At 34.9% G+C, this 284,268-nt stretch overlaps 9 protein-coding genes and 1 non-coding gene across 11 annotated transcripts in view; 4 read left to right on the forward strand and 6 right to left on the reverse strand.

Moving 5' to 3' along the window:
• Positions 1–4,698: 4,698 nt before the first annotated feature.
• On the reverse strand, positions 4,699–5,650 carry Ssu72 (Ssu72 CTD phosphatase). Its single transcript, XM_088277677.1, has one exon. The coding sequence runs from the start codon at positions 5,309–5,311 to the stop codon at positions 4,931–4,933; it is 381 nt and encodes a 126-aa protein (XP_088133803.1). The 5' UTR covers positions 5,312–5,650; the 3' UTR covers positions 4,699–4,930.
• A 14,487-nt stretch (positions 5,651–20,137) lies between these two features.
• On the forward strand, positions 20,138–53,623 carry GlyT (Glycine transporter). Of its 2 annotated transcripts, none has more exons than XM_088277679.1 (12): positions 20,138–20,480; positions 28,561–28,750; positions 37,223–37,501; positions 42,583–42,736; positions 45,014–45,146; positions 45,819–45,953; positions 48,464–48,567; positions 50,548–50,785; positions 51,386–51,514; positions 52,131–52,340; positions 53,169–53,342; positions 53,435–53,623. In XM_088277679.1, exons 1-12 carry the CDS (start codon positions 20,427–20,429, stop codon positions 53,576–53,578), a joined length of 1,944 nt encoding a protein of 647 aa, XP_088133805.1. In that variant the 5' UTR covers positions 20,138–20,426; the 3' UTR covers positions 53,579–53,623. The 2 variants fall into 2 exon arrangements, with proteins under 2 accessions (XP_088133805.1, XP_088133806.1); XM_088277680.1 differs by having other exon boundaries at positions 53,439–53,501.
• LOC148312153 (uncharacterized) lies at positions 53,492–57,697 on the forward strand. Its single transcript, XM_088277678.1, has 2 exons — positions 53,492–53,623; positions 53,702–57,697. The coding sequence occupies exons 1-2, from the start codon at positions 53,597–53,599 to the stop codon at positions 57,113–57,115; spliced, it is 3,441 nt and encodes a 1,146-aa protein (XP_088133804.1). The 5' UTR covers positions 53,492–53,596; the 3' UTR covers positions 57,116–57,697.
• A 4,622-nt stretch (positions 57,698–62,319) lies between these two features.
• Positions 62,320–66,793, forward strand: LOC148312154 (transmembrane reductase CYB561D2-like). The gene is made up of 2 exons (XM_088277681.1): positions 62,320–64,531; positions 65,207–66,793. The coding sequence occupies exons 1-2, from the start codon at positions 64,307–64,309 to the stop codon at positions 65,726–65,728; spliced, it is 747 nt and encodes a 248-aa protein (XP_088133807.1). The 5' UTR covers positions 62,320–64,306; the 3' UTR covers positions 65,729–66,793.
• A 10,669-nt stretch (positions 66,794–77,462) lies between these two features.
• Positions 77,463–192,461, reverse strand: btv (dynein cytoplasmic heavy chain beethoven). The gene is made up of 53 exons (XM_088277637.1): positions 192,308–192,461; positions 189,938–190,096; positions 189,333–189,463; positions 142,768–142,987; positions 139,979–140,034; positions 139,724–139,799; positions 138,729–138,971; positions 136,765–137,144; positions 134,901–135,042; positions 133,365–133,484; positions 132,384–132,572; positions 131,127–131,350; positions 129,629–129,826; positions 122,665–122,788; positions 120,172–120,279; positions 118,434–118,590; positions 116,596–116,803; positions 114,483–114,657; positions 112,411–112,545; positions 111,579–111,778; positions 110,876–110,981; positions 110,674–110,796; positions 109,411–109,568; positions 108,394–108,529; positions 106,913–107,026; positions 106,620–106,833; positions 105,753–105,985; positions 105,442–105,640; positions 104,041–104,206; positions 102,172–102,364; positions 101,057–101,271; positions 100,241–100,474; positions 99,442–99,651; positions 98,775–98,988; positions 97,963–98,063; positions 97,721–97,877; positions 97,481–97,635; positions 96,542–96,768; positions 95,168–95,277; positions 92,940–93,227; positions 90,956–91,111; positions 89,839–89,952; positions 88,176–88,371; positions 87,481–87,641; positions 85,788–86,036; positions 84,446–84,608; positions 82,161–82,408; positions 80,841–80,961; positions 80,612–80,751; positions 79,899–80,048; positions 79,216–79,462; positions 78,332–78,471; positions 77,463–77,687 (listed from the first exon to the last, which is right to left on the reverse strand). Exons 1-53 carry the CDS (start codon positions 192,410–192,412, stop codon positions 77,532–77,534), a joined length of 9,144 nt encoding a protein of 3,047 aa, XP_088133763.1. The 5' UTR covers positions 192,413–192,461; the 3' UTR covers positions 77,463–77,531.
• Positions 145,889–154,135, reverse strand: LanB1 (laminin subunit beta-1). Its single transcript, XM_088277682.1, has one exon. It carries the CDS (start codon positions 153,998–154,000, stop codon positions 148,640–148,642), a length of 5,361 nt encoding a protein of 1,786 aa, XP_088133808.1. The 5' UTR covers positions 154,001–154,135; the 3' UTR covers positions 145,889–148,639.
• Positions 192,462–193,686: 1,225 nt separating the features above from the next.
• LOC148312157 (cytoplasmic dynein 2 heavy chain 1-like) lies at positions 193,687–216,422 on the reverse strand. The gene is made up of 20 exons (XM_088277638.1): positions 216,291–216,422; positions 216,070–216,203; positions 215,327–215,491; positions 215,102–215,207; positions 213,880–214,006; positions 212,365–212,498; positions 210,241–210,470; positions 207,643–207,742; positions 206,494–206,636; positions 205,093–205,317; positions 203,303–203,446; positions 202,947–203,168; positions 201,811–201,996; positions 200,817–200,945; positions 200,137–200,282; positions 198,307–198,459; positions 197,579–197,791; positions 195,884–196,133; positions 194,736–194,885; positions 193,687–193,896 (listed from the first exon to the last, which is right to left on the reverse strand). Exons 1-20 carry the CDS (start codon positions 216,328–216,330, stop codon positions 193,687–193,689), a joined length of 3,207 nt encoding a protein of 1,068 aa, XP_088133764.1. The 5' UTR covers positions 216,331–216,422.
• A 1,344-nt stretch (positions 216,423–217,766) lies between these two features.
• Positions 217,767–230,360, forward strand: CCT2 (chaperonin containing TCP1 subunit 2). The gene is made up of 10 exons (XM_088277683.1): positions 217,767–217,843; positions 218,031–218,204; positions 218,888–219,023; positions 220,600–220,813; positions 223,049–223,187; positions 224,130–224,338; positions 226,317–226,491; positions 227,881–228,058; positions 228,681–228,884; positions 229,828–230,360. Exons 1-10 carry the CDS (start codon positions 217,841–217,843, stop codon positions 229,998–230,000), a joined length of 1,605 nt encoding a protein of 534 aa, XP_088133809.1. The 5' UTR covers positions 217,767–217,840; the 3' UTR covers positions 230,001–230,360.
• An 8,857-nt stretch (positions 230,361–239,217) lies between these two features.
• Positions 239,218–284,268, reverse strand: part of LOC148312159 (semaphorin-2A-like) — a 425,950-nt gene continuing 380,899 nt past the window's right edge. Inside the window, exons 4-13 of the mRNA XM_088277685.1 lie at positions 265,018–265,188; positions 263,024–263,294; positions 249,909–250,139; positions 247,542–247,803; positions 245,887–246,041; positions 244,951–245,143; positions 243,617–243,892; positions 242,206–242,340; positions 242,006–242,114; positions 239,218–240,638 (exon numbers count right to left, since the gene is read on the reverse strand). Coding sequence (XP_088133811.1) covers positions 240,570–240,638; positions 242,006–242,114; positions 242,206–242,340; positions 243,617–243,892; positions 244,951–245,143; positions 245,887–246,041; positions 247,542–247,803; positions 249,909–250,139; positions 263,024–263,294; positions 265,018–265,188 — 1,872 coding nt within the window. The 3' untranslated portion in view covers positions 239,218–240,569. The remainder of the gene's footprint in view (positions 240,639–242,005; positions 242,115–242,205; positions 242,341–243,616; positions 243,893–244,950; positions 245,144–245,886; positions 246,042–247,541; positions 247,804–249,908; positions 250,140–263,023; positions 263,295–265,017; positions 265,189–284,268) is intronic.
• Positions 244,009–244,096, reverse strand: LOC148312160 (small nucleolar RNA U3). The gene has a single exon (XR_015839283.1). It is a non-coding gene; the product is annotated as a small nucleolar RNA U3 (small nucleolar RNA).

Below are 284,268 nucleotides of genomic sequence, written 5' to 3' on the forward strand. Positions count from 1 at the left end.
CAAGATTTTTTCACATTTTGAAATTAAAAAGTGTTTTTAGTATTTAAATGTGGAATATTGTTAAATATTTTATACTAACACATTGTTGGCGGGCGGTTTTTTTCATCAGCCCCGACCCTATTATAGAAAAATACTATAGTCAAAATATAGAATGAAATTCTGTTACTATTTTCAGTCTAATAATAAAAACAAATCTCGAAGCAAATTCAAATATATGGTTTTTGAGAATTCCAACCATTAATCATTGCTGGAATTTCAAAACTAAGATAGACATAATTAGTGCGAATATAATCGAAAACATGAAGCCAACCTGCATAACAAAAATGGTAGCAACGGCATAGTGAATGGATGATTTGTGAACAAATTACATCACGGACAAGCTAAATATATGGTAAAGGTTTGATATACGAATACCAGAAAGTAGTTTTTTATATAATCTTTTGATTAATTGGAGTATAGCCCAATAGGACTAGTAAAAATGAGTGAAATATATCTGTTATACGATACATATCATAATATTTTTATTATTGCTCATTTATTTGTTCCACAATATCATATGCCAATTTGTCATCCCCCCTGTGAAGTCGAATAAATATTTTGGAATTATGTATATCCTAATAGATCATGTTCCTTTAGACTCAAGGAGGCTACATCGGTTCTTTACTTTAAACGTATTCAAATCTGTAATGCATAAACTCAAGATATTAGCCATCCCTGTGGACAAAAATATGTCTAGCACCTAGTTCTCTTGTCTGTGACCAGCTCAGTAAAACAATTATCAGTTGTACATACTGAAAAGGGGCTAAAAAACATATGTTCATATATGCGAATTACATTGCATATATGAACATTTGTGTTTTTAGTGATTTTACGAATCAAATCAGAGTCCTATACGCATGTGACCTTTTATACGCATCCGCTTGAAGTGTTATCTGTAGATTTCTTAATTATATCTTGTAAGCCTAGTGATGCGGCTTTCAAAAATGCATCTATATCGCAAAAAAAATTATAAAATCATTATTTTTAAATTCCAAAATAGCTAATCTACTACAAAGGAAGACAAAATGTTTATATTTACGTTTATTTAGTTTATTAGTAAATACCAACCGTCTGCAGTGTATTTGTGTGCTACCTGAATAACTGTAAATTGTGCATGGACACAATCAGGAAATAAAATAAGAGATCTAAAATAATAATTTTCCGCAGATACTTTGTGGCACATTTTACAATATCTTTATAAAATTAATTAAATTTGTTTTCACCACTTTTTTTATTAATACAATTTTACCTACCGGTTTCGACAATACCTTGTCATCATCAGGGTTTTTTTTTATTAATACAATTTAACCGGTAGGTTAAGTTGTATTAATAAAAAAAAAGTGGTGAAAACAAAGTTAATTAATTTTATAAAGATATTATAAAATGTGCCACAAAGTATCTGCGGAAAACATTCAAGAAATGATCTATTAATACACTAATAGAATATGGTATTACGAATAATATCGCTAGAAGGGTTATATGACAACTTCTCTCTATTACATGATATACAGTTATCATAGATGTACAATTAGTGATTATCATATTTTGAAAGAAAAAACATTAAAATTCACAATTTCATCAAAGGCCAAGATTTGTCATAGAGAAATACCTAAATGTAATACTAAATATTCTTAATTACGTTTAAAAAAATAACAGTATCAATCTGAGCAAACATTTCCTAATTTTTCCATTATGAAAAACTAAGCGCTAGTATTTAAATTTAAGCATTTAAAAAAAATATAACATTCAAAGGGTCTTAACGAGGTAACCATTAAGTGAGGACTACTTTTATAATTATTAGTTAGTATCGTTCACTAATATCACATGTTGTTATTAAACTACCTGCTATTGCGTTTCCGTCAACAAAATGGTACCACGAGAGTGAGTGCTTTCATATTACTCAAAAAAAGTATTACAAGGAAATAAAATAATGATCTATTTTATTAGAAAACTAATACATACAACAAAACAATCAAAATGAATTTAAAATGCTTCTCTGACAACCATAACAACCTGCCCTACCTTTGGATTATTATTAAAAAATTCTCGGGTTTCTTTTCATAAGATTTCTCAATACTTATTTATTGAGTGTAAATATATCAATCAACATAATCTCGACATACTCTGCAAGTGAGGTATCCAGCGATATTGACCTCAAAATACTAAACGCGCCATATGACGTATTCCTATGTGAGCGACTAGGAACAATTTGAGATATCGCTCACTCCTTTCAAGAACGTCATAAATCAAAAATCGTAAATTTTCAGTTGTGCATGTTTTCGGAAATCCCCGAAAATGTACTATATCCCAGCAGAAGAGGCATATTTTTAACTTAATATTTACCCGCTAAAGGGCAGAAAATGTTGTTTTTGCATTTTGAAGAAAAGGTATTGTTTAATTATTTTTTTAAATAAACTAAATATTTTTCAAATGGAGAAAAAACCTTCAGGTTTTACCTAAAAAGATCTGTTGCAAAGTAAAAAGTTCAATAAGTGGCTTGATATTTATTTTTAAAACATTGTGTTATATTTTTAAACTTTAAAAACGTTCTCCTGAAAAATCAAGTTTTTTTATTTATGACGTTCTTGAAAGGAGTGAGCGATATTACAAATGTTTCTGCGGTTACGGGTATACATTTTTATACCTGAACGTATGGGATATGGCTTATTGCACTCGGGTGATAATATAGCAGACGTATCACGTACATTCGTATGTGTTAGGTGGTTAATCGGAACACATATCTAATACTTTTTTTAAAAATAATTAAACATAACAAATTAGCATTACAAAATTAAGTTAATTGTAAGAAATAAAAAGGGGCAAATGTTAATCATTGACAAAAATTTATAAAGAACCGGAAATCGAGAAGGAAAATTAATAATAATTCCATATTCTTCTTCATCTTTGATGAGATGTCAAACAATAATATGAAAATAACTCCTGTAATCGGAGATAATTCAGATTTTGTGAACAAGTATTAGGACACATTCAAAATGGTGTATAACATTAATTTAAATTTATGTATTAAATGTCAAAGCAAACACTAATTTTTTGAGTCTATGTTGTATTTTACTGTTGAAAAAACCCATAAAAATCAATTTTGCGATAATTGTTTCGCCTAGTTATGGCATTCGTTTGAAAATGCCATAACTATGCGAAACAATTGTCACAAAATTGATTTTTATGGGTTTTTTTAAACAATAAAATATGATATAGTATACTCAGACCTTGCTTTGCGTAGTTTCACTTTATTTTTTTTTTTAAAGTTGCGTCATTACTGAATTAAGATTTATTTTAGCTATCTTTGATGTTTATATGATTTCCAATGGAAAATAGCAATGCACTTTGCGTTGTTTCAATTTGTGTCGCGATATATGTGAACGTATCAATGACGCAACGTGAGGTCTTAGTGTAGACCCAAAAAATCAGTGTGTGATTTAACATTTAATACATAAACTACACTGAATATGCCACATACTAATAATTACCATACAAATATCAGTGCACCTCGAATGTCCACAAAAGTTGCTATAATTTTAGCAGCACATCACTGCATATATCGTTCACTCCTTTCAAGAACGTCATAAATCAAAAATCGTCAATTTTCAGTTGTGCATGTTTTCGGAATGCCCAAAAAATGTACTATATCCCAGCAAAAGAGGCATATTTTTAACATAATATTTACCCGCTACAGGGCAGAAAGTGTTTTTGCATTTTGAAGAAAAGGTATTGTTTAATAATTTTTCTAAATATACTAAATATTTTTTAAATGGAGAAAAAACCTTCAGGATTTACCTAAAAAGATCTGTTGCACAGTATAAAGTTCAGTAAGTGGCTTGATATTTATTTTAATACGTTTTATTATATTTTTAAACTTTAAAAACGTTCTCCTGAAAAATCAAGTTTTTTGATTTATGACGTTCTTGAAAGGAGTGAGCGATATATCCATATGTCTTCTGTAATAGTTTTGTCTCGTCAAGTTCCAAAATACAGGTATGGCTTGATTACCAGACAGGGTATTAATGTAAAAATTATCCTACAATTCTTCTAAATAACCAGTATTTGAAATACTGATAGAACATCAGCCTTGTACTCTAGTGAGGCAGATAGTATAACATTTTCCCAAAAGACTCAAACAGAAAACTAGCGGCACTAAACTTAACATTTCTTCAAACCCTTAGCCGCACCCCCAATGGTGCATAGGGCACTGCATCATATAAACACAGTGTTATCTTGATATTTAATACATGAAATACAGGAAATGTGATCAGCCTTCTGCTTCAGGTGCCAGCCCAGGATAATATTGAATAAATATTAATAATAATAATAAAACCCTTATCCGCACCCCAATGGTGCATAGGGCACTGCTTCATATGAACACAGTGTTATCTTGATCGTTTACACACGAATAAATATTACAGTGAAAAAATCACTTATATTTATTTGACCCCCCTGGGAATCGAACCTGAGACCTCCAGAACGGTAGCCCAGCGTGCTGACCATTACACTACAGAGGCGGACATAAAATAGAGGCGGACATAGAATAAATATTAGAGTGAAATAATTAGAATGAAATATTTATTTGACCCCCCCCTGGGAATCGAACCCGGGACCTCCAGAATGGTAGCCGAGCGTCCTGACCATTACACTACGGAGGCGGACAAACTTAACATTTAACCCTTCATTGCATGACTTTTAAATTTAAAATTTAAAAAAAAATCTATTGTATCAGAGGAAAAAAAAATGAAAAAAAGAATGAAAAACATTTAACAAGGAAAAATCTAGAAAATACTTATGTATCAAATTTGCAGCAACATGCAATGGTATGATATATTGAAATAGTTTTAACTTTTGGCTATGTAACAAATTTGATACACGATACAGCGAAGGGTTAATAAAATAAAACACAATTCAAAATTGATCTGTTGCACTTTCCTTCGAAGTCGTGAAGCAATTCATCTATATCATTATCTAAATCTTGGCTCTGCGCCATCATGGAGACCATGTCGCTGATGAGGAACGCCCCGATGGTGGCTTCCTCGTGGTTGTCTTGGATGTCAATGTTGATTATGTGCACGGGCTGGCTATGACGTGAAGGCTGCGTGGACATCCACTCCACGACCTGGTCGTACACTCTCTCTTCGCATGTGATGATCACGTCGAACCTCTCGTCCGACACCTGAAACCTTTCCGGGTGAGGTTTGATTCTTCTATTCCTATCTAGCATGTGCAGAAGGCCATTTTGAGTGTAGAACGATTTATCCTTTTCCATCAAATCGTTATATATATCGTCATACAGCACCCCGAACTCGTAGCAATTCGGTCTGTCGGCGGAAACACCGGGTAACTTGACTTTCTCCCCGGCCCCGAATGATTGATTTCACTCTGAAACCTTTTTTGGCGAGAAACGCGTGAGCTTCCATGCTCCGGTTCATGTTCGAAGAGCAAATAACAGCAACGTATAAATCTGAATCAGCCATATTTAATATCACAATAAACTATTTAAAATAATAACTTTCAGATATATGAACCGATTCCACTGTTTTTGAGTGTTCCGTCAACTGTCAAACGGATTCGCAAAATTGTATTTCTAAAATCGAATGCATGTCAATATAGTTATTTATAAGGCAATAAGCTGTTTTTGATTTATTTTTCATTATTTGATTTACGAATTTGATATAATGTATAACAATCTTCAAGCGCAAACGGGCCGCAACCAAAGACCCGTTGCCCGTAACCACACCGAAAATGACGTTTGGCTGAATTTTAACCAGAGATAATGAAAGTGGTATGATTCATAGACGAAGCTGACTTTAGATAAACAACAATTCATTAGGTAATCGGTACGTAGGTACTTAACTACTTTTAAAAAAAAACTTTTTACATTCCAATGTAAAAAAAAAACTACGGATCTCACAAAAATTTAAATACGGATGTTCAATATTGGGCAGAACGGTAAGCACAAGTGAATAAAGTTGTCACATAGCCAATCAAATAAATGCTCAGACTTCCATTTTGTCTCAATAAAAAACGAAAGATGCTTCGTTTTTTATTGAGACACCTATTATAAATAATAATAATAAAAATAAAAAATAAAACTATTAGTAAACTCCGATAATTTTCGTTAGCGATAATGTTGTAGTATTTATATAGAGATTTTAGTTTACATATCCTCCTCATCATTAAAAAAACACACACACACACGTATACAAATTTGTATATATATATATATATATATATATATATATATATATATATATATATATATATATATATATATATATATATATATATATATTATATATATATATACATATATGTATATATATATAAATATATATTTATATATATGTATATATATATATATATATATATATATATATATATATATATATATATATATATATATATATATATATATATATATATATATATATATATATATATATATATATATATATATATATATATATATATATATATATATATATATATATATATATATATATATATATATATATATATATATATATATATATATATATATATATATATATATATATATATATATATATATATATATATATATATATATATATATATATATATATATATATATATATATATATATATATATATATATATATATAAATATATATATATATATTTATATTAAAACAAATACAAAAAATCCAATCTATATTCTTTAATAAACCGGGCGTGAAGTGATGACTGGCTCTAAGGACAGCCGAACGCTTAAGAAATTATTTTATTGCGAGTAAGACCCTAATTACGATCAGGACTGTCAGGTTGATGAAGCGCAGAACTGAAAATTTACCTTCATATAGTTAGTCAAGGTAACACTACTTCAATACGATACTGAACCTACTCTATGCACCGTTGTGTGCGAATAAGAGTAAAAATAAAATAGAACCATAACTACTGTACACCACTCATAATCCTTTTGACCATTACTCAAAACCTATGGTGCATAGGGCACTGCATCAACTCGATCAACTTTAACTTTATCATTAATTATATAAAGTAAAGTTTATTGATTCTACGCTTCACGCACAGTCCAGGGTATTAATTGATCAATAAATGTGAGGAATATATATATATATATATATATATATATATATTATATATATATATATATATATATTTATATATATATATATATATATATATATATATATATATATATATATATATATATATATATATATATATATATATATATATATATATATATATTTCACCTTTTTCCATTTTCTTCTTGAAGTCGCCCTTACCGATGTGGAAAATGTCGATATGCATTTTATATGTATTCAAATATAATATATACTCTTATATGTTAAACTTAAAGAAAATATCCCGCATAGGCACACCAGTATAATAAAAGCGAAACATATTTTCTCAACAAAAGTGCATACTGCATACTGCACGGAAAAAGTAGGTGTCTCGCGTCGTCAATAGATGATGCTCCAGTCGCGCATGCATGGGCCGACCTTGGCTCACAGAACCAATCGATATAGCCGGAAAGTCCTTTGGCGCCCTGAAGGCCACCCACTAACTGGCAACCTGTTAAGCTCAACTACTCTTTCAACTTTCGTTGGAACGTGGGCGAAAACGTGCTCGGAACGAAAATAGGAAAATGGCTTTCTCTTGGATCATGCTACGAATTGAATGTCAAAAGTAATTGACTGAGATGCTTATATGTACTTTAGAACTGCAGTTGGCATTTAGGTCCGCCTCCATAGTGTAATGGTCAGCACACTCGGCTATCGTTCTGGAGCTCAAATAAATATAAGTGATTTTTTTCACTCTATATATTTATTCAATATTACCCTGCACTGGTACCTGAAGCAGAGGGCTGATCACCTTTTCTTTATGTGTTAATGATTAAGATAACACTGCGTTTACATGATGTAGTGCCCTATGCACCCCAGTGTAATATTTGTGTCTATCATAAAAACACAAATAATTGTCTTTGTATTAAAAAGTCATATTTTAATTTCCGTAGGAATTGTTTTGCCTTGTAGACAGACAGTAAGGGCTCTTCTCCACTACCCGGATTTTTACCGTCCGGCAGTCCGGTTTTGAAAAATGAAAGCGACTACGACAATTTACCGTGATCGAATTTATGCGCAACGTGTTCACGCACCGATCAAGAGCTCCGATCCGAAGAAAGATGGACAAAAGTACAAGCCAATCTAAGCCAATCATCGTTTTATCACGCTAACTGAAGTGCCGGACGGTAAAATCAATAGTCAATAAGAGTAGAAAATATAAAAAAATCGTAAATTAAGTATACATTTCCGCAAATATATATTTTTTGTAAAAATAAAAAGCTTAAAAAAATAAAACTGGCACGATAGAAATCTTTTATCCCGTATTTAACAGTTTTAAAATAAAATAAATGCTTAAAAAATACGTTCTTGATAATTAGTTTCTGAATGGAGGAACGTTATTCAACGAATTATCAAAAAAAAAAAACAACAAAAATAACGGTCGCATTGTCTCTGGCTATTGATGTTCAAAACATGAAGTTTTTAATTAAGGAGACACTCGTACCTGCATTTTTGTATAGCACGGAAAAGCGTAGGCGCAGTTTCCATTTACTGAGGTAAGCGATGCGGAAGTGAGGCTCAAGGCTACACCACTGGGATCTTTATTACATCTCATATTTGTACTTACCGCCTTGTTCTCATATCCCATTGAATAGTGAAAAATATTTTCGTTGGGCCCTGGTATCCTGGTAATAAGTCAGTGTTCTAAGTCAGTGTTCCGCAAACTTTTTTGTTCATGGTACACCTGACAAATTAAGAAATTTCAGAGGTAGGCACTCAAAGAAAAAAGTTTATTCAATATTGACTTATTATTGAAATATATAGAATCCGAAAACATATCGCTCACTCCTTTCAACAACGTCATTTATTAAAAAACTTGATTTTTCAGGAGATCGTTTTTAAAATTTAAAAATATAATACAATGTATTAATAATAAATATCAAGCCACTTATTGAATTAGATCTTTTTAAAAGTATATGAACCCTAGTTATATTATTTAGATATATGTACAACCAAAAATGTAAAAAAATAAACGTTACTAAACGTTACTAATCAAAAATCCAAAAAAAAACTAATGCAACATCTTTATTAAAAGTATTTTAAGAATTGGTGCTGTCTAGAAATTAATTAACAAAATTTTGAAAGTGTCCAAATACTTGTACAGGATTTTCTCCAATTTATTATTATTTATTTATCTACTCCAGTTATTTATAATATTATTTATTGACTCAACAAAGATGAAGAATATGGAAGTTTGGGCATTTGTCAATCATGGGTAGAATTGATAAATGTTACACGTGTGTAAAATGATCACTTAAACCAGCCACACGTATAACATTCACCAATTCTACCCATTATTGACAACCACACTACTCACACACACACATATATATATATATATATATATATATGAACCAATTTCGAAACACTGTTCTTGAATCACTAGAACTTCACTAGAGACATCTTTTGGTGAGATAAAAAGAAGCTTTTTTTATTGAGCAGAAACTCTTATATTAGTATGTGAGGTCCGAATCCTGGATTATAATCACATACATAAGAAACGCCAGAAAATACCATTTTTCATTTTTATTATTTTAGCTTATAATTTGACCAGTTAATTTGTTTACAACATTTTGAGTTAAACAACAACTTAAACCAGCCTATGACGGCCTTAAGCCTCGTAAATGTCTAGACTTGCATATTCTTCTTCATCTATGCTGAGATGTGAAAAAATAAGAAAATAATTCATAAGGAATTGAATAGTGCTAAGGTATCTTACTACTCGAGAGGTTAATTCCAGTCCAATCGCGCCCATTTCAAACCCAAGACGGCTGACGTCTGCCATGTTTTCCTCCAATCTTGGCGACTGAATACAATTAAAAAGTCCTCTTTGATTTGTTTGCCCGGTGATTAAGAAGAGGTATGTCGATGAGAGGGAACAGATTTAGGGTGGGGGAGTTTTTTACCCCCTTGCCTCCCCTATCGATCGGGCCGCCCCCCGCCGCAGGCCCCCTCGCCCTGTCACAACGTTGGAAAGGTTGCGCAGATCGCGGGGAGAATTGGGTGTTTTTAGTTGTTGAATAATATACAATACAATTACGTTTTAAATTTTCAAGTCAGCCATAAAGCCGACCTTACGATCAGGGCCGTATGAATAATTTGACTATTTCAATTACTTAGATAATATCGTAACATGAAAATATGCAATTTTGACTACGATATGATAAATATGGTTTGTACATACCTCAACATCTTCTGTATGAACATTTTCTAAACCATTTTGTTTAGACATCTCAACCATGTAATCGGTGGAGTCTTCCAAAGATTGTGACCCTGAAACTCGATTGCCGAACTTGTCAACAAATGCCGCCAATCTGCAAAGAGTTTATCTAAGTACCCACCAGATCATTTTATTTGTAAATAGATGTTATATATAATAATAGATGTTATAGATGTTATATAAGTCTGGGCATTTACGGGGCTGACGACCGTCATAGGCTGGTTTAAGTGATAACTTTACACACGTGTAACATTCACAAATTCTACCCATTATTGACAACCACACTACTCAATTTCTTGGAAGTTCTATATATATATATATATGAACCAATTTAGAAATCTTGTTCATGATTCACTAGAACTTCATTAGAGACATCTATTGGTGAGATGTAAAGAAGCTTTTTATTAAGCAGAAACTCTTATATTAGTATGTGAGGTCCGAATCCTGGATTATAATCACACACATGAGAAGCGCCAGAAAATACCATTTTCATTTTTATTATTAAGCTTATAATTTGACCAGCTAATTTATTTACAACATTTTGAGTGTGTTCACAAAATCTGGATTATCTCCAATTACAGGAGTTATTTACATATTATTTTTTGACATCTCATCAAAGATGAAAAAGAATATGGATGTGTGGGCATTTACGGGGCTGACGACCGTCATAGGCTGGTTTCAGTGATCACTTTACACACGTGTAACATTCACCAATTCTACCCATTATTGACAACCACACTACTCAAACTCTTGGAAGTTCTATATATATGAACCAATTTTGAAACATTATTCTTGAACTTCACTAGAGACATCTATTGGTGAGATGAATATTGTAAATTTTGACTTAATGATGCAAATTATTAAGTTTTTCTATAAACTGCACTTTGCAGAAAAATGCACTAAGCAGTTTGAAATTTCATATTAATGTGGTTTTAAAAGTAAATGCAACTTTAAGTTTAATAGCGAGTATTTTATTCTGGCTAAAAGCTTTAATTAACAGCAATTATTCAAACAGGGATTTTAGAGTTAACGTTTTTTGCCAGTATATCGACGATATCGCTCACTCCTTTCAAGAACGTCTTAAATCAAAAATCGTCAATTTTCAGTTGTACATGTTTTCAGAATGCCCAGAAAATTTACTATTTCCCAGCAAAAGAGGCATGTTTTTAACTTAATATTTACCTGCTATATGGCAGAAAGTGTTGTTTTTGCATTTTGAAGAAATGTTATTGTTTAATTATTTTTTGAAATATATTAAATATTTTTCAAATGGAGAAAAAACCTTCAGGTTTTACCTAAAAAGATCTGTTGCACACTAAAAAGTTCAATAACTGGCTTGATATTTATTTTTAATACATTGTATTATATTTTTAAACTTTAAAAACGTTCTCCTGAAAAATCAAGTTCTTTGATTTATGACGTTCTTGAAGGGGTGAGCGATATGATCTCATACGATAAAGCTTTAAATTCGAAGTATGTACGAGTAAGTTAAATTGTTCCATTTGAGGTAACAATTTTTACAACATTTTGAGTGCGTCCAAATACTTGTTCACAAATCTGGATTATATGCAATTAGGAGTTATTTTTTAATAATATTTTTTGACATCTCAAAACAGATGAAGAAGAATATGATAGTCTGTGCATTTACAGGGCTTACGACCGTCTTAGGCTGGTTTAAGTGATTACTTTACACACGTGTAACGTTCACCAATTCTATCCACGATTGACAACCACATTATTCAAATCATTGGCACTTCTAGATACCCTCATCCCACCATAGATGTCTCTTGTAAAGTCTATTGAATTCAAGAACTGTATTTTGAGTTTAATCGTATCCATCCAAAACATGAACAATTAAAATTCCTAAATTAAGTACTTAGCTAAGAAATGATTTTGAATACTTTTATCTTTAAGTTTTTTTTTTAACTGGACAAAAATAAAAATATCTACAACGTATATTTATTAATGAAACCATTTTTTCAAAACTTAGGACATTTAAAAAAAAAAAGGTATGCCAAATACTTGAAAGTGGTCAGGTTAGGAGTCGTAACAATCGGCGGTTATGTATGAGGAGATGCATGAACGTGGAAGAGGCGAAGAATGTTTGCAAGGACAGAGTGGTGTGGCGCTCTATTCTCTCTGCCTACCCCTGCGGAGAAGCGGCGTGATGGTTAGTTTTTTTTTTTTTTTTTGGGACTTTTTTTTTGGTCTGAAAGGCTTACTTATGTATGTTACTTGTGTTTACATCTGTTGACCTAAAGGGGTATACGTTGTTGGCCCATAAGGTTTTTTGAAGCAAAGGCCTAAAGGAAAAATGAATATAGCTTAAACTATCCTTAATTCCAAATATACGCATTCCTAAACCGCTTTTATGAAATAATACATCAATCCAAATTACGGACGAAACCGGTAAACTTTTACCACCACGCAGCTTCTCCGCAAGGTTAGGCAGAGAAAATAGAACGCCAAACCAATCAGTCTTTAAATAATGACGAAAAACGAACCTAACCTAACCTAACCTAACCTTACCTAACCTAACGACTTTCAAGTACAAATTGCATTTGAAATAATTGATCGTGTCAAGTTTTCCCGGTCTTTCTCTACATCTATTACCAACCACATTCGCCTCATAAATTTGTTTTACTGTTCTTTCTTCTCTCGTTCGATTCACATGCCCAAACCATCTCAACACACCTTTCATAATTTTATCGATAATGCTTATCTCAGGCTTGCATTCTTTCTTTATATCACCATTCGAGCATCTATCATACATCGTTTTGCCACAAATTCGTCTGCGAGAATGCATTTCGATAGCATTCAGTCTACTTTCATCCCTTTTTTGCCAACTCCATGCTTAACTTCCATACACTCAAGTTGGAACCGGTTGATGTTTTACCAACTTCCATGACGTGATTATTATTTAAACCAAGTAACATCACAGACGGTATGAAGAGGTTAACATTGAATTTTTTATTCTTCTTACTTTAACAAAGTAGCTCACTAATCAATACCAAATTTAATAAGGGCCTTGAGAGAGCCCCTTCGACCCCCTTCCAGCCTCCTGGATATATCTGGTGTGTGTGTGGGTGTGTGCGTGTGGGTGTTTTTATTATTTTAATTTTTATTAAAAAAACACCTTTTATGTAATAAGAAAAACACCTATTTATATACGAAGTAACACACAGTTAATCTTTTCAATTATAGTAAAAATATAACTTTGATATAAAGTACATGTCGATCGCTCCTTTCAAGAACGTCATAAATAAAAAAACTTGATTTCTCAGGAGAACGTTTTTAAAGTTTAAAAATATAGTACAATGTATTAAAAATAAATATCAGGCCACTTGTTGAACTTTTTACTGTGCAACAGATCTCTTTTGAACATTTTTTTTTCCATTTGAAAAATATATAGTATATTTAAAAATATAATTAAACGATACCTTTTCTTCAAAATGCAAAAACAACACTTTCTGCCCTGTAGCGGGTAAATATTAAGTTGAAAATATGCCGCTTTTGCTGGGATATAGTACATTTTCTGGGTATTGCGAAAACATGCACAACTAAAAATTGACGATTTTTGATTTATGACGTTCTTGAAAGGAGTGAGCGATGTATGAAATTTGAGTAGCGTGATTCTCAATTATAAATAGAAATACGAACGTCATACAAGTGTATAAAGTGATCACCTTTAAGGCCCAGTATTCGTTAAGTCGCAACATAATTTTCTCTAAATCAAGGTAACGTTTTACGTAATTATTTTTTTCTTTAAACACCGTTTTTGCATTTAAGAAATATGTTTTTCTTCGAAATAATTATATAGTTTTGAAAATAAAGGAGTTACTGAAAGGTAAGGAGTTAAAAAATATATAAAAATATTTTTTCTATGTATATTTAAAAAAAAAACAATATTGACAAAAATAATCAGACAACTGTATGTAGGTACCTACGTACATTGATTATTTTGTCGGGACATATCGCTCACTCCTTTCAAGAACGTCATAAATCAAAAATTGTCAATTTCCAGTTGTACATGTTTTCGGAATGCCCAGAAAATGTACTATATCCCAGCAAAAGATAGATATTTTTAACTCAATATTTACCCGCTACAGGGCAGAGAGTGTTGTTTTTGCATTTTGAAGTAAAGGCATTGTTTAATTATTTTTATAAATATAATAATAATAAATAATAATAAAACCCTTATCCACACCTCAATGGTGCATAGGGCACTGTGTCATATTAACGCAGTGTTATCTTAATCGTTTACACATGAAGGAAAGGTGATCAGCCCTCCGCTTCAGGTACCAGTCCATGGTAATATTGAATAAATATTACAGTGAAAATATCACTTATATTTATTTTACCCCCCTTGGGAATCCAACCCGGTACCTCCAGAACGGTAGCCGAGCGTGCTGACCATTACACTACGGAGGCGGACAAAGACAATTTTTTTTTTATAAATATACTAAATATTTTTCAAATGGAGAAAAAACCTTCAGGTATTACCTAAAAAGATCTGTTGCACAGTAAAAAGTTCAATAAGTGGCTTGTTATTTATTTTTAATACATTGTATTATATTTTTAAACTTTAAAAACGATCTCCTGTAAAATCAAGTTTTTTGATTTATGACATTCTTGAAAGGAGTGAGGGATATGACACATGTTGGTTGAATGCAGAATACTTGACCGTGTTTAATATTTTTAAAAAAATGTTTTTTTTTTTTATAAATATTAAAAACAAATAATGTCCTGGTAAGTATTTTTTTAGAAATATTAGTATATAACCACACACCAATTTTTTTGTCTACGAGTATGTCTCGGATAGACAAAAATCTCGGTGAGTGTCTACATACTAACATTACTGTATTTTTTATAAAAAAAATCATTTAACATTCTCCTTATCATTCATCGTTCACTTTGTGTAATACTTTTAATACGAGTATACTGCTTGTCCGCCTCCGTAGTGTAATGGTCAGCACGCTCGGCTACCGTTCTGGAGGTCCCGGGTTCGATTCCCAAGGGGGGTAAAATAAATATAAGTGATTTTTTCACTGTAATATTTATTCAATATTACCATGGAGTGGTACCTAAAGCGGAGGGCTGATCACCTTTCCTTCATGTGTAAACGATCAAGAAAATACTGCGTTAATATGACACAGTGCCCTATGCACCATTGGGGTGCGGATAAGGGTTTTATTTATTATTATTTATACTGCTTTTAATATGTAATGTTCATCTGTTTAAATCCTTACATCTCCTAAAGTAATTTACCGATTGCTTTGAAATGTAACTTGTGACTGGTGACTGTAAATTGTCCAACCTTGTTTCATTTTTCATTCTTATCCTTTCCTTACTAATTCAGACTAAAGAAGTTAACGGTGTCCTTTTTGTAACATATCGCTCACTCCTTTCAAGAACGTCATAAATCAAAAATCGTCAATTCTCAGTTGTGCATGTTTTCAGAATGCCCAGAAAATATACTTTATCCCAGGAAAAAAGGCATATTTTTAACTTAATATTTACCCGCTATAGGGCAGATAGTATTGTTTTTGCATTTTGAAGAAAAGGTATTGTTTAATATTTTTTTGAAATATACTAAATATTTTTCAAATGGAGAAAAAACCTTCAGGTTTTACTTAAAAAGATCTGTTGCACAGTAAAAAGTTTAATAAGTGGCTTGATATTTATTTTTAATACATTGTATTATATTTTTAAACTTTAAAAACGTTCTGCTGAAAAATCAAGTTTTTTGATTTATGACGTTCTTGAAAGGAGTGAGCAATATCTTCAATTTCTCCCAGACCGGGAGGAATGGTGTCAAATTGTACATCTCCTAGTGTCTGATATCCCAAGAGATTACAAAAAAATGCGAGATTTGTTTGTAAACAAATTTGTTTTAAGTTCTTTTAATGGTTTATTTGCAATTAGAAGTACGTTAAATATTATTTACTATTCATATTTATGGAAAAAAAATAGTAGATACTCAAATCGCCTACGTAACGAGGCCATGTACATAGGACACTTAAACTTTACAAATGGCCAATTTAAAAACATAAAATTCCATAATAATTCTTGTATTATCATACAAACGAAACTGACCTGAATTAACAAAAGTATCCAATTTAAAATATTTAGGTGTACAAATGGACGAAAACTTTAAATGATATTATTTGCAAATTGAAAATACTACTTTAAATTTAAGTTTTACTCAGTAAATACCTCTCTCTCTCTCTTTAAACCTTATCCGCACCCCAATGGTGCATAGGGCACTGCATCATATAAACGCAGTGTTATCTTGATCGTAAACACATGAAGGAAAGGCGATCAGCCCTCCGCTTCAGGTACCAGTCCACGGTAATATTAATTACATATTAGAGTGAAAAAATCACTTAGATTTATTTGACCCCCCTGGGAATCGAACCCGGGACCTCCAGAACGGTAGCCGAGCGTGCTGACCATTACACTACGGAGGTGGACAATTATTACATACCTATTATTACAAACATACATCGCTCACTCCAGAACGTCATAAAACAAAAATTATCAATTTTCAGTTGTGCATGTTTTCGGAATGCCCAGAAAATGTACTATATCCCAGCAAAAGAGGCATATTTTTAACTTAATATTTACCCGCTACAGGGCAGAAAGTGTTGTTTTTGCATTTTGATTAAAAGGTATTGTTTGATTTTTTTTTTAAATACACTAAATATTTTTCAAATGGAGAAAATACCTTCGGGTTTTACCTAGTTGCACAGTAAAAAGTTCAATAAAAGGCTTAATATTTATTTTTAATATGTGTATGTATGTGCAAATGTATTTAAAACCGTATGTATTTGAAAATAATGCGAAATGCATCGTAACATATGTCCCAATAGATTTTAAGCAATAGTGGTATTTACTTATTAAAACTTAAATTAAAAATGGATAGATTTTTCCACAAAGCAACTGCGGAATCAATTCATGAAAAATGAAAATAGTCCCTGAAACCATATGATTCATCATAAATACAAAACACCCACTTACTAAAGATATATTACGCTTTGTCAGTCTATTTTGCAGAATTGAAAAATAAACTAAAAATAAAATGGTTATTTATTAATGGAAAATGGAAATGGGTATATCTGAAATAAATTACATCATTGGCCATGTCGTATTTGATTGAATGTCATAAACAATTTTCTTTCATATATTTGTATAATAAGCATTGTAAAATGTGCCCTCGGTACGGGAAAACTCACATTATTATGATTTGTTATTTGTAACCAGGGCTTTTTTTAAAACAAAAAATATATTAAATTATCATTTAAATAAAATTGAAAGCAACTTTTCATATTATTTTGAAGAATTATATAAATATAGATTTGTTATTACGTATAATCTATATTAAAATAAAAATAAAATAAAAAAATATCCGTCAAAAAAGGCACCGGAACGCCGCGGCGTTCCTCCGCGTTACACGAAAAGCCCTGTTTGTAACTACATACATATATCGCTCACTCCTTTCAAGAACGTCATAAATCAAAAAACTTGATTTGTCAGGAGAACGTTTTTGAAGTTTAAAAATATAATACAATCTATTAAAAATAAATATCAAGCCACTTATTGAACTTTTTACTGTGCAACAGATCTTTTTAGGTAAAACCTTAAGGTTTTTTCTCCATTTGAAAATTTTTTAGTATATTTCAAAAAAATATAATACATTTTCTTCAAAATGCAAAAACAACATTTTCTGCCCTGTAACGGGTAAATATTAAGTTAAAAATATGCCGCTTTTGCAGGGATATAGTATATTTTCAGGGCATTCCGAAAACATGCACAACTGAAATTGACGATTTTTCATTTATGACGGTCTTGAAAGGAGTGAGCGATATGTATGATGAAATAAAAATAAATAAAACGTTTTACATTCCCTTTGTCGGGTTGTGGTCCCGTGGTTAAGTGTAATGGCCAGTGCACTCAGTTACCGTACTAGAAGTCCCGAGTTCAATTCCCAAGTGTATTTGTTTCACTCTAATATTTACTTAATATTTTCCCTGGACTGGTTACCTAAAGCGGACGGCTGATCACCTTTCTTTATATGTTAACAATCAATATAACACTGTGTTTATATGTTGCAGTGTCCTATGCACCATTGGGTGCGGACGAGGGTTAGAAGAAAAATAGTAACTTTAAACATAAAGAGTAAAGCCACTCACAAGTAAGTTGAGTCGGGCTGTGGTCCCATGGTTAGTGTCGCGGACTCTTGAGTCAGAATTTCTCGGTTCGAACCCATTCTACCACAATTTGATAACTATTTGTAATAATGAGCCGCTTAGGCTCACAGAAATAGTATGAAATTGAAAAAAAAATTGTAAATAATAAAAACACAAATATTTCTCTTTAAAAAAATAATTACTTTTATAAGGACGTTAGTATGTTAATCTTCTACATAGAAATAAAAACTTATTTGTAATGGAATTTGATATCCTTGTTAAGGTCGGCTCATGACATAACGTAGGTTTAATCCGTTAAGGGTCGGTTTCAATAAGCCTTTTCAAACACCCGTATAAAGGTATGCTTCCATTTTTACTCGATATTTGATTAAACTTACGGATTTCAAACTAGCATACTGCTAGCGTTCAAGGAAAGATTTCTTATTACAAACTTCATTCATAACAGAATTTTTAATATAATTCATTAGGTACAGTAATAAGTTGTCTGAAATAATTCCTTAAAGTCATGATAAAGGAGTCTACGATATAATTCAAAGAAAAAAGAAAAAATAAGAATGAAAGTAAATTATTAAATTAAAAAAAAAAGTAACATTAACTAGATAGATTATTCCAGTAAAATAAATATTGAAAAAATTAAATATATATTTATAATAAAATATATAAAAGCACGGTGGTTACTAGGATTTTTTTAAAAGTAAACACTTGAACATACCACTTTAATGACTTTTATTTATATATACAACTAGTTTCGAAAACTTACAGATGTTTTCATTTTCTGGTAAAAATTAAAATTACTAGGTTACTAGGAACCCGAGAATTATTTACTTAAAATATTTTGCACGAGTAATTTTTAATTTATATCTATTTTTTATTATTTCCTTCATACTGAAACATTTTTTTGAAACGGCGAAAACCTTGCATTAAAAAGAAAAAAAGATTTATCTAAAATATATAAAATGTTTTACTCAAAATATAATCCATGAGTTTTATGCCGGTGGTTTTTTTTAATTACCTAACGTCCAAGTGACTCTGAAATCTAGCTACGGCTTATGCAACACCGTTTATCATGACCCTACTCAGGCTTCAACGTTATAAGTTTCATAGCCTATGCCTACTCGTGAGTGGATTTACTCTTTATGTTTAAAGTAACTATAATTTCATGTAATTCATGAGTGAAAATTCTAGGCAAAAACACTCGCTATGCCGGTGGTGATAGGACGATGTGTACTTATACTCGGTGCCTAAGAGTCCGTCCAACTTCGATAGGGTTCGCCAGATTTAATATTACCAGGTAGCGTTTTTAAATTGAATTAGTTATGATTTGCTCTTCGGGCAGGTGGCGGTGGTGTGGGGAGGGAGGTGGGGGGGAGGAGTGCTCGCGCAGCATCCCTGTCCCGGCCGGGCACACTCTGGCCCCGGCCGCCCCGCCGACACCACGTGCGCCGCGCTGCCCTGCCCCCGCTCCGCCCGCCATGGGGCGCCCCCCGCCCGGGACCCTGCCCCCTGAGGATGGCAAAAAGCGACCGTTCAAAAAATAAAACGCTATACTGTAATACGCATACCGCAAAAGGGTAAATTCGGAATTGATCAAAATGATAATAAATAATTTAAACATATTAATTGTCCAAATGATTTGTGACGTCGCGAATGACCACGTTTTAATTGGTTAACCTCGCTCCTGAAGGTTCGCCGGTTGACATTGACACATATTCGTGATGGATATTGATCATCCGCTAATTGTAGCGAGAGGTATCTAATAGGCCTCCGCAAAGGTGCCACATCCGCTTAACACCGTACACCAATCTCGGACACACTACTTCTGCCATGGAAAGACCTAGCTCCGATTCCAAGATCAAAGTGGATCTCGACATGTGGGACGTAAGTTTTTTTTTAAATATTTATTTTCACCTCGTTCATACATGAGCTACACGCTGATTTAATTTTAAGGTTATCTGGGATAATCATTAACTACCTGCTTAGTGATTTGTTTGCTGGAAAAACAAAGCGTTATAAGATTAACAGAGAGGCTATATAATCTAATTAGCAAAGAAAATTTCATTTCTGAAAAAAAAAATCTGAATTATGAACATTTCAAATCTGCTGAAAATTTCCTCTCCTAATATTACGATGAAAGTTTCAGCAGATATTAAATTATCAAACCATTTTTGGCCACATACAAAACATAAATAGAAACTATGGCTACCGTCAATCCATCTTTACGTTTTGTCGCAGTTTTTAAATTTGGCAAAATATGCAAAACAGTTTTATTTTTGTTATAAATTAAAACTTATAATTGTTGCTATAATATTAATTATTGTAATAACTATATATGTATGTAATTATAAATTGTTACGTATGGTTACTTTCCGGGTTATTCTTTTAAGAAGAAAAATACGTAAAAAGATGGAAAAAGAATCAAATAAATATGATGCTCAATTTATCAAATTAAGAGACTAAAATAAATTACTACATTAATAAATGACTTGAAAAAAATAAATCCTGATCAGCTTTATTTGAAAAAAATAGGAATTCAATAATATTTTTGTGTTTTTGTTTAAAAATATTGTGAAATATCGCTATGTAAATAATGATTTGCATTTTACGAAATCTTGTACACATTTTAAAGAGCCGAAAATTGTGTTTGTTGTGTAATTTAATTAACTGTTACCTATTTTTCGGGGATTTTTGGGACGCAAGGAGGCCATTTTAAATAAGTTGTTTTCAAAACGAAATTATTATGCAATGAAAACAAAATGAACTTTTATGACATGATATTTTTTTTAAACTAACTAACCAACCATCATACCGCTTCTCCGCAGGGGTAGGTAGACAAAATAGAACGCCACAACAATCTGACTATGTAAACAATCTTCCCTTTTTCCACATGAATCCATACTCCTTATATACACTCGCCAATTATACCAACTCCTAACCTGACCACTTTCGAGTATTTGAAATACTTGATTATGAAAAGTTTTTGTCGGTCTTCCTCTGATTTAATTACCTACCACATTTGCCTAAGTAATTTTGATTTACTATTCTTTCTTCACTGATTCGATTTTATCGATAATACCTTGCAATCTTTTCTCATATCACCTTTCGAACATCTATCAAGTAATTTTTTAATAGATTTATATTATCCACTGACACTTCGTGATGGAATTGCATTTTAATATATTGTTAGATTAAAACCAATATTTTTAGCTTTTCACTTTATTTTTATTTGACCAGCGACCGGGTTTCGTCGTTACCGACATCACCAGTCTGACGATGTCGGTAACGACGAAACCCGGTCGCTGGTCAAATAGAAATAAAAAGGAAAAGCTAAAAATATTGGTTTTAATCTAATAATATATTATCAAGTAATTGTTTTAAAATAGTAATAAGTATAAACAAAATGAACTGCAAAGATTATCTCAACAAGACAAAAATTGAAACAACAACAATTTTTTGGCTCTTATTATGTTAGTGGGGTGTTACTTTTAAACTACATAGTTTAAAATATTTTTTATTTTTACAAAATCATGAAAACACAAACTTTGTTTTTAACCACTTTTGTTAGTACTATTTTTCCAACCGGTTTCGACAAGAACCTTATCGTCATCAAGGATAGATACCTATTTTAGGGATGAATAAGTATTTATCCCCATACCTGAAGAAGACAAGGCAATAGTGGCAAAAATTGCAGTTAAAATTAATGAAGTTTGTGTTTTATTCATTTTGTAAATTTTATAAAACGTGCCACGAATTATCAGTATTTTTTTTTCGTCATTTCATTAATCGATTCGGCAGTCAATTTGTGCTAATATCTCTCTTTATCCTTCAACGTCCCAAGGACATAACTCTAAAATTTAGACTTAGCTTCGCATGCGGTATTTAAAAATGATCCAGATGCATCGAAACACGTGTCACAACAGATTTTAAGAAATATTGGTACCCAGTCACCTAGTAAAATTTTAATTTCATAATTCTTATTTCTTACATACATCGTTATTTTTACAATCATCTACAAAACCACCGTAATTACCTAGAAATGCAAAATTTTTACCGCTATTTTATACAAAAACAAAAAATAAAAACCCTTATCTGCACCCAACGGTACATAGGGTACTGCATCATAAAAACGCTGTGTTATCTTGATCGTGAACACATGAAGGAAAGGTGATCAGCCCTCCACTTCAGGTAACCAGTCCAGGGCAATATTGAATAAATATCAGAGTGAAAACATCACTTATATTTATTTGACCCCCCCCTGGAAATCGAACTTAGGACCAACAAAACGGTAGCTAAGCGTGCTGACCATTACACTACAGAGGCAGACAAAGCCATTGCTATTTTATAGTCAAACATAATTATTTTTATGGTCAACAAAAAATCCATCATAATTATTTGGAAATGCAATATGTTTACCGCTATTTCATGGTCATATATCATTATTATCTGGATCAATAACAAAGCCGCCGTAATTACTTGAAATTGAATATTTTTGCGCTATTTTATAAAGTCAGGCATCATTAATTTTAGGATCAACAACAAAGCCACCATAATACCTTAGAAATGCAATATTTTGACCGCTATTTTATTTTTAAAAAGCGGTAAAATAGCATGTCTGACTCTATGAGTCCGGCATCATTATTTTCAGGATCAATAACAAAGCCACCATAATTACTTAGAAATGCAATATTTTTACCGCTATTTTATTTTTAAATAAAAGCGGTAAAATAGCATGTCTGACTCTATGAGTCAGGCATCATTATTTTCAGGATCAATAACAAAGGCACCATAATTACTTAGAAATGCAATATTTTGACCGCTATTTTATTTTTAAAAAAGCGGTAAAATAGCATGTCTGACTCTATGAGTCAGGCATCATTATTTTCAGGATCAATAACAAAGCCACCATAATTACTATATTTTGAGCGATATTTTGAATGAATTTAATGATATTTATATTTTACACCATATTTTGAACGCTATTTTATTTAAAAAAATCGGTAAAATAGCATGTCTGACTCTATGAGTTATCATTATTTTCAGGATCAATAACAAATCCACCATTATTACTTAGAAATGCAATATTTTGACCGCTATTTTATTTAAAAAAAGCGGTAAAATAGCATGTCTGACTCTATAAGTCAGGCATCATTATTTTCAGGATCAATAACAAAGCCACCATAATTACTTAGAAATGCAATATTTTTACCGCTATTTTATAGAGTCATATTTCATTATTTTCAGGACCAATAACAAAGCCACCGTAAAAACTTGAAATTAAATATTTTTAGACATCACTAATTTTAGAATCAACAACAAAGCCACCATAATTACTTAGAAATCAAATATTATGACCGCTATTTTATAAAAAAGCGGTAAAATAGCATGTCTGACTCTATGAGTCCGGCATCATTATTTTCAGGATCAATAACAAAGCCACCATAATTACTTAGAAATGCAATATTTTTACCGCTATTTTATAGAGTCATATTTCATTATTTTCATGACCAATAACAAAGCCACCATAATTACTTAGAAATTCAATATTATGACCGCTATTTTATAAAAAAAGCGGTAAAATAGCATGTCTCTATGAGTCAGGCATCATTATTTCTATAATCGACAACAAAGCCACCGTAATCCATGCACATACACGCGCTTAAATGCACTCGACAATAATGGAGGCTAAATTTCGAAATCGGGCCCCATACTTTTTTCTCTCGGCTTTTTTCATACGCTCTTGGCCCGTAAGCAATTAGCGAGCTTCGGAAAGGCACTAGCCCAAGGGTGACCAACCCGCGGCCCGCGGAGCATATCACACATTGTTTTTATTTACTGTACACAAAACCAACAAAAGAACATTCCATTGTGCATAGTTCCTATCATATCCCATATATGGGAGTATTTCACTATCCTGATAATTTCAAGACCCATAATGGCGTCAAGTAGTAAAGACGTTGGACTAAAGAAGAGAAGAGTAATAGAAGAACTGAGAAGTTTTTAAGACAGATTGACTACAAACTATTTTTTCGTAGAATTTAAAACAAAGCCAGCATGCCCGATATGCAATGATTCTGTTTCTATCTTGAAAAAGTTTAACATTACACGGCATTACTACGCTAAACATGCAAATAAGTTTGAAAAGTACCTAATATATATGTTTTTAAATATATATATATATATATATATGTTTATAAATATATATATATATATATATATATATATATATATATATAAATATATATATATATATATATATAAACATATATATATATATATATATATATATATATATATATATATATATATATATATATATATATATATATATATATATATATATATATATATATATATATATATATATATATATATATATATATATATATATATATATATATATATATATATATATATATAAATATATATTTATATATATAAATATAAATATAAATATATATTTTGTCCGCCTCCGTAGTGTAATGGTCATCACGCTTGGCTACCGTTCTGGAGGTCCCGGGTTCGATTCCCGGGGGGGTCAAATAAATATAAGTGATTTTTTTCACTTCAATATTTATTCAATATTACCCTGGACCGGTACCTGAAGCGGAGGGCAGATCACCTTTCCTTCGTGTGTTAACGATCAAGATAACACTGTGTTTGTATAATGCAGTGCCCTATGCACCATTGGGGTGCGCATAAGGGTTTGAATTGAAAAAAAAACATTTATTTATATATATATATAATTTTGGCTTTGAATATTCAAATTAATTTTGTTTTACGGCCCGGTAGGAAATCTCATTTCTAAAATCTGGCCCGGCTTCTGAAAATGTTGGCCACCTATGCACTAGCCACTCACCTTATTCCAGCCGTGCGGAAAGCACCGCGCTCCAAGTTCTACACCTCTAGTTTCCACTTGGACCACATAATATTGTAATACATACCTCTCGAGGGTGGTCCGTAGCCATTCGCGACCCTGAACTGGAGGGTACTTCTACTCACTACCTCCCTGCTGCAAACTGTACACCGCGTTTTCACACATTTTCAATATTACAAAATAATTAGAGAAATGTAGTTGGAAAATGGACCACGATAAATGAGCATTTTATGAACAGAATATAGTTGGAAAAGGAACATGAAAAAGGAGCATTTCATGAAGGAAATGTAGTTTGTACGATGCTTGTATTTACTACCACCCTGCTGCAAACTACACAGCGCGTTTTCATACATTTTTAATATTACAAAATAAGTAGAGAAATGTATTAAAAAGGAGTATGAAAAAGAACCATTTCACTAAGAGAATCTAAGAGTAGTTGGAAACGGAGCATGAAGAAGGAGCATTTTATTAAGGCCATGTAATTGGATAAAGGAACAGAGGTAGACCGAGAAAAACGTAGCATGATCAGGCTTTAATAAAGGTATGGACCCCCCAAAATATTCTGAAAAATTGACATTGAAAAAATATCGTCTTAGCAGCGGAAGCATTTTTTATTGTTTTGATCCAAACATGAATTACGCCAGTGTATTTCTCAAAGACTAAAACCATAAACTTAACCAGGAATGGTCTGTCATATGCTGGTTAAGTTATCACTTTACACACGTGTAATATTCACCATCTTCTTCTTCCTCTTCAGCCTTCTGTCCTCTACTGCTGGAAAAATGCCTCTTCCATGTCTTTCGACCGGTTGCTTTTTGCAGCTAATTTTTACCCCCCACAGCGACTATGTCGTCGGGCTATATTTTAACTCTCCCATATTATAATAACCCACACACTTATTTTTTAATCTACCGGTTTAACGTACCTGTCTCTACGTCAGCATAAATTTGTATTTGAGGAGTTTCGGGAGAAAATTAAACTCCATATATTTGATTTTATAGATGATTTTAATTTAAAGTTTATACGGGTAATTTAAAGTTTGTTCTCGCATACTGCTGTATTTTATATTGTTATTTTAATGGAACTTTTTACAATACAATCAGCATGAGGAACTTTGAAGGCTTTTCGTATTGTTTTTGCAAATCCAAATTATTTTGTTATGAAAGTTAAAATGAAATACAGCACACTTGGGGTTTTAATCGTATGTTCTATAAAATCCTTATTAAATAAGATAATAATTTTCCATTCCATTATTAATTAATATCAATTTTCCGTTTTTTGACATCTCAAAGTAGATGGAGAAGAATATGGAAGTCTGGGTATTTACAGGACTCACGACTTGTCATAGGTGTGTTAGTGATCACTTTATACAGTGTTGCCATGTATACAGATTTATCTGTATTGATACAGATTTTAGACTGTAACGGCAGATGACAGGTTTAACTCTTAGGTAGTACTTTTAGTTTTATACTGATTTTTGGAATTGGACATAGTACTTATATCGCTCACTCCTTTCAAGAACGTCATAAATAAAAAAAACATGATTTTTCTGGAGAACGTTTTTTAAGTTTAAAAATATAACATAATGTATTAAAAATAAATATCAAGCCACTCATTGAACTTTTTACTGCACAACAGATATTTTTAGGTAAAACCTGAAGATTTTTTCTCCATTTGAAAAATATTTAGTATATTTAAAAAAATAATTAAACAATACCTTTTCTTCAAAATGCAAAAACAACGCTTTCTGCCCTGTAGCGGATAAATATTAAGTTAAAAATATGCCACTTTTGCTGGGATATAGTACATTTTTTGGGCGTTCTGAAAACATGCACAACTGAAAATTAACGATTTTTGATTTATGACGTTCTTGAAAGGAGTGAGCGATATGATAAAACAGAAGAATTAAAATATCTAAAGATTCATAACATTTGAAAATAAGTAGGTGAGAATTGATTTTATATTGGAGTGGGTTATTTATTATTAGATAGGGAACTATTTTGTCTTGTCGTGGAACATTACGCAATTTATGCAGCGTACTGCAGGATTACCCAAAATATGTATATTTTGTTCATGCAATCGAGTGTTCATTTTTTAATCTTAAGACTAGTAAGTGCATTAGGCTTCAAGTTGGCAAGCCTGCGCGACGCGCTGTCATAGTCTGTGCGATGTATGTGTAATGCTATTTTCAGGCAAGATTTTTAATACTACTTTTGAGAATGAGTAGGTCCGGCTGTCCAAATTTAAAACACAGTTAGGGACATTTTTTTTGTAGTAGGTTTTTTTTTGCATTTATGGACTAAGTAGACTCTACTTAGTCCAAAAATGCACAAAAAAAACTACTACAAAAAAAATGTCCCTTACTGTGTTTTAAATTTGAACAGCCGAGGTACTTTGAATATATTTTTGAAAATTTTAACTTTTTTATAAAATACAATATAACGTCTAATTTCATTTGTTAAATGTCCAATTAGATTTGTTGTACGTCCAATTTAAGTTGTTAGGCGTCCAATTTGGTTTGTTAAAGGACCAATTTGAAGTTAAAACTCTGTAGAACAAAGAGTTAACACTCTCCTTATCATTCATCGTTCATTTTGTGTAATACCACTTTAATTAAAGGAGTATTAGACAAAGTGAACGATGAATGATAAGGAGAGTGTTATATTACCATACCACAAAGTTAACAATGCTTTTAATATATGTACAAAACAAAACAAAAACTGTGTCGGGTTGTAGTCCCGTGGTTAGTGTCGCGGACTCTTTGAGTCAAGAGTTTCTCGGTTCGAACCCACCCTACAATGTGATACCTATTTTTTATAATGAGTCGCTTAGGCTCACAAAAATAGTATTTTTCTGTTTTTTGTATTCGACTATATATTATATTAAAAGCTGTCCCACCGCATGCCCACATCTGATACAGAAGCATCTAGGCTTCCTGACAGATCTGCTCTTGCTAAGCAATTTTATTATTTTTATTTTTTTGAACTAAGTTGCGAAATTTATTGAAAATGTGCAATATAAAACATATATTCGACTGTATAATAGATTGAAAAATGGATGAATTAGAGGTGTGTTTTTTTGTTTCAGGGGGACAAAGTGTCCGTGGACAACTCGCAGGCTCCGCTGGCGTGTCCCTCCCCGGGGGCGCGCGGGGGCCCGGAGCCCGAGAGGGGCAACTGGACGGGGCGCTTCGACTTCCTGCTGTCGCTGCTCGGCTACAGCGTGGGGCTCGGCAACGTGTGGCGCTTCCCCTACCTGTGTTACAACAACGGCGGAGGTAACCTCCAAGTGACTCTAGCTACGGCTTATGCAACACCGCTTATCATGGCCCTACTTCATATAGGCTTCAACTATATAAGCTTATAGCCTACACCTACTTTTTAAGTGAAATATTTGTGTTTTTATTATTTACAAAAATACTTCGGCTTATGCAACCCGCTTATCATGTTCCTACTTCATATAGGCTTCAACTATATAAGCTTATAGCCTATACCTACTTTTTCAATGAAAGATTTGTGTTTTTATTATTTACAAAAATACTTCGGCTTATGCAACCCGCTTATCATGTTCCTACTTCATATAGGCTTCAACTATATAAGCTTATAGCCTATACCTACTTTTTCAATGAAAGATTTGTGTTTTTATTATTTACAAAAATACTTCGGCTTATGCAACCCCGCTTTATCATGGCCCTACTTCATAAAGGCTTCTTTATAGGCTTAAACTATATAAGCTATAGTCTATACCTACATTTTTAAGTGAAATATTTGTTTTTTTTTTTTTATTTACAAAAATACTTCTATTTCATACTATTTCTGTGAGCCTAAGCAGCTCATTATGAGAAAAAAGGTATCAAATTGTGGTAGAGTGGGTTCGAACCGAGAAACTCTGACTCAAGAGTCCGCGACACTAACCACGGGACCACAACCCGACACAACTTCCTTGTGAGTGGCTTTACTCTTTATGTTTAACTTTAAGTTACTATTTTTCTTCTTACCCTCGTCCGCACCCAATGGTGCATAGGGCACTGCAACATATAAACACAGTGTTATATTGATCGTTAACACATGAAGGAAAAGTGATCAGCCCTCCTCTTTAGGTAACCAGTCTAGGGAAAATATTAAGTAAATATTAGAGTGTAAAAAAAAACACTTGGGAATCGAACTCGGGACTTCTAGTACGGTAGCCGAGCGTACTGGCCATTACACTACGGAGTAAAAAGCCTAATTAATATTTGAGCGTTTGAAAATTGGAAAATATAATATAGGGTACATAACGTGTGCACATACTCTTCCAGCTAAAAAGAAAAATCTGGTTAACTAAAAATAATGACTGTGTCACTTGTCACTTCCAGAAAAGTATTTGGAAATATGGGGCGGAAAGTATGTAAAAACTTTAATGATTGTGAACTTTGGGTAAGACGTGGGTCGCTCGTGAACAACGGGATCCTAAAATGACCCATTGAGAATCTTTTTTTCTTCAGTTTTCCATTTTTAGATGGACGTCGTTTTTCACCAATTCCAACAATTTTCTCAAGGAATTTCTCAGTGAATTTATTTTTATTATCTTTTTCCGAATTTTTATAGCCTTACTTTTTTCCTCAATTTCATTGCGATCTTATTATATATGGCCTCTAATTAATAAAATCTTACTCCAATCCACCTTTAATTCTAAATAACCACTATAATTTTATATTATTTTTTAACATCTCGTTAAAGATGAAGAAGAATATGGAAGTCTGGGAATTTACGGGGCTGACGACCGTCATAGGCTGATTTAAGTGATTACTTTACACACGTGTGACATTCACCAATTCTACCCATTATTGACAACCACACTACTCTAATTTTAGATGCAGTTGACGTCGTTTTTCACCTTTTCTAACGGAATTTCTCAGTGAATTTATTTTTATTATCTTTTTCCGAATTTTTATAACGGTACTTTTTTTCCACAATTTCCTTGCGATTTTATTATAGCCTCTAATTAATAAAATGTCACTCCAAAACACCTTTAATTTTTAATAACCACTCTATTTTTAAATGCAATTGATGTCGTTTTTCACCTTTACCTGCAAAATTCCTTAGTGATTTTATTTTATTTTTACCTTTTTTCCAAGTTTGTCTAACCTTACTTTATTCCAAAATTTCCTTGCGATCTTATTATGGCCTCTAATTAATGCAATCTCACTCCAAACCACCTTTAATTCTTTATAACCACTCTATTTTTAAATGCAATTGATGTTGTTTTTCACCTTTTCCTACAAAATTACTCAAAGATTCTTTTTTTTACATTTTTTTCCAAATTTGTCTAACCTTACTTTATTCCATAATATCCTTGCGATCTTATTATGGCCTCTTATTGTTAAAATCTCACTCCAAACCACTGTTAATTCCTAATCTCCACTCCAGTGGCTTAAATTCCTCACATTTATTGATTAATTAATACCCTGGACTGTGCGCGAAGCGTAGAATTAATAAACTTTACTTCGTATAATTAATGATCAAGTTAAAGTGGTATCGATTTGGTACAGTGCCCTATGCACCATAGGGTTTGAGTAATGGTCAAAAGGATTATGAGTGGTGTACAGTAGTTATGGTTCTATTTTATTTTTATTCTTATTCGCACACAACGGTGCATAGAGTAGGTACTGGATCGTATTGAAGTAGTGTTATCTTGACTAACTATATGAAGGTAAGTTTTCAGTTCTGCGCTTCATCAACCTGACAGTCCTGATCGTAATTAGGGTCTTACTCGCAATAAAAGAATTTCTTAAGCGTTCGGCTGTCCTTAGAGCCAGTCATCACTTCACGCCCGGTTTATTAAAGAATATAGATTGGATTTTTTGTATTTGTTTTAATATAAATATATATATATATATATATATATATATATATATATATTTATATATGTATAATTATCGACAGCGTATTTAATAGATAATTATAAGGGTTCTTTGTGATTCTGATAAAATAACACGTTTCGTCTAGACTTAAAAAACCAAATGAAAGAGTTCACGAGGCTGAGTAACAAGAACGGTAACGATCGCGGAGGAGGAAGGTAGATTACATGGCAAGTTGTATGCAAAATAAGTTAATTAAAGGGGGAAGTAAGTATTCAAGGAGCATTTCTCGGAATCACTCGAGCAGTTACTAGGGGTTACGCGGGAATAAGGGTAGGTAGGTATGTTGAAAAATAGGTTAGTCGGATTTTTATTAGCAACTGACTGCGCCAGACTACGCATTGCCGTGTTTCAGTCTAGTAAAATGGAACAGAAAGATAATTAAAAGAAAATTTCTAACATGTTTAGTTTCAGAATGCTTAAAGTAAAAATCTATGAAATATTCGTAACAATAATAATAATAATAATTTGGATAATTTGTATAGCGCCATTTTCGTAAAATACTACCTCAAGGGCGCTTATAAAGACATGGATAATAATAATAATAATAGGATGATGATGATAATGATATACAAAAAATAAAAATAAATGCGTCGTCAATCGGTCTCAAGCCGTCGAGTCTGGAGCGGGGAAAAGATAAGCCGACAAATTAAAACGCCTTCCTCTTGATCCCATGGGCTGGAGAATGGCCAAGGTGTTGGGCAGGACGCCTTCCTGAGCGATGGTCGTCACGCTGGGGGCAGCTTGTTGAGCTCCTCGTCATTGTGGATGGCCAACCTCCAACCTCCAACTTCCAGACTAGCACAATTCAGACAGGACTTCTCTTTTATCCTCTTTTGCCGGCCTTCCGTTATCCGACATGGTTGTTTTATCTCTGAGCTTTTCCGCTTTCGCTTTTATACGAATGGGAGCAGGCGTAATTAAGGTATTTAGCTTGTAGTTGTAACAATGCAATCGAAAACGTTGTAAATGCTAAGTGATAGATTATTTTATTTTTTTATTTAATACACATTTTTAAGTACAATATAATACATTTTCTAAACATTTATACATATCGCTCACTCCTTTCAAGAACGTCATAAATCAAAAATTGTCAATTTTCAGTTGTGCATGTTTTCGGAATGCCCAGAAAATGTACTATATCCCAGCAAAAGAGGCATATTTTAAACTTAATATTTACCCGCTACAGGGCAGAAAGTGTTGTTTTTGCATTTTAAAGAAAAGGTATTGTTTAATTATTTCTTCTAATATACTAAATATTTTTCAAATGGAAAGTAATCCTTCAGGTTTTACCTAAAAGATCTATTACACAGTAAAAACTTCAATAAGTGGCTTGATATTTATTTTTAATACATTGTATTATATTTTGAAACTTTAAAAACGTTCTCCTGAAAAATCAAGTTTTTTGATTTATGACGTTCTTGAAAGGAGTAAGCGATATGGCAAACTTTTAGTTTAAGATTCGCTGTGCCTCTCCAAAAAAGGGAGTGAGCTCTTGGCTGAGTGCTTGGAGAGGGACTTACACTCCAGATTTAATGTTTTATATAATTAATGGTATAATAGTCTTTCTTTATATATTTTTCAATAGTTATATGTAATGGGCATTATTTTTTTCCTAAGAAATTTTATATCTTCTATTTTATTTATTTCTTTAGGGGGTTTATTGAAATATTTAATTCCCAAATATTTGAAATTTTGTTGAAATTGCTTAGTATTGCATTTTTTAAGAATCTCTAAGATACACTTTTTTTAATTAAAATATTTGTCACCTTTTAGTATTTGAAATATTGCGGTTTTTTTATAAATAGTTTCTATGTTTGGGACCTGAAATTTTGTAAATAATAATTTTGTTGGATATGTAATCTTCACCCTTAAATAGTTGGAGAATTGCAATTTTTTGAAAATAGTTTGTACTTTTGGGGCCTATTTCGGGAATATTGAATATAATGATTTTGCGGGATAGGTTTATATTTTTAAAAATTACTTTAATTGGTGTTTTCTGAACTGCTTATACATATCCGATTTTAAATTGGTTGAACCAGCCGTTGTTGCTAGAAGCTAGAAGTTACGCATTATAAACATCTTTTAGTCGAATCTTCCAATTTCCATGCAAACTAAGAGCACCTACTTTATTAAAAGAAAATGACAATAGAAAAGTGTGTAAAAGGGCCGCCTATGGTTGGCTGGAAATGGGTAATATCAGCGTTTGATAGGACACTCGGTTTCATACCCGTACTCGTACTAGCTCCTACAACTGAGGCACTGCTAATGTGTACGAGCCCCTTTCTGCAAAAAAATCATTTTAATCAATGATCATTACAGAAACTTTTCAATGTTTATAAATAAGTCTTTAAAATTGACGTTACGTCGCCATCTTGGTTTTTCTCTGCCGCACTCTGTTTTATCGACGGAACACTTTTTAAAATTCATAAATTAAACGAATATAGGTAGGTACTTTAGGTACCTACTTTTGATATTAATTTGTAGGGGAATCGTTCTGACGGATAGAAGTCGAGATTCTATTGTGCGCAGATTGCAGCTGTGTACGTTGAGACAATAAAGCGCGGATATACGTTCACAGGTTTGCATTCCTGCCGGTTGTCACCGAGCGGAAGTGAATGCGCCATACAAACGCTATCATCTGTGAAGGTAAAAGCTAGAATGTACGAATCTACCCTGGGCGGCATCAACATGTAGGTAATAGATACATGCATACACACGCAAATACATGGGCATTGCACATTATTCATCCAGTGTGCAGTACTTATATTGAATCTCAATTTCCCGGCGGATATTGGAAATTCTGTTTGCTTGTGTCTTATGCGCCCGGGATTTTACCGTTCATATTTTGAATTCATACGTCTTTTTTACCTCTATGCCACTGTTTTGATTTTTATTAGCATACTTTGGGGCTTTTGTTTTGGAAACGATAGAAGACATTGAGTAACGCGTAGGGCCGGGTTATGCAATGCATATATTATTAAGAACATTGAAAACAATGATAAGGACATAAGTATATATAAATTGAAATAATTAATATGCGAGAATTATAAATATTAAAACATTATTGTAGACTCCTATTCGCACACAGATGGTGCATAACCCATCGAATCGACGCAGTTAACTTAATCGTTTACAACATTTTGAGTGTGTCCAAATACTCGTCAACAAAATAGTTAAAGTTCAAGTGATTCAAGAACAATGTTTCAAAATAGGTTCATATTTATAGAACTTCCAAGAATTTGAGTAGTGTGGTTGTCAATAATGGGTAGAATTGGTGAATGTTACACGTGTGTAAAGTGATCACTTAAACCAGCCTATGACGGTCGTCAACCCCGTAAATGCCCAGACTTCCATATTCTTCTTCGTCTTTGATGAAATGTCAAAAAATAATAACTAAATTGTTAATTACACGGAGGCATGGTGATCAGTCCCGTGCTCCAGATTCTAATGGATCTAGGAGTAGTACATATTCGATGGGATACAGATAAGGCAGCATCCCGGCATTAATTCTCCTTTATACATACATACAGGGCTTTTGTTTAAAACAAAAAAAGGTCCCAGAACTCATTTCATGTCAAGCTTTTTACTAAAAAAATATACTTATACATATTATTTTTTGACATCTCATCAAAGATGAAGAAGAATATGGAAGTCTGGGCATTTACGGGGCTGACGACCGTCATAGGCTGGTTTAAGTGATCACTTTACACACGTGTAACATTCACCAATTCTACCCATTATTGACAACCACACTACTCAAATTCTTGGAAGTTCTATATATATGAACCAATTTAGAAACCTTGTTCTTGAATCACTAAAACTTCACTAGAGACATCTATTGGTGAGGTGTAGATTTTGGACACACTCAAAATGTTGTACTTATACATACATCCAAATATTATTTAAATATTTATTACGCTACCATATTTTATCATTTTGACGAATTATTCAAATAAAGATTTTAATTATGTAAGCACAAACATTGTTTCGTCTGATTGATTTTGAAAATTAAAAAAATATATGTATCCGCGAAAAAAGGTGCTGGAACGCCATTCCACCGCGTCACATGGAAAAAGAGCCCTAATATTTTTTTTGAATTTAGGATGCTAAGTATGGTTTTAAAGATGTACATAAGTTATTTCAGTTTTATATAGTACTAGCTGTACCCGGCCACGCGTTGGTGTGGCTTAATTTGGTCAAAAGACGAAAAATGAAAGCACAAAATTCTATTATGATTCATTTTACAATGCTTGTGAAGCAATGAAAATAGTAATAACCTTTGAAACAACAATGCATTCTAAAACATGCTAGAAAATGCTAAGCATCAATATCTGTCAAGAAGCACGCTTTTGGCTATGAGTAACATATAGTATGAATGTGTTGTTCTGCCGTCCAACACATGATGTTCACGAACTTCTTTACAGTTCCTGAACTTTTTTACAGTACTGGATTCTTAGTAGATTCATATAATTCTTAGTAGATTCGAAATATTCTTCGACTCAGTACTGGATTTATGTTTTACCTCGAAATAGCGTCAGATCGAATTGTGGAATGGTTTTAATGATACAAAAACCTTCCCAAATACGCATCCAACATATTTACAAAATTTCATCGTGTTTGGATAAGCGGTAAAAGTATGCATTTTGCATTTTATAAGTAACCAACAAACAAACAAACAAACATACATTCATTTATTTATATGTAATAAAATACCTAGGTACCTACATATACATTTTATTAAGTACTTACATATAGTACCTACCTATACATTTTATTAAGTACTTACAAATAGTACCTACATAAAACAGTTCTACCACCAGATGTCGCATGCGTCGCACTGAATAAAACAAAAGACATCAGATGGAAAAAATATAATATTCCGAACTGTCAGAATCAGATAGATAGATAGAAAAATATTATAAAGATAAATTAAGAATAAACTTTAATTATATACTTTAATTACTAAGCAACACATTGTTTATTTTATTATTATACACCCACTTTACATATTATTTACACCCAATTTACGAAGGAAAATATTACCACGTTATATATATATATATATATATATATATATATATATATATATATATATATATATATATATATATATATATATATATATATATATATATATATAATGTATAAATATATATATATATATATATATATATATATATATATATATATATATATATATATATATATATATATATATATATATATATGCTGACACGCCGCTTTGCCCACTGCTCCGCGCAGGTAAAAAATAGACTGTTCCAAGTGTTGTGTACGCAGCAATACGGCAGCGAACTATGGTGTAAGGTTACACAACGAAGCTTAAAGAGCATGAAAATATGCTACAATAACGGCTACAGAGCTTTAATGAAGTTACCCCGACACTGCAGCGCGAGTGGTATGTTTGCCACAGCACGCCTACCACATTGGGATGGCCTGTTAAGGCACCGAGTGGCAGGCTTCCGGGAGAGGCTGATGAAGAGCTCCAACCTCATCATAAAGCGGCTTGTGGAGCACAGATGGGGGCTGGACATGTGGCGGCACTGGAGCGCAGTGCTGCGTTTGCCAGCGAGCTAATTCTCGTCTACATCTCTCCAAATTTATTATTATTTCTATTTTTATTTTTATTTTTTATTATTTCTTTCAATTTCTTATTTCCTTCTTATTTCTAATTTCATTGTTTTAATAAAATGTTGTAAAACATATATGGCTGACTAAGTATTGCACCCACCACTTAGTCAAGCTGGAATAAAGAGTTAAAAAAAAAAAAAAAATATAGAAGATAGAAGATTTGAAAATGGTATAAAGATATGTTTGTTTTGTCACCAGGCGCATTCCTGATCCCATTCACCATCATGCTCGTGATAGCGGGGCTGCCGCTCATGTTCATGGAGCTGTCGTTCGGGCAGTACGCCGCGCTGGGGCCCGTGGCGGTCTACAACAAGTTCTGCCCGCTCTTCCGCGGCCTGGGCTTCGGCATGGTGATCGTCTCCTCGGTGGTGATGCTCTACTACAACCTCATCATCGCGTGGACCATACACTACATGTTCGCGTCCCTCACCGTGCAACTGCCCTGGCAGAACTGCGAGTCTGATTGGAGCACTGAGCGTAAGATAATACTTTGCTTTACAATCTCTAGTTCGCCTCCGTAGTGTAATGGTCAGCACGCTCGGCTACCGTACTGGAGGTACCGAGTTCGATTCCCAGGGGGGTCAAATAAATTTAAGTGGTTTTTTCACTCTTATATTTATTCAATATTACCTTGGACTGGTACTGGAAGCGGAGGGCTGATCATCTTTCCTTCATGTGTTAACGATCAAGATAACACTGCATTTATATGATGCAGTGCCCTATGCACCATTGGGGTGCGGATAAGGATTTAAATGAAAAAAAATTACAATCTCTAACAAGGTTCCCATATTTATACATTTTTGACATATCCCTCACTCCTTTCAACCACGTCATTTTCACCTGTTGATGCGAGCTTTTATCTTGAAACTAGTTATGTTTACATTAATAAACTCAAAAAAGTAAACCTTATATAAGTGTTTTAGTTTTATATTTAAATATAAAGTTTTTTTTATATATTGTCATATATAAACAAAAACTTGAGGTTTCAGGAGATCGTTTTTAATGTTTAAAAATGTAATCCAATGTATTAAAAATAAATATCAAGCCACTTATTGAACTTTTTACTGTGCAACAGATCTTTTAGGTAAAACCTGAATGTTTTTTCTCCATTTGAAAAATATTAAGTATATTTAAAAAAAATAAAATAAACAATACCTTTTCTTCAAAATGCAAAAACAACACTTTCTGTCCTGTAGCTGGTAAATATTAAGTTAAAAATATGCCACTTTTACTAGGATTTCTGGGCATTCCGAAAACATGCACAATTGAAAATTGTCGATTTTTTATATATGACGTGGTTGAAAGGAGTAAGCGATATGTGTATCATTAAATCTCACGACATTGTACATGTGAGTTAATTATAATCATCTATGGTTGGATTGGGAAACCCTTTTTTTACTAATAGAGACCCTTTTATTTGAATATATGCATGATCCTTACTGGATTTTTTTACACACTGGGTTTAGTTTATATTTTATTATAAAAACTTATTGTGCAAAGGTTTTTCCATTTTTTAAAACTTCCCATGCAAAGGTTGTATGCTCTGGTGAAAGATTATTGCTACGACGAAATAATAAGTACAATTAACAGACATTTCATGATATGAAAACCCCTTTTCTCCTTCAAAATATCAATTTTAAACGCGACCTAGAGGTTTGAAGTTACACATGGTCGTGGTACTGTTTACTTTTCAGACCGGTATACTGTTATATAAAAGCATTTATGTTTAATAACTATGTACAATGTAGCACTCATGCAATAAAATGAGAGCACTCGCAAATTTCCAGGTCAATAAAATCAATAACTTTATGTAGAATTTGCGATGAAACCATATGAGAACAATATTGAACACTCAGGTATGGCAACATTGTTGAAGGTTTTTTTTAACTAGCTGTACCCGGCCGCGCGTTGCTGTGGCCCAGTCTGGTTAAATGGAAAATAAAAACATAAAAATAGCACACAATTCTCACTTACCTAAGAATCACTTACCTTTTCCTCAAAGCGCTTTACACATAATATGTAATTAATTATTTGCCCTTGAAAACAATTTTAACCCTATTTTTATATTGCACCATTTTACCAGTTGAAAAAAAAACAGTAGAATATAAATTCATGTGCTTTAAATTTTATTTTATTCCAAATTAAAATTTAAAAAAATGCGTTCTGATTGATGAACGTATGAATAAATCATACCTACCTAGGTATTGGTACCTACGCATAGTCAAATCTATTGAACAGGACACATTTCGCTCACTCCTTTCAAGAACGTCATAAATCAAAAATCGTCAATTTTCAGTTGTGCTTGTTTTCGGAATGCCCAGAAAATTTACTATATCCCAGCAAAAGCGGCATATTTTTAACTTAATATTTACTTTCTACAGGGCAGAAAGTGTTGCTTTGCATTTTGAAGAAAAGGTATTGTTTTTTTTTTCAAATAAACTAAATATTTTTCAAATGGAACCTTCAGGTTTTACCTAAAAAGATCTGTTGCAAGTAAAAAGATCAATAAGTGGCTTGATATTTATTTTTAATACATTTGTAAAATTTAAAAATAAAATTAAAAATACGAGGGGCACCAGGACCTCAATCAAGAGCTATACTAACCTCCCCCTCCCGGTTATATATATTTACTACAACTTGTATATAAAAGTGAAAATATCAATATAAATTACATTAAATATGGGCTCAGAATTTTTTGTATTCCTCCATAATACTTTTACGTCTTAAATAATGCGTCGGTTTTTTAAGATCACCATTTTCCACCCTAAGCAACAAAATCCGACCGGGCTATAAGTATATAAGAACATCATATTTCAATATCACGAGAAATTTTGCAACGGAAGAGTTGGAGTTTACTTCGTTTACTATGTAGTTTTTACATCTTTGTATATACGATACTTTTATGAACCTACTATAGGTATCTGTTGATACAAAAGTTACAAATAGTAGTTTAGAAGTCTGGAGAATGTGTGGATGAACATAATTGGATTTTCCCTTTCCCATTTCTAGTCTGCGTAGGTACTATCGGGAGACGCAGCTAGGTACCTACTTGTTTCCAAACAACCTATTCCAGGGATCGCGAACTTTTTTGAGCCTGAGTTTTCAATTTTTTATTATTTCAGTATCATAAAAGGTCGCGTGCCACATGCCATGGAAACAAAAATACAACTTATATTTGTGAAACTATAGATTATTAATATAAACAAAGCATTAATACATCGAAAGTAATAATTACGTACTTATTAATGGCAAAATAAAATAAATAAAAAATAGACTTATCAAAAAAATGTAGAACCCGTTAACCCTAGATAACTAAACATTCGTCCACGCGACGACGCCCTTCTCCGAAAACGTCAAGTGCACTTACTTTGCTGCCCCCTGCACCCGCCAGGCTTTGTTTACGGAATAGTCATTTACTGTTAAATGTCATTGAACTTACATTCCTTCCTAATAAACCAAACTTAATTGTAATGTAACCAGTTACTATTTTTAATACATACTTTTGATAATTTTCAAGTTTTTAATTGCGTAGTCCGCCTGACGAATGTTTAGTTACTATGTGTCTACAAATATAGTTTAGTTATCCATGGTTAAACTTCATTATTATTGATTTTGTTGTTGGATGCTAGACGCTCTTTTTTTATATCGGGTTCATAGCTGGTAGCTTTTAATAGAATACAATCAGTAGTGCTTTTGTCCATAAGTCTAAACTTTAAGAAACATGTATTATCACTTTTTTTTTTCGCTACATTCGCGTGCCATGCAAATCATCTCCCGTGCCACCTATGGCACGCGTGCCATAGTTTCGCCATCACTGCCCTAGTCTATTAGTTTTAGTTGATACATGTGGGTAACAAAGTAAACAAACTTAGCCAGATACTTGATAACTTAATTAAATACCAGGAAGGATTCTGAATAAATACTTATGACTACAATTCGACCTTCTCCCGGCGAAATATCGTTAACTCTAGGTGCGTCAAGATCGTTTTGTTTTAGCTAATACAGTCAACACAAATACAGTAGAACTTTAACTATCCGAACTCCAACTATCCAAATCGCTTTCAGCATTTCAGAAAAAAGACGGAAATCTTCTGCAATTCGCAAATTCAAAGAAAAAGTAAACAGTCAAACAGCATACTATGGTCGTTTGTCCACTACACGGAATTTTACCGTCCGGCACGTCAGTTAACGTTTTAAAACGGCGATTGGCTTGGATTGACTTGTGCTTTTGTCCATATTTCTTCGGATCGGTGCTCTTAATCCGTGCGTGAACACGTTGCGCGTAAATTCGATCACGCTAAACTGTCGTAGGTAGTTGTTTTCATTTTTCAAAACTGGACTGCCGGACGGTGAAATCCCGTGTAGTGGACAAACGTCCTATGGCCAAGATTTTCAGCAATCAGTTATTTTAACACATTAAACGCCAATACTAAACTTTGTAAGTTTTGAAATTATCAACAAAAAAAACCTTTTCGTTAATTTGCGTATTTTATTAATATTAAGTAATTCGTTTTTATTTTATTTGACGATGGGTTCCACAGTTACAGCATTTTAAATATAGCCCTTGATTGAGATCTCTGGTGCCCCCCATGGCGCTGCGGTCCAACACAGGCGAGGTCACCGGTGCCCCTCATGGCGTTTAACGTGTTAATTTACAGTACAGTGCGTACATACTGTAATCATGTATAGCACTTGTAACTACGCTTAACATGTAAAGTGTTACCTTTTCATTCAATTAATTAAAATCCCTTTTTCTTTAACCCTAGATTACGGGACATTCGTCATATTTACGACGGACATCTAATTTGAAGGAATCACGGATTCAACACATGTAAAAAATGTAGTGACAACTAGCATGCATCTTGATTTTTTTTACCGATATTTTATTTCGTATTTTATATAAATTTCTCAAAAAACATGTTGCGCTGATTAAAAAAAATGTTTTTAGTAAATATTTTGTGTAAAATGTGAGTTTTTCATATTGTCGTACATTTTACGATACTCCCGTATTAAGGTAGGTACATAGAAACAAGTCTTGTGGTCTTGGATTAAAAATATAATTATCTCCTATTTAAGATAAACATCTAATTCTTCTTCTTCTTCTTCTTCCTCTCATGAGCTCTCTGTTCTCCACTGCTGGATATAGGCCACTTCCACTTCTTTCCATTTTTTCCTGTCGGTTGTTGCTTGCAGCCAGTTTTTTTACCCCCCCCCCCACAGCAACTATGTCGTCGGACCATTCTTTTTGGGGTCTTCCGACACCTCTTTTGTTCTCCCAAGGTCTCCATCGTACCATTCGACATACATATGACTAATTAATTAAAATACTCGTAGACCTTTTTTTTTCGTAAAAAAAACGATTGTCCGAATGCGGTCTGGTCCCAATTGATTTGAATAAGTGGAGTAGTACTGTATACGCATATTTAAAAAAAATCGCATACTTTGGATAACCTGAAATACTCAATCCTGATCCTACTCCCATTTTCTTCTGACCACCACACGATTAATTTCTCTAAAATGTTATTTTAAATTATCGGTTATTTAATTTATGGTTCCAGATTGCTACTCGTACGAGAAGGCAGACCAGTGCCTGGCGACAAACGGCACCTTTTACTTGAGGAAGTGCTACAATCAGAGTGAAGCGGATAAGTACAACATTTCGGCGTTGGCCGACAGTGTTCTGAGAAGACCTCCGGCAGAAGAATACTTTACGTGAGTTTTCTAGTACCTAACTTTCTGTCAGCTGCTTTTGGGTGGGCAAATTCGTGTTAAGCTTAAATAATAAGGTATTTTGTCAGTTGTGTAGGAAAATCTGGTGTGTTGTTGGCACACTCTAAATGGGTGGTGTTTATAATACTTCCGTTTATCTTAAGTAAATTATTTAATAATATAATAATAGTGTCGGGTTGAGGCAAGCGTCGCGGACTCTTGAGTCAGAGTTTCTAGCTTCGAACCCACTCTATCATAATTTGATACCCATTTTTAATAATGAGCCGCTAAGGCTCACAGGAATAGTATGAAATTGAAGTTTGTTTGCTAAATAATAAAATATATGTAGTGAAGAATTGTTTCTTTAATTTTCCAAGAAACATTTTGCGAAATTATACTTTTTTCTGTATTTTACTGTCCCTTCCTACTTTTCATTGTGTACTATATCAGCGCTTGTAGATAAAAAATAGTTTTGAGTAGGTAAATATATAATTCCTCCGCGTTTGGCTACCATGTCGGAGGTTCCGGATTCGGGTCTCAGGGGGTTAATATAAACGTGAGCGTTTTTCATCCTATATCTGTAATCAAAGGCGATGTAAAAGATAAAAGAACCAAAAGGGGGCCGTACTAAAAATTAATTTGGAAAAGAGGGACATTAAAAAATTACCTACTGCATATATAAGTAGGTCCCTATTAATTTTTAACAGAACGGATTGATAGTAATATTTCAATCACGAATTAAAAAAAGTTTCATAAACAGCAATCGATGAATATTATCAAAACAGCAATTAGGATTAAAACGTGTTTTTTTTTAAAACAATAAATGCGTTTTGAATATTGAAAGCATTAACTTTGTGGAGCATATTGTTTTATTATTTTGAGAAATAAAAAGACTTTGTGTTTTGATCCACTCACATTTTTATTAACCAACTAGTTTCGGCAACAACCTGTTGTTACCCGTAACAACAACGTGCAACAACAACGTGCAACAACAACGCAACAACAACGTGCAACAACCCAAGAGGGCAACTAGTTGGTTAGTAAAAATGTGAGTGGATCAAAACACAATGTCTTTGTATTTCTCTAAATAGTAATAAATGCGTGTCATAACCTTTTTTTGGCCATGCAATTACGCATTCTTGAAACGACTAATCAAAGAACTAGAAATAAGTATATAGAAAACGGATATTTAAATTGTCTTTTAAAATTTTGTTGCGCATAACGAATCAGCCATAAATAATATTACTAATCATTTCATTTTCAAAATTCTCTTATCAAACCATGGAATTTCAGTGAGTTTGTGATATATTTTGACATAGCAGCCTTCGCACGTTGTTAGGGATGTCATTGAATCGCGTGTGAAAAAAAATCATTTCCTCCAATTCCGGTTCCGTGGATTTCGCAACTGAAACACGATTACTAAAAGTCCCAAAATATTGAGCTGGTTCCCACCCCCTGTATCCTATCCTCATTTAAAATTTATGTCAAAAACCGATAATGAACGCAGCCGCCTTCCTTTACGAGATTTAAAACAAGAATATTTATAACTTATATTACTTACATATTACACATAAATATTACTTACCTGTGCAATATTTCATGAACTGTCTAGCGTGCATTTGGTTTTCTGTTAGACAATTCAAGATTTATGTCACTTTACGACTCGACCTTTATATATTTATGGATTATGACTGTCAAAACCTATGGTTATAATTTACTAAATTGTAAGAAATACTTTTAAAATCTAATTATTGCTCTGATAATATAGTTTTATACAGGGATTTTTTTTTCATGTAAAGCGGTGGAACGGCGTTTCGGCACATTTTTTCATGGATGTATTTTTTTTATTCACAAAATCAATTAGACCAAACAATGTTTGCGCTTACGTAATTACAATCTACTTATGTATATTTATATAATTCGTCACAATAAAATATGGTATCATAATGATAATTTAGTTATTTGAATATATTTTTTTAGTCAAAAGCTTGACATGAATTGAGTTCCGAAACTTTTTTTGTTTAAAAAATAACCCTGGTTTTATCACATATTTATGTAATTATATTCAATATTCACATATCCTTTTTCACTCGAATAAAAATTTAATTTTTATTCGACAGGCATTAATTTCGCTATGTTAAAAATCAGTCTATACAAGCATATAAATTCCTTATGTTATCCCAGATTTCATTAAGTATAGACTTGATAGTAATGTGATTTTTAAAAATTATTATTTCACTAGTGACGATTGTGACAATATACCAATTTGTCTGTTTTCAGGAATCATGTTCTAGGGCTGTCCTCCGGAATAGAAGAGACTGGTACTATCAAGATTAGTATGGCTTTATGCCTGTTTGCCGCCTGGTCAATAGTTTTTCTGTGTTTGTGCAAAGGAGTGCAGTCTTCCGGAAAGGTACGGGTATTATAATTTGATTACATATGTTTTGGGTACTTACTTTAAATGAAAATAAGTACCCAGGTACCTACCCGTGAAAAACCGCTGTAACAAAAATATTTGAACCGCTGTCAAAACCCGAAAACTGGATGAAATTTGAAAATTAAAATGGGCGACATCGGGTTGGTAAAAAACATTAATTAAATCGTAGTCATACAAGAGAAAGTGACCAACTAACAAAACGTAAAATGTTCAGGAGGGCCATTTAAGTCACCTTTGCTTGGCAAGAAAATAAACATCAATGCATTTAGTCATTTTTAACAAGTCAATATATTATACTTCCAACTTTAAAATCCTTTGGGATTTTTTTCAGGGCAATATTAAGCTAGTGAGATATCAAACAGTCAATGATCGCGTTTTTGTAAAAACTGCACTTGGTCATTTTCTCCTGTATGACTACGAAATATATTGTTTTCTTATTTTTTCTTTACTATAAAAGTAGAAGAAGCTGTATACTTGTTGTTTTGTTGTATAAAATGCAGTTCTTTCAAGCAACGTTAGTACATAAAAAAATTAACAGGAGATCCAACATATGCTCATTACTGCCATCTGTCGTCGAGTAGATTTATTATCGTCAGCATTCATTTGAAATATGTTCAGACTCAAATCTAACTGGAGATTTTCTTTCAGGTGGTGTATTTCACGGCCTTATTTCCCTATGTGGTGCTGGTGATGCTGTTCGTACGTGGAGTAACTCTTCCCGGGGCGGGGGACGGTATTCGCTTCTACCTCACTCCCGACTGGACCCAACTTGCTAACGCTCAGGTGGGCTAACTTTACCAATCATTTACAACTTACAATCCACCCCTATTGGCAATAAATAACAGCTCCAAAACTGTTTTGGCAAGTTTCAAGTGTACACAGGCATTATGTAGACTTTGTACACATTGGTAAATTGCACCTATATAAATCAATGACTTTGGAAACTGTATTATTTAAAATAACTGGCCAGGTTAGCGTCATATATATTTTTTTCAGGGTGAAGAGTTAAAGTCACCTAAAAAATTATTTTAAAATCATTTACGGGCATTAATATTTTTTTCCGCCAAGGCAAGCCAGTATTGGTAATATTTTGGACTGTGATCAATAGAATACCTTTTCAGTATTATGAAACAAAAAAATAGAATCCTAGAATATGAAAAATTAAAAAGTGGCGCTCTAAAAACTGATCTAAGGCGTAGATGTTCGGAGAATTCATGAAAGTGGAAATATCTGGTAAACTAAGGCACTTTTATTGAGGTCATATTTTAATTTTTTGGGAGTCATAAGCTGGCCTAACACCCCTTAAAAGGAATACGTCGGATGATGGGACACCCTGTTTTGAAACATAATTATTTTATACCCATTCGATTAAGCTTAATTGAAATTACATAAATTTATAACACTACACTTTAATGAAATTGAACATTTTAATATTCAAGGATACAAAAATAGTAAAAAAATAAATGTTTAAGGACACGCTATTGAAAACAAAAAAAAAATGTAAATGAATTTTTAATGAAATTATAGTAAAACCTGACCTAATGCTTTCAAGTTTTATTTTATTTTAAGGTGATAACCCATAAAGCTTCTATTTTTATAGGCTTATCTCCAACTAGGAATTTAAGGATAGGGATGGTAGGTATGTAAAATATATTACAAATATTCAGATCAACTGATAATAAATATTTATTGAATCAATTTTGAAATTTACGGGAATCCAACCCGCAATGCCAGTTTCCTAAGAAAGTTTTTTTTCCAGTTTAAAGCGCAGTTTACCATGAAAAAGTAGTTTAGTTTTACTTGCAGTATTAATTTTATGCGAGTTTTAGTATCCTGTTGAGATATACATATTTACACGTTACAATGATTAAAGAAAACACTTGTTTTATACCACTTGAGTATACTCAAGTGGTATAAAACAAGTGTTTTCTTTAATCATTGTAACATGTCTTACCACAAAGTTAATTCCGGAACAATAAATAAAATATTTACACGTTAATATGACCTTGTTTAACCCTAGATACCTAAACATTCGTCCACGCGACAACGCCTTTCTCCGAAAAAGTCAAGTGCACTTACTTCCCTGCACCCCGCACCCCCCAGGCTTTGTTTACTGAATACTGATTTATTGTTAAATGTCTCTTACATTCATTCCTAATAAACCAAACTTAAGTGTCATGTAACCAGTTACTGTTTTTAATAAATACGTTTGATAATTTTGACGTTTTTAATTGCGTAGTACGCCTGACGAATGTTTAGTTACTATGTATCTACAAATATAGTTTGGTTATCTAGCTAGGCTCTGTTCGTTTAGTATTGAAACTTATTCTAATGTATCCGCTGTGTTAAACGGGTTCGTACTGTAAGGGCGCTTGTCCACTACACGGAATTACACAAAATTTTACCGTCCGGCGTGTTATTTAGCGTTTTAAAACGACGATTGGCTTGGATTGGCTTGTGCTTTTGGCATATTTCTTCGGATCGGTGCGTGAACACGTTGCGCGTAAATTCGATCACGCTAAACTGTCGTAGTCGTTTTCATTTTTCAAAACCGGACTGCCGGACGGTGAAATCCCGGGTAGTGGACAAGCGCCCTAAGTATACCTAAATTATTATTTACAAGAGACAATAAGTAGTTATTTGGATTTTATAACCGTCCAGGGTTTTTCAAAAATCATTCGTAACCCTGAATAATGGCAAATATTTTGTCAAGTCAACGGTGATGTCATTAATTTTTTAATACTTTTTTTTAAATGAACAATCAGTTCTAGATGAGTATGGTGGAATTGGTATGCGATTATTGGTGTCGCCTACTTTCAAAATCCGCCAGAACCATGTAAATCGATTTTCCAAAAAATGCGCAATTCGCCAAGTAACATTTATGTTGAAAAGATTTGTCTATCTTTAGATAAAATATTATGATATAGAGAATTTTAACATTTTTTTTAGATTTTTTTCAGTATTAAAAAAAAAACACGAGACACAAACTGATAATAACGTCATCTTAATTTTTTATTTATCCCCGCTCTCTGATTGGCCGATATGGGTCAGAAGGCATGTTCCATGAATATAGCGGAATTTGAAATACAATGCTGTTTTTAAGTATTTTTTAGCATGGGTTTCAAGTATATAAATATTTTAAACAAGAAAACCCACAATTGGCATTCCAATAGAGTATTTATTTTAAAATCTCATAAAAGTGGATCTGACGGATTTTGAAAGTAGGCGACACATTGAGAAGAAATAAGAATAGAATGTTAAAATAGAAAGATTTATTGAATGTTTGATTTCAGGTTTGGGGTGATGCCGCCGTTCAAATATTTTTCGCTTTGAGTCCTGCTTGGGGCGGTCTCATCACTCTGTCTTCCTATAATAAATTTTCTAACAATTGCTACAAGTAAGTGTTCTTTTTCAAAATACAATAAACTTTTTGAACAATTGATCAATAGGAATTCTATTTTATAAATATGCCTGATGAATCCATAGTTTCTGACATCACACTTCAAGCACATCCGATAAATTTATTTATTTTTCCTTAGTAAGCTTCTAAAACTCTTGGTTTTGTGATTAGGGCAACAAGGGATTTTAAATCTATTGATGCATTGAAGTCCCTGTATGTTGCCTTAATTAGAAGTCAGTTGGAATACGGCTCCACAGTCTGGTCTCCTCATTATGCTATACATGCTGACAGCGTAGAGAGAGTACAACACAAGTTCCTTAGATACATTCATTTTAAACTAAATATACACCCATTGTTGAGTTAGATTATAATTGCATAATGAAGCAGCTAAAATGAATAAATCTTAGTGATAGAAGGGTAATTACTGATTTGGTCCTATTATATAAAATTCTCACATCCCTGATCTCCAAATCAAATAAAGCTTAGCGTGCGTCAAAGAGGTACTAGGCAAAAATCTATATTTGCAGCATTTTTACATAATGCAAACTATGCCATGTTCTCTCCGATTCCGCAGCTTCACATGTTAGCCAATGCTTTTGAAAGCATAGATTTATTTAATATATTGCTATCCACCTTGAAGTCTGTACTTTATCAGCATTTCTTCTCCATGTTGTAATTGATAAATTTAAACATTGTGTTTCACTCTCTCGCTGCTCGCTAATAGTGTGTGAAGGAGACATGTATTTACCAGTGCTTACTATTTGTTATTTTATTATTATTTTATGTTTAAGACTTTTTATTTCTCTATTAGTGTATTTATTAGTGTATTTTTATATTAGATATTGTATATATGTATTATGTTAAAAGCATTAGCCGTTTATATTTAAATAAATAAATAAGTATCCATGTTTCCACTGTACACAATGCTATGGAGAATTCTGGAGATTTTACCAGATGGGGTTTTCTTTCCTCAGTAAATACTAATTTTCTTCCATCTACAATTATGTCTTTCTTATCTTCATCTATAACTATGTCTTTCTTATCTTCATCTATAATAATTTATGTATTTTTCAACTTGTAACCTGCAGTTAGCACACAGTCTGATACCTTTGATAATGCCTATTATGCATCTGCAACACAGTTTGTGACAACCCAGTACCCGAAATTTAAACATAAAATTTTAAAACATGACATTGTAATGATTTTTTGTCCTGAAATGTAGATAATTCTTCATACTACTAACGTCTATGGAAATAATTCTAATTAAAAACATCCTATTATGAAGTTTTATTTTAAAATATTGATCTTGGCGGTCGCCGTAATTTGACAAAATGTATCTGGCTCTCAATTGCAACAAATTTGACTGAAAGAAAACACAGTTTAAATGTTTATTTAGTAGTTATCACATAGCATTGATGGACAGTATAGATCATCGATACTCAACCTGCGGCCGCATGTGGCCCACCAAGCTTATAAAAGCTTGCCAGGGCTTGTTAGGGCCACACATAAGTGTGGCCCTAAATACATACATTATCAGGAGGATAATTTTAACAAATCTGGCATTCTAAATTTTGTATATTTGTTTTAACTTTGATGCGCAAATAGTAACACCCAAAGACAGGATTGTCTAATGACCATAATTGGTCCACATCAGAGTATAAGAGTGTTGCTATTGCACACGCTAGACTTATCCCAAAAACAAATATTTGACAGATAAAAGTATGCGCGCAAATAATTTTGTGGTGGAACAGTTTGCTGATAAGCGATATGTACTATTATTCTTTTGTTTTAGTTTATAATTTTATATCATATTCTAAAGGGAGGGGAAGGGGTGTTTCATGACTGTTTTCGTCATACCAGTATAGTGTTACGGCCCGCGTAACTTAAAAAATATATGTATGTGGCCCGAAGAAAAAAAAAGGTTGAGTACCATTGCCATAGATGGATAAGATATCCACAAATTATGTATGTCCGCAGGGACTCGCTGATAGTCGCCATCTCCAATATCGCGACGTCCTTCTTCGCGGGTCTGGTGATCTTCTCGGTGATTGGCTTCCTGGCGCACGAGCTGGACGTGGAAGTGGAGAAGGTGGTGGACCAGGGCGCCGGGCTCGCCTTCATCGTGTACCCCGAGGTGGTGACGCGCCTGCCCATATCCCCCGTCTGGTCTCTGCTGTTCTTCGTCATGCTGCTGACCCTGGGACTTGACTCCCAGGTAATCTAGTACTGAGCTTAAACAGATTACTGCAATGTATTTTATCAAACACTCGCCCAGAGAAAAGGATGGCATATGAAGATATGAGAATGCAATTTTTACATTTTTTGTTTGTTTTATTTGTAGTCATTACAATTTTTACAAAAAAATTAGTAAAAGTTCCCTTAATTTAGGTTTTTATTTGCAAAAAAACTCATCTACATTATTTTAGATTTTTTTTATTATTTTAAAGCATTTACATTTTCCCTCCATTTAAGTTTTTTTTCAGTCCCTTAATTTACCTAAAAACGGGGTTTTCTTGTATATGAAACTAAGATACTATACAAACCCATGTGTGGTGTTGTGCAGTGGACTACATTTCATTTTTTATTGTACAATTCCCATCACTAAAATGTTGACAAATAGAGATAGGTTTTCCACGGCATTGAATATATGGCCATTTTTAAGACTAGCGGGAATTTTGAATCGAACACTAGATATTTTAATATTAATTTAGAATATAAGACGCATCTGAATTTTGGAGGCAACTTTTTGAAGAAAAAGTGCATTTATAGTGCTCCAAATATACAATTATTATATTTTTGATCATTTTGTTTACAGTTTGCTCTGATGGAAACAGTCACAACAGCTATATTGGATAGATTTCCTAACCTAAGGGAGAAAAAGATTTGGGTAGTGCTTGCTGTTGCCATTTTTGGCTACTTTGGTGGTCTCATTTTCACTACAAATGTAAGTTAAACATTTACATAAAACATAATATGTATATGTAAGTACATCATCCATCTAGTCCTCCGTCAGTGTAGTAGCTTCCAGTCCCCTCATATTCCAGTCCTCTGTCAGTGTAGTAGCTTCCAGTCCTCTGTCAGTGTAGTAGCTTCCTGTCCCCTTACATTCCAGTCCTCTGTCGGTGTAGTAGCTTCCAGTCACCTTACATTCCAGTCCTCTGTCGGTGTAGTAGCTTCCAGTCACCTTACATTCCAGTCCTCTGTCGGTGTAGTAGCTTCCAGTCCTCAGTCAGTGTAGTAGCTTCCAGTCCCCTTACATTCCAGTCCTCTGTCGGTGTAGTAGCTTCCAGTCCTCTGTCAGTGTAGTAGCTTCCAGTCCTCTGTCAGTGTAGTAGCTTCCAGTCCCCTTACATTCCAGTCCTCTGTCAGTGTAGTAGCTTCCAGTCCCCTTACATTCCAGTCCTCTGTCGGTGTAGTAGCTTCCAGTCCTCTGTCAGTCTAGTAGCTTCCAGTCCTCTGTCAGTGTAGCAGCTTCCAGTCCTCTCACGACATTAAGTTTCTCCTTTATCAGTTGAAAATAACTTGTTTGCCTTTTACAACATTACATTTGTTGTTTACAGAGTGGCATGTATTGGCTGCAGCTGATGGATAAGTACGCCGCTAACTGGTCCGTATTGCTGATTGCCATCAGCGAGTGCATCCTCATATCTTGGCTGTACGGCGCGGAGAGATTCTGCCAGGATATTCAGGATATGATTGGACCGCAGTCCCGTACGTGGGTCTTCTTCTGGAGTTGGATGTGGAAACTCGTTACACCATCGGCTTTATTGGTATGCCACAATCTTTTTGTTTAACATATCGTAGTCATACAGGAGAAAGTGACCAAGTGCATTTTTTACAAAAACCTGATCATTGACTATTTGACATCTTACTAGCTTAATATTGCCCTGAAACAAATCCCAAAGGATTTTAAACTTGAAAGTATAGTATAATGTCTTGTTAAAAATGACTAACGGCATTGATGTTTGTTTTCTTGCCAAGCAAAAGTGACTCAAGTAGCCCTCCTGAACGTTTTGTTAGTTGGTCACATTCTCCTGTACGACTACGATATCTGAGAGTATAGTAACAAAACTTTCCTCAAAGGCATATGGGCGTCACTTATAACTAAAGCCAAATGATATTTATTTCTAAAATGGCATATGTACTGCCATTTTTGGTTGTATTTACACACTAGAACCACACAAAGTTTGTGTAGTGTCATCGTAATGACACTGTCAAAGAAAACCATTAAATACAACCCAGCTAAATTTAATATAAATCATGTTTACTTGAGTAAATATTTTTTTTACTCAAGGAAATATGGTGCTTGAAGCATTGACTATCATATAAAATTATAAAAAGTTTAAAAAAAACTCACTTCCCAGATAAAGTTTTGTCTGCAGTAACTTAATCCTGGGCAGGTTAAGTAGGAATTTAAATTTAAAGTTTAGTTTCATTAAGTTATGAATAAATGTTAAAAAATTCTAAAATGTTAAAACTTTCTCACTAACTATATATATTATAGAAATAATTTAAAGAATCGAATTGTGTCAAATGTTATTTGTAAATAAAATTTGTATTTCTGAAAACAGGCCTGATGGATTTTACATTATTTCTAGTTCATCCTATTTTTTAACTGGGTGGAGTACAAACCCGCGTCCTACGGTCAGTACGTGTACCCGCTATGGGCAGATGCTGTCGGTTGGCTGATAGGAGTGTTGCCCGTCTTCGTTATCATAATCATGGCTATCATGCAGCTGTGCAATGGCCCCAGTGAATTAACCTTATGCGAGGTAACAAGCAAATAATATAATTTGTCTATTAAACAATGTCAGTATTCTGGTCACCACAAATGTAATATATCTATTATATAATGTGTTTGCAGAAAGTCCGCGCCTTAGTGCAACCCACTTCAGAATGGGACCCCTCTTGTCGCGGAGAGAGCAGCACTCAGTCCTCTTATCAGGCAATCCAGAATACTATCATCATGGTCAACGGGCGCCCCACCATCCGCAGCCGCGGGGCCTGAGGGCGGAGCCCGGCCTGCATGGAGCAAGCGCCGGGAATTTATCAGGTTTTCCCCCATTACCCGTTTTTATTATCGCATTGTTTTGTCAATACGCCGTGAACTAATGTATTTTTTTAATTATAGACAAAAAATGGCGTCTGTGATACGCCAGTAGCGATGATGCTAGATGCCAGTCCGTGCAAAGTTCCCGGTCCGAGCATTCTCAAGACGTCCAAAAATGCAAAGACCAAGAATGAAATTTTAGACGATAATGACCCGGCGGCGGAACCTCTCATCAAGAGGTGCGGAGAGAAGAGCGGACACCGGTCGGCGACGGGCGCGGGAGACTCCAAGAAACAAGGAAATAAAGACATGAAAACCAACGACTCCTTTTCAAGGCCGTTGTTGCTCGACAGTCCCGAGTTTTCCAGAAAAGATTTCGGAAATTTAACCGAATTATCAACTGGCGGATTACGGATGAAGGATATAGCCGAAGACAATCGGCCGCCTTGCACAAATTTACACAAGGAAAACATTAAAAAAGTTGCCGAAATTCATCAAATGAGAAATACGTGCATTTCAAGTTTCTCATTATTAAGTGAACAGAACAAGTCACACACTTTAGAAGAAATTGTCAAAAATGGCTCCGGAAACTTGGAGAAGAAGGACCACAAAACAAATAAAATAGCGGATAATCCCACTTCTAATGGCAAGTCGCAGAATGTAGCCGTATTACCGGCTGATAGTAAACCGTTGATTGAAACTAAATATTCAGTCCTCGATGAGTCTAGTACTTTGAAAAAGATAAAAGATGTTGACTCATCTGTGGGAAATGGTAGTTCAATAAAAATGTCTAAGGATTCCAATAATTTGAACATCAATTTTGGTGCTCAAAATGCGGGGATTGTTAATTTATCATATGTACAAAAAGTGCCATTATCGACAATTCAACAGAAAATATCGCTCACCGAAGTGACTTCCAGAGTGGCGACCACGAGTGTACGCAAACCGACTGATGGATCCACAATATTTACCACTGCCAAAATGGGGGTCAAGCAAGACGACTCCACCAAGGCTTGCCAGTCCATCGCATCCCCGATATCGTCATTTTCTGAAAAAGTCGATGCCAATAAATCGAGCGATACAAAGTCATCTCTAAATTCGCCGATAAACCCTGCGATTGTGCCAGCGACGGCGAAAAATTTTCAACCCGTTGAAAAAATTAATCCCTCAAAAATCATTTGTTCAACTCCGAAAACATCTTATCAACATTCTCCTTATATTTTTAAGGATAACAAACTACAAAATGTAACAAAAGTTGGTGCAGTTAATAATGAAAGTATAAAAAATAGCAACGCTCTTGAGAAACTTCTACCAAATACTTCTATTTCATCCATCAATTCTGCTAGTAATATCAGAAATATGGCAAGCCCAGTTACACTGTCGCAAGGAAACAGTAGTAATAATCTGAAACAAGACCTCCGGGAAAAGAAAGTATCAGAAACAGTAGCAGATATATCGAAGGTTATGCCTAGTCAGTTGAAATCAGCAGACCCAGCTGTAAAGGGAGGAAGTAAAATGATTACAAGTGAAAAGAAGGAAGCCACGCCTCTGATCCAGAGTGTCAGTGCCAAAGTATCTGCAGAGAAACAAGATGTGCATCAAACAACAGTCAAGACTGACAAATTTGATATTCACAAATCAAGTGACGGAATCAAACACAGTGTTAGTCCAAAAAGTGCCAGTAAAGATGTCCAAATTTCTAAAGTTTTGACCTCTAGTGATTTAGAAAATATTATCAAGCCATCTAACAAAGACGACGATTCTAATATTCCGCCATCAAGTAAAGTGAAAAGTGATAAAACCATTCAGAGTTCCAACACAAAACTTTTGGATAAAACTTGTACTAAAATAGATCCGACCACATCAGCTGTAACTCTTCCTGGTAGTACCACTAGTGCTATTAGTACAGCAAGCGCTGTGACGAGTGAAGCTGGCAAGAGTACTGGAAAAACAGCACCTATAAAATTTGCTGATATCAGTGCTAATACTAGTGCTGTTGGTACAGCGAGAGTTGTGACGACTGAGAGAGGTAAAAGTGGGGAAGCAATTACAGTTACTGGTAGCACTACTACTGCAGCTAGGGGTGTGACTAGTCAAGGGGGTAAAAGTAGTGAAATATCACCCGTAACACTTGTTGGGAGTTCCACTAGTGCTATCGGTACAGCAAAAGATGTGATACGCGAAGTGGGAAAAACAAGTGGAAAAATGACGGAGGGAACACATGTTGGCATTAGTACTAGTGTTGCCAGTGCACCAAAAGTTATGAAGAATGAAAGAAGCAAGAGCAGTGGAACAACAACTGCTGTAACGCTTGGTGGTATTACCACTAGTTCTATCAGCACAGCAAAAGTTGTGAAGAATGAAGGAAGCAAGAACAGTGGAACAACAACTGCCGTAACGCTTAGTGGTATTACCACTAGTTCTATCAGCAAACTAAAAGATGTGAAGAATGAAGGAAGTAAGAGTGGTGGAACAACGACTGCTGTATCAATTGGTGGTAATACCACTAGTTCCATCAGTACAGAAAAAGTTGTAAAGAATGAAGGAAGCAAGAGCAGTGGAACAACAACTGCTGTAACGCTTGGTTCTATCAGCACAGCAAAAGTTGTGAAGGATGAAGGAAACAAGAGCAGTGGAACAACAACTGCTGTAACGCTTGCTGGTATTACAAGTTCTATGAGCACAGAAAAAGTTGCAAAGAACGAAGGAAGCAAGAGTGGTGGAACAACATCTGCTGTAACGCTTGGTGGTATTACCACTAGTTCTATCAGCACAGCAAAAGTTGTGAAGAATGAAGGAAGTAAAAGTGGTGGAACAACGATTGCTGTATCACTTGGTGGTATTACCGCTAGTGCTGCTAGTACAGCAAAGGTTGGGAAGAATGAGGGAAGCAAAAGCAGTGGAACAACAACTACTGGAACGCTTGCTGGTATTACCACAAGTTCTGTCGGCACAGCAAAAGTTGTGAAAAGTGAAGGAAGCAAAAGTAGTGGAACAACAAATTCTGTAACACCCGCTGGTGTTAGCACCAGTACTGTTAGTACAGCAAAACTTGCGAAGAATGAAGCGAGCAAGAGAATCGGAACAACAACTGCTGTAACGCTTGCTGGTATTACCACAAGTTCTGTTGGCACAGCAAAAGTTGTGAAGAATGAAGAAAGCAAAAGTGGGGGAACAACGGCTGCTGTAACACTCGCTGGTATTAGCACTAGTGCTGTTAGTACAGCAAGAGTTGAGACAAGTGGTAAAGGTAAAAGTTTAGCATCAACGGTTAAAGATAGCACTAGTGCTACAAGTATGCCGAGAGCTGTGACAAGTAATGAAGGCAAGGGTGATGCTATAACGGCAGCTGTAACACTCGCCGGTAGTAGTATTAGTGCATCTAGTAAAGTGAGAGTTCCAGCGAGTAATCTCGGAGCGGATGAAACTAAAAATGAACAGTCAGGTAGCAACAAATCACCGCCAGAATCTAAAACTGTGGTCAAATTAAAATAATAATATTGCCGTGTTTAATTATTTTGAGAGACTTTATTTACAAAGGCTATACGATTTATTTTACATGATAAAAAGTACTGAAAATGTAAGCTCGAAAAAAGGTGTTATAATGATTTATACATTACTTGCTATTGTTAAACTGATATTTTGCCCCTCAGTGTTCAAATGAGTACAAGTTTAATTAATTTTAACAATTTCTTTAAGGAGTAAGCATTTTAAACTAAAACTATGCCAGAGGAGTGTAAATATATTACTTATTATCCACCTCCAACAGGAGTACTTCCATATGCACCAGTACTCACCTAGGCAAGGTTTACGCTTGTTATACATACGACATTACTCCTAAAAGGGTTAGTCGGGAGAAATTTTAGGACGGTTGATCAACTTGCATGATTATTGATGTAACAAATAGATTTATCCATACTGAGTACTAAGTACTAAAATACATATTCCAGAAATAAAGTAATCATGCCGGTTTCTCAGATCGGAGATAGATGTACTTTACAAAAAGACTTTAGATTAGTTAAAACACAATTGAACCCTAAAGGAATGAGGATGCACCTAATGAGCGCGCATAAATGTGGCACGCGGTACTTAATATTAAGTGTTACAAAACAATTTAGTAGTCGGAGGCGTGTTAATGATTCGAGAAAACTATATTATGAATAGTCGAGTTGTCACTAATCTACTATTACTCCTAGATCGGTCCGAGTGCCTCGGCTCGGAATCCATATTTGTATTCTAGCGGCCTGTACTCGGACAAATGTATAAATATTTATAGATTGTTGAATGTTTGGTGTACCTTAACCTAGTGACTGTTAAATTAGCTGTGATCGTTAGCCGTAATTTGGAAAGATGAAAAGAGAATTGCCGAGAAACGGTTTAGATATTTGCCTTGAGAATTGCACTAATCATTCAAATATTTTTATATCGTATACATTAAATTTACAAAAGTATTTTTGAATGCGTGAGTGCTGATTTTCACAATGGAGTTGTTATTCTACCCGGAATGTGATAATAGCGCTGGAACTTTGGTTTGCCCTACTAGAAAGATGTCATATATAAGTCTAGCGTTAACAACTTTACCCTAACTAGTTAAAGACTGTAAAATAGTAATAATGTTTGCCTAACGTTCTACGTGTGAACCCCTCCCCGGACCCTTCCACCCCTCCACCCCTCCACCCCTCATATGTCTGCATGCGTAATATTAATGTTCCGTCAGTATCACCGTACGGGCAGTCCTCGCTCAACTACCGCTCAGTTTGTACTGTGTCCAATCCATTGTATCGTAAGCTTCCCTGCTTCCATAATAAATCCAAAATGTGTTTAACAATAAGCGTAACAAATGATAAACTAGCTGAAGCTATCAAAACCTAAGTTTGTGGAAATATGTGTCTACACGACTTGACAGTCGGTTATATTTCCCTTTCTCCATAGATGGTAGTTTACTGGTGTCGTTATGTTGGCTTCTACCAGTTTAGTAGAACAAAATCAGTGGTTGAGTGAGGACATCCCTTAATATGTTAGATTATAGACACATGTACAGTTTATACATACGCCTAAAAGGGCTGAAATGTGTGGGAATTGGAAATTGTACCTTTTTTGAGATAAAATTAATTTCTACAGGATATAACTCTTTTAATGTAACCAAAACGAAGCGAGCGTGTGTCATTTGATCGGTTAGATAATAGGTAAACGGTTTGGGGAACGGATAGAGTTTCTTATGATGCGAGCTTCTAGGACAGAAAATAATGAATATATAAATATTACGATGTATATAGCGTGTTACGAACACATACAAACAGGACGTGCTTGTCTAAAAGAGACTTAAAACAATTTCATGAATCATTGTATGTAATATACTTTTGTTAGATATATGTCTTATATTATATGTTACGACGGAGTTGTAATAAATATATACATAATAAAATTAAAATATTTATGTGAAATGTATATATGTACGTATATGTATATCTACATTATCGTGTTCGAATTATAAACCCACACTTCCGACAAAAAATGTACGCAACGTTAAATATTAAAATGTTTATATAGAGAATTCATTTTAATATTGTTTAATTCAATCGAACATTGATTGTCATAGGTCGGATCAAATTTCTAGTTTTATCTAGATGTACTAGACATAAATGTGCCAAAAACTATTCCACGGAAATACCTTACTTAAAAAAGTCAGTAGTAGAAATATCACGATATTGTCAATTATGCACCGTGATATAAAATTAAATTATTCATTTATAAAACCAATATTTTTACAACACAATTAACCTCGATCAAATTTGACAGTTCTGTGTTGGTTTACTAGGCTCAACCGATTAAAAAAATGCATTTATTTTTCAAGTAATATGTACATCATAATTGATCAAATATATCATTTTTTAAAAAAAAATTAAGTTTTCATATTTTATCAAAATGACTGGATATATTTTTTTTTAAAAGTGCTGTGTGAATTAAAATGTTTGATAACATACTTATATATTTTATAACTTTAAAAAATGATAAAATGCAATGTCACTAATCTGTTGAATAATTTTTATAGATTGTTTAAAATTGAAAATATAACTTGGTTGATCGATATCATGTTCTAGTAAAAAAATTGAGGAATGTAACTAATTTTCTTTAATGAAATGGCAAAATACACTTTTTCCATTCTGGGTGATTAATATATACTGTCCATTAACTCACGCATAAAGATAAATACAGATTGATTTTTTTTTTATTAATCACTAGGAACAGAAAACATGTTTTATTTTATTTGGACAAATCGCTCACTCCTTTCAAGAAAGTCATAAATCAAAAATCGTCAATTTTCAGCTGTGCATGTTTTCGGAATGCCCAGAAAATGTACTATATCCCAGCAAAAGAAGCATATTTTTAACTTAATATTTACCCGGTATAGGGCAGAAAGTGTTGTTTTTGCATTTTTAAGAAAAAGTATTGTTTCATTATTTTTTTAAATAAACTAAATATTTTTCAAATGGAAAAAAACCTTCAGGTTTTACTTAAAAAGATTTGCTGCACAGCAAAAAGTTCAATAAGTGGCTTGATATTTATTTTTAATATATTGTATTATATTTTTAAACTTTAAAAACGTTCTCCTGAAAAATCAAGTTTTTTGATTTATGACGTTCTTGAAAGGAGTGAGGGAAGTATTCTTTATTAAACTACACCACAGTTTTTTAGTATGTACAACAAAAGCAAACATACAAATAAACAACAAGTACAACGTTTAAAATATATGTTCAAGGATTTTTTTTTTACTAAATATAAATGTCATTGAATGTTATAGTTAAAAAAGTGATCTTACATAACCTAACCAATGAATCAATACATAATTCATGAATCTTGTTTTAAAAAAATCATTAAAATTAGCTTGACATTTGCATTTTATGTACTTTTTTATAAACATTTTAAAATATTGGTTTAACCACCTTCGGGTTATTTTCTGAGTTAATTCTGTAGAAAAAATTATCTTTTTTTCTGCAGAATTATGAAAACAGTTTTTTTTTGCCATAATAGGTGCTTTTAGGACAGAACTGATGTATTTTTTCGTTGGCGTGTTCCCTCTCTCTGTCTCACATAAAATATTTTTGGCACAGGGTTAGCGCAATGGTGCGGAAAAAACGAAGCGTATCACGTACGTTTGTATGTGTAGGGTGGTTAAAACATAAATGAATGTATATTCATATTTGATATTTGAGTAATTTGGTTTTTCAATTGTGTGTACAGAAATGAATCTCTTATAATGTTTAAAGAAATTCCAGACTTCCATATTTCAATTCAAATCTGTTGAGATATCAAATATCATATGTATTAATTTTAAAAAATCCAAAATATGATTTTTCCCATTCATCCCGGTAAATCGATGGTATTTCTTACTTATTGTAACTGCAGACAGTTGGTAGAACTCCATATTGAATTGTTAGGTAATATATCCAAAATTAAACACGGTTATTGGACTGAATTCTACTTTTATTTACAAATATGATATGTGACGCGTTTCGCCTTATTAAGACATTATCAAACACTCTGAGTAAATGAGTGTTTGATAATGTCTTAATAAGACGAAACGTGTCACATATCATATATGTAAATAAAAGTAGAATTCAATCCAATAACTATGTTTAATTTTGGATATATTACCCAACAATTCGATGGTATTTCTGAAATTGAAACATAATTTTCTTCCTGAATAATTTTAATGAAAATATAAATTATTTAAAAAATATATGGTTATTTTTATATTTTGAAATCTGACAGCATATTATTTTTATTATTAGTAAGAATTCAAATAATATTTGTATTTTTCTGCATGCAAAAGGGTTTGAAACATAAATGAATGTATATTTTATATTGTAAAGAGTGACTTTTTCAAATAACAAAAATTTAAATGATTTATTTTATAGTATCTATACTCACTGAACATATTTTTGTAAAATATAATTTTATGTATTTACTTGTGAAGGATTGTTTAAAATTCATGTCAAATTATATGCTAATTACCTAATTAACTCACAATGTATTGAGAACCTGTGTGCTATAAATAAAATGAAGTTTATTTATAAAGATCATATATTTATACTAAATATGTATTAAAGATGTCATAACAGAGCAATAAGGATATATGGCGAACCAAACACTCGCATGACTTACAGCTAATATACTCATATTATGTTGAACATCAACATTTATATGTGATATACGGGTGACATCACCGGACATTGTAAAGAGACGCAAGTGTATAAAGAGATCTAGGCCAGCTGATGAATAGTAGTAAGCCTTGTAAATGCCATATTACCCTCCCATAATTTGCTTTGTCTCTGTTGAGATATCTATAATGTAACTCAATAGCAATTTCTCAGGGATTAAATCCAGTATTAGTGTATACATATGTAGTACTATCATATCGTAGTCGTACAGGAGAAAGTGACCAACTAACAAAACATAAAATGTTCACTAGGGCCATTTAAGTCACTTTTGCTGGCAAGAAAATTAACATCAATGCTGTTAGTCATTTTTAACAAGTTAATATATTATACTTCCAAGTTTATAATCGCTTCGGGATTTTTTCAGGCCAATATTAAGCTAGTAAGATATTGAATAGTCAATTATCACGTTTTTGAAAAAAATGCACTTGGTCACTTTCTACTGTATGACTACGATATGTCTCCATGTATATGCCATACATTTACCTAATGGATTGCCAAAATTAATGTGGTTACATATTAGAAGTTGAAAGAATTATATTACAGTATTCTGAACCATGTGGAATAGAGTGATTCAATCAAATGAGAGGAATGTTGGATCTAATGTTTTTTAAATGTGTTTTTCCTAAATGGTCAATGTTTTCAATACTGATCTCAGTTTTCATAAATAAATCTCAAATCACTTTTTATATTAAAGATCAAAGTGTCAATGCACCCTTTTCACAGCAGCTCAGGGCACGATAGACTTGAAGTGTGAAGTCTTAATTCTCATAGTTAGATTCGTGTATATGACCTTTAGTGAGTGAGCTTTGTTTAACTTCCCATTAATGTAAAATGCAAACCCTTTATTCATATTTGTTTTTCAATAATACATATTGCTAGTGACATCATCATTGTATGCAGTTAGAGGCCAGAAGAATAAACAATATCCCCCTTAAATATAAGTAATAATGTCAATGCCTTTTGGTACTCAATGGATTGCTACTGAGCAATGCTATCAATTGTTTAAGTTTTATCACAAATCAATTCATTTTACTGTTACAGAATAATATTTTTTTCTGAAAATTCACATATCGTTCCTTTGATCAAAAAAGGTCCATAAAGTATTCAATCTCAGTATCAAATAAGGTATATAAATGTTTGATATACTGTTTGAGGAAATAAATAGTATATTTTTGTGTCGTTGTTCTATTACTTCTGTTGTTTTATTTTGCTGAAATCCCCTCCATTTTCTTCCCAGTCATATCGCTCACTCCTTTCAACAACGTCATATATCAAAAATTGTCAATTTTCAGTTGTGCATGTTTTCGGAATGCCCAGAAAATGTACTATATCCCAGCAAAAGCGGCATATTTTTAACTTAATATTTACCCGCTATATGGCAGAAAGTGTTGTTTTTGCACTTTGAAGAAAAGGTGTTGTTTTATTACTTTTTTTAAATACACTAAATATTTTTCAAATGGAGAAAACCTTCAGGTTTTACTTAAAAAGATCTGTCGTACAGTAAAAAGTTCAATAAGTGGCTTGATATTTATTTTTAATACATTTTATTATATTTTTAAACTTTGCAAACGATCTCCTGAAAAATCAAGTTTTTTGATTTAGGAGGTTGTTGAAAGGAGTGAGCGATATGAATAAAATTAAATTACAACACAAAACTGTTTTTTTTTGTGTTTTAAAAACTTCTTTCGATGATGTAGTCCGAATTTTGATTTAAGTGGCTGAACGTATAATGAAATAAAAAAATTTAAACATGAATGACATTAATTTCCCTTCAGGTGTTATTTTCTATGATAAATACATATTATTTTAATGCCTTGCAGTTTGATTTTTAGAATGGTAATTTTTTCTCAAACTGAGATGGCAGACATTATAGTAATGCTATTTCTCAAAAGATGTCATGTTTGTACCCCATTCTTCAAATGTCATGTTTTAATCTACTCGAATAGAGATGACAGTAATCAAGATGTCAAGAACGCATTCCGGTATGACACTCAATACGAAATGTAGTACGAATTCGAACAAATAAATCAAATTAGGTGAAATATTTACTCAATTTTTTATTCTGGTTGGGCGTCAATGTCTATCAAAGGACTTTCGAAGTGACTGCGACCTGTATAAATCATTTTCAGATAACATTTAAAAAATATATGTAACTGTAAATTTTGTAATGAGACGTAAGTCTAAATATATATTTTTTTAAAAATACGTGCCCAATGATAGTTATTTCACAAAATTCGCATGGTATTCTGTATTTTTTGGTTAGGTACCTAATAACTACTGGTTATTGTAGAAATGCCTGCAAAGTTGAGCTGTCACTGGGACGATCGATATCTCATTCATCTCACTTGCCACTAGTTGCTCCGAGTTGCCGTCGCTCGACACATGTTGAATGTTCGGTTTTAATTTGACATTGATATAAAGTTTGTTATCTTGTGACGTTTCAACCGGTTTAAACAGACGACAGATGGATCGTTTGGAGGAGGAAAGCGGGCAGGATTTGGATGAAGGAGCGAAAAACGATACTTCCGAAAACTCTAGACTCGTCGGTCCTCCATCAAACGCCAAAATGAATTATATAAATATTATTAATTTCATCGGATGTTTATCTTTTACTTTGTACATCGGTTATTTGTCTTTCGAGGACGGAATTACTTTATTTTCGTTCCATCCAACAAGTATGTCAATCGGGGTAAGTAATATTTCTTATTCTTTCAGTATGTTCCTTACCATATGTTTTCATCATTTGTATTCTAATATCCATTTTAAGTCATATTTTAATGTTGTTTTGTATTTAATCATATACATGAACTAATAAAAACCAATATTTTGCGATTTTTTTATTCAAAATTGTTTATTTGGTCAAAAATATGACAAATTAAAAATCTCAGCTTGTTCATGCATATTTATATAGTTTATATTATTTCTGAAGACTAATGCAAGATATTGAATCTCAAGGGACACATTACATATTATCAGTGCACATAACCTATATTTAGAGTAAAGGACGTCAGTCCCGTGATCACACCTTACCTTTATATGATTAATAATCAAGTTAACACTGCATCAATTCGATGCAGTATCCTATGTACCGTTTGGGTACAAAAATAGTTCAATCAGTGTATTCGCAAGTTCTGTTAAAATTAATTCTCATTACAAAAACTCCGTACTAAAATAACTGGTTAGGATAGTCTTCTACCTATGTAGTCTGATTTTTTTAGTTTGGCGTTTTGCCACTTGGTATAATTTTGAAGGTAAATGTAGATACTTGCATAAGACTTACAATGTTAACGTGCTTTGAAAAATATAGAATTCGACAATTGGGTTAAAAATAAAATTGTAAATTAATCGCTAATTATATTTTTAGTGGATTCTTCTGGTGACATTGGCGGTGAACTCTGTAGCTTACGGAGATAAGATGACCGAGTGGATGCCCACGAGAAACCGCGTCACGCGACACTGGATACTGCAATCCATGGCCCTGGTGATGATCACCATCGGCTTCGTCGTCATAGTAACTAACAAGATTCTCATGGACAAGTCCCACTTTGTGACGCTGCACGCGTGCTTCGGACTGTCGGCCTGCATCCTGGCCCTATCGGCCGCCAGTGGAGGCGTAACTGCATTATTCGGTCTTCAATTCAAGAGGTTTATCTCGCCTGTGTATATTAAGCTGATTCACGCGGCAGCCGGTATGATCACGTTTCTCGTGGGGATGGTGACCATTATTCTGGGGCTGTATTCCAAATGGTGGAAAGGCGGAGATACCGCCCGTAATATCTGCGTATCCCTCGTATTTCTTATCACTATTGCTACCGTGTTACGCCCGGTCATCAAGCTGTCTGTTCGCATCAGGGAGAGGATTACTAACATCAGGACTCCCTTGTAAATTTCATCACTGACCGACAACCATCAGTTGGCTACTATAGAACCAGCCTGTTGTTAATATAAAACTTCAAACTCTTTTCTCATCGTCCTACTCAATGCTGAGTGCTGCAGTCACAATGCTTCCGGTACCGGGCCAACGTTTAGTGAGGACTCGCTAAACGTAAATTTATTTATTTTTCATTTATTGTTTCGGCATTCACTTTGTGGTAAGACATGATGAAATCGTAACTTGTTTTTTTACCACTTGAGTTTATTTTATTATGATGACTAGTTTCGGAAGCTATGCTTCCATCTTCAGGTCTAAATATAAACTAAAACATACTAAATAGTAATATCTATATTTCCGTTGTAATAAAACATAATAAATAGTTATATCTATCCATTTTTCTTTACAACATTTTGAGTGTCCAAATACTTGTTCACAAAATCTGTATTTTTAGTTCTAGTGATTCAAGAACAATGTTTCAAAATTGGTTCATATATATAGAACTTCCAAGAATTTGAGTAGTGTGGTTGTCAATAATGGTTAGAATTGGTGAATGTTACCTATGTGTAAAGTGATCACTTAAACCAGCTTATGACGGTCGCCAGTCCCGTAAATGCCCAGACTTCCATATTCTTCTTCATCTTTGATGAGATGTCAAAAAATAATATCCATTTTTAATTTAAATTTTGTTTAGTAAATACCACTATTTATTTAAATTTATTGTGACATATATTTTGATGCATTCTGCATCAATTTTAAACATCTTAAACTCTAGTGTTTGAAAATGATGCGGAACGCATTGTGACTTGTGTCACAATGGATTTTAAGAAACAGTGGTATGAATTACCAAGTGAAATTTAAATAGAAAATGGACAGATATTACCACAAAGTGACTGTCGAATCAATTAATGAAGTTAATTTCTTTATTTGGTGGGTCCATCTTGCGGAAGACCATACTTTCGCTCGCTTATCCTCAACTCTTCCTGTTGCTGCCAGCTTTTTTAAACTTCATTTATTCCGGAAACATGCTCAAAGTAGGAAAGAATCCATTTTAATTTATGTATTAATTTTTAAATCAAACACAGATTTTTCGAGTCTACAAAGTTGAATTTTAATAACAAAAACACATAAAAAATTAATATTGTGACAATTGTTTCGCCTAGTTATAGAATTTTCAAACTAATGTTTCTCCTAGTTATGGCATTTTCAAACGAATGTTTGAAAGTGCCATAACTAGGCGAAATGATTGTAGCAATATTAATTTTTTATGTGTTTTTGTTAATAAAATAGAACTTTGTAGACTCAAAAAATCTGTGTTTGATTTAAAAATTAGTACATAAATTAAAATGGAGTCCTACAAATTAAACGCTAACTAAACTAACTAACTAACTAATCATCACGCCGCTTCCCCGCAGGGGTAGGCAGAGAGAATCGAACGCCACACTACTCTGTCTTTGCAAATATTCTTTGCCTCTTCTACATTCATGCATCTCCTCATACATACCCGACGATTATTACGACTCCTGACCCGGCCGCTTTCAAGTATTTGACATACCTGATTGTGCCAAGTTTTCCTCGGTCGTCCTCTGCTTCTTTTTCCAACTACATTCGCTCCATAAATTTGTTTAACCGTTCTTTCTTCACTCATACGCTCCACATGTCCAAACCATCTCAACACACCTTTCTAAATTTTATCGATAATGCTTATCTCAGCCTTACATTCTTTCCTTATTTCATCATTCGAACATCTATCAAACATCGTTTTGCCACACATTCGTCTGAGGGATCGCATTTTGACTGCATTCAGTCTGCTTTCATCCTTCTTTTGCCAACTCCATGCTTCGCTTCCATACATAAGGGTTGGAACCAGAACTCCATTGTGTACTGCCAGTTTAGCTTCCGCTGATAGATTTTTATTTGCTAAAACTGGTTTTAGTGCACCATTCACTCTGTTCCCAGCATTAAACGCCAAATCAATAAATAAGAATCCATTTGTAACCTTTCTATTACTGATTGTTACTCGAAGACAGGGGCATTTATGCATCTTGCGATCTTCAACATGGTTCAGAAATATGCCTTTCATTAAAAACAGTCTGGTTTTTGGCTGTTAATGCAATGTGCATTATAAAAGTGCAATGTGGTTCAAGTATTCGAAATAAATTGTTTGAGTGTCTTCTGAAATTTGTTAATTTTAATTTATTATTAGATTAAAACCAATATTTTTAGCTTTTCCACTTTTTTATTTGACCAGCGACCGGGTTTCGTCGTTACCGACATCATCAGACTGGTGATGTCGGTAACAACGAAACCCGGTCGCTGGTCAAATAAAAAAGTGGAAAAGCTAAAAATATTGGTTTTAATCTAATAATAAATTAAAGAACCCCTTTTTTAATCTAATAATAAATTAAAGAACCAGTCTGATGATGTCGGTAACGACGAAACCCGGTCGCTGGTCAAATAAAAAAAAAAAAAGTGGAAATGCTAAAAATATTGGTTTTAATCTAATAATAAATTAAAAATGCAATTCCATCACGAAGTGTCAGTGGATAATATAAATTTGTTAATTTTAAAAATTTTTGTTAGTACATACTGCTTGTGTATTAGTTAATCGATTATGTAAGTTGATTACATAATGCCAGTCGCATTATGTAACATGTTACACGATTTAGCGCTTCATAAGTTGTTCTCAAAACAGCCAAACTTATCACAAATATCCATATCACAATGTCGGTAAATCACAGCAAAATTTACATTAAATATATATCATTTACGTATTTAATCAAATTACATACAAATGTGTATATTAGCAAATCATTCAGATGTTTTACAAATTACATAGTTTTACTTAATATCTATAAAATAGGTAATAATGCTTCGCTTTAAAAAAAAACAATACGACCGTAACATTTATTTTATGTAGTGAATATCATAATTTGTAATTATTGAAATGAAATAACTGATAAAAACCATTTGTTATTTTGATTAAAAATTACACATTTAAACATTTCGCTCACTCCTTTCAACAATGTCATATATCGCTCACTCCTTTCAAGAACGTCATAAATAAAAAATCGTCGATTTTCAGTTGTGCATGTTTTAGGAATGCCCAGAAAATGTACTATATCCCAGCAAAAGTGGCATATTTTTTACTTAATATTTACCCGTTACAGGGCAGAAAGTGTTGTTTTTGCATTTTGGAGAAAATGTATTGTTTAATATATTTTTTTAAATAAACTAAATATTTTTTAAATGGAGAAAATACCTTCAGGTTTTACCTAAAAAGATCTGTTGCACAGTAAACAGTTCAATAAGTGTCTTGATATTTATTTTTAATACATTGTGTTATATTTTTAAACCTTAAAGACATTCTCCTGAAAAATCAAGTATTTTGATTTATGACGTTCTTGAAAGGAGTGAGCGATATCAAAGAACTAGATTTTTCAGGAGATCGTTTTTAAAGTTTAAAAATATAGTACAATACATTAAAAATAAATATCATTGAAGTTTTTACTGTGCATCAGATCTTTTTAGGTAAAGCCCGAATGTTTTTTCTCCATTTGAAAAATATTTAGTTAATTTAAAAAAAGGCGATTCAGTTGGCTTGGCCATGTACTCCGCATGCCTCCTGAAAGCCTTAATCAAGCTTGCCTCTTTTACAAGGCATCAGGTTCGCGCCGCCCAGGACGACCACTGCTGGCAATTCGTCGGCAGTTCTCGTCAGAACTTCGCGACGCGGATCTGACTTGGGAGGATGCAAGGGAGCTGGCAGCCGACAGAAAAGCCTGGAGACAGTTTGCGGACTCCATATGCTCCACCTAGGGAGCGGATATGGTTATTATTTATTAAAAAATAATTAAATAATACCTTTTTTTAAAAATGCAAAAACAACACTTTCTGCCCTGTAGCGGGCAAATATTAAGTTAAAAATATGCCGCTTTTGCTGGGATAAAGTACATTTTCTGGGCATTCGGAAAATATGCACAACCGAAAATTGACAATTTTTGATATATGACGTGGTGGAAAGGAGTGAGCGATATGTCAGTACTTTATATTGTTTTTTTTGTTGTTAATATTTCGAATATTTTATTATGATTTATTAAGTAAGTGTAATATAATTTAATTTAATTATAATATTTATAATAAATAACATTCCGATTGTTGTTACATTCCTGTATGTGTGGTGTAAAACTTTATTGATTTATAATGTCAACCTTTTACGACTCCATGACAAAAAAATAACATTAGTAAAAATATTATTTACCTGTATTCAATTACGGAAATGTGATTGATAGTATTCTTTTAACACGTTAAATGCCAGGCAACGGTGACCTCGCCTGTGCTGGAACACAGCGCCATGGGGGGCACCAGTGACCTCAATCAAGAGCTATATTTAAAATTCTTCAACCATAGAACCCATAGTCCAATCAAAGAATTAAATAAACTAAATATACTCAATATTATTCATATTTAAAGCGTTTACTTTGTGGTTAGTTACTTTCACTTATTTATTTTATTACAAACATGTTAATAATATTAGTAAATAACAACTATAATAATAACAAAATAATAAAACCCTTATCCGCACCCCAATGGTGCATAGGGCACTGCTTCATATGAACACAGTGTTATCTTGATCGTTTACACACGAAGGAAAGGTGATCAGCCCTCCGCTTCAGGTACCAGTCCAGTGTAATATTGAATAAATATTACAGTGAAAAAATCACTTATATTTATTTGACCCCTCTGGGAATCGAACCCGGGACCTCCAGAACGGTAGCCGAGCGTGCTGACCATTACACTACAAAGGCGGACTATAAATAACAATTAACCACCCCTAAATACTTTCGTATGCGGTGAGTGGTTATATGCTAATATTATAAACATTTTTGTAAAAAAAATAAGTAAACTAAATACATTATATTATTAAAATACATAAATTATCAAAAAGTTTTTCTTGTGAATTGAGAAATTTTAGTATAGGCGTTTAACGTGTTAAAAATGTTATCTGGAATCCATGTATCTCATTTTGTGTGGCATTTATAAATATGTATTGTATTTTAATGGCTTTTCATTGTCAAAGGTCTACAACTATATTATCAGAATATGATAACCAGCACAAATGTGGTATCGGCGTTAGATTGTAAAATAATAAAATTTGGACAGTTTCTATTTTTGCAATTGCAATTTTTAGTGTTTTTTAACAGCAAAATACATTTGTACTTATTTGTTATATTTATAGATTTTTTATTCAATTTAATAAAATTTTGACCAAATTATGCCAATATATGTGATAAAAATAATTTTGATAAAAATAATAATCATATTACCTTTTTGACAGTTACCTGAAACACTGACAAACGATAATTGACTATTTTATTTTATAATCCATTTTGTTAACTGGATTTTTCCACAATATTTTAAGTGTCCAAATATTTGTTTAAAAATTTTAGTTTTTTATTGATATCTCAACAAAGATAAAGAATAAACAAGGTCCTGTTTACAGGGTTTAAGATCTGACATTGGCTGAGTTAAGTGATCGCTTTATACGGTGTGTAACATTCACTAATATATTGTTGGGTAACATATCCAAAATTAAATACGGTTATTGGATTGAATTCTACTTTTATTAACATATATCGCTCACTCCTTTCAAGAACGTCATAAATCAAAATACTTGATTTTTCAGCAGAATGTTTTTAAAGTTTAAAAATATAATACAATGTATTAAAAATATATATCAAGCCACTTACTGAACTTTTTACTGTGCAACAGATCTTTTTAGGTAAAATCTGAAGTTTTTTTCTCCATTTGAAAAATATTTAGTTTGTTGAAAAAAATAATTAAACAATACGTTTTCTTCAAAATGCAAAAAATAACACTTTCTGCCCTGTAGCGGTTAAATATTAAGTTAAAAATATGCCGCTTTTGCTGGGATATAGTAATTTTTCTGGGCATTCCGAAAACATGCACAACTGAAAATTGACGATTTTTGATTTATGACGTTCTTGAAAGGAGTGAGCTATATATGATAATATGTGATGCGTTTCGTCTTATTAAGAGATTATCAAACTTATTTGGTTTGATAATGGAGTCATTGCTTAAACCAGCCAATGACAGGACTTAAGCCCTATAAATGCCCCTAAATACTTTCGTATTCTTCTTCATCAATAAAAGTCTTTATTTTTTATATTGACATTTATCTTTGATTTTTCGAATGATTATTTTAGTTGTGATTATTTTCTATGTATACTTAATTTTTTTTTATAATCTTTTAATATCTAATCTCTTGACATGATAATTCGATTACTCACTTGACATTGATTTGTATTGACATTTCTGTCTCAGACTGGAAAGATTAATCTAATTGAGATTAAAATTCGGAAATTTAGTTACATCTGTAAATCTGTGTAATTTGCAATATCATGTTGATATGGCACGTGTGTGATCATTTCTCACATTTTTATTTACTTTTTATTAACCTTACGATGCTAAAAACTTCCGCGCGCTCCGGTGATATGTATTTTGTACACCATATGAAAATGTGATTTAAAAACGGGAAAAATGTGTATATTGCTAAATGCTGCTTTTATTAACCTTAATTGAATTTGAAATGTATCAATTTTGTAATGTTAGCTCTAATAAGTACCTAAAAATAAAAAAAATACATCGTAAGTATCCGCCACAGCTAGTGTAGCGGTACAACCAACCCAAACGACGTCTTGTGCGCAACTAAAATGAGATTTACAACATTTTGAGTGTGTCCAAATACTTGTTCACAAAATCTGGATTATCTCCAATTACAGGAGTTATTTTCATATTATTTTTTGACATCTCATCAAAGATGAAGAAGAATATGGTATTTTCTGGCGTTTCTCATGTGTGTGATTATAATCCGGGATTCGGATCTCACATACTAATATAAGAGTTTCTGCTTAGTAAAATGCTTCTTTACATCTCACCAATAGATGTCTCTAGTGAAGTTTTAGTGATTCATGAACAAGATTTCTAAATTGGTTCATATATATAGAACTTCCAAGAATTTGAGTAGTGTGGTTGTCAATAATGGGTAGAATTGGTGAATGTTACACGTGTGTAAAGTGATCACTTAAACCAGCCTATGACGGTCGTCAGCCCCGTAAATGCCCAGACTTCCATATTCTTCTTCATCTTTGATGAGATGTCAAAAAATAATATGAAATGAGATTGTCCGAAACATTATGAAGCCGCGTGTACGTGTATGTAAAGTGCGACACGCACGCATACTCTGAGAAATGTCTGTGTATTGGTGATTCTATCCCTGATTTATTTAACGATTCTTTTATTTTCATCGCTGCAAATGAATAACTTTATATTATAATACTTTTATGTAACCCGTAATAGTATTACGGAGGGACGCAAAAAATTCTGTGCCCGTATCTATTATATTTTATACTGATATTCTCATTTTTGAACTTGAATTGTAGTAAATACATATCACCGGGAGGGGAAGGTTAAATATATCAATCACTATGCTTTACTGAACTATTTCTGGATATATCTAGATATTTATTGCATAATTTTATTTTTATTTTATGTACTATATGCTTGTCTTGTTTATGTGTAATATATATTTATGCAGTTAAAAAACGTGTTGAGTACAGTAGTTTTTTTTAAATATTGTTTCAATATAAATAAAACTTGTGGGCATAATCTCTCCGCCTCCGTAGCGGTTATAGGGTTTAACTACTGTTCTGGAATCCCCAGGTTTGATTCCCAGGGAGGGTATAAATAAATATTAGTGATTTTTCACTTTTAATATTACCCTGGACAGTACATGAAGTGCAGGATTGACCACCTCGCCTTCATGGAAGTAACGTCAAGATAACACTTGTGTCAATATGGTGCAGTGCCTTATTGACCATAGGGTGTGAATAAGGGTTGGAAGAAGAAAACATGTGTTTTAAAATAGAGGGAATATCTTGTATCAAATTTTTATTATATTTCAAATACATGAGTTCTGTCTTCTTCTACTTTTTGTAGATCCTAGGGATCTGTTTGTGCCTCCGCATGTCGCTCTTGGGATGTTGGCTCCCAGTTGTTTTTCCATCTTTTCAGAGGCCTGCCAGGGGGTCTGCGTCCTGCAGGGTTACCTTGAAGGGCGATACGTGGAAGTCTGTCTTCTGACATTCTGTTCATTCCAGTATCACCTTCGTTGTTGTCCCCACCTCGCGATATCCTCCATCTTACACGTGCTCCGAATGTCGGTATTTCTTACTCGGTCTTGCAATGTGTTTCCGGTTATGGATCGGAGAGTCTTCATCTCGGAGTTTCGAAGTCGAGATTTTGTTCTGGAAGTATCTGCTCTTGCCTCAATCCCATAAGTGGCTATTGGGCGAACACATGTTTTGTATATTTAAATTTTTCTTGAATTCTGTGATTTACATAATTGTTTATTGAATTTTACATTCTATTAATTTTTTACTTATCAAAAAATATGTTTGTACAATCTTTAAATAGATCTCGGGTCAAGTTTACTTTTATGATTTAAATATGTCAAACTCTTAATTATAATTATTTTATAAGAATTTATGCACAATCAGTTGATAGATATGTGTTTTACCAAATATTTTTTATATTATTTATGTATACAAAATATAGTTATTTATAATAATCTATGTCTACATTTTATTAATGGAATTATATAAAGTCTATGTATTTTAAATATTAAAAAGCAACATTTATTTTTAAACTTAATATAAAGCTGATATAAGTTTTATATCATGTTTACAAATAAAACATGTCATAATAAAAACTATAATCGTACTGTATAATTAAATGTCTATATGAATTATATGTAAGATATATTTGTGTCTAAAAATTATATTCAATTTATATTGGTGTCTATAATCTATAAATCATAATGCAAATCAATTTTTCGTTTTTTTTTTTAATTTAAAATTTATGACAAATGCACCTTACCACTTCCTCCACCCTTACCACTTAATTGCAAGCATCCAGCTCCGAGCTATTCGATGGTCAGTGTCTCTTTAAACTACAGACGTACCTAGTTTGCTAAGAAGTTTTTGTTTTTCATTGAAATTTTGAAATTTCCTATGAGCGTAAATTAAAAAAATCGCTTCTTAACCGTTTTAGTGCTAAGCAATTTTGGCAAAAATAAATGAAAATTGCTATACACACATTGATTAATTTAGAGGAAAAAATAATGGTGTCAAATAAAACACTCTAACTTAGACAAATATCAATCAATTTTATTAATTATTTTTGCATTATAAAGATAAAATGTTTATTGTTTATTAATGTTTATTAAACATAAAGTGATATCAATATTATTGTATTTTATTTCTTTTAGAAAATCAAAAATCAAAAAAAAATAGCTCAACAATTATGTTTTGCCGCACAAATAGCGTGTAGGCCTTTCCTACAGCGTACGCAAATAAGGCGGGATCGCTTTATTCCACTCCCTCTGTTGCTACACACCTCGCACTGGCGTAAGTTACGTCCCGGTAATTTTTCCAGCGCAAATTTTTTCTTTGATGAAGATGGTTGTGTTGACACGCTATTTTTATGATTCATCCACTCCTTTTCGAGATCCTCAATAATTTTCGATGTGAATTGGAGCCGGGTCATTTTTTTTTCGGTAGTGTTGGAAACATACAAAATATAAGAGTTGAGTACCATTCTTCCAAAAATGTTGAATACTACTTTTTTCCAATATTTTAGGGTTCTTCGCTCGTCCAAATACACGTACAACATTTTGTCAGATTCGTCCACACCTCCCATGTATTTGTTGTAGTCATCAATCATGCTTGGTTTCACTTTTTCGTTTTCAAATTTCCCTTTCTTTTTCTTGATCATCGCACTATTAGTATCTGCATTGGATGAAATCAATATGACTGGCTTTGGTTTGGACTTTTTGTCTCTGAATGAACACATCAAAACATTTTCATGTGCTAGGTATTTGGCTTCTCCTACGATTGCTTTCTTAGCTTCTGGAGGAATCTCTTTTCTGTTACGTCTTATTGTTCCAGTTATATATGTATTTTGTTCCAAAAGGGCTTTGGCCAATCGTAAGCTTGTGTAAAAATTATCTGTAAACAAATGATAACCTTTGTTCAGGTAATTTCCAATTGAAAGCAATTTTTGCACTACCGTAAATCCAAGACCATATTTTTCTACCGAATCTCTGTCATCTGTATTTTTAGCTCCTTTGTAGCAGAAAAAACCCAAGCAATATTTGGAAACCGAGTCGCACAGCATCCAAAATTTGATTCCCCATTTATGGTGTTTTTTGTTTGGAATATATTGTTTTATCGAAGAATGGCAGTGAGTACCAACTAACGACTCGTCGATGGATAGTTGTTGATTTGGTACATAATGCTGATGAAATACGGTATTTGCATGTTTGACAAGCACATCAAACCTGCCACATGGGTCATAATTCGGATGGCCTGGTTCAAATAATAATCTGTTATCAACCAAGTGAAAAAACTTCAAAATCAGTTGGAACCTATCCCTTGAAAACATTGTCCCAAACCATGGTATGTGTCGGGAATTTTTTATCCAATAACTACTAATTGTTGGCCTTCTCGTTATTCCCATTTCGAGTATGACAGCAAGAAAGGCTTTCATTTCGTATATTGTTGTCCACTTTTTTGCTCGAGAATTATCCGATACAGTGTGCGAGGCCAAAAACTGTGCAGCATATCGATTTGTTTCCCTTACGATGGTTTCGAGCAGTGATATGGTAAAGAATATGTTGAAATAGGTTATGGGTGTGCCATCGGGAGGAGGCGCCCGCCTAGGTCCAGGAGTCTCGAAAAAATCATTTGTTGATTTAGAAAACACTTTTGTCGGAGGAATTTTGGCAAAAGTTGGTGTTTCTTCTGTTTCTGTAGATGAAGAGGAGGTAGAAGACTCACTTTCAATCCTCAATCTTTTTCTTCGATGCGTTATAATACTGCTATCACTATTTGTATCTGTCGTTTCACTCCCCGTAGAATCACTAGGAATCGAATCAACGTTCGAAATAATAGCACGTGACATGGTTATTTTTTTAAAATAATATAAAAAAACGATAAAAGTTATTTTTAAATGTATAAGAATGCACTCTCATCACAAATTACGCGCGAGGTTAGCGTACGTGCACTCCCGCGGAGCACCGAAAACACACTGAAACTCGCAGCGCTTTTGCGCTGCGCCGCAATTTTCGATACAAACGATCGCAGCGCTTTTGCGCCGCGTAGCATTCTAACGGTTAAAGTCCAATAAGTGGCTTGATAATTTTTAAGTGGTTTTTTAAATACATTTGTAGGCGAGTAGCTACTACTACTACCAAGTTGGCAACACTGAACTACTGCTACTACCAAGTTGGCAACCCGAGCGGCCAACCGGAGCGCGGAGACCAAGATTCGCCTGCATCGCTCGATTGCTAGAGGACGTATATTTTAGCTTCATATTTAACTGAAAGTTCCATAATCGATTAAATAAATTATAATAGTTATATACTCTTAAACTCTATACTCTTAAACTCTTAAACGTGGTTAAAAGGAGTGAGCGATATGTACATAATACTTAAAGAGATGTTATACTACATGGATGATTTGGGTATTTTCAACTGTAGCATAATTTTTACTGGTAGAAAAATTTACTGAATGGGTGTAAAATAATTCAAAACAAAATTTTATTAAATTTTTTATTTAAAACACAAATAATGTCATAAAATTTGAATTTAATAATATATTCCTTTCATTGTGACTAGAATCATTATTTTAAAATAGTACACTTAAAACTAAGTGCGAAAATCGTGCTTTTATATATTTTAAGAAATTATGAGAGCGGTTGCATTCAGAAGCCACAAATTAATATTAAATTGATCGGCTAGAGGTGCTCCAACGTTGAAAACAAGATGTTTTCGGTCCGACGATGTGTAGATTGGAATTTCCACATTATTACCGTTTCTTTCTTTAGACAAATTCTGGAAGAAAACAATCATTTTAGAATGGAATGAGGAAGCCATCAAGTGAATAAAATAAACTTTCAAAATGGTATGAGCAATATAATTATAGTTTGTGAGAAAAAACAGTACAAAATATGGAGTTTCTTGACATTTATATCGAAGTATTTTAATATATCTACTTTTGATAACAGAAAAAATATATACATAATGGGAATTTTTCATCAACCGCAATCCTAATTAGTATATATTAATTTGGGTTGTATATTAGTTAGGGTGTATTAGTATACACACATTAGTTAGGGTGTATTAGTATATTCACAAGTAAACGCAAACCCAATTCTGATCCGCACAATGTTTTTTCACAGCGTGCGCTGCCTTTGGTAGACCAAAGGTAAGCAAATAGAGCGCTTATAAGCGTCTCCCGCTCTCTACCAACAGTATGTAAAAGACGCTTTTAAGCATTTCCCCGCAAATAATATGTTAACTTTATTATTTTGTGTAGCAACAGTCAAAATTGATTTTCAAAAAACTTTTTTGTGTCCGGTAATTTTATAAAATAGTTATGCTTATTTTTACTTTAAAAACATTCCAAAAAACGTTAAGTAGGATTTTTTTTTTTAGTATGCACATTTTTCATAACAGTAATACAGAATGCTACTTACACTGGGTACATAGTGCAGCGCTATTGGCGGTGCGGGGGAGAAGGGAGGCGTGTGAGCGCGACACGGCTGCAGCTTCCCCCCCTCCCACACGGCCCCCTCCAGCCGCAAGTCATGTAAAATCATCTTCCCGTCGGATTCATCTGAAATGATTACAAGTTAGTCTGTGGCCTTTTTGTATTCATATGAGGGGCAAACGGGAGCTTTAGGATAGGCTGCATTGGAAATTATTACATGTACTAAAATCCCCAAATATTCCCATCCATCTGAAGAGGAAAACATTCAATGCACGCGTACTCCCAGTGCTCACATATGGAATCGAGATGTTTACCCTAAAGAAACGAATCATATATAAACTGGTAACATAAAGAGCAATGGACAGAAAGATGTTTGAAAGGAAGAAAAATGGATGTTTGGATAAGGGAAAAGACAAAGGTAACAGATGTGGCTCAAAGAATTGCGAAACAAAATTGGAATTGAGTAGGTCGTGTGGCACGTATGTCTGAGGATAGATTGACGAAAAAGGTGCTTGATTGGGGGCCTAGAACGGGACGTTGAAGCGTGGATAGACCTCAGATAAGATAGTCCGAACATTAGAAAAGTGGCGGGCCTGCACTGGAAGAGGCGACTCTTGACGAAGAGGTTGGACGCGTCCAAAATAGAACTGTGGGAGTCTAAGAGGGAGGCATTTGTTCAATACTGGACACAGGAAAAGGCTGAAGTAATTAAGTAAGTATGTGGGGCAAGCAGGTACTTGGTAATAGTTAGGACTCGGTTAGAGCAGCTATGCTCTAACCGAGTCCTAACTATACCAAGTACCTGCTCGCCCCACATACTTACTTAATTACTTCAGCCTTTTCCGATGTTGAGTTATCAGTCCGACCGACCTTCGTCTCCCCAGGTGGTGACCAGCGCCAGCTGATCGGGCGGCAGGCCGAGTCGCGTGGCGGCGTCCCATAGGAGCGCTTGCGGCACGCGCGCGGGGTGCAGCAGGACGGCGAGGGGCGCGCCAGGGGACGGGGAATGAGAGAGCGTGCGCTGCCGGGCGCACGAGGCGCGCGCGCACAGCCCGCGCAGGAAGGAGGAGGCGCTGGTCGGAGCGCCCTCCCACAACTGCAGCCAGGACAGGGGACTCTGGAATTTTAAATTAAGGATTTGGACCCATAAAAAAGATGCATTTGATAATGACAACAAAGTTTTGCAATATTTGAATTTTGATTGTAATCAATCTTCATATTTTGCTGAAAAATTAAGCAGAAGCTCTAAAATTGTTTGTTTTATCAAACTTTTTTTGTATGTTTGAAAATCCACCAAATCTTGTATTTAATAAGTTAAAGATTGTGTTGGTTATTATAATATTTAAGAAAACATTAATCCCAGTCTAATTAGCTTAAAATATATGCTAAAAATAATTTAATATTTGAAAAAAATATAAAATATTGTCAACGTATGAGGAGCTAAAGAGGGTGGCGCATATAAGACCGGAATGTCGAAAGAGGTGTCATTTGTTGCTGCAAACCAATCTACAAGATTGAGACCACAGAGAGAGATGTAAGATATTGGTGAATACCTTATCAGCGATGATCTGTGTGGCCAATTTCCTGGTAACAGAATCCGTTGGTCCGGAGCGCAGCGAAGAGAGGTCCGAATGTACTGAGTGGACTATCGTTACAGCTGTTTCCCACTCCCTCTGCACCAAACTGTTCTGCCCCTTTTGCACCTGCCCACCAACAAAATCATATACATAGTACCTATTTACACAAGCGACTTATCTCTATTTCAGCTAAAGCCAGGTCAGAATGCCCAGGCAAAACATATTTTATACGAAGCAAATATGTATTGCCTCTATTGAGATATCTGGGATAATTTTCTTTGAAATTATTAACAATTCAGACAGATGTCAATAATATGAAGTCAAAATTTATTACAATCTTAATACTTAGTCCCGAGGAAGTTGTTGCTTAACCTCTCAAGTAGTAAGATATAATGAAATAGTTGTATCCTGCAGAGTGGGTTTTTTATATGAATTTTTAATTTTAAAACTAAATTTTTTGATTGAATATCAACATTTAAAACATATGCCACACACATAATCAATAAATATTGTCAATTTGAAATAATCACAATGCCCCAAATGTGGGGCCATATGTTATCTGGTATTTTATGGCCCCACGGCTGAGGCTGTACGCACGAAGAGGTCAAGGGGCCGTGATCATTAAAAAACCTATAGTTGCTTATAGCCAATACTTATTATGTACAAAATGAATTATATATTGAATATACCTTGATATCGGTGAGTTTGGCTTTAACCAATGAATCCGGTCCAGAATTGAGTTTTTTCCACAGTGAAAATATAGGTCCCAATTTCTTCTTCCATACCTTGTTGTCAAACTGGCAAGATGCCTCTCCGTGGTGGTACGATTCTGAAGAAGGATATTGCGTTAGTGTGTATTGTATAAGTAGACAGGTTTCTAAATAGTATTTGAAATTAGATGAAGGATATATGTAGTACTTAGTTGAGTGATGACGGAGTTGCCCGCCCGATGCTCCGTCGCGCTGTGTATGTTGTTGGAGAGTCCCAGTTGAGAGGGACTGTCGTTGTTGGGGAATTGTGTTAAAGCCACCAGATAATCCTAAATTAGATAGTTAAAAAAATAAGATTTAGTCATAATAATTGCAAAAAAATCATTGTATTAACTGCATTCGCTTCATAAATTTGTTTTACTATTCTTTCCTCACTTATTTGTTCTAAACTATCTACAAAACACTTTAATTTTATCAACAATGCTTACGTCAGGCTTGAATTCTTTCCTTATTTCACCATTTGAACATCTATCAAATATCATTTTGCTGCACATTTGTCTGAGAGATCGAATTTTGACTGCAATTGGTCTTCTTTCATCTTTCCTTTGCCGACTCCATTCTTCACTTCCATACTATGTTACATGTACATACATACAGAGGGTTGGTACAAGGACTCTATTGTGCAAGTTTAGCTTTCCCTGATAGGCTTTTATTTACTATTACTGATTTCAGTGCACCATTCACTGCGTTTCTAGTACCCGCTCTCCTTTCTATATCAATCTTTCCACCCCTAAAAAACATACTTTCCAAATATACAAAATCATCTACCTATTCCAAAATTTCCCCATTTACTATTATTTTTACACAGATCTACATTAATCTCTCTCGAAAACCATGATTTTGGATTTGTCAACATTCATCAAAAAATCATTTTCCTTACAAACATTATATACCTTTGTCACTAACGTCTGTAGGTCTTCTCTGCTATCGGCAAGAAGAACAGCATAATCAGCATACAAAAGTCATCAGTAAAATTGTTCATTCTATTGTAGCTGCAACATGAAAACCTTTCAGCTATTCGATAGCTTTAGAGCTACTTACTTCATATGTCTTTAATACTTTGAGAAAAAAGCATAGCATCATTTCAAATGAATTGATATAACCATAGGTACCTACTCTTCCTTTTAAAATTTGAACTAACTAACTAACTACGCCGCTTTCCCGCAGGGTTAGGCAGAGAGAATAGAACACCACACCACTCTGTATTTGCAAACATTCTTCTTCGATCTCTTCCACGATCATGCATCTCATACATGCCTGCCGATTATTTCGACTCCTTACCTGACCACTTTCAAGTATTTGACACAAAAAAATCAGTAAACCAATGCATTATTAATTTTCCGTACTGATCAACAGTAAAATGTTTTGTAAATAAAACAGTTAATATTTCCCGTCACAAATAAAAATAGACAAACTATGCTTATTTGGCAGTATATAAATAATTGTTCAATTTGTCAATGACCCTCACCTGCAAGTTGGGTGTCATGGGCAGGGTCACGTCCAGGCCGAGCGGCTTCCAGGCGTGCGCGAGCACCGTCTCGTGGAAGTTCCTGGCGACGAGGGCGCGCACGAGCTGCGCGTCGCGCGCGCACGTGACGCGCCCCGCGTACAGCGCCCCGCACAGCCCTCCCGCCCCGCCCCCGCGCCCCCACGCGCGCACGCCCGCCGCGCCGGCCTCCGCGTCGCCCCACCTGAACCCATAGTCACAGCGCCAGCCTAGAATTTATTTATTTTTCATCGTACGCATAATTACAATAATGTGCCCCCACTGAACATATATTTAGCAAAACTTTAATTTACAAAATTATATGAGGCCAGCCATGTACTCCGCATGCCTCCCGAGAGCTTAAAACAAGCTTGCCTCTTTTACAAGGCATCCGGTTCACGCCGCCCAGGACAACCACTGTTGACAATTCGTCGGCAGTTCTCGTCTGAACTTCAGGATGCGAACTTGACTTGGGAGGATGCAAAGAAGCTGGCGTCCAGCAAAAAAGCCTAGAGACAGTTTGTGAACTCCATATTCTCCACATAGGGAGCGAATATGGTTAAATAATAATTAGTATATATTTAGAGAAAATTGTTTATGATATGCAATCAAATACGACATGGCCAATCTGCGATCTGTTTCATATCTGGACGATCCATCTCCATTATACATTTATGAATAGCTCTTTTATACTTAGTTAATTTTTTAAATTACTATGGATAATTGAAGCAGGTTGTACAACTTTATTGTGTAATAATCAAGTTTTTTTGACCAAAAGAGGTGTGTGGTATGATTTTGTTTATTACGTTTCTATGTTTTAGTCCATGTAGCTCTGTGTGCATTTCCTGTAAGGCTTTTACTTTCTTACACGATAATCGCTACATTAATTCACTACTTTTATTATTTTATCAGTATCAAACAAGATATAGGGGGTGTAAACCGTACGTTCTTTCAGTGTCCGCTCGCAACAGAGTAGGGGAACTTTCTAAATAGCTTAACATAGGCAGGAATCCAACTCCCCGCCTATCCACCTTTATTTCTTAATCTAATTCTAGAATTGCAGTCATAATTTCCAAAATTATAAAGCTAAACACATTTAAACAATGAAAATTTTATTTACATTTTGAGTGTGTCCAAATACTAGTTCTCAAATCTGGATTATCTCCAATTTTAATTATGTATTTATGACTTCCATATTCTTCTTCATCTTTGATGAGATGTCAAAAAATAATATGAAAATTTTTATCAATCGTTATTATTATTTTGTTTGTAAATAAAAATAAGACTTGACACTAGCAATCCTTTCACTGGGCGACTGCCAAATAAATAATAAATAAATAAATCCTATTTCGAATTCACTAACTCAAATTTTTTAATTCTTTTGTAAAATTACTAATTCAAAATTTTAAATATTTTGCAAAATTGCTGATTTGAATTGTGAATTCTTTCAAAGTTAGTAAAAGATCAAAATTTCGATCCTTTTAACTATGAAAAACGTCCTATTGTATTTTTACTAGTACTCTTTGTGTAATACAGTTTTCAGGCAATCCACCATCTAGGGTATAAACACGTTGTCGTCGGGACATGGCATTTGCCGTTTTTCGCGGACTGTCGGTCAACTGCGGGACACGGCAAATGCCGTTTTTGTCGACTGTCGGTTATCGGCGGGAAACGGCAATATACGGGTTTGTTATCAGCGTGAAATAAAACGCCTTGAAGGGTAATCTGCTACCTGGGTGCTAGGGGACAGTCTGTTGACGTTATTTGAGATGCCTTGTCCGGATTGGCTAGTGTGTCGCTTGTAAAGGCATCGCCAGAATTCTAATGTTTTTATGCGATCTCAATCTCCAGTTTAGTTTGAGTCATTTCACGTATTGGACTACTTTTCATACCGCTCGCACTGTTTTGTTTACTCTTTGGTATTTTATTATTTAAATATATTAGCATTGTATAGGGAATGATACCTCGGAGGGGAAGTCTATTTTTTACATAGTTTACAATGCTTCTAAAATTGTGAAATACGGAATACTTAATTAAAAATTATGATTATAATTTATTTTTGATGATCAAATGTCATTTATGATTTCTTTGAAAATTTCAATCGAAAATATTATTTGGTTTAGAAATTGTGTCAATTTTAAGAAAACGATATATTTTTGCGCTAATCGCAAAAAACGCCCGCTATAGGCTAGAGTCTATTGTTCGAAGCGCCCGACTACAATGTGTTAACAGCAGTTAAAAGGGTTAATTGTAAATAAGGGATATACCTTGTGGTATGTAAGCGCAGCGCTCCTGTATGATGCTGTGCGTGAGGGCAAGGGAGAACTCCAGGCGGGTCCGCACGGGGTCCCTGGCTCCGGGAAGGGAGCCTCCCTGGGGCGCCCACAGGGAGAGCGTGCGCAGCAGGTTATTCTTTATTCCCGCGGGAGCCTGGAAACCCGAACACAAAGAAACTAAATTATTGGATTGTAGATAGCAATAGGGCCTTTTTATTAATTAGCGATACCAATTGTATACTGGTTTTTATGATTATAATAATGAATGGATAAAAACTGCATTTTGTTTTATAATTTTCTGTTTTTAAATTGCTGAGAGTCGATATTTCGACTCTGGTATACTTTGCTAAGAGCGCTGCCCGTCGATATGCAAAAATAATGACATTGTATTTTGGCGGTCGAACTGGGAGGTGTATCCCAGCATATGCGTTCCTAAAGTTCTGATTTATCAATAATATTCGCAAATAAACAAATTCAACTAATTTTTAGTGAAAAATAGAAATACATGTTTTGTAAAAACCAATTGTTTTCACCCTTACGATGTCGGATTTGTCCAATAGTGATGTTGAAAGCGTACAAAAATATTTGTTATACTGAAAGCAGTGACTTTTGTCACATTTCGCTACTGCGGATGTTTGCCAATCAAAGGATAAGCATCGACAGTGAAACCTTTAAGATTGAGCCAATTTCACACAATTTTTTACATATGAATAAAAATATAATGTTTTATTATACAGGTGTCCCATAATTGGAATTACATTGGACTTACATTGGAATTCCTGATAAATGAAATAATTATTAAATCAGCTCATTTTGCATTAAAAAAACAATATCTTTTTTTCTGAAGTAAAATATAGTAAATGTTATATTGTTTTTAAAATGACATAAATTGAACAATCTTTTAAAATAACTTGCCAGGTTAGCGTCATATATATTTTTTTCAGGGTGAAGAGACAAAGTCACCTAGAGATTTATTTTAAAATCATTTACCGGGCATAAATATATTTTTTTCCGCCAAGGCAAGCCAGTATTGGTAATATTTTGGACTGTGATCAATAGAATACTTATTCAGTATTGTGAAACAAAAATTAGAATCCTAAAATATGAAAAATTAAAAAAGTGGCACTCAAAAAACTGATCTAAGGCTAATGTTTTGGAAATTCATAAAAGTGGAAATATCTGGAAAACTAAGGCACTTTTACTGAGGTCATATTTTCATTTTTTGGTGAGTCATAAGCTGGCCTAATACCCCTTAAAACGAATATGTAGGATTAAGGGAGACCCTGTATATTCTTTAGAAATTGCTTTACAATAATTATAACATCAGTCATACCTCCATTGTGACATTGACACACAAGCTGGCAAAGAGGGGCGGGATGGAGGGGGCGTCCTCGGTGACTATCCACAGTCGGCACTTGGGGTTGGCCTCCCGCGGCTCCAGCAGCAGGCCGGCCAGCGAGGAGTGGCTCCAGCCCCCGGCGCCCACCAGCAGGGCCAGCCACCCGCCCGACTCCTTGGCCCACTGGACCGAGGAGGACAGATTCAGCAGGCCGGCCTCGCCCATCTCTTGTGTGACCCAAATCTGGGAATGATATTTTTAATAAATTAAGCTACATATATAATATAATAGAATAAACTTTTATTGTCGTTTCTTTAATTACAAAGCAACACATTGTTTATTTTATTATTATACACCCTCTAAATTAGTGTAAATTACAAAGAAAAATATTACAACGTTTTTTATATAAATATATATATATATATATATATATATATATATATATATATATATATATATATATATATATATATATATAAACTTAAACACGAGACTAATCACTTTATTGTAAACTTTTATTGTCGTTTCTTTAATTACAAAGCAACACATTGTTTATTTTATTATTATACACCCTCTAAATTAGTGTAAATTACAAAGAAAAATATTACAACGTTTTTTATATAAATATATATATATATATATATATATATATATATATATATATATATATATATATATATATATATATATATATATATAAACTAAAACACGAGACTAATCACTCTGTTTTCATATAATCAACAAGTTAACACAGCATCATTCCGGTGCAGTGCTTTCTACACCAAATGGGTGCAGATAGGGATGAAAAAACTTTGTTGATTTTTGCATCCTTGTATTAACCCTTATAGTGCTGAGCTTATTTTCACATATTTTGCATAAATTGCTAATTGCTTTTCATCATCACTACTTGACGAATTTGACATTTTGTAGGTAGAAATAAAAAAAATTTACTTAAAAAAAAATTTAAAAATCGATGTAAAATTCACAGCAAAATAATTTGAAATGGTTATTTATAAATGTTATTAACTTATTATTAACGTTATACATGCGCGCGCTAAGATATGACCGTACAGGTCGATACCTAAATCAAACTGTTGCACTCTAAGGGTTAAGCAAAGGTCTATTTACCTTTGTCTGCCTCCGTAGTGTAATGGTCAGCACGCTCTGCTACCATTCTGGAGGTCCCGGGTTTGATTCCCAGGGGGGTTCGAATAAATATTTGCGATTTTTCACTGTAATATTTATTCAATACTACCCTGGACTGGTTCCTGAAGCGGAGGGTTGATCACCTTTCTTTCGTGTGTTAACGATCAAGATAACACTGCGTTATATGACGCAGTGCCCTATGCACCATTGGGGTGCGGATAAGGGTTTTATTTAAATTATACTATTTACCTATATTATTTCGAGAAATGAAAAATAGTTTGTGTTCTGATCCACTCACATTTTTACTAATCAACTAGTTTCGGCAACAACCTGTTGCCCTCTTCAGGGTTTATTTATTACTTATAATAATTACTAATAAGTAATAAATTAACCCTGAAGACGGCAACAGGTTGTTGCCGAAACTAGTTGGTTAGTAAAAATGTGAGTGGATCAGAACACAAAGTATTTTTTATTTCTCGAAATAATATATCAATATGATCCACAAAGTTAATGCTTTCAATATTCAAAACAGTCTATTTACCTGTCTAAAGTAGGCTATCCCAACAATGTGGCTGGCTCTGATTTTGATCTGGTCTATGGGGTCTGTCCCCGGCGCTCCGACTACCAGTATCGGCCTGTCTGGGGCGCCCCAGCGCTCCACCACGGACAGCAAATCTCCCTCCGGAAACAGCTGATTCACCCCTGAAATTATATCTTGCGTGAGTATCACAATTTCATGGTTCCAACCCTGATATATGGAAGTAAGTTGGCAAAAGAAGGATTAAAGTAAACTGAATGCAATCGATGTGGCAAAATGATGTACGATAGATATTTGAATGGTGCTATAATGAAAGAATGCAAGGGTGAGATAAGCATTATCCATATAATCAAGAAAGGCGTGTTGAGATTGTTTGGGCATGTGAATCAAATGAGTGAAGAAAGAACGTCGTTGATCATGATTATATTATATTATATAGAAGCAGAGGAAGACTGTGGAAAACTTGGGATGATCGGGGTATTTCAAATGCTTGGGTATGGTCAGGTCAAGAGTTGGAATGATTGGTGGGTATATATGAACATGCATGAATGTGGGAGAGGCAAAGATTGTTTTAAAGACAGTTGGTGTGGCATTCTATTCTCTCTGCCTACCCCTGCGGAAAGCCGCGATGGTTAGTCAGTTAGTTAGTGAGTCACATTGAAACATTTTTCATATGAAAATCATAGTGAAAGAAATACCTAATATCTGAGATGCCGCCTTCAAGAAACAGGAATACATTTTGTCCGGTTTGATTGCCCAAATGATGAGAATTTTCTGGAAGGGCGTGAGACCGACGTCAGCCGGAATATTCTCCCAGTCTCCGGACGTTGCAAACTTTGCCCAGAGGTCCTTGTTTGCCAAGTTAAGGCGGGTGAAGAGCTCTGGCAAATTGACCTGCAAAGAAATATTTAATATTTTAAATTACCATATTTGACGTTCATTTAATTGCCGAATTTAAAATATATGCTTTTTTAGTGAACAAGATTGTGGTCCTGTGGTTAGAGTCATAGTTTTGATGTTTGAGCCCACTCTGCTACTACCTGATTCCTTTTTTTATTAATAGGTCTATTAGGCTTACGAAAATAGTACTAGCATATTGGAAAATAACAACGGGAGATATGAATCTCACGCAATTCCCATCATGTCGAACTGATATCGAACAATACATAGAGAATGTTACACAAGTGATCACCGGTAAATGCCCAGACATCCATATTGTTCTTCATTTATGTTGAGATGTCAATACAGAAGAACCCCAGAAATACGAGCTAATCGAGGCTTGTTCGAATTTGAAAAAGTTCGGATCGTTCGAGAATTTGTAATACAGTACAAACATAGTTCTTTACACTACAGTAGTTACGTTGTACACACCTTTTACATTTCAATTATTAATTATCTTTTAACATTTCAATCTAATATTACAGTACTTGAGTAGAAATACAGGTACAGTACTATGTACTTTATTGTCGGGTTGTGGTCCCTGGTTAGTGTCGCGGACTCTCTTAAGTCACACTTCCATATTCTTTTTCATCCCAGACTTCCATATTCTTCTTCATCTTTGATGAGATGTCAAAAAATAATATGAAAATAACTCCTGTAATTGGAGATAATCCAGATTTTGTAAACAAGTATTTGGACACACTCAAAATGTTGTAAATAAATTATCTGGTCAAATTATAAGCTTAATAATAAAAATGAAAATGTTATTTTCTGGCGTTTCTCATGTGTGTGATTATAATCCAGGATTCGGACCTCACATACTAATATAAGAGTTTCTGCTTAGTAAAAAGCTTCTTTACATCTCACCAATAGATGTCTCTAGTGAAGTTCTAGTGAATCATGAACAAGATTTCTAAATTGGTTCATATATATAGAACTTCCAAGAAATTGAGTAGTGTGGTTGTCAATAATGGGTAGAATTGGTGAATGTTACACGTGTGTAAAGTGATCACTTAAACCAGCCTATGACGGTCGTCAGCCCCGTAAATGCCCAGACTTCCATATTCTTCTTCATCTTTGATGAGATGTCAAAAAATAATCTTAAGTCAGAGTTTCTCGGTTTGAACCCACTCTACCACAATTTGATACCCATTTCTAATAATGAGCCGCTTAGGCTCACAGAAATAGTATGAAATTGAAATATTTGTGTAAATAATAAAAACACAAATATTTCTCTTATTAAAAAAAAAAACTTTTCAATAATTTTTTTCCAAATTAGGCTATATGTATATAATAATTAAAGTGTTCTTCAGTCTTTGCATGTATTTTAAATGTTTTTCTTCAAAATCTCCTTTGGATTACCTGGGATTTCCGATTTTCAAGGTTCTACTATATACCCAAACCACTTATTATATTGCATACCTGAATAATATTAACGTAAGCCCGCCTGTCTTCACCTATCCAAGGTGGTACATTTTGTAAATCCGAATTGCTCTGTATGTGACTCTCCGTACTGCTCACTAGAACTTCCCATTCCTAAAAAAAATAATGAGTATAATAGAGATATAATAATAAAATAAAAGCTATAAAGTTTTTTACATGTAAATTTTATTCGACCAGTGACCAAGTTTCGTTGTAACCGACATCACTGGTGTGAGACTAGACAAAATTCTACATGTTAATTCTAAAAAAATGTTATATGCACAACAAGGCAGGGGTTAAAAACCATGATTTTAAATAATATTTTCTAACAAAATTAATTCAATCAAATGAGTTTAAGTACTGTATTATAATAGTAATTACATTTATGTTATGGTAAAGGTTTAAAGTACCTATTTAAATATCAAAGTATCAATACCAAGGAGTACCAAAGAATATATTTTAATTATTTTCATTTACTTTGTTTATGCGATCTCTCAGAAGAATGTGTAACAAAACGATGTGTGATAGATGTGCGAATAGTGAAATAAGGAAGGAATGCAAAGCTGAGATAAGCATTATCGATAAAATTAAGAAAGGTGTGTTGAGATGGTTTGGACATGTAGAACGAATGAGTGAGGAAAGAACGGTAAAACAAATTTATGAGGCGAATGTTAGCGGGAAAAGAAGCAGAGGAAGACAGAGAAAAACATGGCACATCAGGTATGCCAAATACTTGAAAGTGGTCAGGTTAGGAGTCGTAACAATCGGCGGGTATGTATGAGGAGATGCATGAACGTGGAAGAGGCGAAGAATGTTTGCAAGGACAGAGTGGTGTGGCGCTCTATTCTCTCTGCCTACCCCTGTGGGGAAGCGGCGTGATGGTTAGTTAGTTAGTTAGTTTTACTTTGTTTATTTTTAATTTACTTATTCTAAATCTAACTCCTTCTCTAAATACAAGTATCTACTTAAATAGTGAGGTAGAAACGTTAAATTTGAAATGTTTTGTATAATTACCAACTGTTTTGCATTATTCAAATATATATTTTGTAAAAAAAATAAAAATAAAAAAGATTGTTATGTTGGGACATTTGACACATATTGGTTGAATCTAGAATACCTGAGCAGGGATATACTCCGGATAGATGAGGTGCAGAAGGAAGAGAGTGACCGCGCAGTGATGCTCCTTGTGCAGCGCCGTCAGGATCCGTTCCAGGATCCCAATCACAACGCTGCGGCTAACCGACTGCTTGTCTTCATCATCGCTGGATGATTTCTGGAAGGAAGTAAGAAACACTTTTAACATAGATGGAAAAAGACTATGGAAGTGGTTGTTTGGTAATATTTCCAAAATTAAACGAGGTTTATTGGATTGAATTCTACATTTATTTATGTATATGTTAATACGTGACGCGTTTCGTCTTATTAAGACTTTATCAAACACTAGAGTGTTTGATAATGTCTTAATAAGATAAAACGCGTCACGTATTAACATATACATAAATAAATGTAGAATTCAATCCAATGAACCTCGTTTAATTTTGGATATATTACCCAACAATTCAATATGGAATTGTACCAACTGTCTGCAGTTACAATAAATATGGAAGGGGTGTTTACAGGGCTTATGACACGTATTATATTCACCATTCTACCTATGATTGACAACCAGACTACTCAAATTTCAGAAGTTGTTTATATGTGGTATTTATTTATGAGTAAAGTGGTTGTCAATCATTGGTACAATGGTGGTTTGTTTATATTCTAATGGTATATTTATAAATATTTCGACATAATTCTATTTTCAGATAACCATTAGCGGCTTGTGTTTAAAAAAAAGAGCCGAGCTATGGCAGAATAAAGGTTCAACTCGGAGTCTCTAACTCAAAGTTCAGATTTGTATAAAATATGAATAAAAATACTCATCTATGTAAAAAGTATTATTTTTTGACATCTCATCAAAGATGAAGAAGAATATGGAAGTCTGGGCATTTACGGGGCTTACGACCGTCATAGGCTGGTTTAAGTGATCACTTTACACACGTCTAACATTCACCAATTCTACCCATTATTGACAACCACACTACTCAAATTCTTGGAAGTTCTATATATATGAACCAATTTAGAAACTTTGTTCTTGAATCACTAGAACTTCACTAGAGACATCTATTGGTGAGATGTAAAGAAGCTTTTTAATTAAGCAGAAACTCTTATATTAGTATGTGAGATCCGAATCCTGGATTATAATCACACACATGAGAAACGCCATAAAATACCATTTTCATTTTTATTATTAAGCTTATAATTTGACCAGATAATTTATTTACAACATTTTGAGTGTGTCCAAATAAGTAAGGTCGTAAGCCCCGTAAATGCCCAGACTTCCATATTCTTCTTCATCTTTGATGAGATGTCAAAAAATAATATGAAAATAACTCCTGTAATTGGAGATAATCCAGATTTTGTGAACAAGTATTTGGACACACTCAAAATGTTGTATGTAAAAAGCATTTTGCAAAGGGAAAAGATCTAGTGAAGCCAAGCACTGTGTTCCGTGTTTCAGTAAGTTTCAAGAATTTGAATAATGTGGTTTGTCAATCATGGGTAGAATTGGTGAATGTTACACGTGTGTAAAGACTTCTTCTTCTTTTTCTTCTTTAAGGACTAGGTCCTGTCATTCTCCGGTCCGCTCCTGGGAGGTCTATCTATAGGACCATCTATCCTTCCATATATATCCTTCCATATATAGGACCATCTATCCTTCCATCGTTTAGGTGGTCTTCCTGGGGGTCTGATCCCGCTTATACTGCTGTCTGCTGCTATCCTCACCACTCGATCTGAACTCGGTCTTCCCACATGATTTCTCCAGAAACGTCTTCTTTCTTTTCCCCGTCGCACAACATCTTTAACATCGCAGATTTTTCTACTGCAATGTGTATAAAAAAAATCTGCGATGTGTGTAAACTGATCAATTAAGCCGCATTTAACAATCGTAAGCGCTGTAAATGCCCAGCTTCTTCTTCATCTATATTGAGATGACATAAAATAATGAAATAAATGTAATTCTCATTTTAAAATGAAAAAGATGGTCCAAAAATTCTCACCCTGTACTGCTTGAGGGCGTGCAGGAACATGGTGGCGACCTGCGCGGCAGGCACCTGGGCGCGCGCGTGGCGGGCGGCGAGGCGCGCGGCGGCCAGGCAGGCGCGAGCGGCGCGGGCGGCGGGCGCGGCGTGCGCCCCGCAGCGCGCCTGCACGGCCGCGCCCAGCCGCGCCGCGCGCGCCAGCGCCGAGCAGATTTCCGCGCTCGCCAGCTGCGTCTCCTCCAGCGACTGCAGCAGCGAAGCGTTGTGCAGGATGTCGCCGCCCGACAGCTGACTGAGGAGGGCCACCTGGAAGCGGGTAGTTAGAACAAATCACTAAGAAAAAAAAAAAAATTTGACATCTCATCAAGGATGAAGAAGAATATGAAATTTATTGTAACTGGAGACAGTTGGTAGAATTCCATATTGAATTATTGGGTAATATATATCCAAAATAGAACAAGGTTTTTGTTGTCATTTTTGGACATTATCAAACACTCAAGTGTTTGATAATGTCCTAACAAGACGAAACGCGTCACGTATTAAGATATACATAAATAAATGTAGAATTCAATCCAACAAAAACCTTGTTTTATTTTGGATATATTACCCAACAAAGAATATGGAAGTCTGGGCTTCATGGGGCTGACGACCGTCATAGGCTGGTGATCACTTTACACACGTGTAACATTCACCAATTCTACCCATTTATTGACAACCACACTACTCAAATTCTTGGAAGTTCTATATATATGAACTAATTCAGAAACATTGTTATTGAATCACTGGAACTTCACCAGTGACATATAGATGTCTATATATATATATAGATGACATATAGATACCAATAGTGGTGAAATGAAAAGAACCTTTTCATTGAGCAGAAACTCTTATATGTCAGCCCCGTAAATGCCCAGACTTCCATATTCTTCTTCATCTTTGATGAGATGTCAAAAAATAATATGAAAATTAACTTCTATAATTGGAGATAATCCAGATTTGTGAACAAGTATTTGGACACACTCAAAATGTTGTAAGAAAAAAATGAATTTTATATGACTTACATGAATTGACTCGGCTAAAGTAAATTCAATTAAGGCCCAGTATTCTTTATGTCACAACTTAATTTTATCTAAATCCAGGTAACATTTTACGTAATTTTTTTTTAAACACCGTTTTTGCATTGAAAAAATAAGTTTTTCTTCTAAATAATTAAATGGTTTTGAAAAGAAAAGAGTTATTTAAAAGAAAGGAGTTCAAAAAAACGGTACATATATTGTAAAAAATAAAAAAAAAAGTCTAATAAACATTCTTTAAAAATTGGGTGTTAAGAGACGTGTGACGTCTCCAGTGGTCGGCCGGTGATTGAATTCTGTTTTTATGTTGCATACCTTTAAAGGTAAACTTTCAAATTCTATTCAAACCCTTATCCACACCCCAATGGTGCATAGGGCACTGCATTATATAAACACAGTGTTATCTTGATCGTTAACACGAAGGAAAGGTGATCAGCCCTCCGCTTCAGATACCAGTCCAGGGTAATATTGAATACAATAAATATTAGAGTGAAAAAATCACTAATATTTATTTGACCCCCCCCTGGGAATCGAACCCGGGACCTCCAGAACGGTAGCCGAGCGTGCTGACCATTACACTACGGACATAAAGGTAAACAGCATGTAAAAAATGGATACTCATACATACCTGCTGATTATTTTGACTCCTGACCACGCCTAAGTATTTGAAATACTTCATCATGGCAAGGTTTTCTCCATCGTCCTCTGTTTTTATTGCCTCATAAATTTGTTTTACTGTTCTTTCTTCACTCATTCAATTCACATGCCTAAACCATCTCAACACACCTTTCCTAATTTTATCTTAGCCTTGCATTCTTTCCTTATATCACCATTCAAACATCTATCATACAACGTTTTACTGCACATTTATCCGAGAGAATGCATTTCAAGTGCATTCAGTTTACTTTCATCTTTCACCAATTCCATGCTTAACTTCGATAATGCTTATCTCTCAGGCTTACATTATTTTCTTATATCACCATTCAAATATCTATCATACATAATTTTGTCACACATTCGTCTGAGAGATCGCATTTCCAAATGCGTTATGTCCACTGCATTCAGTCTACTTTAAATCCTATCATCATCCTTCAAAAATAAGATTTTTATATAAAAAATAAGGTGATATAAAAATGCCTCAGAGACAGAAAAATAAGGAATTAAATATCTCACCTGCAGTTTAGTTTGCTGAAGTTGCAAGCTACTCTTTTCCGCCTTGATCTTGTCCAACTGTTCTTGCAACTCCGGATCTTCTTGTTGGACAGCCTGGTTGACAAATTGGTCTGAAACATAAAATAACAAACGGTGAATGATAATCGGAGGCATTTTACGAATTATAAAGGAAAAATGTGCAAACCACAGGGATATATTTATTAAAATTTAATTTATTTATATTTTAGCATATATAGTTACACGATAAAGATTTGTTTTATTTTTACACAATAAAATTTGTCCGCCTTCATAGTGCAGTGGTTAGCGCATTTGGCTATAATATGGGAGGTCCCCGGTTCGATTCCTAGGGGAGTCAAAATAAATGTAAGAGATTTTTAAGAAAAATATTTTTAAGGAAGACTGGGTATTAAAAGAGTTTGTTAGTAATTAACCTTTTAACCGCGTCAACTTTGTTCCTAAGAGATGCTTGTACGCGGCAGTATTTCGCCGTTTTTAAAATGATTACTTTTATCATGTATTTAGTTAAGAAACGATTTATTTTCCATAACAAAAACGTTCAATGGGATTCATTGTGCCTTTTTGGTACTCCATAATACACTAGTGTCACATTATTCTTGAAATATATCGTAATATAAACAAATAGGATCGTAATATAAATAAATCAAAGCACGCATCGTGTGTCACTCTTACCCACTGGCGATGCGTAGCGTCGAGAGTGAGACAGATATAGGGCATAATTATGGCGCGGACTAATTACCAACCGCAAGAAAAATCAGGGATCTGTTCTTTTATTTATCTTTGTGATATTACAAATTATTACTCAGATATTTCAACAGATGTCATAAGGCCAAGGATTGATGTATTATTTTATCCAAAGTTCCACACCATGAAAAAATCCCTCCAAGTTGAACTGAGGTTCGAAACTTGGAGCAAAGTAAAAACAAATACGGTTATGTCAGCCGCGTATGGGGCATGTTTTATTAAAACACATACGGTTATGCGAGCCGCGTGGATCCGGTAAGACTAAGGCGCATATCTGGCAAGAGTCTACAATATAGAATAAGGAACACCAGGATAAGAGAAATATGCGAGATCAAAGATGTCATTAGGTGGGGCAACGCACATGTGAGGAGAATGGAACCATGCTGACTCCCCTACATTCCACTGCACAGCCAACCCAAGGCAGACAACTCCCAGGCAGACCACCATAGAGATGGATTGACAGTTGGGAATCGACATCGCAGGAGGCTAATCCCTCTTAAAAACAGGCCACAATGCCTACACCAAAAAGAAGAAGAAAAAAAAACCCAGACTTCTACATTCTTCTTCTACGTTGAGATATCAATCAAATAAAGTTGTTTAAAAATGCAAAACCTGTTAATCCTTGCAGTTGAGGCGTGAAATCGACTATGGATAGCAGGGCACGGTGATGCGGATGTAATCGGCTGACCAAGGTTTTGTCTCTGGAGCAGAGAATCAGCCGGAAGGCGGGATTGATGCTGTTGATTCCCATCATCCCCGAAGGTATTTCCCCTCTCAACAAAGAGCTCCAATTGTCATCTATCCATGTTAACTCTTCCACGATGAGCACTTTTCCAAACCTACAATTTGGCAGATGACTTTAAATATACCTGTGTATATATATTGAATGAAATTGAAGTATATATAAGTGGCATGTTCAATCAATACGTAGACTGACGTCATAAAACAAAAACATAACACTAATAAATAATTTATTTAGAAGTTACGTGTCTGGGTCCTTCAAATTATTCACCTCCCTTATATATACGCATACACTTATCCCAATGATGTATCCACTTTTGGAAACAGTTCTGGAATGCTTCTTTTGTGATGTCCTACAGCTCTTTGGTCGCATTTGCCTTAATTTCGGGAATCGTTTCAAATCTTCTTCCTTTCAAAGATCTTTTGAGAAGGCATCTAAAGCTGATGAAGCTATAAGCTCACAATAATGCCCCCAAAACGCTTCTCCACCCACCCTACTCACCTGATCTCGCTTTTTCTTGTTCCCTTAACTCAAAAAAACCTTTGAAAGGAAGAAGATTTGATACGATTCCCGAGATTAGTGCCCTATGGGTGCAGATAAAGGTTAGAAGAAAAGAAGTTAGGTTTGGGCGGTTGGGGGTCTGATTGATGAAATAAATAAAAATAACTGTTTTAAATATTTAAAAAAAATTGATAGAACAACGACATCTAAAGATGCTTGTTATGACAGGGATATGTTTTGACTATTTTTGGTAATGTTCAAAATTAATTTTCACTTATGTCAAATAAATAATTGTCCGAAAGGGTTACCTGACTGCATGTTGAAGAGAGGTATTTAATTTATCACTGTACTGCGGTATGACATCTTTTGGCAATTTGGAAAGTTGGCCTTGGAGCCACTTCATGCAGTCACCATTCGGGTCAATTACCAAAGGTACCAGACCGCACTTTGACTCTTTCAGAAACTTGAAAGAACAAAAAAAACTTTATGAGAAAATGAAAACAACATTGAGAAAATGCCATTAAAATACTATACAAATTTTTTTTTACCTCGTTTATGATGATAGCATTGTGCAAAGCAGTGGAGTCAGATGGTAAACCATTAGATATCCATTGGACCTGGTCATCGTGCGTCATGAGGAAGTCTTTCACAGAAAATGTATGGAAACTCTTACTTATTTGTTTACACCAATTCTCCATGATGGAACTTAAAAAGAAAGCGGAATGACATATTTTTTTGATCAGAATTCAATACACTAAATAATGTATAAAGATGAATCTTAATTACGTACATCCTGATATCCTCTTCTTCATTCGCGAGGTAAGTGATGAACCCTGAAGCAAGAAGTGCCCGCAAAGAGAGTTCATCGCACTCCGTGGTCAGCTCTTTTAACTGCAAAATTACTTTACGATAAAAACAGACAATAAGATTTATCAAATGTGTCCCATTTAATTTATTTTGATGTCTTAAATTTTGGGGCGAGAGCCCACGAGAGTGGAATCCTTGTCAGAGTAGGGGTGTGTTTGCCTCAGGAAATATTGCATTACATAATTGTAGTGTATTTTTGTGTACTATTGTACAAATGTATGTGTGGTGTTGTGTGTGGACTACATTTTTTATTGTACAATTCCCATCGCTACAATGTTGCCAGATAGAGATAGTTTTCTTGCAGCATTGAATATATGTCTGTAGATTTTGTATAGAGGATAACGAAACACCAATCCACATTCTCTACAACTGTGACGCACTCGCTCACAAATGAAGTCGCCTCCCCGGAGGACCACTACTAGACTCCGAGAAGATGAAACTCTTACCACCAAGACTGGTTGTGAGCTACATGACTCATGTAGGTCTTGAGAGTGAGCTATGATACAGAGGGAGGTCGCAATAGACTTAATATCGTCGCAGTGCAATAAGGGATGCAAGATACCTTGACTTCATGTTTATAAAAAAATTAAAAATATATTTATGGCAATTTTTAGGATTGGCAGGAATTTTAAATCAATACTAGGACATTTAAACATTAATTTTGACCATAGGAAGCAGTTGAAGATGAATTTCACAAGCAATTTTTTCTTAAAGTCTGTAAAATACGGTATTTACATTCGCCTGCCATCTGTGGAACTCATCAGACAGCTTGGATACCAGCTGTTCGGCTTTGTCAATTGTTTTCTGCGCAGCCGACAGTTTGATTTCAATCTCGGTGGCTTCCTTGGTATACGTGTTCAACTGCTCCTTGAGGGCCGCGACCCGTTCGTCCACTGTAGTGAGGCCGGTGCTGAGCGTTTGGACCTGGCTCTCGGCTTCTTCCAAATTCCTAAAATACAAACCAACATTTGATACGCAATATTACGTCCAAATCTTTGTTAATAAATCTAGGTTTGTTCGCTTTGGAGCTATTAATATTGATATTTCAACATAAATGAAAAACAGTATGGAAGTCTGAGTATTTACAGGGCTTACTACTTGTCATAGTTTGGTTTGAATGATCACTTGTCTCATGTGTAACATTCACCATTCTACCCATGATAGACAACCACACTACTCAAATTTCGGAAGAACCTTTTTTCAAATGCGAGTTCTCGGTATCTCTTTGGTTGAGTTTAGTTAGAGTCTTTTATTTAGTAGAGACTTTCATGAAATGAGTGTAAGATTCTTTCCAAATTATTTTACATACTTGAAGACGTTTTGAAAACATGTTTTTTTTTTAACTCATAATTTGACCAGTTATTTTGCAAACAAAAATACTATCGTAAATTTAAAGTCTTACTTGGTAAGAGTCCTTTGCTCTATCTCCAGTGGAGCAATTTTATGAAGAACATGAGCAAACTTGACGTTTGCTAATACCCATGCGGCGAGGGGAGCACACGCCAGAGAAGCCCTTTTGGCGGTCTTCTCAGAAAATGAAGATGCGCGTGCGGCAACAAGCTTTTCCACCGCGGCCAGACTCTCCCGGGATATGTTGCTGGCATCAAAGTTCCTAGAAAATAATGAAATAAAAATTAGTATAAATGTTAATACAGTATTTGTGCAAGCAGTAAATCAGGGCTAAAAAAAAAAATAATGGGAAGAAAGAAATGCAACCTAAAGATAAGTAAGTTGGGATAATGTTGGCTGAAAGAATTGTTAATTGATAAGAGAAGGAGATACAAGGGAGATTTCTCGAATTAGTTTTTCTAGTAAAACTCTCCATCTTGCGAACACATCATCTTGCAAGCTCATCATCTCACAAACACACCACTCCCAAACACATCCTCTTGTAAACACACCATCTCGCAAACACACTATCTCGCAAATACACTATCTTGCAAACACACCATTTCGTAAACACACTATTTCGCAAACATACCATCTCAAAAAAACACATATTCTTACAACAAATCCATCTTACAAACACACTTATCTCACAAACACATCTTGCAAGTACATCATCTCGTAATCAACCCATCTCGCAAGCACATTATGTGGCAAACACACCCATTTTACAAACACACCTTCTCAAAATGCAAAATGCAAAGTGGCATTCTATTTTGCTGAAGGCTTAGTTGAGAGCAGTTGTGCAATAGGACCTGATGTCCTCCTTGATGCCCCGGCGGGAGAGGAACTGCTTCATGGAGTGCCAGGAGGTGTCGGCGATGTCCATGAGGCGCAGCACGGCCTCCAGCACGTCGCGCACGGGCTCGGGCGGCGCGCGCAGGGAGCGCACCTCGCTCAGCGCCTCCGGCCGGATGTCCCCCACGGCCGCGCGCGCCTCCACAATCACAGGCTCCACTTCTGACAGCTCCGCTTCGATGGCCTTTTTCCTGCGCAAACCAAAATGCCTACATAGAAACCTTATGCAAATGAAATATTCACTTACTCGGTGAAACCGTTATAGGAGAATCAATGTAAACAAGTGTTACTTTGTAAGAGAAAGATTTATACAGGGCAGTGTGTGAGGATTGTAGGGTACATGACGGGGCATTCCAATTTCAGTCGTACCCTGGCAAGACCTGTACTGTTTTAAATACACATTTTTATTTTTTCCTTTGATCAAAACGGTGCATAGGGCGTCGGATAGAGGCAATGTAAACTTGATCACTAATAACACAAAAGCAAGGTGATTAGGCTTGCACTCCAAATTCCCAGGTATTGGAGTCACAGTTGTGGAAGATTATTAAGCCTCGGATTATTTCTACATACAAGGAAACGCCTAAAAACATGATTTTCTATTTTAATATATATAATCCTTGATTTGGTCAGATCTTGCATACATCTAAAAAGGGTATTACTTTTACTTAGTATCTTTCTTATCATTTTAAAAATAATTCTTATAATTATTAAGATGTAAAAAAAAAAATGAAACAGTCCATATTTGTGAATATAAAATGGTCTCGGGGTAGCACCTCTCCTGGAGTTTGGCATTCTCCAGTTCCATGTCCTTCTTGAGCACCTGCAGCTCCTCCTTGTGCGTGGTGGCCGACTGCATGGTGGAGCCGATCTGGTTGAGGGCCTGAGTGGCCTTCTTCTGCTTCTCCGCCAGGGCCGTGCCTTGTTGGGCCGCCTCGGCCTTGAGCCGGGCCACCTCGCTCTGGGCCTCCGTCAAGGCCGTCACGCCCGCCTGAAATACAAAACGACCAATCTAAACATTCTTGTCTTTGAGTTATGAATAAAGACAATGATGGTATAACAATCTGATAGATAAAATAAGATTTGTAGAGACAATGTAGGAGAGGGATATGAAGGTTAAGTGTTTACCATGTGTTTTTAGCGCTCTTTTTATCACATTGCGATATTCATCATCAGAAAAATGCTTGAAATACTTGAATAGTTTTGAATATCTAAGAAATTTAACACATTTTTGACAGGCAGTTTTTTCATCAATTTTAACCCTAATAAGTGTACTAATTAGGGTCGTATACTAATCACAAGTAACCGCAAACACAGTTTGTGCAATGTTTTTTGGCATCTCTCGCGCTCTACAAACAGTATGTAAAATATGCTTTTAAGCATTTCCCGCAAATAATAGTAAATTAAAATTACTGATACATTTTCTTATACATAAGAAATACATGGTTTTAGTGCTGAGATTTTTTTCTTTTATGTATGCTAAAATTGCTGAAACGTTTTTTTGCAAAAAAGTCCATTTCAAATTTAATGGACATAGTGAGGGCGAAAACAACAGGTTTTGACAAAAAAAACCCTACTTCAATTTTGTACTAAAACAAGTCAAATTTCTTTATTTGTGAATATTATTGCGCATGCTGCGACGCAATCTCCCAGCTTAACCGCAAAAATACACTGGCGTCAAGTCGGTATATCGATGGCCTCGCTTTTGGCAAAATATACAAGAGTCAATATATTGATTTTCAACACTGTAACAGTTAAATAAGTATTAGAGTAAAAGATCACTGATATTTAACCAGCCGCTTGCCACACTACACTGCGGAGACGAATTTGATTAATTTAAATTTACAATTGTCAAAATTAAGCTCATGTAGGTGGTGATATTTTAAAATACCTGTAATCTTGTACGTTTTTCCTCAAGGTTTAGTTTCCGTTCTTGATAAATATGGAAGTAGCTTCTCAGTAGGGAGACATAGCGGTATGGCGATACTAAGTCATCTTTAGATACAGAAGAATAAATGTCTAACATGTTATCAATTGGTATGGTGGCCACATCGATTTCACTGTCGTTGTTATGTGACATCATCCTGGAATGGCAATTTAAAAATTGATTATCCGCATGTATTAAGAAACTTTGTCAATCTCACAGTCTAGCAGAGATTTGATGTTTGCGGCGAAATTCGTAGAGCAATTTCGAGAACAAGAAAAGCGTGTTCAGGTAATTTACAAACAAATAAGTCAAAATATAAGAATGAAAACGCATGTGCACATGACTGCCATATCGCTCACTCCTTTCAACAGCGTCATTTATCAAAAATCGTCAATCTTCAGTTGTGCATGTTTTCGGAATGCCCAGAAAATGTACTATATCCCAGAAAAAGTGACATGTTTTTAAATTAATATTTACCCGCTAAAGGGCAGAAACGGGTGTTTTTGCATTTTGAAGAAAACGTATTGTATAATTATTTTTTTTTAATATACTAAATATTTTTCGAATTGAGAAAAAACCTTCAGGTTTTACCTAAAAAGATCTGTTGCACAATAAAAAGTTTAATAAGTGGCTTGATATTTATTTTTAATATATTTTATTATATTCTTAAACTTTAATAACGATCTCCTGAAAAATCAAGTTTTTTGATACATGACGTTGTTAAATGAGTGAGCGATATGTAGGTTTTGTTCAGCATATCAACTTTATATGCCGCGGAGAATGAGTTAATAATATGCAACTCAAACAACCATGAACAGATGTCTTGGGAAATTGTCTTTTTTATTTTTAGTTATAAAATAACTACAACATTTTGAGTGTGTCCAAATACTTGTTCACAAAATCTGGATTATCTCCAATTACAGGAGTTATTTTCATATTATTTTTTAACATCTCATCAAAGATGAAGAAGAATATGGAAGTCTGGGCATTTACGGGGCTGACGACCGTCATCGGCTTCAAGAACAAGGTTTCTAAATTGGTTCATATATATAGAACTTCCAAGAATTTGAGTAGTGTGGTTGTCAATAATGGGTAGAATTGGTGAATGTTACACGTGTGTAAAGTGATCACTTAAACCAGCCGATGACGGTCGTCAGCCCCGTAAATGCCCAGACTTCCATATTCTTCTTCATCTTTGATGAGATGTTAAAAAATAATATAAAATAACTAAATAAGAAAGGTTTTATTGACATTTGTGACAGCATTTTAGATGTCAGTGAACAGGGTGTGTTTAACTCTCTACCCGCAACTGTCATACTATCTGTGCTATCTTTAATATTAAGATTATACAGCCCATATAAAATTAGCCCACCGCGGGTTTGTCATGCAGTCTGTGCTACCTTCGATAATGCCTACCACATATCTGGCACACAGTCTGTACCACCTTCAAAAATGCCCTCCACGTGTATAGCACACAATTAGTGCTACCTTCAGTAATGCCCGCCGCGTGTTGGGCATACAATCAGTGTCAATTGAAAAATGCCCCCTTTGGGTTTGGTACAGAGCCGGTGCCACCTTCAATAATACCTAATACAAGTTTGGCACGCAGTTTGCCCCACAAGTATTCTCAGTAAAATATGTGTCTAAAATAATAAATAAAAGAAAAATCATAATTTCACCCCAGAAAAATATATTGAATTTATACAATGTAATGAACCATGAATTTCCCTATAACAATAGTTTAATTATTAGGTAATATATGTAAGTGGTATATGGTAGATGTGTGCATTAATGAGGTTTGTGCTGTTCAGTGCATTAGTAGAAATGATATACCTTCTAGCCACAAGTAAAGGCATATCTTTAAGCGTAGTTTCCGACCATTTGTCTAGCCAAATAAAATGACACCTCTCATAGAGCAGGCGGTTCTGTTCGAGTAATGTTTTCAAATTTTCATTCTTCACGTCCAGGAGCAAAATGATCCCCAGGTTTTTACGTACGTCTATGAAGAGAAAATAAATTTATTGATATAACACTGCGACACATCAAAATACTGCAGCACTGTAACTAAACAATCTTTATATAATATTTACTTGAATAAATTAAAAATATAAAAGACACAAACACACTATGAAAGAAACTTAACGAACACTATAAACATACACAAACTTCAAAGTTTGTGCATGTTTATAAGAGCTTGTCTCTTTTTCGGGAAGGTACTACATAAAAATATATGTACCCTAGTAATATTATTTAGATATACGAGGTCCGTTCAAAAAGTATCCGACCATAATTTTTATTGGCAAAACAAATAGCGCTTTGAGAGCGGAGTTTAGATGACCGTTTATAGGTAAACCCAGTGGTTATGATAAAAAAAAATTCACGACCACAGCGCCGCTTAGCCGCTGCCACGCTGTTGAAAAGTGCACGCTATTGTCGTCGGATTTTGATTTTGACAGAAAAAGTTGAACAACGTTACTGCATCAAATTTTGTTTAAAGCTTGCCGATTCTCAAGTGGAAACTATCCGCAAAATAAAAAAAAAGTGTTTAGGGACAAAGCAATGGGCACCACACAGATAAAGGAGTGGTATAACCGCTTCAAAGATGGCCGCTCATCAGTGGAGAGTGAAGCATGATCCGGTAGGCACTCAACATCCTAAAATGATGTTGTCATTGATCTAGTAAGGACCCTGGTCGTGCAAGGTCGTTGAATAACGATCAGAGAACTTGCTGATAAAGTAAGCATTAGTGTTGGATCTATCCACTATATTTTAACTGAAGATTTGTCTCTCACAAGGGTCTCAGCAAAATTTGTGCTAAAGTTGCTGACAATTGAGCAGAATCAACTTTGTGTGGAGATCGCACAGGACATGCTGGAGACTTTGATCAATGATCCCAGCTTTCTCAATACGCTCCCTGTGATTTTTGGCTCTTTCCCAAGCTGAAAATGCCTTTGAAAGGGATCAGATTTCAGACCAGGGAAGACATGAACATTGTGACGGACCACCTGTGCGCCATACCAAAAGGGTCTTTCCAGCGTTGCTTCCGGCAGTGGCAGAACCATTGGCAGCAATGTGTAGCAGTTCAAGGGGACTACTTTGAAGGGGATAAGTGTCATTTAATTGTTTTTCAATAAATGTCGTTTTTATGAATAAAAGTCGGATACTTTTTGAACAGACCTCATATCCCAAAAATAAAATAAAATGTATACTATGTTACTAATAAAAAAAACTAACTTTTAACAAAACTGAGGACATTCCTAGGCTCTGTGGACGGTGTTTTGGCCTGGCTGATCATGGACTCAATCTCTCCTGGCTCCAGCGGCAGGCCTCCGGAGAGTATGCCCTCCAGCCGCCCCAGCACTTCCACGCTGCTCCCTGCACCCTCTTCCACCACCACGAGGGTAGGAGTGCCCTCACCACACCAGGAAATTATCTGGAACGTCATTACATTATTTATTATTGTATATTTTTTAACTCTTGTGAGTTGGGGAAAAATGGTTCATTCTATCATCTCCTGAACACTTTCAATAAAATTTAAGACTTACATTCTTAAATTGCATGGTGAACTGCTGCGAGGTGGTCACGGTGACCAGCTTGGCTCCCAGCACACTGGCGGCTATCCTCAGCGCGGCCCTCCGGCCCACCCCTGCGCCCCCCGCCAGCACGAGCCCCCCGCCAAGCGCACGGCCCGCGCACGCACACAGGCGCATCAGCTCGGCGCAACACTCGGCTCCGCTGTCACCAAATGCGCTGCTGGCGTTGCTGTCCATTTCCGAATCTAGAAGGGACATCACATAATGGTTGCAGTGCCTCCTGTATAATTTTTGTACACCTTATTACTTCTACTTTTATTGTCTACTCAGAGGGCTGATTACAATGTAAAAAGAAAGAAGTGAGCTTTGGATTAATTTTCCAGGTGTAGGTAGTAAAAGTCATCATACTATACAAGTACCTGATTTATTTCATTATTTATTTATTACATGAGACATTTATCTCTTTTTTTGTACAATGTTCATCCCTTTAGCGGACAAGAGAATAAAAAATACTAGAGCGTTGAATGCCTTCATTGTAAATTGAAAACTCATGTCACATTTCGGGCCCAGGTTTTTTGAGGAGTCAAACATCTGTATATAATAAGTAGTCTGTGCTACACTAAACGAACCGACGCAAATGCTTAAAGAAACCTATCAATATGTCTTTAGAATCATGTATTAAAAAGAAAAGGTGCTCATTAGGTACTTGTGTAAAGAAGATAGCATGATAATCTTTAAGTCGTGTACCTGAAAAAATAGTCCAGTGCGGAAGCAAATGTGGGCGGTCATTTCATGTGATACTTTAACCGGCCCTGATCACATTCAGTGTTTAAGATAATACAAAGTAAATCATGGGTTTGTATTTGGATGAGGACTTACTGCATTGATTAATGACTTTATTTATAAGTAGGCTCCAGTTCTCACGATCCACCAGTTCCATAGCGATCCCTCGCTGAGTTGCTACAGGCATAAAGTAATGCTCCATGGTCCAACTTCTGCTCAAAATTTTTGTAGTTATTGCGTCGAAAACTTTTTTCTCATCTTCAGAAACAAGCCTGTCTCTAAAAACACAAACTGCCTCCTCGTAAATTACCTAGAATGTATATTTTTTCATTAGAAATTTTTAGGATAAGATATTTATTTTATTGTGGAGTCCAAAGAATAAATCTTACGTGTATAACCGAGTCAAAATTGCTTATTTTGTAATTCTCCAAATTTTTACACCACAATGTCAAGTCTCTAGGAGTCCATTTGTAGTGAGTTTCTGATGTAAATGTTTCCACAGACTAAAAAAATAGACATTGAAGTCAGATTTAACTTGAATAATGGTACAACATTTTGAGTGTGTCCAAATACTTGTTCACAAAATCTGGATTATCTCCAATTACAGGAGTTATTTTCATATTATTTTTTGACATCTCATCAAAGATGAAGAAGAATATGGAAGTCTGGGCATTTACGGGGCTTACGACCGTCATAGGCTGGTTTAAGTGATCACTTTACACACGTGTAACATTCACCAATTCTACCCATTATTGACAACCACACTACTCAAATTCTTGGAAGTTCTATATATATGAACCAATTTAGAAACCTTGTTCATGAATCACTAGAACTTCACTAGAGACATCTATTGGTGAGATGTAAATATCCAGACTTATACCATATTCTTCTTCATCTTTGATGAGATGTCAAAAAATAATATGAATAATGGTAAATTTATACTTGACTGTAGACTGTGCTCACTCCTTTCAACAACGTCATATATCAAAAATCTTGATTTTTCAGAAGATCGTTTTTAAAGTTTAAAAATATAACAAAATGTATTAAAAATAAATATCAAGCCACTTATTGAACTTTTTACTGCGTAACAGATTTTTTTGGGTAAAACCTGAATGTTTTCTCTCCATTCGAAAAATATTTAGTATTTTTAAAAAAATAATTAAACAATACCTTTTAATCAAAATGCAAAAACAACACTTTCTGCCCTGTAGCGGGTAAATATTAAGTTAAAAATATGCCGCTTTTGCTGGGATATAGAACATTTTCTGGGCATTTCGAAAACATACACAACTGAAAATTGATGATTTTTTTATATATTTTTTTATTTTTTTATTTTATTTATTTCTTAAGTTAGCTTATATTAAAACTAATATAAACTATTATGTACATTTACATCATCTTTATATATTTACATTTCCTTACAGTAACTTAGACATTTATTTTTAAATTCTTTCAGACACTTTTCATTCTTCATACATTCAGGCATCTCATCATACATTTTTAAACCCTTATACATCAAGCAATTTCGCGACTCAGCTCTTTTCAATAATGGTAGTCTTATTTTATCCTTTTGTCTAGTAGCATATTCATGACAATTTTTGTTTAAGACAACTTTATCCTTAAAATATTTTGGTAATTTATCGTGAAAAACTTTATGTATAAATATCAACATATTAAATTTAAGTCTTCTTCTTACAGATAACCATTTTAGTTCATCCATATGATGTTTTTGAAAGGAGTGAGCGATATGACTAATGGGTAATTGTAGCTTTTTAGGTAATATTTATTATTTATATTACTACACTACATAGTGATAAATTTGTCAATGGATTTTGAAGAAAAATAAATGAATAAAAATTATTATTCATACTTCTCTATATACGGCAAACATTGCAGAACTTAATTCTTGAATTTTCGCTTTATAATTATTGGATTTAGCAAGAGTTCTAAGAGAATTATCCAAATGTAGACTGCATATCTGAAACAACTCTCTTTCGTCAGGCCCCCTATAAAAAAAAACAAAAAATAAAGTTAATTTCAGTACCAAAATCAATGTGTTTCTTTTGATTATCCTTCAATATAGTGTTTATAACTTAACCCTATCCCAGCGGGAACTAACATTAGACAGCCTGCAAAATCGAGTCCCATACGCGGCAACTGTCTTTATATATTTTTGACTTTACAGGCTGATGCTTTAATAAATCCACGATAGATGGCCAAGAAATTTGTATTAAAATATTCCCTGAATATTTGTTGATAAGTGATTTCTTCAAATAAGGCTTAGTATTATGTTTGTTTATATTTTAAAAGATTTTAATCAGAACGGTGTCAAAAAGTAACTAACAGCTTTGAAATTCCCAGCGGACAGTGACCTGGTCCTGTTGTTTAGGTATTGTATTACCTTATCTGTACGGAACTGTGCAACAGATCATTTTATTAACTCCAATTTCTAATTTAAGTTTTACTTGGTAAATACCACTATTTCTTAAAATCTATTGTGACAAGGGTTTCGATGGACCGTTCGGTGTTACGGTGTTTGAAAATGATGCTGAATGCATCGAAACACATGTCACAATAGATTTTAAGAATAAGTGGTATTTACTAAGTAAAACACAAATTAAAAATAGATAGATTATACCACAAAGTGACTATCAAATCAATTAATGAAACTAGAATTTCCATAGAGCTGATGTTGTGCTGTTACTCCTAAACTTAAACTTGTGTCCCATCAGGAACTATCAAATGTAGAAACAGTGGTAAAAAAAAACTTCGCAAATAAACATACTCAAAATAACAAATCAAACATCCACATAGTAGTATTTTTTGTGTTGCTGTAAAATTTAAGTCAAATGATTTTAGGATAGTGTATGTAGATAGGTTAGCTTACTCCAAGGAAGCCAGTCTCATGGAGCTGGTCAGGCGAGGGCAGAGTGTGAAAGGGCCCTCTCTAGTGGTGGCTGTTATGATGAGCATGAAGGAACGCAGGCTGACCCAGCGAAGTGCGCCTCCTTCCACTCTCTCCCAAAACCCAGCGTGTTGCACCAGCTAACGGAATCGAAACAAATTAATGGAATTTGTATAGTAAAACCCCAGTTAATCAAACACGGTCAACCGAAATAGTTCCACAACTGTTTATTGCATAAAATAAACAGCGAGAAAAAGAAAACTCCCAAGCTCACAATGTAGATGACAGAATTGTCAAAGTGACAGCTGATGATGGTTATAATGCATTAGAGCAGTGCTTCTTAACCTGGGTTCGATCGATCCCCGGGGGTTCGGTGAGTCAGCCTCCCGGGTTCGGCAGAGGCCAAACACACACCCGATTTGTACGATATTACGAAAAATTACACAACGTATGACATATTTATTTATCTAAAAGATCTTGTGTATCATTTGAAAGGAATATAACAAAAATAATGAAAAATGATACGACGTATGATATATTCATTTATCCAATAGATCTAGTACATTATTTGAAAGGAATATATAAATCTAGCAATATTTTTTTCCAATTAAGGGTTCGGTGAACGCGCATATGAAACTGGGGGGGTTTGGTACCTCCAACATGGTTAAGAACCACTGCATTAGAGATATGTATACATATATACAGTAATTATAGTTTTTTAAACTACATAAGTTGTTGTTATACAATGTTGAATAATGCAGTGAGTCTACCTGCTGACATCCTTCTAATCAAAAGAGGGTGGAACATCACTGCTCGCATATGGCGTGTACCCTCAAACAACACAAAGTAATAAAGAATATCAAAGAGTTTTTTTAAGATAAAGATATGAACAAAAGTATTTCGTGTTCATACTGTACCGAAACTAACTGTATTGTTGTCTTTCTATATCGCGGTAAGGACTTTGTGCTAGGTTGTGAGTTAGGGTTATTTTCTTCCATCATTTGTTAGGATTGTGATAGGTTTGTGTGTTACCGTACACACCTAATTTAGTACATACGTAGGCTATTTTTAGAAAGGAAGAAAAAGTATATCCTGGCTCAAAAAATTGACAGTGGTTTCACTATGATGTTGACTTAGTGACTAAAGAAAAAGTAAAAATTTCCGTGACGTTTGTCAACCTTCAGCGTGGAGAGGCACAGTAAGAAGAAGAACAAGTTATTAACATTTTATGATTATATAATTTACCTGTAAAAGAAAAGCCTGGACAAGACTGGAGTTCCACTTATCAGAACTGGCCCGTTGTAGGGATCTGATGACCAACACAACTCTTCCACCGGATTTACTTCCACCGAGAGTGACTGCAGAATTCTGTTAAACCATTTTGATCATGAAAATTTTATTGATACAATTATAACAGTTACGTTATCTCAATGATTTTCCTACAGACCTGTTTGAGAGCTCGGATAATATGCTGCTCATTAAATACCGGAGTGCACAGCAGATCTATGACTGTGTAGTCGCGGACCTCTTTCAGCAAATGCTCAACTACCAGGCTAGAAGAAATACACAGAGGTGAGAGAATCATAATTTTCAAGGAACAGAATTAAACTGTCTGGAGTGAGTTTCTGCGGACGAAACTGTATCTGGGAAGTAAGTTTTTTTAATATTTTTTTTTAAAACTTTTTGTAATTTCATAATAAAGTCCATGCAATAAGCAACATATTTTCTTGAATAAAAAAACATTAACACCAACCGGTTTACATAATTTATATCAAAATTATCGACATTTCATTTCATGGGTTTTCTTTGACAGTGTCATTACGATGACATCACACAAACTTTGTTTCAAGTAAAATGTTATGGATAAAATAGAAAAATAATCTGAAGTGTAGTTTTAGTGTTTAAATACAACCACAGATGGCAGTACAAGTGCCATTTTAAAAATAAATATCACCGGGCTTTAGTTATAAGCACGGGCGTTCATGTATGCCCATACTTCTTTGAGGAAAGTTTTGTTTGGATGACCATTACGGACCATGATCATATTCCCAGACAGGTTAAATATCAAAAAACATTAGATAATATAAGTGAGCTAGGTCCATTATAAGTCAGGGGAAATAAAGCATTCAATAAATTAGTTTACATTGTACCTTTTGCCAGAAGCTGGAGGCCCGAGGATCATGAAGTGCTGAAAGGAGTCGAGCCACTCCTGAGTAAGGTCGACCATAGACCTTATTCTGTCACTCATCACAAGGTTATCGCTGTTGCCCGGAGTGTCCCATCCCAATTCCAAGACGGATGACTTCTTCCAAAGGAGGACATGGGATGAAATGTTTGTCCATTCAGAAACCTTTTTAAAAAAAGATGAAGAAAAATAAGTTTCAGCTAACTTTATACGGACATTTTATTAAGCGATTAGTGCTTAAATCCAATGGCTCAGAATAAACTCCATGAAAACCATGGACAAGATGACTAGAGAATACTGGGCTCCCCCGTATAAGTGTGCGGTAGAATGAGTTGTCAACCAACGGTTCCTGATTCATCAATACATTATTTAAATATAGCTGCAAAAATCCATTTCCAAAATAAATATTTTATCGCATCCTACTTAAAACCCTTACCAAATTACCTATGTAAATATTATTATAGTACACTACTTAGTCATTTAATTTAAATGCATTTTGTCAGAAAAATGATATAAAATCGTGGTTTTCAACCCCTGCCTTGTTGTGCATAAAACAAATAAAATAAAAGTGGAAAAACTATAAAAAAATCTTGTTGTTTTATTACACAAAATATAGTTCCACTATGTCAGTACAACTTAAAATGTATCCCTTTACACTCTTCAAATTATATACTTTGATAAATTTAGCAAGAAAATAAATTTTGAATAACATTTTCAATAATAGAATTATGTATCAAGAAAACAATTGATTTAAAATAAAATATTAATCAAAAATGAAATACATAATTCAACTAGACCTGTTCAATGAGAGAGTCGATTGCTTCAGAATTCATGATGCAACTGAGTCCTCTGGCAAAAGCCACAGCTACAGTTTCTTCCACGCCTTTAGCATTCAATTCTGAAGTGTTGAGAAAGCTTAATATTTGCTGGACCTGGAAAAAGTTAAATCATTTATTAATTTTTACAGAAATCAAATTACAAACATAAAATTGAACATTCCTTTAAACTGCACTTCAAGCAGTTTGCCACCATGTTTTTAAAACATGTTTCGAATAAAGTTTTAAAGTTCAAATAAAGGTGACAGATTAAAGGGTTCTTTTGTTCTAAAAATCCGCCTCCGTAGTGTAATGGTCAGCACGCTCGGCTACCGTTCTGGAGGTCCCGGGTCCGATTCCCAGAGGGGTCAAATAAATATAAGTGTTTTTTTCACTCTAATATTTATTCAATATTACCCTGGACTGGTACCTGAAGCGGAGGGCCGATCACCTTTCCTTCATGTGTAAACGATCAACATAACTCTGCGTTTATATGACGCAGTGCCCTATGCACCATTGGGGTGCGGGTAAGGGTTTATTATTATTAATTTTTACACAAAACAAATTACAAACATAAAATTGAACGTCCCTTTAAACTGCGCTTCAAGCAGTTTGCCACCATGTTTTTAAAACATGTTTCGAATAAAGTTTTGAAGTTCAAATAAAGGTGACAGATTAAAGGGTTCTTTTGTTCTAAAAAAAATGAGTAAGGGAAAATAAATCACCCAATATACTATTTGTTGTTCAAATAATACAAAACATATTTACATACACTCAAACAAAAAAAAATAATGAAATAATAAAAACAAGAAAATGAAATAATTTAACAAAGATAAGTTTATTTATAAATAATTGAAAAATGAGATAATAAGTAAAGATGTTTAAAATAATTGAGATGAAATAAAAAATAATATAAAAATATCCTTTGTCCAAAAATCTTGTTATAAATAATAATAATATAAAATAAAACCCTTATCCGCACCCCATTGGTGCATAGGGCACTGTTTCATATAAACGCAGTGTTATCTTGATCGTTTACACATTAAGGAAAGGTGATCAGCCCTCCGCTTCAGGTACCAGTCCAGGGTAATATTGAATAAATATTACAGTGAAAAAAATCACTTATATTTATTTGACCCCCCCTGGGAATCGAACCCGGGTCCTCCAGAACGGTAGCCAAGCGTGCTGACTATTACACTACGGAGGCGGACAAATTGTTATAAATGCTTTATTTAATTTAAATTTGTGCAAAGTTAAAACACTAAAGTGTCCTCTGCAACATATTAAATATCTTGGGGATAATATCCCCCGACAACGTTCTCAATCCACATTTGCTCTTTAATTAACGTACTCAAACAATTAAGCTATTATAATTCACACCAAAAATCAAACATTTATATTTTGTAATTATAAATAATTCTCAATATTATAGGTGTATCAATTTGATATAAAACATCTGTGTTTTTTTATATGAAAGAAAGCGAAAGTCTGAGCATTAAAGAGCTTACGACTTGGCATTTGGCTGGCTTAAGATATCACTTTATACACTTGTGTAACTTTCACCATTAAATTATTAAACTAGATTTTTGCATTCATTTAAGAGCATTGCACGAAGTGTCAGTGTTAGTATTTTTACATGATGGACCCAGTATTCTCTCAAATTAGCCAATGAACAATAATTATTTGTAATCAAAATGTAACTTTGTTTTAAAATCACTATAAATATTTTATTATATCTTAATTATAATGTCCGCCTCCGTAGTGTAATGGTCAGCACGCTCGGCTACCGTTCTGGAGGTCCCGGGTTCGATTCCCAAGGGGGGTAAAATAAATAGAAGTGATTTTTTCACTGTCATATTTATTCAATATTATCCTGGACTGGTACCTGAAGTGGAGGGCTGATCACCTTTCCTTCATGTGTAAACGATCAAGATAACACTGCATTTATATGACGCAGTGCCCTATGCACCATTGGGGTGCGGATAAGGGTTTTATTATTATTTATTAATTATAAATATTGAGATAATCATGTACATATTGAAAAGGGTATTTACGAGGGACATGGCGTGAGTCGGCGCCACAAACTTGTTTGCATTGCCGGTCGTCCAGTCAATTGCCTTCGTCATATTCTGTTGAATGAACGGAGTCATTTGGAGTTTGCTCTCTTCCGGTGCGGTACTCGAAGATACCCAAGTCTGTATCGCTTCCTTGAAACAACATTCCTCCTCACTGAAAACAAGAATGAACCCCTGAATACATTTTTTAATTTAAAATTCTTGTGGTCAGACTATGATGGATATGGTTTTCTTAGATTGGCAATACTTGTCACTTGGTGTTCTAGACCAGGGGTCGGCAGAAATAGCTCTTTGGATAGACATTTGCGTCTCTTCAGGAGTAAACTCTAATTCGACCCTATCTCCAGCAGTTTTATAGCTGAAGATAGAGCTGCTGAACAAACTTAGATTCATATGCTTTACTTTCTACCAATCTGAAGACCTTGGCTGATGATTCATGACTGAGAGGAAACGGAAGAGACAGACACGGAGATATTGACAAGTGTCATCAATCTTTGAATCGGTCGACCAGAACACCTAGTTTGGTAATTTTTTACTTTCCCTCAGTACTTAATCATAACTGATTAAGCATTATTTGCATTTATTACTGGCAACACTTTTTGCAATACAAATGTGACTGAATTCATGTTATAATGGACAAGTTTATAAAAATCTTGACCCACATCTATTTCCTCTCTTCTTTTCATACCATTTATTATTATTGGTTATTGGATTTCTGACATGAATGTACAATGATTAAAGAAAACACTTCGTTTTTTACCACTTGAGTTTTATTATAGACTACATGTTTCAGAAGTTAAACTTCCATCATTCAGGTCTGTATAATAACTGAATGATGGAAGTTTAACTTCTGAAACATGTAGTCTATAATAAAACTCAAGTGGTAAAAAACGAAGTGTTTTCTTTAATCATTGTAATATGTCTTACCACAAAGTTAATGCCGAAACAATAAATGAATGTACAATCTTCAATAAAAATTAAAATCTTTAAAAAAAACTTTTAAATTTATTATATTTTATATTTATCATTCATTAAAATAAAAACTAATACAGTCCACATATAAACTTTGGTTCCCAAAACGCATCAAAACTGTCAAATACATATATTATCTTCTTCTTGTGCCGTATCAGGTTCTCCCGACGTTGACAATCACTGTGGCAAAGGATTCTCTATTATCTTGCGCTATCGAGAACAGTTCTCCCACATGTCTCATCCTGGTCCAATCTCTTATGTTGCGCAGCCAACATGTTTGCCTACTGCCAGGATCACGCTGCCCCTCAATTTTCCCCATCAGTATTATTTGAAGTAAACTGAGAGAAGTATCTCTCCATGCTGAATGTGACACGTGACCCAAATATGAGATTTTACGGATCTTGACGTTCTTTCGCAGTTGTCTACTGCAAATGGCTCTTTTCAAAACCTCAATTTTCCCCATCAGTATTATTTGAAGTAAACTGAGAGAAGTATCTCTCCATGCTGAATGTGACATGTGACCCAAATATGAGATTTTACGGATCTTGGCGTTCTTTAGCAGTTGTCTACTGCAAATGGCTCTTTTCAAAACCTCAATTTTCCCCATCAGTATTATTTGAAGTAAACTAAGAGAAGTATCTCTCCATGCTGAATGTGACATGTGACCCAAATATGAGATTTTACGGATCTTGACGTTCTTTAGCAGTTGTCTACTGCAATTGGCTCTTTTCAAAATCTCCGAGTTGCTGACTGCATCTGTCCATGGTATGCGAAGCATTCTCCTGTAAAACCACATCTCGAATGCTTCCAACCGGTTCATAGTGTGAACTTTATAAACTATAATGGATATTTTAAAACAACAAGGTATGTCGGGTTGTGGTCCTGTGGTTAGTGTCGCGGACTCTTGAGCCAGAGTTTCTCGGTTTGAACCCACTCTACTACAAATCGATACCTACTTCTAATAATGATCCGCTTAGGCTTACAGAAATAGTATGAAATTGAAATATTTGTAAATAATAAAAACACAAATATTTTTATTTATTTTTTAAAATAAAATAAATAAAATTGTTAGACCTTTTCCGGAGTTAGATTTAGATTGTTTTTTGCCATATTCACAAACCTGAGCAGGATGATTCCCATTCTTGTGATGGTCGCGGGTGAGGCGTAGCTCAGATTGTGAGTCTCAAAAATGAAGTTGACATTGTCACCAAACTGGATTCTCCAGCCCGAGGGCAGAGTGAGCAGCCGGTTGTCGTCCAGCACCGAGTTGAGGGATTCTATCCATTCCGGATCCACATCGCCGTCGCACACCACCCACGACCAAACATCTACGAATATTTCTAATTTTTTAGTGTGTCCAAACCTTTGTTCAAAAATTTTGGGTAATTTTGATGATTCGGCATAGATAAGGAAGTATCCTTATATGCTAACTCGTCCGCCTCCGTAGTGTAATGGTCAGCATGCTCGGTTACCGTTCTGGAGGTCTCGGGTTCGATTCCCAGGGGGGTCAAATAAATATAAGTGATTTTTTCACTCTATTATTTATTTAATATTACCCTGGACTTGTACCTGAAGCGGAGGGCTGATCACTTTTCCTTCGTGTGTTTACAATCAAGATAACATTGTGTTTATATAATGCAGTGCCCTATGCACCATTGGAGTGTGGATAAGGGTTTGAATGTATAATTTCAAGCATAGATGTCGCCTTTAAAGTTAATATTGAAAAAAAAAGGGTACAGTAAAACCCGCTATAATATTGAGATAGGTACCGTATTATTAGAAGGAATGTTATAAGTGGTTAACTTTTAAAATTGTATTTTTATATTTTAACTAGCAGAAAAGACTAAAATGAGTAATTTAAAATTAAAATACAATTAAAAACATCAACCCCCTACAACATTCCCATTGGTAAACGCGGTACCTATCTCAACGTTTTAAGGGGTTTACTGTATTGTCACTACCAACATATATACAATTTTTAAACATTTCAGGGATATGGCTATTGATCATAGGTAGAAAGGTGAATGTGACACGTGTATAAAGTGAAAATTACAGTGGAGAAACTCAGATTTGTGAACAAGGATTTTGACACACCCGAAATGTTATACATATTACAATTCGCTTAATACCGTGGTGTAAATTGTACATATTATATTGTACGCACAGGACATCCCTAAGTTTTTTTAAAAAAATTATACATATCATATCGTAGTCATACAAAAGAAAATGACCAAGTGCATTTTTTTACAAAAACGTGATCATTGACTATTTGATATCTTACTAGCTTAATATTGCCCTGAAAAAATCTCAAAGGATTTTAAACTTGGATGTATAATATGTTGACTTTTTAAAAATGACTAACTGCATTGATGTTTATTTTCTTGGCAAGCAATAATAAATAATAAAACCCTTACCGCACCCCGATGGTGCATAGGGCATTGCTTCATATAAACGCAGTGTTATCTCGATCGTTTACACATGAAGGAAAGGTGATCAGCCCTCCACTTCAGGTACCAGTCCAGTGTAATATTGAATAAATATTAGAGTGAAAAAATCACTTATATTTATTAAAACCCCCTGGGAATCAAACCCGGGACCTCCAGAACGGTAGCCGAGCATGCTGACCATTACACTACGGAGTCGGACCTTGGCAAGCAAAAGTGACTTAAATGGCCCTCCTGAACATTTTCCATTTCGTTAGTTGGTCACTTTCTACTGTACAACTACGATATAAATGAATGCATTATTAGAAATTATAAAAAGTGAAATATAAACATTTTTAAAAAAAAATTCAAGAGTCAAAATAAATAAAACATTAAGTTAATACCAAATATTAAGTTAATATCAACATAGACTGTAGTCCAGGACGGATCACCTTGCCTGCCCGTGATGAGCAATCAATATAACACAGCAACAAGTGGCAATACAATAAGGATTAGAAGAAGAATTTGAGTTTACCTGATGGTTGATTGGAAACATTCAGAGCTGTGGATGAAATTACACCATCATTCCACTGGCGCGTGTCCGCGTCAATGTAACCGAGTAAGTCCGTACGGCTCATCGCTTTAGGACAAATGATGTGTTGCGATACGTTTTGCCCAATTTTACTTAAGGCCTGGAAAAATAATCCATAAAAATAATTAATTTACTTTAATATGGCTCGAATATTTAATTAACATATCGCTCACTCCTTTCAACAACGACATATATCAAAAAACTTGATTTTTCAGGAGATCGTTTTTAAAGTTTAAAAATATAATAAAATGTATTAAAAATAAATATCAAGCCACTTATTGAAGTTTTTACTGTGCAACAGATCTTTAAGGTAAAACCTGACTGTTTTTTCTCCATTTGAAAAATATTTAGTATATTTAAAAAAGTACTCAAAAAATACATTTTCTTCAAAATGCAAAAATAACATTTTCTGCCCTGTAGCGGGTAAATATTAAGTTAAAAATATGCCGCTTTTGCTGGGATATAGTACTTTTTCTGGGCATTTCGAAAACATGCACAGCTGAAAGTTTACGATTTTTGATTTTTGACGTTCTTGAAAGGAGTGAGCGATATGTGAATTTGTTGTGGCACTTTTGAATGCCAATAGACTTCATTTTAGTATAGTAATTGAAATATAAAATAAAACACTTATAAGGATTACTTTTTGAGTTTATTAATGTAAACATAACTAGTTTCAAGATAAAAACGTTCGCATCAACAGGTGAAAATAAAAAATTTCATAAAAAAACAGGGAGTTTGTATCTTCTCCTGTTGATGAGAACATTATAGTTCTCGAAATTAGTCGTGTTTGCATTAATAATCTCACAAAGTGGTCTTAAAAAATTGTTTAATTTTTGTATTTGAATTAACATGTTATTCCACTAAGTTAATGCTATAACATGAAAAATATGACCAATGTTTGATGCGAAAATTACATTTTACAAAAAAATAGTCTTATGTAAGCATTTAACTTATTTAAATACACTTATTTAAATTGTCACATCATTCTACAAAGTTAATGAAAAAAAACGTTAATAATATAGTATAATAATAATAATAATAATAAAACCCTTATCCGCACCCCAATGGTGCATAGGGCACTGCTTCATATGAACACAGTGTTATCTTGATCGTTTACACACGAAGGAAAGGTGATCAGCCCTCCGCTTCAGGTACCAGTCCAGGGTAATATTGAATAAATATTACAGTGAAAAAATCACTTATATTTATTTGACCCCCCTGGGAATCGAACCCGGGACCTCCAGAACGGTAGCCGAGCGTGCTGACCATTACACTACAGAGGTGGACCTATAATATAGTATAGTACTACTTTTCTGGTTTGGTATAGTAATTAATTTCTTTTCATTTTGCATAATCACCAACTATTTTTAAATGAAATTGTTATTTATCCCTTACTGGTCCAATGTCGAATCTGATTCGACATCGATTTTTTCCTCTTAGGTCCCATGTCGGATGTTATTCCACATTTTTGTCATCATTAGTATATATTTTTTTTAATTCCAAGCTTACATATTTATCACTCGTATCTATTACAACAGTATGTGGAGCAGAGGACAAAATATTTTTTTTCCAATTGGAATGTAACTGTCTACCTATTTTTTTTTTAATTATGGGGGACCGGAAAGGGTTTGGCAATTGTTAACACATTCTGTTATTATTAATGAATAATCAATTAACTTACATATTTGAGAAGATGTCTGATGGAAGTTTTTCCTGCGCCGGGTGGTCCAACAGTTACTACTCCCATTCTCTGCTTTAGTTGCTCGTATAACTCTATGCATTTCCGCATCTAAAAACAAAATTTTACCCAATGTTGTTTTAAATGCAGTCGTAAACTATTTAAAAATATATATTAATAAATCTCAGTCAAAATCCGGGTTCATTCAAACCCTTATCCGCACCCCAATGGTGCATAGGGCACTGCATCATATAAACGCAGTGTTATCTCGATCGTTAACACTTGAAGGAAAGGTGATCAGCCCTCCGCTTCCGGTACCAGTCCAGGGTAATATTGAATAAATATAAGAGTGAAAAAATCACTTATATTTATTTGACCCCCCCTGGGAATCGAACCCGGGACCTCCAGTACGGTAGCCGAGCGTGCTGACCATTACGCTACGGAGGCGGACAATCCGTGTTAGGAGTCGTAATAATCGTCGGGTATGTATGAGGAGATGCATGAATGTAGAAGAGGCAAAGAATGTTTGCAAAGACAGAGTGGTGTGGCGTTCGATTCTCTCTGCCTACCCCTGCGGGGAAGCGGCGTGATGGTTAGTTATTAATAAATCTTAGTGACAGAAGAGTAATTACTGATTTGGTCCTATTATATAAAATTCTTAACAATTTTTTGGACAGCCCTGATCTCCTTGATCAAATGAAGCTTAGCGTGCGTCAAAGAGGTATGTATTAGGCAAAAATCGCAGTATTTTCACATAATGCAAACTATGCCATGTTCTCTCCGATTCCGCGGCTTCACATGTTAGCCAATGCTTTTGAAAGTATAGATTTATTCAATATATTGTTATCCACCTTGAAGTCTGTACTTTCTCAGCATTTCTTCTCTATGTTATAATGGATATATTTAAACGTTGTGTTTAACTCTCTCTCGCTGCTCGCTGATAGTGTGTGAAGAAGACCTGTATTTACCAGTGCTTACTATTTGTTATTTTATTATTATTTTATGTTTAAGACTTTTTGTTTCTCTATTGGTGTATTAGATACTGTATATATGTATTATCATTAGTCGTTCAATAAATAAATACATAAAAGTAGTAGTTAAAATTGATTCCACGTTCAAATGTTTTTAAAATATATTACTTCATTAAATTTACGACAAACTAAAAATCACGTGGCTTCAAACCCAGGGGTAGGCAGAGAGTACAGAACGCCACAGCAATCTGTATTTGCAAACAATCTTTGCCTCTTCCACAATGATGCATCTCCTCACGCATACCCGGTGATTATTCCGACTCCTGACGCTGTCAAGTATTTAAAATAATCATGCCAAGTTTTCCTCGGTCTTACTCTGCTTCTATTACCAACCGCATCCGCCTATTGATTTGTTTCACTATTCTTTCTTCACTCATTCGATTCACATACCAACACCATCTCAACACACTTTTCTCAATTTTATCGATAATGCTTATCTCTTACCTTACATTAATTTCTTATATCACGATTCGAACATCTATCATACATCGTTTTGCCACACATTTGTCTGGATGACCACATTTTCACTGCATTCAATCTACCTTCAACATTCTTTTGCCAACTCCTTGGTTCACTTCCATACATTAATAATAAAACCCTTACCACACCCCAATGGTGCATAGGGCACTGCTTCATATAAACGCAGTGTTATCTCGATCGATTACACATGAAGGAAAGGTGATCAGCCCTCCACTTCAGGTACCAGTCCAGTGTAATATTGAATAAATATTAGAGTGAAAAAATCACTTATATTTATTAAACCCCCCTGGGAATGGAACCCGGGACCTCCAGAACGGCAGCCGAGCATGCTGACCATTACACTACGGAGGCGGACAAAACATACATTAGGGTTGGAAAAAATAATAATCGTTATAACAAATATGAAACAGTATGTTATGTCTCTCTGCGCTATTTTATTTTACTATTTTGGGGGGAATATTTATCTTTTGTAATACATTTTTCGGTAAAATTAAAAATGTACACATTACAAAGGACGGCACAATGGGTATTGCTGGTTTGTAGAATGATATTATGGATTTACTAATGAAACAATTAAGGTCAAAAACATATATATTTTCACAAATTTAATGCATATAAGAAAATAATGCATGATTGTAATAACAACCATGCATTATTTTCCTCCATTGTCCTCCATTGTCCGCCTCCGTAGCGTAATGGTCAGCACGCTCGGCTACCGTACTGGAGGTCCCGGGTTCGATTCCCAGGGGGGGTCAAATAAATATAAGTGATTTTTTCACTCTTATATTTATTCAATATTACCTTGGACTGGTACCGGAAGCGGAGGGCTGATCACCTTTCCTTCAAGTGTTAACGATCGAGATAACACTGCGTTTATATGATGCAGTGCCCTATGCACCATTGGGGTGCGGATAAGGGTTTGAATGAAAATGTAATAACAAAATATCATCTACCATAAATAAAACAAAGAGAGTGTGTTTTTTACCTGATTTTCATTGACAGTCATATTTTGCGCTTGGTAACTCTGAACAAGAGCTTCCCGCAGCTTGTCCGGGATTGAATTGGATATTTTCACTCCCGGAAAAATTACCTGGATCAAACTCTCAAAACTGAAAAAAGGAAAATTGAATATTATGTTTATTAAAGTAATGTATTGTTTATTCAGTCCATTTCTGGATCAAAGTGGTCAGTGCGTTTGACTATCATGTGTGCGGTATCCTCACTTGTTATTTTGTAACTTGTCCAAACATCACTTGTAACGATGATGTAATTTTGGTAAAAAATAATTCGCTACAGTTTTTATGTCTTCAGTAATGAGGATGCGAGTGTATCGGCTAACATATTTGATTAACAGATTGACAGATTCGGATATTGACGGATCACTCAGATTTAGAGCTTATCGCAAATTGAATTGAATATTTTCACTCCAAGGAAAATACCCAAATCAAACTCTCAAAACTGAAAAAGGGTCAAATTCAATCATTTGTTTATTACACCAATTTATGTATTATCTAATTTTGTTCATTTGTCCAGTGAAGTGGTCAGTACGTTAGACCTTTTCTCACCTACGACACACTAAAATTCTTCCTAGTATTCTGCGGCTCACCAAAAGCTAAAGTATATAGACCATTGAAAAATTATTTAATTGTAGTAATTATTATCCGCCTCCCTAGTGTAATGTCTGCACGCTCAGCTAACGTTCTGGAGGTCCCGTGTTCGATTTCCAGGGGGGGGGGTCAAATAAATATGAATGATTTTTTCAGTAGTATTTATTCAATACTACCCTGGCCTGGTACCCGAAGCAGAGGGCTAATCACCTTTCCTTCATGTGTTAACCATCAAGATAACACTGCGTTTGTATGATGCAGTGCCCTATGCACCATTGGGGTGTAGATAAGGGTTGAGAGAGAGAGAATTATTATAACCTACATTTTGAAAAATAGACAATATTATGAAAAATAATTTGTCATTGTGTATTAAAGACATAATGAAAATTTGTAAAATGTCATAAACATTAAATTTGATCGCGGCACATCTGTATCCAGCTCACGGTACACCAGTGTGCCATGGCACACCGGTTGCGGAGCACTGTGTTAGACTATGACATATTAGGTCTACGGTTTAAATCTAAGTGATGCATCCATCAATGTTAAGTGATTTTATGATGTAATATCCTCAAGAGTAAAAGCTTATACGAGTACGGTGTAGTGCTTAAGTACCTGACATCAGGCAACACCAGGAAATTTATAAAAGCCTCCCCCAATATATATGTCTGGCAACACCTACTTTCTTCTCTCGGGTCTCCAAACTTCGGTAAAGTGAATTGTTCTAACATCGTTGTCTTTGAATTATTATTTCTAACTGCAGGTTACAAAATATTTCTACAGGTAACAAAAAAATACAAATCAATTACTTTTATTAAATATTTATTCTATAGAATAACAAAAGAAAAATCAAACAAATATCTTGAAACAGCAGGTTTTACACCCCATGATATTTCGATTGCAGCATTTTCAAATCTATTTATATAAATTCATGACTACGTGTATTCACAAGTTTTTATTTTGTTTGAAAAATATATTGTTTGACTGGACTATATGTTTTATCACATACAAAATAAAAGTTATACAGCCTGCTTCCATTATCCATAAAGTCAATAAAAAAATCAAATAAAAGAGCTATTCATAAATAGACAGTGAACGTGGGTAGATCTGATTATAGACTTGAATAAAAAGCCTATTCAACAATATGAATCTAAATATTTAAAAGAAAATACTATTAAAAGATTCAGAGAAACTCAATATTGAAAGTGTAATTGGTTCTCCTGTATTTTTATCTTATACACAGTTAGGATAGTTCTGCATTCAAAATGATTGATATATGAAAATGAAATAAATAAAAATTAATGCAAACATATGCACTAAAGTAAAAACTCTTTTACAGGAGTTGAGTACCATAAATATATAAATTCTAATATAAATATAAGGACAGACATGAAAAGTCCCACTAGTAAGAGGATAAACGGGGTAGTGAGATGTTTCAATTTGATGACCACAGGTGCCTCACTCAAACGAATTTGGGACCATTCGTAGTCATCGATCCATTTATCGATAAAGCCAGTCTCGAATATTTTATACACCCATAAATTCGAGGCATCCACGAGCGGGGAGAATTTCTTAAAGGCCAGAGTTACTAATTGGGATCTGAAGGTCTCTCTCAGGGTATTCAGATACCCGAGATCCTTAAACTTGTCATTCAGCTCTGGAATGCGTGACTTGAGATGCAGGGCCGCCCCGATGACTTCGCCCGTCGCTATTTTCTTCGTAATTTCGTCAAACTCTTCGTCAGTTTCAGATATATCCAAATTCTTCAATATGTAACCGATAGATTCGTCGGAAATGTTTTTCATCAGATTTGCCGATTGTCGGGTCCCGAAGAAAAGGTAATTTTGATCGATCATCTCCGTCATTGTGAACGCTGTCTCGTGATAATCATTATGAGTCAAATAGCCGACTAGCGACGCCTGATACAGATTGCGAAGGATCATAGACATGTACAGCCAGATGGCCAACACGTACCGCGCAAATCTTCCCGGAGGCATGCGCTTGATGGACAGACCTAGAGTCACTTCCCAAACCGATCCGACGATATTATTCATATAAATGTAATCCTTTGGGAATTTCAATTTCAAACAAAAAAACAACGCCATGATGACAAAGACTGTAGACCATAAGAGTATCCATGTATATATTCCGAAAGGTTTAAACAATTTTCCAAAAATATTGACCTTTTCAAATCTGGGAATCGCCCAAACTAAATGCATAGAGTCGTATCCAAAGGATATATCGATAGCGTTTATCGTTTGGAAGTCCGGGATATAGGCACCAGCCCCAATATCGGCTCTTCCGTAAATGAGATCTCCGTAGGCGCCGGTCCAGAAAGAACCATTCCAGGAGCCCCAATTGTACTCATCTTGCGGTTCCGTGAATATTAGCGAAAAGTTTAACAGGAACGCCAACATTTTCACCAGATTCCCTTCGACTCCTTCAATTACGAGAGAACCGTTTATGTATCCCTTAGAATAAATGTGGGGAGTTCTCTCTATAGCGGTGACAACGACGGGACAACTGTAAAACTGATACACTTTTGAAGGATAAAGATTTACTTTCCTTTCCATGGTGTTATTAACCCACTTGTTTATTTCGACAATGTCAGAGTTGTCGCACGATTTAACATTGTAAGGGAAAAATGTATAAATAAGAGGTTGATCGTAATGTACAACCAGCACGATGTTGATCATTCTTAAGGTCCAACAAAAGTTCAAAATATCTTGCGCCGACTCCTTTATAGAGCTCACCAAAGAGGTATCGGTTTTCAAAACGATTATCACTCGACCGGAGAGTGAGAAGGTAGAATTTTCTATGGAATGAAGTGCATCCATCAAGCTTGAAACATCACTCGTCACGATGATGTAGTTTTGGTAAACAATTTTCGATATGGTGTTTATGTCTTCGGTAATGAGGATGCGAGTGTATTGGCTGACACATTCAATGAGTTGATTGACAGATTCGGATATCGTCGGATCACTCAGATTGACGGCTAGTATAAGAGGGACATCCTCCGGACGAACGAAATATCTTCTAGTTATGTCGGCGACGCAGAGACCGACTCTTTTGTTTATTATAATTTGTCTGTCGTTGGAACTCAGGGATTGCTCTATAATGACTGAAGAATTAGTAAAAGCGCAAGTAAATAATATAATGATGAATTTCATAATTAGGTGCTTTTTACAAAACTACGATAAGTTGGAAAAAAAACTACATTTGATAAATGTCAATATTAAAAGGAAAAACACACTTTCTACTCCATCCTCGTATTATCATCTAAGTATGTATTTAAAACCTAATATTAAAACTTTGTCACTGCAGTGGTTTTCAAGTAATAAATTTTATTTTTCCCCAGATATTTTGACATCTATCCAGAGATGAACTTTAGGGTGAAGTTGTCTTCTGAATTAATTCTTCCGAACACATCTGAATTATCTTCTTCTTCTGTGTCTTGTCAGGTCTCCAGATGTCGTAAACATGATTTTGTAAACATTTATTTATTTATATATTATAAGACATATCAATTTGACAATGGCTTTTGTAAATTGCAATAACTTTCTATTTTTTGATTTTTGATCAGTATTATATGAAAATCATCATTTACTCTCTCAAAATGTGAAAAATATGTGATACCTACCTGTACTATAAATTGCCAAAATTTACATTACAATGAAAACAGGAGCAGACGATAGTTTTATAGAATAGCCCCAATAAAAGTATTTCAAACGATTGAATGATAATGTAACATAGATCTGAATATATTATGAAGTACAGTGAAACCTCTATCTATCGTTTTTAAAGGGACCTATTAAAATAAACTATGAATGCGGGATTAAGAGGTCAATACGCAAGTTGATACGACCGAGTAAAGATACCGTCCTCCCAATCTGCATAACCATTCATAGGCTAAAATTCTAAGAAGAATACAGGTTTCAGACGCAAATGAAATATTAAAAAAAAATACAAACCTGAAAAGAATATAAAAAATACTAAAGTTTATTACTCAAAATTTGTTTTTCAATTGTTTTATTTTTGTCATATAAGACAATAGTATATTTTTAGCTTTGCAAATAGTATTTTTTTCAGCATCGGTTATTGAATGTGCGTTGTAGAAAGTTTTCTTTCAAAGAGTGTGCACGCTTCTGGAAATGCAGGTACAGGCAGCGGCTCCTTTTCATCAATATCAACCTTTCCTGCTATCGGTGACACAAGCTTTCGATAGTTTCTATCCCATACGTTGAGGTTGAATGTAATAAAATTGAAAAGAATGTAAAAAAACAGACAAAATGTATCAAATGTGCAGCTTAATTCAAACGATAAATGCGGTAAATGGTGATAGAGAAACGATTGATGCGATCTATTTTAGTGTGAAATGAATTCGGGATAGAAGAAATAAACGACACGTCCGGGAAAACGATTATTCGAGGAACGATAGATAGTGGTTTCACTGTATATGAAATCGTGTTTTTAATGGTTGGTAAATCAAAAATTATGAATAAATCATGGTTTTCAACCCCTGTCTTGTTGAGTACAAAAAATTTAATTTTGACTTGTAATCCCACAAGTGTGATGTGGGTAATGACGAAACACTGGTCAAATAAAATGAATGTGAAAAAAAAACTATTTAGTTATTTGCGGGAAACACTTAAAAAGTCATTTATCAGACGCTCAGAAGCACTCTATTTGCTTACTTTTGGTAGAGCGCAAAGACACCAAAAATCATTGTACAGATTCGAATTGGGTTTGCAGTTACTTTTGATTGGTATACGACCCTAATTAGTATACTAATTAGGGTCGGGGTTGATGAAAAAACCGTCCGGCAACAATGTGTTAAGTAAGCAGGAAAATATATATTTTCAAAATAAAATATTGAGAACATCGTCAAATAGTGTCATTTAATGACATGATGGTAGAATCATGCACAAGTAAAAAAAGCCATTAGATCAGCCATACTCAACCTGCGGCCCGCGGGCCGCATGCAGCCTGCCAAGCTTTTTTGTGCGGCCCCCAACACATTTATTATCAGGAACATGATTTACAAAATCTGGCATTCTATAAATATAGAATCGTATATCTTGAGATTTATTTCCACTTTGACGTACAGACATGGAAACCCGAAGAGGATGGTCGTTGTCGTGTCAACATCAGATCTGGTATAAGAGTCACACGCTAGATTTATTTCCAAAAAACAAACATTTGACAAACAAATATGCGCGCTATTATCATTCTGTTTTGGTCATAATTTTATAAATCTCAAATGGTTTTCCAAAAAAATGGGGGTGGTGGGTTTCATGATATTTTTTGTCATACCAGTATAGTGTTGCGGCCCGCGTAGCTTTACAAATATATGTATGCGGCCCGAAGCAAAAAAGGTTGAGTATCATTGCATTAGATTAAAGTATTTTTCACACACATGTATGTTATATATTGTCACACCCCCTTAATAGCGGAGGCCTAAAGTAAACATGCGATACACCAATAAAAAAACAAAACCCATTTATTGCGAAATAAGTGCAAATAGAAATGATAAATTCATATCTCTGCAGTTAGAACTGTTCTAATGGGTTTGAACAAAAATGTAACGTTTCCAATTTATAAAATGAAATGTAATTTCCGTATTTTACGGATTATATACGGATTATAAGATGCTACAGACTTTAAGACCCACCTTAATTTTATTTATTATTTTATTTGGAAAGTATGTTTTATAGGGATGGAAAGACTGATAAAGATATAGAAAAGAGAGTGAACGCTGGGAACAGCGCAAATGGTACACTGATATCAGTTATAGCTAAAAACCTATTAGCGAAAGCTAAATTGACAGTGCACAATGGAGTTCTGGTTCTGACCCTAATGCGCAGAAGTGAAGCATGAATTTGGCAACAGAAGGATGAAATTAAACTGAATGTAGTCAAAATGCGATCTCTTAGACAGATGTGCTGCAAAACGATATATGGTAGATGTTCAAGTGGTGATATAAGGAAAGAATGCAAGGCTAAGATAAGCATTATCGATAAAATTAAGAAAGTTGTGTCCAAATAGTTTGGGCAAGTAAATCAAATGAGTGAAGAAAGAATACTAAAACAAATTTACGAGGCAAATGTAGTCGTAAATAGAAGTAGAGGAAGGCGGAGGAAAACTTGGCATTATCAAGTATTTCAAATACTTGGAAATAAGTCAGGACTCGGAATAATCAGCGGGTATGTATGAGGAGCATGGATGCATGTATGTACGTGGAAGAGGCGACGATCGTTTGCAAAGGCACATTGGTGGAGGATGGTGGTTAGTTAGTTAGTTTAACATGCGTGAAAATAAGGCGACATTAATTGTATTATATCTAACCTCTGTGCGTCATCGTAAGATAGCTTGGATAGAGTGTTGAGTCTCAGGGCTCCAACTACGAGGGTCATCTGTTCATCGTCACTCGGGAACGTTTTGGAGCTCTGGACGAAGTCTCTGATGGCCGTCCCGCAGCTGCCGATGACAGTCTTCAGGGCTCGGAGACCCCAGTCGTAGTGATGCTTGGGGCTCAAGAGAGAACTATTGAACAACAAAAACATTACTTACCATATATCGCTCACTCCTTTCAACGTCATATATCAAAAATCGTTAATTTTCAGTAGTGCACATTTTCGAAATGCCCAGAAATGTTCTATATCTCGGCAAAAGCGGCATTTACCCGCTACAGGGCAGAGTTGTTTTTGCATTTTGAAGAAAAGGTATTGTTTAATTATATTTTTTAATTTACTAAATATTTTTCAAATGGAAAAAAAACCTTCAGGTTTTACCTAAAAGAATTGTTGCACAGTAAAAAGTTCAATAAGTGGCTTCATATTTATTTTTAATACATTTCATTATATTCTCAAACTTTAAACGATCTCCTAAAAAATCAAGTTTTTTGATATATGACATTGTTGAAAGGAGTGAGCGATATTACAGTCAACATGTTTTTTTTTAAACACATTGGTAACGGTAAAGTTTGTTAAAGAAATGTAATTTGAAGCGAGCAATATTAGATCGCATTGAATGAATGATGACAGAAAATAATCGATAATATTTTTAAATTAAAGTGACACCTATCTGCTACACAGCAAAGCAAGACAAGAAATTAGACGTTTCAATTTTTTTTTGGATATGAAGTTGAATGTAGCCGAAATGCACAAAAATGTGCAAACCACCGCAACATAAGGTTTAAATATTTTGACAAACCGTACTAGTGATTTGAAAGTGAATGTGGACGATATATAACAATTAAAAATGGAAACGTAGGTCGTAAGCCCTATAAATACCCAGTCTTTTCCATATTCTTCTTCGTCTTTATTGAGATATCAATGAGAAAGTGGACAAATCAAGATTTTTTAACAAAGGTTTAGACACACTGAAAATGCTGTCCGCCTCCGTAGTGTAATGGTCAGCATGCTAGGCTACCATTCTGGGGGTTGCTGGTTCGATTGCCAAGAGGGTCAAAATAAATATTAGTGATTTTTCAGTCTAATATTTATTTATATCACCCTGGAATGGTATCTTCATGCATTTAACCATCAAGATAACACTGTTTCTATATTATGCAGTGCCCTATGCACCATCGGATGCGGATAAGTGTTAGAAGAAGAAAATCTTGTGAGTGAAAATAAAAGTGGAAAAAAGTATACAGTTGATATTTTATTATATAAAATAACAACTGTATACTGTATATGCCGGATTGACCTGTGAGGAACCCAAGGAGATGGCGCGTGACAGAGTGACTTGGAGACGTCTCGTGTTGGCCATATGCTCCGCATAGGGAGCGAACATGGAAAGAAGAAGTAGAAAAAGATTTTATTTTATAAGAATAGAATACCTGGCCATCTGGTAGCAGACTACCAGCTTGTCTGCCAGGAGTGCAGAGTGCGTGAAGGAGTGCGTGGCGAGCAGCGCGCGCGCAATGTGCAGCGAGCGCGGGCTCCACATGGCGGCGGGCCGCAGCAGCCGGCTCAGGGCTCCGGGCAGCTCCCGCCGGCCCCCGTACCCGGCCCCCGCGGGGTTCAGGGTCACGAACACGCCGCAACCCACACCAACCGGAATCTGAAACAAAAATCATATAAACTCTTTTAACCATTCTTTCCCGGTGATGTATTTACTACAATTCGACTCTAATGTCGAGAATATCCATATAAAATATAATGGGGACTGACCGGAGCATTTCGTCGTAACGTTGCTTGCGGCAAGCGCTCCGACTATGGATGGAGCGTTCGGCTCGCTGTATTGACTATACGAATGTTCGAATCGTAACATGTTGCGTTACGATAAAATGGATCCGGTCAGTCACCACCATAATAGATACAAGCTCAGAGTTTTTGTATTCCTCTGTAATACAATTAAGTATTACATAAAAGTATTATGATATAAAATTATTCATTCGCAGCGACAGAAGTAAATAGTTTGTAAAAAAATCAGGGATAGAATCACCAATACATAAGCTTTTCTCAGGGAGTGTGTGCGTGCCGTGCTTTGTGTACATGCGCACATGGCTTCATACTGTTTCCACCGATCTCCTTTTAGTAGGGCGCAAGTCATCCTTCGGGGTGGATGTGCCGCTGCGCCAGCTATGGCGGCTGCTTGCGATGTTTTTTTTTCTTGTTTTCAGATACTCATTGCAAGAGCTAACATTGTTACATTCCAACTTCAACTATGGTCAATAAAAGCAACATTTTGGAATATTTACATTTTTCCCATTTTTAAATTACATTTTCGTATGGTGTATTTACGGCACAGCTACTGTTACTTACCCTTCCCGTGCCGCAGAAGAGACCAATCCCTTTGCAGTTTTCTATAGTCTTGTAAAAAAAATTAATGGTTTGACTTATTATTTTTTGACATCTCATCAAAGATAAAGAAGAATATTGAAGTCTGGGCATTTACGGGGCTGACAACCATCATAGGCTGGTTTAAGTGATTTCTTTAACATCAAAAAATAATATGAAAAATTACTCAAATATTACTAAAAATTACATACTCAAATGCTTGGAAATAATATGAAAAATAACTGTTATAATTGGAGATAATCCAGATTTGTGAACAAGTATTTGGACACACTCAAAATGTTGCATTGTTTCACCTCATTGCCATTGAGGGATGCGGTGGGACTGACATCTTTGTTTCCAATCGCAGCCAACAGGGAGGCGAAATCTTGAGCGACCCCGGAGAGGGTGTTCTCTTCCAGCCTGTTGAATTCGTCGAAGCATCCCCAAGAATCGCTCAGGGCTAGTCCGGTCAGCAGGCGACCCAGCGTCGTCTTGTCCATTCCCTGAGAGAAAAAAAAACATTATTTTTGACATCTCAACATAACTAATAAGACGAATGTGTGGAAAATCATTGTATGACTGAATTACAAACAAATAAATTAGAAAGAAATGTAAGGCTGAACTAGGGATTATTGAAAAGGTAAAGAAGAGTTCTTTAAAGTGGTATAGACATGTGGAGCAAATGGATGATGAGAGAATGACTAAGAAAGTATATGTGACAAATGTGAGCAGAACGAGGACGGCTAAAAAAGACTTGGCATGATCAGATAAATCAGAAGCTAAAATCTGGTGGTGTCAAATGTCTGCCTTATCAGAGACAATATCGTAGTCGTACAGGAGAAAGTGACCAACTACCAAAACGTAAAATGTTCAGGAGGGCCATTTAAGTCACTTTTGCTTGGCAACAAAATAAACACCAATGCAGTTAGTCATTTTTAACTAGTCAATATATTATACTTCCAAGTTTAAAATCCTTTGGGATTTTTTCAGGGCAATATTAACCTAGTAAGATGTGAAATAGTCAATGATCACGTTTTTGTAAAACAATGCACTTGGTCACCTTCTCCTGTATGACTACGATATATGACTAGATGTATGGATGTGAAGGAAGCGAGGAGCGTATGTCAGGACAGAAGAGTGTGGCGTTCTATCCTCTCTGCCTACCTCTGCGGGGAAACGATGTGATGATAGTAGTAGTACTTGTGGAGATTTGACATTTTGTAGAAACTAAGATTGATATTTTTATTTATATAGATATGTATGTTAGTTGCGGAACAAAAGCAATCTATATTCACCTCATCACAGTTGAAAACCAGAACTAGCCGTCCCAAGAGACCTCCTAGAGCTTTGACTGATTCCGTTTTTCCTGTTCCCGCGGGACCAAACGGATTACCCGCTTGACCGAGGTGAAGAGCCTGAAATTCGACAAAAGTGATAAAGGAGAATGATTTATTGACATTATAAAAATAACTCCTGTATTATGAAAATAATCCTCATCAAATATTATGAAAATAACTCCTGTAATTGAAAATAATCCAGATTTTGTGAACAAGTATTTGGACACACTCAAAATGTTGTAAGGAGAATGATAGTAATCGCTCAGAGTGTGCGGCAAAACAATGTTTCATAGATGTTTAAAGAATGCAAGGCTTAGATGAGATGGTTTGGACATGTAAAACAAATGAGTTGGAATAAATGAATATGTAATAATGTTCTTTTCTTCTTCTGCTTAGTGTAAGCCTTGTGTCCTGTTAAGAGGGATTAGCCTCCTTATAAATCCATCTCTTTGGTAGTCTGCCAAGGAGTCATCTACCTTGGGGTTTGCCGTGCAGTGCAATGTGGGGAAGTCTGGATAGTCCCATTTTCCTCACATACCATTATCTTCTTCGTTGTCTTCCCCACCTAACGACGTCTTCGATCTCGCATATTTCTCATATTTTGGTATTCCTTATTCTATATCCTGGACTCTAGCCAGATATGCTCCTTAGAGTCTTCATTTCTGACACTCTTTTGTTACTACGGTGTCCGCTTTGCATCCGATCCCTTTTGTTATGATGTGTCGCACAAAAGTTTTTTATATTTTAATTGCTGCCGATAATATCTTATGTAATAATAATAACCTCGAATGATTTATACAGCACCATTTTCGTAAAATACATACTACCTCAAAGGGAGCTTCACTGTGATTTAATTGGGGAAAAGGAGATTGTGGAAATGATTGTGTAAACAAATGCGTTTTTAATTTTTTCCTAAAGATCATCTCTCTCACTGTTTCTAACTACTGATGGAAGAGTATTCCATGCCATCAGTCCCGCAATAGCAGAGGCATGCTGTTAAATTTAGTATGCTAGTTGGGAGCTGGTAAGATCACTTTACCCATAGCGGTTATTGTAGCTGATCGAAATTTGAGACATCTATCAACCATTTTGTCTGGGTTACATGGCTCTTTTAGATACTCTGGAGCCATATTATGCATTATTCATACATTAGTAGACAGAGTTTATACTCAACCCTTTTGCGAAAGCGTAACCAGTGCAGTTGGTAAAGTAGTGGGTGATGTGATTGAATTTAAAAATTCAAAAAATCAGTCATCGCTGCAGCGTTTAATACTGATTGCAGTCAAGTCATTTTATCGTTTGGTAGACCCGTGTAACAATAATCGACTCTAGATACAAATTATGGATAAAAAATGTGTTTTTTATATAATACAGAAGAAGCTGAATGAATAAGGGAAAATATTATTAGACAGCTTTATCAAGATATCTCTAAATGGTGTATATTTGTTTGAAAGCTTTTAATTCAAGTATAAAAACAATATAAAACAATATTACCTGCGTTAATATCAAGAAGCATTGGTCCGTTAGCTGGGTGCGGACTAGTGAGCCAGTATTGGAACCGAGATATTCGTAAGTGTATGGTAATTTGGCTAAGCCCATACACGCAAATATTTCTGTCTTATTTTCAACATAAAATCTGCAAACATGAAACAAAATTTAAATGATATAGTAAAAATAAAACTAGTCTTTATTTTTCATCAGAAACAAAAACAGGATTCATGTATCTAGAAATTTTTGTTCATTCAAGAAATTCATTTCTATTAAACTTATAGGGATAACCTGTGCATGAGTATACAATACACACTATGGTATGAAGGTAATTGTAATCATTCTAAACCAGAAAAATAGATTTAAAAAAAGATAAAGAGTAAAAAAAAATTATATATTAAAGAAAAGATGTAAAATAAGAAAAGGTAGAAAAATATAATAATAATAATAAATCCCTTACCGCACCCCAATGGTGCATAGGGCACTGTTTCATATAAACGCAGAGTTATCTCGATCGTTTACACATGAAGGAAAGGTGATCAGCCCTTCGCTTCAGGTACCAGTCCAGGGTAATGTTGAATAAATATTAGAGTGAAAAAATCACTTATGTTTATTAAACCCCCCTGGGAATCGAACCCGGGACCTCCAGAACGGTAGGCGAGCATGCTGACCATTACACTACGGAGGCAGACAAGAAAAATATAAGTAAGAAAATTAAGATTGCAAAATCACGGATTCAGAAAAAGATTATTTATTGATTTGGCATTAATTAGGTGAAATAATATGATTATTTAAATATAAAACAAATAATACCACTTTTTTGAGTTTATTGATGTAAACGTGACTAGTTTCGTGAACTAAAGATGTTCTCATTAATAGGTGAAAATAACAGACAAAACAAAATTTTTGTATTTTCACCTGTTGATGAGAACGTCTGTAGTTCTTGAAACTAGTTGTGTTTACATTAATAAACTGCAAAAAGAGGTCTTATATGAGTATTTTATTTTTCATATATGGAAAAAGAGTTACATAACTTAGAGGCAATGAAGTCGGCATGGCTCTTACCAAGTCTCAATTTACAATATGTCATTTTCAGCTCTTAGTTTCTTTCTTTCATTAATTGATTAGGCAGTCACTTAGTGGTAAAATCTATCCATTTTTAATTAATGTTTTACTTAGTAAATATAAATAACAATAAACCCATAATTAACAATATGACAATGACTAAAGCCTCACCCCTATTGTCTTTGTTCCCACTGATAAGAAATAAAAATAATAAATAAATAATAAAAAACCCTTATCCGCACCCCAATGGTGCATAGGGCACTGCGTCATATAAACGCAGAGTTATCTTGATCGTTTACACATGAAGGAAAGGTGATCGGCCCTCCGCTTCAGGTACCAGTCCAGGGCAATATTGAATAAATATTCCAGTGAAAAAAACACTTATATTTATTTGACCCCTCTGGGAATCGAACCTGGGACCTCCAGAACGGTAGCCGAGCGTGCTGACCATCACACTACGGAGGCGGACAAAATAAAAAATAAAAATAAAAATTAAATAAATAAATAAAAATAAGAAGCACCTCAAACCCCCTCTTCTACCTTCAACGTCCCAAGGACCCAATTCTAAAATTAAGAATTATCTTCACATACGGTGTTTGAAAATGATACGGAATGCATCGAAACACGTGTCACAGTAGATTTTAAGAAATAGTGGTATTTACTAAGTAAAACATAAATTAATCTTGATTTCTTCTTTGGATTTAGAGGAAAGAAGTCGGGGGACTCACAACATAAATCAGACACAGAAGACAATAAATATGACTTGATCATATTTATTGAAATCAGTCGTAAATATGACTCTTACCGCAGTTGCTTCTGCCATATCCAATGATCCAAAGAAGAGACGGAATCATCGATTAGCTCTTGCAAAATATCCAAATGGTTATTGCATTGGAGTATCAAAGCCTGGAGTTTGGATCTCTCGGCAAATTCATCCTCCCCGAGAATGTCCGTTTTGACGTAACTCTCCAGTTCCTTCCGGACTTTGTCTCGGAGCACGTGCAGGCTTCTTCCCGTGATGGCCGCCTCCGCGCTCTGAGTGAACTGGAGACTCTGGACTAGACAGAGGACCTGCGTAGGGTACAGCAGGGAATCGTAGTTGCTGGATGCGCCCGTTTGTAAGCATTGAAAAATACATGTGCGCAAGGACCTCTTCATTTGCTCTTCCACGCGTTTGAGCCAAACCTGTAACACATTTCAAAACTAAACTGTCTATAGATCTAATATCAACTAGAAACTATGAAACAAATCCATAATTCATTTTCATTCATTCAAACTCTTATCCGCACCCCGATGGTGCATAGGGCACTGCATCATATAAACGCAGTGTTATCTTGATCATTAACATGAAGGAAAGGTGATCAGCCCTCCGTTTCAGATACCAGTCCAGGGTAATATTGAATAAATATTACAGTGAAAAAATCACTTATATTTATTTGACCCTCCCTGGGAATGGAACCCGGGACCTCCAGTACGGTAGCCGAGCGTGCTGGCCATTATACTACGGAGGCGGACATGAAACAAATCCATAAACTATGTACATACTGTGAACAAACTATGAACATACAATGAATATACTTTAAAAACTCAGTCACATTACTCTTCTTCCGGTGCCTCTCCAATCACTAAAGGTTGGCCACCGTACTGGGATATCTTGAGGAATCCCTCGCTAGGGTAAAGAGCCAGGTCTTTTAAGTTTTTGTCATACCTGATTATGCCAAGTTTTTCTCGGTCTTTCTCTGTTCCTATTCCAACTACATTCGCTTCATAAATATGTTTTACCGTTCTTTCATCACTCATAGGCAAAATAAAGAAATGGGTAAATGATCAAGAGTTAATTCTATGAAAATTGCAAAATAGTTCATATTCTTAATTTTTTCTCTCTTTTTTTGTGTGTATAGTAGGTTAAAATGGATAAAAATAATAAAAAATATCGTAGTCATACAGGAGAAAGTGACCAAGTGCATTTTTTACAAAAACGACTATTTGATATCTTAGCTTAATGTTGCCCTGAAAAAAATCCCAAAGTATTTAAACTTGAAAGTACAATATATTGACTTGTTAAAAATGACTAAATGTATTGTTGTTTATTTTCTTGCCAAGCAAAAGTGACTTAAATGGCCCTCCTGAACATTTTACGATTTTGTTAGTTGGTCACTTTCTCCTGTACGACTACGATATATGTCAAAAGAACTCCACCGACAAGAAACACAAGGTGGCTTGGTGGGTCTCTGCAAAATAAAAATTTAAATATGCTTATAATTGTTCTTTAAATGAATGTATACAATTTATGTAAATAAATTTTTAAAAAAAATTCATTGCATTATTTGATTTGATACCATGCTTAAATTTGAAACTGTCTAAGAAGTTAAAATAGGTTAATAATATTAGTATATAACCACTCACCGAGATTTTTATGTCTACCGGTTTCGAGACGTACCCGTCTCTTCGTCAGGACAATCACTACCACAGCATGCAAACAATACCACCGTTCACCACCATAACACCATTTACACACTTAAAACTATGTAGTTTACTAGTATGTAGTAAACTATGTTGGTGAAGGGTGGTATTGTTTGCATGCTGTGGTAGTGGTTGTCCTGACGAAGAGACGGGTACGTTTCGAAACCGGTAGACATAAAAATCTCGTTGAGTGGTTATATACTGATATTATTAACATTTTTGTAAAAAAATAAATAAGTAAAAATGACTAACCACAAAGTAAATGCTTTAAATATGAATAATATTGAGAATATTAAAATAGATAACCTCCACGGGTGCATCGATGTCGACAGGAGAGTCCAGCACGAGTTTGTGTCCGTGCGAGGCGGTGAGGGCGGTGAGGCAGCCCCCGCCGGGCCCCAGCTGCAGGCCCGAGGCCCCCGGGAACAGCTTGCGCAGGTGCGCGCGCAGCGCCGCCTCGCGCCCCCCACCGCCGCGCGCCGCCCCCGCCAGCTCCAGCAGGTCGTCGTCGCTCAGGAAGTACAGGCGGGGGAATATCGAGCGCTTTTCCTGGTTTAAAAACAATATTACTATAGTCCATAAAATTGAGCATAGATACCGTAAGCCACTGATTTCTCTAAACTAGTACAAGAGCTGGTGGCTTCTTTGCCAGTTTTATACCCACTAGTTCAGGCCTGGCCAACCCAAATTGCACCCCGGGCCGCATCGATGACCTAAAATTTTCCCAAGGGCCGCAAACAGACATAAGATTATTTTATAAAAACGAATTTCATACTTTTTGATTTTTTTGTAGATACATGTTATAAATAATTTGAATGCAGAGGTAATCAGAAAGTACAATCAGGGTAATTGTGAAGAAAAAAAAACATTACTACGACCAGATGTGAGGAAAAAACACACATTCAACTAACAAAAAGTGTATTTGTATCGTGATAAACATTTAAAAATTTAAGAATCAAAATTATAAATTAGGATACATAAATCAAACGATATTAATAATTTTATTACAAATAAAACCAATTAATCAATGAACACTCAGTTTGAGATTTGAGTTTCTCTTTGCTTATTTAATTTTTCTAAATCTATTTCAATAGTTGAAGTTGCACGCCTTAACTGGTATTCGAGATTTTTTAAGATCGCCTTAAATTGGCAATCCTTATGAGCGTGCGAATGTATATTGTTCACTGTTTTTATAACAACATGCATGACTTGGCTCATAGATAATACTTGAAGGCATATATGAAATCACAAATATATCAACGGTTTAAAAATATATTCTTCATAAATGAGCAGTCATTTACGAGGCCTGCGGGGGCCGCACATAAGAGCGTCGAGGGCCGCATGCGGCTCGCGGGCCGCGGATCGGCCACCCGTGCACTGGTTGGAACATAGGTTTTTGAGGCAAATTATTCTATTTCTTTTCTTGAATGTTTTTCACGGATACTTTGTGGCACATTTTATAAACTTTATAGAATAAACCAACCGCTGTTTTATAAAAAAAAGTGGTTAAAAAAGTTTATTTTTTATAAAGTTTACTTTATTTCCATTCAAATTACCCCGCATCTTTTTCTGTGATGATATAAGAGCTGATGACTTTCTTGCCAGCTTCATACTGAATAGTCAAAACATATTATTTTCGGCCAAACTATTATCCTTGTTCATTTAATTTACAATTCTCTCTTCTCAGCAATATTTCTGAACTTCCTATATCCATTCCATTCATCATTCTCTACCCTTAGTATAACTGCCGAACTCCCTATGTCCATTCATTAGTCATTTCAGCATCATATTGAGCACTTTAAAAACCTTTATCCGCACCCCAATGGTGCATAGGGCACTGCATCATATAAACGCAGTGTTATCTTGATCATTAACATATGAAGGAAAGGTGATCAACCCTCCGCTTCAAGTACAGTCCAGGGAAATATGGAATAAATATTAGGGTGAAATAATTACTCCTTAATTCATTAGACCCCCCTGGGAATCGAACCCGGGATCTTCAGAATGGTAGCTGAGTGTGCTGACCATTACACTACGGAGGCGGACGTATCTACTACATTCACTATTTTCTCCCCACAGTTTAACTTCTGTACTTCTATGTCCATTTTATTAATCATTCTCTACCCTCAGCATCATACTGAATTCTATGCATTTATTTCATTCACCATTCTCTCCTCTCAGTATGACTTTTGAACTCTTTATGCCTATTTCATTAATCATTCTCTACTGGAAGCATGAAATTGAACACTCCGAAATTATTTCGTTAATCATTTTCTTTCTGCGAACACCCTGTGTCAATTTTAATAATCATATTATTTTTTGACATCTCATCAAAGATGAAGAAGAATATGGAAGTCTGGGCATTTAAATATGAAAATAAAAAATAAAAAATAATATGAAAATAAAAAATAAAAAATAATATGAAAATAACTCCTGTAATTGGAGATAATCCAGATTTTGTGAACAAGTATTTGGACACACTCAAAATGTTGTAAATAAATTATCTGGTCAAATTATAAGCTTAATAATAAAAATGAAAATGGTATTTTCTGGCGTTTCTCATGTGTGTGATTATAATCCGGGATTCGGATCTCACATACTAATATAAGAGTTTCTGCTTAATAAAAAGCTTCTTTACATCTCACCAATAGATGTCTCTAGTGAAGTTTTAGTGATTCATGAACAAGGTTTCTAAATTGGTTCATATATATAGAACTTCCAAGAATTTGAGTAGTGTGGTTGTCAATAATGGGTAGAATTGGTGAATGTTACACGTGTGTAAAGTGATCACTCAAACCAGCCTATGACGGTCGTAAGCCCCGTAAATGCCCAGACTTCCATATTCTTCTTCATCTTTGATGAGATGTCAAAAAATAATATGAAAATAACTTCTGTAATTGGAGATAATCCAGATTTTGTGAACAAGTATTTGGACACACTCAAAATGTTTTAATAATCATTGTCTACTATAACACTCACATTGAACTCTCTGTATCTATTTCATTCACTATCGCCTTCCCTCAATATCACTTCCCTATGTCCATTTCATTAGTCATTCTCTACATTCAGCATTACATTGAACTCTTTGTATCTATTTCATTCACCATTCTCTCTCATCAGTATTACTTCCCTATGTCCATTTCATTAGTCATTCTCTATATTCATTATTACATTGAACTCTTTGTATTTCATTCACCATTCTCTCTCCTCAGTATGGCTTCCATATCGCTCACTCCTTTCAAGAACGTCATAAATCAAAAAACTTGATTTTTCAGGAGAACGTTTTTAAAGTTTAAAAATATAATACAATGTATTAAAAATAAATATCAAGCAACTTCTTGAACTTTTTACTGTGCAACAGATCTTTTTAGGTAAACCCTGAAGGTTTTTTCCCCATTTGAAAAACATTTAGTTTATTTGAAAAAAAAATTAAACAATACGTTTTCTTCAAAATGCAAAAACGACATGTTCTGCCCTGTAGCGGGTAAATATTAAGTTAAAAATATGCCTCTTTTCCTAGGATATAGTACATTTTCTGGGCATTCCGAAAACATGCACAACTGAAAATTGACGATTTTTGATTTATGACGTTCTTGAAAGGAGTGAGCGATATGTCCATTTCATAAGTCATTCTCTACTTCCAGCATTACATTGAATTCTCTGTAGGTATCTATTTATTTCATTCACCATTCTCTCTCATCAGTATTACCTCCCTATGTCTATTTCATTAGTCATTCTCTACTCTCATCATTGAGCTCTATGTATCGTATTGTTACCGTATCGTAGCTTATTGTTAACCATTTCCACTCTAGCCATTTTTTCTCATAACTGATCAGCTACTCTGATAAAAAATGTGACATTTTTCTACCATTAAAATAAATAAATATTTTGGTTCCCTAATTTTGGGACACTGTCTGGGAATTCGTATAACCATGTTAATCAAGATTAAATGTATTTATCTGAAATATTTTTTGGTAGAATATACTTGGGTGATGAGAGAAATCAGTGATTAATGTTATACCTGCGCCGGGCCAGACATTGTGGCCCACAGAGCTGCCTACTAAAATCATACGGGCCAGAATGTCTGGCCTACAGAGTGGTAAGAGTTAAACTTTGTATTTATTCCATTCAACATTTTCTCTCCTCAATATTATAACTTCTGAACATCCTATGTCCTATGTCCATTTTGCTAAGCATACTCTCAGCACCATATTGAACTTTTGAATCTATTTCAATCATTGTTCCCAACTCTCAGCATACATTGAACTCCCTCTGTCCATTTCGTTCATCATCCAACTCTTGTCCACTCGGTTCACCATTCTCCGCTCTCTGCCCTCCCACTCACCGCTATGTAGTCGGCCAGGGCCGCCTGGCAGTCCTGCAGCTGCGGGCCCAGCGCGGCCAGCAGCGGCGCCAGCGCGGGCAGGCGCGCCAGCAGGCCGGCGGGGCGCGGGTCGGCCGCCAGCGCGCGCGCCGCGCCGCGCCACGAGCGGTCCAGCCGCGGGAACGCGCCCCCCGACGCGCCCGACTGGCCCGAGCTCAGGATCGGCTCCAGGTACACCCACCTGAGAATGCCATCCAAATGTAACCTCGTTACCATACCAAATTGGACTTCATGACTCTCCAGTATGTTCCGTGTCTGTCTGCTGGTCGGGAGTCGTGGGCGTCTATGTACCGGCCAACGTCGAGTCGGAATCGGATCTAGCTGACTAATTGAACTAAACACTAATCCCTTTCACTGCCTACACTGGGGTACTTCTAGAAAATTTGGTGATGGACTTACAATCTTGTATTTATTTAGATTGGCAGTGACAGGTATATTGAAAGCTTTTAAATGTAAATTCACAGTAAAATCGGGATACAATTTTATATTGTTTCACATATTCAATAAATTTCGCAACTTAATAAAAAAAAAATTGCTTTGCAAGAGCAGATCTGTCAGGAAGCCTAGATGCTTCTGTATCAGATCTGGGCATGCGGTGGGACAGCTTTCACTCCCCAGAATGGAGATTTTGTATGGAGGATAACGAAACGCCAATCCACATTCTCTATAATTGTGACGCACTCGCTCACAAACGAAGTCACATCCTTGGAAGACTTCTACTGGACTCCGAGAAGGTGAAGCTCTATCACCAAGACAGGTCGTGAGTTACATGACTCATGTAGGTCTTGGCAGTTAGCTGTAGTACAGAGGGAGATCACAATAGACCTAATATGGTCACAGTGACATAAGGGATGCAAGATCCCTTGACCTCAAAAAAAAAAAAAAAAAACAAAAACCTCGTTACCTACAACACCAATGGATCTTATTCGAATGAAACCACTGGACAGGTAACCAAAATGTTCTTACCCACCATTTTTCATGGCTTAGATTTCAGGAGACTATAGAAACCTTGCTTTGAGCTCACACAAATCCTTAGAGAACTGCAAATGAGACAAATATCTTAATTTGAAATTATTTCAAGGGTACAAGAGCTGATGGCTTCTTTCTCATTTGCAGTTCTCTAAGGATTTGTGTGAGCTCAAAGCCAGGGTCACGGTGGGTTCATGAGCTACCTGCATCGTTTCAAGATCTCGAGACCGACAGCTGTACATGTGATGATGAGACACCTCAAGATGTCCCTCAAACTATTGATGCTTTGCCCCCTTTCAGCTTTCAAAGACAACAGCTGGAGGCGCCTTGCAGGAGCCTGGGTTAGTTCATAAGGAACTGTCACGAGAGGTGGTACATACATGTTAAAAATAGTTAAGGATATTGGTAACATAAACCAAGCTAGGACACAAAATGCCGAACCCTCTTCTACTGGAACAGAAGGTCTATTGACGACAGTCAACAGTCTAGCTTCTCCTGAAGAGTTTAACGTGGTTTTCTCTCAGTAATGACCAAATCCTGAGAAGTTCCTGATTGGCCCACACTAGATTATCCCTCCTGATTAAAATAAAACATTTTTTAACTTAGAAGAAACAAAAATCCACTTAATGATCTATAAACTTTGTACATAATAAGCAAGGTAAATAATAATGCAACTTCCATTTTAAAAAAAGGAAATCAAATAAAACTGTCGGATCTGATACAGAAGCTCTTGACTTCCCGACAAAACACTCTTGCAAAGCAATTTCTTCTACTAATGAACTAACCAGCAAAAATCGATAAAAATATTGACTCGCTGGAACCTGTATATTTTAGACCTATATGTTCCCAGCCAAACCACTAGGGCAACTGACACCTTAGCGCTTCCCACGAGTAGAACAAACTCTGAGTAATGTTCTTATATTTTTAAAAACTAACTAAGCAACCAGAAAGGTGTGTTGAGATGGTTTGGATGTGCGGAACGTATGGGTGAGGAAAGAAATTTATGTGGCAAATGTAGTTGGAAAAAGAAGCAGAGGAAGACCGAGGAAAACTTGGCACAATCAGGTATGTCTTTTGAAACCTTTTGATGATTTTATTCATACATCATTTGATGATATTTTTTAAATTAAATTAAATAATTGTAATGAGACAAAAAAAAGGATTTAATATATTTTAATTTTCATATATAATAATCGGCGGGTGTTAATAATACGGTGTTTTTAGAAAAAAAAAACAAATACGTCAAATGTTACCCGTACGTAAACTTATTTTTTTCTAAATCCAGGTAACATTTTACGTAATTAATTTTTTTTTTAAAACCGCTTTTTCATTGAAAAAAAAAGTTTTTCATCGAAATAAATAAATGTTTTTGAAAAGAAAAGACTTATTGAAAGGTAAGGAGTTAAAAAAAATATATTTTCCATATACATATATTCTGAAATTAAAAAAAATATCCAATTTACATTATTTAAAAAAATCGGGCGTGGAAAGACGTGTTACCTCTGCGGCGGTAGACCGTTCTATATATATGAACCAATTTTGAAACATCATTCTTGAATCACTAGAACTTCACTAGATTAATCCAGATTTTGTGAACAAGTATTTGGACACACTCAAAATGTTGCAAATAATGTATTTAGTTTATTTATTTTTTTATTTGACCATGGATTCCATAGTTAAAGCGTTTTGAATGTAGCTATTGATTGAGGTCACTGGTGACCCCCATGACGCTGCGGTCCAACACAGGCGAGGTCACCGGTGCATTAAACCATGGCATTAAACGTGTTTTTAAACCATAGCATTAAACGTGTTTTGGCATTAAACGTGTTTTTAAACCATGGCATTAAACGTGTTTTGGCATTAAACGTATTTTTAAACCATGGCATTAAACGTGTTTTGGCATTAAACGTGTTTTTAAACCATGGCATTAAACGTGTTTTTAAACCATGGCATTAAACGTGTTTTGGCATTAAACGTGTTTTTAAACCATGGCATTAAACGTGTTTTTAAACCATGTTAATAAAAAAAAATTATTAAAAAAAAGACAAAAGGGGAAAATTAAAAAATTATTAAAAAAAAGACAAAAGGGGAAAAAAGGAAAACGATAATGTTAATAATTTTGTTTATTTTCTTAAAAATCCACAAATACAAACAAAATATACTCTCGTTCATCCATCGGGAATCAGAAATGTCATACAAATTGCATTCACAATTGTACCACAAGTAAAACTCTTATAAAAAAATTAAACGTAAGTTGGAATTAATTTTAAACAAGTAAATAAAAATGGCACGTTGTTTGAAAAAGTTGTCGCTTTGAAAAAGGTCCACGATGCAATACAATATTGATAGGTTGTTGAATTTGTTTGAAGACATGTGACGTATAAAATGATATAAATTAATGTTTAATAAAATGCGTGCTTTGAATAGAATTATAAATTAAAAGTGATTGAAAATGGCTAGCGGGTTACTGATTACACTTTTAAATTGAAGTAAAAAAATATTTGTAATTTTTTGAAATTATTTGTACTATTGAATAAGACAAGATTGACAGTAGCTCAATATTCGTGATACTTGTATTTATTTGTAATGTTAAAAACAAAATGAGGGATGAAAGTTTCGTAATTTCCACACTTTTACAATACAGTTTCATAAAATACAAATATAAAAAACTTATATTATATTGATACAAAATTACTGTAAAATTAGCTAAATTTATTACAGTATATATTTATTGTAAAGTTGAAGACGATATGAGATAAACAGAGTTACAAACTGATTTGAGATTTTAATATTACAGATCACTTTTTTTTAAATGAGAAAAAAACAGTAAAAACGTTCAAATAAAAAAGTGTTTCCGTTTTTATTGTAATAATAACTCATAAAATAAAAATAAACGGTAAACGAATATAAAAGATTTACAAATAAAAAGTGATTGTGATCTCTTTGTAATGATTACTCTTTTAAAATAAGACCGAAACAGTCAAAGTAAAAAGTAAAATAAATAATAAAAAATAAAAAGATAAACTTTAGTCAATATCAGAATTTAAAATATCCATAACTAAAAAATCTGACGTGCTACGTATTTTTTGCTTTCGTTTTTGAATTCAGCTATGCAAAGTGCATAAAGATCATGTATTTTCGTGCAAGTTACAAAATAAAAGTTGTAAATTGTCGGCCAGTGTAATTAAATGTACATACTAAATCACGCAATTATTCAATATATCAATTGAGTACTCCGCATTTTTTTAAAGGTACAATTATTTCGGATCGTTCGATCGTATTCGAATGAATATTTAATCGAACTTAACTCGATTAAAAATCGAATGATTCCAGTAGAGGTGTGCCCCACCATCAAAATGGCTAAAATAGTGTATTATACAGACAGAAACGTGACACTTCATATGTGATGGAGACTGTAATAACCTTATTACGTTTATAATATATTCTATGTTATAACTATATTAAAATGCATTTTCAAAGGTGGCTTTCTAGATAAAATATAAATAGCAAGTAATAGAATTAAGGCTCTAATATTATACGTATTTCTATAACATTTCAATAAATAAATCTTTGGGTTACAGATCTTATCAAATATTTAAAAAAAATATATATCGCTCACTCCTTTCAAGAACGTCATAAATCGAAAATCGTCAATTTTCAGTTGTGCGTGTTTTCGGAATGCCCAGAAAATGTACTATATCCCAGCAAAAGCGGCATATTTTTAACTTAATATTTACCCGCTGCAGGGCAGAAAGTGTTGTTTTTGCATTTTGAAGAAAATGTTTTGATTAGTTATTTTTTTAAAAATACTAAATATTTTTCAAATGGAGAAAAAACCTTCAGATTTTATCTAAAAAGATCTGTTGCACAGTAAAAAGTTCAAAAAGTGGCTTGATATTTATTTTTAATACATTGTATTATATTTTTAAACTTTAAAAACGTTCTCCTGAAAAATCAAGTATTTGATTTATGACGTTCTTGAAAGGAGTGCGCGATATGTATAGGACAAAGACGTGTACATATATTTTTATATAAAAAGGTATTTTCAATTTTTAAAAAAATATTATCTATTAACGGAAAATATGTTATTCATGTAAATATAAAAAAAAGTTTATAAAAGATTTCTTACAATTTTAAGTAACTTACGAAAAAAAACGTAATCAATTGTCAAATTTAATAAAATGTTGACAGTTGAATTTTATAGTCACAAAATATTGATATTTGTCTTAATTCACATCATATTAATCTGTGAATATAGTTTACCATTAATACATATCATTTTAAATTAAATAAATGCGATATTTTTGGTTATTTCAATTAAAAAATGTTATAGGTTTTATCAAAATGATAGAAAAACTGGAGATATGATTTAATAAATTGAATTAATAATAAAGTGAATGCATTTATAATAGAAAATTATTATCGTACGATATTTACTGACGACATTATTAATATTATATCATATAAAAATAAAAACTATTTTCTGATCTATCGCAAAATATAAATACAAACATAAGCCAGACTCATCTGCTGCAAGGTCAATCGTGATTAGCATAATGTCTTCAGAGAAAAAGACATTCGAACTGAAAGCTGTATGTATCGTATGGTACTGCATTTCAACCACACCGTGCCCCAAGTGCTCCAGCAACGAGAATCAAGAATTGAACGTACAAATAAAGAAGTAACGGATTGTAAAACGAGACTAAACATGGCAATATGTGGGCTCTCCGACACTTTGTTCTCATCACAGCACGAGTGTAGTAAAATGTCACTGAAAATCACTTTCTTAGACGGGGAGAAGTCAAATTAACGCGAACATAATTAAACTTTGGTTTTCGAAAGAAATTCAGCTTCCCGTCGGCGCCTACGTCGAGCAGGATCTGTAGCCGTCGGACTTCTTGGTGATCTCGGCGAGGTAGAAGGCCACCTGGCCGTTGAGGTCGTCGATGTGGCTCTCGAGGTTGGCGAGCGCCACGGCGTGGCTGTTGTACAGGTCCTCCATGGAGTGCAGCTGCTTGAGCTGCAGCTGCGTGTCGGCCGCCAGCTGCGTGGCGCGCTGCAGCAGCGCCTGCGCGCGCTGCCGCGAGTTGGCCGACTGGTCGGCGCGCTCGGCCAGCGAGCTGTTGGCCTGCTGGTACTTGAGCCGCAGCTCCTGGGCCTGCTCCTGCGCCTCCTCGGCCTTCATCACCACGTCTCCCGCCTCGTCCTTCACCTGCTGGGCGTCGTTCTCTATCTTCAGAATATTCTTTTGCAGGTTTCCCAGCCTCAAACGCAAACTCTCCACCTCGTCCGTGGTGTCGTTGGCCTTCGCCTGCGCTTCGTCCGTTTTGCTGGCTATCGGGGTGAGGTCTTTCTTGGCCGCTTCTATATCGTCGTTAGCCTTTTCGATAGCGTCTTTCGCCAGTTTTTGAGCTTCGGCAGCTTCGTCCAAAGCCTGGATAACATTTTCCGCGATTTTCAATGTATTGAGAGCGCTCTCCTTAGTATTGTTAGCTCTCATTTTAAGTTCTTTCGCGTGATTTAAGTCCACGCGCGTATCCTCGATAATACTTTCGATGTTGGTCAGTTGAGAAACGGTGTCGTTAATTTCCTTGGCCAGTTCGGTTATTTGTTCCGGTTTAAGCTCGATAGTCATGGCTAAAATTTGGTTCGCTAACGTGCGCACATCTGTCGGAGCGGTAGTATTAGATAAAAATTGTTCTAGATTTGCCGTCAGATCGCTACTCTCCTTAGCTATATTATCGGTGAAATTTCTCGCCGCAAAAGCGGCATCGTGGGATTTCTTAGAAGCCGCACGAGCGGCCGCCATATCTTGTTTCGCCAAAGAAATTCCCCGCAATAGATCGTCGGCTAGTAGTTCGTGCTCGCGTATTCTGATTTCGGTTTTATTTGCAAAATCTAAAGCCTGGTCCGCTTTCGTGAGAGCTCCCCTTTCGCACGAGAGTCCTCCGCATTTCCCGCAACCGGCACCGCCGCATAAATCGCACGTGTCATCCGCGTGGCCGCACATTTTGTCGTTCAGCTCGGGAATCTCCGATTCTAATTCTTTTAGCTCTCCTTGAAGTTCGACGAGATTTTTGTCATTCTCTTTCTGGGTGTGATTAAACGAAACGTATTGCGTTTCTACCCTCCGCTCCGTCGCTTTTAGCTGTCGTTCGGTATCTCTGAGAATGATTTGAGCGCTGTCGGCTTCGTCGGCTGCATCGATAGCCCTCTGTTTTGCATCTCGTGTCAAATTCAACGCTCCTTCTAAGTTCGCTTCTTGCAACTTGGTGGCGTTAATATCTAATTGGAGAGATTCTTCCTTCAGTTTCGCGCTGTTTTCTCGCAAATCGTCCAGAGAAACTTTAGCCAAGTTGATGCTCGTTGTTGCATTTGCCAATTCGGCATTAACGCGTGAAACACTATCATTAGAGAGTCTCAACATTTCCTTCAATTCATCAACCTTATCGTCGAAACTCACTATGTCCTTTTCACCCACCAAAGTGCTGTGGACTAGATTATTGATGATCTTTAGTTTATCCTCCATTTCGTCGAAGTCGCGAGTGTAGGCACCTGTTGCGCCTACTGTCTTTATTTTACTCGCGTTGTTGATGGCATTGTTGGTGTCAATAAGAAGACCAGATATGATTCGATCCCAATTATCGAAGCACTCACCGCACGGAGAGCAAGTGGGAGACTCCCCTAGAAAGCCACGAGCGCACACGTCGCATTTGTACCCACCTATTCCGGGTAAGCAGACGCAAGCCCCGGTATCCCGTTGGCATTGTTGCGAAGAAGAGCCTAGCTGGTCACACTGGCACGGGAAACATTCTCTATTCGGATTGCCCCAATAGTTCGTACGACACTGATCACATTGACGACCACCGAAACCTGGTTTACACGTACATTGACCGTCGAACTTGTGGCATTGATTCGATGTAGAGCCCACTGGGTCACAATCACAAGGATCACAGCCTTCGCCACTCGCTATTTTCCAATGGAACTCTAAACACTCGTCACACCGTATGCCGAGTACATTCTTGTAGCATGGACACTGTCCCGTCACGCGGTCGCAACTGCTCGATGAATTGGTGCCCAGAATTTCACAATCACATTTTTCGCAAGTTTGCAGCAACGCATCGCCGTAATAGTTCGCCTCGCAGTGTTCACAATTATCTCCGGCCGTATTGTGCAAGCATTGTAGACATTTTCCAGTATGAGGATCGCAATTTCCCGGTCTAGTTATGTCGGTGTTTTCGTTGCAGTCGCAAGCTTGACACGAACCGCCCGGCTCCTCCGGATGCCCGAAGTAATTGTCGCCGCAAACGTCACAACGGGATCCGGCATAGCCCTGTTCGCACTCGCAGACGACGTCTTTCGTTATATCGTCCAAGGCGCAACTCTTAGCGAACGAGTGTGTCGATTCTTTAGTACCCGGACACGGGCAGGCTCTGCAGGGAATGTCGTATCCCAAGCGCGGGTCTCCGTAGTACCCTTCGGCACATATATCGCACCTTTTACCTTCCGTGAAATCTCTACACGAAGTGCAAGCGCCGGTCTTGGGATCGCAGACGTCCGCGTGTCCGTGGCACACGCACTGCTCGCACGACGGGAAGTTCCAGTAGCCCGGTTGGCACTCGTCGCACTGGCGGCCGTAGGTGTTGGGTCTGCATTTGCACTGGCCGGTGGAAACGTCACAGAAGTTATCTAGAGCTCCGATATTGTTACAATCGCACGATTTGCAGCCCTCGGGACCGAAACCGTAAGTTCCAGGGGCACACCGGTTACATCTCTGCCCGACTATATTTTTCTTACAAGGACATTTCCCGCCATATTCATCGCATTTATAACTAGTCGATCCGGTAGCGTCACAATGGCACGACAGTCCGCCGTTAAATACGTAGAAGCCGATACTCGAGTGGTATTTCTTGCAGATGTCTGGCAAGTCTCTTTTATGTATGTCGTAATAGTACGCGTCTTCACACCGCGCGCGACTATATTCCAGACGATTAGCTTCGGCTGTCGGAGATGTGGAATTGAAGAAAGGCAACGTCAGTACTTTAGGGACCAGGACGATGGAGTCGATCAGTACCGATGCTCTCGTATTCGCCACATTCGGATCTTGACTTATAAACCCTATTATAACGGAGTACTGTTTTCCAGCTTCGAGACACACCGACGGCTCGACAATGGCACTGCGGCTTTTATCTGATAGAACGACATATTTCACGTCATCTTGGGGCACTGAATTGGCGCAAGGCGAACTCGGGTCTACAGTGTCGGGTCTGATGACCGTCACTGTAACCATTTGCCAATCACCGGGGATTTCTGGCTCATATCGTACAATCAAGTCGTATTCCATGCTGGTTGATATTCCGTCCACGATAAATTCCAAATGATCGTTTTCAAATACTTTCATAAATCCAGCCCCTGTCCAGGTTTCTTCGCGACCATCTCGGAACGGTTCTCTGACACTAATTTGGCAGTTGTTGCTTATCGCGTTGTCGTCATCTCCCGTGTTGCAGATGGAAGCCTCGGCTTCGTAAACGAGATTATCTAACGCTCCCGAAAAGAAGTGTTGCGCGGGTTGGTCGCACCTTCTCCCTTGAACATTCGGTCGGCATTGGCACATTCCGGTTTTCACGTCGCAGTCGTTGTTGAAGGCGCCACCCATATCGCAATCGCACGGGCTGCATCCTTCGTCTATCTCGGAAAGTCCATAATATTCCGGAAGACACTGATCACAATCGTGGCCGATCACGTACCTTTTGCAAGTGCAGTCGCCGGTGTAAACATCGCAACCGCGGTTATCCACAGTGCCGTGCAAACTGCAGGTACATTCTTGACATCCATCGGGATTACTTTCGTCGAAGTTCCAGAAACCGTTTTTGCAGGTGTCACATCTCCTACCTTCGATATTCTTTTTGCAATGACATCGTCCGGCTTCTTGGTTAGTAGCGACGTCAGTGACGGGATCGCAAAGCGCGTCGTCTAACGACCCCCTAGGATCACAATCGCACGGTTTGCAAATATCGGGGTTTTGATTATCAAGATTCGGGTCTTGATAAAAGAAGGGTTTGCATTGTTCGCAATTTGTACCCATTGTGTTGTGTTGGCAGTCGTCGCAAACACCGCCGCTCACTTTGGCGGTAGAATCGTAAACGGCCGCGTCGAAATGGCACGACGTCGCGTGATTGTTGCACGTGCAGCGTTTGCACGCGTTCGTAGTCTTGCCTATGGCCGGTCTCCACGGCAAATCGTTGAAGAAATCTTCGCAAAGTTCGCAGTTGAGGCCTTTGGTATTGTGAGTGCATTCGCACCTACCGTGAACCATGTCAGTTTTAGACTCCACTCCGGGAAGGGGGAGACATCTCGAAGCGTGGCCGTAGCAAGAACAAGAACCGCGCACGGTCATATCCGTAATGGCGTAATAATACTTTTCTTGAATTTCAGCACGATTGTCCAGCAAGTCATCGCCGAGAGTGTGGAGTTTGGTGAAATTAATTCTTAAATTTGTCATTTTCAGTAGATTTTGAACTTCCTGCGAATAAGGATTATCGACGACGATATTTGGCGGTAGCACTCTGAAGATAATTTCTCCGTCAAAGGACGGGGCAACACTGGAATATCTCGATTCGCACACCACGTCGGTCAGGCTGCGGGGCGACTGCTTGGGGACACCGGGGAAGGCTTCGTCGCAGTTGTGGGCGAAGTATCTGTAGACCCTCCACGTCTTTCCGAAGTCGAAGGACCTCTCGACCAGCATGGCGGCGGGCCGGAACGTCTTGAAGACGATGATCAGATGGGTGAAGTGGAACTCGGCCTCCAGGTCCAGTTGGATGGTGACGTTTTCGATGCCGTTCCTCGACTGCCACCAGGATCTCTGCCTGGTGCCGGGGTGGTATCTGTAGATGATATTGGAGATCCTGTGGTTGAGGCCGGGCTGGTTGGTCGTCTCCGGGCGGGAGTTGCACCAGAAGCACTTCTTCCTGTCCTCCAGGTGGGACACGATGCAGTAGCGCTCCTGGTCGCGCAGGCCGCAGGTGGAGGACGCCACCAGCTTGGACTCGCGGCCGATGAGCAGGTTGCCCGTGGCCGGGTAGCAGGAGCTCTTCTCGCAGGGGTGCAGCCGCTTAGGGACGAAGCCCTTGACGGCGGGGTTCCTCGCGCGGTCCCGCCCGTACTGCTGCGCCGCGCCCAGCGCCAGCGCCAGGAGCAGCAGGCTCGCCGCGCTCCGCCACATGTTCCACTGCGCGACCGCTCTCTGCGCGCATCAACACGAGCGCTCTCGATACGGACACCGCTCTACGCCGGACGGACTCTAGCTCCAGCGCGACACACTGCTGGCTGGCTTCACTCGCGCCGCGTACTGAAGCCCACTCCCTGCCCCCGGCCCCCGCCCCCCTCCCCCCTTCCCCGCGCCGAGAACCTCTCGTGTATCTCCATCTCACAGAGTCGAATCGGAAATTTCCTTTTTTTTAATTATTTTTTTTTTACCACGAAAATGTAATACACTGAAGAAATAATACAAATCTATGAAACACATTTTCGTTTTAAAATAAAGCTAACATATGTATTAAAAATTAACCGAATTTGAAAAAAACTTTATTAATTTCCCTTACATAAATTTACAAAATGATAGATCCATTTACATAAAAATATCGGATTTTACGAAAATTATTCATCTTCCTTTTCTACTCCAAAGCAAATGCAAAATGTATCGCAATAAATGAATGCAGTCTTAAACAAAGTGAATTTTCTAATTCTCTAACTTGTGACAATATTTTTGGAACTCTTCTGTCCTGACATACCTGAACTGTGTATGTCAGGACAGAAGATTGTGGGGTTCCATCTTCTCTGCCTATCCCTGCGGTGAAACGGCGTGATGGTAGTAGTAGTGATTATACGTATGATGAAATAAATATAAAAAATACATTTTTCATTAATTTTCTCGGCAGTCACTTTGTGGTAAAATTATCCATTTTTAATTAATGTTTTACTTAGTAAATACCACTATTAAGTTTTTATTTCTTTTTTTAATCTCAACATAGATGAAAAAGAATATGGAAGAAATTTGGGCATTATATGAAATAACTCCTTTAATTGGAGATAATCCAGATTCGTGAACAAGTATTTGGACACACTCAATAGTTGTTAAATTTTACTTAGTTAATACCACTTTTTCTTAAAATCTACTGTGACACGTGTTTCGATGCATTCCGAATAATTTTCAAACACGTGTCACAGTAGATTTTAAGAAATAGTGGTATTTACTAAGTATAACATTAATTAAAAATTTAAAAATGAACAAATAATTAAAAATGAATAAAATATTGCTTGTGGCTCCGAAGAAATGATCGCGAGATCACGACCCGACTCGAGGTGTAAACGTACACAAAATATAATGTTTTTTATAAAATTTATATTCGAAGGACTAACTTTGTGATTTTCCATTTTATAATTAAAATGTGACTTTGTTTACAATCACTATAAATATTTTATTATAACTTAATTATAATGTCCAACGGTTTCGAAGCTAACCGCTTCTTTATCAAGTTAATCAGTCTTGATAAAGAAGCGGTTAGCTTCGAAACCGGTAGACATTATAATTAAGTTATAATAAAATATTTATAGTGATTTTTAAGTTACATTTGAATAATATAAAGTTTTTTTTTCGACGCAAAAAGAATGGCAAAAATGTTGGGCGTTTCTCGGCCCGATTTGTCCCGGAGCTTTCGAGAGCCGAGGAGAGGCGCCTTCCCCCCGCGGCTCCGCGCCCCCCGCGCCCCGCCAGCCGCAGGAGCCGGCCCTTGAGCTTCCGAGAAGAGAAAATAAACACAACTCCGGCGGCTCCGGTCATCCGCCGAGCCGCCAGCCAGCGCGGAGAGCCGAGAGGTGACCAAATTGCATTTGGGATTAGTGCAACCATACCGATATAGCAAGTGGATATACTGTGAAACCACTATCCTGTGGTTTTAGAAGGGACCCATTGAAATAAACTATGGGAATACAAAAAGAAAAAAATGATATTTAAATAAAATTGTAAATAAAAACACTCGTTTTTTTACCACTAAAGAGAAATTATATTCATTTTTAACGACTAGTTTCGGAAGCTACAAATGCTTCCAGCTACGGGTTTGAATACCTATGGCTTTTGAAGGGACCCATTGAAATAAACTATGGGAATACAAAAAGAAAAAATAAACACATTGATATTTAATAAAATTGTAAATAAAAACAGTCGTTTTTTTACCACTTGAGTATTACATTAATTTTTAACGACTAGTTTCGGAAGCTACAAATGCTTCCATCTACGGGTTTGAATATACCCATGAATAAAAATAAAAATAAAATAAATTCAACATACTTTAAGTGTGTCTAAATACTTGTTCACAAATCTGGGTTATCTTCAATTGGGACTTATTTTATATTATCTCAATAAAGATGAAAAAGAATATGGAATTTCATTAATTGATTCGGCAGTCATTTTGTGGTAAAATCTACCCATTTTTAATTAATGTTTTACTTAGTAAATACCACTATTTCTAAAAATCTACTGTGATACGTGTTTCGATGTGTCACAGTAGATTTTAAGAAATAGTGGTATTTACTAAGTAAAACATGAATTAAAAAAATAATATGGAAGTCTGGGCATTTACGGGACTTACGACCGCCATGGGCTGGTTTAAGTGATCACTTTACACACGTGTAACATTCACCAATTCTACCCATTATTGACAACCACACTACTCAAATTCTCGGAAGTTCAATATGTATGAACCAATTTAGAAACCTTATTCTGAAACGTGTGTAAAGTGACAACTTAAACCAGCCTATGACGGTTGTCAGCCCCGTAAATGCCCAGACTTCCATATTCTTCTTCATCTTTGATGAGATGTCAAAAAATAATATGTAAAATCTATCCATTTTTAATTAATGTATTTCTACGTTAATAGTAAATACTACGTTTTTCTTAAAATCTACTGTGACACGTGTTTCGATGCATTCCGCATCATTTTCAAACACCGTATGTGAAGCTTATTCTAAATTTTAGATATGGGTCATTGGGACGTTGAATGTTGAAGAGGGGGTAGTAGCTGTTTCTTATTTTAATTTATTTATTTAATTTTAATTTATTAATTAAATTAAATTAATTTATTTAATTAATTGTAGTGTATTGTATTTAATATTGTCCGCCTCCGTAGTGTAATGGTCAACACGCTCGGCTACCGTTCTGGAGGTCTTTGGTTCGATTCCTAGGGGGGGGTAAAATAAATATAAGTGATTTTTTCACTGTCATATTTATTCAATATCACCCTGGACTGGTTCCTGAAGCGGAGGCCTGATCACCTTTCCTTCATGTGTAAAACGATCAAGATAACACTGCGTTTATATGACGCAGTGCCCTGTGCACCATTGGGGTGCGGATAAAGGTTTTTATTTTTATTTTATTAATTGAAGTACGTTTTCGGGATTCTTCCAAGCAACCAAAAACAGACTAGTGATATTGTTAAAAACGTCTAATACCATATACTTATAGCTGTTTTTATTTTTTTTAAATTTTATTTATTTCATAGATACATACATTTTTTTACTATATGTATTACGGATCTTTAGGCATGGCCTGTGTTGAGCTGAAATACTTATATATTAATACATTTTTTAAAAGTATTATTTGTTTTTTTTTTTAATTATTTGATAATTAACATCAAATTTACAGTATAAAAGTTTTACAATAAAATAATTACACCTGGATTTAAATTAAATCACTTTCTACCTTGTCCCTTCCAACGAGAAGCAACCATCGACGGACACCGTTCTTAAAGACATGATCACTATTGGAATTCTTAATGGTTACGGGCAGCAAATTAAATCAATCAGAGGGTAGATAGTGCTTGAACATTAAAAAAAAACATAAATTACAAATTGATGATAATAAGGAAATCAAAGGAAAAAGGGAGTTTAGGGAAGGAGGTAGAGGGAAAAACTAAGGGACGATGTTTGATGGACAGTTAGGATTCTAATGATAGATAGTAATGTCACAGACGTTTCTTAAAAGTTATTAGAGAAAGTGAATTTTTTACAAGGAGAGTTAATTCATTCCATAGTCTGGCCGCTTGGACAAATTGATAATAATAAGGATGGCAAAAAAAGGGAGTTTAGGGAAGGAGGTAGAGGGAAAAACTACGGAACGATGTTTGATGGACAGTTAGGATTCTAATGATAGATAGTAATGTCTCAGACGTTTCTTAAAAGTTATTAGAGAAGGTGCATTTTTTACAAGGAGAGTTAATTCATTCCATAGTCTGGCCGCTTGGACAAATTGATAATAATAAGGAAGGCAAAGGAAAAAGGGAGTTTAGGGAAGGAGGTAGAGGGAAAAACTAAGGGACGATGTTTGATGGACAGTTAGGATTCTAATGATAGATAGTAATGTCACAGACGTTTCTTAAATGTGGGGGAGAGAGGTGCGAGAAGGTGCATTTTTAACAAGGAGAGGTAATTCATTCCATTGTCTGGCCGCTTGGACAAATTGATAATAATAAGGAAGGCAAAGGAAAAAGGGAGTTTAGGGAAGGAGGTAGAGGGAAAAACTACGGAACGATGTTTGATGGACAGTTAGGATTCTAATGATAGATAGTAATGTCTCAGACGTTTCTTAAAAGTTATTAGAGAAGGTGCATTTTTTACAAGGAGAGTTAATTCATTCCATAGTCTGGCCGCTTGGACAAATTGATAATAATAAGGAAGGCAAAGGAAAAAGGGAGTTTAGGGAAGGAGGTAGAGGGAAAAACTAAGGGACGATGTTTGATGGACAGTTAGGATTCTAATGATAGATAGTAATGTCACAGACGTTTCTTAAAAGTTATTAGAGCTGTATTTTTTTACAAGAAGAGGTAATTTACAACATTTTGAGTGTGTCCAAATACTTGTTCACAAAATCTGGATTATCTTTAATTACAGGAGTTATTTTCATATTATTTTTTGACATCTCATCAAAGATGAAGAAGAATATGGAAGTCTGGGCATTTACGGGGCTTACGACCGTCATAGGCTGGTTTAAGTGATCACTTTAATAATAAAAATGAAAATGGTATTTTCTGGCGTTTCTCATGTGTGTGATTATAATCCAGGATTCGGATCTCACATACTAATATAAGAGTTTCTGCTTAATAAAAAGCTTCTTTACATCTCACCGATAGATGTCTCTAGTGAAGTTCTAGTGATTCATAAACAAGGTTTCTAAATTGGTTCATATATATATATATAGAACTTCCAAGAATTTGAGTAGTGTGGTTGTCAATAATGGGTAGAATTGGTGAATGTTACACGTGTGTAAAGTGATCACTTAAACCAGCCTATGACGGTCGTAAGCCCCGTAAATGCCTAGACTTCCATATTCTTCTTCATCTTTGATGAGATGTCAAAAAATAATAAGGGGTAATTTATTCCATAGTCTGGCCGCTTGGACAGAGAAGACATTAGTCTGAGAGAACGCATTTCGACTGCATCCAGGCTACTTTTAATCCTTCTTTATATTTATTATTATATGTTATATTTATTTAAAATATACATAAGTCATACGTACTCGTACGTGTGTACAAATTTTGATAACGACAATATTAAATGAGGGCAAAAACGATATTTTTGATAACCTATTATTTTTACCACAATCGTCGAAATTGACGAATTTGGAGTAATGGAGTAATTTTATATTTATCTAGAGCAGATATTTATTTTATTTGATTTATTTCATATTTCTGACGTTATTGAAGAACAGAGATAAACACCAGCTGCTCGTATAACGCTAAAAAATACAATGATACGATTCAAGTGTAAAAACCTATAATTTTTTTTTTGGCTAGAGATATATTTAAAAAAAGAAAGATAAAATACTACTACTACTACTACTATCATCACGCCGTTTCCCGCAAGGATGGAACGCCACACTCTTCTGTCCTGACATACACTCATCGCCTCCTTCACATGCATACATCTAGTCATATCGCTCACTCCTTTCAAGAACGTCATAAATCAAAAATCGTCAATTATCAGTTGTGCATGTTTTCGGAATGCCCAAAAAATGTACTATATCCCAGCAAAAGCGGCATATTTTCAACTTAATATTTACCCGCTACAGGGCAGAAAGTGTTGTTTTTGCATTTTAAAGAAAAGGTATAGTTTAATTTTTTTTAATATACTAAATATTTTTCAAATGGAGAAAAAACCTTCTGATTTTACCTAAAAAGATTTGTTGCACAGTAAAAAGTTCAACAAGTGGCTTGATATTTTTTTTCAATACATTGTATTTTATTTTTAAACTTTAAAAACGTTCTGCTGAAAAATCAAGTTTTTTGATTTATGACGTTCTTGAAAGGAGTGAGCGATATATGATAAAATAGTTATATAATTTAAACCAGTTAAAGTGCAATTCATTTATTTTTATACATTTTTATGTATAAAAAATAAAATTTTATGTCCGTGTTCGACTCCGTGGGGGGGTGAAATAAATATACGTGACTTTTTCACTCTAATACTTATTCAATATTATCCTGCACTGGTATCTCAAGCGGAGGGCTGATCACATTTCCTTCGTGTATTAAAGATCAAGATAACACTGCGTTTATATAATTCAGTGCCCTATGCGCCATTGGAGTGCGGATGAGGAATGAATATTGTACATAATATTATAATAATTAAACTGTTATATGTATTTTTTTTTTGACATCTCATCCAAGATGAAGAAGAATATGGAAGTCTGGGGATTTACGGGGCTTACGGCCATCATAGGATGGTTTAAGTGATCACTACTTTACACACGTGTAACATACTCATATTGTTGGAAATAATATAAAAAATAACTGTTATAATTGGAGAAAATCCAGATTTGTGAACAAGTATTTGGACACACTCAAAATGCTGTAATTAAACGGTTAAATTTATAGACATTTATGTAAATTATTGTTACATTACGAAGTTAATGCCGATGCCATTCGTGATTAGGACATTGTTTTCTCTCGAACACATTATCAAGTTGTCGCTTCCTGTGACAATATTCCGTGATTAGTTAATACGTATTCCCAGATCTACACATACAAACACATCCATATTGCACACCCACAAGCGAGGGAGATAATACATATATCTAAAACAATTAATTTGATCAAGTCCTTAGTATTTTTCGAATGTGGGTATACGGTTTACGCCAATTGAGGCCGGATTACATAAGTGATAGGTAAGTTACATAAGTAAACATAGTACATAAGTAAGCCCATATCATGTGTAAACTTAAAAGTAAAATCATACTCCTCTAATGTGTAAAGGCAACTAGCCGTAACTCGAGATGCGTCTGTTTGGCGTTACCTAACGTCCAATGTGCGGCAAAATGATGTATGGTAGGTGATCAAATGGTGAAATAAGGACAGAATGCAAGGCTGAGATAAGCGTTATCGATCAAATTAAAAAAAATCATACTGAAATGATTTGGACACGTGGAACGGATGAATGAAGAATGAATAGTAAAACAAAATTATGAGACGAATGTTGTTGGTAATAGAATCAAAGAAAGACCGAGGAAAACGTTGAATGATCAAGCTTTTCAAATACTTGGGTGTGGTCAGGTCAGGAGTCGGAACCATAGGTGGATATGTATATTTGATTCACGAATGTGGAACGGGCGAAGATTGTTCGCAAAGACAGCTCGGTGCGGCGTCCCATTCTCTCTGCCTACCCCTGCGTTGAAGCGGGTGATGGTTAGTTTTCGTTGAGTTTAGAAATGGACCAATATTGCCACGTAGGCGTGCGATAAGGGGTCCATCTTTGCCCCCCTTATCCGAGCCGCAAGGCGGTCGGCGTGACCCCGCTTTAGTCGCTAGCCCATTCACTTCCAAGTACAGTAAAACATAGATATGGCAGACCTCTATGTATCGAACTTCCGATAAAGCGGACAAAAAATCTGGTCAAATTTAAAAAAAAAGAAAAACGTTCTGTATATCGAGGGGGGTGGTCAAATAAATACAAGTGATTTTTCACTATGATATTTATTAAATATTAAGTTTTTCTTTTTTTTGAATTACCTAACGTCCAAGTGACTCTGAAATCTAGCTACGGCTTAACAAACACCGTTTATCATGTCCCTACTCAGGCTTCAACTTTATAAGTTTCATAGCCTATGCCTACTTGTGAGTGGATTTACTCTTTATGTTTAAAGTTACTATAATTTCATGTAATTCAAGAGTGAAAATTCTAGGCAAAAACACGGACTGGTTGGTACCTGGAGAGGAGGGCTGATCACCTTTCCTTCATGTGTTAAAGATTAAGATAATACTGCTTTTATATGATGCAGTGCTCTATGCACCAAAGGGTGCGGATAAGGGTTTGAATTAGAACATGTATTCGACGAATCAGCATATCGTAGTCGTACAGGAGAAAGCGACCAACTACCGAAACGTAAAATGTTCAGGAGGGCCATTTAAGTCACTATTGCTTGGCAGGAAAATAAATACCAATGCAGTTAGTCATTTTTAAGTTGTCAATATATTATACTTCCAAGTTTTAAATCCTTTGGGAGTTTTTCAGGGCAATATTAAGCTAGTAAGATATCAAATAGTCAATGATCACGTTATTGTAAAACAATGCACTTGGTCACATTCTCCTGTATGACTACGATATGTGGAGGTCACCACCGAAAAATTACATTTCCGATATTGCACAAAAATTCATTTAAATGCAAATCTGTTCTGTTTGCTGTATTTTATCGAAATCTTAATTAAAGTTGCGACAAAACGTGACCAATCAATCCTGTGTTAAACCAATTTGAAATCATTAAATCGTACCAAAACGTAACAATTTTACAAGCTAGAATTCCTGATTACTTTAAATCATTTATAATGGAAATGTAACGTTTTGTTGAGGACCTCCACATATATTCTTCTTCTCCGTCTTATTCCTCATTGCTGAGGGTTTTGACCCTTGTGGAAGCAACTCTTCTCCAGATATCCCTTGGATGCGCTGCACGTAGCGCTCCAACCACCGAGGTGCCTGCTGCTGCCTTAACTTGATCGGTCCACCATGTGGGGATCTTCCTCTCCCTCTCTTTCCCTCCAGGCTACCGATCACAATCAGTCGTTCCAGGCTATCCTCGTTGCCACGCGCAACGTGTCCAAAGAACTGATGAATCCGTCATGTACAGACATTGGCCAGAGTCAAGCCAGTCCAAAAATTTGGTATAGCACAATTTATATAGTGCAGTTTAAGTGAAAAATTACTTCAACTTAACGTTTTTAATATTTTTTTTCTCTATAAGAAACGTATAGCAGATAAAAATCCGGTCTGACGTAATTTTTTTAAACGTTCTGTTCATATTACACAAGCTTAAACATGTTTACAACTTTTAGAGGCCATGATAATCACAAATTATGCCTCAAAACTTCAAAAGTGCAATTAAAACTTGATACCTTTTTCAAAGCAGAGCAAGACGTTCATATTTTCAACAACAAAAAAGTTTTCCGGTTTATTTTAAACTTGTTTTAATATTAAGTACTTTCGGCTTTACGGACACCCCCTCCCCCCGATCTGTCCCGTTATATCGAGGTTGTACTGTACGTACAATATTTTATCGGGTGTAGATACGAGTGTATACTCTGATATCTCACAAGCCGTAAACTTCTTATCAATGTCGTTTCGGTGACTTTGTGCTAGGAATTCATTCACAATTCGTTTAGAATAATAATAATAATAATAATACATCTACAAGCACGAATTTATGTATGATATGTATGTTTAGACCACACTCAGATAGTGTAGTAGACTCAGCGATCTTCTTTTTAAAATGAACTCTCTGGATGATAGCATTAAATCATCAGATGTGATCATATTCTATAAATTGCTCAACTCACACAGTAGATATGATAGAACATTTTAGAGTTTTCTATTGAATCACCAGGGTAACTGACACCTTAGCGCTTCTCACGAGTAGATCAAGCTCAAAAGTTCATCATATTTATCCTTCATCAAAATTGTTTGGCGATGGATATGGGGATTTTGATATGTTCAACTCGACACTGTCAGGGCAGAGATCATTCAACATTGTAAAGTCGACATTGATATCGTGGTGTGTCCCTCGTTTCGTACAGTTTGTTTAATACTAGAGCTTTAATCTTTCTTATCCGCACCCGATGGTGCATAGGGCACTGCATCATATAAACGAAGTGTTATCTTAATCTTTGATACACGAAGGAAAGGTGATCAGTCCTTCGCTTCAGGTAACAGTCCAGCGCAATATTGAATAAATTTTACAGTGAAAAAGTCAGTTTTATTTATTTCAGCCCCCCGTGGGAATCGAACCCGGGATCTTCAGTACAGTTGTCGATCGTGCTGACCTACGAAGGCGGACATTCATTCAGCACCTAAATAAAAATGTAAAACAAAGAGGATCTTCATGGGACGAATATCCTTTTTCTCTTTCATTTTCCTCAAGACTCAGTAATCCGAACGAATTCCCAATCCTGCACGAATTACGTTCGGATAAGCGATCTAGAGTGCCAGCATTGTAGTGGCAATCATTTTCCCACGTTCTGCGAGAGATCGAACCAGGTGAGGGGTCCGCATTGCCACTCGCCACGACCAGCTACAGTCAGCATCCCACCGATCGCGATCTGGCATGGGCCTATCGCGGGGAGGAAGTGCGCACCACACAGCACACAGCACACAGCACACACTGGCGTCCAGCGTCCTAGGGTCGGCAGTTGCCTTATCTCTGTGCGTGGGCAACACCAATCCCCGGTCGGCTCCCTGATTTACTAAATAATATGCCTTCTACTGTTTATCTCACTCTCGACGTATGTAATTTGTACTCGCATCAGGACTTTTAATTGCTTAATAGACATTAATTGCTTAATTTAAAAAAAAACGGCGTTTTAATCGGTTTGTTCTCGAGGAACTCGTACATATTCCTCTTCTTCTTCTTAATATTAGCCGTATCCAGCTATGTATTTATTTGTTATTTACAACATCTTGAGTGTGTCCAAATATTTGTGAACAAGTATTTGGACACACTCAAAATGTTGTAAATAAATTAACTGGTCAAATTGCAAGCTAAAAAAATTAAAATTAAAATGATTTTTCTGGCGTTTCTCATGTATGCGATTATAATCCAGGATTCGGACCTCACATACTAATAAAAGAGTTTCTTCTCGATAAAAAGCTTCTTTTCATGTCACCAATAGATGTCTGTAGTGAAGTTCTAGTGATTGAAGAACAATGTTTAAAAATTGGTTCATATATGTAGAACTTCCAAGAATTTGAGTAGTGTGGTTGTCAATAAATAATAATGTGGTTGTCTCCTGGCCCATAGAATGTCACGTTTTGATTGAAAAATTAGTTTATTTACGTTATTGTATACTTTCAGTATAATATTTTATTTTTATAGCACATATTTTTTTATTCTTTTATTTTTAGTTTTATATTTTTTATATAACATTTTTCTATGTAAGTAGTTTAAAACAACTTGATAAATTGATGTGTCGCAATTGATGTGTTCTTTCATACATATTTATGTTAATGGTACAATAGTACCGTATATATAAAAAATAAATAAATAAATAAACAAATGAATAATGCGTAAAATTGGTGAATGTTACACATGTGTAAAGTGATCACTTAAACCAGCCTATGACGATCGTCAGCCCCGTAAATGCCCAGACTTCCATATTCTTCTTCATCTTTGATGAGATGCCAAAAAATAATATTTGTTATTTATTATTTCTTTTTTTACAATACTTTATACAATTCTGTAAAATGATTTAAAATGTGTTCATCCACACATTTTCATATGGTGTACGGAGTGCGTGGAAGTTTTTGACATCGTAAGGGAAGGGTAATTTACTTTAACCTAACTATGAATATGTCAATGTTTTAGAATTAGTACATAAATCCTGATGATGAAAAGGTTCTTGTCGAAACCGGTTGGAAAAGTGTACCAATAAAAAGTGGTTAAAACAAATTCGTTTTATTTTACAAAGTTTAAAATAATAAAACTGCGTTATACATAAAATGAGAAAATATTCAGCATAAATGAAAAGAAATAGCATTATAATCCCGAGACATTGATAAGCGGCATATCGCAAGATAAAAAGACGGAAAAAAGATCAATTAAGTACCTACTTATTGCAAATAAAGACTTCATTCATACTGTTCTTTCCCTTATGTCAACACTTGATACACTGAACTCCTTTTTACACGACTTTTTATAAACGAATTCGAAATTACACGGCGCTAAAAAATTATATAAGTAACTTATCAAAAACAAAAAAAAAACAGTCACCGATCATTGATTTTTTTAAAAAAAGGTTTACTTAGTAAATATCACATTATTTTCATTTTTTTGTATCAGATACTGGATTGCTCATTTTTAATTTAAATTTCACTTGGTAAATGCCACTATTTCTTAAAATCTAATGTGACACGTGTTTCGATGCATTCCGCATCATTTTCATCGGTGAAAATGATGCGGAATGCATCGAAACACTTGCCACAATAGATTTTAAGAAATACTGGCATTTACCAAGTGAAATTTAAATTAAAAATGAGTAATCCAGTATCTGATACAAAAATATAATAAATTGTAGATTTTTGTAACCTATGATTTTTTTAAATTAAAATTAAGATACAAAAAGTAAAATTATAATTTATTTTTTGATAACCTAAATCAATTTTTATACGACCATTTTTTTTTTAATTTTCAAAGGAAGGATTTTTATACAAATGCCTATCCATAATATTTTTTTCGTTTTAGTATACTTATATGTATTTTAACATGGAATCGCGTGGAAAGTATCTACCGTGTAAATGGGGAGTTCAATGTATGTTTCTACATATAAAAATATACTAAGAGCGCTTGTGCACTACACGGGATTTCACCGTCCGGCAGTCCGTTTTTTTTTAATACGATCACGATGCGCGTAAATTCTTCTTCTTCTATTTTTGTAGATCCTATGGATCTGTTTGTGCCTCCGCATGTCGCTCTTGGGATGTTGACTCCCAGCTGTCTTTCCATCTTTTCGGATGTCTGCCTGGGGATCTGCATCCTTCAGGGTTACCTTGAAGGGCCATACGTGGAAGTCTGTCTTCTGTCATACTGTTTATATGTTCATTCCAGTATCGCCTTCGTTGTCGCCCCCACCTCACGATATCCTCCGTCTTACACATGCTCTGGATGTCGGTATTTCTTACTTGGTCTCGTAATGTGTTTCCGGTTATGGATCGGAGAGTCTTCATCTCGGAGGTTCGAGGTCGAGATTTTGTTTTGGAAGTATCTGCTCTTGCCTCAATCCCATAATCCGTGTAAATTCGATCACGCTAAATTGTCGTAGTCAACTTTATTTTTAATAACCGGACTGCCGGACGGTACAATTCAGTGTAGTGCACAAACGCTCTAAGAGAGGGTTATCGTAATAAACTGATAAGCATTAAAAAATTTGCGTAAAGTTTTACGAGCGCCCGTATTAGGACAAGGGGAACGCGCAAAATGTCAATCAGGCCTCCAAGCTCCAAGCAGTTGAGCGGAAGCACTGGACTGTATAATGATATAATTGTCCGGGTGTATCAATGGTGATATCATTCGTTCCAACGGGCAAACATTTAAAGGTCGGAGACGTATCCGTGCCGCTAAACTAGAGCGCACACACACAAGAATGCATGAACTAAAATTGCAACCTGGCAACCACGGATACAGTGAAAATTGCCAATCTGGCAATATAGTTCCAATATTTATCGTTCATCATATCGCTCACTTCTTTCAACGTCATAAATAAAAAAAAACTTGATTTTTCAGGAGATCGTTTTTAAAGTTTAAAAAAATAATAAAATGTATTAAAAATAAATAACAAGCCGCTTATTGAACTTTTTACTGTGCAACAGATCTTTTTAATTAAAACCTGAATGTTTTTTCTCCATTTGAAAATATTAAGTTTATTTAAAAAAAATAATTAAACAATACCGTTTCTTCAAAATGCAAAAACAACACTTCCTGCCCTGTAGCGGGTAAATATTAAGTTCAAAATATCCCGTTTTTGCTGGGTAGTACATTTTCTGGGCATTCCGAAAACATGCACAACTGAAAATTTAAGATTTTTGAAATATGACGTTGTTGAAAGGAGTGAGCGATATGTAATTAGTAGTAGGGTTAGCAATGAATATGGAGATTTTGATATGTTTAAATCAGCGTTGATATAATTGTCCGGGTGTATCAATGGTAATTCGGACCTCACATACTGATAGAAGAGTTTCTTCTCAATAAAAAGCTTCTTTCCATGTCACCAATAATAGATGTCTCTAGTAAAGTTCTAGTGATTCAAGAACAATGTTTAAAAAATTGGTTCATATATATAGAGCTTCCGAGAATTTTAGTAGTGTGGTTGTCAATAATGGGTAGAATTGGTGAATGTTACAGTGTGTAAAGTGATCACTTAAACCATCCTATGACGGTCGTCAGCCCCGTAAGTGCCCAGACTTCAGTAATCTTCTTCATCTTTGATGAGATGTCAAAAAATAATATGAAAACGATATAGACGCGATATGCGTTCGTAAAGACATTCGGCAGTACGTGGGAGAAATATAACAGGACGGGAATCGAAATGTGTATATATATATTTAAATAATAATATGTAATAATAAAATGTTGACTTGGGTGCGCCCACCATTATGAATCTCGTGTTAACAATGTTTACTTAACGTAGGAAGACTGATAGTGCGATGGTATCTGCGTGCAAAATACATAAATATACCCAATATGGACGCAAAGATAATTTAAAATACTACCTTATTTATTTTTTTACAAAAATGTTAATAAAATTTGTATATAACCACTCACCGAGATTTTTACGTCTACCGGTTTCGAGACGTACCCGTCTCTTCGTCAGGACAAACACTAACACAGCATGCAAAGAATACTACCCTTCACCACCATAGCACCATTTACACACTCAAAACTACACAAAATGTCGTAGTTTTGAGTGTGTAAATGGTGCTATGGTGGTGAAGGGTAGTATTGTTTGCATGCTGTGTTAGTGATTGTCCTGACGAAGAGACGGGTACGTCTCGAAACCGGTAGACGTAAAAATCTCGGTGAGTGGTTATATACTAATTTTATTAACATTTTTGTAAAAAAATAAATAAGTAAAAATGACTAACCACAAAGTAAATGCTTTAAATATTAATAATATTGAGAATAAAATACTACCTATCTACGAAATAAAAATATACATATCGCTCACTCCTTTCAAGAACGTCATAAATCAAAGAACTTGATTTTTCAGGAGATCGTTGTTAAAGTTTAAAAATATAACACAATGTTTTAAAAATAAATATCAAGCCACTTATTGAACTTTTTACTGTGCAACAGATCTTTTTAGGTAAAACTTGAAGGTTTTTTCTCCATTTGAAAAATATTTAGTATATTTCAAAAAATAATTAAACAATACCTTTTCTTCAAAATGCAAAACCAACACTTTCCGCCCTGGAGCGGGTAAATATTAAGTTAAAAATATGCAGCTTTTGCTGGGATATAGCACATTTTCTGGGCATTTCGAAAACATGTACAACTGAAAATTGTCGATTTTTGATTTATGACGTTCTTGAAAAGAGTGAGCGATATCTAAAGCATTTAAAAATATATTGTGTGGATAATAGAAATAGAGGAAGACCGGGGAAAACTTTGCATGATCAAGTAATCTAAATATGTGCTTATGAGTGAGTCGGTATAATTCGGAATAAATCGGATATCTGTCCGACATCGGATCCGTGATAGTCCATAATAAATTCTCACAAGAGGTGGTACAGTATATCATACACGATAAAGTGAAAGACATTGATACCATAAACCAGTGTTCCGCAAACATTTTCTATTCAAGATACACCAACCAAATTACGAATATTAATATAGGTGCATATTAACCATATTGTGGTAACATATTTAACATATCGCCCACTCCTTTCAAGAACGTCATAAATCAAAAAACTTGATTTTTCAGGAGAACGTTTTTAAAGTTTAAAAATATAGTACAATGTATTAAAAATAAATATCAAGCCACTTATTGAACTTTTTACTGTGCAACAGATCTTTTTTGGTAAAACCTGAAGGTTTTTTCTGCATTTGAAAAAACATTTAGTTTATTTCAAAAAATAATTAAACTACCTTTTCTTCAAAATGCGAAAAGAACACTTTCTGCCCTGTAGCGGGTAAATATTAAGTTAAAAATATGCCGCTTTTGCTGGGATATAGTACATTTTCTGGGCATTCCAAAAGTATGCACAACTTAAAATTGACGATTTTTGATTTATGACGTTCTTGAAAGGAGTGAGAGATATGTTTAATGCGAAATGTGGGCCTACTTAACTGGAAAGGGAGACATAATCTAACATTTCCACCATAATATTTTCCCCAATTCATTCACCGTGAAGCGCCCTTGAGGAATTTTTTTACGAAAATGGCGCTATATAAGTTATCCAAATTTATTATTATTATTATAGTGTGTGCCAACCAGGAACTTCTCAGCATTTGCTCATTGCTGGGAGGAAACCACGTAAAACTCCCTAAGACAAGCCTAACTGTTGACTATCGTCAACAGCCCTTCAGTCCCACTAAAAAAGGGTTCGGCATGAGTCCTAGCTTGGTTTATGGCATTGTTCCGCAAAGTGTGTAACGCGGCACACTGGTGTACTGGTGCCTGCGCTCAGTTAAGTAGTCTCACATTTCGCATTAAACATAATATGTTGAACATATTACCATAATATGGTATAAATATGAACGTTTGAAATTTCTTAATTTGGTAGGTGTATTGAATAGAAAAAAGTTTGCGGAACACTGTAGTACATAGTTACTAATAAAACGAAAGAAAAAACATCCAGTTTCGCGTTATTTTCCCCCTTTTACGTACATTGCTCACCACTTGGCCGTTCCAAATGTTTCATTTGATTTATACAATTAGCCTTAAAAGGGCCTTGGCGCTCCTAACAAAGCCCATTTGAAATGCATCGCATTGTTCCTCGCTCCATAGTGGGCAGTGGGCCGTTTGCACATTCTAGTGCAGCGCATTGAGGAGACTGCACTGATAACAGCGATACTTACATTGTTATAAGATCTTGGATCTTATAAGATGTCGGATCTGACAAGCCGAGAAGGACGTACGAATCAGAGTTTCCAGGTCAGATTACTGACACGACTACAAAGTATGACAAAATGATGCGATTGTAAAGATTCCTAAATTAGAATGACGTTATTGGTACGTGGATAAGAAAATACATATCGCTCACTCCTTTCAAGAACGTCATAAATCAAAAATCATCAATTTTCACTTGTGCACGTTTTCGGAATGCCCAGAAAATGTACTATATCCCAGCAAAAGAGGCATATTTTTAACTTACTATTTACCCGCTACAGGGCAGAAAGTGTTGTTTTTGCATTTTGAAGAAAAGGTTTTGTTAAATGATTTTTTTTAAATATACTAAATATTTTTCAAATGGAGAAAAAACCTTCAGGTTTTACCTAAAAAGATTTGCTGCACAGTAAAAAGTTTAATACGTGGCTTGATATTTATTTTTAATGCATTGTATTATATTTTTAAATATTAAAAACGTTCTCCTAAAAAATCAAGTTTTTTGATTTATGACGTTCTTGAAAGGAGTGAGCGATATGTCCACGGAAGCTAAACTGGCGGTTCACAGAGGAATGCTGGGACCAACACTGATGTATGAGAAGTGAAACATGAAATAGGCAAAGAAAGTATGAAAGCAGAGTGAACGTCGTTGCAATGCGTTCCCTGAGACGAATGTGTGGGAAATGGATGTAAGACGGAGTTTAAAATGAAGATTATAATGAATTGTAAGATACACGAATGTAAGGCTGAACTAGGGATAATTGGAAAGGTTAAAGGTCTTTACGGTGGTATGGACATGTGGCGGTAATGGATAACGAGAGAATAACTAAGAAAGTACATTTGCCAAATGGAACGGTTAAAAAAGACTTGGTACGACCAGATCAATCAGAACCTAAAATCGGGTGGTTTTGAAAGTAAACGTAATCGGAGGGCATGTATGACTAGATGTATGGATGTGAAGGAAGCTAGGAGTGCGTGTGTCAGACGAGTGAAGGATTTCGTTATAATAAATTATATAAATCTATAAATATAAACCAATAAATGAAATAATCAATAAATAATAAAAAAATAAATTAATCAATAAATGTTATAATTATTGTTAGTTTAATTTATAATACTTTGTATAGAGTGATTTCAAATAAACATATCGCTCACTCCTTTCAAGAACGTCATAAATCAAAATATAGGGCAGAAAGTGTTGTTTTTGCATTTTGAAGAAAAGGTATTGTTTAATTATTTAATTTATTATTAGATTAAAACCAATATTTTTAACTTTTCCACTTTTTTATTTGACCAGCGACCGGGTTTCGTCGTTACCGACATCATCAGACTGGTTACCAGTCTGATGATGTCGGTAACGACGAAACCCGGTCGCTGGTCAAATAAAAAAGTGGAAAAGCTAAAAATATTGGTTTTAATCTAATAATAAATTAAAAATGCAATTCCATCACGAAGTGTCAGTGGATAATATAAATCTGTTTAATTATTTTTTTAAATGTATATATTAACCATATCCGCTCCCTAGGTGGAGCATATGGAGTCCACAAACTGTCTCCAGGCTTTTCTGTCGGCTGCCAGCTCCCTTGCATCCTCCCAAGTCAGATCCGCGTCCCGAAGTTGTCGGCAGTTCTCTGACGAGAACTGCCGACGAATTGTCAGCAGTGGTCGTCCTGGGCGGCGCGAACCTGATGCCTTGTAAAAGAGGCAAGCTTGATGGCGGCTCTCAGGAGGCATGCGGAGTACATGGCCAAGCCAACTGAATCGCCTTTTCTTGACGACAGTTGTGACCAAGATTTGCTGCGTCCTACGCCTTATCTCTTCATTCCTCACAAAGTCAAACCACCGCACGCCTAAGATTCTCCGCAAACACCTGTTCTCAAAGCTTAGTACACGGCTGCTCTGGGCCCTTGTAAGGTGCCATGTTTCACAGCCGTATAAGAGAACAGGAGCAATGCAGGCATTGTATAGGCGGCATTTGGTTTTCACCGAGTATAAATCCGATCTCCAGACAGCCTTCATACTGTTAAATGTACTAAATATTTTTCAAATGGAGAAAACACATTCAGGTTTTACCTTAAAAGATCTGTTGCACAGTAAAAGGTTCAATAAGTGGCTTAATATTTAATTTTAATACATTTTATTTTATTTTTTTAAACTTTAAATACGTTCTCCTGAAAATATGATGTGATGTGATGTGACTAGATGTATGGACGTGAAGGAAGCTAGCAGTGTGTGTCAGGACAGACGAGTGTGCACGATAATGTGCATACCGTATTCGCAATACATTTCTATGCGTATTACATGACTGCCATAAGTAAACAAACTTATCTAAATCCTCACACAATGGGAATATGACTGATATGGTCATGTCAACAATTACACCGATAGTCACATTATAATGCATACTACTTCTACTTGCTATATCAAAGCAATGGATCTTTGTCAGACGGGAGGAATATCTAATTTAACATACTCAACCTATAAAAGATTGTATAAGACTCGTTTTGTGTTTATAACACACGATATGATTAATATTTTCATCCATCATTTTCTTTTGGAAAATTCGCCTTCAAAAAACGTTATTTTCGTAAGTTGGCAATCAATGACGTCACAGAAACGATGGGGTTATTATAATGTTGGTGTCATTGCTAAATTATTGGCCGCTCTATTTGTTGATGTCTATGGTCCACTCTCCCACTCCCTCCTCCCCTCATATTTGTATAACACAAATGGTAGTGTAGTGGTAAACAAACAATCCACACCACTACTATTACAGCTCTATAAACCATAGACAATAAACCATATGACGTCATAAAACGTTCGATGACGGAAATTTGATGACGTACGCGAACGCACGTTTTTCGTTTTATTCAAATATCTAAAGTTTAAACTTTCCTATCTCCCTTAGTTCTCTACAGATTTCAATAAGAATGTCACCGATGGTCTTGTGATTTTTCATATTAATTTATTAGCCAATAATCACGTTACGTTAACTCATTACCGGAACACTACAAATGTGGAGGTCCTCAACAAAACGTTACATTTACATTATAAACGATTTTTAGTAATCAGGAATTCTAGCTTGTAAAATTGTCACGTTTTGGTGCGATTTCTCTACAGATTTCAATAAGAATGTCACCGATAGTCTTGTGATTTTTCATATTATTTTTTTAGATAATAATCACACATCGTTATATTTATCCATTGTCAAATTGACGTTCCGTGAACGAAATAAAGTTATTAATGTTTTTTAATAAATCAATAAATTATTATGTTTTCTTTTTGTATTAAAAGCATTAATAACTTTGTTTGATAAGTGTTTATAAAAGTGGTATTACACAAAGTTAACAATGGATGATAAGAAGAGTGTTTAAATTATTATGTCATGCAGTCGCGTATTTCGTTGTTGTTTACAATCGATCGTGTTAGCTGAATGTAAAACGAACTATCACACTATTTCCACGATCCGCCAATTCTCGAAATAGCGCTGCCAGGTTGCAATTCTGAAATGAAAAATACCGGGTGGTCCGCCATATGCATTCGTGAAGACGTTCGTATGTGTACGTGTACTACACCGCACATGAGATAAGGAGAAAAAAACAACTCGTAAGTAATGTGCGGTGACGTAAGACGCCGATTATATTATGTTTAGTGTAGTGTACGAAGGACGGTACATGGAACGGTTTGGGCCGAAATAAAAATAGCATTTTGTTTGTGATGACGATGAGTAACACTTTACGCTTTACTTTCCGTTCCGAGTTCTCTAAACTAAAGTGCACACAAAGCGTTACGACGCGTCGATAGTAGAGTGGAGACGGGTGATGAGTCCACACAGTGTGTACTACCATGTAGCGCTGGTTTTCACATTTCCTGCGATCAAACACTACAATTGTGGAGGTCCTCGCCAAAAAGTCGCATTTAGTATATTGCACAAAATGCAAATCTGTTCTGTTTACTGTATTCTATCAAAATCTTAATTAAAGTTGCGACAAAACGTGACCAATCAATCCTGTGGTAAACCAATATGAAATCATTAAATCGCACCAAAACGTGACAATTTTACAAGCTAGAATACCTGATTACTAAAAATCATTTATAATGTAAATGTAACGTTTTGTTGAGGACCTCCACATTTGTAGTGTTCCGGTAATGAGTTAACGTAACGTGATTATTGGCTAATAAATTAACATGAAAAATCACAAGACTATCGGTGACATTCTTATTGAAATCTGTAGAGAACTAATGGAGATATGAAGGATTAAACTTTAGATATTTGAACGAAACGAAAAACGTGCGTTTGCCTACGTCATCAAATATCTGTCATCGAACGTTTTATGACGTCATATGGTTTATTGTCTATGGTTTATAGAGCTGTAATAGTAGTAGTGTGAATTGTTTATTTACCACTACACTACCATTTGTGTTATACAAATATGATGGGAGGGGGGAGTGGGAGGGGGGAGTGGGAGAGGGGAGTGGGAGGGTGGACCATAGACATCAACAAATAGAGCCGCCAATAATTTAGCAATGACACCAACATTAAAATAACCCCATCGTTTCGGTGACGCCATTCATTGCCAACTTACGAAAATAACGTTTTTTCGAAGGCGAATTTTCCACAAGAAAATGATGAATGAATATTTTAATTATATTGGCTGTTATAAACATAAAACGAGTCTAATACAATCCTTTATATGTTGAGTATGTTAAATTAGATATTCCTCCCGTCTGACAAAGATCCATTGCTATTGCTATTAGCAAGTAGAAGTAGTATACATTATAATGTGACTATCGGTGTAATTGTTGACATGACCATATCAGTCATATTCCCATTGTGTGAGGATTTAGATAAGTTTGTTTACTTATGGCAGTCATGTAATACGCATAGAAATGTATTGCGAATACGGTATGCACATTATCGAGCATACTCGTCTGTCCTGACATACACTGCTAGCTTCCTTCACGTCATAATTTCACCATCACAATATTAATTTTTATGTTTTTTTTTAAACAATAAAATACAACTTAGTAGACTCAAAAAATCTGTGTTTGATTTAACAATTAAAACATAAATTTATTGATAATGCTTATCTCAGCCTTGCATTCTTTGCTTATATCGTACGAGCACTACGATAGTAGCGCCGCACCTTTGCAGCGCTACAATCGAACGCACACATTATCAGCGAACGCTACATTTTCTACACCAGTATTTCCCACCACTAATGGAGGCATTCAAACATTCTGGACGCTGGCGGCCGCGGGGCTGTCACTCCCATAACGGGCAAAACTGGTTCCTCGCGATGCTGTCTGCAGTCGGCTGCAACGCGAGCTTAACCGGAAACCCGAGATTAGCCCGAGAAAATCTCGTGAGGAAATCTCAACTGGACAGTTATCTTTCGATCCGATAGATACGTCGCTGCTGGATCGGGAAGGTCGCATTTCTTTCGGGCGCTCTCGCCATTTAAAAAAAAAGCAACAATAAATAATTATATTATTTTTGACATCTCATCAAAGATGAAGAAGAATATGGAAGTCTGGGCATTTACGGGGCTGACGACCGTCATAGGCTGGTTTAAGTGATCACTTTACACACGTGTAACATTCACCAATTCTACCCATTATTGACAACCACACTACTCAAATTCTTGGAAGTTCTGTATATATGAACCAATTTAGAAACCTTGTTCTTGAATCACTAGAACTTTTGTAGAGACATCTATTGGTGAGATGTAAAGAAGCTTTTTATTAAGCAGAAACTCTTATATTAGTATGTGAGATCCGAATCCTGGATTATAATCACACACATGAGAAACGCCAGAAAATACCATTTTCATTTTTATTATTTAAGCTTATAATTTGACCAGACAATTTATTTACAAAATTTTGAGTGTGTCCAAATACTTGTTCACAAAATCTGGATTATCTCCAATTACAGGAGTTATTTTCATATTATTTTTGTCAAAAATAATATGAAAATAACTCCTGTAATTGGAGATAATCCAGATTTTGTGAACAAGTATTTGGACACACTCAAAATGTTGTAAATAAATAATTGTTTTTTTTTTTAATTTTTTTTTATTTATATTTTTATTTTATTTGAAAATTGAAAAATTTGTTTAAGTACGAAATCACATAAGTAGAGAATTTACTATATATAACTAACTAACTAACTAACTAACCATCACGCCGCTTCCCCGCAGGGGTAGGCAGAGAGAATCGAACGCCACACCACTCTGTCTTTGCAAACATTCTTTGCCTCTTCTACATTCATGCATCTCCTCATACATACCCGAGACTATTACGACTCCTGACCCGGCCGCTTTCAAGTATTTGACATACCTGACTGTGCCAAGTTTTCCTCGGTCGTCCTCTGCTTCTTTTTCCAACTACATTCGCCCCATAAATTTGTTTAACCGTTCTTTCTTCACTCATACGCTCCACATGTCCAAACCATCTCAACACACCTTTCTTAAATTTTTTTTAAGTGGTTTTCCGTTTTATAATTAAAATGTAACTTTGTTTTAAAATCACTTTTGACTTTGACTGCTAATCAATACAAAAAAATAAAGCCACTTGAGATCTAGCCAAGCTCCTTTGCCTAACCGTCAAAATATATTGAATATTGTTAGATAGATAGTGTTTTAGTATTAATTAGTCTTGATAAAGAAGCAATTAGCTTCGAAACCGGTAGATATAATAATTATATATAAAACCTATAGACGAAAACATTTTAAGGAAGAGGAACAATACTAGAGACAATAGAAAATAGAAGAGGAAAGATGATAGAACATCCTGTGGGATAGTAACGACATAATCGCTAAATAATAGAAGGAAATATTCAATTTCATTTCAAATCCTTTATCCGCACCCCAATGGTGCATAGGGCACTGTGTCATATAAACGCAGTGTTATCTTGATCGTTTTACACATGAAAGACAGAGTGGTGTGGCGTTCGATTCTCTCTGCCTACCCCTGCGGGGAAGCGGCGTGATGGTTAGTTAGTTAGTTAGTTAGAAAAGGTGATCAGCCCTCCGCTTCAGGTACCAGTCCATGGTAATATTGAATAAATATTACAGTGAAAAAATCACTTATATTTATTTTACGCCCCTTGGGAATCGAACCCGGGACCTCCAGAACGGTAGCCGAGCGTGCTGACCATTACACTACGGAGGCGGACATTATAATTAATAATAAATAATAATAATAAAACCCTTATCCGCACCCCAGTGGTACATAGGGCACTGTGTCATATAAACGCAGTGTTATCTTGATCGTTTTACACATGAAGGAAAGGTGATCAGCCCTCCGCTTAAGGTACCAGTCCATGGTAATATTGAATAAATATTACAGTGAAAAAATCACTTATATTTATTTTACCCCCCTTGGGAATCGAACCCGGGACCTCCAGAACGGTAGCCGAGCGTGCTGACCATTACACTACGGAGGCGGACATTATAATTACGATATAATAAAATATTTATAGTGATTTTAAAACAAAGTTACATTTTGATTACAAATAATTATTGTTCATTGGCTAATTTGAGAGAATACTGGGTCCATCATGTAAAAATACTAATATTTTATTTATTGTTTCGGCATTAACTTTGTGGTAAGACATGTTACAATAATTAAAGAAAACACTTCGTTTTTTACCACTTGAGTTTAATTATAGACTACATGTTTCAGAAAAAAATACTAACACAGACACTTCGTGGAATGCTCTTAAATGAATGCAAAAATCTAGTTTAATAATTTAATGGTGAAAGTTACACAAGTTTATAAAGTGATCTCTTAAGCCAGCCAAATGCCAAGTCGTAAGCTCTTTAATGCTCAGCCTTTCGCTTTCTTTCATATAAAAAACACAGATGTTTTATATCAAATTGATACACCTATAATATTGAGATGAATTCTATTAGAATTTATAAAATAAATATTCATGTATGGACAAGGAATTTGAAGAAAATAAACATTAAATATGTCGGTTGAAGGTCGCAAATATCGCTCACTCCTTTCAAGAACGTCATAAATAAAAAAACGTGATTTTTCAGGAGAACGTTTTTAAAGTTTGAAAATATAATACAATTTATTAAAAATAAATATCAAGCCACTTATTGAACTTTTTATTGTGCAACAGATCTTTTTAGGTTAAACCTGAAGGTTTTTTCTCCATTTGAAAAATAAATAGTTTATTTAAAAAAAAAATAAACAATACCTTTTCTTAAAATACAAAAACAACACTTTCTGCCCTGTAGCGGGTAAATATTAAGTTGAAAATATGCCTCTTTTGCTGGGATATAGTGCATTTTTTGGGCGTTTCGAAAACATGTATAACTGAAAATTCACAATTTTTGTTTATGACGTTCTTGAAAGGAGTGAGCGATATATGAATTCGACATCAAGCAAACGAATACTTTACATAACACGAAATAAAAACAGTAAATAATATAAGTATTATGGTGTGTCATTATGCACGTATTATTTTTGAATGCTCAAATCCCAAAGCTGTACCCAACATGTGTGTACCTACCGGGTGACCAGAACAATCATTCTACTTCTACTATTACCATCACGCAGGGGTAGGCAGAGAGGATGGAACGCCACGCTCGTCTGTCCTGATACTTCTAGCTTCCTTAACATCCGTACGTCTAGTCATACATGCCCTCCGGTTACGTAGACGTTTGACACCAAAAGATTTAAGTTCTGATCGACCTAAGTCTTTTTCTGCCGTCTTCGTCCTGTTCTTCCCCTGTTCTTCGTTCACTTTTGCAAATATACTTTCTTAGTCATACTCTCGTTATCCATTCGCTCTACGTATCCATACCACCTAAATGACCTTTTCTTAATCTTTTTAATCATCTCTACCTTAGGCGTACATTCCATTCTGACACGAATACCACCTTGTTCAAAAAGTTTCCGGAATTTATTCAAGAAATTAAAAATACAAGATTATTAATCAAAATCGATATTATGCTATAATAACGCTTACAGAGCTTTAATGAAATTACCCCGAGTGGTATGTTTGCCACAGCGCGCCTACCACATTGGGATGGCCTGTTAAGGCACCGAGTGGCAGGATTCCGGGAGAGGCTGATGAAGAGCTCCAACCTCATCATAAAGCGGCTTGTGGAGCACAGATGGGGGCTGGACATGTGGCGGCACTGGAGCACAGTGCTGCCGCATGTCCAGCCAGCGAGCTGATCTTCATCTACATCTCTCCAAATGTATTATTATTATTATTTTTCTTCTTTTTTCTCTTTCACTCTCTTATTTGTTTATTATTTTTAATTTCGTTGTTTAAAAAAATGCCACTACGTTCATCATCGTTGACGGACTCACAGCCACTTTTGAAACGTTCGTGCCACAGGTAAACGACTCTTTTCTTCAGAGTATCGTTGCCAAAATATTTTTCTAACATTTTCAATGTCGTCCTGCCAATGAAACCGTTTATAACGCAAAATTTAATACAAACTCGTTATTGCGAATTCCATTCCACCTGATAAAAAAGGACAATTTGAGGAGACATACATAGAAAAAATCTCAGCATTAAAACGGTAAAATAAAAGTGCGATCGTTTTCGCGTCACCCTGTGCAAGTCTCGTGATTTGGCTTTAGCTCGGCGGGATATTTATCCCGCCGAGATTTCTCCAGCGTTTCGGTTATTCCAGCAATTCGGTCGTCTTGCGCCTTGCCCTTGTGTGTGTGTGTGTGTCCCTGGGAGCTGGGATCTGGGATCCGGGCACATGTGGTCGCTGCCATGTGTTCCAGCAGGACAACAGCCGACTTGTCTACATGAATCCCATGTTACGGTCCCTAAATCATTGCTATTTTCCTTATTAACTAACTAACTAACCATCACGCCGCTTCCCCGCAGGGGTAGGCAGAGAGAATCGAACGCCACACCACTCTGTCTATGCAAACATTCTTCGCCTCTTCTATATTCATGCATCTCCTCATACATACCCGACGATTATTACGACTCCTGACCCGGCCGCTTTCAAGTATTTGACATACCTGATTATGCCAAGTTTTCCTCGGTCTTCGTCTGTTAAAAATAAATCTTTCTTGGATTTATTTTGCAGTTGGCGGGAATCGAACCCGCGACGCCATTTTTGCAGTCGAGCATCTACTAAATGTCTACATTCGACATGGTCAATATGAGGAAACCATGGTAACTGATACACACACATGTTCCATAAGCACGACTTGATGACCTCGTTCACTTTACCAAACCGAATGCCACGCACTCCACAATTTAATCGATTCGTTAAGGCATCAGAATAATCTTCAGAGATCCAATCGCGTCAGTCAAAAAATACTTCTTCAATTGAACGCTTTCGTTTATCAGACGAATATATTGTGACCACATAACTGACATCTAGACAGCGAATGATCAATCGAATTAAGGAATCTCAAATATACAATTTAGTACAACATTTTGAGTGTGTCCAAATACTTGTTCACAAATCTGGATTATCTCCAATTATAGGAGTTATTTTTCATATTATTTTTTAACATCCCATTAAAAATGTAAAATAACATGGAAGTCTGGGCATTTACGGGGCTGACGACCGTCATAGGCTGGTTTAAGTGATCACTTTACACACGTGTAACATTGACCAATTCTACCCATTATTGACAACCACACTACTCAAATTCTTGGAAGTTCTGTATATATGAACCAATTTTGAAACATTGTTCTTGAATCACTAGAACTTCACTATTGTTTCTAGTAAGGTTCCCTTTTCTTAAATTTTTTCCATCCAGCTTGGTATTTCCATCTTTCTCCACAAACACCACATCTTATACGCTTTCAATATTTATACTTACATATGCTCGTATGAGTATGATGAAAAAAAAAACACTAAACTGTCTTATTCTCCATTTTTTCTTTAAGCCGGGATAATCGATAGCCTTTGAAACTTCTTTTTCCAACTACATTCGCCTCATAAATTTGTTTAACCGTTCTTTCCTCATTCATACGTTCCACATGTCCAAACCATCTCCACACACCTTTCTTAATTTTATCGATAATGCTCATCTCAGCCTTGCATTCTCTCCTTATTTCACCATTCGAACATCTATGAAACATCGTTTTGCCACACATTCGTCTGTGGGATTACGGGTTCGAATATAAACTCATTATGAATAATACTACAGTGGTAAAAAAACAAGTGTTTTATTTATAATTTATTTTAATGTTGGTTGAACGAAATTTAATGCCGATTTGATTGGCCACACGAAAAATAGTTAAATAATTGAGTACGCGATAAGGCAGTGACGAAAACTTAGTTCAAAACAACCATTCGACAAATAGACGAAAAATTCTAGAGCAAAGGCAATGAAGATAAGCTTTTATAGATAATTCGTCGACCCGGAACAGGAACATGTCTTTATCATTTTTACAAATGGCCATTGAAGTACTGTAAAATAGGGATGCGAGTAACGATAATTATTCGGTTATTCGTTAGGTATCCGCTGCAATATTTTGAGTGTATCCAAATACTTGTTCACAAAATCTGGATTATCTCCAGTTACAAGAGTTATTTTCATATTATTTTTGGACATCTCATCAAAGATGAAGAAGAGTATGGAAGATAATGATAATAATGTTTCAAAATTGGTTCATATATATAGAACTTCCAAGAATTTGAGTAGTGTGGTTGTCGATAACGGGTAGAATTGGTGAATGTTACACGTGTGTAAAGTGATCACTTAAACCAGCCTATGACAGTCGTCAGCCCCGTAAATGCCCAGACTTCCATATTCTTATTAAGCTTTGATGAGATGTCAAAAAATACCTTGGTTTATGTTTCCTTCCAGGTTTAGGTGTCTAACTAACTAACCATCATACCGCCTCTCCGCAGGGGTAGGCAGATAGAATGGAACACCACATCACTTTGTCTTTGCAAACAATATTCACCTATTCCACATTCATGAGTCTCCTCATACATACCCGCCGATTATTCTGACTCCTGACCTGACCACATTTAAGTATTTGAAATCATGTCCAGTTGTTCTCGGTCTTCCTCTGCTTCATTACCAGTCACACTTGCTTTATAAATTTGTCTTTCTATTCATTCTTCACTCATTCGATTCACATGCACAAACCATCTCAACACGCCTTTCTTAATTCTATCGATAATGCTCATCTCAGCCTTGCGTTCTTTCCTTATATCACTATTCGCACATCAATAATAAAACATTTTAACGCAAATTCGTCTGAGAGATCGCATTTCGACTGCGTTCAGTCTACATTCATCCATCTTTTGCCAACTCCATGCTTCACATATGTATTTAACTACACTTAGTTCTCATAACTAGTAAGCGTCCGGGGGTGATGTTTTCTGCACTGATTAGCTTTGAATAATCGAATCCAAAAACCGAATCCAGTTATGACTTATTTTTAAAAAGTCGAAACTGAATTCGATCGCCCATGCCTACCGCAAAACACTATACTACGAGTTTCTAAACATTTTAATAACGCAAGTCCGACAAATTATTATCTATAAATCAGTTAATTCTAATTATTTCGTATTTTTAATTTGACATATATATTTAAATTCTTAATTTAGTATCTACGTATTTTTTAAGAAGGTCGGCGATATGATTGCAAAAATAAAACTTCAATATATAAGAAAGGAATGTAAGGCTGAACTAGTGATAATTAAAAATATTAAGAACAGCGCTTTAAGGTGGTATGGGCATGTAGAGCGAATGGATAACGAGAGAATGACAAAGAAAATATATGTGGCGAATTCAAGCGGGGGAACAGAACGAAGACGGCCGAAAAAGACTTGGCACGATCAGATCAATCAGAACCTAAAATCTGGTGATGTCAAAAGTCTGCGTAATCGGAGGGCATGTATGACAAGATTTATGGATGTGAAGGAAGCGAAGAGTGTATGTCAGGACAGAAGAGTGTGGCGTTCCATCCTCTCCGCCTACGGCCGAATGGTAGTAGTAGTAGTAGTTATATAGCAGCTTCTCTTCTACTGACCTCGCGCACAGTGGTGCATAGGGCACTGCATGAAATGGACCCAATCTTAACTTGATCGTTAATTATACATCAGATTTAGAATTTTATTTTAAATATAATTACAAATCACTATTTAAAGCAAATATATTGATATAATGACGTCACCGAGATATAACCGAAGATAACCGAGAACTGTGATCGGCATCCTTTGTAGTCGTATTTTCGTATGTCAGTCCAGTGATATTCAAACTGCGGTGCGCGATTGATATCGAGAGGTGCATAGCAAGAAAAATTTAGAAACATATCTCATAGAAATGTCAATTTATTTTGAGGGAACATTTTCGATAACTCATCTAACATAAAAGTAGACCATTTCTCGACACAACATCGTAAATGCAAGGCTGGTAAATATCGTTTTTAATTTATGTATTACTTAGTAAATACCACTTTTTCTTAAAATCTACTGTGACACGTGTTTCCGGATGTTTTCAGATACGGTGTTTGAAAATGATGCGGAATGCATTAAAACACGTCACAGTAGATTTTAAGAAATGGTGGTATTTACTAAGTAATACATAAATTAAAAATTGATAGATTTTACCACAAAGTGACTGCCGAATCAATGAAAGAAAATATCGTTTTGTTTAAGTAATTTTGCTCAAAATAAATGCATGCATTTGCGATGTTTTGCTGGGAAATATGGTTGTACATTGGTAAATTTAACGTTAGTATTGTCGAATGCACAAAGTATATATATTTAAATTTCACCATATTCTACCACAAGTTGTGTACTATTTTCTTTGAACAATTTGTGCATATCATAAGAGCATTAATAATTCTCTTTATATAAAAAGTTATTTCATGTTTATTTGTTTCCTCGAAATGATACCAAAATTGCTGCTTTCAATATATATTTTACCATTGTATATTTTATATTTCTTACTACTACTATTACCATCACACTTTTTTACTGCAGGGGTAGGCAGAGAGGATGGAACGCCACTCTCGCCTGTCCTGACATGCTTCCATCTACGGGTTTGAAGTTACTTGACCTTTAACACGGCCAGATTTTAGGTTCTGATTGATCTGGTCGTGCTTTTTTTGGCCACCCTCGCTCTGTTCAAATTTGCCGAATAAACTTTCTTAGCCATTCTCTCGTTAGCCATTCGTTGTTGTTTTCTTAATATTTTCAATCATTCCTAGTCCAGCCTTTCACCCTTTCTAATTAATATCTTCATTTTCATATCAACGCATTCGCCTGAGGAAACGCATTTAAACGGCGTTCACTCTGCATTCATCCTTCCTTTGCCAGTTCCATGTTTCGCTTCCATACATCAGTGTCGGTACAAGCACTCCGTTGTGAACCACCAGTTTGGCTTCCATGGACATATTTTTATTTGCAATCACTCTGTTCAAAGCAACATTATTTTATTCCCTGCATTCACTCTTCTCTCAATGTCTGTATCCAACAAAAAAAACTCTAAAAGAGTGTTTATTGTAACTGCAGACAGTTGGTAGAATTCCATATAGAATTTTTGGGTAATCTATCCAAAATAAAACAAGGTTTGTAGGATTGAATCCTACATTTATTTATGCATATGTTAATACGTGACGCGTTTCGTCTTCTTAGGACATTATCAAACACATATGAGTGTTTGATAATGTGCTAAGAAGACGAAACGCGTCAAGTATTAACACATACATAAATAAATGTAGAATTCAATTCAACAAACCTTGTTTTATTTTAAATATATTACCCAACAATTCTAAAAAAGTATTTGTTTTGTAATACTCGTACAAATGTATAATTAAACAAATATACGTAACTGATCTCTTAAATTTTCAAATATATATATTAAAAAAATCGGGTTAAGACGCAACTGAATTTTGGAACCAATTTTTTAAAAGAAAATAGTACTTGTTTTGTAATACTCGTATAAATGTATAATAAAACAAATATACGTAACTGTTCTCTTAAATTTTCAAATAAATATATAAAAAATCGGGTTTAAGACGCAACTGAATTTTAGAACCATTTTTTTTTAAAGAAAAAAGAACTTTTGTTGTCCGTAAAATGAGGTACTTTCAAAAACGTTTGAGAACCCCTGTGCAGAGTGCATAGAACTTGGGTCTGCGTGACTAACAGCTTGCCGGTCGGAGTTTTATCGAGAAAGCTTCCCTCCATACAGAAATACCCGCCTGTAAATTATCGCAGTTCCGAGTATTCCGGGACCCATAGCGGGGACAAAAAGGAAAAATAATACCCATAACGAACCAACCAAACAAAAATCTCAACGCTTTCATTCATAAAATAATAGGTCTGAAACTCGACCAGAAAAAAACGTTAAATTATTATTTAATTTTAATTTTTTTTAAATGTATAAAATAGCAACTATATACATAAAACACTCTCCTTACCATCCGTTGTTTACATTGTGTAATACCACTTTTTTAAACACTTATTTGTGACTACCGGTTTCGGAAAATCATCCCATCCTCAGGTCATTAAAATCAAAATAAAATTATAACATTAAAATTATTAAAATGAAAATAAAATTATTACGATTTGACATTTGTATAAAAAAAAATTGTAAGAGAGAAAGACGACAAATGAATCACAATGCGAATATTTTCAAAAGTGGACTCAAAATAAAATTTTGTTGGTTATTTATTATGTCCGCCTCTGTGATGTAATGGTCAGCGTGTTTAGCTGCCGTGCTGGAGGTCCCGGGTTCGATTCCCAGGGGGGGTGAAAATAAATATTAGTGATTTTGCACTGTAATATTTATTTAATATTACTCTGGACTGGTTCCTGAAGCGCAAGAGTGATCACCTTGCCTTAATGTAAGTAATTATCAAGATGACACTGCGTCAATTCGATGCAGTGCCCTATGCACCATTGGGTGCGGATAAGGGTTATAAGTAAGTAAAGTAATTTATTATGGGTAAGTCTTTATTGATTGCTTCCTTATTTCTAACTTTTCAAGATTATCTAAACAAAAACCAGTTTTATTTACATGTAAAATTTCTATACCTGTTGATTTATTACAATTATGGTCTTTATAAGGTGATTAGCAAATTCTGAAAAATTATTATTATTAATGCCCAGACTTCCATATTCTTCTTCATCTTTAACGAGATGTCAAAAAATTATATGAGAAATAACTCCTTTAATTGGAGATAATCCAGATTTGTGAACAAGTATTTGGACACACTCAAAATGTTATTGTAAAAAATACTGTTGCGAATACGCCAAATCAAAATATTTTTCGAATATTGGTATCCTTTATTTCGAATTAGCGAGGTTTGCATAAAATTTTGTATCAAAATACGAAATACCTTCGCGCATTATTTCGTATATACAAAAACACCGTATTTTTTACTAATTTTCTAAATAAAAATCGAAATTTTTCCGAATTTTGGTGTCAATTATGTCGAAATTAGGTTTTACTGCATAAACTTTTGTATAAAAATACGTCGAAATATCGTCGCGCATTATCTGTATATGAATATTTTTTTTCTAATTTGCTAGATAAATATGTAAATATTTTTTGAATATTGGTATCTTTTATTTCGAATTAACGAGGTGTTAATGTATAAAATTTTTGCTACATAAAAATACGAAATATCGCCGAAACATAGTCATGCATTCCTTTGTACATATTTTTTTTCTAATTTGCGAAACAATAATATTTTTTTTTTGGAAAATTGTTCTCTTTTATTTCGAATTAACGAGGTCTCACTGTATATAATTTCGTTGAATTTCCGTAAAAGTACGAATCTATATATATTTTAAAGGCTTCAAATTCGTAGTTGATATTGGTTTATTTGCGTACTTAATTTATTTCTAAATTTGTACCTAAATATTGTGGGAATATGTCGTTGACGACAAAAGATCACTAGAAATTATTTGAAGTACATACCTGAGTAATTTTGACAGTAATAAAAAATAGCAACTATGTTTGAGTCGCGTAATTCGATATTCGATTTTCCTGAATTTCGAATTAAGGATCTTTTACTTTGCAACCTTTCAGAATCAAAATTGTATAAGATTTCCAAGCGAATTCGCATGCAGCGACATCTACCGAGATTATTGTAAAGCTAATAGCAGAAATCATCTATTTTTGTACGAGATATTTTTTCGGAATTATTAACACATACCAGTATTTACAGGAATATTCAAAATATTGTAATTTAATTGTCAAATTTAGGTATATTGTTTTAAAGATTGAATTTGGGTTTTAATAGATTGGGATTAACACCTTAACATATTTGTTTCTCCCAAATTAGTTTATGCAAAAGTTTTATTTTATAAGAATTTGTGTATTTTTTTAATAAAAACATTGTATTCATAAATGTATTCTTAATAACAAAGAGACACAGTTCATTGAGTTTTAAATGTTAATAATATTTTCTCCACCACATGTAACTCCTTTAAAATAGTATATAAAGGGTAGAGGACCAATATTTGTGTGCTCATATCGTAGTCATACAGGAGAAAGTGACCAAGTGCATTGTTTAACAAAAACGTGATCATTGACTATTTGCTATCTTACTAGCTTAATATTGCCCTGAAAAAATCCCAAAGGATTTTAAACTTGGAAGTATAATATATTGACTTGTTAAAAATGACTAACTGCATTGGTGTTTATTTTCTTGCCAAGCAAAAGTGACTTAAATGGCCCTCCTGAACATTTTACGTTTTGTTAGTTAGTCATTTTCTCCTGTACGACTACGATATAGAAAATAATTTAAACTTAATACATCGCGCTCTTTGTCCTTTGAGTTTCAGCACTGAGTATTATTTGATCAGTTTGGTGACGTGTTTTCTTTGTGTTTATACTCAGTACTGTTAAGAAGCGAAACATCGTGCTTCACTCAATTTATTGGCATCGCTTTGCTCTTCTTACCCTTATAATTTTTTTATAATTTTGCAAATAAATAATTGATCTTTATTTGCATGTTTCCCTCTTCCTCATCATCAGTGTTCCAGTACCATAAGTCTCTACAATATTGTTCGCAGGAAGCGCTTAAAATTGTCTTTTACATACTGTTGGTAGAGAGCGGGAGATGCTTGTAAGCGTTCTATTTGCTTACTTTTAGTAGAGCGCGAGAGATGCTAAGAAATATTGTACAGATGTGAATTTGGTATGCGGTTACTTGTGATTAGTATACCGAGGGTCGGGCGGCAGACTGCGAGTATAATTAGGGTCAGGGTTGATGAAAAAACTGCCCGACAACAATGTGTTTTGAGTGGTTCCACTGAAGCTCTAAGTTGCTGTTTAGAGCAACTGCAGACAAATCGCCATGATGATTGGTAACCTTCAGTGTGGAGTGGCACAATAAATTGGATTGGGGGCCAATAACTGGGAAGAGGTAGAAATAATGACAGCCCGGGTCACCCTATATCTCTTTAAAACGGAATAGATTTTTGAGTCACTTACTTGCGCTGGATATGGGAAAGGGAAGTGAGGGCCGAGCGGAGTTGCGACAGCCGAGTCTCCCACAGCGCCAGCTGGTCTGATCCTCCACCAGCCGCCCTCGCAGACCCTGCCAGACTCTCATACTCCTCCACCTGAATGAACAAGTTGGGCTATGGCAATTATCTGACCCTGCCAGACTCTTGTATCATTATAATTTAATCTTTACTATTATAGTCTTAGAGACTAATAAAAAAATGTTTTTCTTGCTTTACTTTTCACCTGTAGATGAAAAAATCTGTAGTTTTCAAAATTAGTTGTGTGTAATGAAATAAAACTCATTAAGTGGTATAATACAATCGTTATTATTTTTTTTAAATGGCCAACTTTTAAAATATACTACAACTCTTGAATATACTACAACTCTAAAATATACTACAAATATAAAATAATCCAATATTTTTAGAAAAAATATTCCATTTTTGTGAAAAAGCATGAAAAGTTATGTTATATCAGCATTGAATTATTTATACAAAATACTTGTTCACAATGAAAATGTCGTTTATGTTAAATTTTAAGCAAAAATATTAGTTATAAGGAGAACTTTCACAAATAGAAACTCAACTTACTTTGTTGAGTACATCCTTGTAGTCTTTGATGATTGGGACCTCTTCTCCTTTGCTGTCGATATGGTTGACTATCACAAATCTGGCCCCGGCCAACCAGAGTTCCAACTCGGCGATTGCTCCCCTCACGACGGCTTCTTGCGATGCCGAAGACCAGATTTTCTAAAATAACACAGAATTTTACTCAATCAATGAAAATATTGTTTTTTGGTACAGGCATTGTATTTTTTTATTTCTCAAATTCAGAAAACCCAATGACTTAGAATCCAAAATCTTAATTATGTAATGACTTCTTCAAAAGTCCGCCTCCGTAGCGTAATGGTCAGCACGATCGGCTACCGTACTGGAGGTCCCGGGTTCAATTCCCAGGGGGGGTCAAATAAATATAAGTGATTTTTTCACTCTTATATTTATTCAATATTACCTTGGACTGGTACTGGAAGCGGAGGGCTGATCACCTTTCCTTCATGTGTCAACGATCGAGATAACACTGCGTTTATATGATGCAGTGCCCTATGCACCATTGGGGTGCGGAAAAGGGTTGGAATGAAAAAAAAATCTTCAAAAGCGATTATTTAATTCAACTTCCCATGTCTAGTTCAGACTATGGATGTTGGATCAGAGGTAGACAGATTTCAATATGGTGTTTTTTTATTTTTTGTTAAAACACCCACAATTGGGTGATACATGCTACAAACAACTGGTATTTTTTTTTACTATGTTTAAAATTAACACTTTTTAATAACCTCTAATACTCAAATGTTCTTGTTATATTTTTTCAAGAGGTTTATTGTTGCATTATTGATCTTTTTTTAACCTGTTAACAGGGCGGGACGCATAAATACGTCAAACGTAAACAATATCGGGTACGGGAAGGACATATGGATACGTCCTTGAAATATATGTTTATTATATTATATATATATGGACGTATATTTTTCGAACAACAAAGGTATTAGTCATCCATACATGTCTCGACATGAATTTAACACACGGAGTGAATCAGTATTCGCGCCCGCTACAAGTTGCGTAATTGAACAGCGGACCGCCCTGTTAACAGGTTAAGATGTTGCATTTATAATTTAACTTGCTTATTATTTTGTCCGCCTCCGTAGTGTAACGGTCAGCACGCTCGGCTACCGTTCTGGAGGTCCCGGGTTTGATTCCCAAGGGGGGTAAAATAAATATAAGTGATTTTTTTACTGTCATATTTATTCAATACTACCCTGGACTGGGTACCTGAAGCGGAGGGCTGATCACCTTTCCTTCATGTGTAAACCATCTAGATAACACTGCGTTTATATGACGCAGTGCCCTATGCACCATTGGGGTGCGGATAAGGGTTTTATTATTATTATTATTATTATTATTATGTAAATCTTTGATTTTTTTATTGATTTAGTATTTAATTTGCAACTCCATAATTTATATTTTAATATTAAAATCAAACACTGATTTTAGGGTCTATTAAGTTGTATATATTATTTAAAAAAAAAACCTTGTTAGGGCATTATCAAACTACTGTTTGACACATTTGCGTTATTGATCTTTGGACAGTTTAACGGTAGGGGGTGCTGGACACTTACCATGAAAAACAATCTCTACTAATTAATGTCCTGAAAGATATAGTAAAAGGCAGTCAAAAAGTATATGATCATCAGTTTCATCCTCCGTTATGGTCATACATATGTACATATATTAATGCCTTTAATTCAAATTCTGCGTCATTGTCCTCATTGCTTAAGGTCATGACCATCTTTTCTCCTTGCCCTCAAAACATTTTGATGTCCTCAACCTCTTCTGGCACACCTCCATTTCGCATCGCTCCAATCACTAACAAACTTGTGGCAGCCTTGATTGCTCAGTATATCTAGTGGGGATCTTCCTATTCTTCTACTATCGTGGACTCCTCCCATGACTGTTTTTCAAGGACTCATCTCAAACAGATGGGAAAATTTTTTCTTCTCTTCTTCTTCTTCTTCTTATTGTAGGCCTTACGGCCTGTTTTTAAGAGGGATTAGCCTCCTGCGACGTCGATTCCCAGCTATCGGCCCATCTCTTTGGTGGTCTGCCCGGGAGTCGTCTACCATGGGGTTGGCCGTACAATGCGATGTGGGGGAGTCTGGATGGTTCCATTCTCCTCACATGCGCATACCATTGTCTTCTTCGTTGCCTTCCCCACCTAACGACATCTTCGATCTCGCATATTTCCCTGATCTTGGCATTTCTCAATCTATCTCGAAGACTCTTGCCTGTTATGCTTCTCAGAGTCTTCATTTCTGACACTCTAAGCGCGTTTTTTGTGGCAAAAATTTGTGTGGTGAAAATTTTTTCCAATAAATAAATAGTTCAAGTGATCACAATCATAATTACCTGTAAGGATTTGGAGTTTATTTTTATGCTATTGGAGACATTGAGTAGATCACTCAATACAAGTTCGCCTGCTTGTTTATTTGGTATTCCCAGTAAAGAATACATTTCTCCCCAATGCGACTCCGTAAAATCAGTTCCTCTCAAATGTTTCAAACAAGGGACAATATCCTGCAAACATATTCAAACAATTCAATTCTGCAAGTAATTGCTACCGGGTTTGAGTGAAAATGGATACAAATCCAAGTATACCTTGAACTGATTGATTTCTTTCTTGATGAATAATGTTATAGCCGTAAATGGCTCCAATTTTTGGCTCCATTCATTACAGAATTCATCCAAAAGGTGGAGTTTCTTCTGAAATATCACCCACTCTTGGGATCCAATAGATTTAAATGCTGAAAAAAAATTATGACAAAACATGTGATTGTATTTTTTTAATATATTTTCTTAATTATAAATGCCATAAAGCAGGGGTTCTCAAAGTGTGCGCTGCGGCGCCCTGGTGCGCCGTAGAAAGTAAAGAGGGGCGCCGAGAGTCGATCCTCTATCATTATCCGAAACCACAAATATTTTATTTTTTGTTGTTCTCTGTTTCAATTGTTAATTCTTATAAATATAATAAAACTTAATTTCGTATCGTGGATGTTTTAATTTTTGTCCCTATCTACCCAACTACTATTAATGTAGGTACCCATTTCTTTAGACTATATCTATTCCAAATAGCTTACTAATGTAGGGCGCTGTGATTAAATACTAAGCTTGTAAGTTCGCCGTGGGCTGAAAAAGATTGGGAACCCCTGCCATAGAGAATTAATTAGTATGAGTAATGCACAAGGCACTATATCAAATTGACACAGCATTTATGTAAAAAAATATACCTTCATTATACAGACTAAATGGCTCCCAGAGTGTCAATTCTTCACCCATCTTCTTCTCAACTTCTTTCCACAGCGGTTTTTCATCTAACTCAAAGTCAAACTTACGACACTCAAATCTGAAATAAAATAAAGAACATTGAAAATAATTTGTATAATCTCACCAATAGATGTCTCTAGTGAAGTTCTAGTGATTCAAGAACAAGGTTTCTAATTTGGTTCATATATATAGAACTTCAAGAATTTGAGTAGTGTGGTTGTCAATAATGGGTAGAATTGGTGAATATTACATGTGTGTAAAGTGATCACTTAAGCTAGCCTATGACGGTCGTCAGCCCCGTAAAAGCCCAGATTTCCATATACTTCTTCATCTTTGATGAGGTGTCAAAAATAATATGACTAATAAGTAAATAATAGGTAATTATAATTGATGAATGAAAGTGTAATAAATTGTGTAACATTTAAAAAATATCAATAGAATATGTGACATGTACATTGCAATTCTTACGTCATATTTTCTTTGTTTTCCTTGAAATTTTGCCAACTTTGAAGAGCTTCCGTGATGAGCTGATATTTTCCCTGCAACTCCGCAAGGCCGGCATTGTTCAGCTGATCCGCTTTCGGTTTATTCTGCATCCATCTCGAGAACCAAACTTCCAATGAAGAATATAAATTGGACCATTCGCCCAAGAGGCTGGATTTAACAGATTCTGCCTAGAAAAAAAAAAACAAAATTCATATCCCCCCCCACACACAGTTTTATTTTCTTCTTAACCCATTCACATATCAGTTTTTTTTTCAAAACATGTAAATAAAGACACTTTTTTAATGTATCCCCGCAAGTAAGAAAGTTGCCCCGCCCGGAGGGGAGGTTATATGGGTTGTCAAACAAGGAGGCGCTAATATTTTGCACCTGATAAAACGAGAACAAACATAGAAATAATCTTCAAATGCAGAAAAAGGTACCGCGCACTAAACATTTGATGTTTAGTGCGCGGTCCAACAGCCCGACCAATCACACCGCGCGCGTGGCTGCGGCGTCAACGGCATTCAAATTCAACCGAGTTATATAAATAAACTGTCTCATAAAATTATAACTTTTACTGTTTTACCAATAAATATGGTACATATAACTATTATGCACGTATTCCATTGTGTGACTAGATCAGAAATGTGAAAAATTAACATGAAAACTTGAAAAAATAACTCAATAAAACATTACACCTGGGATGTAAAGTTTTGATTTCTCACTGATTTTATTTGATATTTCAATCCAAAGGATAATTCTATCCTTACAGGGACATCTTTGGTTACGTGTCGTCAATAAATTTATATTAAAATTATAAGAAATAATGTATTACAAAAAGCTTTCTTTACTGATTTGTAGATATCACACGAAAGTATCTTTATAATATGAACTACCACGGATGGGGGCGTGGCTTAAACGGCGGCTGATTTGCAAATGTAAAAACATACCTACCGCCAACGTTTGGCGGCCGGTAGGCGGATGGGTTAAGCACATAGACAATTTAGGCATATTCCATAGACAATACCTGGTGGATGATCAGTTGTTCGTGGTTCTGCATGACAGATGATAAATTTTCCCACTGCTTGGCAAGGTGATCCAGAGATCTAATTCTTTCCCCGCCCCAAGCGCGTACCATACTTTGTTTTTTCCGTAAGCCGTCAAGAAGTGCTGTCATCTACAATTTTTTCAAAATATCTATCACACATCAATTTGCAGCATATCCGTCTGAGAGATCGCATTTCGACGCACTCAATACTTTCATCCTTTTTTGCCAGCTCCATGGTTCACTTCCATGCATTAGGATTGGGTACCAGCACCCTACTGTGTACTGCCAGGTTAGCTTTTGCTGTCAGGCTTTTATTCGCTATAACTGATTTCAGTGCACCATTAACTATGTTTCCAGTATTCGATCCCAAGTAACAGGTTCGATTCTCAGAGAGGGGGTGGTCAAATAAACACAAGTGATTTTTCACTATAATATTTATTCAATATTACCCTGGACTGGTACCTGAAGCGGAGGGATAATCACCTTTCCTTCTTGTGTTAAAGATCAAGATAACACTGTTTTTTATATGGTGCAGTGCCCTATGCACCATAGGGTGCGGATAAGGGTTTGGATTTAGTTTTAGGTTTGGAGAAATATTTGTGTTTTTATTATTTACACTGTAGTGTAATGGTCAGCACGCTCGGCTACCGTTCTGGAGGTCCCGGGTTCGATTCCCAGGGGGGTCAAATAAATATAAGTGATTTTTTCACTGTAATATTTATTCAATATTACCCTGGACTGGTACCTGAAGTGGAGGGCTGATCACCTTTCCTTCGTGTGTAAACGATCAAGATAACACTGTGTTCATATGAAGCAGTGCCCTATGCACCATTGGGGTGCGGATAAGGGTTTTATTATTATTATTATATTATTATTTACACAAATATTTCAATTTCATACCATTTCTGTGAGCCTAAGCGGCTCATTATTAGAAATAGGTAGAGTGGGTTCGAACCGGGAAACTCTGACTTAAGAGTCCGCGACACTAACCACGGGGCCACAACCCGACACAATAGAACTTGTATTTGACGAATCAGCATATTTCTATGAGGTATATTGCGAAACACAGCATTATCAGTACATATACGAAGGGCAACAGAGAGACAAAGTGACTTGAAGAAATATACCTGTGATTCTTGCTCTTTGAGGGAGCGGAATTCTTCGTTGGCGGCGGCTAGTTCCCTGGCGTTCTTGGGCACGCTCTGTCCGAGCGCGTTGCGGGCAGAGAGCATGTAGTCCTCCAGCGCGGCCGTGTCCCGCTGCGCGCTGGCCTGCAGCGACGTGGTCAGCGCCGCCCAGTAGCGCCGGTTGTGCGCCTCCAGCTCGCCCCGGAGAAAGGCGCTGCTGATCCAGATCCAGTCCACGCGCTCTTCTTCCCTGCCAACCCGCGTATTATCAAATAATCAATTATTTAAAAAAAAAAAAAAAATAATACTTGTGTTTTTAACCATGCCGCAAAAGTCATGCGTAAAAATAACTTACACGCAATTTACGATGAGTCGAGTGAAAAGGTAAAATTACCCTTCCCGCCCAACACCACCAGTCGAGTGAAACGGTCAACTTTACCCTTCCCACAGATAGTGTGTTGAATCCGCGACACTAACCATGGGACCACAACCTGACACTTTTTATTGTTACTATTTCTAGCGCTTTAACTCAAATTTACTTTATAAGTTTATTTTTATTTTTTGGGGTCAAGGGATTTTGCATCCCTTATGTCACTGCGACCATATTAGGTCTATTGTGACCTCCCTCTGTATTACAGCTCACTGCTAAGACCTACATGAGTCATGTAACCCACGACCTGTCTTGGTGGTAGGAGCTTCACTTTCTCGGATTCCAGTAGAGGTCCTACTTTATTAGTTTTTTAAATATTGTTTAAATATAGTTTTCATGATCTTTAACTTAATATAAATTATTTAATGAGTTGATTTTTTTATTGCAATGCAATATTTTTGTAACATTTTCAAAATTAAAGGCATTTCTAGAGCATTAGTGTACAGTCATCCTCCTTTTGCCAACTCCATACTTCAGATTACAGATTACTTCAGATTACAAACACATTACGGTTGCTACCAGATCTCGGTTGTGCACTGCTAGTTAGTATAAAAGCCAACAGTTTAACCGGTTAACTACCAAAACCGTCTTAAGATGCATAATTTTCTGTGAACGGAGCGCCGCTCATACAAAAATTGCGTCTTAAGACGCGCCATTATAAATGGGCTTTTACTAAAGAATATCAATTATTTAAAATGTACAAATATATTGAACGCAGAGTGACATCTATTGAGAATATCTTTGCATACTTAGAATTGAAACAGAATGTGTTTTTACCACTTTAAACGTAAATTAAAGTGAGCTTTGTCATCGGAACAACTAATGGCGCTCAGGGTTGTCCAATAATCCCCGAGTTGCCGTCACTGCCGAATCTGACGACAGTGATTTTAGTGTCGATTCTAATGATTTTTAATTTTCTAGTTTTTTAAAATCATAGTGTGTGTGTGTGTATACATTTAATATTAAACTAACATAAACAATTATTTTTGACATATAATTTCGTTTTCATTTTTTCTATGACAAATTTGGTGACAACCCTGCACCATGAACAATAAATTTTATGATTATGGATAAATGACTGCACGACTGGCGCACTCTTCATTTATTTGGTAAGTTTTATAAATAAACGTTATTACACTTTCAATAGCGATATGTTTAGAAGGTTTTATTTTTGTGGTAAAATTCGCGGCGTGCAGGGTACCGCGCCATACATGTACCTGCCGGCAGTTAAAAGGTTAAGTGTGTAGATAGGTTGGGTTTATTACATGGGCAGCTTGGCTATGGCCTGTCCGAGGGCCTTGCACTCCTTGAAGTTGCGGTCCCAGTCGGGCGGGTACCGGAGGTGCAGCTCGCACAGGCTGTCCAGGTCTCCGGCCGCCCCGAGAGCCCCCCAGTGGCTCCATCTCTTGATCACTTCCCTCACTTTCTCCAGAGTTTTCTCCACCTCCTGCAAGGCTCCGCCAATCAGCCAACTATTCCTAAACATACATACAGAAAAGGAATGAAAATTTATCAATATATTAAAATTTGTATCTATCTTTTTCGAACGAACCTATTGAAATTAACATGTTCTATTTTATTTACTGTTTCGGCATTCACTTTGTGGTAAGACATTATGAAATTGTAAAAGAAAAGCACTTGTTTTTTAGCACTTGAGTTATATTTATTTCATTATAACGACTAGTTTTGGAAGCTATGCTTCCATCTTCAGGAATAAATATAAACTAAAAGTATAAAAATTTATATTTAGACCTGAAGATAGAAGCACAGCTTCCTAAACTAGGCGTTATAATTAAATAAATATAACTCGAGTTGGAAAAAAACAAGTGTTTTCCTTTTACAATTTAACATGTTCTATGCGTATAAAATAATGTCATGAATTTGTAAATTTTTGAATTTTTACAACTTTGTTAAATAGCACAAGAAACATAAAATTACAGACAGGAAAAAGCTTTAAAAAACAAAGATATTGAATATAATGCAATAATATTACCTTGGAACGATAGAAGAAAAAATGGAATCACTCTCAGAAGTTGTAGGTTGGAGTCCTACAAAGTGATGAGGTAAGGCGATCAATTTCCTCAACTGCGCATGGCAACCCGCCCGCAGCTCTTCCAGCGGAGGCTGCAAACGTACTTCTTGCTGCCTATAGGAATGAGGGTAATAAAAATATATTAGACATCCCTATCCTTGGATGATAAGAGTAGAAACACGTAATACAGTAGAACCTCGATTATTTGGACCTTTGTTCTGGGTTTTCATTATTTATTGTTTCGACATTCACATTGTGGTATGACTTTTTTTTTCTTTTTTTAAATTCTTTTGCATTATACAAACATGACATAAATTCAAATACAAAAAAATGTGAATAAAATATGAATACAAAAAAACCCTATCCCACAAAGGCATGGCCTGTGTGTGGGTATACAATATAATTTAGGTCATAGTTAAGGGCACTGCCAAGAATACAATAGGTATTATAAGTAGAACTAGAATAATAGTGTTAATATAAAATACAAAAAATACTTGACTAAAGTAAAAAGTTAGCAAGCATGTACTACATGAGCGATACGTCTACAAGAAAAAGGAGCTTAAATCTGTCTCTTCAATAAACAATTTAGGCAAAATTTTAAATCTACACAAACTTAGGTAATTAAAATCTAACAAATATGAGTTTTGGAGCTATGAAAAATGTGTGGCTTTGCGCGGGTCTGGATTTACAAAAAGGGATTTCTAATAAATTATTCATTCTTTGGCTAGATTTATTATTATTTTTAGGAAATAAATGAAACATGATGAAATGAAAAACAAAACACATGTTTTATACCATTTGAGTATTTTATATTTTATATTTTATTATGACTAGTTTCAGAAGCTATGGATGCTTATTTACGACCTTTGTTATCGGGATTTTCAATATTTATTGATTCGGCATTCATTTTGTGGTATGACATGATGAAATTTAAAACAAAACACTTGTGTTACACCACTTGTGTTTCATATTTTATGACGACTACTTTCGGAAGCTACGGGTGCTACAGCATGCCATCTACGACCTTCGTTATCCAGATTTTCATTATTAATCGTTTTGGCATTCACTTACGACGTGACAAGACAAAATCAAAAACAAAACACTTGTTTTGTACCACTATATTTTATTATGATTATAGATTAATAAAAATAAAATTCAAATAACATGAATTTGCTGATTTGATTGAAGCGAATTGTGTCTACCGTTGTAACGTTGTAATGCATAACGTTTTGGTGTTTGCTTTATATGTTCTTCTCAACAATGTCCTGGAAAACGAATCATGCGCAATATTTGTAATTTGGCAACTTAAAAACAACTGCCTTCTTGAAGTAGAAATTGAATATTTGAATGAAAAGGGATTTAATATTGAAGCTATTTGTAAATCTAGACTATTTAGTAACTAAGTACTCATCCCTTTCACTGCCTATACTGAGGCACTTCTAGAAACTTGGTGGTGGTTTAACCAATTTGTATTTTTTTAAATAGGCATTAAAAGCTATTAAATGTGAATTAACATTAAAATTGAAATATTTTTTTTTGTTTCACATTTTCTAAAAATTTTGCAACTTACTTCATAAAAAAAAACAAAAAATTGCTTCGCAAGAGGTCTATCAGGAAGCCTAGATGCTTCTGTATCAGAGTATCTAGGCTTCCTAATAGACCTGGGAATCCGGTTGAAGCATTTAATGAATGTATCTGTCTTTCCTTGTCAATTATCATCTTTTTCGTCCATCCGGACTACCTTATCTCCATTAAGAACGGATAATCTAGGTTCTACTGTTTAAGAAATACCTGAAGATGAGTTCCGCTTTGATAACGGCCAAATGCGGTAGTGGATTTATCAGCGTACTACGATATTGGTGTTCGAGTGCTTTATAAAGCTGTATATCCCAGTGTGTTTTCCAAACTTTGTTGTTAGTGAAACCCTTTGCATCAACCTGAAAATTCATTTTAATAATCATTCTTCTTCTTCTTTCCATGTTCGCTCCCTAGGTGGAGCATATAATCATTAATACCAAATAAATAAATAAATATTTTTTAATCGCTGAATAATATTTATTTATTTATATTTTAGTAATTTTTTTGTAATAATGTTATTAATATGTATCAAAAAGTAATTTTTTTCTGATTTACAGTGTACGGCTGTCCAAACTTAAAACACAGTAAGGAACATTTTTTTTAAGGTAGGTATTATTAAGTAGAATCTACTTATGTAGTACAAAAATGCAAAAAAAAACGTTCCACAAAAAAATGTCCCTTACTGTGTTTTGAGTTTGGACAGCCGTGCAGTGGTTCAGGCTACCGTGTAGACAAAGATAAAAAATGAAATAAATGATGTTATTTAAAATTGCTTTTTTTTTAAACCATTGAAAAGAATAAATATTTTTAACAACTGGTTCAGTCCATATTGACTTACAACTTGAAAATGTGCCCCACGTGACCCTACAAAGGTTCCAAAGAAAATTGATTACCTTATCAACTATGTCCCTCATTTGCCTCACTCCTTTTTTCCAGTCGGCTTGTTTTTGGAGAAGTTCCGTGTCCATCAACTTCATGACAATATTCCTCATAGAAATATGCTGATTCGTCAAATACGTGTTCTAAAAGAATATTTATAATATTATAAAGATTGCCTTTTGCAAGCTGTGCTTCTTGACAATTGTATAAAAGACCTGCTGGTGACGAAGGTGTATAGTGTGTGCGAGGAAAGTGATTTTCCGATGAATGTTGACAAATCCAAAGTCATGGTTTTTGAAAGAGATATAGTAGATATAGATATAAAATAATAGTAAATGGGGAAATTTTGAAATAGGTAGATGATTTCGTATATTTGGGAAGTATGTTTTCAAGGGATAGAAAGATCGATAAAGATATCAAAAATATATTGAATGCTGGGAACAAGGTGAATGGTTCACTAAAATCAGTTATGGCAAATAAAACCTATCACCAAAAGCTAGCCTGGGAGTACACAAATGAATCCTGGTTTTAACTCTGATGTACGGAAGTGAAGTAAGGAATTGGCATAAGAAAGATGATAATAGACTGAGTGTAATCAAGATGCATTCTTGCATAGGAATGTGCAGCAAAACGATGTATGATAGATATTCAAATGATGTTATAAGGAAAGAAATCAAGGCTGAGATAAGCATCATTGATAAAATTAAGAAAGGTGTGTTCAAATGGTGTGGGCATGTGAATCGAATGAGTGAAGAAAGAACAGTAAAACAAATTTACGAGGCAAATGTAGAAACAGAAGAAATCTTCCCATGAACAAGTATTTCAAATACTTGGGGCGTGGTCAGGTCAGGAATGGGAATAATCGGCGGGCATATTTGAGATGCATAAATGTGGAAAAGGCGAATATTGTTTACAAAGATAGATTGGTGTGGCATCCTATTCCCTCTGGCTACTCTAAGTGGCATAATGGTTAGTTATGGCACTTTAAAATCTGTATTCTTGACATACCTGTGTCACGAGATTCGATACAGCTTCCTTGAGTTTATCTACATATCTGGCGACCAGTTCTATATCCTTCCACGGCACTGCTGATTGCTCTTTTACAAGGGCTGCTAGCTTCACTGCCCCTTGCAACATCATGGGACGCTGGGATAAGATCATACGCTCCGCCTGAGTGTTGTGAAAATTTGCAACCTGGGAAATGTAAACACCGAATAATGATATATTATTTCTCAAAATAATGTATCACAATGATCGACAAAGTTAATGCTTTCAATATTTAAAATATATTCAAAATAGCGAATAATGACATCATAAAACAATAAGAAAAACATGTATATATATTAAATACAAGATATTAAGTAAACTAATGCATCTCAAGGTAAACTTTCTCATAACTAGTGCCATTAATTGAGATTTCTGCTTTTATTGATCTGGCTGTGTTATTGATATTTACACACACACGCACACGCATACACATACAGAAAAAAGTCACTGCCTGCTCTAGGACTTGAACCCAGGACTTTTAAAGTGATAAAGTGACCACTTAAGCCAAATCAAATCCCAGGTTTATGTCAGTAAGTTTGTGATAATTAGAGGCTTTGTGATAATAACACATTATGAAATGCATGTTCTCAATTCGGATTAATTTATGTTATTTATTGTTTTGGCATTCACTTTGTGGTTAGACATGATTAAATTTTAAATAAATCAATTTTTTTACCACTTGTTATATTTTTACAACTAGTTTTGGAAGCTATAGATGCTTCCACCTACGTGTTTAAATATAAACTCTATATATAAAATCTAGTGTTTATTCAAATCTGCAGATAGGAGCATCTGTAGCTTCCAAAACTAGCCGTAACAATATAATACTCAAGTGGTGTACTCCGCATGCCTCCCGAGAGCCTTAATCAAGCTTGCCTCCTTAATAAGGCATCAGGTTCGAGCCCTCCAGGACAACCACTGCTGACAATTCGTTAGCAGTTTTCGTCTGAACTGACTTGGGAGGATGCAAGAGAGCTGGCGGCCGACAGAGAAACCAGGAGACAGTTTGTGGACTCCAAATGCTACACATAGGGAGCGAATATAGTCAAATAAAATGAATTATTAATAATTTAATCGGGTTATTTTGTTGTCAATACCTGCTGCAAAGATCTCGCATGTTCCATAAACTGAGCTGCGTGATTAACAGCTTCCTTGACAGCCATGGGGACTGCAAAGCCGAGGGCTGACATGTGACGGATGTCTCTCTCCAGAGACACTAAACGAGGGTTGAATGTCACGTGCATCAGATTGTTTTCTGCAGAAAACACCACAACTGGAGATTCGGGAGATAGAATAAGGGTTTTGTTGTTTAATTCAACCTGAAAATGTAGAAAATTACACAATTTAAATTCTTTAAACCTTACATACAAAGCACTTAAGTTTTTATTGGTCATATCTCTTCAATTAATTCACCATAAAATATGAGAATAGTGTATTTTTTTAGTATAATTACCTGAAGCTCTCTCGTCCAATCTTCATAAAGTTGCGTTTGAGAGTTTGTCAGATCTTTATTGACAGATACTACCAAATCTTTCAGTTCGACATTTCCATCCAAATTTTTGAGAAGGTTTTCTATGATATTCTCAATCTCAGATACCTGTTGATATAAATAAATAAATTAAAAAGTATTTGAATAGACTCAAAGGACATGTCTTCTTTTAACTATTATCCGCATCTAAAGGTGCACGGAGCACCGCATCATATGGACGCAGTGTTTTCCTGACCATTAATCGCAAGAAGGCAAGGTGATCAGTCCGGTGGTCTTTGTACCCGCCTATGGTGATATTAAATATCTTCTTCTTCATCTGGGAATTGAACCCACAACCTCCAGCGCAGTAGTCAAACACAGTTACCACTACACATTGAAGGTGGACACAGGACATGTAAATAATAATATTTGCATGTTATACATCAAACAAAATATAACATATGACCTCTTTTGGTCAAAAGAACTTTGATTGTTATGCAATAAAGTTGTACAACCTGCTTCCATTACCCATAAGTCATAAAAACACTACACAACAGACGTACTTGAAAGGGAGACATGACATGACATGACATGACAAGAATGATCCCTACTCCTTTCAAAGTGGAGACATCGTATGGTATACGGATGGATTGAAAAAAGACGGTCGGGCAGGCTCTGGAATCTTTGGCGTCCACCCCAAACTGAACAAATCAACTTGTCTAGGAGAATACGCCACTGTTTTTCAGGCTGAAATGAGCGCAATTATGGAGTGCGCCCACATGAACCTATACCGATCATACTTTAACAAAAAGATCTACATCCTCTCGGACAGCCAGGCGGCGCTTAAGGCCGTAGGCTCCGTTGAGATAAGATCTAAACTAATCTATGAATGCAGAGGCTCTAAACCGCCTGGGCGAGAGAAACGCGGTAAGGCTGGTTTGGGTACCCGGGCATTGCGGTGTCATGGGCAACGAAGCTGCCGATAAACTTGCAAGAACTGGTGCTGAGAGGCCACCAATGGGCCCTGAGCCCATATGCGGACTGACACTCAGCACTATCAAGTTTAGTCTAAAAAACTGGGACGTGGACAAGAGCCAAGAGATCTGGTCCAACAGCTCAGGGATGAAACACGCAAAAGTAAAAATCATGGGGTACTCGCGGAAATTCAACACAGAAGTTCTAAAGCATTGCAAAAAACAAATAAGGAAATCCTAACCAGGAACTTGACAGGACACTGCAGACTGAGGAATGGAGACATGACAAAAATTGACTACATGACTCCCCAGTATGCAGATTTTGTATGGAGGATAACGAAATGCCAATCCACATTCTCTATTATTGTGACACACTCGCTCGAAAACGAAGTCATATCCTTGGAGGACCACTGCTGGACTCCGAGAAGGTGAAGCTGCTACCACCAAGACAGGTCGTGAGTTACATGACACATGTAGGTCTTGAGAGTGAGCTGTGATACAGAGGGAGGTCACAATAGACCTAATATGGTTGCAGTGACCTCACAAAAAAAAATCATTAAAAAATAAGTATGAAAGAGCTATACATAAATGAATAATAGAGGTGGGTAGATCTGAAATAGTTTGCATCATTCTGTCATGTTTGATGGCCAACATTTGATTGAATTTCCTAATTTTATTTTTCATATATTTAGTTTTATAAATAAGTACTCTAAAATGTGCATTCAGCGGGGGAAAACTCAGTGAGGACATAATAATATAATTTGTTATTATGTGTATGATAAAATTTAAATAAATAAATACTTTATTCATCATTTTTTTAGTCCACTGCAGCTGTTGCACTAATGGCGACATATCCGGTGTAGTAAACTCATTATCCGGACTGGTTTTCTCCTCCGCAATCTGGCTTTCAATCCCCTTTAGCAGTCCTCCCAATGCGTTGCAGAATACTTCACACTCTTTCTGGAGAGCGGCGCGGACTGTGGGCCGCTCAATCAGCGCGGAATATCTTCCAAACTCATGAAGCATCTGAAATAGTTGTAATTTGAAAAAAAAAACAAAGCGACATAATAAAAAAATCCTTGTTCAAGTATCTGGGTTTCTCCACTGGGAGTTATTTGTTCATTTTGACATCTCAACGTAGATGAAGAAGAATATGGAAGTTGGGTATTTACAGGGTTTATGACCTGTCATAGGCTGGTTAAGTAATCACTTTACACACATGTAACATTCACCAATTCTACCCATTATTGACAACCACACTACTCAAATTCTTGGAAGTTCTATATATATATATATATATATATATATATATATATATATATATATATATATATATATGAACCAATTTTGAAACATTGTTCTTGAATCACTAGAACTTCACTAGAGACATCTATTGGTGAGATGAAAAGAAGCATTTTATTGAGCAGAAACTCTTTTATTAGTATTTGAGGTCCGAATCCTGAAATACACGTGTAACATTCTCCTACATATTCATAAATCTCATGACCTCTTATGCGTGTCAGTTTTATCTTACATACATCTTAATAAAACAGTCTCAACTAAATAAAAAAAGCTTTCTCAAACCAACCATAGATGCCTCCACCAGTGAACTCGCATATAAAGCGTCATGAGATTAATGATATATGTAGGAGTTCCAAAAATTTCAGTAATATGGTTGTCAGTAATGGATAGAATGGTGAATGTGCATGTGTGTGTAAAGTGATTCTCTTAATCAGCCTATGACAGGTCATAAGCCATGTAAATACCTAGATTTCTATATTCTTTTTCTAATGGGTAGAATGGTGAATGTTGCTTGTGTGTAAAGTGATTCTCTTAATCAACAAAAATATTTACACCAGTGAACATGATTTATCGCAACATTGGCAATTTTGACATAAATCATGTATTAGAGGAAGACCGAGAAAAACTTGGCATGATCAGGTATGCCAAATACTTGAAAGCGGTCAGAAGTCGAAACAATCGGCGGGTATGTATGAGGAGATGCATGAACGTGGAAGGGGCGAAGAATGTTTTCAAAGACAGAGTGGTGTAGCGTTCTATTCTTTCTGCCTACCACTGCGGAGAAGCGGCGTGATGGTTAGTTAGTTAGTTAGAAATCACGTCATAAATCATGTTTTGTATTGGTCGTATACATACGACAATACTCCTGGAAAGGTTAAAAGATGATTCATAGTTATTTACCTGTTTTGTCGACGATCCTACCAATCTCGGACGCAGCTTGGAAGCTATTCTGTCTTCGGCTGGTTTAAGAAGGCGTTCAAATTGGGACCTTGCCTTGGCCCAGTTGGCATTACTGCTCGGAGTACATTGCCATATGTTTAGCCCTAAATAATGAAAAACTCATGTTTTGAATATTGAAAGCATTATCTTTGTGGATCATAATGATATACTGTTTTGAGAAATTAAAGGATTTGTTTTTTGATCCACTCACATTTTTATTAACAACCAACTAGTTTCGGCAACAACCTGTTGCCCTCTTCAGGGTTTATTTAAGACTAAATAGTTTTAAATGAACCCTGAAGAGGGCAACATGTTGTTGCCTAAACTAGTTGGTTGTTAATAAAAAATTGAGTGGATCAAAAAACAAAGTCTTTTTATTTCTCAAAATAATAAAAACTCATGTCATTAGTAAAAAATACATATTTAGAGAATTATAACAAATGTATAGCAGAACGTTGTATGATAGATGTTCGAATAGTGATATCGTAGCCGTACAGGAGAAAGTGACCAACTAACAAAAGGTAAAATGCTCAGGAGGGCCATTTAAGTCACTTTTGCTTGGCAAGAAAATAAACATCAATGCAGTTAGTAATTTTTACCAAGTCAATATATTATACTTACAAGTTTAAAATCCTTTGGGATGTTTTTCAGGACAATATAAGCTAGTAAGATATCAAATAGTCAATTATCACGGTTTTGTAAAAAAATACACTTGGTCACTTTCTCCTGTATGACTACGAAATAAGGAAATAATGCAAGGCTGAGATGAGCATTATCAATAAAATTAAGAAAAGTGTGTTAAGATGTGAATCAAGCATGTGAATCGAATGAGTGAGGAAATAATAGTAAAATAAAGAGATACGGATAAAATAAGAGTCTACGGCACTAACTACGGGACCACAACCCGACACTATGTATGAAAGTGGAAGAGGCGAAGATTGTTTGCAAAGACGGAGTGGTGTGGCGTTCTTTTCTATCTGCCTACCTCTGCAGAGAACCGGGTTGATGGTTAGTTAGTTAGTTTAGGAATATATAAGTATGATTAATAAATTTCATAAAAAAAACTGTACAATGAATAATTATCCTCATAATATATTAAAAATATCTTACCTTCAAAGGATTGAAACATTTTAGATGTCTTTAATTCATCTTGTTCAGACGCTGACAGAAGTTTCGTAAGTTGTGAATGAATGGATCGCACATCCGTAACCTGAAATAAACATAACAAATGAGGTTCAATTAAACAAGAGAGATTCACAATTTTATGAGTGTGTCCAAATTTTCATATTATTTTTTGACATCTCATCAAAGATGAAGAAGAATATGGAAGTCTGGGCATTTACGGGGCTGACAACCGTCATAGGCTGGTTTAAGTGATCACTTTACACACGTGTAACATTCACCAATTCTACCCATTATTGACAACCACACCACTTAAATTCTTGGAAGTTCTGTATATATGAACCAATTTAGAAACCTTGTTCATGAACCACTAGAACTTCACTAGAGACATCTATTGGTGAGATGTAAAGAAGCTTTTTATTAAGCAGAAACTCTTATATTAGTATGTGAGGTCCGAATCCTGGATTATAATCACACACATGAGAAACGCCAGAAAATATCATTTTCATTTTTATTGTTAAAGCTTATAATTTGACCAGACAATTTATTTTGAGTGTGTCCAAAAACTTGTTCACAAAATCTGGATTATCTCCAATTACAGGAGTTATTTTCATATTATTTTTTGACATCTCATCAAAGATGAAGAAGAATATGGAAGTCTGGTCATTTACGGGGCTGACGACCGTCATAGGCTGGTTTATACATACATCTCACCAATAGATGTCTCTAGTGAAGTTCTAGTGATTCAAGAACAAGGTTTCGTAATTGGTTTATATATACAGAACTTCCAAGAATTTAAGTGGTGTGGTTGTCAATAATGGGTAGAATTGGTGAATGTTACACGTGTGTAAAGTGATCACTTAAACCAGCCTATGATGGTCGTCAGCCCCGTAAATGCCCAGACTTCCATATTCTTCTTCATCTTTGATGAGATGTCAAAAAATGATATGAAAATAACTCCTGTAATTGGAGATAATCCAGATTTTGTGAACAAGTTTTTGGACACACTCAAAATGTTGTCCAAATTTTAGTTAAAAATTCAGGATTTCGCTTCACCAAAGAGTTATTTCCAAAAGATTTTCAATTGATATCACAATGTAGATGATGAAGAATATGGAAGTCAGGGAATTTACAATATACGTCATCATTTCATCATTGGTAGAGAGGTTGAATGCATATTTATGAAGCTATCAGTTAAACCAGCCTATGACAGGTTAAAAATCCTGTAAATATCCAGACATTTATATTCTTTTTCATCTTTATTGCAATATCAATAAAAATCTTGAAACAAGAAAGACTATCACTCATTTCACTCTCATAAATTAAAATTATTACACCTTGTTCCATATAAAGGCCAAATTATGAATTATCTTGAAAATTTGGAAATCCAATAAAACCTAAATTCTAATAATAATTTATTAAATAATATATTGTTTCAAAATTCTTCACCGTTGCTTTCCATTTTTTCTTTGTTTTAAAACTCCGCCCCTTGACTAACCCTTTCCCTTTACTTTCCCCTTTCCTTATTTATAGAACAATTTTATATTTTATATTTTAGTTATTATACAGACCTGAATGATGGAAGTTTAACTTCTGAAACATGTAGTCTATAATAAAACTCAAGTGGTAAAAAACAAGTGTTTTCTTTAATCATTGTAACATGTCTTACCACAAAGTTAATGCCGAAACAATAAATAAAGAAAGACTATATTTTAGTCAGAACGTTAAACAGTAATGGCACTACACAATGGAGTCCTGGTACCAACTCTAATGTATGGACGTGAAGCATGGAGTTGGCAAAAGAATAAAAGTAGACTAATGTAGTCAAAATGCGATTTCTTATAAAAATATGTGGAAAAATTATGTATGATAGATGCTCGAATAATGAAATAAGGATAGAACGCAAGGCTCAGATAAGCATTAAAAACGAAATTAAGAAAGGTGTGTTGAGATAGTTTGAACACATAGATTAAATGAGTGAAGAAAGAACAGTCAAACAAATTTATGAGGCGAAAGTAGTTTGAAATAGGAGCAGAGAAAGTCCAAGGAAAACTTGGCATGATCAAATATTGCCAATACTTGAAAGAAGTCAGGTCAAGGGTCGGAATAATTAACAGGTATGTATGAGCTGATGCGTGAACATGGAAGAATAATAATAAAAATAAATAAAACCCTTATCCGCACCCCAATGGTGCACAGGGCACTGCGTCATATAAACGCAGAATTATCTTGATCGTTTACACATGAAGGAAAGGTGATCAGCCCTCCGCTTCAGGTACCAGTCCAGGGTGGTAATATTGAATAAATATTACAGTGAAAAAATCACTTATATTTATTTGACCCCCCCTGGGAATCGAACCCGGAACCTCCAGAACGGTAGCCGAGCGTGCTGACCATTACACTACGGAGACGGACATAGGAGGCGAAGATTACTTTTAGAGACAGAGTGGTGTGGCATCCTATTCTCTTTGCCTACCCCAGCAGAGAAGTGGTGTGATCATGAGTTAGTTTTTTTTTAAAAAGTCATGTTTAATGTTCGATTCTCAATTGTAGTAAATGAACATGGATTGGCTGTTGAAACTTCACCTGTTTGAGTCTCTCTTGAAATGATTTCAAGTAGTGCGGCACGTGCGGCTGGCCCTCCCAGGCGTGCAGGGAGTGGTGCGGCCAGTACTTCTGCGTGAGAGAGTGGCACGCGGAGAGCCAGCAGGTGGCCACCGCCACACAGTCCTGCAACACGCCCAGCACGCTGCCGTCGGCACCCCATGCACTCACGCCGCCAAGAATGTCTTGGAGTCTTACGACGCAGGTGTTTCCTACAAATACCAAACATGTCTTGCACTTAGATATTTCAGTTATCAGTGTGGAGCGCTAGGCAGAAATGGAATTGATACAGCTTTAACCTTTCTGGGAATATAGATGTGAATGAACTTCGGTGCGAATTTTCCCCTAAGGAGTATCGACGTTAATTTATTTATTAATTTTAATTTTTGTCCGCCTCCGTAGTGTAATGGTCAGCACGCTCGGCTACAGTTCTGGAGGTCCCGGGTTCGATTCCCAAGGGGGGTAAAATAAATACAAGTGATTTTTTCACTGTAATATTTATTCAATATTACCATGGACTGGTACCTGAAGCGGAGGGCTGATCACCTTTCCTTCATGTGTAAACGATCAAGATAACACTGCGTTTATATGACACAGTGCCCTATGCACCATTGGGGTGCGGATAAGGGTTTTATTTTAATATATAATTTTAATTTTAATTTCTTTAGTTAGCTTATATTACATTTAATACAAACTATTTTTTTTCACTTAATTTATATCACATATATATTTACATCTTCTCACAGTAAAAAAACACTTATTTTTAAGTTTTTCAACTCTTTTCATTCTTAATACATTAAGTCATCTCATCATACATTTTAAAACCCATAATACATTATCCAATTTTGCAACTCTTTTTTTCAAAAATGGCAGTCTTATTTTGTCCTTATTTCTAGTACTACGTTCATGATAATTTTTGTTTAAAACTATTTTATCCATAAAATATTTGGGTAATTTATCGTTAAAAAATTTATGTACAAAAAAAACATATTCTCTTTTTTATAGGTAACCAGTTGAGTTCTTCTCTCATTTTTTTCTACAATCTTATATCTGTTTTTCTTAAGTACTATTCTCATAGCTTTATTTTGAATAATCTCGTCAATAAACGTCGAAGTCCGTCTGTCAGTTGGTATGATGTAACTTGTATAGCAATGACATCTGTGTTTATTTGTATGTAATTTTGTCATAAAATAAAACCTTGAGATGGTGAATTTTATTTCTTTTATTTATTTTTACATAATTTCTATAAAACATGAAATTATAAATGTGGAATTGTTTAAATGGCTTTATTTTTATTAATGCAACTATTATTATTTTTGGCATCTCATCAAAGATGAAGAAGAATATGGAAGTCTGGGCATTTACGGGGCTTACGACCGTCATAGGCTGGTTTAAGTGATCACTTTACACACGTGTAACATTCACCAATTCTACCCATTATTGACAACCACACTACTCAAATTCTTGGAAGTTCTATATATATGAACCAATTTAGAAACCTTGTTCATGAATCACTAGAACTTCACTAGAGACATCTATTGGTGAGATGTAAAGAAGCTTTTTATTAAGCAGAAACTCTTATATTAGTATGTGAGATCCGAATCCTGGATTATAATCACACACATGAGAAACGCCAGAAAATACCATTTTCAATTTTATTATTAAGCTTAATAAGCTTATTAAGCTTAATAATAAAATTTTTGAGAATTTGAGTAGTGTGGTTGTCAATAATGGGTAGAATTGGTGAATGTTACACGTGTGTAAAGTGATCACTTAAACCAGCCTATGACGGTCGTAAGCCCCGTAAATGCCCAGACTTCCATATTCTTCTTCATCTTTGATGAGATGTCAAAAATAATATGAAAATAACTCCTGTAATTGGAGATAATCCAGATTTTGTGAACAAGTATTTGGACACACTCAAAATGTTGTAAATGTAACTATTGTTTATTATATACTTTTTTAAATGTAAAACTGTACAATACCCGAACAAATAAAAAAAAATAAAAAAATCAAAGGATTAAAAAAAAGGACCCACTCTTAAGAGACAGTCGGACATCAAGATAGGTTAATTGTAATCAAAATAATAATAATGCAGTTTAATACCAATAACGTCCATGAGATGAATCATCCTTTTCTGTGGGTAAATATATGTTGAATGTCTCCACAAATCATCCAACAGCCCTGCAGAACTCTCCAAAGCCTCTTGGATTTCAGAAATGGAGTTTATTTCTAATGATCTGCAAAAAAAAGAAGGGATACTGAAAAAATTTAGTAATTTTATTTTCATTTATGTATTAATTTTAAATCAAACACAGATTTTTTGAGTCTACTTAGTTGTATTTTATTAACAAAAACACATAAAAAATTATATTGTGACAATTGTTTCGCCTTGTTAGGGCATTATCAAACGAATGTGAAGATCAAATGGACTACGGTCCTTATGTAGCTATACAATTCTAAGTGACAGTTTTAACACGTGCAGCAATAATTTATGGGAGACAGCAATATAATTTTTTATGTGTTTTTGTTAATAAAATACAACTTAGTAGACTCAAAAAATCTGTGTTTGATTTAAAATTAATACATAAATTAAAATGGAGTTCTACAAATTAAACGCCAAATCAATAAATAAAAATAAAAAATGTTTTATTTTCACTCACATCCCATATTGCATGTCATTGAGAATTTTCAATAAAATTTATATAACAAAAAGTTATATCCATCTTCCATTTAGTCGATATCAGTGATCGATAGATTCTCCACGACAAGCAAAACTATTATTAAGACTAATCGGGAGTAAGAGGGTAAGTTGAGTGTTAGTAGGCGAGATTTAAATATAAAATAATAGAACAGTTGTATAAGACCACTTTTTTTAGTTTATTAATGTAAACACGACTAGTTTTGAGAACTAAAGATGTTCAAGTTAATAGGTGAAAATACAAACAGTTTGTATTTTCACTTGTTTATGAGAACATTTGTAGTTCTCAAAACATGTCATGTTTACATCAAGGATCTCAAAAAAGTGGTCTTGTACAAATGTTTTATTTTTATATTCAAATTATCATTATTACTCAAAGTATTATTGTCCACCTCCATAGTGTAATGGTCAGCACGCTAGCTACCGTACTGGAGGTCCCGGGTTCGATTCCCAGGGGGGGACAAATAAATATATAAGTGATTTTTTCACTCTAATATTTATTCGATATTACCCTGGACTGGTACCTGAAACGGAGGGCTGATCACCTTTTCTTCATGTGTTAACGATCAAGATAACACTGCGTTTATATGATGCAGTGCCCTATGCACCATTGGGGTGCGGATAAGGGTTTGAAATTAAATGAAATTACTCAAAGTTAATGCCAAATCAATAAATAAGTGAAGAGAGAGTACAGTCTCTCATGAAAAAGATGGACCAACCAAATAAGGGAGTTAACATGGTTCTTGTTAAAAGTTGCCTTCAATTTGGTCCAGGACCAAGAAGAAGACAAATAGAGCCCGACATTCCGGAGACCACTACTCAAAGTATTAAGTACTAGTGAAAATATTTGTAAGTAAATGTATGTAAAATTAAATAATCAATAATTAAAAGTTATTTTAGGAATCAAAAGCGTTAAATACCTTATCTCTTCTGCTAAAGGTTTCAATATGGATATGAATGACTGCGCCATATCGGTTTGTTTCCGAGTTTTACTATCGGCAGCAATGGTTTTCCAATATTCCAGTTCATCATCTACGGTTAACACAACTGAAAACCAATCAAACAAGAAATAAACCTTCACAACATTTTGAGTGCGTCCAACTACTTCTTCCTGATATCACTTGGTCGTATGCCCTATAAATGTCCGGACTTCCAATATTAAATTAAATAACATATAAAAATAATAAATTAAACTATTTTTTGCAAATTTATAAGAAATCCCATTCAATCACTTTTTGATATTAAAAGCACCCCATTTGCACGTCTCTTCGAGGTTCTTTTGTTTGGTGGTGGTGAAACTGGATCAGATCATTTCGCTGACGGTTAATCCAGGTTTTTGGGGAGATGATATTAGTAAAAATCTTCTTCTTCTTCTTCTTCTTTTTGTAGATCCTAGGGATCTGTTTGTGCCTCCGCATGTCGCTCTTGGGATGTTGACTCCCAGCTGTCTTTCCATCTTTTAGGAGTTCTGCCTGGGGGTCTGCGTCCTTCAGGATTACCTTGAAGGGCGATACGTGGAAGTCTGTCTTCTGACATTCTGTTTATATGTTCTTTCCAGTATTGCCTTCGTTGTCGTCCTCACCTCACCATATCCTCCGTCTTACACATGCTCCGGATGTCGGTATTTCTTACTCAGTCTCGCAATGTGTTTCCGGTTATGGATCGGAGAGTCTTCATCTCGGAGGTTTGAAGTTGAGATTTTATTCCAGGTTTTCGGGAGATGATATTAGTAAAAATCATTAAGCTTTACTAATTTTATGAGTATGTTTGCCTCAGTAATGTAATGGTCAGTACGCTCGGCTACCGTACTGAAGGTCTCGGGTTCAATTCCCAGGGGGGAGGTCAAATAAATATATAAGTGGGTTTTTCATGGGTTTCATCGGATGGTATAGTGTTAACATAATGAAAATAACAGAGATGTAACAGATTTGAATAATTTCCGGTCTGTAGTTTACTCAAGCACGCCTTGTCATGTACTTCAATCACATCTTGTCGTGTGCCTCAAGTGCGGCTTACTACATATGTTTCTCAAGTAGGTATTGTCGCATAGTTCAAGTCACACTTACAGAGCAACCATAACTCATTACATATTGTTCTTATTTTATTATTTACTGCATGACTAAAATAAAAGCATAAATATACCCATCAAACTTGGGGCACCGTCCTTCCCATATGCGGTTGTTCTGAGAGCCGCTTCCAAATGTGATAACATCTCCTGGATCTTTGGATCCAATGACATTGAATTATCCTGGAAAATAATAATGAGAAAGCGTTTATTTTTTTTATTTAAACTATTTTTTTATTTCATAAATCTTCATTTTAAAAAATTGCTGAGATATTTCCGCCCTGAGATTTTTTTTAAATTACCAATTGTAAGAGGGGTCCATATATGTGGTGTAATGCAAGGCATAAAGATTCCACAGGATTATTTGTAAAAGCCGTAATGCTGACATGTTGAAGTGCATCATCAGATTCCAATACAACGGGAGAGATTTTATAAAAGAAAAGACATCCAGTTTCTCCCTTAATTATCTAAAAACAAAGACAACATATTAAATTGTCAATCTAAAATATATTTTTGTTGTGTTCAAGGGTGTCAGATAATTTTATAAAGTAAATACTTTCAAAATAACATGAAAAGAGTCAACTTCGGAGTTACTTTCTCACTTTCTCCCTTAATTATCTAAAAACAAAGACAACATATTAAATTGTCAATCTTAAATATATTTTTGTTGTGTTCAAGGTTGTCTGATATTTTTTTAAAAGTAAATACTTTCAAAATAACATGAAAATAGTTAACCTTGGAGCTACTTTCTCAGTTTCTCCCTGAATTATCCAAAAACAAAGACAACATATTAAATTGTCAATCTAAAATATGTTTTTGTTGTGTTTAAGTTTGTCTGATATATTTTTTAAGGTAAATACTTTCAAAATAACATGAAAATAGTGAACCTCGCAGTTACTTTCTCAGTTTTTTCCCTTAATTATCTAAAAACAAAGACAACATATTAAATTGCCAATCTAAAAGATTTTTTGCTGTGTTCAAGAGTGTGCCGGATAAAATATTAAAGGTAAATAAATACTTTCAAAATAACATGAAAATAGTCAACCTCAGAGTTATATTGCAGTGAATTGTTGTCGGATGTTACGCTTAAAGTAAGGCATTGAGCTTCAGTCACAAACTTTTCCAAAGCCTCGGGTTTGTTTACCGGTTGTGTTAATTCATCTGCACCAAAGTAATTACCTATAATAAAATCACAATTGTTAGTTTTGATGCAAAAAGTACTTTTTTTTTACGAGAAACGGAAATATTTTATAAAGTTCTACTGACAAGTGGTCGCCGATATAAATTTCCTAATCCTGTCAGTCATGTTGGATGTAATTTAACACGGTTTTCAAAAATATATATTCGATGTATCATTGCAAAATAACGAAATTAACTTTGATAAAATCCATATTACATCCAATTATAGGACATATATAATATAGTAAAACTCAGACACTTCAAATATTTGAAGTTCAAGAATTTTATTTTCAAATTTGTCACTATAGCAACAGAAAGCGGAAATAGTGCTGCTATTATAAAAATTATATTTGAAGGGGAAGGAAGGCACAAAACTACCGTGAAATAAAATGGGAACATAACCACAGCTCACATGCATATTATTATTGTCACCAATAATGACTTGAATACTTTTTTTCTGAGAGTGCATATAGGTTGAATATATCTATAAATCATTTAACATTAATTCTGAACGTTTTACAACATCTTCCATTTCATTTATAGAACAGATAATTATTTATTATGTTTTAGTTTACATTTAGACCTGAGGATGGAGGCTTAACTTCCGAAATTAGCCATCATAATAAAATAAACTTATGTGGTAAAAAAACCAAATGTTTTTCTTTTACAATTTCATCTTTCATTTCCAAGATGAATTTTGTTTTCAGTATCTAAAATACTATTATGTAGTGATATAAGGGGTAAGAATAGCGATAATAATGAAAAAGTAAATTTTGATAATTTACACAGCGTAATTTTCGTAAAATAGTTTCTAAAGGGCGGTTAAGAAACGCTTAACCTTTTAACCAAGCATGACTTATATTTACGTTAAACACAACAGTATCGAGTATGCGTAGGACGTATAGAAACGTTCTCGAAATAAATGTTATACCCCTAAATGGATACGACTTGTTTTTCGTTTAACAAATGTTTGAGTCATCGGTACATGTATTAGCATGAATTCGTTATTGCGTGGGGTGCACGTGTACTTGGTAGGCGATGACGTGTACTTACTTACACTTCTTACTTCAATATTATGTTCAGTTTATTTTTTATATTTTCCATATTGAAAATCTTTTCATTTCAAAATATTTTTTATTTGGAATATTTCGAAATAGACGAAAGCTATTTGAGCAACATCAGTGACGAAATCAGTATACCAGCAGGTAGAAAATAAAATAATGTTATTGTTTATTTTTGTTTACGCGAGCGTGACGTAATTATACGTCTTTACAAAAAGTGCGCGCCCGTTGTATATTGCGTTCTTAAAAAGAACTTTCCCGGTTAACAAGTTTGGAAAAATAGAAGAAGATATTTTAATTCATGAAATATTATGTGCTATTCGTAAAGAACAATAAAAATACGTAACGTAGTTTTTTAAAATAAATAATAATTTTTTTATTTCATTATCCGGTTATTCTGATCGCTTACGAACGTCTCTAGCATAAATTATTGTCTACGGAGATCTCGTGGTTTACATTTCTGGTGTTATTTATCTGTGGTTTACGCCCGCATTTAAAATTTGTCTGTGGAGTTCTCTGTCCTGCCGGTTGTTGAGTTTTTGTTTCTTCGTATTTAGATTTTTATAATACATAAAAATGGTAAATAAACGCAATTAAATCATTTGAGATATTTATTTCTATTACTATTTATTCATGTCTAGTGTTAGCTGATAAGACGCTTGTGACGTTCACACTGAAAAAGGCGTTTCAATTAACATGATTTTTGACAAACCCACGTGCATTGTGCAGTTCTAGATTCTTCTAACACGATGTAAACTTTTTTAAGGTGTCGCTAAACCCTGTCCGAGTATTGAAAGATAATGCTGAAGAAGAAAAGGGCGAAATTGCCCGCATGTCCAGTTTTATTGGAGCCATTGCAATTGGAGATTTGGTTAAGAGTACCCTAGGGCCCAAAGGGATGGACAAAATTTTGGTTTCCTCCGGAAGGAATGCCGGATCCGTAAGTATTTCTGTCTTACATTTTGAGTGTGTCCAAATACTTGTTCACAACATCTGGATTAAATCCAATTACAGGAGTTATTTTCATTTTTGTCAAAAAAAGAATGTGAAAATCTCCTGTAATCCAGATTTTGTGAACAAGTATTTGGACACTCAAAATGTTGTAAATAAATTATCTGGTCAAATTTTAAGCTTAAGTAATAAAAACGAAAATAATATTTTCTGACATTTCTCATGTGTGTGATTATAATCCAGGATTCGAACCTCACATACTAATAAAGAGTTGCTCTGCTCAATAAAAAGCTTCTTTTTATATCACCAATAGATGTCTCTAGTGATTCAAGAACAATGTTTCAAAATTGGTTTATATATATATATAGAGCTTCCAAGAATTTGAGTAGTGTGGTTGGTCAATAATGGGTAGAATTGGTGAATGTTACACGTGTGTAAAATGATCACTTAAACCAGCCTTTGACGGTCGTCAGCCACGTAAATGCCAAGACTTCCATATTCTTCTTGATCTTTGATAAGATGTCAAAAAATAATACTTAAAAAATTATATTTGAATAATGAATAAACATCGACTATAGTATTATTTTATGAACTGAATTAACGCATGTCTTTAGTTGGACATTTCTTCATTGTTTACTGCGCCCTATTATAATAGTTAACTCTGCTTCGTAGGTTCAAGTGACAAATGATGGAGCGACTATCCTCAAATCAGTGGGCGTGGATAATCCGGCTGCTAAAATTCTAGTGGACATGTCTAAAGTACAAGACGATGAAGTTGGCGATGGAACCACATCAGTAACAGTGTTAGGTAAGATAGATTTTGATACATAGGTCGGATAACTGCGCCATGTGAGTGACCTGGACCATACCCAGGACTAGAGGTGTTCCTAGTATATCAGTCACAGGTACGAATACTATGATACGTCAAGAGATCATTATATCATGGTACTTGTATGGACCTGTAATATGTATAATATACTACCCACCAGCCACTAGTCAAATCTGTTTCAAACCAATATGACCAGCCATAGCATTGTCACTCATAAATCATAAAAATAATTTTAGCTTATCAATGACTTGCCGGTCAGTCGTTTTGCAGTGTATATTGTAAAGCTATCCCCTTCTTAGTCTATTGGATTATTAGATACGAATGGTGAAAAGAGACAAATATACATGTCCATGTCAGTCACGGCGTGTTAAATATTGCTCAGCTCAGGATTCATCGGGTTCGGAAATACACGGAGATACAAAGTATCACAGATATTCTGATATCGTTTAGTAAACAGATATTTTTTTAAACATTCCCGTTTATTTCCCGCTCTGTTAAAACGTCAAAATGAAGCGCGTACAAGTCAAGTTTAGAGATATTGTTATGTGCTTTCTGAAGCAAACAAATTAGCAGTATAATATGCAAACAAAAACTATTATTCAAAACAAGTATTTCTAATTTAAAGAAACATTTGATATGTAAGCGCGGCGGCGCATAGTACGAGATACGGGGAGCGTGAACCAGAGTCTGGTTACCACACTAGTATCTGGTAACGGGAAGCGTATCCTAGTATCATGACATGGTGATATCGGTAACAGCGATATCGCTATGTAGCAGTCTAAACACACCACTGCTAAAGCTATTGGGTGGGAGGAACCAGCTGTCAGAAAGACCCATAGATATGCTCACAGATGGTAAATTTATATGTTTTGGCACTTAGACTTAGACACAAATATTATGGCTTTTCACGCCAGATGCTTTAACCACTTCTGTGGTCAACCTCTCGGAAAAAAGTGGATCAAAAAAACCCACCCTTTTTTTCACCATTATGTTTTTTTTTATCATATTTTGAAATATAATAAATCAGTATAAAACATAAATAAAAAATATTAGGAAAGAAAGAAAAACAAAGGAAGAATGGATATATCTTGACTGGTGGGGAATGACCCGAGCTGGATTCGGGCAAATCACTATAAAAAGTTTCGTGTACGATGTGCCCGAACTGGATTCGGGCAAATCACTATAAAAAGTTTCGTGTACAATGTGCCCGAACTGGATTCGAGCAAATCACTGTGCCAGCAAAATACCTACCCGAATTGTATTCGGGCAAATCACGCAAGGGGTTAACTAATAATATCATGTATTATGACGATTCATCTCTGTCGGTGGGTAAATTAAACAACAAAAAAAAAAACCTCTAACCGCCAAAATACATCATCGGTATGTCCATGTCTACATTTTTAGCAAAGTGTACCAGAGTTGATATATCATTACTCTAACTATTTAGCACAGAGCTCCATACCACACAGGCATTTATGTATATTGAATGGACAAACACACGGTCTAGTGTTGATTTTAACACTTGGTAGTTATAGAGTTTTTATGTCATTTATAGCGGCGGAATTGCTCCGCGAAGCTGAGAAGCTGATAGAGCAGAAGATCCACCCGCAGACCATCATCGCCGGGTGGAGACTGGCCACGCAGACCGCCCGCGCTGCGCTGGAAGCCTCCTCTCAGGACCACTCCTCCGACCCCGTGGCCTTCAGGAACGACCTCATGAACATTGCGCGCACCACGCTCAGCTCCAAAATTCTCTCACAGCACAAGGAGTGAGTCCCCTGCACTTATTAACCTGACCGTGCTATTAACACATTGTTTGCGGGAAACGCTTAAAAGCTTCTTTTTCATACTGTTGGTAGAGAGCGGAAGGCGCTTATAAGCGTTCTGTTTGTGTACTTTTGGTAGAGCGCGAGAGATGCTAAAAAACATTGTACAGATAAGAATTGGGTTTGCGGTTACTTGTGATTAGTATACGACCCTAATAAGTATACTAATTAGGGTCGGAGTTGATGAAAAAAATCACCCGACAACAATGTGTTAACCTTTCCGGGAGTACAAAAATTGATGTCTGACTTTCTCTGGGGAGTGGGTTCTTTTTACATGAAAATTTTTTTTCTGTCATTAAATTGATGTATTATGAAGATGGAAATTATGTTAAAATAATTTGAAAAAAAAAAACACCTCTTCAAATTTTTTTTCAATTATGACAATTACACACAAATATCCACAGATCGGCTGTCCAAACTCAAAACACAGTAAGGGACATTTTTTTGCAGTAGGTTTTTTTGCATTTTTAGACTAAGTAGATTCTGCTTTGTCCAAAAATGCAAAAAAAAAAACGTACTACAATAAAATGTCCCTTACTGTGTTTTAAGTTTGGACAGCCGAGATGTCATTGCTATACAAGTTACACCATACTGACTGACAGACGGACTTCGACGTTCATTAACCTTTTAAACGCGTTAACTTTGTTCCTAAGAGACGCTCATGCGCGGCTGTATTTCGCCGTTTTTTAAATGATTACTTTTATCATGTATTTAGTTATGAAACGATTTATTTTCCTAAACAAAAACGTTCAATGGGATTCATTGTGCCTTTTTGGTACTCTATAATACACGTGTGTCACATTATTCTTGAAATATATCGTAATATAAACAAATTAGATCGTAACATAAATAAATCAAAGCACGCATCGTGTCACTCTTACCCACTGGCGATGCGTAGCGTCGAGAGTGAGACAGATATAGGGCATGATTATGGCGCGGACTAATTACCGACCGCAAGAAAAATCAGGGATCTGTTGTTTTATTTATCCTTGTGATGTTACAAATTATTAGTCAGATATTTCAACAGATGTCATAAGGCCGAGGATTGACGTATTATTTTATCCAAAGTTCCACACCATGAAAAAATCCCTCCAAGTTGAACTGAGGTTCGAAACTTGGAGCAAAGTTAAAACACAAACGCTTATGTCAGCCGCGTATGGGGCATGTCTTGTTAAAACACATACGCTTATGCGAGCCGCGTGGATCCGGTTAACATCGATACTTCTTTGAGGAAAATTTGCACCGACGTTCATTTACATCCATACTCCCGGAAAGGTTAAGTTCACTATTTGAATAAAAAAAAGCATATATCCCATGACTACTGCGGACAAAAGTACTTATCAACTGCACACATTTGCATGCATTGACAAAAATACATATTGTTTCTTACTGTGGCCAAGCGATATCGCCATTTCCCAAAATTTTGCAAGTCCTTTATATATATGCTTCAGTATATAAATTTGAACGAAAATCACAGTACAGTATGATAGCAATATGAAGTGTCACGTGTCACGTAGCTAACTGTGTATGGTCCCTATATCGCCTAATAAACAACAGAAACGATAACATTGCTTATTTTTTGACATCTCATCAAAGATGAAGAAGAATATGGAAGTCTGGGCATTTACGGGGCTTACGACTGTCATAGGCTGGTTTAAGTGATCACTTTACACACGTGTAACATTCACCAATTCTACCCATTATTGACAACCACACTACTCAAATTCTTGGAAGTTCTATATATATGAACCAATTTAGAAACCTTGTTCATGAATCACTAGAACTTCACTAGAGACATCTATTGGTGAGATGTAAAGAAGCTTTTTATTAAGCAGAAACTCTTATATTAGTATGTGAGATCCGAATCCTGGATTATAATCACACACATGAAAAACGCCAGAAAATACCATTTTCATTTTTATTATTAAGCTTATAATTTGACCAGATAATTTATTTACAACATTTTGAGTGTGTCCAAATACTTGTTCACAAAATCTGGATTATCTCCAATTAATTGGAGATAATCCAGATTTTGTGAACAAGTATTTGGACACACTCAAAATGTTGTAAATAACATTGCTTTGTTACATATTGATGATGTAGAATCTCATTATCATTTAGAATTATTTAGTTTTTTATGTAGGCAATTTTTTAAAACATTTATTATATTTTTTGTAGATACTTCTCAAAGCTGGCCGTAGATGCAGTCTTAAGGTTAAAAGGATCAGAAAACCTTCAAGCCATCCAGGTTATCAAAATTAAGGGCGGTCTGCTGGAAGACTCCTTCCTCGATGAAGGATTCCTTCTTGAGAAGAAGGTAATTGTATAGCTGATTTTGTTGACATGGGTTCAATTCCTGATAAAATTATATCGTGGGTGTACTGGCAAAAAACGGTAACTCAAAAATATGCAATTTTGACTAAATGATGCATATTATAAAGTTTTCAACATTCTATAAACTTACAACATTTTGAGTGTGTCCAAATTCTAGTTCACAAAATCTGGATTATCTCCAATTACAGTAGTTATTTTCATATTGTAGTTATTGTCGACATACAGTAGTTATTGTTGTCCGCCTCCGTAGTATAATGGTCAGCACGCTCGGCTACCGTTCTGGAGGTCCCTGGTTCGATTCCCAAGGGGGGTAAAATAAATATTAGTGATTTTTTCACTGTAATATTTATTCAATATTACCATGGACTGGTACCTGAAGCGGAGGGCTGATCACCTTTCTTTCTTGTGTAAAACGATCATGATAACACTGCGTTTATAAGACACAGTGCCCTATGCACCATTGGGGTGCGGATAAGGGTTTTATATATTATTATATATTTTCATATTATTTTTCGACATCTCATCAAAGATGAAGAAGAATATGGAAGTCTGGGCATTTACAGTCGTCAGCCCCGTAAATGCCCAGACTTCCATATTCTTCTTCATCTTTGATGAGATGTCAAAAAATAATATTCTATAAACTGGCAAAATACACTAAGTAGTTTGAAATGTCTTAAAAGTAAATTCTACTTTAAGTTAAATAGCGGGTATTTTATTGGAGCCAAAAACTTTAAATAATTAGGGATTATTCAAACAGGGATTTTAGAGGTAACATTTTTTGCCAGTATACCCATGATATAAAAATAGGTAATTTTTTTGTCCTTACCCCATACAGTTTTGAGTGAATCTTCTTAGACACTTTCTGAAACTTCCAATTAAATGAATCATAAAAAAAATTACTCCAATAACGTTTTTATTCTTTCAGGTTGGAGTTCATCAACCAAAGAGAGTTGAAAATGCAAATATTTTAATAGCAAACACACCCATGGACACTGATAAGATTAAAATATTTGGATCCACCATCAAGGTAGACTCTATGGCCAAAATTGCGGAGCTGGAAGTTGCCGAAAAGGAGAAAATGAAGGACAAAGTCAACAAAATCTTGGCTCACAAGTGCAACGTCTTCATCAACAGGTAAACACAATACTGAATTGTTGGATAATATATCCAAAATCAAACAAGGTTTGTTGGATTGATTCTACATTTATTTATGCATATCGCTCACTCCTTTCAAGAACGTCATAAATAAAAAATCGCAAATTTTGAGTTATGGACGTTTTAGGAATGCCCAGAAAATATACTATATCCCAGCAAAAGAGGCATATTTTTAACTTAATATTTACCCGCTACAGAGCAGAAAGTGTTGTTTTTGCATTTTAAAGAAAAGGTATTGTTTATTAATTTTTTTAAATTTATAAAATATTTTTCATATGGAGAAAGAACCTTCAGGTTTTACCTAAAAAGATCTGTTGCAGAGTTAAAAGTTTAATAAGTGGCTTGATATTTATTTTTAATACGGTATTATATTTTTAAACTTTAAAAACGTTCTCCTGAAAAATCAAGTTTTTTGATTTATGACGTTCTTGAAAGGAGTGAGCGATATGTTAATACGTGATGCGTTTCGTCTTCTTAGGACATTATCAAACACCCGACAATTCAATATGAAATTCTACCAACTGTCTGCAGTTACAATAAATAAATACAATACTGGCAGACTATCATCATATTTACAACATTTTGGGTCTTTCCAAATACTTGTTCACAAATCTGGATTATTTTTGACATCTCAACATAGATGAAGAAGAATATGGTAGTGTGGGTATTTACAGGGTTTATGACCTGTCATTGGCTGGTTAAGTAATCACTTTACACACATGTTACATTCACCATTCTACACATGATTGACAACCACGCATGTACCAAATTTTTTGGAACAAATTAAAGAGTATGTGAATGTAATCCGGGGCTCAGATCATGCATACAAATAAAAAAGTCTGCTTGATAAAAGCTTTCCTCAATGCGCTGTTTTCCCTATAGATGGCTGTTGTGAACTCTTATGTACAGCGTCACGAGATTGATCAATATATCTAGGAGTTCCAAAAATTTGAGTATTGTGGCTGTCAATCATGGGTAGATTGGTGAATGTTACACGTGTGTAAAGTGATCACTTAACCAGCCTATGACAGGTCATAAGCCCTGTAAATACCCAGACTTCCATATTCTTCTTCTATGTAGAGATGTCTAAAATGTGTCATCATAGTCGGGTTGTGGTCCTGTGGTTAGTGTCGCGGACTCTTGAGTTAGAGTTTCTCGGTTTGAACTTTCTTTACCACAATTTGTTCCCTTTTTTTAATAATGAGGTGCGTAGGCTCACAGAAATAGTATGAAATTGAAGAATTTTTGTAAATAATAAAAAAAACACAAATATTTCCCTTTATGAAAAAAATTCATAATAATTCATTACTTTATGAACATTTTGAGTGTGTCCAAATACTTGTACACATGTGTAACTCTACTTCGAACCCTTATCTGCACCCCAATGCTGCATAGGGCACTGAATCATTTTTAAATGCAGTGTTCTCTTGATCGTTAACACATGAAGAACACACAAACACATTAAAGAAAAGTGATCAGCCCTCCGCTTCAGGTACCAGTCTAGGGTAATATTGAATAAATATCTGAGTTAAATAATCACTTATATTTATTTTACCCCCCCTGGGAATCGAACCCGGGACCTCCAGTACGGTAGCCGAGCGTGCTGACCATTACACTACGAAGGCGGATTTATATAAAAATTAACACTTGTTTAATACCACCAATATAGTTTTATTTAATTATAAGAGTGAATATAGAATAATTATAAGAGTGAAAAAAAATCACTTATATTTATTTTACCCCCTCCGGGAATCGAACCCGGGACCTCTAGTACGGTAGCCGAGCATGCTGACCATAACACTACGGAGGCGAACACATGTGTGTAAAATGATAAGCTGGTATTCCTATGACGGTCATAAGCCCTGTAAATTCTCAGACTTCCATATTCTCCTTCATCTATGTTGAGATGTCAAAAAACAACATTGGTTTATGGTTGTGAATTTGCGATTATTTTCAGACAACTCATCTACAACTACCCGGAGCAGCTGTTTGCCGACGCCGGAGTGATGGCCATCGAGCACGCCGACTTCCAGGGCATCGAGAGGCTGGCTCTGGTCACCGGGGGGGAGATCGTCTCCACCTTCGACTGCCCCGGAAAGGTCAAGCTGGGCAAATGCGACGTTGTGGAACAGGTGACAATATTTCTCAAATTTTCACGACTTTTTTTTATTAATTTTTTTATTTAAAAGAAAAAGAGAAATATTTGAGATTTTATTATTTCTTCTAACCCTTATTCGCGCCCAATGGTGCATAGGGCACTGCATCGTAGCGACGCAGTGTTATCTCGATCGTTAATTGCACGAATGCAAGGTGATCGGCCCTGCTCTTCTCGTACCAGTCCAGGGTGATATTAAATAAATATGAGAGTAAAAAACTCGGCCATATTTATCTTGACCCCCCCGGGAATCAAACCCGGGACCTCCAGCACGGTAGCCAAACGCGTTGACCACTGCGCTATGGAGGTGGACATTTTGGTGGTGGTTTTGTGGTAGAATGCTCGCCTGCCTTTTATTATTTACACAAATATTTCAATTTTATACTATTTCTGTTAGCCTAAGCGTCTCATTATATCATATAAATAGGTATCAAATTGTGGTGGAGTGGGTTCGGACCGAGAAACTCTGACTTAAGATTTCTTGAATGTTTTTCGCAGATACTCTGTGGCACATTTTATAAACTTTATAAAATTAAACAACTTTCATCAACCACTTTTTTATTTTTTATTATTAGTACACTTTAACCAACCGGTTTCTGACTTAAGAGTCTGCGACACTAATTGCGTGTCCACAATCCGACTCAAACAGGGATGTTTAGATACTAATGGTGTTTTTCTGGGTTATTGACATGGACAAGAATTGCCAAAGACAAATTTTAATAAATGATACACAAATATATCAGAATGTACATTATTTAAACACTTCTTAGAGCCTGTTATAATAATTACTTCATGGGGCACTTCTAGAAAATTCGGTGGTGGTTTTACAAACTTGTATTTATTTAGATTGGTAGTGACAGGGAAATTGAAAGCTTTTAAATGTAAATTCACAGTAAAATCGGATACAAATTTGTTTCACCTCTTCTATAAACTTAGTTCATAAAACAAAAAATTGCTTTGCAAAAGAAGGTCTGTCAAGACGCCTGGATGTTTCTGTATCAGATCCGGGAATGCGGTGGGACAGCTTTCAATGTTGTAATAATCACAACATTTTGAGTGTGTCCAAATACTTGTTCACAAAATCTGGCTTATCTCCAATTACAGGAGTTATTTTCATATTATTTTTTGACAAGTCATCAAAGATGAAGAAGAATATGGAAGTCTGGGCATTTACAGTACAGGTCAGTAAATGCCCAGACTTCCATATTCTTCTTCATCTTTGATGACATGTCAAAAAATAATATTAAAATAATCAGCAATTATTTTTTTTAATGATTTTTAAATTAGTAAATTTATTTCTTACATATTTTAACAGAGTTGTTTGATTATTTTAATTTTATTTCTTGAATGCATGTTTCTTTCGCAGATTATGATTGGAGAAGAGACCCTCCTGAGGTTTGGTGGAGTGGCTCTGGGCCAGGCGTGCACCGTGGTCATCCGAGGGGCCACCCAGCAGATCATCGACGAGGCGGAGAGGTCGCTGCACGACGCGCTGTGCGTGCTCGCCGCCACCGTGCGCAGCACCCAGGTCGTGCTGGGAGGAGGTACGCACAAATACAAAGCTAGGGCAGGGGTCGGCAACGTGTGGCGCAAGCCATATATGTGGCTTTTTAAGCATTTTGTGTGGCTCTTTCCTTGTCAAATTTAAAATGACATTTTTTTACAGATATTTTATTTTTTTATTTATTTTATATATTTTATGTTGGGAATTGTACAGATTTATATTTAGTAAAAGTATATAATAAAAAATAGTTACATTCATAAAAAAAGAAAGCCAATTACACAATTCCACATTTATGTTGTAATAATAATGATAAAAAACGTCACTAGATAAAAAAAAAAAAAAAAAAAAAGAGTGTGTGTGTGTGTGTGTGTGTGTGTGTGTGAGGAAGGGAGTAAAAGGGTAAGGGTAAGGGTATGGTATGATTTTATAGGAAGGAGAAGGAGAAATGAATACGAGCATAATAATTAAAAAAAAAAAATATTATGCTCATATTCATTTTTGTTTGGTTGGGTAAGGAGGTGCCATTTAGGCACATATGAACCCTCATAAAACCCTTTTACTTATACGAATGGGTCCAATTAAATAATGAAAAATTGAATCCATTGTAAAAATTTTAGTCGTATATTATTTTTGAGCCTTTAGTGATGATTGATTACTTCCAGGCTGCAGTGAGATGCTGATGTCGTGTGCCGTAGACACAGTTGCGGCGCGCACTCCGGGCAAGGAGTCGGTGGCCGCTGAGGCATTCGCACGCGCACTTCGTCAGTTGCCCACGGCCATCGCAGACAATGCCGGGTACGATTCGTCGCTCCTCGTGTCACAGCTGCGGGCTGAACACGCCACCGGGAAGAACACCGCCGGACTGAGTGAGTGCATTAAATCTGCTAACGATAGCCTAGCTAACTGACGACCTTACTTATAATTCGATTTTACTACTGATTGGACTTACACAAACTTAGAGACCATACAAAATTGGCTACGTTACACGCATATGTCTGTACGGCTGTCCAAACTTAAAACACAGTAAGGGACTTTTTTTTGTAGTACGTTTTTTTTGCATTTTTGTACTAAGTAGATTCTACTTATGATTATACTCGGACAGTTGGCCGCCCGACCCTCAATATACCAATCACAAGTAACCGCAAACCCGATTCCTATCCCTTATCCGCACCCAATGGTGCATAGGGCACTGCGTCATATAAACGCAGTGTTATCTTGATCGCTTACACATGAAGGAAAGGTGATCAGCCTTCCGCTTCAGGTACCAGTCCAGGGTAATATTGAATAAATATTACAGTGAAAAAATCACTTATATTTATTTTACCCCCCTTGGGAATCGAACCCGGGACCTCCAGAACGGTAAACCGATTCCTATCAATACAATTTTTTTTTGGCGTCTCATGCCGTCTACCAAAAGTAAGCAAATAGAACGCTTATAAGCGTCTCCCGCTCTCTACCAACTCTATGTAAAACACGCTTTTAACGGTTTCCCACAAACAATGCTGTTAAGTTCACTATATGAATTTTGAAAAGTATATAGTAAACAGTCCCATGACTATTGCGGACAAAAGTATATATCGATTGTACATAAGACAATTGAGTGAGGGACATTTTTTTTGTAGTACGTTTCTTTTGCATTTTTGTACTAAGTAGAATCTACTTAGTATGTACAAAAATGCAAAAAAATGTACTACAAAAAAAATGCCCCTTACTGTGTTTTAAGTTTGGACAGAAGAAGAATTTATGGTAAAATTTTTTATGCTGGTATTTGATAGCTGATTAGTGATGTGTATTATTATTATTTCCCAGACATGGACGAAGGTAAAGTGAGCTGCATGAGGGAGCTGGGCATCACGGAATCCTTCGTCGTGAAGAGACAGGTGCTCCTGTCGGCCGCCGAGGCTGCTGAGATGATACTCCGCGTGGACAACATCATCAGGGCCGCCCCCAGGAAGCGCGTTCAGGACAGGCGCCCGTGCTAAGCACTCACCGCCCCTCGCACTAAAGTGACACAATTCCGCTTCATTTCACATTAACTCGGTGAACTCTGTTAAAAGTATTACGCAAATGTGATCGGACTCTGTTCTTCAACACTGCCTTCTCATTTATTATGTTAGCTTTATTTATATTTGGATATAAAGTATAATCAGCACGTGCAAATTGCGAGATTTCAATGATCAAAGATGTATCACATTAATCTGACGAGTATTCTGTTCTTGTTCTTGTATAGATTGGGTACTCGGTTACACAAATCAGTGTAAGGTTAGTTATTAATCGTACACGCAATTATCTCACTAATAAATAATATAAGTTTTTATGAGGAAATAAACATATTTTAACCATTTTAGTGTTTTCATTCTGAATCTGCTGAAGCAATTTTTTAATAAAAGATAATAAAGGCTCGCCATGTTATCTGGGCATGCCGAATATAACAAGGTATTGAATTTTGTTTATTGATGTCTTTTATTCTAGGGATATGCATATATGTCGTTATCCTTGAAATTTGTCCGCCTCCGTAGTGTAATGGTCAGCACACTCGGCTACCGTTCTGGAGGTCCCGGGTTCGATTCCCAAGGGGGGTAAAATAAATATAAGTGATTTTTTCACTGTCATATTTATTCAATATTACCCTGGACTGGTACCTGAAGCGGAGGGCTGATCACCTTTCCTTCATGTGTAAACGATCAAGATAATACTGCGTTTATATGACGCAGTGCCCTATGCACCATTGGGGTGCGGATAAGGGTTTTATTTATATTATGTATCCTTGAAATTTTATTCCCTTTCAATATTATATTCAAATCGTAAATATAAATATGGCCAATATTTATTTTGTGTAGATTTACAAAAATAAAACAATCTTACCATCTGACGTTTGCAAAATTTTGCTGTAAAAGGGTTGATATATTCCACTCCTATAGCCAAGAATATCAAACGCTGGATGGAATCGCCTCATTTTTTCATGTAGTTGATAATAATAATAATAATTTTGGACATATTACTTTAATATTTAATAATATATATAGACAAAAAAGATCATTCTTTCATTAATTGATTCGGCAGTCACTTTGTGGTAAAATCTATCCATTTTTGATTAGTGTTTTACTTAGTAAATATCACTATTTCTTAAATGTACTGTGACACGTGTTTCAATGCATTTGGTGATTGGAAATGATGCGGAATGCATCAAAACCTGTGACACAGTAGATTTTAAGAAATAGTGGTATTTACTATGTAAAACATAAATAAAAAAAAAAGATTAATCTATTAGGGTGAAGACTGACCGAAGCATTTCGTCGTAACGTAACATCGCTCGCGGCGAGCATGTTACGTTATGACGTTACGGCATTGCTGACTGACCGCGATCAGTGCTCGTTTGTGGCCTTGTGCCTCAGTGTTGCCATATCGCTCACTCCTTTCAAGAACGTCATATATCAAAAATTGTAAATTTTCAGTTGTGCATGTTTTCGGAATGCCCAGAAAATGTACTATATCCCAGCAAAAGAGGCATATTTTTGACATAATATTTACCCGCTACAGGGCAGAAAGTGTTGTTTTTGCATTTTGAAGAAAAGGTATTGTTTAATTATTTTTTTAAATACACAAAAAAATTAAAATGGAGAAAAAACATTCAGGTTTTAACTAAAAAGATCTGTTGCGCAGTAAAATTTCAATAATAATTTATTAAAAATAAATATAAAGTGGCTTTATATTTATTTTTAATGCATTATATTTTATTTTTAAACTTCAAAAACGTTCTCGTGAAAAATTAAGTATTTTGATTTATGACGTTCTTGGAAGGAGTGAGCGATATGTCACACCAAAAAATCTGAATTACAGTCTAGAATCTGTATTAAATTAGTATAAAATCAATAACCCAAAATCTGTATGAATCTTTGCAACTTTGCATTTGTAGTTAGAATGTCGGATGACGACGACGTGATTCTTGGTTCCGTGATTTTAATAAATTACAGATGAAAGATTCCCCGCAGTTTGGGGAATTTCCCACAGATTGGCAACCCTGTACTAATCTAAAATTGCATCCGACTTCGGATGGAGCATTCGGAACGAGCGGCGAGCAGCTCGGCTCGCTGTACTGACTGCCTGAATGCTCGCATCGTAACATGTTACGTTACGACGAAATGCTCCGGTCAGTCTTCACCCTTAAGTTTTATTTTTTATCAAAATTGTGTGCCCTACTAATGCCATCCGGCATTTAAGGGTTAATGGGTATAAAATAAAACAATGTATGAAAAAAGGTTTGATTTATTGCTCTAACTTAGTAATATATAGGTTTACTAATTTTATTATATTTACAGGGTTTTAAAAATACATACTTACACATTATAGAATATATTTTAATAAATACATATGATTAATAAAATGTGAATGCTGCGAAAGAAAATAGGTATTTCTCTCTCTAAGGCAAATTAGTATTGAAGAGTCCAGATTTAGAATTATCAAAGGTTTTCTTAGTACTTGTGCTATAGAACTATATATCGACTAACTGTGTTTATCGTATATGACTCCTTTCCTTCTAAGCAAAAATATTTATTATTTAGAATTGTGCATAACAATATAATTTTCAGTCATTCATTTACCATTGCAAATACATATTATTTATATTTAATTTCATGGTAAATAACCCGATCCTTCTGGCACCTCTAATCTATGATGTTATGTATGGTGGGCGGTAAGTAATCATTTTATTTGATTTTTAAACACATTATATGGAAACTGATTGATTTTTTTATTGTTGGGTAATATATTCAAAGTTAAACACCGTTATGGGATTGAATTCTACTTTTATTTACATATATATGATAATATGTGATGCGTTTTGTCTTATTAACCTTTTAACCGCGTCAACTTTGTTCCTGAGAGACGCCCGTACGTGGCGGTATTTCACCGTTTTTAAAATGATTACTTTTATCATGTATTTAGTTAAGAAACGATTTATTTTCCTAAACAAAAACGTTCAATGGGATTCATTGTGCCTTTATTATTCTTGAAATATATCGTAATATAAACAAATTAGATCGTAACATAAATAAATCAAAGCACGCATCGTGTGTCACTCTTACCCACTGGCGATGCGTAGCGTCGAGAGACAGATATAGGGCATGATTATGGCGCGGACTAATTGCCGACCGCAAGAAAAATCAGGGATCTGTTCTTTTATTCATCCTTGTGATGTTACAAATTAATAGTCAGATATTTCAACAGATGTCATGAGGCCAAGGATTGACGTATTATTTTATCCAAAGTTCCACACCATGAAAAAATCCCTCCAAGTTGAACTGAGGTTCGAAACTTGGAGCAATGTAAAAACACATACGGTTATGTCAGCCGCGTATGGGGCATGTTTTATGAAAACACATACGGTTATGCGAGCCGCGTGGATCCGGTTAAGACATTATCAAACACATTTGTATGTTTGATAATGTCTCAATAAGTTGAAACGCGTCACATATCATATGTAAATAAAAGTAGTATTGAATCCAATAACGGTGTTTAATTATGGATATATTACCCAACAATGCAAAATGGAATTCTACCAACAACTATCTGCAGTTACAATAAATATGATTTTTTATATTACAATGTACATAAATATTTATTAATTTTTTTGTTGATGATAGTTAATTATCCATCGACTGGTAGTCATACTTATAGTGGGAATATCTATCCATTTTTTATTTAAATTTTACTTGCTAAATACAACTTTTGTGACACGTGTTTTGAAACATTCCACATAATTTAATATGTTTGATGATGATGATGGGGAATGCATTGAAACATGGGTCACATTACATTTTAAGACGTACTGGTATTTCTTTAAATTGTAACCGTTATTTTCGTCCGCCTCCGTAGTGTAATGGTCAGCACTCTCGGCTACCGTTCTGGAGGTCCCGGGTTCGATTCCCAAGGGGGGTTAAATAAATAAAAGTGATTTTTTTCACTGCAATATTTATTCAATACATATTACCCTGGACTGGTACCTGAAGCGGAAGGCTGATCACCTTTCCTTCATATGTAAACGATCAAGATAACACTGCGTTGATATGACGCAGTGCCCTATGCACCATTGGGGTGCAGATAAGGGTTTTATTATTATTATATTTTCATCTGATGGTGCATAGGAGACTGGATCATATAGCAACAGTGTTATCTTGATCGTTAAATATATGAAGAAAGGTGATCATCTCTCCGCTTCAGGTACCGGTCCAGGGTAATATTGAATAAATATTAGAGTGAAAAATAATTTATTTTGACACCCCTTGGGAATCAAACCTGGGGCCTTAAGCACGGTAACAAACGCGCTGACCGCTACAATGTATGTAGAAGAGAACAAGACTGGTATTTACCAAGTAAAATTTAAACTAAAAACTTAATGAAAAAAAAAAATCTAATTCTCTTTGAGAATTAGATTTTGCCATCTTTGATGCACAAGTTACTTTTGCGTCACATTTGTGGACAAGATGTGTATACATTTTATCTGTTTACAGCGCCACCTGAGATTGTGATATTTTTCTTAATGATTATACACACAGATGTCAGTAGTATGAAGGTGAGGTGAGTTAAAAGTGAAAAATTATTACAATCTTAACACACTTCGGACGGGAAAGGTATTTCTATCCGTTTGGTCGATTGATGCTTAAGGATGGGAGTATTTTTACCTTCTGCGCCGACCCTATTTCAAAGACAGGAAAGAAGGAATTAACCAGTGTTTTCATATGAATATTATAAACCAATCTCTATTCTAAGGTCTTAACTATAATAATAATAAAACCCTTATCCGCACCCTAATGGTGCATAGGGCACTGCGTCATATAAACGCAGTGTTATCTTGATCGTTTACACATGAAGGAAAGGTGATCAGCCCTCCGCTTCAGGTACCAGTCCAGGGTAATATTGAATAAATATGACAGTGAAAAAATCACTAATATTTATTTTACCCCCCTTGGGAATCGAACCCGGGACCTCCAGAACGGTAGCCAAGCGTGCTGACCATTACACTATGGCGGCGGATAAACTATAGGTCTTAACTATATGTAGATAATTATCAAAACCCGTCACCAGCGGTCCGCAGTCTGCAAGCATAAGAAAATTCCCATCCGAAATGTGCTAATATATTGGTGGTCAGAAATTAAGGTTTGTATCATGGATGTATATGACCTGGGAGGAAGCCAAGGAGTTGGCGCGTGACAGAGTGACTTGGAGACGTCTCGTGTTGGCCATATGCTCCACCTAGGGAGCGAACATGGAAAGAAGAAGAATAATATGGGCACCATAGGGATCGGGTCGATCAATTACTTGCAAATTATCTATCTTAATTTTATTTTGATCTCTGCGGTGTTCATTATATCTATTTTTATTGCCATTTTCTTATTCATATATATATTTTTTCAATGCTTGTGTCTTATATTAAAATCATTCAGTTATTTCCATACTTGTCTCTCTCATTCATTCTGCATCCAGTAATTGGCACCAGATTTAAATACAAATGAAATATTTTGAATATATAATAATTACATAAACAAACAAACATTATAATTATATATAATATTTTTTAAATACATATAAAGTTTAGACAATAGAGGGTAATACAAACAGATTCTTTTTGACAAAGTGCGCACTTGAAACATGTAGGAAAAATATGCATTTAGTACTTTTTATAAATTGTATGCAAACATAATTTGTGTCGGGTTGTGGTCCCGTGGTTAGTGTCGCGGAATCTTAAGTCAGAGTTTCTCGGTTCGAACTCACTCTACCACAATTTGATACCTATTTCCAATAATGAGCTGCTTAGGCTTACAGAAATAGTATGAAATTGAAATATTTGTGTAAATAATAAAAACATAAATATGTCTCTTTAAAAAAAAAAATTGGATCTTTAGAAGTTAGTATATTATTGTATATTTTATTCACTTCCACAGTGTAGGCTAGAGGAAGACCTAAACCCCCTTGGAATTCCTTGCCAACCGTCTTCGGTTTAATTCCAAGGGGGATCAAAATGATTATAAGAGCTTTTTCACATTTTACTCATTTAATCTGTCCGGGAGTATGGATATACGTAGTCGTCTAAACAAAACTTTCCTCAAAGCATAATGGGGGTACATGAATTGCAGCAAATATATCCTGTTGACATTTATTTCTAAAATGGTACTTGTACTGCCATCTGAGGTTGTATTTATTTAAACACTAAGGTACATGAATGGCAGCAAATATATCCTGGTGACATTTATTTCTAAAATGGTACTTGTACTGCCATCTGTGTTTCTTTAAACACTAAAACCACACTTCAGATAATTTTTACTAAAAACAAAGTATGTAAACGTCATCGTAATGACACTGTCAAAGAAAATATTGATAATTTTTATATAAATCATGTTTACTAGTGTGTATAATATATATTTTTTTCAAGAAAATATGTTGCATTGACTGATAAAATTATAAAAAAGTTTAAAAGAAGCCAATAACAAGTCTTACTGGATTTTCTCGTGTGTGCCTTATCATAAAATATCACAAAATGTTTATTCCCCTTGTATTGTCTATACCTCATAATATTTACGGGATTAGTTTGTCATAAGGTAAAAGAGTAAACATACTACATATTAATTATAAATACTCGTATAGCTTTTTCAGGGTTAATTACAAATTTGTTAAAAGCTATAGGTCGGTGAAAAGTGTGGGGATAGGAAAAAACTAGCTGTTAAAAATATATCTTTGCATCATACTCCTATTATATTACACATACATAAGGAAATGATTACAATAAAAACAATATTTTCTATTTCAATGCAAACGTAATAAAACGAAATAAATATTCTTAGTTTCTTAATTTTAATACACGTTTTCTAACAAGACATTTTTAGAATTTGGTGAGGAATTTTAAGAAGTAATCTTTTGATCTTTTGATCATTGTGTTTACACAAAAAATATTTAAAAAAATTACAAATCTGTTGATACTCATTGCTCATTAGCATCAATATAATAATTGAATTATATTAAAATCAATAATTCTATTGGAAAACATCAAAATTGTAGAAAAAAATAATTGAAGTGAAAAATATGTTTTAAAGTTGATTTTGAATTTGTGACAGAAAAATGCGTTGTCTGCCTCCATAGTGAAGTGGGTAGCGTATTTGGCTACCATGCAGAGGGGTCAAAATAAATATTGTAGTGATTTTTCATACTAATATATTTTTAATATCACTGTTGACTGGACCCTATGTAAATTTGGAAAAAAAATAGTTCATGAATGAAAAAAAAGTGTCAACATTTCAAACGGGAAAGTTATTTCTACCCATTCAGTCGATTGATGCATAAGGACGGGAAGCATATTTTTACATTCTGCGCCGGCCTCATTTCAAAGGCAGAAAAGAAGAAATTATCCAATGTTTTTATATGAGTATTATAAATCAATCTTTTTAACTAGTCTTAACTATATGTAGATAGTTATCGAATCCCGTCGCCAGCGGTCCACAGGCGTAAAAAAAACCCGTCTGAAATGTTTTGATACTACCTACTCGTAAAAGTGAAAATGTAAAAAGTTCAACTGCCAACTATGGGCATGGTAAAAGATTCATGTATCCGATTACACGAAGATGATTGGTACAGTTTGGTCATCAATACAATACAGGTAATGAAGAGATTACATTTGAAAGCAAATGATTCTCGACAAAATTGACAGAAGTTCAACGCAAGCATATTTTAAGTTCTTACTTGTAATATCAATGGTTAGAAAGGTTGATAAAATATACATGTAACTTTTAACTTATTTAAAATGAAAAAAAAAACATAAAAACATTGTATCACTTACCATCAACTTTAAAAATAGTGTGTACCTTCTCATTGTCTATTGTTTATGCCTAATATTGTCAAGAATGCTTCTTGGATCATAATAAGGCATTTTTTAATATAATTTTCTGTCATGTTTTATCACAACATTCAAAAGAGCATATATATTATTGATAAATTATTATCATATAAATTGGTTATTTGTAATTTTACACTGTAATTGGTATTGCAAGAAAAAAAAAATTGACGGAAATTAGTAAACTGAGTAAATACTTGACTGAAAACTTTTCAATTATATTTTGTACAGTGAAACCCTTCAATTCCATCATTTTCGGGACTGATTTTTATGGTCAGATTGCAAAAAAGGTCGGATTATCAGAAAATTTAGAAAAATACGCATTTAAAGTAAAGTATCTGAACTAAAAAATGGCTATGTATTGTTCTCTGTATTAAAAACATTCCAATACAACACATTAAATCGGTTATTTTTATTGAAAAAGTGCAAAGCAATATTACATTTAAAAATTAAGTTAAATTATCAATCGGAGTGGCTGACCAGCCAAGGGTGAACAAGAGAGGTTCTACTGTACATCAATATATATTTTTATAACTTTCAAGAGCTTAAAATTTCTTATTGATTTAAAAATAAAAAATTTAATAAAGAGATAAGTAACTTCCATACAGGAGAAAGAATTTGCAGGTTTTTTTATTGCGTTGTATAAATCTAAAAGTTATTCCTTTTCCATAAATTTGTCTCCTGAATGCACATCTATCCTGACTGAAAACGAGGAAATTTTATGAGGGAGGACATCAAACATTCGAAAGTGAGCTCTCTCTATCATTTAGCACTATTTTATTTTGAATATTTAAGGTGGAGACTGACCGGAGCATTTCGTCGTAACATAACGTCGTAACATCGCTCGCGGCGAGCATCACTGAGTATCCGAAAGTATGGATGGAGCGCTCGGCTCGGTGTACTGACTGCCTGAATGCTCGCATCGTAACGTGTTACGTTACAACGAAATGCTCCGGTCAGTCTCCACCATTAGATTCACAATGTTTGAATAGCCATTTAATAAAATAAGAACTTTCTACATAAAAAATCAATTGAATAAGAAACACAATACTTGAATAAAATCCAAATTAACTTTCATACAATTTAGGATAGTTCTGCATTTAGGTGACGAATTGCTTTGTTTCCGAGATATCTGTAATTTTGACAACAATGCTTGGGGGGGATAAATCTGGTATTTGTGTTTTTAATGATTTGGACACTTACTCAAAACTCTCTTACTCAAAATATTGCTAATATGAATAAAGTTATCGAAATAAGGATAATAAAATAAACAAATAACAATTAAATGTAATGAATTATTTGGGAAATTTGTCGTGTCGTATACATCTAAAAAAGATTTCTGACATAAACATCTTTACAGGAACCTTGATAGATGTTACTTCCAACTCGGATGTCGAACAAAATACAAATTAACAAATAAAACCTACTGATATGGATGTTAAAAACATGGCCAGAATGGTTAACATTACACAAGTGCATAGTGATACTTAAGCCAGCCGATGCTAGATCGTAAGCCTCGTAAATATATCAAATATTCCCTTCCCGTAAGTTGTTTCATCTCTGCGAGACGTCTATAATATAATTATGTTCTAACTCTAATGCATTGATCCAAGGTATTTTTACAGCTAATTATTTTAAATTGAAGGCATTTTAAATTTTCCACTAAGTACATAGTTTCATTTCACAATCTTTAGAGGAGCCAAACTATCATAGATGATAAGGACCTATTTTATTATAAACTCTATATATCGGATATACTCATACAATAGGACTGAAATATTACCCTAAATAATGCTGTTCGGTGGGGAGAGAGGGGCATTATTATGATACAGTGCCTCTTACATCAAATAATATATTATTTACTATAAGTCTAGAACAGTGTTCCCCACACGGTAGCTTGCAAGCTACCGGTAGCTCGCCGAGGCTTTTTCGGTGGCCCGCGTAGTATATTACATTTGCCTAGTAAATTTTATTATTGAACTACGAAAATAAATAAAAAATGCGCTAAATTTCATGTGATAAAAAAATAAATAACATAATATGTTTAATTAAATTAAAACCCTTACCGCACCCCAATGGTGCATAGGGCACTGCTTCATATAAACGCAGTGTTATCTTGATCGTTTACGCATGAAGGAAAGGTGATCAGCCCTCCAGTTCAGGTACCAGTCCAAGGTAATATTGAATAAATATTACAGTGAAAAAATTACTTATATTTATTTGACCCCCCCTGGGAATCGAACCCGGGACCTCCAGAACGGTAGCCGAGCGTGCTGACCATTACACTACGGAGGCGGACTATAATATGTATGGTATGATAATTCATATAGGTAGCTTACCAGACAAGTTTAATTTGTGAATGTAGCTCACATCCTCATTGAGTTTGGAGACCACTGTTCTAGAATATAAATTATTGTAATAGCCTTTACTGATACAAAATCCTTTAAAACTATGCTAAATTTACTCATATATCTATATACGAAACCTAACAATACTGAAGGCTTAACGTTGAAAGTAGTTATTCTCTGTTAAAGGTAAGCATAAAGCTCAAAGTAACAATAATGAACAGTTTATTAGATATCACAGAAAGTTGTAACGCGTGATGGTTATACATACTGCCGTGCAGTTGCTCCCACTGTTATTACATTTCCACTTAGAATCCTTCTTTTCATCACCGGAGTGTTGACGTTATTTCATTAGATAACATGTTCTGTTGGCTCGCATTCTGCTTTGTACATTGCTGAAACAATCATGACATTCATTTTAGTTTTATTTTTATTTATTTATTTATTAAATATACAATAAACCCCCCTATGTAATAATACAATAAATTGAATTATTACATTTTAAGCAGTGGAAATGACTGAAATCAGTCATTATTAAATTAAAACACAATCTAATAACATTTAGTCCCTATAACGTTTTTTCCGATAACGCGGTACCTATCTCAACGTAATAGGGGGTTTACTGTAGTTACATTAACAAAAAATACAATTAAATACAATTTCTATACATTTCTACTTAATGCAATCTTATAATTTTAGTTGCGCTGAGCCTCTCCAAAAAAGAGACTGAGTTGTTGTGCTCGGAGAGGGAAATTTTTCATCATTTTTTTTTTGATAGTGACATGACATTTGAAAATAAATATTACTGAGGAACATATATTTTTATGCGATGCGAGGGAGTTATTTTGTTTTTTTTTAATTTTATTATATAGTCTATATGTTTATAGTGTTTGTTAAGTTTATTTTTTAGAGTGTTTCTGTCTTTTATATTTTTCATTTCTTAAGGGAGGCTGTTGAAGTTTTGTTTTTTGTAGCATTTGGGTATTTAAAAAATATTTTTATATCTTAGGGATATGTCGCTCACTCCTTTCAAGAACGTCATAAATCAAAAAACTTGATTTTTCAGGAGAACGTTTTTAAAGTTTAAAAATATAATACAATGTATTAAAAATAAAATCGAGCCACTTATTGAACTTTTTACTGTGCAACAGATCTTTTTAGGTAAAACCTGAAGGTTTTTTCTCCATTTGAAAAATATTAAGCATGTTTAAAAAAATAATTAAACAATACCTTTTCTTCCAAATGCAAAAACAACACTTTTTGTCCTGTAGCGGGTAAATATTAAGTTAAAAATATGCCTCTTTTGCTGGGATAAAGTACATTTTCTGGGCATTCTGAAAACATGTACAACTTAAAATTGACGACTTTTGATTTATGACGTTCTTGAAAGGAGTGAGCGATGTTTGTTTCTAATTTTGAGTGATTGCACTATTTGATGTCATTAATTGATTTTACTTTCACTGTGTGGTAATAAATCCATTTTAAATTGAACCTTTTCTTGGTAAATATAACTTTTTATTAAAATCTATTGTGACATATGTTTCGCTGTATTCTACATTATACGGTGTTTGATAATGATGCATGAAAATTTCTTTTACAATTTTTACTTCTGTTTAAACATTTATTATGTACCGATCCTTTATTTTACAGGTCAGAGCTCAAGTGTGTTGGTTTCCACATATTAAAATAATGAATTTATTTCCAAAGACAATAAATTTATCCAATTTGATATTAAGTATTTGTACAATAGTTTTAAACTTACCATTTGTTTCTTTTCCCACGCCTTCATGGCGTTTTTGTATTTTTCAAATTCATGACACCAATCTGCATATATTTTCTTGTACTCGTGGGTTTTGTTGGGATGAGAACATCTGTAAAATAGGATTCATCTCAGCGTGTTTACATTGAGTAAAATTTACCTATGCAAAAAATATGTGAATATTTAAAAAAGTTATTTTTTACCTGTGGGAATCTACTTCAATATTATATGACGCAATAAGCGTTGGTCCCATAAAACATTCATATCTTCCGCCATCTGCTTCTGTTACTGATAATATTACAAGCCCATTCTCAATGGTTTGAATTATTCTATCAGATCTGGAAAAAATACTATTTATTATGAAAAATGTATACTATAGTATAAAATTGGAATACTCGCTACTCTAGATCTACCCATAAAATAAATGAATAAATGTAATAAAAACACAAATATTCTCTTTTCATAAGAAAAGTAAGTAATTACTAAAATAAATATTAATGTACTGGTCAAATTGGAAGTGCCTGTATAAAGTTGAAAAAATATTTCAAGTGCCATTTTTCTCATTCTATCTGCACACTATACTGCCAATATATTAAGTCTCCGTTGAGACATCTATAATAAATATATAGACATACAGCTCTTGGGAGATTGAGTGTAATCATATATAAAAAAAAAAATAGATTCTTTATAAAATTAATTAACTTTGTTTTCACCACTTTTTTAATTAATACAATTCAACCTACCGGTTTCAACAATACATTGTCATCATCAATCAGGGTTTGTTTTAATTCAAAGACATTAAATTACTCTCACCAAAAACTTCCACACACTCCATAAAAATCCTAAATTTTTAGGATTTTTATGGAGTGTGTGGAAGTTTTTGGTGAGAGTATTTTAATGTTTTTTTATTTAAAATAAACCCTGATGATGACAATGTATTGTTGAAACCGGTAGGTTGAATTGTATTAATAAAAAAAAGGAGTGAAAACAAAGTTAATTAATTTTATAAAGATATTATAAAATGTGCCACAAAGTATCTGCGGAAAACATTCAAGAAATTAAATAGATTTTTTATTGAATTGCAAATTGTGGAGTTAATATTGAAGATAATTACACAAAACATCAAGAAACTATGTTAAGAAATAGACAGATGTCACTACAAGTCCTATTTTTGTAAAAAATTGCGCATCCCTCAAATCATAACCCGTGTTACATTTGTTTCAATGCAGAGGACCAAAAATGTGCTTTTGTGAATAATCATAATTCAATAAGCCAACTGTTTATAATCCCTGTTTGTTGGATGATTTATTTTGACATGGAATAGGTACTATACACACACACACACACACACACACACCCCAACCAACATAACTTTCATAAGAATAGTATTATCAGTGGATTTTTTTAATTGGCTGTAGATTTGTTAGTTGTTGTTGTATTGTATATTGTTCTGTAGTGGCTGTAAAAATCCCAAATAAATAAAATAAAAATAAAAAAATTCAGCCACTGCAACTAAAAATTTACATGGGAAGTTCAAACGTAATATTGTCATCTATACATTTTTGCGACTCTCTGGAATATTTGTATTCTGAAGTTTTCTACAATCAAGCTTACCCAAATTTAATCTTGTATCTCCCTCTTTCTTTCGAGTAGTGATACCAAGTGACCATTTGCGATTTGAAAACTTCCGGCATCTGCAGATAGCTGCTCAAGTGTAAGCTTTGTCCATACGATACGACTAGCAGCTTCTTCATGACAGAATTTTCACACAGTCCAGTAGTCGAGTTGGAGGCGTCTTGCAGTAAGCCCGGCATGTATGGTTTGCAAGTGTTTGTGTCCTTATCCCATCCACAATATGGATCCAGAACGCACCGCACACAGCTGTCAAACCTGGAATTAATTGTATTAATTACTACTTTTCTGAGAAGTTATAGTTCAAATTATTACTTATATGCTTATAATATGAAGGATTTGATGCATTGTATCTAAATATACATGAAAGAGTAACCATATGGTCTACCATACTATAATACACTCAAGTACAAGTTTCGAGGGAGGAAGTACTACAGAAATGATCCTGTGAAGTACAGTCCATACACACATGATAAAAATTGGACTTCATGACTCCCCAGTATGCAGATTTTGTATGGAGGATAACGAAACACCAATCCACATTCTCTATAATTGTGACGCACTGGCTCACAAACGAAGTCACATCCTTGGAGGACCTCTACTGGACTCCGAGAAAGTAAAGCTCCTACCACCAAGACAGGTCGTGAGTTACATGACTCACGTAGGTCTTGGGAGTGAGCTGTAATACAGAGGGAGTTCACAATAGACCTAATATGGTCGCGGTGACATAAGGGATGCAAGATCCCTTGACCACAAAAGAAAGAAAAACCATACGGTATCCACCATGTGATAAATTTATTTATTTTGATTTCATCATACAAATAATAAAAAATTACTATAATATGCCATCACTGAGTTTTCCCATGATGAGGGCACATTTTTCAATATTATTTATAAAATATTTATTCTATGAAAGAAAATTGTTTATAACATCCAATACAATTCCGACATGGTCGAATGATGCCATCTATTTCAGATCTACCCACTTCTATTATCCATTTAAAAATAGTTCTTTTATATTAAGATTCTATTTTTGATGACTTCATGGATAATGGAAGTGTAATTAAATTTAGACAAAATTTTTCTTCGAATTATTGATATGGAATTGATCAATTATTCGTACTCCAAACCTAACAGATGTAGTTTTTACATTCTGGATGTATTTTATTATCTGAGATATCATAGCATTATGACAAAAATGAATAAGCGAGTAAAAGTAAAAGAAAAGTACATTCATAACATAGTATTTTGTCGCATAATCAATTTTGTCTCAATTTTTATTATTACTTGATTAATTTTTTCCATTTTACACATACCTTTTTGAACAAGTGATGAGGGGAAGTTGTCGTACTCTTAAATCTGTTGCTACGTACAGAGATGAATGCTCTCTCGAAATCTGCAGGGCCCTTATGGGTTCCCCTACAGCTGCTCTCCACACATCTGCTACATTCCATTTCGATCCACCGTCATGAGTTATCCATTGAACTATTTTGTAAATATGGCCATCATCTGCAAATGGAGAAATGGAGTTAGCAAGAAGTAAAAGTTTCGAAATGTGGCTACATTGTAGAATGCTACGCATTCCTTGGACCGATATGGTCAGCAACGTGAATGTTCTCCAAAGAGCAAGAGTAGGGAGACAGTTGCTGACTGATATCAAGGTTCGTAAGGTGCCCTATCTGGGGTATGTGCTTAGAGAAGTATGAGCAATTGCACCTGATCATAAAAGGTAAAATAGGAGGTCCGGAATATTCGAGATTGGACAGCGATCAGAACTGTCCAGGTGCTGTTTAGAGTTGCCAAGGACAGTTACTCTCAATTGATAGTCACTGTACTTACTATATTTCCATCCCTAATGAAGACAAGGTGCTTGTCGAAACCGGTTGGAACAAAAGTATCACAAATAAAAGTAGTTGACAACAAAGTTTGCGTGTTTATTTATTTTAAAAAGTTTATAAACTGTACCACACGGTATCAGTAAAAAACGTTTAAAAAATAAAAATAATTTAAGGGACACAACCCCTCAGATGATAAGTAAATGTCGCCTCCAAAAAATTAGTTCTTACCTAGATTGTGTTATGTTGTGTTTTCTGCATTAAACATTTATTATCATTGGCAAATGGATATCTATTTGAAATAAGCATAATTTTAATAATCCTTTTTATTTAACACACATATAATATATTATTATATTATATTATTTAACACACATATAATAGAAAGACAAGCTTTAGGCAGGAATGCTGACTTACTTGTTCCAGCGTAGAATATTGTATAATGTCTGTCAGCCCCGAGCATGTCGATGAAAAGTCTGTCCACCACCAGATGCGATAGAATCAAGTCTCTCTTGTAAAATATTGGTGCATCAAAGTCTTGACGAACGGCTTCATCCATCAAGGGGTGAGATCTATAAAGAATTGAGAAATTTGTCAATTCACCGAATCATTAAAAAACTTAAATCCCAAACTCTGGAATTCAGAGATGTATCAGACAACAGAGGAACAAATATTAAAATCATTAAATCTACATCGGATGAAATCAGCACTTTTGATGGATGCTGTAATGCAATCCATAAAATATTATTGAATATATGTAGAGAATATTCAAGTAGCTTGTAGTTGGCTTACGTTATTGACACAATAATCCAGAAAAACAGTATTAGAATATTATTGACAGTGCATGACATTATTTTTTTGCAGAGACCCATCAAGCCACCTTATTTATTTATTTTATTTTATTTTTATTTATTTATTTTCATAATACATAGATACATTCAATATACATATTCATTTCATATACACATTTATTATACGTATTACGGCTCTTTAGGCATGGCCTGTGTTGAGCCGAATACTAACATGGTAATACAAAATTTATATTTAAATTTTTTTAAAATTTTTAATATATATATTTTTTTAATGATTAGATTATAAACATAACATACAGGAGATACAAAAATAATTTAAGGTTTAAGGTTTTTCAATGTGATAATTACACCTGGACTTTAATCAATTCACTTTCTACCTTGTCCCTTCCAATGTTAAGCAACCATCGACTTGTCGGTGGAGTTCTTTTACATACTTTGTTTAAAATATTTTAATCTTTTTTATGTAGTACAATAAATAATACAAAAATGAAAAAAATAACTTCACAATATTAACTCTTGATCATTTCTTCTTTATCAGCTGTCTCTCCACAGCTAGATGGTAGGCCTCTTCTAATTACTTCCAAACTTATCTAGTTTAGACTTTTTGGACCCGAGATGGTGACAATGTCATCGACCCATCACTTTATTTTGCCTTTGGTCTATATTTCGGCATTTATGTTTATTTTACCTTATGAAGTTCAGAACTGTGTCCGAAAGAGCTTTCGTACATGTGTGTATACATAGTGAAAGACGCTGTTTATGTTTGATTTACCTTATGAAGGTCAGAACTGTGTCCGGTAGCGCTTCCGTATATGTATATACAGCGCAAGGACGCTGTTTATGTTTGATTTACCTTATGAAGTTCAGAACTGTGTCCGGAAGCGCTTCCGTATATGTATATACAGGGCAAGGACGCTGTTTATGTTTGATTTACCTTATGAAGTTCAGAACTGTGCCCGGGTGAGCTTCCGTACATTTATGTATATACAGTTTGCTGTTTATTATATCCGTATATGTATATACAGGGCAAGGACCCTGTTTATGTTTGATTTACCTTATGAAGTTCAGAACTGTGTTCGGAAAAGGTTCCGTACACATGTTGTCTTGTTTGGTGGTACATATATACAGTGCAAAGACGCTGTTTATGTTTGATTTACCTTATGAAGTTCAGAGCTGTGTCCAGATGAGCTTCCGTACATTTATGTATATACAGTTTGCTGTTTATTGTTGTGTACAGGATGCTGTTTATTATTGATTTACCTTATGAAGTTCAGAACCGTGTCCGGAAGAGCTTCCGTATCGTTGACGCACGTCCCGGGCCTGGGCTCGGGGACCTTGTTCCTCAGCACGGGCAGCCAGGCGGAGCTGGACGACGCCTGGTCCTTGAACTTGCCAGCGAAGGCCTCCTGGATGTTGCTCATGGAGAAGCTGCAGATGGCCGAGCCGACCAGCCCATCGCTGGAGCCAGTCGTGAACGCGGCGTAGAACCGACTGTTGTCGTCTGGCATTTGGTATACACTCTCTGGAAAACAGAGATAATAAGGATAATTTGTTACCTCAAGGGCACTTATAAAAACATATATATTGAAAGCTGTTCCACCGCATGCCCAGATCTGATCTAAGTATCTAAACTTCCTGACAGATCTGCTCTTGCAAAACGCTTTTTTTTTTAACTAAGTTGCGAAATTTGTTGAAAATGTGAAACAATATAAAATTATATCCCGATTTTACTGTGAATTTACATTTAAAAGCTTTCAATATACCTGTCACTGCCAATCTAAATAAATACAAGTTTGTAAATCCATCACCAAATTTTCTAGAAGTACCCCGGTGCAGGCAGTGAAAGGGATTAGTATTAAGTTCAATTAGTCAGCTAGATCTGACTCCGACTCGACGCTGGCCGGTACACAGACGCCCACAACCCCGACCAGCACAGCAGACAGACACGGAACAGTGCAAAGACATTTACAGAGAATGGTCAGTCATCGCATTTCCACTCAATCATTATTTATCGACCCTCTATTTCGGATCCCTTTCACAAGTAATGACACATATATTTACGTATATACACATACACATATACATATATTTTTCTTGATACACACCTTTCACAATCCTAACAAACGATGGACATAAAAAAAGAAAGAACAACCCTATCTCACAACCAAGCACAAAGTCAAAGACGTAGATAATGATTCGATGATAGTTAAAAATCAAACTTATTCAATCGGTCTTGTGGCGTCTAAAAGGCGGAGTCTGGGGGAAGAAAAGAAGGAGCCGACGTATTATTACATCTTCTTCATATTCTTAGACTGGAGAGTGGCCAAAATGTTGGGTTTAGGTATTTGGACACAACATTTTGAGTGTGTTCAAATGCTTGTTCACAAATCTGGGTTTTCCCCATTTAACAGTTAATTTTACGTTTCTTTATACATCTCAACATACATGAAGAAAAATATGGAAGTCTGGGTATTTACAGGGCTTATGACCTCTCATAGTGATAATTTTTCACGTGCGCAACACTCAGATATCAAAAACAAGTGAGATGTCAAAAAAAGGTTTAATTGTGTTGTAACGTCAATAGATGGCGTTGGTAGTCCAAATCCCGACATAATCTGGAAATATTTGAGAAATAATCAGTACGCCCCTGCTGTGGGGGGCTGCTGGGGCCGGACCTGGTATTTTATGGCCCCACAAAGAGGTTGGACGGCAGAAATATTTATTTATTTAAATACGTAAGAGTACATATAATATTCCCGATGAGTAATTATCATTACTCATTTTAAGATTAAGGTAAACAAAGTACCTACAAAAATAACAAACTTTTAAAACCAACTAAATAAAATACGTAAACAAACAAAAGCAAAGAGTGGAATACAGTAAAAAATAATAATAAAAAAACATAATCAAAACAATAAACAAGACTGAAAACACAAATAAGAAAGTAAAAAAGATAAATAATGAAACAAAACTTACACAGGGCAAAATGTAAAATATAAAACAATAAACGGGTACAGTAAATAGGCACATAAAAAAGACAAAGTAAGAAGAATGTTGAAAGGAAAATAAATGAGAAAATAAAACTTATCATTAACACATAATCTTTCCATAAAGTATTTTTTTCAGTTCATTCATTTTGGATCCCTAACTGGGTTCTATTTTACACATGTCAGACAGCTGGTAAATTTGGATATAGGCAATATATTGCAAGGACCTTACTCCAAACTTGATTAGGTTTATATCGGCTTCACGTGTATTTGATTATGTCCTCGTGTATTATGATGAGGAATTTCTCTGTTAAAAATCGGTTTGGCAACTCACGGCAACAGCTGTGAGTTGTTTTAACATGGAAAAATAACTTATGGATCTCGTTTGGTGTTGCTGTGAGTCGTTTTAACACGGAAAGATGACTAGTGAATCTCGTTTTGAATTGCTGTGAGTTGTTTTAACATGGAAAGATGACTTATGGATCTCGTTTGGTGTTGCTGTGAGTCGTTTTAACATGGAAAGATGACTTATGGATCTCGTTTTGTGTTGCTGTGAGTTGTTTTAATATGGAAAGACGACTCACGGATCTCGTTAAGTGTTGCTGTAAAGTCATGGTTTAAGTACGGATAGATGACTCACGGATCTCGTCGAAGTAGAAGGGGAACTCCCCGGGGATGCTGCAGTTGAGTCTGGCCTTGAGGTAGGTGGCCCAGTTCTGGTTGAGGATGTGCTTCCCGCCCGTGTCCCGCTTGCAGACGCGCGCCACGCGCGAGTACACCGCCTTGCCGCAGTTCATGTACTCCACGGCGGTCTCGCGGAAGAACATGAACACGTACTGCCCGCTGTCGAACGACCCCACGAAGTTGGTTTCTGCGGAAAGGGCGTATATAACAATTAGACAGTTAAAATCTGGTATCATGGATAAAGGTGGAGACTGACCGGAGCATTTCGTCTTAACATCGCTCGCGGCGAGCATCACCGAGCATCCGAAACTATGGATGGAGCGTTCGGCTCGGTGTACTGACTATACGGATGCTCGCATCGTTATGTGTTACGACGAAATGCTCCGGTCAGTCTCCACCTTAAAGATAACATGATTTTAAGTCATGGCCTAGGTGACGTTGTCCAGGACAGAAGGACCTACAACTTGAGGACGAGGAGAGCTGACCCCAGCAACCTATAAAGACAATAAGCTGGGATGTAGCCAGGAAGAAGATCATGCACGACAAAAATAGTAAAGGAAATTGGTACCAAAAACCAAGCTCACGAACTACCGTGTGGCGATGTACAGTAATGCCTCGTATAACGTACTCGATTCATACAACAGCTGGAGGCGCGTTGCAGGAGTCTGGGTGAGGATCTATCCGACATCGGATCCGTGTTAATTTATAAGGAACTCTCACGAGAGGTGGTATTATACATCATAAAAATAGTGAAGGACATAAGGTAGTAAAAATCAAGCTAGGACACAAAACGCCGAACCCTCTTCTAGTAGAACGGAAGGTCTGATGATGACAGTCAATAGTCCGGCTTCTCCTGAGGAGTTTAACATAGTTTCCTCCCAGCAATGAGTGAATGCTGACCAGTTCCTGATTGGCCCAAATTAGATTATCACTTATGTTCCCAATACAGATTAAAATAAAACGTGTTTTTAGCTAGAAGATACAAAAATCCACGAATCTATAAACCTCGTACACAATAAGCAAGGTAAATAATAAATGCTTCTCCAATCTAAAAAAAAACGGCGTTTACTCTGCTTTCATCCTTCTTTTGCCAATTCCACGTTTCATCAGTGTTGGTACTATCCTCCGTAGTGAACTGCCAGTTTAGCTTCCATGGACATGTTAAAATCTTTATATCCATCTGTATGTATGCACACGCCATACACGGTTGTACACCACCTTGACCTTGAGCTAGTAAAGCGAATGATAACATCAAAGAGTAATTTGGGTATATAAAAGATATTTGTCTAAGAAAACTATATTTAAAATAAGTATCAATGCAGAAGACAGGCTCCGGTATACAAGATTGTACGGGGATCGCTGTTTATAGCTGTCCAAGACAAGGATAATTACTCTCAATTGACAGTCGACTAGTAGATTAGACCTGACATGACACGCTCAAAAGGAGTATGAATAAATTATCAGTTCGCTAAGTCACAATAGATTGTAGACAAGACAAAATCACTGTCATCCGTCCAATGTTCAATCCGACGCATAAACATGTTCCTTGGAATGAGATGTTTAGAAAACGTATGGCAGGGCCGAATGTGCAACGGGCAGCTTACGCGACACTTTACATTTTACAGTCCCCGATCCGGCCCGTAAGTGGGCACTAACTTAGCGGGAAGCGGCCCAGTACCGAGGAAGGGCGGGCCGTTTCCGCCATACTTCCTTCCGAAACGAAAAAATGTCGAGATAAGGAAACAAGAAAAGTCCGATAGCCCATTTTATGACATCCAACGGCGCTACGGTCAAAAAATTACAAACGTACGTCTTCAAATGGAATGGCTCTTTTACGATCCGAACGATATATATATATATATATATATATATATATATATATATATATATATATATATATATATATATATATATATATATATATATATATATATATATATATATATATATATATATATATATAAATAAATATATAAATATATATATATATATATATATATATATATATATATATATATATATATATATATATATATATATATATATATATAAATGTGTATATATATATATATACATATATATACACATATCGCTCAGAGAACTTTTTAAAGTTAAAAAATATAATATAATGTATTAAAAATAAATATCAAGCCACTTATTGAACTTTTTACTGTGCAATATATCTTTTTAGGTAAAACCTGAAGGTTTTTTCTCCATTTGAAAAATATTTTGTATATTTAAAAAAAATAATTAAACAATACCTTTTCTTCAAAATACAAAAACAACACTTTTTGCCCTGTAGCGGGCAAATATTAAGTTAAAAATATGCCTCTTTTTCTGAGATATAGTAAATTTTCTGGGCATTCTGAAAACATGCACAACTGAAAATTGACGATTTTTTATTTATGACGTTCTTGAAAGGAGTGAGCGATATTAACACGGACTTTACGTTGTATTTAATAGGATCAAATAATGCATTTATCAGACCTGCACTCCTCTATGGCCCGAACGCTGGACGATGTATTCTAAGAAACTAGAAACTGCTGAAATGCGGATGCTTATCTAAGCATCTGGTCAGCTGGAGTGTCCCTTAGAGACAAAATAAAGAGTTCGCGCATTCGTGGAAGTGAATGTAACAGGCATCAAGAGTAAATCATTAATCAAAGTAGAGGAAAGGCAATTGAGATGGTATGGGCACATAGGACGCAGAGGACTTGATCATATTGTGAACCCGGTAATCGCCATGGATCTTCTTCGAAACAATCTAGAGGAAGACCAAAGAATTCATGGATGCTACAGAAAGATTACATATTTCGAAGGAACGGTTTAGGTGAGGTTATCAATGACAGAAGGACCTACTACCTACAACCTGAGGACGAAGGGAGCTGCCAACGGTCCACAAAGACGAAAAGTTGGGATGTCCAATAAATATTTTAACAACATTTTGAGTGTGCCCAAATACTTGTTCACAAAATCTGGATTATCTCCAATTACAGGAGTTATTTTCATATTATTTTTTGACATCTCATCAAAGATGAAGACTTCCATATTCTTCTTCATCTTTGATGAGATGTCAAAAAATAATATGAAAATAACTCCTGTAATTGGAGATAATCCAGATTTTGTGAACAAGTATTTGGACACACATGTTGTAAATAAATTATCTGGTCAAATTATAAGCTTAATAATAAAAATGGTATTTTCTGGCGTTTCTCATGTGTGTGAATATAATCCAGGATTCGGATCTTACATACTAATATAAGAGTTTCTGCTTAATAAAAAAGCTTCTTTACATCTCACCAATAGATGTCTCTAGTGAAGTTCTAGTGATTCAAGAACAAGGTTTCTAAATTGGTTCATATATATAGAACTTCCAAGAATTTGAGTAGTGTGGTTGTCAGTAATGGGTAGAATTGGTGAATGTTACACGTGTGTAAAGTGATCACTTAAACCAGCCTATGACGGTCGTCAGCCCCGTAAATGCCCAGACTTCCATATTCTTCTTCATCTTTGATGAGATGTCAAAAAATAATATGAAAATATTTTAACGTTTAATTAGAGATCGTCCGAATCGTTTAGAGGGTAAGTGGTAGTTGAAAACTACGTAATTGTTAATATTATTACATAACGTAGAACGTAACTCAAAAGTCTGGAATAGTTATAGTACATTCCACTATTATTACAAATTTCGGATGCTTTGATAAGTCCCTCAATAAATTAATGATAAATAATTACAAGGACCTGTTTCCTCGGTATAAATTATGGACCCTCGCTATCCTTGGCCATCCTATCTCGGGAAGGGGGGCGGAAATCTTCTAAGTAAATAGTGTATAAATTAAATATGGGCAACGTAGATTCAATAATACAATGGATATGATAATAAAATGGATCTGTAATTTACATATTGTCAGGTATTTTATATGAGATTAAAATAAAATTATATACATATTTAATTCATGTCACATTTGCCAAAGTTCGTTATCCAATCGCTCTACATGTCCATACCACTTTAAAGAACTATTATTTTAAGAAAAATAATAACAATCATCATCCCTCGTCCCACCAAAGATGGCTATTGTGAACTCGCGCATACTGTGTTACGAGTTTGATCAATATATCAAGAAATTAAAAAAATTGTAGTGTGGCTGTCGATCATCAGTAGAATTGGTGAATGTTACACATGTGTCAAGTGATCACTTAACTACTAAGCCTTTGACGGTCGTAAGCCCTGCAAATGCCCAGACTTTTTACCATTTTCTCCTATATCTATGTTGAGATGTAAAAAAATAATATAAAACGGTCAGTCTTGTAATCAAACCCGTAGATGGAAGCATTTTCTAGCTTCCGAAACTAGTCGTTGTAATAAAATACTCAAGTGGTATAAAACACGTGTTTTATTTTAAACTTAATCACGCCTTGCCACAAAGTAATGTCGAAAAAACATATAATTTTAGATTATTTAAAAAGCTCTATTTTCTTTATTTATTGTAACTGCAGACAGTTGGTAAAATTCCATATTGAATTGTTGGGTAATATATCCAAAATAAAACAAGGTTTTTGTTGGATTGAATTCTACATTTATTTATGTATATCTTAATACGTGACGCATTTCGTCTTCTTAGGACATTATCAAACACTGGTGTTTGTAATAAATAAATGTAGAATTCAATCCAACAAAAACCTTGTTTTATTTCGGATATATTACCCAACAAGCTCTATTATCGTAAAATATTGGCTCAAGGGTGCTACGTTGTGATCAAATTGGGAAAAGAAAATAATATAGAAAATAATTGATCCAGTCGTGCAAAGTCTTTTTTAGCCACAGGTTAGTTAATTAATCCTCAAACGTGTACAGCGTCCAGTGGACGTTGTGGTACTTGCGTACTGGGCCTTTCGTGCGGTGTTCCGCAAAGTGTGTGCCGCGGCACACTGGTGAACAGTGGTCATTAGTTGGTGTGCCACGGAAAAAAAGTCTAGTTTTGTGAAGATAAAAAAAAATATAAAAAAAACTATTATATCTTTTATTATATAACATTAAACCACGAGTGTAAGTCCCTTTCCTAGCACAAGAGCACAGACTCTTTTATGGAGAGGCACAGCTAATCCCTCTCGCGAATCTCCATGTGTATAAATGATTCAAATGTATTATGTTATAAATAAAAATGTAAATATATTAAATGAATAGAAAAAAATAATAACACACTTAGAAATAGCTGAAATTGTGCGGATTGGAATTTTCGACTCTGAGTTCTATTACGATGTTTGATAGATGTTCGAATGATGAAATAAGGAAAGAATGTAAAGCTGAGATAAGCATTATCGATAAAATTAAGAAAAGTGTGTTGAGATGGTTTGGACATGTGGAGCGTATGAGTGAAGAAAGAACGGTTAAACAAATTTATGGAGCGAATGTAGTTGGAAAAAGAAGCAGAGGACGACCGAGGAAAACTTGGCACAATCAGGTATGTCAAATACTTGAAAGCGGCCGGGTCAGGAGTCGTAATAATCGTCGGGTATGTATGAGGAGATGCATGAATGTAGAAGAGGCAAAGAATGTTTGCAAAGACAGAGTGGTGTGGCGTTCGATTCTCTCTGCCTACCCCTGCGGGGAAGCGGCGTGATGGTTAGTTAGTTAGTTAGTTAGAGTTCTATTAAATAAAACAAAGACGTAGAGGTAAGCGCAGCCTTATCAACAATTGCCCCAAATTTTTATGGCCTGTGCTCAGTTAAGTAGGTTCACAATTTGCATTAAACATCATTTGTTAGATGCATATCGTAGCCGTACAGGAGAAAATGACCAACTAACAAAACGTAAAATGTTCAGGAGGGCCATTTAAATCAATTTTGCTTGGCAAGAAAATAAACACCAATGCAGTTAGTCATTTTTAACAATTCAATATAATATACTTCCCATATCCTTTGGGACTCTTTTCAGGGCAATATTAAGCTAGTAAGATATCAAATCCGCCTCCGTAGTGTAATGGTCAGCACGCTCGGCTACCGTTCTGGAGGTCCCGGGTTCGATTCCCAAGAGGGGTAAAATAAATATAAGTGATTTTTTCACTGTAATGTTTATTCAATATTACCATAGACTGGTACCTGAAGCGGAGGGCTGATCACCTTTCCTTCATGTGTAAACGATCAAGATAACACTGCGTATATATAAAGCAGTCCCCTATGCACCATTGGGGTGCGGATAAGGGTTTTATTATTATTATTAAATGTCAATTTGTAATTTATATATTTATTTTAAATGTTCAAGCAAGCAAGATAGAACCTGTGATTGCAAACAGCTATTTATGGTAACAAACGTTTTGATCAGTATCACTAGTCTGTTCTCGGTCGGTTGGAAGATATTGCTGTTTAGCAATATTCTACTTTTATTTCCAAATTTATGATAATATGTGACGCGTTTCATCTTATTAAGACATTATAAAACACATTTCGGCTGTCCAAACTCAAAACACAGTAAGGGTAATTTTTTTTGTAGCACGTTTTTTTTTTGCATTTTTGGACTATGTAGAATCTACTTAGTCCAAAAATGCAAAAAAAACGTACTACAAAAAATCTCCCTTACTGTGTTTTAAGTTTGGACAGCCGATTTGTATGTTTGATAATGTCTTAATAAGACGAAACGCGTCACATATCATATATGTAAATAAAAGTAGAATTCAATAACCGTGTTCAATTTTGTATATATTACCCAACAATTCAATTTGGAATTCTACCAACTGTCTGCAGTTACTATAAATATATATTTTTCAAACCCTTATCCGCACCCCAATGGGGCATAGGGCACTGCATCATATAAACGCAGTGTTATCTTGATCGTTAACACATGAAGGAAGGGTGATCAGCCCTCCGCTTCCGGTACCAGTCCAGGGTAATATTGAATAAATATTACAGTGAAAAAATCACTAATATTTATTTTCACCTTCCCTGGGAATCGAACCCGGGACCTCTAGCATGATATCCGAGCGTGCTGACCATTACACTACGGAGGCGGACATGTATTTTTAATTATTTTTATTTGTCATAGTTTTAATATTACGATTTCTATCATTATGATTGGTGTAAATATGGATAAATTGAACGGAAATAAATCTCAAACATAAGTAAGTGTGATCAATTAAGGAACCACCACCGCGCGTTAAGGGGTTAGGGAGCAAACAGTCTGATTTATATTTATTCAGACCCAATTTACCTCTACCCCAGCTAATCCAATCAATTATGTGGCACTCACTTGTTTGTTTGCCGCTAAATTTATTAATTGCGTCCCACGCTCTCTGTGCTGAGCTGTGCTGAGCTGATCTGGGCGCTTCTGTGCTGTGTGCTGTGCTATACCGGGGTTGACTTAACCACAATAAGACGATCTCACTAACAAACCCTACGTTGGAGGAGTATTATAATATTGTTATTTATAGCAGTAGTCCGCAACTAGTGAACCGTGAGCCGGATACAGGTGTGCCGCGAACTTTTTTAAAAAATTGTATACATTTATTTAAATCAATGTCATGTAATGGTCAGCACGCTCGGCTACCATTCTGGAGGTCCCGGGTTCGATTCCCAAGGGGGGTAAAATAAATATAAGTGATTTTTTCCCTGTCATATTTATTCAATATTACCCTGGACTGGTGGTACCTGAAGCGGAGGGCTGATCACCTTTCCTTCATGTGTAAACGATCAAGATAACGCTGCGTTTATATGACGCAGTGCCCTATGCACCATTGGGGTGCGGATAAGGGTTTTATTATTATTATTATTTAAATCACATATTATATATAAATTATTTAATCACAAATTAAAGAAGACAGACTTCCACGTATCGCCCTACAAGGCAACCCTGAAGGACGCAGATCTCCGACAAGATGGAAAAACAGCTAGGAGTCGACATCGCAAGAGGAGGCACAAACAGATCCCTAGGATCTACATAAAGAAGAAGAAGAAGAAGAAGACAAATTATACATATTTAGAACTTTTTTGCAGAGCAAGCCATCTTGTGTGTCTTTTCGGTGGAGTTCTTTTTTAATACATTTTTGCTATTGTTTTTAACGATTTTAACCTAATATACACACAAAAAAGATTAAAAAATTAAGAATATAAACGTTTTACAATTTTCATAAAATTAACTTTTGATCATTTACCCATTCCTTTATTTTGCCATTGTTCCATATTTTATTTTGACCTCTAACATCCGTCGGCAACAAGTTAAAAATGTTCGCAACGATTTATTGCAGTGTTCGACTCCCATATTTACTGTTAATTCTTGGGACTATCAAACCTTCGTTGTGTGTAAATCGTGTATCATGGTTGTGTACTAAAGGATGTCGATATTTTTGTCTAGTTTGTTGTTCAAATCATATTTAATGTATTTGACATTTGACAATTAGATTTCCATTAGATATTTTCTTGTCCGCCTCCGTAGTGTAATGGTCAGCACGCTCGGCTACCGTTCTGGAGGAACCGGGTTCAATTCCCTTCTAACCTCTATTTTCTTCTTCTTACCTCTATCCGCACCCCATTGGGTGCCCTATGCACCATTGTGCATAGGGCACTTCATTATATTGACGGAGTGTTATCTTGATCGTTACTTACATGAATGCAAGGTGATCACTCTTGCACTTCAGGGACCAGTCCAGGGTAATATCAAATAATTATTAGAGTGTAAAATGAGTAATATTTATAATCAGGGGGGGGAGGGGATGATTTCCAGGGGGGGTCAAATAAATATTAGTGATTTTTTCACTCTAATATTTGTTCAATAAATAATAACCCTGGACTGGTACCTGAAGCGGAGGGCTGATCACCTTTCCTCCATGTGTTACTGATCAAGATAACACTGCGTTTATATGATGCAGTGCCCTATGCACCATAGGGTGCGGATAGAGGGGTTGAATTAGATATTTTCTAGATTTAGGTTAAAAAAGCATATCTTCGCATTCGCGACAAAGCAACCTTAGCTCTACTCTATTTTAGACATATTAATGTAAGCAAAGTTTTTCAATTCTTAGTAAGAAAAATAAATTAAGGAATAGTATGAAATTAAAATATTTGTGTAAATAATAAAAACACAAATATATCTCTTTTTAAAAAAAAAAACGAATATAAAACTTGCGTGTTCATTGAAAGAAGCGCATTAATAAATTACTATTGAGATTGCGTAAAAATAAATATGTTTAGTTTTATGTATTACATTTAAAAAAAAAATATACGTTGTAAAATTTATGTATCAATATTTTAACTTTTGGTATGCCGCGACATTCGAGGAAGAATTTTGTGTGGAAGGTGGGTCATCGGTGAGAAAAGGTTGAGGAGCACTGGTTTATGGTATGAACAAACACGCATTTGCTTAGATTATGGTGAGGTAATAATTATACAGGAATGTATAATAATTGAGATAGTTAATAATTTCCGTTTATACACACCTAAATATGTGTCACCTACTTTCAAAATCCGTCAGATCCATGTAAGTCGATTTTACAAAAATTGTAAAATTCTCCGGGTAACTTTTATGTTTAAAAGATTTGTCTACCTTTAGATAAAATATTATGAAAAAGAGAATTTTATAATTTTTTCAGAAAATTATTCAATATAAAAAAAATCTTGTCGTCATCTTAATTTTTTATCTAACAATTATTGGCCGATATGGGTCAAAAGGCAAGTTTTATGAATATAGCGGAATTTGAAATACAACGCTGTTTTTAAGTATTTTTAGCAGGGTTCTCAAGTATATAAATATTTTAAACAATTAAACCCACAATTGGCATTCCGATAGATTATATATATATATTTTTTAAAATCGGATCTGGCGGATTTTGAAAGCAAGAGACACATATCGCTCACTCCTTTCAAGAACGTCATAAATCAAAATACTTGATTTTTCAGGAGAACGATTTTAAAGATTAAAAATATAACACAATGTATTAAAAATAAATAACAAGCCACTTATTGAACTATTTACTGTGCAACAGATATTTTTAGGTAAAACCTGAATACTTTTTCTCCATTTGAAAAATATTTAGTACATTAAAAAAAAAAATTAAACAATACCTTTTCTTCAAAATGCAAAAATAACACTTTCTGCCCTGTAGCGGGTAATTATTAAGTTAGAAATATGCCTCTTTTGCTGGGATATAGTACATTTTCTGGGCATTCCGAAAACATGCACAACTGAAAATTGATAATTTTTGGATATGTATATATATATCGATATGTACCTTCTAAGTATGGAAATATTTACAGTAAAAATACGATTCAATTCGCATTTACAGACGTTTCTTGGCTTCTAATTAAATATTATTTATCAATATTTATCCGCCTACGTAGTGCAGTGGTTAGCACATTTATCTACCATACTGGGTGTCCCGGCTTCGTTTCCTACGGGGCATAAATTTAAGAAAGGTGTGTAAGAATGCTTTGGACATATGAATTGAAAGAGTGAAGAACGGTAAAACAAATTTATGAGGCGAATACTAATCAGGATGTAGTCAGGTCAGTAGTCCTAATAATCGGCGGGTATGTATGAGGAGATGCGTGAATGTGGAAGAGGCGATCGATTGTATTTAACGACAGATTGTTGCTCTACCTACCCGTGCAGAGTGGCGTAATATTTGGTCTGTATACCACAAACTTTTTACTTTATTGTGACCATGTCGCTCACTCCTTTTAAGAACGTCATAAATCAAAAAACTTGATTTTTCGGGAGAACGTTTTTAAAGTTTAAAAATCAAATATAATTTATTAAAAATAAATATTAAGCTACTTATTGAACTTTTCACTGTGCAACAGATCTTTTTAGGTTGAACCTGACGGTTTTTTCTCCATTTGAAAAACATTTAGTATATTTCAAAAAATAATTAAACAATACTTTTTCTTCAAAATGCAAAAACTACACTTTCTACCCTGTAGCGGGTAAATATTAAGTTAAAAATATGCCTTTTTTGCTGGGATATAGTACATTTTCTGGACATTCCGAAAACATGCACAACTTAAAATTGTCGATTTTTGATTTATGACGTTCTTGAAAGGAGTGAGCGATGTGTTTCGCTGTAATCAATATCATTATTAAACACAGTACAGCAAAGTATCGAAACACGTGTCACAATAAAGTATTAAAATGCGTTTGTATATATATGTATATGTATGTATGTATATTTATAAATATATTCTTATTTTTAAACTTCTTACCTAGAAAAAAAAATCCTTTAACCACCCTCTTTAATTCCTCTCCTTTCCTTCTCCTTCCTGCAAAATCTATTCTATTATACCATACCCTTTTTTTAAATCTCTGAATGCTTTTGAATAGTTATTATAACATAAATGTGGAATTGTTTAATAGGGTTATTTTTTAACGTAGCTATTTTTGTTAATGTAATGTAATGTTTATTATTTTTAATGTAACTATTGTTTATTACATTATTTTTTTATATGTAAAGCTGTACGATTCTTGAATAAATAAAATAAAATAAAAAAATGGATTTTAAAAATTGAATTTGTAATTTTGCAGGTAAGATATCTATATAGGATAATTGAAGAAGTAAAAAAATACTTGCATGAATTTTAAATACGATGAGTATAATGTCGGAATGTTCTCTATCTCATATTCATACATAAAAATTACTTTGAATATGTAATATGTAATCGCGATACACGTTGGCAAGTGATTCTCAGTACTTCCATTAATTTTTGCAATTTACATACATTAACGCAATTGCTAATTTACGTAAGTCTCAGGTGACGCAGCTCAGGGTGTTGCTGTATATACATATACCAGGAGCGAACAATGACATTTTAAACAGAAAAGCTACACAATAGTACACAATAGATACACAATAGTAGTTTTTATAAAAACATACTATATAAGTATAATATTATATAATTATTTGCATGGATCATAATACTAATCATTAATAAAAATATCGAATTTTGTACATTGGAGAATGCAAGGAGCAGATAGCGAGCAACAGAAGAGCCTGGAGGTAGTTTTCTGACATGGATACAGATAAAAAAGAAATAAAAAGTAGTTATTTGATTAGATCACTACAAAGTACCTATGTACTAGAACATGGAGAAACTCTTATGTCCAGACATTTGGAAGTATTGAATTTGATAGCCTATGGCTATTATAAACTTCTAGAACGTTCGAGAAACTAACTGTCCAGCCGTTTGGAAGGATTGTAGAGAAGTCATTGTTTGATTTGATCACTACAAACTACTAGAACGTTGGAAAAACTAACTGTCCAGCCATTTGAAAAGATTGTAGATCACTGCAAAGTACTAGAATGTTCGAAAATCTCACTGTCAAGACATTTGGAAGTATTTGAGTGAATTGCCTATGACTGCTACAAGTAGAACATTGGAGAAACTAACTGTCCAGCCATTTGAAAAGATTGTAGATCACTGCAAAGTACTAGAATGTTCGAGAATCTCACTGTCAAGACATTTGGAAGTATTTGAGTGAATTGCCTATGACTGCTACAAGTAGAACGTTGGAGAAACTCTCTGTCCAGCCATTTGGAAGGATTGTAGAAAAGTCATTATTTGATTGGATCACTACCAACTACTAGAGCGTTGGAGAAACTAACTGTCCAGCCATTTGAAAAGATTGTAGATCACTGCAAAGTACCTACTAGAATGTTCGAGAATCTCACTGTCCAGACACTTGGAAGTATTTGAGGGGATTGCCTATAACTGCTACAAGTAGAACATTGGAGAAACTCTCTGTCCAGCCATTTGGAAGGATTGTAGAGAAGTCATAATTTGCTTGGATCACTACAAACTACTACAACGTTGGAGGAACTAACTGTCCAGCCATTTAGAAGGATTGTAGAGAAGTCATTATTTGATTGGATCACTACCAGCTACTAGAGCGTTGGAGAAACTAACTGTCCAGCCATTTGAAAAGATTGTAGATCCCTGCAAAGTACTAGAATGTTCGAGAATCTCACTGTCCAGATACTTGGAAGTATTTGATTAGATTGGAAACTCACTGACCAGCCATTTGGAAGGATTGCAGAGAAGTCATTATTTGATTGGATCACTACCAACTACTAGAAAGTCGGAGACACTCACTGTCCAGCCACTTGGAGTCGTACTTGAGCGTCCTCTTGAAGTGGTACTTCTTCTGGCCGGTGCGGAAGTCGTAGAGGTCCGTGCGGAAGATGACGGGGTCGGCGCGGGTGAACTCGGCGTTGGTGCCCGCGTACAGGGCCGGCAGCTGGCCCGGGTTGCCGTGGCGGACCCACACGGCCGTGGAGTTGTCCGAGGGGTCGTACGGGCACTTGGCGATGCCCATGCCCACCCCGGGGATGTACTCGTGGCGCGGGAGGTGCGTCAAGTTCAGCTGGAACAATCAAATAATAAAAGAATAAACTTGTTTTTTTTTTATTTCGGCTTTCACTTTGTGGTAAGACATGATTATATAAATAAAACAATTCTCAAATTTGAGTAGCGTGGTTGTCAATCATGGGTAGAATTAGTGAATGTCACACGTGTGTAAAGTGATCACTTAAACCAGCCTATGACGGTCGTAAGCCCCGTAAATGCCCAGACTTCCATATTTTTCTTCATCTTTGTTGGGATGTTAAAAAAAACGATAAAACACTTGTTATGATAGATGGTCATGAGCCCTGCAAAATACCCAGACTTCTATGTTCTTCTTCTTCTTTTTCTAGATCCCAAAGATCTGTTTGTGCCTCCACTTGTAGCTCTTGGGGCAACCGTAGTACGGCAATACTAAGGTATTTGATAACGAATGCATCGAAACGCGTGTGATAATAGATTAAAAAATTTAGTGGTTTTTTTCCAGGCAACATTTTAATTAAAAAATTAAAAAATTTAAAGCTGATACATTTATTCAACTTGTAAGATAATTCGTTTTCAAATATCTAGGTATTTTCCCAAATTGCGACAACCCTTTGGAGCAGGTATTCATCCGAATAAAACAATTTAAAGACCATGAAATATTATATAAAGGTCGTGTCTCTTCTTTGATGTACATTTTTTGTTGGGACAACACAATAATTTAATTCACAATAAAACCTTTTATCGCTTTGAAAGCGTTTTTGTTAACTGTTTTAATGTTTACCTTTGACATTTAACATTGTTTAATCTTGGCAAATAACTTAATACTTATTTTATATACTCATTGTGTTAATGTACAATATTTCATATAAACGTTTGCTTATTTCATAAATGCTGGGTCACCAAAACATCACAAAGATTAAATATTTAAATATTTTTTTTGAGTTTTTATTTAGTAATTTTCTTTCTTTTCACACTTATCCGCACCCGATGGTGCATAGGGCACTGCGTCGTATTGTCGCAATTTTATCTTGGTCGTTACTTATATGAAGGCAAGGTGATCACTCCTGCGCTTCTGGGACTAATCCAGGGTTTGGACCTCACATACTAATGTAAGAGTTTCTGCTCAATAAAAGGCTTATTTTCATCTCACCAAAGGATGTCTCTAGTGAAGTTCTAGTAATTCAAGAACAAGGTTTCTAAATTGGTTCATATATATTTCAAATATATTCTCCAAATTTCCTTTTTTTCTTTTACGGTATCTTTTCATAATTTTAATTTTTATTTGTTTATTATTTTTAATTTCATTTTATAAAAAAAAAATGTTGTGAAACATATAGGACTGACTAAGTATTGCACCCACCACTTAGTCAAGCTGGAATAAAGATTTATCATTATTATATATATGCATATATATATATATATATATATATATATATATATATATATATATATATATATATATATATATATATATATATATATATATATATATATATATATATATATATATATATATATATTTATGTGTGTGTGTGTGGTTGTCAATAATAGGTAGGATTAGTGAATGTTACACGTGTGTGAAGTGATCACTTAAACCAGCCTATGACGGTCGTCAGCCCCGTAAATGCCTAGATTTCCATATTTTTCTTCATCTTTGATGAGATGTCAAAAAATATTATGAAGCAGTTGTGTTTATCGGCTCCACATGTATTTTATTATGTCCTCGTGTATTATTATGATGATTTTTTTTGGTAACTTACATAGAGCACCCAATCCTTGGGGCTGTGTGCGTTGGTCCCGCAGACGTACAGCTTCTCTCCATCTCCCAGGGGTTGGATGACCCGGATGTGGTTCCTGCACTCGAAGTGCTCCGACTTGCCCTTAGACACGCACTGCGCCACGTTGCTCGGCTCTAGCGATAGGGAGTCCCTCTGGAAAAAGAAGGATAAATTGTCGATCAGGAGGAATCATACTACAACATACTCTGTTTACTGAAGAATACAAATCGCTCACTCTTTTCAACAACGTCATAAATATATCAAAAATCGTCTATTTTCAGTTGTGCATGTTTTTGGAGTGAGCAGAAAATGTACTATATCCCAGTAAATGCGGCGTATTTTCAACTTATTATTTACCCGCTACAAGGCAGAAAGTGTTGTTTTTGCATTTTGAAGAAAAGGTGTTGTTTAATTAAAAAAAAAAATATATAATAAATATTTTTCAAATTAAAGAATATAAACACGCACACATCTATATTCGAATGGTGAAATAAGGATAGAATGCAGAACTAAAAGCAAAGAACAGTATAATCGTTAAAATTAAGAAAGGTGTTTTTGAGGCGATTTGCGTATGTGGAACGTATGAGTGAGGAAATAACGGTAAGACACATTTATGACGCGAATGTAGTTAGTATAGGAGCAGAGGTTAGTTAGGTAGTAAGATTTATTTTTATTTTTAATGACTTTATGGATAATGGTCCGCCTCCGTAGTGTAATGGTCAGCACACTCGGCTACCATTCTGGAGGTCCCAGGTTCGATTCCCAGGGGGGGTCAGATAAATGTAAGTGAATTTTTCATTGTAATATTTATTCAATATTAGGTACCCTGGACTGGTACCTGCAGCAGAGGGCTGATCACCTTTCCTTCATGTGTAAACGATCAAGATAACACTGCGTTTATATGAAGCAGTGCCCTATGCACCATTGGGGTGCGGATAAGGGTTTAATTTAATTTTTTTGTATATTATGGATAATGGAAGCAGATTGTATAATAACTGGTTTAAAATGATATCGTTAAGCCTATTAGAAAATACATACTTATAAATTGTGTTTTGTATGAATCGGGTTTTATTTCCAAGATATCTTTGAAGCTACATAACTCTTTGAATGGAAAAAGCTTGTCATGAGGTTTTATGCCTCATTATCAAAGGATTGAATCCAAGCCGATTACATTTAGCGTTATTAAAAGTCGATTGATAAATGAAGCTAGCCCAAATATACTTACGTTATAGGAACACATTATACATATTTGTAACATCAGAAAATATGATATGATTATAGATTTTTTGGGCTATTCAAATATTTGCTAGGTCTGCAAAATATTGTACAGTCTAAAAGCAAGATGTAATATACCTTTAGAAACTAAATTAAGCATTTATTTTATATTATTCTAGTTACGGCTAATGCCTTTAACAATATTAACAAAAATATGTGCAATAACAGTTAAGAAAACACTAATAAAAATTATCAATTACAAAAATCATCACTATCATACAATAGATTTAATACAATACAATAGATTTTCAAAACAATTCATCATTTGTGTCGCCTACTTTCAAAATCCTATCTTTGTCTATCTTTAGATAAAATATTATGAAATGGAGAATTTTCCCATTTTTTAAGAAAATTATTCTGTATTTAAAAAAAAAACACAAGACACAAACCGATAATGATGTCATCTCTCAGCTCTCTGATAGGCCGATATGGGTCAGAAGGCAAGTTCCATGAAAATAGCGGAATTTGAAATACAACGATGTTTTTAAGTATTTTTTAACAGGGTTTTCAAGTATACAATTATTTTAAATAATAAAACCCACAATCCGCTCACTCCTTTAAAGAACGTCATAAATCAAAAAATTGATTTTTCAGGAGAACGTTTTTAATGTTTAAAAATATAATACAATGTATTAAAAATAAATATCAAGCCACTTATTGAACTTTTTACTGTGCAACAGATCTTTTAAGTAAAAAACCAGAAGGTTTTTTCTACATTTGTAAAATATTTAGTACATTAAAAAAAATAATTAAACAATACCTTTTCTTTAAAATGCAAAAACAACACTTTCTGCCCCGTAGCGGGTAAATATTAAGTTAAAAATATGTCGCTTATGCTGGGATATAGTACATTTTCTGGGCATTCCGAAAACATGCACTACTGAAAATTAACGATTTTTGATTTATGACGTTCTCGAAAGGAGTGGGCGAATTGGCATTCCGATAGAGTATATATTTTTGAATCCCGTCTAGTGCACAAGCGCCCTTAAGATGTACCCCGATGTTACTAATCGAAAACCACTGGAATAGACTTATAAGGCTTCGTAGGGTGAGAAATGTTTTATTCTCCTAACTCAGGCATGGGGAACTTGCGGCCTTAAGGCCGCATGCGGCCTTTTGGCTATTCTAGTGCAGCCTTTTGACTGATACCAATTTAAAAAAAAAAAACAGATTACTGATGTGTAAGCGAGAAAGAATTAGTGAGCTCGCTTTGAGCACCAAGTATTCAAATGCTTTCTAACAAAAAGCAGATGCAAATTAGTCATCAAAGGTTGGTGGTTCACCAAACTTTGTAACATGAACAAGTATTTTGAATAATGTACGTACTTTTTTATGTATTAAGTATGTTTCTTATAATATATTGTGGCGACCCACAACAATCGAATGAACGAGCATAATCGAACACCCAAACCGAGCTCGCACCGAACGGGAACCAGAACGTCACATTCCGTCACCGCCCGTCCAGTGATCGACACGTCCTCCAACTGTTCTCACATTAGAATCACGCGATTATTCTTAAATATTTCTTGACTGTAATTTTCTAGAACTGAATAAATTTGTGTTAAAAGTAATCCGCTTTCATCTTGCTTCCCTTCTGTTAAATTAAGTTGGTGTTCAACTAGAACCCATAATATTATTACATTAAAACCAATATTTTTAGCTTTTCCACATTATTTTTATTTGACCAGCGACCGGGTTTCGTCGTTACCGACATCATCAGACTGGTGATGACCAGTCTGATGATGTCGGTAACGACGAAACCCGGTCGCTGGTCAAATAAAAATAAAGTGGAAAAGCTAAAAATATTGGTTTCAATCTAATAATATATTAAAAATGCAATTCCATCACGAAGTGTCAGTGGATAATATAAATCTATGTTTCTTATAGATACGCAGCTTGACGATTAACAAATTGATTTGCACTTTTAACAATTTATATTGTGAAATAATTAAAACATTTAGTTTATATGAGGGGTGTCAAAGTTTTCTTTACTGCGGCCTCATGTTGAATCAGATAAGTGAATGTGGCCTTTTGAAATTGAAAGGTTCCCCATGCCTGTCCTAACTCCTCAGTCCACTAAGTAGGCCGAGCTTAGCGAGGATTAAGATATTCGCGGGAATAACGGGAAGAGCCGGGAATTACTCCTTGGATTACACCACTGCGTCGAGTCGTCGGGGAGAGGGATTGATAACACAATAATGATTGTTTCGGAAAGATGGAGGACTTGCAGAGCAAAAGAGGAATAATGTTCTCTGAATATCGCCTTATAATTGAATCGCTCCCATCCCAAGTCCATAATTTGGTTATTGAGTGTCCAACACCCGACTCCGCCAGTGACTTGAATGCGAAACGAATTGTTTTATTGTGAAGGGGAAACATTTTCCATTCAGCGTTATCGGATTAAAAAGTTCTCTTAAACAATTACGATCTAGCATTAATTGAATTTCAAAAGAAAATACGTACATAATAAAATAATAAAGGATTGAACTATCTATACTACAATTGATAACCAGTGTTCCGCAAACTTTTTCTGTTCAAGGTACACCTGCAAAATCAGGAAATTTTAGAGGTACGCCAAAAAAAAATAAAGCTTATTTAATATTGATTTATTATTAAAATTGTGAGTCTGCTGAACTGAGCACAAATGATCAAAATTTGTAAGTTGTAAGTGTTATCTTCACAAAACTAGACGCTTTTTCCGCAGAACACCAACTACCGCGCCACACACTTTGCGGAACACTGCTGTAAACTAACAATATGTGACGTAATCATGTTTTGGCATTTTCAAACGAATGTCATTCGTTTGAAAATGCCATACCAACAAGGCGAAACAATTGTCAAAACTATAATTTTAAGGTGTTTTTAACAATAACATACAAATTAGAAGATTAAAAAAGCAGTACTCGATTTTAACATTTAATATATAAATCTATGTTATTTATTTATTGAACGGCTAATGTCTTAAATATGAATATACATATATTCAGATATAATAAATATATGTATATATATATATATATATATATATATATATATATATATATATATATATATATATATATATATATATATATATATATATATATATATATATATATATATATATATATATATATACATATATATGTATATATATATATATATATATATATATATATATATATATATATATATATATATATATATATATATATACATTTATATTTATAAAATAATAACAAATACAAATACACGTCTCCTTCACACACTATCAGCGAGCAGTAAGAGAGAGTGAAACACAACGTTTAAATTTATCCACTATAACATGGAGAAGAAATGCTGAGAAAGTACAGACTTCAAGGTGGATAACAATATATTAATAAAATTATACTTTCAAAAGCGTTGGCTAACATGTGAAGCCGCGGAATCGGAGAGAACATGGCTTAGTTTGTATTATTGTTATATGTTAAATTGAATTACCTATATCTACGTATATCATGTCACCTAATTGTTACATACAAGCTAAATTGTTTTATTAACATTTTTTATTATAGTATTACACGGCAGAGCTGTCGCAGAGGCCTTTGCGGAACACATTTTTAGAGTCGCCGGTCCATGGTACCCATGTTATATTTAGTTTTATCTGCCTGTCTTCGAATCACAAACAAGGCCATTACTTGCAATATGCACGACCAAATCCCGTTTACTGCCGACTGAAGGAATCCATCCACATCTCGGTTCATTTTCGATTTATCAAAGCGGGAAACTTGGACCGTAAACACAAATAGGTACCCACACGGCTACAAGGCGGTCACCTTGCCTCTGGAGGACGAGTCATTGTGTATTGTATGTGTGCTGTGCTCCGAGGGGGTGTGAATATTTTAGGAAGGATAAGATGACGGTCTGACACGCGAGAAGGACGAAGGACGAACTAGGATCTAGGGGATGCAACATTAAGAGGAGGACTTTAAATCACAACAAGAATACATTAATAATAACAATAGAATAATGTTTACAACATTTTGAGTGTGTCGAAATACTTGTTCACAATTTTTTTAAATAAATTATCTGGTCAAATTATACGCTTAAATAATAAAAATGAAAATGTATTTTCTGGCGTTTCTCATGTGTGTGATTAAAATCCAGGATTCGGATCTCACATACTAATATAAGAGTTTCTGCTTAATAAAGAGCTTCTTTACATCTCACCAATAGATGTCTCTAGTGAAGTTCTAGTGATTCAAGAACAAGGTTTCTAAATTGGTTAATATATATAGAACTTCCAAGAATTTGAGTAGTGTGGTTGTCAATAATGGGTAGAATTGGTGAATGTTACGCGTGTGTAAAGTGATCACTTAAACCAGCCTATGACGGTCGTCAGCTCCGTAAATGCACAGACTTCCATATTCTTCTTCATCTTTGATGAGATGTCAAAAAATAATAGAGAATAATGTGTTTACAAGCAAAATAAATGTATACGAGTACAGTAAAACCTCGATATATCGAACCTCAGAGGATAATGGAAATTAGAGGTCCAGTTGAAATAGATTTAAATAGATTAGAACTTCGGATATAACGGACACAAAATTCCAGCAAATATTATAATTTGTCCGCATCTGCAGTGCAATGGTCAGCACACTCGGCTACCGTACTGAAGGTCCCGGGTTGGATTCTCAGGGGTGAGGTAAAATAAATGAAAGTGATTTTTCACTCTAATGTAAGTAATGTAAGTGGAAAAAAGAGCAGAGGATGACCGAAAAAACATGGCACGATCAGGTATGCCAAATACTTGAAAGTGGTCAGGTAAGGAGTCGTAACAATCGGCGGGTATGTATGAGGAGATGCATGAACGTGGAAGAGGCGAAGAATGTTTGCAAAGACAGAGTGGTGTGGCGTTCTATTCTCTCTGCCTACCCCTGCGGGTAAGCGGCGTGATGGTTAGTTAGTAAGTTATTTAGTTATAATTATCGCAAAATTAATCAGAGAAATATTTATTTTCAATTAGTATGGGTGTTTGTGATCTATTCTTCACATTTACCTTCTAAATCCTTACTATCCTACCTGCAAACAAGCCTCTAATATAGGTTTTGCGGGTTATTCCTTTAAAAAAACTGTATTGGATGTCAAAATGTAAATATGAAGCATTTCATCCCTCTGTGTGTCGGCTCGGGCGGCAGTCAAGGGTGGCACGTTGCCGTGGACACCCTTAGTAAAGGGTTGACTCGCGTAATCCCTTTAACGAGCGCACAGAAGCGGTGTCATAATTTCAATTTCCTGCAGCGCCGCGCAATTTGGTGTACTTAAAAGAAAATCTACCCTTTCGGTGACGGGAATGATCAAAAGCTCTGTTTGCTCTAAAAGCTGCCCGCCTAGCCGGGACTCTCCCTTAGCGGCGGGAGGCGCTGCTATTGACAGGCTTTATTTATTGGCACGGTAAATTTACGCACGATTCCATTTAGTGCCGATTCAGTTAACGATACGTGCGTTACTCTCGACAGTCGTAAAATGATAAAATTTCACTGTTAAGAATCTGGATCGATTGGCGACCCGACCTTACATTGTGCTCACTTTTAAAATACTGCCGTAAAAATGAACTTTATTTGACAACAAACTTTTTTACAGGCGTTGTGGCGTAGTTGGGTAGGCGCTCGACTGTGAAACTGGCACCGTGGGTTCGATTTCCATCAATCGCAAAATGAATTCATGAAATATTTATTTTTAATTGGCGTTTGTGATGCTTTTTTCACATCTACCTTCCTTATTCTTACTATTCTACCTGCAGATAAGCTTCTAAAATAGAAGCCTTGCGGTTTGTTCCTTTAAAAAAAGGAAATTCTAATTAGTATCTCAACATAGATGAAAAAGTCTACTAAGATGGGAGTGTGGATGTATACGTATGTACAGGGTGGCGCAAAATTAATCACCCTATTGGAAGATGTTATCATTTTTACGGAAATAAGGAAAAATAAACGGACACATACATTTTTGTCCGTTTAATCAATTTGTTTGTATAATGCGGCTGTTAAGTTCAAGACGTAAGACGCTATTTGCAAAAATTATAGCATCTTCAGATAGGATGATTTATTTTGCGTCACCTGTATATACAATACAAATTTGGATGATTGCTTTTGCGACACGTTTAATCTGTCAAATATTCACAAATCGCACACTCCTTTCAACAACGTCATATATCAAAAATCGTAAATTTTCAGTTGTGCATGTTTTTGGAATGACCAGAAAATGTAATATTTATATATATATATATATATATATATATATATATATACATATATATATATATATATATATATATATATATATATATATATATATATATATATATATATATATATATATATATATTTATATATATAAATATATATATATATATATATATATATATATATATATATATATATATATATATATATATATATATATATATATATATATATATATATATATATATATATATATATATATATATATATATATATATATATACCAGCAAAAGCGGAATATTTTTAACTTAATATTTACCCGCTACAGGGCAGAAAGTGATGTTTTTGCATTTTGAAGAAAGGTATTTATTGTTTAATTAATTTTTTTAAATATACCAAATACTTTTCAAATGGAGAAAAAACATTCAGGTTTTACCTAAAAAGATCTGTTGCACACTAAATAGTTCAATAAGTGGCTTGATATTTATTTTTATTACATTTTATTATATTCTTAAACTTAAAAAACGATCTCCTGAAAAATCAGGTTTTTTGATATATGACGTTGTTGAAAGGAGTGAGCGAAATGTCAAACATTATTGACGTACGGCACCATTTTCAAAAATGTCAACATCTTCGGATAGTTTTATTTTTTACCAGAAGATGAAAACATCTGTGAGTTTTCGAAACTGGTCGTATATATAAATAAAACTCAATAAAATGGTATATTCAAGTGTTTAATTTGAAAAAAAAATCAACATGTAATTTCACAAAGTTAATGCAGAATAAATAAATAATACACGTGTTTAATTAAATAATAAAATAATTACCAGAAGATGTAAAAATCTGTAAATGTTCGAAACTGGTCGTATTTAAAAATAAAACTCATTAAAGTGGTATATTCAAGTGTTTAATTTTTAAAATATAATTAACATGTCATTCCACAAAGTTACTGCCGAATCAATAAATAATATAAGTGTTTAATTAAAAAAAAAAATTACCAGAAGATGAAAACATCTGTAAGTTTTCGAAACTAGTCTTATTTATAAATAAAACTCATTAAAGTGGTATATTCAAGTGTTTAATTTTTAAAATATAATTAACATGTCATTCCACAAAGTTACTGCCAAATCAATAAATAATATAAGTGTTTAATTTTTTTAAAATTATTTTTACCAGAAGATGAAAACATCTGTAAGATTTCAAAACTACTCCTATATATAAATGAAACTCAATTAAGTGGTATATTAAAGTGTTAATTAAAAAAAAAAATATTCTGATACAGTGATTAATTTTGTACCAGTCTGTAAATATATTTGTGAACAAAAATTTGGGCACGTGCCCTGCATTCCTTCGTTATATCACCATTATTTGGTGTATTATATATTGTAAGACTAAACATTGTCGTCCATTACTCACGAGAGTCCTTAAATTAGTTGGGGGAAGTATTAAATCGCCCAGTCATTGTTTATAAGTATTTGCCCTTAACATTAATAGCTGCAAACCCTTCACATGGGCATAAATTATACGAGCTTACACGGAACGTAATTCTGGGCTAAAGTTAACGTGAATACGGCGGGACTTAATGAGTACCTACCCCGGGGACTGCAGTCAGTCTAGTTATTATGTTATTATCAGAAAAAATGCATGTTTGCATACTGCACTGCTGATTAAAATGCATCGGAGTACTTTTCCAAGGTCTAAATGTGCAGTTTTAAACCTTTTATTATTCTTCTATTATTATTATGTCCGCCTGCGTGGTGCAATGGTTAGCGTGTTTAGCTACCCTGCTGGAGGTAACGGGTTTGATTCCCAGGGGGGAGGGGGTGAAAATAAATATTGCTGATTTCTTGAAAGTTTTTGTAGATACTTTGTGGCATATTTAATAAATTTTATAAAATAAAACAACTTTTTTAACCACTTTTTACTGGTATTTTTATCTCAAACTGGTTTCGACGAGAGCCTTGTCATCATCAATGTCAAATTTATGTGGCAAAATTTATCATCAGGGTTAAATTTATGTGGTAAAATCATCAGGGATAAATTTATGTGGCAAAATTATGTTAAATTTAACATAACATATTTATCATATCATAGTTAAATTTATCATATCATATTTATAATCAGGGTTAAATTTATGTCGCAAAACTATGATAAATTTATCATTATATTAAATTTATTATCAGGGTTAAATTTATGTGGCAAATGTGGCTGTTGATAGAAGCTGAAGAAGACCGAAACATGGCAAGATTAAGTATTTCAAATACTTGAAAGTGGTCAGTTCAGGAGTCGGACTAATCGGCGGGTATGTATGAAGAGATTAACACAGGAACCGTGATAATACCTTTTATGTACGACCGGCTGCTTTGATACAAAATTTACAAGATATTGATTTATTTGTTTATTTAATGAAGCAGAGGAAGACCGAGGAAGACAGAAGAAAACTTGGTTGAGTATTTTAAGAAGTGCTCAGGTTAGCAGTCGGAAAAATTCGGCGGGTATATATGAGGAGATGCGCTAATTTGAAAAAGGCGAATAATGTTGGCAAATTGTTGGGTAATATACCATATACAAAATTAAACAAGGTTCATTGGATTTGAATTCTACATTTATTTATGTATATGTCAATACGTGACGCATTTCGTCTTATTAAGACATTATCAAACACTGACTAAAAATATTTACAAAATGTTTTATTTATTTTTATTTATTTTATTTATTTAAACTTCATGTACAGAAAATAAAAAAATACATTGGCGGGCTTATTGCTAAAAAGCAATATCTTCCAACCGACCAAAGACGGACAAGTGATATTGATCAAAACGTTTGATACCATACATAGCCGTTTGCAATCAGTGGGCAGATAGTACTTGAACATTTAAAAAAACATAAATTACAAATTGACATTTAAAAAGAAACATAAATTAACAAAAGACGATAATAAGGAGGGCAAAGGAAGAAGGGAGTTTAGGGAAGGAGGTAGAGGGAGGAGGTTTGATCGACAGTTAGGATTCTAATGACAGATAGTAATGTCTCAGACGTTTTTAAAAGTTAATACATATTATTGTCTGATGTAATAGATTTTATCAAAAAACTAAAAAACAATTATTAACAATTAGACAAAAAAGTATTCTAGGATTCTAATGATAAATAGGTAGAATCAGGTAGCAAGTTTAAGAAAGAGAGGAGGGGTCAGGGGAGGAGGAGATGGACAGTTAGGGTTCTAAGGTAAGATAATGATGTTTCAGGCGTTTTTTGAAGGTTAAAATGTTCTTTTATACTAACAAAAATTGCTATTATTAAGTCTAGGAGTTCATATAATGGTGGGTATTACGGTGGGTAATGTGGATTTCTATGAATGTTAAGATAAGCAATGTAGTTAAATGTCAATGCAAATGCCAATTAAAAATGGAATTCTACTAAGTCTGCAGTTACAATAAATAATGTTGCCAAAGATTGATATGGTGTCCTATTCCCTTTGCCTACCCCTGCGGTGAAGCGACGCAATGGTCATTTAGTTAAAATACACTTATTTCTTAACTGTGAAAGTTTTTTTTTTATGGTCCCAACTAAAATAAAAAACGGCAGGAATGTTGAAATAATAATTGAAATTGGTTCAGCTGAAATGAAACGCGAAGTTTTATTGCCCGTTTTGGGGAGGAAAAATATGAAAATCCTCGAGGGATATCCGATATTTCATTCACCCGGAATCGGTCCAAATTAAAGAATTGCGGCACGATGCGGTGGGACTAATTTAATAATATAAAGAGAACTACAGCCGACTTTTTGTTCAGCCCGCCTTCATATATAATGCATCTGCCGACATCTGCTGCCTGAGAATAAATACGAGACTTCTCGCGCGGAGGATTTCATTCTATCGGGTCCTGCGTCCTTGCGAGATTGGTCTAATACATCGATAAGGAACTTGGCCAAATTTCAGAATCATATCACGTTTAAAGCGAGATTTTTACCAAGAAAGATAACGCTTTGATTTGCATATATCTTACATTGTATGCTTATATATATATATATATATATATATATATATATATATATATATATGTATATATATATATATATATATATATGTAATGCGGATAAAGGACACAATAATACAAATCTTATATATGCAGTATATAAAATAGAATATGAAAGCAAATAACAATACAAGAAAATGAAAAAAGGAATTCAATTAATAACAAAATATATATTTTTTTAATATTTTCTGCAGATACTTTGTGGCACATTTTATAAACTTAATAAAATTAAATAACCTAGTTGTAACCACTTTTTTTATAAATGGAGAAACCTACCGGTTTCGACAAGAACCTTGTCATCATCAGGGTTTATTTTAATTCAAAAACATTAAATACTCTTTCCAAAAACTTCCAAAAACTTATAAAAAACTTATAAAAATAACATTTAGGATTTTTACGGAGTGTGTGGAAGTTTTTGGTGAGAGTAGGTATTTAATGTTTTTAATGTGTTTAATGTTTTTGAATTAAAATAAACCCTGATGATGACAAGGTTCTTGTCGAAACCGGTAGGTTAAATTGTATTAATAAAAAAGTGGTTAAAAGTTATTTAATTTTATAAAGTAAAACAAAATAAATATAAAAATGCAATTAATAAACTATAATTTATATTTGAAGCAGTAACGTTGCGATTTTTCATTCCATAATTAAAATATTATTTTGTTAAAAAATCACTATAAAATATTCATAGTGATTTAAAAAACAAAGTTACATTTCAATTATTAATTACTAAACTCTTTGTTTATTTCAAAGTGTATTTTTTTTCTATTCTGGCTTTAAACAATTATATTAACATGATTTTCGAAAGAATATTTTCCTCTATGGTAAATTCAATAATCCATCATTTCGTTCTATTATATATTGTAAATACATTCCGCTAAGTAAATATTTTATCCTGCTTTGTGTAAAACCCGAAGGATTCAATGTACGCCTAAAAACAAGACAAAACGAATAAAATAATGAGTAAAATAGACAATACCTTCAATTAGTTGCCTGATGGATTCGACAACTTAATTTACCTTCGAGTCCTTTGTTCTACATAATTTCCCGGGATTTTAGAAAAAAACGGGATTTCCACATAAAGGGAATATTCACGGACACTCGCGAGAAATTCCCCGTTTGTTTTAGTGTCGAAATAAAACAAATTGTCTTCGCACCCCTTCCCCGGACCGTAAAGAATCGATCTCATTAAATTAGATCGACAAGGGTAGTATTGTTTTCAGTCGGGCTTGTTCAAATATTCACAATTTACACTTAAATTCTGGTAATTCTATTCCAACACTCGCAGAGAACGGTCTATATGCGTATCGTTTCGCTTATGTATCACGTGTGGCACTGGTAAATAGAGGCAACACGTGGATTTATATTCCTCTACTTTTGCATCAATAATGTTTGTATATACTGCTATAAATTAAATTATAAATATAAGAAACAAGTCATTAAAATATAATTTCATTAATTGATTTGGCAGTCACTTTGTGGTAAAATCTATCCATTTTTAATTAATGTTTTACCTAGTAAATACCACTTTTTATTAAAATCTACTATGACACGTGTTTCGATGCATTCCGCATCATTTTCACATTCAACATACGGTGTTTGAAAATGATTTAATAAAAAGTAATATTTACTAAGTAAAACATTTATTAAAAATGTTGAAATATAATACTAAAGTAGTAAAAAAAACAAGTGTTTTATTTATAATTTAATCATTCAGTGAATGCTTAAACAATAAATATGTATACCTACTACTATTACCATCACACCAGAGGTAGGCAGAGAGAATAGAACGTTACACAAATCTGTCTTTGCAAGCAATCTTCGCCTCTTTCATATTCATGCATCTCCTCATACATACACGCCGATTATACAGACTCCTGACCTAACTACTTTCAAGTATTTGAAATGCTAGATTGTGTTACGTTTTCCTAGGTCTTCCTCTGCTTCTGCTACCAACCACATTCAGCTCTAAAAATTATTTGATTTTCCTTTCTTCATTCTTTCGATTCACATGCCCAAACCATCTCAACACACCTTTCTTAATTTCATCGACAATACTTATTTCAGCCTTGCATTCTTTCATTTTTTCGCCATTCGAACATCTATCATTCACATTTATTGAAATAGAAAAAGTTTAAATAGAAGAACTTCATAATTCAAGTTTTTAAATATTGAAATCGATCACAGATTGTAAGAGTCTACCAATTTGGATATTTATTTTAAAAAAATCGTGACAACAGTTTCGCCTTGTTAGGAAATGATCAAACTACTGCACAGTTACTATATATAAATTATAACTAACTAACTACTAATTAACCATCACGCCGCTTCCCCGCAGGGGTAGGCAGAGAGGATAGAACGCCACACCACTCTGTCTTTGCAAACATTCTTCGCCTCTTCCACGTTCATGCATCTCCTCGTACATACCCGCCGATTGTTACTTAATTGACTCCTAACCTGACCATTTAAGTATTTGGCATACCTGATCGTGCCATATTTTTCTCGGTCTTCCTCTGCTTCTTTTCCCAATTACATTCGACTCATAAATTTGTTTTACCGTCCTTTCCTCACTCATTTGTTCTAGATGTCCAAACCATCTCAACACACCTTTCATAATTTTATCGATAATGCTTATCCCAGCTTTGCATTCCTTCCTTATTTCACTATTCGAATATCTATTTTATATATATATATATATATATATATATATATATATATATATATATATATATATATATATATATATATATATATATAAATATATATATATATATATATATATATATATGTATATTTATATATATATATATATAAATATATACACATATATATATATATATATATATATATATATATATATATATATATATATATATATATATATATATATATATATTTATATATATATATATATATAAATATATATATATATATATATATATATATGTATATATATATATATATATATATATATATATATATATAATATATACACACATATATATATATATATATATATATATATATATATATATATATATATATATATATACATATATATATATATATATATATATATATATATATATATATATATATATATATATATATATATATACATATATATATATATATATATATATATATATATATATATATATATATATATATATATATATATATATTTATATATATATGTGTGTGTGTGTGTGTGTTTTTTGAAACCAAACACGCATTGGTTTTAAAGAACAGTTTTTAATTCAAAATAAATAAAAAACTGAAATACATTAAATTAATAATAAAAAAAAATAGTTTGTAATGCTCGTGTCCGTATATAACAACTGCATATTTTATATCCAAGCTTGTGGTGTGTAACGCGTAAGTATTTTGGAAGTGGTCAAATCCAAACAACACCAGGTCCCATCCCTCTACTATAGGGAGGGTGGAATCGGGAGGGCTGGAATGGGAAACAAAGTCGAAATCGATTGATGGGTTCCCACTTCTGTTGAAGAATTACGCAGTCTGTTATTAAAGGTTTCAAAGAGATATATGGAAAGCCGGGTGTTTAGGCAGACAAAAGGGTTTTAATAATAACAAAGTGTTTTTAATTACTTTCTAACAAGCGTTATAGATAATGATTGTTTAAGACCCAATTTTGAAATGAAAATAGAAAGCCTATCATGGGATTTGTAAATATTTTATTTATTTAAAATACATATAACGTAGAAAGTGATTTAATTAAATTAATTTATTTCATTGTAAAACCTGTATACTGTAAATTGTTATTGTATCTTTTGTATGGAATGTATATAATCTATTAATTAAAAAAATAAAATAATGACAGATCTGCTCTTGCTAAGCAATTTTTTGAACTAAGTTGTAAATCCGTCACCAAATTTTCTAGAAGTACCCCGGTGTAGGCAGTGAAAGGGATAAGTATTCAGTTCAGTTAGTCAGCTAGATACGACTCCGACCCGACGCTGGCCGGTACACAGACGCCCACAACCCCGACCAGCACAGCAGACAGACACCAGTCCAGGGTAATATTCAATAAATATAAGAGTGAGAGAATCAGTTTGATTTATTTGACCCCCCCTGGGAATCGAATCCGGGACCTCCAGTACGGTAGCCGAGCGCTGACCATTACACTACGGAAGTGGACTGCCTTATTTTTACCTGCTATTAAGGTACAGGGGTCGATTTTTTTGGTGTAGCAGGGGTACGAAACCAAGTTTGCGGTGCGAAACAATTCCACTTTAATCGTTAGGCTTTTGGTTTCGGGAGAAATATTTGAATGATTTAGAGCAGTCCACCAACTGAACTGGACCACAGCGGGCGGTCGCGAACGAAAACAAACGACCTCTGCAGTTCACTTTCGGAAAATTGTTTGTTCTACCGCGACAGGGGTGGATTATGGATCTAGAATTACTCATATAGAAAAAAAATATATATATATGAATAAAAGTAACTATTTATTGTATTGTTTTTGTCCGCCTCCGAGGTATGATGGTCAGCGCGCTCGGTTACCGGTCTGAACGTCCCGGGTTCGATTCCTAGAGGGGTTAAAAAAAGTGATTTTTTTCACTTTTATATTTATCGAATATTACCCTGAACTGGTACCAGAGGCGGAGGGCTGATTACCTTTTCTTCATGTGTTAACGATCAAGGTAACACTGTGTTTATATGTCCGCCTCCGTAGTGTAATGGTCAGCACGCTCGGCTACCGTTCTGGAGGTCCCGGGTTCAATTCCCAGGGGGCTCAAATATTTATTTAAGTGATTTTTTCACTGTAATATTTATTCAATATTACCCTGGACTGGTACCTGAAGCGGACGGCTGATCACCTTTCCTTCATGTGTTAACGATCAAGATAACACTGCGTTTTGGTGCATTGGGGTGCGGTTAGGGGGTTGATATATTATATGATGCAGTGCCCTATGCACCATTGGGATGCGGATAAGGGTTTGAATGAATGAATATACTTATTTTATTTTTAGCGACATGTTTTGTTCAAATGTTTGGGTTGTTTGCTTTTTAAAAAAAATCTGTAGCTGCAATAAATCTCCAAAACTATAGACATCCGTTCATTAGGAATTCAGTTCGATAGGTGTATTCTGCAATCTCCGCAGAAACGGATTCCGTAAACTTTGTAGTTTGTAGGTACAGTAACCTCGTTGCATGTCGGGCGCTTCTGGTTCGATTCTGTGCCTGGTCTCCTTGGCGCTTGCTCCGAGTACGGCCCTGTGTTGTGGTTTACATCGCCAGCCAAAGGATAATTCAACTTCCTTTTCATATGTTACGATCAAAGGGGTTGTTTAAATCTAACCCGCATATTATATTGATTTACAAATGTATGTATGTGTATATATATATATATATATATATATATATATATATATATATATATACAAATATATATATAAATATATATATATATATATATATATATATATATATATATATATATATATATATATATATATATATACATATATATATATATATATATATATATATATATATATATATATATATATATATATATATATATATATATATATATATATATATATATATATATATATATATATATATATATATATATATATATATATATATATATATATATATATTTATATATATATGTGTGTGTGTGTGTGTGTTTTTTGAAACCAAACACGCATTGGTTTTAAAGAACAGTTTTTAATTCAAAATAAATAAAAAACTGAAATACATTAAATTAATAATAAAAAAAAATAGTTTGTAATGCTCGTGTCCGTATATAACAACTGCATATTTTATATCCAAGCTTGTGGTGTGTAACGCGTAAGTATTTTGGAAGTGGTCAAATCCAAACAACACCAGGTCCCATCCCTCTACTATAGGGAGGGTGGAATCGGGAGGGCTGGAATGGGAAACAAAGTCGAAATCGATTGATGGGTTCCCACTTCTGTTGAAGAATTACGCAGTCTGTTATTAAAGGTTTCAAAGAGATATATGGAAAGCCGGGTGTTTAGGCAGACAAAAGGGTTTTAATAATAACAAAGTGTTTTTAATTACTTTCTAACAAGCGTTATAGATAATGATTGTTTAAGACCCAATTTTGAAATGAAAATAGAAAGCCTATCATGGGATTTGTAAATATTTTATTTATTTAAAATACATATAACGTAGAAAGTGATTTAATTAAATTAATTTATTTCATTGTAAAACCTGTATACTGTAAATTGTTATTGTATCTTTTGTATGGAATGTATATAATCTATTAATTAAAAAAATAAAATAATGACAGATCTGCTCTTGCTAAGCAATTTTTTGAACTAAGTTGTAAATCCGTCACCAAATTTTCTAGAAGTACCCCGGTGTAGGCAGTGAAAGGGATAAGTATTCAGTTCAGTTAGTCAGCTAGATACGACTCCGACCCGACGCTGGCCGGTACACAGACGCCCACAACCCCGACCAGCACAGCAGACAGACACCAGTCCAGGGTAATATTCAATAAATATAAGAGTGAGAGAATCAGTTTGATTTATTTGACCCCCCCTGGGAATCGAATCCGGGACCTCCAGTACGGTAGCCGAGCGCTGACCATTACACTACGGAAGTGGACTGCCTTATTTTTACCTGCTATTAAGGTACAGGGGTCGATTTTTTTGGTGTAGCAGGGGTACGAAACCAAGTTTGCGGTGCGAAACAATTCCACTTTAATCGTTAGGCTTTTGGTTTCGGGAGAAATATTTGAATGATTTAGAGCAGTCCACCAACTGAACTGGACCACAGCGGGCGGTCGCGAACGAAAACAAACGACCTCTGCAGTTCACTTTCGGAAAATTGTTTGTTCTACCGCGACAGGGGTGGATTATGGATCTAGAATTACTCATATAGAAAAAAAATATATATATATGAATAAAAGTAACTATTTATTGTATTGTTTTTGTCCGCCTCCGAGGTATGATGGTCAGCGCGCTCGGTTACCGGTCTGAACGTCCCGGGTTCGATTCCTAGAGGGGTTAAAAAAAGTGATTTTTTTCACTTTTATATTTATCGAATATTACCCTGAACTGGTACCAGAGGCGGAGGGCTGATTACCTTTTCTTCATGTGTTAACGATCAAGGTAACACTGTGTTTATATGTCCGCCTCCGTAGTGTAATGGTCAGCACGCTCGGCTACCGTTCTGGAGGTCCCGGGTTCAATTCCCAGGGGGCTCAAATATTTATTTAAGTGATTTTTTCACTGTAATATTTATTCAATATTACCCTGGACTGGTACCTGAAGCGGACGGCTGATCACCTTTCCTTCATGTGTTAACGATCAAGATAACACTGCGTTTTGGTGCATTGGGGTGCGGTTAGGGGGTTGATATATTATATGATGCAGTGCCCTATGCACCATTGGGATGCGGATAAGGGTTTGAATGAATGAATATACTTATTTTATTTTTAGCGACATGTTTTGTTCAAATGTTTGGGTTGTTTGCTTTTTAAAAAAAATCTGTAGCTGCAATAAATCTCCAAAACTATAGACATCCGTTCATTAGGAATTCAGTTCGATAGGTGTATTCTGCAATCTCCGCAGAAACGGATTCCGTAAACTTTGTAGTTTGTAGGTACAGTAACCTCGTTGCATGTCGGGCGCTTCTGGTTCGATTCTGTGCCTGGTCTCCTTGGCGCTTGCTCCGAGTACGGCCCTGTGTTGTGGTTTACATCGCCAGCCAAAGGATAATTC

This window comes from Brachycentrus maculatus, unplaced genomic scaffold (genome assembly GCF_059751285.1).
Source record: "Brachycentrus maculatus isolate JH-2025_06_01 unplaced genomic scaffold, ASM5975128v1 h1tg000049l, whole genome shotgun sequence".
NCBI classification, from domain to species: Eukaryota; Metazoa; Arthropoda; class Insecta; order Trichoptera; family Brachycentridae; genus Brachycentrus; species Brachycentrus maculatus.

Coding starts and splice junctions, on each gene's coding strand:
- LOC148312154 (XM_088277681.1), top strand. CDS start 64,307: ATGGATCGTTTGGAGGAGGAAAGCGGGCAGGATTTGGATGAAGGAGCG. Junction 64,532..65,206: donor CAACAAGTATGTCAATCGGG/GTAAGTAATATT, acceptor TTATATTTTTAG/TGGATTCTTCTGGTGACATT.
- btv (XM_088277637.1), bottom strand. CDS start 192,412: ATGTATTCTTTACTGGGAATACCAAATAAACAAGCAGGCGAACTTGTA. Junction 137,145..138,728: donor ACATCGATGCACCCGTGGAG/GTTATCTATTTT, acceptor AATGTGTTACAG/GTTTGGCTCAAACGCGTGGA. Junction 112,546..114,482: donor CGACTCACGCCATGTCCCTC/GTAAATACCCTT, acceptor AACTTTTTCCAG/GTCCAGCAAATATTAAGCTT.
- LOC148312153 (XM_088277678.1), top strand. CDS start 53,597: ATGGAGCAAGCGCCGGGAATTTATCAG. Junction 53,624..53,701: donor AAGCGCCGGGAATTTATCAG/GTTTTCCCCCAT, acceptor TTTTAATTATAG/ACAAAAAATGGCGTCTGTGA.
- GlyT (XM_088277679.1), top strand. CDS start 20,427: ATGGAAAGACCTAGCTCCGATTCCAAGATCAAAGTGGATCTCGACATG. Junction 48,568..50,547: donor TTTTCTAACAATTGCTACAA/GTAAGTGTTCTT, acceptor GTATGTCCGCAG/GGACTCGCTGATAGTCGCCA. Junction 51,515..52,130: donor GTCTCATTTTCACTACAAAT/GTAAGTTAAACA, acceptor TGTTGTTTACAG/AGTGGCATGTATTGGCTGCA.
- Ssu72 (XM_088277677.1), bottom strand. CDS start 5,311: ATGGAAAAGGATAAATCGTTCTACACTCAAAATGGCCTTCTGCACATG.
- CCT2 (XM_088277683.1), top strand. Junction 218,205..218,887: donor CCGGAAGGAATGCCGGATCC/GTAAGTATTTCT, acceptor TCTGCTTCGTAG/GTTCAAGTGACAAATGATGG. Junction 223,188..224,129: donor GATTCCTTCTTGAGAAGAAG/GTAATTGTATAG, acceptor TTATTCTTTCAG/GTTGGAGTTCATCAACCAAA.
- LanB1 (XM_088277682.1), bottom strand. CDS start 154,000: ATGTGGCGGAGCGCGGCGAGCCTGCTGCTCCTGGCGCTGGCGCTGGGC.
- LOC148312157 (XM_088277638.1), bottom strand. CDS start 216,330: ATGACTGACAGGATTAGGAAATTTATATCGGCGACCACTT. Junction 215,208..215,326: donor ATGGACCCCTCTTACAATTG/GTAATTTAAAAA, acceptor ATTATTTTCCAG/GATAATTCAATGTCATTGGA. Junction 200,283..200,816: donor TGAGGGACATAGTTGATAAG/GTAATCAATTTT, acceptor ATGAATTTTCAG/GTTGATGCAAAGGGTTTCAC.